The sequence below is a fragment of the Psittacula echo genome (assembly GCF_963264785.1).
Source record: "Psittacula echo genome assembly, chromosome: 4".
In the NCBI taxonomy this organism is placed as follows: domain Eukaryota; kingdom Metazoa; phylum Chordata; class Aves; order Psittaciformes; family Psittacidae; genus Psittacula; species Psittacula echo.
Genome location: NC_137738.1, coordinates 106220230 through 106497615, shown reverse-complemented (window position 1 = coordinate 106497615; position 277386 = coordinate 106220230). Strand labels below are relative to the sequence as shown.

The window sequence follows — 277386 nt, the reverse complement described above, 5'->3', positions numbered from 1 at the left end:
CAATGGTAACAAAACACAAGGACACCTAATAGAGGTGTCTCAAGCTTTGAATTTTAAGAGACCTTCCCTCTATCAGAACTTGCAATCCAAGTATTTCAAACCTCTTCACTACCCCTATGGGATTAATCCTCACATTTCTCTCAGGTTAACAAACTCTTATTTTCAAATATGGCAAGCTAGAGGCAGGAAAATAAAGTTGTTTATATCTTTAGAGAAGTATTTAAGAAAGCTGAGAACAACTTTATGCAACACACAGCAACCATAAAATCATTTCTCCTCTCCAAACAAGCAACAAAAAAACCTGTTTAGACAGTAATTTATCAGAAATGTTTGTCCACTGATAACAGCGAGAAAGGAAATACACTGTTTTCCAGCTAAAACACTCAGCTGAGAAGTTAACACCAGTCATCAGGGTTGCTCATAGAATGATTCTAGATACAATAATGCAACTCTGAGCAAGCAGCACCATCCAGTGGAGAAAAGCATAATTTCCTTAGACACTTCACTCAGACATCCTAAGATTTGAAAAAGATCAATTACTAAACCCTTTTACCAAGGCTAATTCTGTGCCTGGGGCATATGTTTATCACTTCTGACAGTTCCCATCCGAACCTCTGCTGTGTGCCCACACATGGTAATAATAATCAAGTTAAATTTCTCTAACGAACAGGAAAAAACCTTACACTGCCCACAGAAGGGATTTTATTTTTAATCAAAGATATGAAGCCCATCATTAATGCTCTTATTATTTTTTTTTTTCTGAGAAGCACCAATAACATAGAGAGTTAATTAAAATTTATTAAAAGTTAAAACAAATTAAAAGTGAAAATTAAAAGCTACCTCTTTGGCCATTTCTGCAATTGATATGTTTTCTAAATTCAGACTACATAAGCACAGAATGATTGAGTTTGTCCTTTCTCAGTTTAGCACACACAGTCGCAAAAGTTGGAAGGAGGTCTCGGGATCATCTACTTCAACCCCCTGCTTAAGCAGGTTGTCCAGCAATTTCCTTGCATTTTCAATTTGCATTTACTGCTTTTTGTCCTGTCCCTAGGTACTGCTGAAAAGCATCTGTAAGTCCCTGGAATGCACGTGCTTTCACAGCTGTAGTAAAACCAATTAACCACATACCTCACCCCCAGGTTTTTTTAGGATGAATGAGAGCATCAGAGCTTGATCCAGAACTGCAAATAAAACTGCAGACCTGCAACATGCCTTCACAATTATAACTGCAGCTGAAGGTGATGAACAAAAGCAGACAACTCTGCAAAGATGGCTCTCAACAACTAAACTTGTTTCTTACGGCAACTGATTTTAGAATTCATTATATACAGAAGCTGCATTAACACACTGGCACACGCTGCCCAGAGAAGCTGTGGCTGCCCCATCCCTGCAGTGTTCAAGGCCTGGTTGGACGGGGCATGGAGCAACCTGGTCTAGTGGAAAGTGTCCCTGACTGTGGCAGGTGGTTGGAACTAGATACACATTAAGGTCCCTTCCAACTCAAACTATTCTACAATTACTGATATATGCAGTACTCAATTAAAATAGTTACCAAATTCTGAAAAAAAGAAAAGAAAAAAAACCCAAAATGCCACCAACAAAGTTGACATCTAAAAAAATAATCAGCAAATTACATATGTAAATACAGCTTTGCTTTCCTCAATTCATATCTGTATTTTCCACTGGAAACCTTATTTTCTAATTAGTCATTACACTAAGACGATCTATCCTACAGTTAAGGAAATCAAATTCATTAGATCCTGTGCTTTCCCATTAAGAGTGTCTTGATACCAGCAAGCTTACCAAAACACCTAAGGACATTAACAATACTCAGACAGAAGTATATTAGTCCTGTCACATAAAAATTTTCAGTTAAGAAGTTTACTCCTTCTACTCATATATAGCTTTACACTTACTAGTAAAGGCTGCTTAACCGGAATGCATCTTTAACTCAGAAGAGAAGGCAACAGAAGTTTTTAGTTCGCACTTGGGCCAGCCCTGAGAGAGCTGTGTTTCCTGAATGAAAAGTTTTACCCAAGAAACAGTTATTGGACAGGCTATTTATCCAATATTTTAATCAGCTCTTTCAGATATGGGGAGCCCAAGCCTTCAATAACTTCAGAGGTAAGAGTGAAGCTCTGATTCCGGTATCAGGAAAAGTTAAGCAAAATTACCAGACTGTATGTAACAATGCCTTCAAAAATGATTCACTCACCAACACCCTTACCGAAAAAGCATAGACAACCACATGGCCTTATCCTAACATCTCCCTAGTGAGTTCCATGCATTTACTTGCCTTTTTTGAAGCACCTGCCTCAAATCCCTTACATCCCACACTCACTTTTCTCCACCCAGAACTTAACTGACCTCTGAAGTTCCCTGTACACACAGCTCAAATTCTAACCCTGGGTGAAATCAAAAGACCCGTGTCAACATACGTACACAAAGTTCAACTGAACTCTCCGACTGCCACACAACCCCAGCCCAAAGACTTCGGGGTACCTGCACTCTTAACACACCGCTGTACAAATAGTACCGAGACGCTGAAAGAATAGCATAGAATCACGGACTGGTTTAGGTGGGAAGGGACCTTAAAGCTCATCCAGTTCCAACCCCCTGCCATAAGCAGGGACACCTCCCACTACAGCAGATTGCTCAAAGCCCCGTCCTATCTGGCTTTGAACACTTCCAAGGACGGGGCAAATGCTGGCCCCAAGGGCATCCGATAAACATCCCCACCGCCACATGCCAGGAAGCCCTAGAACCCCGCAAACCCGCACCCAGCCACCGCAGGCCCTCCGCGGACCAGCCCACACCCTCAGGAGGTACAGCGCGGCCCAAGCCCCATCCGCGAGGGGTCTGGGCCGGGCCCGAACCGCTCTCCGCACAACGGCCCTTGTGCCGCGCCCCGCTGCCGCGGTTCCTCCCCGCAGGAACAGCACTCACGCTCCGCCAGCATCGCCATCTTGGGGGCCTCCCTCCTGCGCGGCGCGTAGCTAGGAAACACCACCGTTCACCCACCCTGAAGAGGGGGCTTTTGTAACCTCGGCCTGAGAAAAGTCAGGCAAAAAAATGCCTGACTAAAAAGGTCTTGGACCAAGACAACGCAGCAGCTATCCTAGCGGAAATAGAGGGTGTAAATCTACTAAAATTCTACTAAAGATATCAAAAGACACGGAGGGTTGTATACAGACTAGTGTCGCGCATTTCACGGAGGATATTGGACAGGCAGTTTTGCGGGCAGTCGAGGAGCACAATCTCCGCGGAGGAGGCGGGCTCCGCTCGGGGCAGCGCGGCGGCTTCTCCCTGGCGGGTTGGGGATGTCCCGGCGCTGTTAAAGCCGCCGCAAGCGGGTGGCGGGACCCCTGAGGGGGTTTAGCCGGTCCTATAGGGAGTTTTACGGTCCCTGTATGTGGAGCCCGTTGTTGGGGCCTCTTGAGTGGGAGAAAGGGATTGAGCAGTGCTCGTTGTGGGCGTGGGGTGTGTGGTTAGAAAGGATGGGGATGGGCACTGCGAATGCTCAACGGATGTCGTTGAGTGTTCTCAAATCCCCTCCTGTGGTGGGAGAACCTCGGATGCCTTGTACAGCATCCTCTGCCTGTCCGCTTGTGATATAGCGGAACTTGTGATCGTGTCCCAGGACAGCTTTTGGTATATAACTAGTCAAAAAAGGTTTTTGGCAGCAGCAACGTGAAGCCTCCTCAGGCAAATTATTCTCCTTTTCAAGGGTTTTTAAAGATTCTGTGGTGCACCCAAATCTTCCATAATGTCAGCTCATGTTTCTTGTCTTACCCACCTTATATGTGGAAGAAAGGAAAAAATACTGTTTCTGTTTCAAACTTCATGCATTTAAAAACTCAACACAATCCCTCAATGTTTGCTTGCTGAATCAAACCATCACTATTTAGTCTTTTCTTACAGATCATGTTTTTGCACCCTTGGTTATTTGTGTTTTCTGTTGTTTTGATTTGGGTTTTTTTAACCACTTTTAAGTTTTTTCTTGTTGTATTTGTCAGAGCAGCCAGTTTCATAGGAACTGCATATAAACTATTAAACAAAATAAAAATATGACATGTATGATGCTGCTGAGCTGTAGGCTGCTGCCTGTGTCTCCTCTCTGGCTGTGTTCTGCATCTGAGTGTCATATTTTGTTCACTAACCTCCATATCCCTTTCAGAGAAGCACTATGTAGAGGGGTTGTACATGTGAAGTGTGTTAATCCTGTATTTTGCTCCTTACTTTATCAAGACTTGCTTCTGTCTTTCCACTTAATTGTGTTGTTCTTAACTGCAGACCTTCGGGGTCTCTGCTGCCTCTTTCCCCGTTGGGAGTCACCTGCAAGTATCATAAATGTTCTTAAGTCAGGTATTGATGGGAGTATTGAATGCTGCCAGGATCAGAACATGTTTCCCATCACTCTTTCTTCATCCATCCTTCCACATGGATGACAGCTGGATTACAGCTCCCCCAGTTCAGCTTTTCAAACTGCTTTGCTTCTGTGCTTTTTGATTTAGATTACATTTCCCTATTTGCTTATGGGAACACTGTGAAAGACAGTTTCTAAAGACTATAGACAAAGAAGTGATAACCATCTCTTTTACTCTGTAAGACCTGTCAGTCAACAAAGTTAGACTGATACAATGGAGCTTGCTCTTGGCAAATCTATAAGCTTATAAATAGCTTGATTGTTATTTTGTTTAATAGTTTATATCAGTTCCTATTAAACTGCCTGCTCTGACTGCCCCACTTCCTACTTTAAAGAAGGGTTTCAGGCTGGTCCTCTTGTAGTCTTCTAAGCCCACCTCTAGGCATCAGAAATTCTTAGTGTATGTTCTCACCAGATGGTTTTCTGCCCATTCTCTACATGCTTTCAGGTCACATTCATCAGGCTTGATTGACATGAAAACAAATAAATACTTCCCAATCCTTCACTACCTGGGAGGTCTGTTCCCTTTCCCTCTCTCATTAATTGTGTTGCACCTAGTCCTTTTAGTGAAAACTGAATGGCTGAATTGTGCTTGCTCCCTCCACTGTGTAGTGTATCAGCCTTGCCGTTGATCTTTCTCTTATGCTGTGATATATATAAAGCTTTGCAGCTGTGAGTTTTACCTCATTCAGTGCCTTGACTTTGTTCATTCTGTCTTTTATGCTCATACTAGATGTCTGTGTTCTGCATAAGATGGCCTTACATCTTGTTCTTGTGTCCTTTTGGCTTGCAGCTGGGTGCTGCGCTCTTTAGTGTTAGGTTAAGGAATGATCCTTTAATTCATAAACAGGACTTTTAAGAGACTGCCTGGAATTCTATGAGCTTACTGAGGTCTACTTGAAATTCTGTCTTTTTCGTTCCTCTACTCTTCTTCCTTAGGAAGATGAACTGTAAATTGCATCTGGAAATAACCAGGATGTGGCAGCTTTCAAGCTTTAGCTTAGCGTTTTCCTCCAGGAGGAAATCCCTGAAGAACAAAATCAACCCTAGAACAGCCTTCTTCCAGTTTTCTTTTTTTCCTGTCCTAACAAAATTCCTATACATCAGCGACCTGCTTGGACAGCCTAGCACAGGGTCCGTCTCACCTTCCTTACCCTCAGATAGAATCATAGAATCCCAGGTTGGAAGGAACCTCGAGGATCATCTGCTCCAACCTGCCTTGGCAAAGCATGACCTAGACCGTATGTCCCAGCAACCTGTCCAGCTGAATCTTAAATGTATCCAGTGCTGAGGAGTCCACCACTTCCCTGGGGAGATTATTCCAATGGCTGGTTGTTCTCAGGGTGAGAAATTTTCCTCTTATATCCAGTCAGAATCTCCCCAGCAGTAACTTGTGCCCATCACCCCTTGTCTTTTCAATGTGACTCCTTGTAAAAAGGGACTCTCCATTTTCTTTGTAGCCACCCTCTAAGTACTGTAAGATGGAGATAAGATCTCCCCTGAGCCTTCTTTTCTCAAGGCTGAACAAGCCCAGCTCTCTCAGCCTTTCCTCACATGACTGCACCGTGCTTGGATCATCCTTATGGCCCTTATCTGGACCCTCTCCAGCACATCCACATCTTTTTGTATAAAGCAGGCCTGTAATTTGAATTCCTGGTGCCCACCTGTCTTCTAACCAGAGGGAGTTTAGATACCCAGTTTAGTGCCAAGATAGCTCTAGCTAATCCCATCAGCCATGCTCTCTTCCTAAGGTAAGACAGGCAGGATGAACCCTCATGTCACCATCAGCTCTGCTCTGCGATTCTGGTAGTTCTCAGTCTGATCCCTTGTTCTTTCTAGTGCTCGCAGGTCACCCACCAGGATCCTCCTTCCCTTTTGTCACCACCCAGGGACTCGCAGCACTGGCCACTATTTGCTGTCATCTGTATCTGAAAAGTAAGGTGATTTATCCTGTCCTCTGTCATCCTTCTACGTGTGTTTCCTGAACGAAGTCCTCCTGGCAGTAATAGCCATTTCTGTGAATTTTCCCTCCAAGAGCTCCATTACGTCAACTAAATTCTCACATCATCCATGCATTAAGTGTCTGAATGGTCACTTACTCAGGTAAGCCATTTCATACTGGCCAGATTCCATTTGCAGTTTTGATTCTGGAGAGGCTTAAGTCTTCTAGCTGAGAACTGAGTGTAATATTTGATTGCTCCAGTAGGTTGCAGCATTATACGTGTTTGAATCAGCTTCACTGTGCTATAAAGACATCAATGAAGACTGGAAATAATTTCCGTTAAAGGATGCCTTGAGGTTGAGGTTTGTTTCTTATTTGGTTTTGAAACTTAATATTCAAGTGCATCAGAGAAATTCTACTTCCAAAGCTTTCTTACTCCCCTGCTTGCAAAGAATCACAGCTCAAAACACGAATGGGATTATACCTGCATTAATTATTGCAGAGTGTATTTGCTTTACAGCAGGATTGAGGTCAAGGTCCAAATTATTTGACACAGATGTAGACGCAATTATTGCAAATTAGTAGTTTAAGGTGTCAGTCCTAAAAACATTTAAGAAAATGGATATGCACAGGGGCAGTAAAGTTAGGCATTATCATATAATCACAGAATGGTTTGGGTTGGAAGAGACCTTAAAGCTCATCCAGTTCCAGCCCCCTGCCACAGGCAGGGACACCTTGCACTAGACCAGGTTGCTCTGAGCCTCATCAAACCTGGTCTTGAACACTTCGAGGGATGGAGAATATACGCACAAAAGGGTAATGTTCCATTCAGGGTCAATTATTGTATTTCACAATTACATACCTGAGTAAAAGCTGGTGTCACAGGAAACAAAAATACTTGTATTACATATATATGTATGTTTGTATATATTTTTTCTTCAAAGAGAAAGAACAGCTGATAAGGGTGATTATAGCCCTCTAGGAAAATAGCCTGAAATCCTGTTTCCAGTGTGCTTGGAGTGGGTGAAATGTAGCTCTTCTCTGAAAGATAAAGGAATAAAGATGCCTGGTGGGCATTTTGTTCAGAGTTCTCCAGTGATTCCTCCCAAGGGTCTTACTTGAAAAGAGGTGTTTCCCAACAGCCAGCACTGAAAAGATCATTTAGGGTTCAGAGATCTGAGCTGGGTATTTTCCTCCTGGCACATTGTTATCGATCTTATGGTGGTTGCAGCCTGTGCTGTGCTGTCAGCATCAGCTCCAGAGTCCCCATAGGCTTTGGGAATTCCTTTGATGCCACTCGCAGGTTGAAGTGTCTGGGTCTTAGGAGGAGATCCAGCTGGGATGAACAGAGCCAACAATATCGAGAAACTGAAAATATGGTAGGCAAATGGAAAAGGGTTTCAAGTGCATCTGAGGCTGATACGCACCTTGCTAGCCCCATTCCATCCAGAGGAGACCCATGGAAGGGAGGAAGGAGAGAGTTAGATTCCCTATCTAACAGCAGCTCCTATGCCCTGAAGAAGGGCAGCCATGAGAACCACTGATGGGCTAATGCCTCTGAGAGCACTGCACCAGACTTCTGCTACCTGAGGACACGGGGGTGGGATCCATGATTCAACTCCCTAGGAGCTGATGCCGAGACTAATACTTGCTGGTAGGGTTAACACTAGATTCCTACAAGAGATGCCTAGATCTGAATGCATTGCCCTGAGTTTAAATAGAGAAGAAACAGCATCAGTGAAATCACCCATTTTTTTTCTTTATTCAAATGTTCCATCAACAAGGGAATTGTGAGGAGGGAGAGAAGATGCAGCTAGGAAAAGAAATAGAGGAGAAGTGGGAGAAAAAGGAGGAGAGAAGTAAGTAAAGAAATAGGATGTGAGTCCTGGCTGTGCAACAGGTCATTTGCGAGGCAAATCAGCCTCTGCTGTGGAATAAATGGCCTGGGGCCAGACTAGAAATGCTTATTGAGCGAGTCCTGGGGGAGGTGTGATGGAAGCACTAGGGACAAGGACTGCCTGGAGACCTTAAAGTGAAAAGACAGGTTTGATTTAGGACACTGATTTGAGAGAACATGCGGATTAGAGGTGAGCTCTGGTATAAAGCTGTATTAGCTGAGCAGAGAAGCCGCCCATCAAGCGCCAGGCAGGGAGCAAGAGATTAACAACGTCTGACCCATGGAGCAAAAGATGTCAGAACGAGTGCCCGCAGCCAGGAGATGAGAAGTTCAAAGAACAGCTACTGGGGCAGGCGAGGAGCAGAAAAGGGCTCAAGGCAAGGGGCTGATGTTCCTAGAAATGCTGCCAGCAAAGAGCTCAGCAGAGGTGTGCAGTGCCTGGCAGGGAACACTGGAGGGAGAGTGGGCAAAAGAAGCAGCAGATAGAAATCCACATAGTTTTCCTTCCATTCCATGAGAACAGTGCATTTTATTACTACTACTATTGTTGTTGTTATTTCATCAGCCCAGGATTTACAGGATGTGAGACTGAAGTACTGTTGTAAGCAGTTTATTATCCAAACAGAGAGAGGAAACGGAGCAGGCCAAAGAGCAGCAATGATTTGTAGAGAGGAAAACTGAGGCACAGACATGATGTGAAAGTCAGGGTGCTAGAAGATTTCTTGTAGAGATGTATTTTAAAATATGAAGGAGTGCTAAATAGTTGGATGCTACTGAGAGATTAGACTCATGTCAATGGGCACAGAGTGGGTGGGTTTTTTGTTACGATTGGTAGTTTGGTGATCAGATTTCCTGGCTGGGCTATGTTGAACCTGGGTTGGAAGCATTGCTCTGAGTCACAGTCATGTGAGGCCAGGCACCAGAGGGTCCCAAATGAACCAGTCCAAAGAGGGTCAGGAAGCTGAAGAGTTGGAGCCAGCAGGCCTCAAGGGCAAGCCAGAGTGTAATCCATGGGTGGGGTGAAGACGAGGATCCCAAGGACACGGACAAGTGGCTCAGGGCTTGGGAAAAGCCTTGGGCATGTTGATTTAAAAGACGTAGGAGGAGGCAGGGCCAGAAACCATTACAGACCAGGCAGACCTGAAAGGAGATTTTGGTGGGGGCTGGAAACCAAGACATGGAGCAGAACTACAAGATCTATAAACTGGCCAAGTGTCTTCGCACAGGTGCACTCTCAGAAAACATCAGCTACAGATAAAATCAGCAAGCAAAGAGTGCAGCTGTCAGCAAACAGAGTATAAATGTATAAACACATTGCAGGAGAGGTAAGAGAAAAACGGGCCAGTCTGGGCCAGTTCTTAACGTAGATGAGATGGTAACAAGCCCATAAAGAAGTGTTGTCAGGAGACAGTAGGATCTGCATGTTTCTTGTTTAGTCTTCCCCCAAATCCTGGGCAAATACTCAGTGCAATTTAACAGGGTAGGTTTGAAGGTAAAAAGAGAGAGACAATGTGTCTGCTTGGAGGCTTGTAACTTGAGTAAAGCTCAGCTTGGAAATTTTGAGGAATGTCATGAAACAGTCTTTGAATCGCTAATCCTTATAGTGGGAGAAAGAGGACAGTGATGGAGTCAGGGAATCATGGATGAGTTGACTCCAGTCCCTGGGAAAACTGCAGGAGTTCTTAGATAATTGGTTCAATATTTGGCAACTGGAGAACAACGAAGTGATGAAAAAACACCTACATGACTCACTGGGCATGGATCTCAGCAAACCAACCTAATTTTTGTCTCTGACCAGGAAGCTGGTGAATAAGTTAAATAACAATTAAGACTGAGGTATCAAGATTTGTCTTCTAGCCAAGAGCCACAGACATATGGTCCACACCTCAGTGCTGAGGGCATGGGGAACTTTGGGAATCTTCCACAGATGGCAGAGGACTGGAGCTCCTCATGGTTCCCTGGCCCCACAGTGGGATGGGTCCAGGGTGAAGTCCCAGATGTATGACAGGGGGACGTGAAGCTGTTGACATCCTCCCACACCCAGGTTCTTTCTGGACTACATTATCTGTGATGAAAGAGGATAATTACTTCCTGTCTCAGTGATGAAAAAGCCACAGCTGTAACACTATGTCCATATCTGGCCTCTGCACTTAAGGAAATCAGGGATGAACCAGATACGAAGCAGAGAGGAGAGGGAGGGACATAACCAGCTGATTAGAAAAGACAGTCTGAGAAAGAGCTTGGAGGAACTGGAATTGTTTGATCCAGAAACAAAAAGCATAAAGGAGCTCCAGTGAAGGCTGGTAGGGATGAGTGTGAGGAATTGGTTTCTTTGTCCACTGACACCTGGAAAAGCAGAAACCAACATAATTTAGCATTTTGGAGAATATGTAGGGTACCAGAACACCTGGGACTGGCTTAAGGGTGGTGGGATTGTCTTTCTGATGATCACACTTGTCATGGATGGACTGTTTAACCTGACCACAGAATGAGGAAAGGAGCTAGGCGGCTTCCCAAAGGCTCCTCCAGTTCATCCAGTTCTCCATATCTGTCACTTTATAATAAATCTAGGAAGCTGTCTCAGGACTCATCTTTCCTTGAGTCCAATGCAATGTCTTAACCACAGAACCAATCCTGTGCTATTTACTCTTCTGTAAAGTGCAGTTTGCTTTTCTGCAAATTGAAGTGTCCCATTTAATCGTATGAAACCCTCACTTGCTTTGTTCAAACTGATACGGGAAAGGGAAATAAAAAAGGATTTCCTGCAGATTCTCATTCAGATTTCAAAATTAATTCTCTTCCACCATCGTAGTGTTCATTTTTCTGACAAGCAGCTAGGCAGCAAATTTCATTTACACAAGACATTTGTTGCCAGACAGGTTCAAGTGTTATTTACCACACACATGAGATAAGAAGCAAATGATACTTTTGTAGATATGAGAATTGCGCCTCTGGTCAGGAAGCAAGTAAAGAAGTAGCTGAGCACCACATAAGCAATGTCAATGGCTCAGTTCAACAGGACCCACAAAAAATATCCATGATGAAACTGCTGAAATAAGAAAGCATTCCTGCCCCAGATAGCAAATACTTTTGGATTTGGAAATGGTTGCAAGGAAAGTCTGTCGCTTCCCATGAGGAGGAGAAAATGTCAGGCCCAACAGAGCGTATTTGATGTATTATTCATAAGAAATTATATGCTGAAGACTAGTCAAAATCCAGCAGCAGCTAACAGGGGTCAGTAAAAAACAAATAGATCTGCAATAAGCTGGTTTTAACTGTTTTAATGCATGCAATGTATAGCCCATTTTATTCATTAGCTCTGGTTGTCTTGGAAATTCTTGTGGCAGGATCAAGGTTACTTCTGAAGATTTCAGAACCAGCATTGCTCACAGTCTCAGCAGGGTTCAGCTTTGTAAACACAGCAGATTAGATTTAGGGCTTTTGAACAGAAATAAAGAGGGAAACCCAGAAGGATGTTGCTCAGTTTTCAAAGTGTAGCTGCACTTTCAAGGCTGACCCAGTACTGTCATTTCGGGGCTGTTTGAGCAACCACTGGAAAATAAAAGAGCACTAAAAATAGCCGGCACAGGCTCATTAGCTCTTTAATTACACATCGGTTTTCCTTTCTTTCATCTACACTTGTAACTTTGTCCTGTGATCTCTGCTGACATTGATTGGGGAATGCCAGGAGCTGCCTTGGTCTCACGGACACTGCTATGATTCACTGCTGGTCCATCTTACTATCTGTCCCTTTTCTATGGGTTGGAAGAATGGAATTCCCCCATGAAGCCCATGATAAGACAAGCATCAAGGAAAACATGGGGAAAACAGGGTGAGAAGTGACAGTAACAGCCTCTGAAGTGCTCAGAGCCTATTCCAGTACATGAAATACAGGTGTGTCTTCAAAAGGAGGCATGTGTTAAAGAAGCAACCACGAGGCCAACTAGACTGATATCCATAAAGCTTAGGTTACAGCAGTGCCCACGTTACCAGGGACACCTCTAGTTTAAAAAACAATTCAACAGGTATTGCTAAATAATATGTACGTAACATATTCCATAATCGTGGACCACAGGACTATCTACGCAAAGGTGACCCTGTGGACTGGGCGAGGCAGAGGATGTGTGTAGGATGTGTCCTGCTACATCATTTAGACTTACTAACTGCACCAATGCTACTACAGTAACCTGGGCCCACGTTCTGGGAAGATTTTGTTTCCACTTGTCGATTGTCAGCATGGACTTGGCCTGGTTTTGACCCAGACCAACCAGCACTGATCTTCCTGCGCATAGTTCAGGAGTCAGCAGAGGTCAGGAATTATTCCCAAGAGCACAAACTTAGGGCAATGGTGTAAAAATTTGTCATGGATTCCATCACCAACACAAGTCCTCTTGTGCTGAAAATCCCATCTCCCTCCTGGTGGGAAGCAGAGGAAGATGCCCCAACATACGCTGCCCAACAGCCAGCGTATGCTGCACTGAGTTACAAGAACTCCAGAAGAAATGGTTTCCCTGTATGCCTGTCCTTAGAAGAAGTCAGCTTTTCCTGGAACATTGCTTTTCTTGCCGTGACCTAGTTCCTCTGACGCTAAAAGACTCCAGCACACATAGAAATTCCCTTTTGGGAGAGCAATCTGTAAGTCTCATTCTTCTTAGAGTCATGATGAGTGTGCACTCCAGCTGAGCAACCTGATCTGGACAGGTTTATGAGCACAATCCTGAGTACAGTTTTAGACCAGGTCAGCTGGAAATGTCCCACATAATACTTGGACTTGGCTCAGGAGTTAGAGCAGACCATTCCCAATAGGTGACTTGGATGCGACCACCCTATTCTGGAGGATGAAGGAGTTTGATAGCGTGGACCTGGCCAGACAGTGCCTTAGAGACAAGGATGGGGTCAGCATTTACCTCATGGTCACAAACAGATTTGCTTTCCATGCAATACCAACCTTCAGCACCAATACAGAGTCCTCATGAGCAAGTTTCTTTCTCACAAAGTGACGTACCCTCAGTGCCCCCAGGCAAGAGTTACCATTGCATGATAGCCCTGCATCTGAAGGATGACTTGCATAGCCACTTCATACTCAGGCTTTCTCTGTGAATTGGTTGATCAAAGGGTCAGTTATCTTTAACTGGGCTTGAACATGTGTTTCGGTTCAGCATGGGTTTGGGAGAGGGACTCAAAAGGAGGCACAAACTGAAGCCAGAAGACTGGAGCGGAGAAACCAAAGCACAGCTTATCAGCAGCAATAGAGATGCGTCCCTCCATGTGTGTGGTGGGTTTATGCACCATCCTGGGCAGGGGCGTAGAGGAGCAGGAGGTGACAAAGGAGGTGAATGAGGAAAATAGATGTTGAATTTGGGGGTTTGGTGGAGGAGACAGTCAGTCCTTATGTACAGATTGAGTGGGGATGAGGAGGGACAGGACAGGTATGAGGCACTTGGTCCCTGTGTGAGTAGGCTCACCTGGGAGCCTCTATGCAGGGACCAAACCACTGCCAGAGGATGCAAACTGCTTTCCCTTGCAGTGGTGCACACGGAAGACATGGTGTGGTTGTGCCATCCCCTATCTGGGCACTCCACAGGGAGGTCACATCTCCTGGAGCTGGCAGCAAACAATTAGATTTTCAGCTGCACGGTAGTTACTCTAACCTTGGACCATCCTAACCCCCAGGTCTTCTGCTCTCTCAGGCTACCTCATCCTGCGGTTTTACCCAGTACCCATTTGGTTTTTCTACAGCATTCCACTAAAGGCATACTCTTGCTCTTGTTTTAGACAAACTCAGGGTTGCCAGGATCTGAAATGTTGCAGATCTACTTTTGGTTTTGTAGGTTCTGTGTCCAGCATGGAGTGGAAAGGAAAGAATAAAAAGACACAGCACACTGCAAACATGTTATTAAAATGAACTGTTTATATTATCTCAGTTGAGTCAATACATTATAATGTATTAAAATGGAAAGGTACAAAATTGAAATAAATACTTTCTGATTCATGTATAAATCTTTTGTCAAGATGACATTTTGTTTGTTTTTTCATCAGTACATGTTTCAATAAAACATTTAAAATGACAAAGTATCATTTAAAACATGGTTCATGGAAGAAAAGGTTGAAATCAAACAACTTTTGGCTTGTTTTGGCATGAGATCTTGACACAATCTGGGTTCCCCAAAACCACGTAAATGGTGGTAAAATATAAATGCTCAAACTTATTTAAAAAAATAAACAGGCTTTACAAAACCCTCTGATCCTTGACTTAGCCACTTTTCTGTATAGTCTGCACTTACGATATATACATTCATTATTGTCCAAGGGAAGACAGCCACTGACGTTCATTTAAAGAGCTTGGTGGAGAGGCCTAACAAACATTATGCAGCTGACTACAATGAACACGGTTTAAAAAATTCCCGACAGTGCAAAAAACAGCTCAGAAATCAAAGCGTACAAATGGGACAAGGAAGAGGCAAGTGCACAAGCCCAGATCTGATGCAAAGCTCTTGGTGTGTTGGCCAGGTCTAACAAAACAGCTTTTGCCATGATAAGCCAAGCTGGTCTGCTCCTCCTGCAAAGATCTGCCAAACATGGGCTTGCAGATCAGCCTGTTTGCTGACACAGGCCATTCCAGGCTCTCCTGCAGCTCCCAGGGGTATTCATGTTCCTGGGAAAATCACTCCTTGGCACATAGGAACCTTCTGCAGAGAATCTCATTTGTGGTGAAGGCAAGAGCTGTGCTAAGCAGAATATACTGGTGTAAACCTGGCCTGGGAAAGGGGGGTGATGTCTAGGCAAGAACTTGCAGAGTGAGAAGGAAGGAGGGTGCAGTGTGAATGTGGGTTTGGGACCTTTGAGAAGAGGCAGTGGGGAATTCACTCACAGACAGTGGGTTTTATCAGGATCACTGAGCAGGCTGGTGCATGTGCTTTAGTCTCACATGTGCTTTAGTCTCACCAGTGTGCTTATTTCTTTGTCACTGTAGCCATGGGCTGTTATGGTCCCTCTAACCTCTACCATGTGCTTATCATTCTGGGGCAATGGACAGGGTGCTGCTTGGGGCATGATGAGAGAGCATAGAATCGTATCATAGAATCATAGAATGGTGGACTTCCTTGTTGGAAAATGGTGACTTTTCCAGAATTTCAGTATTCCAGGAACTTTTCAAGATTCAACCAAAAATGGAAAAAAACCACAGTCACATTAAAAATATTATTAAAGAGAATCTTCCTGCCAACCTCTAGATAAAATTTGTTAATGCCTGGTATAGGTCCTGGGTTGTATTGCTGAAACAACTTAAACTGCATAAACTGAAAAGTGGATTTTCTTTCTTTGTTTATAAGGCAGTAGAAGATTTTACCTCTTTAGAAAGAAAGTACAGCCCCATCCTGGCTTGGTTGGAGGCAGGACTTGAGCCAGTGATGCCTGTGCTCTTCTTGGTGCTCTGCAGGCTGACGGGGATTTAACTCCTCTTGGATTCCTGGTTATTCCCATCCCATGAGGGAGGACCTCATGGCACAAAATGTTTGCAATGTGCTGAACACTGCTGCAGGCGCAGGCTCCATATCAAAGGCAATCCCATTGCAAAGAGAACCCTGTAAGGTTTGGCATGTGTATGCACAAGGGTCAAGGGATGTGAAAGGTATTGTTTGGAAAAACAGCTTTCCCTTGCCCCCACAAAAAGCCAGAGTGTCACAGTTGGAACCTGGAAAATGCCAGCTTCAGGAAGTTTCCTGTTGAAAAATACCACAGGCACAGGGAAATGAAGGACGTGATGTGAGGCTCTCGATGTCTTTTCAGTCATTTTTTTCCATTTGAGAACAATTTCTTTCAACTTAAATTTCAAAATGCAGGGTAATTTATAAAAAAAAAAAAAAAAAAAAAAAAAAAAGGAGGCTGCAAACAAGGAAAGATCAAACCAATCTGCTTCCAAGATACCAGAACTGGGTTTGTTGGCATATGCATTGTTTTGCATATTTTTGTTTCATGTTTGCTGTTAGCCTTGAGGTTTCCATGCAGGCTGGAAAAACAAATTCACAACAATTCTTAAGGGATGGAATATCTCTTTCCTATCCAACTTCCTTGTGCAGAAAACTTGATTCACCGTATCTAAATCTCTCTGAAAAGATGATCTTTTTAGGCCCCTTCCAATCCTTGGGATTCCGTGATTCTGTGATTCAATGAAGGTCCTTAGGTGACTGACCTTCTTGAAGGAAGTAGCAGAGATTCCTGCACTTGGACAGAATGTGTTTCATTCTGTTAACCATTCATTCTGGTTAAGATGAAGCTTGGGATAAAATAGTATTCTTCACTGACTATGGGGTAGGCTACATTTTCCTTTTCCAGTGCCAGTTATTAGGATTCATGTCATAAATCCTGCCTGCTAGGGCCCGAATCCATTGACTGAAGTGTGTATGGTCAAGGAGAGTCTGTCTCTGTGTATTTAGGTGCTAAACTCCTAGCAAAGCGGAAAGATGATTTAAAAATTACTTTTCTTTGCATATCCTCTCAAATAGCAACCAGCAAACATTTCCTTGGTTGTTCCTGTAGGACAGCCTGGACTATGTCACAGAAAGCACTGGCATCTCATGCACAGCCAAAATGTGCGCTTGCATAATTCTCCAGTGAGATTTCCCCATCCAAAGACTGAGAGTTCATGATGGCAAAGGGATTGATTGAGTGGTCATTGGAGACTTGGGAGAGTAGGGCAAAAACCCCTTTGTCCATGGTTGTGTCTGTAATTTCATCTATCTCAGGAATAAGAGCAGAATTTCCCATATCTGATCTCCTCCACATGTTATATTCAGCCTTTCCTGCCCTAAACCTTGGCATCCAGTAAAAGCAATGAATAAAATTCATTGACTTCTGCCAACACTGATGTGTCAAGAAAGAGCTTGTACAGGGAATGCTGATGAGCTAATCTATGAATGGTGGGCATTTCTACCCCACCTTCCAGACAAGGGTCTCAGTAACAGAGCCTCACAACACCCCTGTGAGGTAGATATTATTATACCTGGGTGAGTAAACTGAGGCACGCATAGATGAAGAAGAGAGCAAGTGCGAGGAAAAGCTACAGTGAGGATCCAGGGATTCTTGATGCCAGTGTGTTGCTCTGAATAGCATTTCCTCTCTGAAGAAGAAGACACAGGTGGTTGTTTGCTGGAAAGTGGGAGAGACAGACCAGTGAGCTCCTGGGACAGCATATCAACATTTATTTTCCCGGTTGAAATCCAGGGTTCAGTTTGTTAAAGGTCAAAAAGGGACACTGGGCATGACAGCTATTAAAGACGTAATCCAGAAGAGGTAAGAAACCGAGCTGGGAGGGGGACATGAACAATAGCACAACTAAAAGATAGTTTCAAAGGGACATATGTGGGCTTTTCACAAGAACATCCTCAACTGAACTTGAAACTATGATGGAAACACCAAGCGATTTGCTTTCACACATCCAGTGGCTTCCAGTGAACCCTCTACCACATCATCCCACAAGAAAGAAGGAGGGAGGGAAGGAAAGAAGGAGAGGGAGAAAGACAAAGAAGGAGAATGTGAGAGAGAAAGAGACTGAGAGGAGAAAGAGATAAATGTAAAGAAAGAGAGAGGCAAATTGAGGGAAGGAACAGTGGAAGGGTGGAAGGAAGAAAGGGTGAAAAGAAGGAAAGAAGGAAGGAAAAATTAAGATAAAAGGAAGAAAAAACAAAGAATGAAGAAAAAAGAAAGATAAAGAAAAACAAAGAAAAAACATACATAAAGCCAAATAGTGTTCCCTGTTTGCAATCTGCCCCTGCTGAGACAGAGGCAAAGGGAATATTTTCCCTTCCAAAATTCTGCAAAGTGCTACTAGGCAGAGAAAATACAGTGCAGACTGTCCCATGCAGAAGGTTTTGGGAGATAGCACCTGGTGCATTGTTTGCTACAATAAGTTGGTTATTCTTTATTGCGTTGGAAATAAAACAGTCATGTAAAGTCCTGCATAAATCCACAGTTCTGGCTTGCAAAATCTCAGCCTCACCTTTACTTTGCTGAATATTTTCAGGGTTTAGAGCTTGAGGCTTTTTATTTTATTTTATTTGGTTTCAAGGATGGAAATTAAAGCTGGTCATGGGATTTGTTCTTCTTAGGGGCGGGAAGGGGAAAGTCTGTCTATACAGAGAGATTGTAGCGATGATGTGGTTAGAGGGTGAGCAAAGCAGTGTGCCCAGCTTGTAATCCAGTGTAATGTTTTTTAAGAGGATTTTTATCTAACCCCAGAACACGCTCCCATTGAGCAAATCAAAAGCTTGGTAGACAACTAGAAGATGAACATCTTTCTGGCAGCTGGAAGAGACTTGTTGCATGCTGTTGGCTGGTGCATAGCTCCGGTTATTTCTGTGGGACTCTGGTAATTTACATCAGATGTATGGTTAATTGCTCAAATGAAAACATTTTCATGCTGGCTTTGAGACAGGGGAGGAGGATTGTCCATTGGAGGCTGACTCTCTGCAGGACGCTGTGCTAAAAGCCAGCTTCCTCTTGATGTATGCGGGGCCGCAGAGAGGCAGATAGACCAAGGACATGAGCATACGTCCAGAGCGCATCTGTCAAAGAATAAGCTCTTTTCTAATAGGGCACAGCTCCTTCTCCCAGACATGTTGGAGATACAGGAGGCTGACTTTGCAGAAGCAAATCTTGGCTATTAGGAAAGACTCTTGCAAGGGATGGAATACTATGCCCTCCATCTGAGGATGCTCCACATACAGCCTTGTGGACTCTGAAGCACTGATCTCACAGCCTTTGAAAGCAAAACTTGATTTCAGCAGCAGCTTTTCTATATAAAGAATTAGGACTCAGAATTGACTGAATCCCTCTCAAAGAGAAAGATCCACTGAGCATCACGCCATGACACACCATATGTGATTTGGGCATTTCCACTGTTCTACTGGAGAAACTCTGGATCTGGAACAGAGTAAGAATAAAGCTTACCAAGCTGGGGAGACGACCGCCACGAGCAGCTTTTCAGAGATGCAGCCAATCCTGCAACAAATCACAGGATTTGTAGTCAGCATCAAGGCCACAAGCCGGCATCCACCAAGCTGTGTAATTTGGCCACAGGACAGTGCATATATCTGCATGCCAAGCAAGGATTCCTGCCATAGCCTAATGTCAGGCTGTTTATTTCCGTCTGGATTAAAATCAGTTAGAACATCAAGCAGCAAAATCAGACTGTAACCGTGTTTTAAAGGAAGTAGTGGAGATCAGAGAAAATGGAAAGTTAATCAGCCGATAGCTTTGTATAAAGAAGGGAGGCAGGGAAAGAGAGAGGGATGGAGTTGTTTTTTTCTGGAGCAGAGGAGAGGCAGATTTGTTCCCTGTTCTCCTGTGCAAAAAGAGCATTTTAAAAGCTTTTAGGAAAGAAAAAGCTGATGAAAGCAAACTGGAAAAGTTTAGGTTACTTGGACAGATCATTGCCCGACATTGTGTGAAGACAAAAAAGAAGAGGTGAACTGCCCCGAAAAGGAAAACAAAATGTTGTACTTTTGCTAAGCTCCCCCAGCGGCACTATCCACACTTCTTGCACTAGACTGTTGCATATAGGTGTTGTGAGCTGATAGATGTCAGGCAGGTTCACCCCAGAGGTGGCTGCAGGTTAGTAACAGTGCTTTGCCACTTTACAGGCTGTACGAATAAGATCGTTTTATGCTGGAAAAGCCCTTTAAGACCCTCTGAGATGAAGAAAATGAAGAAATTGGATAGCTCTACGTATTTAAGTCTAGCTCTCTCTTATTGTTGGGAAAGGCCACTGGAGACTTTTCAGGCATTGAGACAAGAATGTATCTGCTTTGAGCGGCACAGGAGAATCCCAGGAGCCATTAATGGTCGCTAAATCCAGTAACTTTTGATGGTGTTGGTGCAGTTCCTGCTGGAGGCTTGGAAATGTCCCCATTCTGGTGGGTCAGCAGAAGCAAAGCTTGGGGAAGACTCGTAAGAGGTGTGGTGGGGCAGGAGATTCCAGTGAAAATGGACCATGACCATTGCCTGTGCGGTCCCCGTTTGTATGTTTGGTCCTAGCTCTCATCACATCCATCAGCCAGATTCAGCTCTGCAGGGAGCAGAGCCCAGCTCCTCTTGAACATGGCAGGTTTGTGCTTCTAGAAGGGAGCATGGAGCTTATTGCGAATGTTGAAGATTCATTGTGTTTCTCATGGTGGCAAGTGCTGGTTGTCCACACTCTGCTGCCAGTACCCCATTATTTCAGTAGTGTTAGGTGGCTGCCACTGAAAGCCAAATTCATCCATTAGAGAGCTGGGAGAAACCCCAGGGGATGTTTACTGTGATCCTGATAAAACACGTGCTGCTGAGAGGAAAAGCCCAGCCTTCATTCGTTAAGGAGGGACCAGATCCTGCCCTCATACCCCTCCATTGTCAGAGACTGCCAGGCCTGACACTGATGTCCTGGTTTCCAGCTGGAGCAAGCCACTCGGGTCCTCCTTGTCCCAATGGCACTCACAGCCTGGCCTCTAGCATCTCCCTGCCATCAAGTAATATCCCAAAGGAAAGTCAAACCTGGACTTCACAGCAAATCAAATGGAAAGCAACTGAATCACAACTGAAGCACAGCATGACGCAAAACATCATTTTGCTGGACGAAACGCCGTTTCCACAACCTGGTTTTAAGGAACAGTATTACATATAAATAGATAACACTATGCTAGATCTTGAGAAATAAATAAATAAATGTGCTAAATAAACTAAGACATACAGTATAGGGGATATTCTGATCAACAAACCAATCACCATTAGAATCAAAAAGTAAACCAGCCTTTCACTTAGGACCCTAACAACATTTCTCAATGCACTAAGTACATTTTAAACCATGCAAGTTTACACAAACATCTTAACTAGGTTTTTTTTTTTTTTACTTTTTAAAACACCAACATTATGCATTTCTTTGTTAATTATATTGGTTAAAGTTGCAGCCGTTCACTGCCAAATATCAGATACATCATATACATATTTTTATACAGAATCTGGACAACACAACATTACACAGCCTAAATAGAGAAAAAAAGATTATTTGTTCCTTTGTTTGTTTGTTTTTTTTCAGTTTTGTAAAAAACATGAAATGATGATAGGAAGGAGGGAGAAGGTGTGGGAAATCTTCTACCAAATTAAAGGATTATATCAAAGTAATTCCCAAATCACAGTACAACAAGGAAAAAATTATTTGAACTCAGCTCCACATTTAAGATTCTCTTAGCTAAGAAACAAGACTTTACACACAGAATGTATCAGTATTTAAAAATAGAAAGAATTGCAACACCATGCTGATTCCAAATACATCTCATTTAAAAAAATGTTTAAAAAGGGGAAGAAAACAAAATATCAATAAACTTAGTGATTGCAAAGTTATCTCGTTGGTTTGGATTTCCTACCTACTTGCAATGCATTGCTGTGTGATGGAGCTGGACAGCCACCGTGGCCAGAACAACGCCAGGATAAAGAAATGACTTGGGATTCACTCACTGGTTCTGTTGGTCATACGATCGGGGTAGCTGGAACTCTGAACAGCATCAGAAACCATCCAAGTGGTTTGGGGTCTTTACTCTTCCTTCTACTCAGCTTGTTCAGGTGCATGTCTCTGAACAAGAGCTGCAGGTGACCTACTCAATTCCTATGGCCATGCCCTGCCCATCAACATGTAGCAATGCATGTGTTTGACTAGACAGAAAGGAAGCAGAACCCGGAAATTAACCATGGAGGATGCTATCGTTGACATGGTAAATATACAAAAATGCTAAAATTTCAGATATAATCAAAGATACAAAATCGGTTCTGACAAGAGGGTTTTTTTGTTGTTTTTTTCTTTTTTTTTTTAATAGTAACCATTACAGTGCAAGGTTTTTAAAGTTATTATTACAGTAAAAGGTGTGTATCTGGTTTTACAGTAACTGTATCATTGATATTTGTTATGTATAGTAGGTCCCTGATGTAAAGTGTATGCACCAGTTTGAGAGAAAACCCCGCACAATAACGGCTCTTTAGCTTTAAATACATTTTTTTTTTTAACAGATACAAAATAACACATTAGTTTCACAATTTCACAAGCACATACTTTTGCCTTAAGAAAAAGCATGAAAACGTTATCGGAACCCCGACATCTAAAGAAATGTAAAAACCGTTCAATGAGGGATGCGGCTGTGTGTTTGAGTCACTGCATTCTGCCACCCCACTGAGCTCCTGGAGTTCACGAGTGATTTTGTGTTGTCAAGCTGCTGCTTCTCGCTCACTCACCAGTCTCTGGCAAGGCAAACTGGTGTTCAGCTTCCCACAGCTGGGATTTGAGTTTGTGCATTGCACATTATAAATTATCCACTTTTTATGCGTATGACATCCCTACAGATGCATCATCCGTACCTGCCCTGTGTCTCCAAGCCGCAGATGTATTCGGAAGGGGCTCTTTCTTCTTTGAAATTTTCAGGATGAGATGCAAATGACTGCAGCCCTGGCAATAACCCACTGTGTGGAACTAACTCTAGGAAGATGCTTAGCTCCTACCCGAAGAAGCCAACTTCACAGCTAAGCAAGTGGACACAGAACATGCTACAAAGGAGGCAATTCAGGAAATTTCTGAGTGAAACCTAATTCAACCCCTTGATTCAATGCAGATAATCCATAATTACTTTAGTGCAATTGACTGCCCTTTCTCTGTGGGCTAGATGAGAAAAGCTGAGGTCCCATAACTTTATACTCACATCTACTTTGAAAGGGCAGCAAAACATCCCAGAGCTAAGACAGGAACCATTGCTCTGCTGCTTGCCTGTCACTCATGGTATGCTGCTGATATACATCTTACCTATCTGTGCATCTCTCTCTCTAGCCTATCACATGCCCTAGACACACACATATGGGTTGCATCAACAAGGACATCACTAGCAGAGATAAAAATGTCATTGTCCCACTCTACTTGGCTCTTGTCAGGCCAGACCTGGAATACTGGGGGCAATTTTGATCACTGATATACAGAAAAGATGTGGACAGGCTGGAAAAGGGCACCTAAGATGATCCAGGGACAGGGAAGCCCGCCCTATGAGAAAAGGCTGACAGAACTGTGTTTTTTCAGTCTTGACAAAAGAAGGGTTAGGGGAGACCTTATCACAATGTTCTGGTATTTAAAAGGTAACTGCAAAGAAGGAGACGCCCTTTCTACATGGAAAAAATGAGGGGTAATGGGTACAGGTTACTCACAGGAAGATTCTTGTTGCACACAAAAGGACAGTTTTTCATAATGAGAACAATTAGCCATTGGAACAATCTTACCAGGAAAGTAGTGGGCTCCCTAGTGTTGGACACTGTTAAAATTTGGCTGGACAGGGTGCTGGGCCATCTACTTTAGGTCATGCTTTGCCAAGAAGGGTTGGAGCAGATGATCCTTGAGGTCCCTTCCAACTATGATTCTATGATTCAATGTCACTTAATGGCTTACTGCAGCAAACTTTGACTTTTAAAGCGAGCATTAAAATAGAAGAAGCATCATGGTAACTTGCTAATTTAGTTGAATACATAGATTTTACTTCATAACCAACTAGACTTTCATCTAAGCAAGAAAACAATCAGAAACTAGACAGGAAGATCTGAGGCTGCAGAATAATCTCAGGTCCAGTTGACTCCATAACCACCTAAAATACAGGCTTACAGAAGAAGTGTCCCTGTCCTTGAAGAGTATTTCAAGTATTGATTTAGTGCTTGATTCTGCAATCTCTATCTCCTCAATTGCCTTTACGCAGGTAAATAGGATGAATTCCATCTGACTCCACGTTATTGAAAGTTAGACCCCAGAAAGTGGAGTGAGATGAATTCCTCTCCAAAGGTGCCCATCTCCTTCCACTGATGATATTGGGAAAAAGGCGCAAAGAAGTTAGACCAGACACTTAAACTTTTAGAGAGTGAAGTGGGATTAGAGATTTAAGAGTTTAAGTGGGATTAATCCCTGTGTCAATTTCTGTCCCCACTCCAAATGGCTAGGGAAGGAAATACACAGTACTCAAGTGGGAAAGGCTACAGAATTACTTAGATGGTATATTTTATACTAAAAAAAACCCCTCATATTTTGAAAATTGCACCTGCGATCCTCAGCTAAATGCAGTCCCAGCCTGGGAGGAGATAAAGGGACTAGAGGAGATTGGATGAACACTATGAGCTCAAGGGAGATAAAGACAAATGCTTTTTCAAAGGTCTTCCATCTCTGCCTCTACTTAGATTTTATTCTGAACACTTGTGAGACTGTAAGAAACAGCAGGAGTCCAGCACAATCCAGCACAAGAGTAGGATGCTGTTGGTTGTCTCAGCAAACACGCATTTGTTCTGTCAGACAGTACATCCTCCCACCAGGCTTGACTCCTCAGTCAGCTCTACTGCTGTTCCTCAGCTCCTCATTGCAAAGCCCCTCCATGTAGGAACTCACACCTCTCTCACAGCACACCTTGATCTTGGTCTGTGGAGCAACTCCACGTGGCAAACCTGCCACTGCACCTCGGTTAACTTACTTCTAAAAACTACCTTCATTTTTGAGAAGAGCCTTCCTTTGCTGATGCATTCTACCTAACATGATGGGAGCTTGTATCAGTCTGGCTCAGACTGAAGTAAAGAACTTGGCAAAATCAGTGGTCAGGAAGAATGCTTATCCCTTTAAAGAGGAAAGGCTCAAGGATTAGACACACTCTCATCACAGGAGCCCAGTGCTCCTCTACCCTGAGCTTTCATTAAACAAGGCATTCGTCTCAAAGCTTGATGAGCCCGTGGAAAAGCAAAGTATGGAGGCATAAGCTACATGTGCTTCCTCACTGAGAAGGTACGTATTCATTTAGCTATGACCATTGTTCTAAAGGAAAAAACCCCAAACAACACAAAACCAAACCAATTTAAAAGACAAAGGTAAATTCAACAGCAACAACAAAAAATCCTTGTTAAAGGAAAAGCACTGCTCCTCCCAAACTCTAAGCAATAACAAGACAGTGAACCATAAGCCTAACCCAAAAAGGGTGAAAAGTCAGGATAGACACAAGGACTTCTGTAATGTCTACCCAGAAAATGCCCAGATACTTAAAGCACAAGCTCTCAAGCTAGAAAACAAGTAGTCAAAATCTGACAAGCTAAGTTGCTTAAAATTAGACTATGTCAAGCTTTGGGATGTGAGTTTGTGAGGCTAGTTGAGAGGAGTGGGTTTGTTATTCTAGGAAACAATGAAGGCCTCTGCCTTCTACAGTGATTTTCTCCCCTTTGATGTTAATGTCTGAACTTCTCTGATGAATTGTGAATGGAAGATGGACACCAGGAATGTTGCCTTATTCGTATACAAAGGAATTTGCTGCATGACTAGTGAAAGTGGCCTGTGATCTCCACATTGTGTTAAAAGATCACCCTTGGCTCCTTTTGTAGTCAGTGGAAAGAAATAGGCATTTCCAGAGACTGATTTATCTCCCATACTTCTGCTATATCTGGTAGGAGAGGTATTATTCTCCAAGAATCAAAGAGAAAGTTAAGCAGCACCAGCTTGAGTTTGGACTTAGCTTTTAGTTATCTAAGTCATTTAAAGTGAATCTTACCAGCAATATTTATACTGTCCAAGCTCTTAAAAATTTGTGGAGGTTTGGATTTTCTGAAGTACTGCCACATTTCAGTGCTGGTTTATTCCATTTTATCTTGGAGTAACAGCTACCTTGATTTTTTTCTTCCTTCATTTCATGCAAAGGCATCACAGCTTCTTTTCCACAGCAGCTGTCAGAACAGCTCCTCTCATCTAAATGTACCTATAGTTTGTTTGCCCAGTTGGGTCACTAGTGTACAGCCTTTGACTGTAATCTTAGCCATGGTTTGTTCACTGGGTCATGCAAGGACACTGATTGCTGGAGCAGCAAAAAGCATACAGATCCCAGCAAGATGTTCCCAAAAAATTCTGCAAGATCCGTGCTTTATGGAACACAGGGAAACTCTTAGCCCTGGATGCTTCATATTAGTCCACTAAACCCTCTTTGGAAGATGAGAACAAATGTTGAACTCATTTGTTGTGCCAGAAAAAGATGTCAGTTTTGTGGAAGAAAAATGGGCACACTGGAAGATTTCCTCTCCAATTGTAAAGTAGCAGACACTGCAGTTCAAGCCTTTGAATTATTTTTACATGTTGCAGTAAAAATTCAGAAGAGGTGCTGAAGGACCTTACAGTGCCCCTTTGGAGGTGCTTTGGAGGATCTTAGTTGTTTAAGGCTGTGCTACATCGTACTGCAAGCTTATCTGAATTCAAAAGCTAACCAAAATTGACTACAAGAAGTCTGGATAGAAGACCAACACTGAAAGTGGCTGTAGAGTTTCAGCAGGTGACAGTTCTCTAGTGAAAGAAGATGTAAACTAGATTGTTTGGAAGTGCTTGTGTACAAATAAGTGTAAACTGGCCATTAAGTTTCCAATGAGATGTTTCGCAGAAATAGAAATTGTAAGTCATCAACTTGACTGATAATGTTGAACATGAGTTCTTTTCCTTCCACACCCATAGAGTGTAACGAACACAAGATCACTTGACAGGTAAGCGGTCTGCAGGGTACACTTTAAAAACTGATTTTGATCTTGAGACACTGGGAGACGCATTATCTGAACAAACAGAGATTGATGCTTGTATTGGAGTTAGTATCTTGGACTTCTTGTAAAGTGAAGACAGACATAAACATTTCTAGGACATGATTCATCTGACAAAGTGCAGGCAGCTGCTTTACAATGACAGGAATTGCATCCCAGAAGCACATATTCTTTTATACAGGTTGTAAAAGTGGCCTCCATTCATTAATCTACTCGTGGGACATCCACACTGTGGATGTCTAAAGTCAGGTGAGATGAATCTCACTTTTGATTGCAAAGTTACTCATTTTTGCATCTTTTTGCTTCCCAAAGGATCCAGGATGTTATGGAGCAAACAGGAAGCTCAAAGGACCAAGAATCATTTATGTGGAAGAGATCTTATTTCTAGTGGAGACTCAGTCAAAATCTTAAAACTTCAGAGATTCCTACTGGAGCTCCATTGGAGACTTTTTCAGTTTTTGCTAAAGATCGAGGGGAAGAAGTAAAATTGCCTTGACAGAATGACAGAGTACCACCATCTTGCCTCACACATACGCATGTAAAGTGTGGAGGAGTGACTAATTGTCATGGTGATGTAGATGAAAGATTCCTTAATAAAGATCAGTAAATAAGCCATGTACTAAAAGCTTACGTTATTGCTGCTAAGGAAAATTTTTAACAATTGGCAAGGTATTTTTTATAGTGTTCTTCTTAGTGCCTGTAAAAGCAACAAGCCTGAGATCCTACCAAGATAACACAGCCTAGACACACATAGGGGAAGAACATCTGACTGCACACAGGGGAGCTAAAGCTTTCAAGTTTAAAGGACATATCTTCTGGAACTCCTCAAGTAGCTAAACGGACTATATATGTAACCATGGGACATGAAAATAACTATACTTTAATCATTGCTTTAACACTTTTTTCAGACTAGAACTAATGAGAAGTGAGCAGAGAATAGTTTCTTCAATAACTGGTACATCAAATGCATCACAGCATGTAGGCTAGAAATGGAAGTGCTAATGGATGGAACAGCAGAGCTAAAGAATTCTTGTCCAATGTCCCAATATCCCATCATGAAGACTGAAACAACAGTGGGCTCCAAGGAACATCTTCATTGGCGATTCCTGCCAAATAGTTTGATGCAGGGAAAGTCATGACTGAAAGGGTTGTGTCAGAATAGCAATTTTGTACATCAGCAATGTAGAGATAACGGCACTGCTGTTATCTGTGTTTATCTATATTATTCATGGATGCCAACCTCATTTCTGCTGGAAATTTGGGTTGAAATTGGCTTGAAATTCTCCATTTTTTAAATGCCATTTAGTATAATTTTTTATACCAGAAACATTTCTGCTATCTTCTTGTTCCATGTTACCAGGCACTTCCTTCCCTGAGAAAGGGACAGTATTTATCCAATAAAGTGTTATGGATGATCTGTGCTCTTTCAGTTACCTGTATTTGGCTGATATGGATGAAGGTTGCTTGTATCAAGATATATGACGGGGAAATGCATTTGTTTTCTCCAATAAAAAAGTTTCATATTCATAGGAAAAAAGTAATGACGCAAAAGCACCTGATACACTGAATGAACCTGACAGAGTGAGCAAACACAAGTGATCCAGAGAGTTGTGCAGCCATCTGCTTTACCAGATCTGTGAAGTCTTAACCCAGTCTTAAGTTGCCGTGCCAAAAACCTCCCCACAGCTCACGTGATATAAATTCTTTCAGTGCTCTTGGTGATGGGTTTTGAGAAAGCCCAAAGCTGAGTTCCTGCTGAGCATTGGAGCTGAGGAAGTACTTCAGGAAGAAAGTAAAGAATTACATTTTAAATCACTCTTGGGCTGGGGGGAAGTGATCATTCCCCTAGCCTGAAAAATAAGGAATTATTGAAGGAAAATGCAGCCAGCTCTGAAACTGTTGAATTCTGCGGAAGTATCTTGCTTCTCAGAGGGAAATACACATAAATACAGCACATTTTACACCACTGAAACTCATGCAGCTCTGTGGAGTCTTTACTTTTTTTAAGAAAAGCAAGTATAATAGGGCCATATGCTGCCCTTGAGGCTCTGCTGGCAGCATAACAAAGGGAAGGCATGGAGCAAAAGAATTCTGGGCTCTTCCTGGAACATACTGATCCCCTCAGCTCCTGTGGAAAGGAAGGATGGTATTTTTGGACTTCATAAGAAACCTTTGGCACCTTGTAAAGATGAAATCTCTTGCTTTGGTGTGTACCCTGTGATAAGAACAGGGTACAGGCCACAAGGATTAAAGGGGCCACAAAAGTTTGTTAACACTAGAATAACAATGCGGACACAAAATCCATTGCAAGACATTTCTAAACTCTTCCTAGTCACATTTTGGTATTGGGCATAGTCTAAGGTAATATGAGAGGCATGGTTTACAGGGGAAGGTATTTTAATAATAAAATATATATTTCTAGTAAAAGATATGATCTCCCCTCAAACCTTGTCTCTGTTATTCAGCAGCAATTTGGTTGCAGGTCTGGTCAATATTAATGTCCTCTTGACTATCACACCAAACCTTATCATGCCATTTAACTAGCAGCTGGTGAGGATCATCATATCTATACCAACCAAAACACTGTCAGGGCCCATTCTTTCTCCCTGTGACAGTTTCCCTTAGCCTTCAAGACCAAAGTGGTTGTTGTCTCCAGAGCCTGTAAATCCTCAAGCAGGGGATTGTTTGGACCAATGCTTGCTGTCCCCAACCAAAACAGTGCCAAAGATCTTGATTACAACTGAAAAACATTGACAACTGAGTGCCAGTGCCTGGAGCAAGGTCCTGCTCTATTTAGTTTTTTTAGTGTGGATGTAGACATGGAACCAAACAGGAATGGGATAATAATCTGTGGCTCTTAGCAAGTCTAGAGCTTTCACATCTTCAGAGCATATCCAAACGTTACTCAACCCCTCACCTTACCTCTCAGTGGTATATAAAGAGCATGCTAGATTGTGAGATGAGACCCCAAGCCTGTCCACCAGCAAGGTAGTTTGGTTGTTTATCTTGAAGACTGAAATTGGCTGGAAGTATAATGCTTCTCTGCTCAGGCAGATCTGTAAGAAATTCACTGCCAAGTGATGTCACTGGTGTTCAGCTAATGACGCAAAGAGGGACTGGCTCCAAGATGAGCTGAGTGTCCTCACAGCTAATGCCATTATCACTCCACAAAAGTAATTCAAGTTGGAAGTTTGAATGTGAAGCCAGCCTCAAAGATGGGATAGGCTCACTGAGTAGGGGGAAGATTATCCTTTCGGCATCTACCAGCCTTACACCTCCTCCTTGATATCTAATCAAAGTTACAGTCAGGTAGGCCTGTGGGCTGGATGGCATGACCGCTTTGGTGATTCTAGGCTAATTATCTTCAGGTTTAAGATGATCCATTGCTTGTATGAACAACCACCTTTTTCTGACTGTGGAATGGCCATAACAAAGGTTCACAGTTGCCACCTCAGACAGTAAGTCCTTAGCCCCCTTTGCTGTGTCTGTATTTCAGAGAAGGATTTCAGTGGCTTAAAATTGAAGCACTTGTTCTATATATTTTAAGCTCTGGTGTCTTTTGTAAGATCTTCTGATGGTGCACTGCTCTCCCTTTCAGCACATGAGCTTGGGCATGTCCTGATGTTCAACCATACAGCCATTAAGGGACCCAGAAGCTCTGAAACCATGGTTTCACCACCATAACTTGGTCATAAGCCTGCTTCTTAACAACATGGATATCTCCCTCATTTGCTGCCAACTATCCCAACTTGACCTGAACAGTGAGTAAGTCAACTCTGACTCTGTGCAGGGCTCTATACCTCCAAACATCGAAAGATAACCAAGAGAAATAAACAGAGTCCTGTGGGTGAAAGCCTCAGTCAGTGCTCGTCTAAAGGATCTCAGGAGACCCTTGATCCAAACCAGATGAGTTCTTGGTTTCTGTAAGGGCTCCATTGCCAGAACCTGCTCAACCCTTTACCCAAATCTTCTCTTTAGTGAGACAGTGCTGTTATATCCATTTGTTATAACCCATCTGTCATATAGTCAACAGTCAACAGAGAGGCAACTCCCTCTCAGATAGCACACCCTTCTCACCAATGCATGCTGCTGTTCTATGCCAGGATAAATGTTGAATCAGCTCCACTGAAGCTGGTAAAGCTCTCCCACATTTACAGAGTTGGAGTAAGAGGAAAATTTTGCTCACAATACAGCTGCTGCAATAAATGGGACCTTTACAAAATGAACAGTCTGACAACCTGGAAAAGAGCAGACAGCACAGCAGTAAGCATGAAGCTAGAAGAACCGCTCTTTCCTCCACAGAGATATTAAACATGATGGAAGAGACACATAGAGCTTCCCTGTAAAGCATAACCAATGCTACAGAAAGACATAAAACCTTGAAGTCAGCATTAGCAGATCGTCATGATACACCCTGAGTAGCAAAGCAACAAGAAAATGTTTTCATGACCAAAACCAAAGGCATCCCATTAGCATCAGTGAAAAGAAAATCTAGGCCCCTTTCAGACAAAGAAATTAAGAAAAAGAAATGCCTAAGACTTTCCTATTTCACAAACAATGCACTAGTGCTCTGAACATCTGAGGACGCATCCAGTGCGACTTCAGGCATTTACTTCAACCAGCACCTATGCCTGCAGCTGTGGAGTACAGCAAGGATAAACCTGTCCCCTCGTTAACATTTACCAGCGTGACCAAATCAGATCCACAAGTGATTTGCATGAGCTTGTCCTTCGTAGACCACATTTCACTGCACATGAGATAAAAAACAGTCTGTCTCTTCCATTTACTGTATAGCTTCTTTGTCACTCAGTTAAAAGGAAACCTTTCTGACTTTACAGTAGGTCTCAAAGAGAATAAACACTAAGTACAAAATTCAAGCCTATTTTTAGAGCAAAGAACAAATAAGGCCAGGAATTCCACATGATTTCTGAGCAGAAATGAAACACCTGTATCTCCCCCTTTTGCCTAATACAAGATGATTAGTGAACAGATGTAAAGGATTATATATTTCTTGTCAAAATTTGGGGGTTATAATGTTCAGATAGGCAAAGAAAGAAATAATGGAATGGAACCTCAATCAAATTATAACAGTTTAACCATAATTGTGCTTTTTGGTATCTCAAAATCCTCAAACTTCATACAATCTCATTATTTCAAAATAAACTTCTCAAAAAGCTCAGTAGAATGACAAAATGCTCAAATTCAAACACACACTTTGGAAGCATACTTTTCATATAGGCATTTTTCTCATCATTAGATTTTTTTTCCCAAATCAACTCCAACCTGTAATTCCATCCGCTATACAATTTCATGAACACATCTGTATTTCATTCCATGTAGACAAAATACTACACTATAAAAATAGAATTAGCTGGGAACAGGCAACAGAAATAATAAAACCAAACCAAAAACCAAGCCAGATTTGTACTGACACCAGATCAGAATGAGGAAAAAAAAAATGCTGTTTGTACTGAACAATTTTGCCAATTTTAGAGAGAAGACCAGGTAGAAGTGGTCTTGTGAATCCAACTCTATGTTTTGCAGTCCTGTCTTGTGCTTTAGGTGAAACTCAATAGCATTTTCTCCACTGAGATTTATTCACGTTGGGTTTCATTTCCTGTATTTATTTCTTTTTCTGATGGAACAGCTGGATTTAAAAGTTCAGTAGTATTTTTTCTCTTTGTTTTGAAAAATATATATGTCATACTCTATTTGTGTCCATTTCTGGTAAGTAATATTTTGCTTGCTTTGACAAAGCAGTGGCAGAAAAATGTTATTTTCCCCACAGTCTGGTCAAAAGGAAATGGAGAAAATTTCCTTCATTCTGTGAAGTAAATGTGTGAGATCCATGGAAGCATTTTCTAATCAAGCAAAGTCTCAGCATTTGGGGCTTTGTGCTTTTTTTTCCCAATTCCTGCCTGTGGGAGCAGTGGGGGGGGGGGGGTGGGGAGGGGTGTGTGTGTGTGTAGATGGAGCATTGCACTGGGCAGATGTGGGCTTTGTCCTCTCACATTTCTGGCAGCGGGATCCAGTTGTGAGGCTCTTGGAAAGGCTTTACTGCGAATAAACAGACAAGATGTCCCATCCATCTCAACATGAACATAGAAGCAATAGGCAAAGTTCTCACTTTACCAAAAGCTCCCACCTTCCTCACCCCTTCCATTGCCAGAGTACAAGGTACCATGTGGATCAGAATAATGCATGACCAAAAATTGAGAGCTTGCAGTTGCCAGGATGATATTTGTATACTGGCAATGGAAGTCCTTGAACTTGATTTTAGCCCATAAAGTTGCAGTATCTATTGTGAGCTCATCTTCCCAGTTCCATCCACAGAGATGGGGAGAGACAGCCATCCTGAAGGAGATGCACCCCACAGGGAGAATCATCCTAGAGAACTTTTTGTTTCTCTCCATTCCCACAGAAAGGACCTGGATTGGTGACTCTGGGGCAATGACTGCCATCAGACAGTCAACTTTTTACTGGCTGGAGTTAATTTCAATGAGTGTGGTCCTCATGCTCAGGCAAGTGCCACATTTCAATTATTTCAAGGAATGAATCCCCTGCCACCTGATGGAAACAGATGAACACATTTTGCCTTCAGTCAGTCCTAATAGCCCCTCTTTGTTTGCTCCATCTCTGCCCCCTGCCAAATTCTGTGTTAAGATCAGACAAACCAAATTAGAAGATCAGGACTGCAAATTGTTTTCTTTCAATTTCACTGTTTGATTCCAGTTACAAACAGACTGGAATTTTTTTTTGGGGGGAGAAAAAAGTAAACCAATTCATGTTTGACAATTCTGGTGTCTATTTCACATCTCAAAAATATCACTTACATGGAAAAATAACAGAAATAATAACCATTCACTCATGAACATGATATTGATTCTAGTGTACAGGAAAATAGGATCCAGACAGGATTTTACAATTAAGAAGGGAACATCACAATAAAGATTATGACATTTTATGAATATTTGTGTTATAGCTTTGAGCTTTATTGCAAAGCAAAAAATATATATTTGTATATATATATATATTTTTATCTACATATCACCTCTGACATTGTATACAACACTAAATCACAAGAAATCAAAGAAATCATAGTGAGGTAGATACAAAACAAAGGGATGTTGAAGAATCCGGCTGCTAAATTTGGCTTAACACAACTGTCGTTAACATATGTATATCCAACACAGCAGTGAGCTTTGATTCACAGCTTAATCAATGGATCCTACTAAGATTGATATTAAAGCCTATTTAGAAATAATGCCATTTGGAAAGGGAGGAGGTAAGGGGAATGTAAATCAGAAGTGTTTCCTACAAACTAGTAATCTCCAAGGGAAAATTTTCCATTGTTTTTTCATAACTTTTACTGTTGATAAAAGAGCTCTGAGAAATAGCCTGTGTTCTAGGGGTACTAGTACTGCATGAGGGCATACAAAGAGGGAGCACTCTACAGTAGGGGAATCTACTGGGTTTGAACATAAGTGAAAGAAAGATAAGCTGTTTCCCCTCTCTTTTTGACGGTCAAGAGGAAGCAGCACACCCTGGGAACACTTGAGGCTACGTTCACCAACACATGCTTGTGAATGTCGGTTTGGATTTGATGGTGGCCAACGAAAGAAGACTTCTGTAGAAGAGCAGCCCCTTGATGGATTCTGTTGCTCTTTTCAGGCAACAGCAGATACGTGGCAAGAAAGATGGTACCACTGAAGTGACTGGGCATTGGTTTGACCAGTGCTGGTACCTGGTGGGATCTGGCTGCTTGGTCTGCACTCCCACAAGAAGACTTGTTAAGGCACCTGGATGACTGGGGCTTTTCAGTTAATTCTCATCACAATAGCTTGGGAGGGATTTGGAATAGCTTGGGCTTACTGGCTTTTAAATTTAGGCTATCAATCCAGGACAATATGTACCTGGTGCTTCCACAGGAGAAAAGGCATGAAGATGAGAAGCAGTGGGGTTAGCTACAGCAAGGAGAAACCAAGTTGGATACAGAAAAACCTTTCAAATAAGATGATTGAGCATAGGGAAGGTTGGCAAAAGCTCCTTGGGCCATTGGACCATCCTTATCCATGAGGTGGCATGTACAGCAATAGAAGGGCATGGCACCCTCACATCCCAGGATGCAGGAGCCACATATTATCAGGGATGTAAGGAGCTCTCAGGTGTGTGAAACACAAACAAGCTGGACTAGGCAGCTCCTTTGCTGCTGCTCAAACATCTCCTAATCTTCTTGCAAAGGTAGGAAGTGGTGCCCTGGAAAGAGTATGATTCCCCAGCTGTTCTGCAAATGGTGGCAATCTGAACTTTATTCTCATGTCATTTACAATGTCATGGCTGAATTAAAGAAAATGAGGAAAATTGACAAGAACAGATTGCTAATGAGCAGGAGAACAAGCCAGTGAGATTGTTACCAGCTTGCTGTGTGAATCTATTACCGTTGTAGCTCAGATTTTGCTTTTCACTTAGTTAAAGAATGACCTTATCCTTTAGAAAAACACACAGAAGGTTATTGCTTGTTCATTAATTTTCAAGGAATTTTTGTGAATCCCTAGCGTGACCAGAAGACTGTCACAGAAAATGTGCATCACACTTAAGAAAATCAAATTCCTCCATCTCTTGAGCGAGTCCCTCAGGTCAGGTGCAGTCTTACAGCCTTAGTCCTGGGAGGAGAATGCCTGATGTGGATGTGCCATTTTAGCAGGGGCTGCTGAGCAAGCATGGAAATATGCTGTAGGAGGTAACTTTGAATGTTGGCAGAGCAGAAAGAGAACAAGTCTCATGGTAAGCCATGGTGGGAAATGCTTTGGAAACGTGGTGTCATGTTTTAAGCTATAGCTCCTTTCAACTGCTAGCCACAACCTGCTAGTGCGGGTAGATGGAAGAGCCCACATTTGTGCAGGAAGAGCAGAAACACAGACACTTGAGACAATACAGCTGTGTTACATATTATACCATTAAATAGACTATGGGTAGCACGTAAGGCTGGGTGAGATGTCCTGCAATAAATTTTTTCAGTGTGAATTCTGCTTTCCAGAGAACTGAATTACAGGAAGCACTCACAGGAGGTTCCTGAGCCCACCTGAATTTATATATCAACAACTGAAGCCATGAGGTTGTGAAAGACAGGAAGACTGCCCCAAGCTTTTCCACTACAGTCATTGTCATATAAATGTGGCTTTAACACATGTCACAAGGCTGACATGAAGTTCTTGTCAAGGGCTCAAGCACAAAAGACTGAAAGAAGCACCATGCTGCCACAGACTGATGTGGACACTTGTGTTCCCACTGACACATGGAAGAGATGCCACAGATCCATTCCCCTCATTCTTCCCACTTTTACTGGCTTCTGTAAGGACCCTTTCTGTATCCACAGCTGTGTGTGGTAAATCAGCTGTCTAACAGTTCACTAAACCAGTTGTCCAATGATTCAGAAATGGGGTTTCATCTGCCCTACCCCAAGAAACTTGAGGTGATAGAATCATGGAATATCTCAAGTTGGAAGGGATCTATAAGGATCAAGACCATCAGGTCGTGTGTAGTATGTAGGGCAAGTGTAGGCTAATGGCAGCAACCCAGAGTTTTTCCCTTTGCTTAGTCATTTTAGTGCCTGGAGGTACCATGCCTAAGGAGGGTACCTCCTTATAAAGGGTATTGAGTGTTAGCATGGCGAGCCATGGCTCTCAAGGATAGAGAAGCCTTGAGTGGAAGGAAGAAGCACAATGATGTTAATTTAAAATGTCATGGTTAGGGGATGAAGGTCAAAGCATGGCCCAAGGAGGCAGTAGCAGGCTTCCAGAACAGAAGAGAGACGGAGGACAAGGGGTATATTGGTGAAGATCTCATTGTGAACTGGCCCAAATCATCTCCCACTGGTATTGGGAGGGACCCTGCAGTATTTGCAGAGGGGGACCATGAGTGCAAAGTGCTTAAAGGCTTGATAAGCATTAGCAAACCCAGTTTGACAGGCACAGAGAAGTGGGAGTGATGCAATCTAAGTTGCATGGTGAGTCAGCGGTGGGCAGGGTACATGGCAGCCACATCTCATGGTCTCATGGTTTCCTGAGTTCATCGCTGGATGACCCTGTTTCCTCTCCAACACTCTTTCCTCGGCACCCATTGGTAAGCTGGGGTGGTGAAAGAAGGGTTCTAAAGGCTAAATCCCCCCAGGAATATTCTCTGTTAGTAACACAGGAGGACAATATTCTACCTTTTGTCTAAGAACAGGGAAGTCTACCCAGTAGAGTCAGGCTATTTATTATAGCTAATGAAATACAAAACATCTACTTTAATGGTATAGATGGGCACAATCATGTGTTTGGATATGTGTGTATATATTATACACACCCTAACATGGACATACGCTATTATATATTTCTATAATATATAATATAGTATATAATACACACACACGTGTAAGATATTCAAACATCTTAACTCCTCATAATCAAAATGCTCTTCCTTGAAGGTCATGTAACACTCATTACATTTTCTATATAGACAACTTTGTACATACAAGTCGTAAAGTGCGTTAAAAAGAGCGTAAAATTTTCTATGTAGAAAACTACATACATATAGCACACACATGTACTAAAACACTTGAAGTTAAGCCAAATTTCACCTTCATCTTCACATCCCCAATACCTACAAAACCAGAATTAAAAAAAGAAAAGAAATACATAAGGAAACAAATTTAAAATAAATCCTAAAACCCAAGAGAGAGAAAAATGAATCAAGAAACAAAACCAAACCCAAAACCTGTCAACAAAAGCCTGGCACATGTAGAAAACATTGATTCACTTAGAGAACATAAAGAGGGTCATGTCCGAACCTCCTTTTTCTTAAAAACAAAACCAAACCAAACCCCTTTTGTTTGTCTGTTTGTTAGCTCTTATCATTTGAGAAAAGTCACAGTAGCACTCTCACCTTGAACCAGAGTTTGGAACTTTTTGTGTTTCTTTGTACAAAAGAAAAAACGGTTTAGGTTATGGAAAATAGTTGGGAATTTTGAGGTTGGAGAGAGGAGATAGAGAGAGAAACTGGAAGATTGCATAGTTGTGAACAGTGGCTTCTCATCAAGGTGAAAAAGTGCATCATCTGATAAAATAGCATTTGATTATTATTATTTTGTTCGATTCCGTATGTTTTTTTTCCTCAGTCAACTGTACATGTCACACATGAAAAGGTATATACAGCACACACACATGCTAACATTAAACGTCTGACATTGAAACAGCCATTCTTTAAATGTTCCATCAGTTTTTTTCCATGCAAATTTGTATTCTTTTTAAATACATTTTTTGCTACATCCTAAGACCACAAACTTGTCTAAGCCCATCTCATGTAATTTTGATCATTAGCAACACAAAAAGGGGAAAAGCACCAGAATGGCTCGGTTTGATCACCAAACCTCTGCTTTGACTTCTTTCTTTTATTTTTTAGTTTTCATTCCTTCATTCACTGCTGGTTGTTTGATTTTCTCTTTTTTTTTTTTTTCTCTTTTTTTCTTTTCTTTTTTTTTCCTTGTTATTCATGTCATTTGTTTGCTTCAATTTTCCAGAGATGGGAAAAAACAACTGACTTTTTTTGTAAGCATTCTTGAGGTAAGAGTTATACTCAGCACCTGGGGCAGGCAACAAAGCTTTCAAAAGCATTTGAGAAATGAAGTGTGAATCCAAACACCGTCACCAACTTCATAAGCTAACAATAAAACACAATAAAAAAAGTAAAATTGAGATGAACATTCCATGTTTCCATGCTAGCTAAACCCCCCACCCCCTTTCCATCCCTCTTTTCCCCCAAATCACAAGCAGAATTAAAAGGAATAAAAGTGACTTGGCACATTCCCTTTTGCACCAGTCAAATGAAAAAAGATGGGTGTTGTATCACATTAAAAAGGATACTTCAAAGGCTTTTCATATTTGCTGCCTGCCACAAGTGCATGTTAATATATGTCTGATCATTTACAATTATATAGGAAAGTCATATTTGTTACAACTTTATACAGGATCGCTTCATTTTTGTCCTTTTTAACCTTTTCACTTTTTTTTTGTGTTTTTTGGATAAAGAGTTGGTTATAACAATCTACAGTAAGGCTGCACAGGAAGAATTCTGTGTATTTTATTTTTTTCTCTAAGAACCAAAGTATATAAAATGAGGTTTGATTCTAGCACCTTTTACAGTATTATTGGTGTTGTTCCCTTTAGTAGATACCTTCACTCAACATCTGTTCTATCACCTATCTGTAGTTTCAGCAATACTTCAAAGGTAATGATAAGGTGATGATTGACCCAACTCAGCAGTCCTTTGACAATAAAAAGTCCTCCCCTGAAGTCAGGCAGAACTACTTGCATGAGCAAAGCAAACCACCTTCACCAGCTTTCCTCTTCCTCCCCAGCGAGGGCTTCATTGCTCAGCTTGCTTGGAGCAGCACGGGAAGCCGAGCATCCAAAGAGGGAAAGAAAAAATATACCAAGTTTCTATCTCACTGGGGAAGCTGAGATGGAGAGGCTTGCCAGCGGATGGTTTTGCTAACCAGGGAATAATGCCCTTGCCACTCGATGGGTTGCATCACAACGAAAAGGCAAGGATGCTGCCCTGGGATACTGCCCCGCTGGCCCCATCATCCTCCTTTCATGGTAAGGGGAGACCTCCCCATACTGTGGCAGGAGGAAGATGTCGCCTTGTGTCGGCTTGCAGCATATGCTGGTGATGGGGAGAGCTATTTAGAGAAATTGCTATGGAGCGAAACAGCAGCTTTCACAGAGTGCAGGGAGGAGAAAGGCAGGCGGAGAGAAAGGAGCTGGAAAAATAAAGGTGGGAAAGAGAGCTCCTTGCCAAGGTTGTAATGCTTTACAGGACATTGAGCTGTTGGTTTCACTCGAGCAGTGTATAATCCTGCAGAGGAATGGTCCATTCCCCATACAGCGGCATCAGAACCTCAATTATATATATAATTATAACTATAGCAATATATCTATCTATCTGTATTTATATATGTATATGTTAAAGTCTGTTACTGCACTGGCACATAATACAGAGGAAAAGTACTGGTGTTGCTGTTTGATGCAAGTGGTTGCCTCAACTGAAGTCCCGTGAAGGTTAAGCACCACAAGAAAAGGCACCACAAGGTTTTGAGATTTGAAATGTCACTGCCCTAACACAGCCATCATCAGCAAACATAAAAGAGCTTTCTGGAGTTAATGAGGGCAGGAGGTTCCAGGCCAAAGTCTGGCCTTACTGAAAGCAGAAAAAAAGGATGTTCCCATAAAAAATAGTGGGATTTGTGCAGGGTGGCTGGTGCCTTGGTGAAGTTGAGACCAGAATTTGGCCTTTTAAGGGGCACATTGATTTTAGGAGCTTTTATCTAGCACTTTGGACACTTCTTAACAGCCTTCCTAAATTAACATGACCACATCTTGCCACATTCAACATGTTTGCACTGATATAAGGAGAGCAGAATTGAACTTCGAAAAAGCTAGAGCATAATCTAACATAAATAGGGCGTAACCTGATGTGAAATGCCTCCTGGGATGTGCTGGATACCTTCAGCTTCCACTAAACCGGGGGAAGTTGAAGGTGCTCAGCAAGTCGGATCTCATCTCTCTACAGAGCCCTGCCTTGAATATCTCAATCTGTCAACTCCCCAGGTGCCCAGAGAAGAAATTGTCCCGGACACAGACAATGACTTTGATGGATTTACAGAAGTCCCACTGGACTGAGATGGAGAAAAAAATCTGCACATCTGGTTTTCTGAGATCTTAAACCATGCTTCTCACTTACTTCTTGGTTGGTCAAAACTCCCATTGCACTAAACCTTTGGGCTGTCCCTTGCTCTGTTTCTTTTGTTCATAAATTCCTGCTCAAGCATGCCCTCGAATACATAGAAATTAGAGGAAGAGTTGGGGAATAAGACAGAGTACATGCTCAGAGCCCTCCTGTGAAAGGAGAACTCACTACAGACACTGTCTATAAATAACAGGCTTCCCATGCGTAAGGTAATTGCTTGGTGATCGAAAAAGAAGAGACTCGCAGGCACTCTATGCCAAGTTAATAGCACCGATTTTGCATCGTGTTGACACCTGTCAGCCCATCCCATCTAAACCACCCTAGCTCTTCAGACAGCTGCTGAGAAGCAGCCGGCCTCTGCCCTCAGCAGCACTGCACCAAATCAAGGGCAGTGACAACAAGACCAGCGGAAGTGGAGGGTCAGGTCTGCCCTGGGCCACTTCTCCTGGCCAGCTCAGAGTAGGGGCTGTTGGCAGTCCTCGTATCTCCCAAGCATGACGCGTGCGGCTTGCTGGCAGAAGCTAGAAATGGTGTTGAAGCACCAGTTTGGGAAAGAAAAGGAGTTGCCTGTGTCAGGACTTGACAGTTTTCCTTGTTCAGTCAGATCTACTTTTGGGGGTCTAATTTGGGTCGCAGTTTTGCTAGACCCCCTGTAAGGATGGCTCAGGTGCAGAAGGGACCTAGGAAGGAACCAATCTCTCCCAGCTGAACTGGCAGATCCTTGATCCTAACTTGGATGGGTGGGCATCTTCAGCTGCAAGCCATACACTGAGTTAGAACAGCACTGGAAGGACAACTTCAGATGAATGACCTGGGTCCAAAATGGGCTGAGTTTGGTTAATAAGGCAAGACTGAAGGCATGGGCATGATTGAGTTTCAAGCTTAGTTAACAAAAAAAGTACTTTTTACTAGGAAAGCTTAGACCATTATTTCTGTCTGATGTTCCTGATCAAGAGGGCCTGGGGTGAGCAGACCCCTTCTTTGGAAGATTTACAACCAGATAGGATTTAGAGTGGGAGAATAAGACCCAGGGATGCCTGTGGCATGAACTCTTGGGAATGCACCTGATGACCTATATGCCCTTTCCATCTCTGCTTTCTCCATCTCCATGACTGTGAAATCCCTGGCTTCTCACTTGACTTCCCCAAATGCTTTCCAAAGGGAGAGTGGAGCGTCCCGGAGACGGAGAAAAGCATTCCCCAAAAGCTTAGTGTGGCATTTTGAATGGGTTGTGCTAGTCCTCCTTGAGAAACCCAATTTCACATCAGCTGATGCTACATGGAGACAAGGGAAAAGTGACGACGCATTGCTTTGTCCTGTTCTGCCCAGTTCAGCCACAGTCCTGCAGCTCTTTGATGTTAAGGTCACAAAGCACTTCACCAACATTGACTAAATAATCCTCGCATCATCCTTGTGAGGCAGGCTTTGCACCTCCCATTTTACAGATGAGGAAACTGAGGCACAGAGCAGTTACATGACTTGCCCAAGGTCACACAAACAGCCACAGTGAAACTGAAGGCTATTCTGGGACAGGTCCATGAGTCCATGTTTTGGTAAAGTGCTTAGCACAAAGGGCTCCTAAGCCTGCCTGCAGTCCTAGCGTGCCTACTGCAAGGTAAATGGACAGTATTCAGTGGTTACAGTTTATTGCATTCAAAAACATTAGAAAAACCCAGGTGTCTTGCTTTTTTATATCTTCATTTTACCATTCTGTAGTGATTGGGGAATTTGTTCTCCTTGAATAAGCTTTATCTGAAGAATTAAGTGCAAAAGTATCTTCCAGGTTTTGAATGTTAAAAAGTTCCAGCAGTGATTAGTCAAATTTCAATGTTTATGGGAAAAGTGGCACTTCTGAAGTATTTAAATTGTGCTATTCTCTACGGCTGTGCCAATTTCCCAGTACTATCAAAATTCACTAATCAAAAATTCTCCTAGGATGAAAGCTAAATTGAGAAAGACTGTGGACTTTCAGGATTCCTTTCAGCTGGAAGGTGCTCAAGAGCTTTTCAAGAAGTATGTAACTAGTCTGTGTTCCCAGCACTTCTGCAGGCTAGGGATCTTTAAACCCACATTAAAGGATCTTTAAACCCACACTGTAAACCCTGGGGCAAGTATGGTAGAGATCCAGGGCTGGAGGTGGGATAGGTGATGGTAGTCAGGCAAGAACCTGACCATTCCCATATTGCATGCCCTGGAGCACAGGCCAGTGGTACTAGGGAACATATTACACTTGCCAGCAGAGACAACCCTAAAATCCCCTCGGCTTTCCCAACCAACAGCCCATGGCAGAGATGGAGAGAGAATGTGTACCTTCAGGCACCACGATTTTACCTTCTGTATACGAACAGTGCATCCAAAAATATACACACCAAAGGGATGGTATTTCCTTGCAATCAAAAAGTTATTCAAAGCCTCCAAAATATATAGCCTTGCTGTGAAAATCCTGGGTTTAGGGCAACAGCTCCATGATGTGGCATGCTATTTCAGGTTCCTGAGCACATCACCATTAATCTGTGATAGGGAATACAGAGAAGACCATGGAAGGGCCTCACCCCAGCTATTATCTTAGACTGGTTTCATACTGGGTAATCACATCATCTTTAGCTGAATGGTCTGAACTTGCCCCAGTGGCAACAGTGTGAAATCACCAGACCTAAATGTGAAAGTCCTTCCCTGAGTAACTTAAACACTTAAATTACTTCCCATTCCTCATTGGAACAAAAGGCTGAAACGGTAGAACAGTTTGCAGAGTGGAAACATTAGACAAACCACTTATTTTCCTGATACAAAAATGTTTGCCACCAAAAGAAGTTTTAGATCCATTTTGGCAGGGGGCACATTTTTTGTAGCTAATGGCAAACTTTGATATCCAATGTAAAATCTTTTCCTTCTCACTCTCCCTACATGGAGAGGATGGGGGCCAAGGGATTTGGCTGTTTTTAGAAAACATGCATCATAGCTCTCCTCCAAAGGACTGCAATTACATAGGATTTAAGGCTTGTTTAATTGCTCGAGTCGTAGTAGATGTACAGTGGAAACCAGTCCACTTCCTACTACTTAGCCTTTATAAATTTGTTGACTGATACCCAGGCTTCAGTAACTACTGAAAAAAACCAGGTTAAATGGGAATGATGTAAAACTGTAGTAGTTTGAGGGGGTTGCCTGGGGAACATTTGGTGTATAGTTTCTCTTGGAGCAGTGTCAGCTCAGAGCAAGCCCATTGAAGTCAAGTAACTTCAACTTCAGGCTATTGGAATTTCTACGTGTGCATGTCCCTGTGTGTACTCACACGCCCCCAGAAGCTGAAATAAAATCCTAAAGCAAACAGACTGCAGGTGTAATCAGCTGGGATTTGTCCTGGATCTTTGCTACTTGGGAAGGAACAGTATTTGCTTTTAAGGTGGAAGAAGGGGAGAAAAGATGGGGCCAGTGTGTAGGTGGTATTCAGCTGGGTCTGAGGGAAGGAGGCTGTGGCTCTGGCAGCAAGTTTTATTGGTAAATACAGCTAGAAAGGGAAAATACGAGCTGCTTGTGACTGATGAACAGGAGTGACATCTGGAGAGAATACAATAATCATTTTCCCTTTTAGTGGCATTTGGCATTCAAATTCTAAAGGCTTGAAACCAGATCTGGACAGGGATTAACCCCTGTAAAGGGAAGCCCAGTTTGCTGTGTGTATTAACAGGGCTGCTCTCCTTGCAATGGCAATACTGGTGGAAGGAGAAACCTTCTCTTCCTCAACTAAACCCAGAGACTACAAAGCCCCTGTGTAGGTCAGGGGTATGCAACACTCAGATGGCTCCACTTGGAAAGAAACTGCTGATTTTTTCCAAGTTTTGCCTTAGTTTTCACAAAATCTACAAGCTCAAACAGGAAAACTATCATCCCAGGTTAAGAAAAAGAAAACAAAACCAGCACCAGTAGAAATTACTGTTGTCAAGACAGGGAGTATAAGGAAGCACCTGGACATCAATGGAGCTTTACTGATTTATACTGATAACTGCATTTGACCCTCACTTTTGGTCTGATGTTGTCTTCCAAATTTCTTAAGAAGATCAGGTGGTACAGCATTTCCTTAGAAGGACCTTAAGCTTCTGATGGTCTTTTTTCCCTATTTTTACTTAAAATACATACAAGGAATGTTTATTTCAGCCCTGCTTGCAAATCCCAAATCACTAGCACCTCACACCTTCCTCACCTCAAAAAGCCCTTTGGAATTCATAATGTGTTCATATATATTTAAACATATACACTGTTGCAGTAACATGGCATGTATGCTTTCCTATATTTCCACAGGACTGTGTATATAGACACAGACATACATGTTGATTAGTCCCTTTAATCCTGAAAATTCATAGCCACCCACTTCACATGAGGCCAATACATACTAGGTGGAGTTTTTGCTTTCCTCCCACTTTTCTACCTTTGCATTTAAAGTAGCCATTGTTGCTGAAGTGGGTCAAAGCAAAACAACCAGGTGCAAACACAGCCAGATGTATTTACTGTTGCACATTACATTTTCAGGAAAGTTAAAGGGTGATTTATTGATCAGGTAAACTTTTTGTCTTTTTTTTTAATATATATATATATAATGCTCTAAATACCTTATAGGCTATATCCTATTTAATTCCACGAGGTGGGTGATAACTAGCTTTGAAAGCACTCTGCATTTACATCTTATTTTTTCTCTACTGGATACACATGAAACTGTAATTGCTTTCAAAACTACACTTGCCCTCTCTCACCCCTCTCAGTCCATCCCTATTCAAGACACAGATGTGTGGTGCTTCTTAGGACAAAGAGGGAAAATCTGTATGTTGGTCAGCATTTGGTTGGGTCGAACAAAGCAGTTAGTATAGCACCAAAGGAGTTACATTGCTGTTTTTGTCCCAGCATCAATCTTTTTGGAACATAAGTAGTAAAAAGAACCCAGGAGCACTGAGCTGAGTGCTTAAAACAGGGCAAATAAACGGCTGGGGAAAAGAATGGGGAAGGAGCAGACCCAAAGCCGATGCAGTGGCCCATCTGCAAAAGTAGGGCTTCTGAATTCGCTCTGCCCCAGCGGGAAGATATGCAGCTGCCTGGTTAGTCATGTGGAAGTGCCTGGCCCATGTAGCCAGAAGATTTTGAACTACCTCCCCATGGTGGATACAGAAAAGGGACACGGAAGGTACGTGGCAGACCGAGACAGAGCTTTGTTCTTGCTTCATGCAAGGCGAATCTTGGGTTAAGAAGACAACAGCCACCTGAAACACCACCCAGTTATCCAGAACAGGCCAGATTTCACAGTCCTTACTCATGAGAGAAAATGAGATCCAGTAACAAAACCCGGGATTTTTGCCTGAGCAAGGAGTGCGTGGGTAGACTTCAAAAAGCTTTTCTAAAAGGGAGCAGGGAGTCTTGCCTTGCCTTGCATTTCCAAAAAAGACATTATATAATGGTCAGCATACTCAGACAATAAAAACACTTGGCTCAAAACCACAAAAGTCCCTCAGGCTTTCTATCTGTTTGAGTTAATCAAACCAGTTGTGATACTTGAAGCAATGAACTGGATCCCTTCCCTTGTTCTAAAGAATGTTATCCTGGGTTTCACCCCAGTGTCTTGAGGTTCAACCATGGATGAACTCACCTCAACGGACACATAACTGACAGTCAAAACTTCCATGGACGGCAAGGGAAGTTTTGCCTGTGGAAGGACAGTGAAGGCAGACCTGGTCTAGTCTCTCTGGATGTGGCACAGATTTTTCTCCAGGAAAGTGGGTACTTTGAGAAGAGTTGTATGTGAGCAGCTTATCCTTTCACAACCCACCTTCACCCTTCACATAAGGAAACAGTTAAAAGAAAAAGCTACTGTACAACCAAGTACACTGCAATTGTTGTGCTGTCTTAGGCAGTCAGGAAACTTAAAAGGCAAAAACAAAAAAGAAAAGATTTTTCACATGTTTATCAGTTGAGACTCTAGTTTTCCCATGCCTACAAGAGTCCTCCTCAGCAAACAGTATACCAGCCTCCCAAATAAGGTCCAGGCTATTCCAAAACAGCGTGAGCAAATTTTTCACTGTATTCAGATGGAAGCTGATGACTGAATGATTAGTGCACATTAACCGTGGCTGATGAGAGCAACTTTTAAAGAAATTCAAGTATTCATCAGTAAGCTGTTAGGTTCAGAAATACTTTTGTGATCTTTAGTTCAAGTTTCCAGAAACTGAAAGGAAAAGGGAAAAGTCACCTGTTATGTAAGAAAACAATATTGCAAACAGTGCTATTACATTTGACCAGGAAAGCAAGGCTATTCAGTCAGCACACAACAATATTCTCCATTTCTTGCTTTTGGGGAGAGAAAAGACTTAAGATCACTTTCTCGACACATGCACGCACTAGCAGGTTTTCCTTCTGCATGTTGTAACAAACCCCTTTACTGCTCATTCCTGATAACAGCACGAACCCAACAAGAACGAAATTTTTACGGCGCACTTCCAGCACCTCTCACATGTGTTTACTTAAGCCTCACAACACCCCTGTGAGGTAGGTAAATATTATTATACCCATGGACAGATGGGTAAACTGTAGGCACAGAAAGGTTAAATCACTTGCCCAAGGTTACACAGCAACTTTGTGGCAGAGCTGGGGTTGAAACCCAGGAGGACTGTCACCCAGAAATCTGCAATGAGTTTTAGACCGTGGCCACTTTCTACGCTTGCTGTAAAAGACCATCTGACAAACACAGCATTGCACAAATCCAAATAACTCCGTGTATTTCAAAGTGCCTGGTTTTCAAACAGTGGCCTTGCTGCATGTGTCCCAAAGGAGGGGGGAAGGAAAGTTTATGCTCTAAAATAATTTTTGTCTGTTTGCCATGCTTTGTTTTATTGTGGTTTGTGTTTTGTTTGGGTTTTGTTTTAGTTTTTTAATATACAACAGGAAACGTTACTCCATATTAGTTTATCAACATCACTTTCCAATTGAGTTGTGTGTATGTCTAAATATACCTTAAGGTCCAGATGGTTTATGCAGATTTATTTTAACTGTCACTAGTTGCTTCCCTCCTCATCAGTGAACAGCCAATGGAACATATGCAGCTATCTGTCATCGCATTTTCTCATGTTTTCCCATTATCCTAATGTCTGAGCTTCAAGTAAAGAACAAGGGTTGAACACAGGCAACACCTAGCACAGCAGGAAGGTTCCTGCCTTTCTTCACATCACACCTCAACGAAAAAGAGCCATCACACCATTATTCCCAAGTTTAAACACAACAGAATAATGAAGCAATTCTGAACGTGCTCATGGAGAAATAAGTGGATTGCAACAATCTCTAGCAGTACCCAAAGGTCTGGAAACTCATTCTGCACACAGTGAAAGGTTTGCCCACGTCTATTTGGGATAGCCTCAAATCTTCTCATTCAAACAAGGCTGAGATTCTCTGCACCAGAATACACCTGAGCTCCAAGGAAAGATAAAACCAGAAATCATAACCCTGGGAAACTACCATCCCTAAAGTCCCAGGGCTTTAGACAACTGCCAAAATAACAGCATGCAAGCTTCAGCAAGAAAAGGGTGCGCAACAGAGTTCACATCATCCCTACCATCAGCTACCTCAGCTTCTCTGGGACTGGCATAGACCTTATTTTGTTGTGGTTATTCAGGTTTTTGTTTTACGAGTCTTTTTGCATGACCACTTTCAATCTGGACAGAATCCAGAGAAAAGCTAACCCAGTAAAAGGAGGAAATATCCTAGAAAAGCCTGTCTCCACGATTTTCCGCTGACTCTGGCAGCTTCCAAATTGTCTCTTGCCCAAGCTGCCCAGCAAGCAGGCACTAAAAGGTTTTGCAAATGCACAGTAGTAAGTTTTCCTTTTCAAAGCACCTCTGAGCTTCAATGAAATCATGCTGGACGAACCTCAGACCACATTTTCTTCAGGAGGTTTAGTCATGCTGCAGATATGTGGGTGACAAGTGTGTCATACATTTCTGCATAGGGACAAGGAGTAGAGATAAATTGTGAAGTGAATCTTGTGTGTACAGAAATATATCAGAAGAGCACAGGATAATTGCTCTCTGATAGTCAATACCCTTGTGAGTAGCATCAGCCAGGTTTTAGCAGACCACTGGCTAAAGCCTGAAATTAATTTTACCTTGTTTCATCTATTCAGCTTTAAATAAAAATACATGCAGATGACTACCGACTTTTGGCAGGTGCAGAGAAGGACAGGATGAAGCAGACAATTAGCTCCAATCCAAAACACTGAATATATATATATATATATATATTTGCACTCGAAATAAATGGCTCGCTTGCACTTTCCACTGGCAATTATACTTTGGCTCCTCTTCTGCAGTTCGGGTTGGGTATGCTGCAGATGAAAAATGCCTTGTGTGGGTGGCAAAGCATGACAAGAGCATGGGCAGGGACCTTGTAATTCCCGTATTTCCATTGTTGACTTGGTCTGGTCTGAATCATTCCTGTCTCCAAATTAGCTGCCTACAGATGTATAATGTTATCACACTAAGCACGCCAGCCATCTGACATGGATGGAAGGATGGATGGATTGACATCAGCACCATAAAAGTGATGTGTGCAAAATAACGTCAGCAAAAAGAACAAAGTGAACCAAAAAAACACCTTGTCCATTGAACGAGGCAGAAAAACAGAAGAATGCCAAGTTGGAGCTGATTTATTCCACCAAGTCCTGAATCCCGGTCTGTGGCACATAGTTACATCTTTATTAGTAAATTAAGCACTGCCAGGATCCATTTGGGCCATGAGCCAACTGACAAGTGCTGGCCACGTCCATACTACTAAACTCTTTCTCCATCAATACAGAGCGTCTGCATCCGAACTGCCAATTGGGGATGGTCTCTGGCCAGCATCAATGTCTGTGCAAGCTGTACCCAAGCCCAGGGCTCGTTGGAATGGGCCAAAACCATGCCAGGGAAGGTTTGAAAAATGTACCAGTGGGGATGGTGGAGTCCTCTTGCCCAGGCTTTGCCCTGGCGTGGCACAGTTGGCTGGTTTAGATGATCCCAGGATGAATCCAGCAGCACAAACATGCCAGAGAAGTTGCTCACTGCTCTCGTGATGTGAATAAATACGGACTCAACCTTCTCCATGACAGTCTGAAAAACCCATCACACAGTATCTTCTGGCAAGAAGGTGGGACATGGTGTAAGTAAGCTCCCAGGGAGAAGCTGAGGAGTTAAGAACCAAGTGAAACCAAAACAAGTCACTAACCATCCTGCCAAAGTGCGCATCAAAAATCAAAGAGACCCTAGGAAAAAAAGTACACAGGAAAAGACTAGACTTCTAGCACTAGGGTTAGTACCAATAAAGAGCTAGGGGTAATTTTCCTCCCCAAGCTTTTGGCTTGGCAAAAGGCGCTGTTTGGCAACAAGATCACAGATAATCCCAAGAGGAAATGGTCACCACACCAAACTGTCCACCTTGAACTCGTTGGGTGTAGTGGTAGAGCATGTGCTTTACTTTAAGGCTGTAATGAAGTCCTTCAAAGAGAAATAGGTCTTCAGGGTTGACACAGGCTCTCACTGGAAATCTTTTGCTTAAATCAGGATGCCAGTGGATATCATTCAAAGAAAGGACTAACAGCTGAGGCAGAAAGTTTATGCAACTAAGCACAATGAAACAGTCTTAATACGCAGTGGAGGTACCTGCCTTCATTGTTATCCATACTACGAGCCACGAAGAAAAAGGACTTTGGAGGGGTGTGTCAAGCCCTTTGTCAAGCTGGTTTGGCTGTGAGAAATTAGCACTGTATTGAGAGGTAAGGTCACTTCTAGAGTGTTTGGCCCCTCTACTCCCATAACAGGATGGAGAGGACGGCTGTTGCTGTGGCGTTCTGGAGCAAGGGTCCCATTCCTGAGGGAAGGCAGGCTGCAGATGTTCATGAGGGGCAACACTGAAGGGTCTCTTCCTTGACTCCTGATGAGTGTGCCTTGGCTTGTTGACTCATTTCACTGTCCTGGTGCAAAGTGGCAGGGTCCAGCTGTTCAATTGGGCCAGGGAGTGGGTTCACACCTCTAAACGAGACCTCAAGTTTGACCAGTCTGGGGAAGGGGACCTTCTCATAATGCTTTTGAAAATGAGGATGCTATTTCCTGAAGAAAAGGTCCTCAGGGAACAGCAGGGTTGTCTGTCATCCATTCCTTTCTCATGCTTATGCCAATGAAATGCAGATGTAACCATTCTATGATTCTATGTGTACAGGAGAGCTCTTCATGGAAGGACCAAGGAGAATATTTACACAGAGAATGATTCTCAGGGAAACTAATTCTACACTAGTATTAAATTTAAGTCAGAAGAAAGTCCTGGGAAGAGAAATGCAGGCCTGTTGCTGGAGGATGGCCACCTCTGTTATTTTATGTCTCAGTATCTGGGGATAGCAAGTTCACTTCACGAATTACCCCTTTTATGGAAACGGTATACTGATTACGGAAGAAACAGGGAGAAATGTTAATAGAACACTTGAGAAGGGACTGGTTATGGGACATAGACAATGGAGAAGGGAAATGAAAGCTTCTCACAAATACATATAAGTGTGCATATATATATGTATTTATGTGCACAGTAAACAAGGGACTGGGAATTTAAATAGGTGAAGACAAGACAAAATCTCTCCCTTTGCATGAAAATGTGATCATCATACTGGTTGTAATCAGAGCCCAGAAACATTTGCCTGAAATGGAGTTTGACTGGGAATTACAGTACCAGTGACAATTTGGCTTCTTATAAACTTTGCCATTTGTCTATAGTTTGGCGTGAATGAGTCCTGCCCTCCCTGAAAGGGACAGACACCAGTTAAAAGTTTTCTTTACAAAACAAAATGAAACAACTGAGGAAACCCCAACATTTTCTCAGAACACTGCAAAGGATCACTGATTGAAAAAAATGTTTCTCTTCAGGTATATTCAGGCGAAGAAAGCATTCAGCTTCTTTAAACTGTTATATAAAATTGGTACTAGTTTCTTTAAATACTTTTATAATTAAAAAACCAACTGATTCCTCAAATTAAACAGAAAAATCATAATGATAATTAAAAAATACCCCCCATGCTGATCTCCTCTTCAGGATAGGTCAGCATGGGAGTTTTGCACCCTAGACAGTTACAGTATTTCTGGAATAAAAAATTGCAATTACACACAGAAAATACTACAGCATTCACTTAAAAATATCTCATTTTGTTGTTGTTTTTCCCCTCCCAAGTAGAGGGATGGTGGGATTGAAAAGATGCCCTGAAACGGGAATATTCCTTTAAAGGAGCAATACTCTCAAAACGGAAAAAGGTGTTAGATAGATGCAAACCCATGATTTAACTTGAAAAAAGAGATTCCAGCACAGAAACAGCATTTGAGAAATGTGAATGTTCAGACACTGAGCGAGTTATTCAGAAATGTCAAGACAACCACACAACTCTCAGCAGGTGACCACCTAGGCTTTGCCATCAATGGAGGTGGCAGCATCTCCTTGCGGTGAGAAGGCTAAGCTAAACCACAATGCTCTCGCTACGCTCCTGAATTTCCTCTGGTGGTGTTTCTCGCCATGTACTTACGGTAGAGGGTGACATGAGACAGTTTTTATCAGCAGTTCCCCACATGTACCGGTTGAAGAATTCTCAGCTAAATCACAACAACAACATCAACAAAAATACAAAGCACCAAATCATCTCTAGATGTGAGTCAGTTTACAGGTTATTATCGTTTGAAGAAGTTTGTTGGTTGTTTTGTTGTTGTTTGCTTTTTGTTTTTTGTTTTTTATCCCGATTTTCATGTTTTGTTTTCCTTTAAAACAAAACAAAACAAAAATCAAAACCCAAAATCCCCAAAATGGAACGAAGGATGCTTTACAATCACTTTAAGGCTCGCACTGAATGAGACATGACAGGTCTTACACAAGATTACAAATAATACATGTATGCCTTTCACAGCCTTAAAATGATACAGTAGGTCAAATTATTTTGCCAGTCACTGATCAAGTATTGTGCCTTTAAATTGACTCGCTTTTTGCTACTATGCTGAGTTTTATTATTACTGAAATAGTTATTAGACATGTGTAAATGTACTTTAGTATAATGTTTTTGGTATATAATTTCAATGTTTGCAGATTTCTTATTTTCCAGAAATCAAGGTGGCAGGCCTTTTTCTGGGCTCAGAGGGTTCTTATTTACTCCACTGAAGGCAGTGGCACTTTAGCATGTGCAATTGTTTGAAACAAGATCAGATACTGTATTACCACATTAATGGGGTGCAAACCGACCATTATACATGGCCCATTTACACGAGGAAAACGGTTACACGGTGGGATCATGTTTATAACGTGACCTGGTCAAGGTTCACATGCTTGGCCAAATGGTGTTATAAATGCATTGCCAAATTGAGTTACAGACCTGATTTTGTCTTTCAGTTGGAAAAATCAAACTCCATTGGGGGTGTCTTGGCTTTGCTTTCTTGTCTTTAGACATTTGGGTTTTTTTCTGCTAAATCCAATCAGAGCAACAAGATATTTTTTTTTTTAATTGTACATTTCTCTCTTTTTGTTGTTTATTTTTGCTTTTCTCTTTTTTTTTTTTTTTTTTTTTAATTTTAAGGTTTGCATTTCAGTTGGTTGGTTGGTTTTTTTATTTCTTTTTTGTTTTTTTCCTGGCATATAATCATCAAAGAGTTTTGCATGAGAAAGGTGACAGTACTTAATGAAACTCAGCACCTAAGGGCATAAGGCAGTTGTAGGTTTGTTTGTTTGTTTTTTTATTTTTCAATCAGCACCAATCCCATAGATAATGTTCTACACTTGGTGTACGGTATAAAACTGATGTGGAGATGCCTCCTTCTCCACCTGTGAATCCTAGGTGTGGAAGTTGAAATACTGTTTCTTGTGTGTAAAAAACAAAAGAAAAGTTTTTCTTTTTGTTTTTACTTACAAAACATAGAGAATATCTTTTTTTTTTTTTTTATACATACAGCAACCAGAAAGAAAGCTTATCTGAAGGTTTGTGTTTGTTTCATGATCTGTGTTTACCGTAAACAAAAATAAGGTCCCCTCTTTTACTTTTGCTTTAAGGAGCTTTAAAGTGAAGATTCATATTGTAGCAACTCATATAAGAGAGGTCCATCTCTATACCTAATACCTACAGCTGTGGGGGTGACATATTGGAGGATGTTGATAGTTCTTCTTAACCTCCTGTCTACAAAATGAGCATCCCATGCAGGGTATCTTTTTCTTGGGATGTCAATCTTAATGAGAGGCCCCTCGGGGGGGTAGGGTCGCCCAGATGGAGTAGATGGTACCATTGCTCTCACCTGGAAAACGGGCAAGCAAGTGTCAGCCGTGAGTTCCTCCTGTTGCTCCGTGACCGCTCTGGTGGGCGTAGCCTGGGCCCCCGGGTACCCAGGGGTTTGGGGTGCCATGGGCTCAACATCAGGGGGCAAAGGAATGCCCCAGAGCAGCTCGGCGCAACAGGAGCTGGCCAAGATCTTAGCTCTTGGCCCCATGGGATGCAGCACACCATAATATAACAGCATCAAAGCTATCCCAGCAGCAAAGCTAAGAAAGACACAACACAGTGCTGGCACGGCATATGAGTCGGTAGTTTCAGGATCTCTGTAAAAATACCAAAGGAGCGTCAAGGCAGCGTTCTCCGTCAGGACTACCGTGTAATATGCAAACATTCTGTATCGAGTCCGCCCTTCCTTGACATTAAACCAGCAGAAAATGTACACAATCCCTACCACCATGTTGAAGAGGATCTCCTCCCACTTAGACATGCAGAAATCTGTCCCACCATGGATGATCCAGAAAGCCATGGCACACCAATGGACCACTACAAAGATCCCAAAGTAGAGCTGGAAAATGGAAGCAAAGAGAGCAAAAGAAATAACTCGAGATGAGATGGTGAAGAGGCGCCAGAAGACATGGATGAGGGCCCCTCTGTAGCTCATACTCTTCTTGTCGTCCCTAGAGTCCCGAAGAAGCTTGTGATAGGAGGCTAGCACCCAAGCCAGGGACATCAGGGAGGCCACAGAGGACACACCTGCCGGAAGACACACAGATCCACTGAGTTAGATAGGAGGTTTGGTTGAAAACATCATCTGCTCACTAAATTTTTGCATCTGGGGCAGTCTCAGTAGCCCAGAGGTTCAACTCACGTCAGGTTGTCCTTATAGTCTGGAGGAGAGAAATACAGAAATATCAGTGTAGGAATTGGAAAGGATGCTGTATGCACGAGTTCTCTGACACAGCACATTATGCAGCTCATTTTCATGAGCTGTTGGCTCTGCTACCACCCCAGCTTTTCTCTTCTTACAGCGTACAACCTCTGTCCTCATCCTTATTAGATCCACACTTGAGAATTTGATATCCAAATCCCATCTTTCAGTAGAAAGGGGTCTACCTTGGAGTGCACCATGGCAAGTTCAGGACATCCGTATTCCCTGTAACTGCATGGATTCCTTTATTTTTTCTAAAATACTTTCATACAAGCAACACTCACTTTGACTTGCACTTGATTCTGCCTTAATCAGGAATCCTTTGGGAAAAATAGGCAGGTTTTTGTCACCCTGTAGTCCCATGTAGATGAATATATAAGCACAAGGAACATCGAGACTCATCAATATCCTCCAAATGGTCTCAATCCAAATACTCTGATCCCTCCAGAAACTCCCTGCTCTGTTTCCATGATGGACTTAAGACCTACATTGGAGGTAGCTTATTTCCAGCCTTGTCTCCTGGGTGGAACAGAGATCTAAGTTGCAGTCATGTCTCCAGCCTTGTCTCATTCTGCCCCTGGTAGGATCCCTTGAAGAGTCCTTGGATCTGGTCCAACCCCTTGAAGAATCCTTGGATCTGGTCCAACCCCTTGCCTTGTCTGGGACCATTGAGGGAGCCATTATCAACATGCACTCAGACCTTGTGGGGCTGCTCCCATCAGTGAGTGCATTGCCTGCACCAGGCTCACCCTCAGTTTCCAACTCATCTCCTGCACCCTGGCATGGGGCAGATACTTCATGATATTCCAAAGGGGCCTGATCTTATTCTCCATCACAGTCAACACTTGAACTATTTATTTGCTCCAAAGGATGAAACAGTGCCCCATCACACTTCAGAGCTTTTAGAAATAAAATACAATTGATTATCGCAAGGGTAAATTGAACAACTCATCCAGCAAAGCATCATAATGAAAAATAAGTGAAAGATCCTTGGTAAAAGAAAGGGCCACTGGCATCTTGCTCCTTTTCTCCCACTGCTGCTCACTGGACAGCTGCTCTGCAGGTGAGAGGGAACAAATGATGGACTAAGATCCATGTCTGGGAAGCTCAGAAGTTTGGTGGCTATAGTTTGACTGGGCCTTGGCCAAAGATTTGTCTGGGAGCATCACCTATAAAAACTAAAGGAAAACTGCTAATGGTTTCAACTAAAACAAACAATAACAAACGCCACTCCATCTCTGATGTGTAATGCACCGGAAGATAGGTCCATCTCTTTTTTGCCTTCATTACTTTAAGAAAACCCAACGAGCAGCTTGCTGCAGTGGCTCTGGGTTGAAAAGCTAAAATGTCTGAAACCCTAAATTTCTTTTTCTCCTGCTGTCTTCTCATTTTTCTCCTACCCACAAGAACCTGTCTCTCCTGGGGATGGAAAGAAGATCCACTGGCTCTTCAGACCTCACTCTAGAAACTTCATCTTCTTTCTGAGGAGCCCAACCCACGGTGTGGTGGGGTTACTTTTCCACTTCCAGCCTAGCTATGTCTGGAAGACAGGTGATGGAGAAGGTGGCCAGGAGGGATGGCAGACCTCCATCTCTGCCCTCACTGAAATTCTCCCAGCCTGCAGGTCCACCAAAACTACACCTTTCCATCAGCTCTGGCGTTTCTCTCTGAATACCTTGCCTTTGGGCTCATACGTGCTTTAGCATTTCAGACTGAACTTTTAAAAACAACAAACCACAAACCAGGAAGATCAGTGGCCTTATCAAAGAGGCTAGCTTTAGGCCACCATCTAAACTGCAATTTTCCTGAAGTCTGAAGTCCTCAATAAGAAACACTTTTATATAGGACTTGGGGAACCTAATGGATGAAAATTTCTGAAAGTGAATAGCCTCACTCCCAAACAGATGTAGAATAAGTTTATTTTTAACCTACCAGATTAATTACACTTTTGGTAGACACAGTTAACAGTTTTGGAAGGCTGAGCAATGCCACACTGTTCTTAAAGTAAGTGATGCTATGCGCATAAGTACGGTTTGTTGCAGTATCTTCTAGCTATTCAGTTACAAAAATCTTCCCATGATTAGCAGCAAAGAAAAAAGAAGTCAGGTATTTTCTTTTTTTAGTGCTGTTATACTAGAAACTTGTACAGCATTAGATGCACCTATTATACTGAAACTCAAGCAATGCCACCCCACAGGAGACAGATGTGTCACACTGGCTTAAAAATGTTTCTGTTGGGTTCATTTACTCCAGAAAAGAAAGAGAAATAAAATACACCAGAAACAAAAACCTAAAGGCTTTTCCCACTGTAATGTTTTCAGTGCAGAAACCTACACTAATCATAGTCTTTGTTGTAAATTGCACAGAGCTGTCTGAGAGTATGTTTGTTGAATCACTCATATTGCTGGGTACCTTGCCTGCTGATAGTCATCTGAACATCCCCTCGAGTCAACAGAGAGAGGCAGACACCCCCAGAATGTGATTCACCCTGTCCTAAGATCCATGTGTGGGACAGGGAGGGGTTGACTCATGCTCCTGAAGTGTCTGACTCCATCCCTTGACAGGGGAGTGTGGGGACTTGTGAACACCAGCAGTCAGGTGGGATGAGTCCTACCCTTACAAAACAATTCTTTGCCTCCTCATCTGCACTAAGATCTGAGGCGGGAAACGAAGTACCACTAGACATTTTGACATATACCTGTCGTTGTTCAAAAATTCATAACTCTGTGGTGAATGCGAATTTCATCACATCCTAGTGATGAGCAGGATCTGGACCTGGGTGTAAGGGCGTGCGATCAGTGGGCGGATGTCAACAGGAACCATAGAGTGATATGAAGACTTTTTCAGTACTTTTTACTGTGTTCACACAGAAATCATTCTATGGCTATTTCATACAGACTTCACACAGTATTGTGTACAGTTCTGGTGTCCTCCACATAAAAAGGACATGGAACTGTTGGAGCAAGTCCAGATGATAAGGGGCTGGGGCACCTCCTGTATGAAGATAGGCTGAGAAAGTTCGGGCTGTTCAGCCTGGAGAAGAGAAGGCTGCGTGGAGACCTCATAGCAGCCTTCCAGTATCTGAAGGGGGGCCTGTAAGGATGCTGGGGAGGGACTCTCCATCAGGAACTGCAGTGACAGGCCAAAAGTCAATGGGTTCAAACTTTAACAGGGGAAGTTTAGGTTAGATACAAGGAAGAAGTTCTTTACTGTGAGGGTGGTGAGGCATTGGAATGGGCTGCTCAAGGAAGTTGTGAATGCGCCATGCAGTGTTCAAGGCCAGGTTGGACAGAGCCTTGGGTGACATGGTTTAGTGGGAGGTGTCCCTGCCATGGCAGGGGGGTTGGAACTGGATGAGCTTTAAGGTCCTTTCCAATCCTAACTATTTTATGATTCTATGATTCTATTATTCTGTGAAATGACAAAGCATGGCTTGGCTTTTGTCATACTGACCATGAGTTTCTCATTCCCACCCTTCCCTGTTACCTGTAGCCTGTGACATCTTCATACAATGTACAGTTCTTACAGACTGTGGGATGAAAAGTCTTTTCTACTTCTCCAGGCCTTACTTCTAAACAACTATAGAGATCCCTCCAATTAAAACTAGAACAAAAGTTCTATAAGTTGGATCACATGGGAATTATTTTTTAACTTGGATCTTGACTTTTGCACGTGGTGACTGACGCACCTTCATCTACCATAAGTGGGTTTAGACTCCCTTCCAAGGTTTGTTTATCAAAGCATTGGGGCTGTTTTAAAACTGAAGTCACTTCATAATCCCACTCCCACTCCTCCCACTCTGTGCTTAGTCTTGGGAGTTGAAAATACCTGACATGCACTGCTACATTTCTGTGGGCATTCTCAAGCCAGGAGGACATCAGGTACGATGGGGCTAGAAGCCCTGTGGCTGCATCTGCGGGATCTGCTTCCCACCTTCCCATAACAAGTCACATTGGCATAGACTGGGGTTATCTTCAAACTCTCTGCACAAGCGTTTACAACAACCCCTGAACTCCTGAACACCTGCTAGGAAGCAGTAAGTGACTCACAGGCCACAGTCAGCACTAGTGAGGAGTCAAGCCCATGTGTCTTGAATGACACATCACAAGACTTAGTCCCCCACATCGCTTTAGTAATGCACCCTGAAGTCCTTACGGTGAGACATCTCCTAAGCTACATTCAGCATGGTGAGGCAGAGCTCTGTACTGTCCCCATTTGACAGAAGAAGCACTAATATTTGAAAGATTTACTGAAGGTCTCACATGGAGACACCTCTGTCAGAGACACCTTTAGGTGCCTGAATCTGGAGCTGAACTCACCCATCATCTTGAACTGCCTTGGTGCTGACTTCTTGCCTTAGTAATTTTGCCTTTCTCAGGGGGAGCTAATGAACAGTCTTCAGTGGTAAACACGTGGCATACAGACTAAGGAACAGTAAATGGTGAAGAGAAATGAGAAAGCAGTAAAAAGTAAGGCAGCTATATAAAAGGCTAGAGTTTCTGACAAGTGTTGGACCAAGGAACAGAGTCTGTGAGAAGGGTAAACAAGAAATGCTGCTTTGGATCATGAAGACATGAGTGGATTAGAGTATAATGAAGGTAGTGACCTGATACCAGAGGAGAGGAGTTCAAGGGAAGGACCTGGAGCCTTGCTGAAGCTCACAGAAGCAGGCTGAATTTCAGCCTGTTTTGGTTTTCATTGTCTAATTCCTACTAATGATCCAGAAAAAGAAAAGGTTGTCTCAGAAATGTAACGAGGGTCTTGGAAGAATCCACATCAATAAGCAATGACTCTCCTTAAGCTGATGTTGCTGTTTTTAAAACCCATGTATGTGCAGGAACAAAACTAGCACATGGAAAGACATCCCAGTCTATGTGGCTTATTCACGCTATGCAATTGCACACGGTTTTACAACTAGTCTAATAAAAGCTATAGACAAATCATACACACAAAAATATGAATAACAAAAATGAACAATATATCAATTTTTCCCTTATTTGCAGTGTTCAGCTGAGAAGAGAGGTTTTTCACTAGAGGTATGCACAGTTCTCATCAGAATCCAGCTGCAGGTTGCTAGTTCTAAGTAATTTTAATGCACTTACTGTAGCATATTCCCCAAGTATTTACTGTGGTGCCTGTACCTTTAAAGCTGAAAATGATGCCTAAATGGGGCTCTATTTCTTTTTGACGTTAATTCTCCTGAAGACTCTACTAAAACAAAATGGGAAGATACCAACATTTCTCCTGGGTGAGCTGGACAGCAAATATTTAGTGCGACATGAAACCTTCCATCAACCCCTGTGCAAAGGCAGTGCTTGCTTAATGCCAAGTGCCATGTCTCAGTTCCTCCCCATCACTCGCTGGCTGCTCAGGCCTCTGTGCTGTGAACCCTGTTATTGTGTTTTCCCCTTTGGGTGGCACGTTCCTCCCTGAAGCTCAGTATGAGTCAAGGAACAGGTTTTCATTTTGATGCACAGACAGTGAAAATGCATTTCTACACAAAAGAGATCAAGCTAGCTTCTGCTTTTGTAACAATATTGCTGGAAAGTCGCTCCCCTTTACTTTTCAATCTGGTTTTATTTAGTTGTGCTGGAGTAAAACGGGTCAGAATCAGACCCTGGGTCTGCTTTTGTTTTTGCTGGAGTTCAATGCTTGATATTTCTTTTCTCTTTCCTTTCAGAGAAGGGAATGATTTTTGTTTTCTTAATTTTCCCTTTTTTTCTTTTTTTTTTTTTCACTTTGAACATGCAAAAAAATGGATCATTGTCAGTATATGAATAATAAAGGGTTGCATAGACAATTTTGCCATTTCTTTTCCTCTTAGTATTTCAGGACAATTCTTTAACCAGTTTCCCCAGTGTGCCACCAGTCCATTATGGCAGATGAGCACTATTCCTCCTCTGGTGAACATCACTCCTAAGTTTGACCCAGGAATGGCCTCTTCACATCTGTGTGACACCTCTGTATTCTGCTTTGAGCTGCAGTGACCAGCAATGAAAAACAGCCTGACACCAGGAAGAGATGTTACACCAGTGTCCTGTTCTATGCTCTTTTCCCATGAAAAATGTTTTGGTTTCATTGGGCAAGGGGTGAGTTTCAAATCCTCAATATCTACTCCTAGGGAGCTCTTCTGAGACCTTCCTCCAAGGATCATCACAGCCCCATTCTCCCCGGACACAGTGTCCCCAGTCCCTAAGAAATACAAAACTGTTGGTGACTGCAGAAGGCAAACAAAGGTAAAGAACTCCATTCAGGGACCAATCTCCAAGGTCTAGACAAGAAGAAGAAGGTCTTTTACCACTGAATCCCCCTGGGATTTCCTGACATGAGGCTTGCATTGAGTTTCTGTACAGGATAGTCCATGTCCAAGCTAACACAAGGAGGGCTCATCCACATTAGACCAGAGGAACATGCATGTTCCCATACCTTTTATTGTGGGAGTGATAAAGTCCATAGCAAGGCAACTTCAGAACAGTTGCCTACATGGAGAGTTGCCCTCCCGTCCCTTGTTAGTTAAAGGCTGGGTTTTGTCCTGAAATGTGAATATTTCCTAAAAACCTTTATTTATTTATTTATTTATTTTTAAATTAAGATGTCTTTGCTGACCCCAGAAAAGTTGGATCTCTTTTTAGTTCCCATCCAGCCTTCACCTTAGCACTGCCTTGAGGAACTGTAGTCCACAGGTTCACTATGGACTGTGTTTCAAAAGGATTTGCTTTTCTCCCCTTTCATCCTGCTGCCTTTCAGTTCTCCCAAATGCCCCTTTTTGTCTACTCCTAGAAGAGGTGACCAGCCACATTTGTCTGATCTGGGCTCTCATTATCTCAGCTGCTTCTGTCCTGTCTCCTCCTATTCATCTCCTCTGTGAACTCCAGAGCTGCCAAGCCAGCTCAGGCCCTGGGGCCATCCAGTCTTGTATCTTCTCCTGGATGCAAGCCTGTGACTGATCCTCCTTCTGCAGGAGGCACAAGCACCCCAGGCCAAGCAGAAATGGGATAATCTGCCCTCTGTTTTGGACTGTCCTTGAATACCCCCGGAGAAGTGTCAGATCTCCTGTTGAAAATGTTGGCCATCACCCACCACGTAAGGACTGGCAAAACTTCTCTCCTCTCCTCTCCCTTCTCCCCCATTTTAAAACACTTTTAATTAAGATCTTCCTTTCATCATGTGCTTCAGTGTTTATCTCACCCCAAGGAATGCTGTCTGAGACACGGGATGAGCTGCCCTCTGGAAATGCCTCTCTGTTTCTCCATTAACAGCAGTGTGAGTGATCAAACTGAAATGATCAAACAAGAAGCAGCTAAGAAGAGAAGTACCCTAGGTAGCAATGGTTTGGCATCTACCAACTCCCTTTAAGAGTTCAGAGGAGAGCCCTGAGTCCCAGAAAGGTGAGGAGAGAAGAAAGGAGGGTTGGAGAAACCTTCTTCTGGTTCCAAGATGAGCAAAATAGCTAGCATAGGCTCCTGCAGAGCAGAAGTTGACAGACCCAACATAATGTGGGCAAACTCAAGTGACGCAACACAATGATTTTATACCACTGAGGGCCAAGCAGGCAAAACAACCCCCCAGCACAATCCTGATGAGAGAAGAACATATTGAAGTTGCATTTCCTTGAACAGCCAGACAGAGTAATCACCATTCTCAAGAAAGTGGTAGCAGAAATACAATATCCCCGTCCTTCATCAATTAGAAGAGGTCTGATCTGTACACAGTCCTCATAGGCATGGAAGTCATAGAATTACAGCCCATAAAATGATTTTGCCTTTAAAATCCCTTTTGATGTTACATTAATTCTTATGACATTATTTATGATGTGAAACTAATTATTTTGAAATGTCTCTTCTATTTTGAAATAGAGCCCAAATGTTAAGAAAATGTAAAGAAAAGAAATCACTGTCTCCCCAGTCACCAAAAGCAGATAGTTCCACTTCAGTGGATGCTATTTTGAGGGTGTTAATATCGAACAGTTCTTTCCTTTGTAATTTTTGGCTAGTAAACCAGAAATCTCATTAATCTTACTGAAGGTGTTTTTAGTGTTGGTGCATGGCTACATTTGATGGTGTTTCCAACTAGAATAGCTGCTGTTATCACTTAAATTGGGGTTCATGTTCATGTTCTGTTTTCTAATGCCACACATACCGGAATGAGAGAGAGTCTGGTCTAAATTTATGCAGGTATTAATCACCTGGGCTAATTCTGGGCTGGAAATGTGCTGGGAGAGCAGAAGCCAGGATTGCCTGGGCACAGTTTAGGTTGTTTGAAATAAAGCATGAAAACTTTCATATATGTCTCTTTTTGTCAAAAGCTGCATGAATTGCCACTCTGCTCAGGGCAAGATACCCTCTGCAGAGTCATCACTGTAATTATAAAAACTTCTAGATAAGTTCTTTTTAATCTGAATGCCTTTAACCACTGTCTCAGAATCACACTGAAAAAGAACCCCTCCTGAATCCCCAAAAGTGAACAGCCACAGACAAGAGGTTTGCAGCTCCTCAAGAGAGACCCAAGGAGATTTCACTTGAAATGGTCTACCAGGATGTCCTGACAACAGCTCCAGGAAGGACAGGATTTAAGTCTGTGCATGCAGAGCAAAATCCCTCTGTGCAGGCAATGTTACAGGGCAGCAGAGTCTATCACAGAAACCTCATTCAAGCTTATACAGCCAGGAGAAGTGTACAAGTCCTCTCTGTGGACTCCCACTGCTTTTTCTTGGTGTACTTTCTGGTTACTTTTGTGTTCATTTGCTTCTGAACTCAGTTCAGAAATGAGAGTAGGCTGTGCAGAGCCTTGAATCTACGGGGCCATCATCATGGCCCGGAGGCATCCAGACTTTACCAAGCACATGAGATGGAAAAAAAGTCAACCTAAGCTACCTTTAAAGTTAATACGAAGATCTAAGCACCACCATTAGCATGGATCTACCATGGATCTCTGGAGACTGAAGACACACAAGTATGACTGCACTGCTCTTGCAGACTCTTGGTTAGATGTACAGCATTGTGTGGTCACTGACTGCTGAGATCTAGGGTTTTTCCCTCTGCTATTTAAAATAGCCTTTCCCACAGCAACAGGGGAAAATACCCCAAAGATGTGATTACTTTAACTGGGAAGATTAAGATGGGAAAATGCAAGAACAGTTACTCTTGGAGGAAAAATCCTATTGCACATTCAGTCAACAGCTCTTTCTTTGTGAAGGACACTTAAGACACAATGTTCATTGGCCAATTCTTTGCTCAGATACTTGAGTATATTGACTCCAGCAGGGCTGCTCTCAGTTTACACTGCAAAGATCACAACGAGCCTCCTATATTGAGATTTTTCAGACCTAATGATATTTGAACTGTATTGCTAGGAACTTTTAGAACAGAAATACATCTTACGATACTACTAGAATGCACTTAAATGGGGAAAACCCCCCAACCTTGCTAAACAAGACATGGCTTGATTTAGTATAAAATCTTTCCCCACCCATTTTTGTGTTCTGAGTAGGGCCAGTTGGCATGAAACAACACAACTCTGCAAACGCATACAATATACTTGCATTTTAACATCATACATTTGATATTTGTCACAGCATCTTTATCTTGGCATTCTGTTTTAATTTAGATGAGAACTGCAGCCAGAAGAATTTAAATCTGCCTAGCACAAGTTGAAAGGATGTTGTAGTCTTGCAAGTGGGACTAAAATGCTCTGAAAAATAGGGGAGCACATCACCACTGGGAAGGAAAGCATTAGGAGTTCTGCTGTCTGCTTCTGAAAGTAGCCATGAGAATCTCTTTTTCCTAGCACAGGTCTAGGGCAACTTTTGAACCTGGGATCCTGTGCCTAGATATCAGTAACTGAGCAAAGCCTAATTCTGTTGACTGCTATATCCATGTCATTCTGTCTCAGCCTCCGAAACAGGGTGTCACAATGCAGACTCCTTGCTGGGAATTGTTCTTGGCCTGTGCTAACACCTGAGCCAAGCCTGGGAATTGTTTGAGTTGGTGCTAGTTGCCATGAGCTAAAAATGTACCAAGGACTGTGCTGATAACTGAACCACATGGGTGACTGAGATCTGGTGGCTGTGCTCATGTTCTGATGTGTTTCAGTTTATTAGTATAGATAAATGCAACAGACTGGTCACCAGATTGGGGAAGCAACATCTTCTGCCAAGACTTAGTGAAGGAACTTCCTGCTATAAATACAGCTCCCACAGCCTGTTCCTTGGAGATGAGGCAACATTAAGGCAATGTTTCAAACAGTCTCTGATCGTACCAAACATGGGTCCTTCAAACCACCTCTGGTTCACAGTTTGGCCTAGACGCAGAAAGTATGCAGGCCATTAGAGAAATGACTTCATCCCAGTTCTGGAAATGCTTTTGACCTGATGGGGAAGAGGAAGGAAGCCCAACTTGGTTCACACTCACTGGCAAAGGTAAAAGGTCTTCATTCAGTGTGCTTAGAGGACATTTGTCAGCAGTACACACTTCGCTAACCTTATAGTTTGTAAGTCTTTGTTATTGTGTAGGGGGCCATTGGTGGAATTGTCTCAGCATAATTGCAGGTGAGAGGACTGCTCTCCTGAAAAGAAGGAGCACCTCAGAACTTCTGGAGAGTACGCAGGGCTGGCATCATTAAAGTGAGTCTGGCAGAGCAGTTCTGTGAGGGGGAGTGACAAAGTGACAAGAACGGATGTGGTGCAGCTGGTGCTGTCTCGTTCAAGGCACCAGGGACACAGATTTTCAAGGGTAATGGCAGGAACCTGTTTCTTCCTCTGCTTCCTGTGCTCTGTACGCTCTGCAAAGGTCTAAGTAATGTGAAGCAGACCAAAACTTTAATGGCATACCAATGTCCACATGTTAAGTCAAGTCATGCTCATGTTGCCTTCTCTCTCCTGGGTCTTCTTGCCTTCTAGAAGTTCATGTGTGTACAAGATGGAGCTGAGACTGCCTCTTCAACAGATAAATGAACATCACCTTTCCCAAGGACAGGCTGAGATCAAACCATACATCTATTCCCCCGCCTCAAACATCTGTTTGCGTCTTAGGGTGTATCAGATATGGGGTCCTGTGATAGGGAAAGGCCCGTGCCTGCTGGATGTCCCCCATCAGTGTTGATCCACATGAAGAGGTGAAAGTGCTGAGACCACTGAAAGCATGAGGTTGGTCAAATGCCACTTAGGACAAAAGTAATTTCAGGAGATTTCTCCTGCCTCAGTAAATCTGCTGCACCCCCAGACTCAGGACTGTCACCCCAAGCTGATCATATACAACAAGTGACAGTTTCTGAAACAAGAAAGTTTTTTCCTTCAATACTCAGTGATTTTGAGCCAGTTGCATCAACCAAAACTGCCCCACCTGCATCAGGGGTAGAAGCACAGAGAAATCCCTGCCCAGCACCCCCCATCATCTTCCCCGTTTACTTTTGCACATCTCAGTGCTTATGCGCTCTCTGTTTACCCAGAGTTAGCATGCACTCTTAGATGCCTGATATGAACCCCGGAGTTGCACAGTAGAGCAACCTGAAGATGAAAAGACTTGAATTTCCGTGTGTTTTACTAGCCAATTGCACAGTGGTGTGCAGCCACCTTCTCATATGCTCTAATCACAAATTTTCCATGAGAGGTATGTCTTCGGGAAAGTCTGCAGTATAAATTTACCTGAAACAAGCCTTAATTTCCTGCCTGGAATCCGCTTGGCATGAACTTGCTCCCCAGGAGGCTGCAAGGCAGAGCTCTTTTCCAAGACCTCTTTCTCTGTGCCTCAGTTTCCCGGCTGTCCTGCAGCTCCTAGGAACAGCATGTGCTAATGCTTGTGTAGTGCTCTGATGATGTAACCCCCTCCCAGCGATTACCACAGTCTTAAAAAGCCTAAAATTGGCAGCACTGGCTACCTGCCAGTGCTGTCCCGTGAATGGTGACTCATCTTTATTGGCTGTGGCATGTCATATGTGTGATGGTGGCACATGGTACGGAACAGAAGGTTTTTTATCAGCACCCTAAAATAACAGAGCGAGGGCTATGGCAAGGTGGTGGATGGACAAGCTGCAGGTGGGGATGGGCTAAGGGCTGACGTGTCTCTTTGGGCTTGCTCCAAAGCCCATTGTCAAAAAAAGCTGTCATTGGCTTCAAAGGCTCCTGGACCCAGTCCTTCCCCACTGTGCTGGGACAATACGGCTGATGATAGGGCAAGCTCTCCCTGTGCCGCTCAATGCCAGCATGCCTCAGGCTTGGCTTGTTCTCAGCATGCCAGAGCAAGACATCCTCAGTGCCCACTGCCAACTGTGGAGATGGCTTTTTGATGCTGCTGGGAATTGGCCTGGGACCAGCGACTCGTTTCAAGCAGGGCACCAAATTGCTATCTGTCATCTGGCTTTGGTTGAGAAGGAGGGGAAGCAGGTACAGAGCCATATGCCCCAGTCTGGCAAAGCACTTGAGTCATATGAGTGGCCTCCCAGGTGAGCTGCTTATGTCTTTGGAGCTATCTGGGCATTTTGTGAGGTGCCTCCTTGGTCTGCCGATGAACATTTAAAGGGAAACTGTGGTTGAATCAGGAGAAACTTTCAACGCAGATTACCCCAGTTCCTCCCTGCCAAGCCCCTTCAGCAAGCACACAAATGGTGGGATCCCTTGCCCACATGGCAATGAGCAACTGCTTTCCTGGCTCATGCCTCTTCTGTCACAGGGAGCCAGGGCTGGGTGGTAGATGTTTCCCATTTCTTTTACTCATCAAGAAATGGCATGAAAGAGAGGAAGAAAATATGCCTTCAACCCCATGGGCAAAGTTTTAGCATCTTTATTTCCCTGTGATCTGTCTCACAGCCCAAGCCAAAGCCCAGAGTGTGACTCTGGTAGATCGTACCTCCACCCCATCTCTTGTTAGAGGACTCTATGAGGCAAAGACATTTTAAGGCCTATATTGCAGCTACCTTGCTGGGTCTCGGGTCAGAAAAGGGAAAAGGGTTCTACTTCTGGAGGAAAAGGACTTTGCTTGGCCCTGCATGAATGTCTTAGCCATCCCAAACAGTCTGTAGATGACATGTTGCTCTTTTTATACTGAGCCCTGTAGAATCTGATGCTTGTGTAGAAAGGGTAAACCTTGGTTTAGTTCTAATGGGCAACTCTGCTTATGTGACGCTGCACAAATGGGGACAATTTTGTGTAGTAAGGTTCACAGAGATCTGAATTTGGGGTTTTGGATTCACAGTTGAGCACTGCTGGAATATATATACTTAGATACACCCATATTGAAAGACACCTATAGAAAACAGGAAGCAACACCCCACAGCAAGCCCTACGCATACTTTTCTATCCAGCACAGCATCTCCTTCTATGGTCCTCTTTGGCTGCATAGCTACTAAGAATCAAGTATTTGTAGGGATTGTTCTCCAGCCCAGCAGCCAGTAGGCACACTCCTGCCCCATCCATATCCCATCTCCTGTCATCCAAACGTGACCATGTCCAACTGCCCCCAGGACTGGGAATAGTCCCTGGTCTGTGTATACTCCCAAGCAGTCCTTGGGGATTGTTTGGCTTAAAGTTAGCTGGTCCAAGCCAGAACCAATGCAGGCCCATGCTGACATGGCAACAGTGATGATGATGCATGTCTATTGCTGATGTCATTTTTGCTGGGCTCTCTGACAGCTCAGGCCAGCAGGGAGGATCTTCCACTAACTTGTAGTGTTCCTTCAAGGTTAGCAGTGCTACTTGTAGGATGAACTTTCAAATCTAATGAGTCTCTTCCCCACTTTCAGTGGAGACGTGGGCATTTTAGCCTCTTCAGTTATGTTCAGGCCAGTGCTGATCACATTTGAAAATCATAACTTGGGCAACGGAAGGCTGAAGACTCTTTTTCTAACTTGGTGTCCCCAGTTAAGAAGTTTACTTTTAACTTTGGGGCCTGCGTGGGAAGAGGACTGAGTAAGAAGTGATCCATTCATGTGTTGTCCTTTAGATACGGCCTTGGTTTTAGATCTCAAACCATTCCTCAACAAGTCATGGTGCCTTAAGATATTTCCTATCCTATGAATATATCCAACAGGACATTTCAGACAGTATGTATTTCACAGCATATCCATTATTCACAGCATATTATTGGTTAACTATCAGCCTGGCACTGGGGGAAAATTAAGTGAGAAATGTGCCTCCATGTTAGACTTAATCATTATCACCCACACAGGAATCTTCTCACTCAGGTGCAGGAGTGTTTAACTTGAGGTTGGTTCATCCTGAATCCACTCAGCTCGATGGGGGATGCCTTGTCTGGGAAGTGAGGACAGCGGCTAACCCACCCCTGCTGCTTGTACATCAATACCCTGCAAAGATCAGTTAAGTCTTCTAAGCTAAGTGACAGGGAAAAGCATCTTAATGTGCCCCTGCAGAAAAGGACAAGACCTGATCATAAATGGCCCTCAGACATGATACAGAAAGAGTGAGGACATGATAAAAGATAGGGCTTTGCTTTGGAAGGGGCAAGGAGATTTGCAGACTCCGCCAGGATAACTCTGCAGCCAACATACATCCATAGCTGAGATGTCTAAAATCCCTTTTAGTTTCTAACTTATATCACTCTGCTTAAAAGAGTCACCCCCCAGAAAAACTGAGGCTAATGTTGCTTTTTCTTATATATACAAGCAGCTTCAGACTACTTACTGTGGGCTGACACCTCCCAGAATCCCAGAGATTTCCAAAGGACTTTGCAAAATGAAGGCTTATGCTGCAAATCTCTTTCAGATCAGCAGCAGGGTTATAGAGGAGATGGGCACAGCGTCACTGGATACACAGGACTTTTTGTGAGGGGGAAACCCTGCACTGTAAATGGCAGCCTCATGGAGGCAAGTTCCCAGCAAAAGCTGGGAATCCATAAGGAACTTGGGACATGAGTGGAAGGGCATTAGAGGTTCTGCTAAATCTCATTAAGTCTTAAAGCAGCTACATAAAAAATTAAGTAAAAGGAAACCTCTTTAAGAGGAGATTTACGCTGAGAAACTGGAATCCCTCTCACCTCACTAACTGCCTAGAAGCTGAGTGTCTCCTTTAAGCTGGTTATAAGTGCTCTTTTCCACTCAGTGTAGAGGAACAGGCACCTCTGCAGGATGAAGTGGGTTAAGGATGGTTTATTCTGCAAGAAGCGAGGTGGATTATCTGCTAGGAGTGATCATGAAATGAAGATCTAGGTTGCTGGGCTTTTCTTGTTGTTAATATTATATTTCCCCCTGCAAATACACCAGGTTATTTAAATCAGGGAAAGTCCTCTGCCAGTGCCATTCCTGAATCTGAGATGGACATCCTTTCATTCCATCCTCTCCTGAATCTTGGAGACAGTTAACGTGAGTGAGGGACAGAGCTGCATCTTCTTCTAAGTCCCATCACCTTCTTTTACCTAACCTTGAAGGCAGGTCTAAACGTATCACCTAGTTTCTGTCTAGATTCCTTGGAGAAAGGTGCTACTGGAGGGCTAGAATCGCATCTCACCTCCTTCAGTCTCTTTGGACAATAGTTGATCCAAGGTTTGGAGGCATCCTTCCTCCCTCACCTTCCATTGAGGAAGGTGAGGAACCATTGAGGAAGGTGAGGGACCCACACAGCTGTGGTTGTAGCAGATGAATAGCTCATGAAGGGCTTCCACGTGCGTATCCAGGAGCTGATGTTGACCTTTTTTTTTCCATCCCAGCAGCTGCTGCATAAAGTATTTCAGCTCAGGCTCTCAGCGTGCACCTTCCAGGTCAATCTGCTCACCCGATGAAGTACAGCAAGTTCTCACCTCTTTTCTCTCTGTGCTATTTCGTGCTTTTCCCAAGTCATCAAGCAACAGCAGCAAAGCTGGGATTTGGTCTGCCTTGTGCTAGGGATATGATGGAGGAATGAATCCTGAACTTTATGAAATCCCAGGGGTGCTGTCCCAAGGTTTACTGAAGCTGGGACTTGACCTGAAATTCCAGCTCCAGCACTTCTGCTGCTGGTGGTGTCAGACCATGCAGGAGATGCTAACTCTAGGGTGAGCAGGGACCCACTAGTGAAACTGGTCTGTTCTTTGAGCACTGAAGGAGCAATAAACACAGGTTCCACCCAACCATTTCAAACAGGTACCACTTCAGGGTAAAATGGTTCTTGCAGGTATGGTGAGGCTTTTCTTTCTTCCACCAACCCAATAGATATGGAAATGAGGAAACTATGCATCAGCCTGACTGCAACCTCTTTTACTAGCCCTTCCAGTGCTCTCTTACTCACTACAACCACAAGAGGCAAGAACAGCCCTTTCTGTCACTGTGCTCCTAAGCATCTCCGGAGGAGGTGCTCTGGGTTTGAGTAAAGACCTCCAGTGTATTCACTTTTCTTACCTTAACAGCTATCTTAGTATACTGACCAGGAGAAAAACCCCAAAACTTCCTGATAGCCATTCCAATATCTTTCTTTCTAAAGCTCCTTTAATAGGAGAAGGAGATGTTATCTGACCCATCTATAGAAGACTGGAGCCTGCCTTGGCTTCCTGCACTGGACTTAGCATTGCAGTCTTAAGAGCAGGGAGGACTTGGGCCTGGAGGAGGGATGTATGCCATATAAAATGGTAAACTGACCTTGTTCTAGCACTGAATGAACCATATGGAGTCTGGACACATCATCACTGGCTGTGCCTGGGTTTATACGCCTTGCTGTGGGATGTTTTGCTAGTGTGCATCCTTTAGTGACACAGCTGATACCATTCCTGTTTAGAGGCAGAACTGGTCTCTTCCTGTGATAAGCCCATGCTCACACAGACACAATGAGCCAGGAGAGACTTGATTTGATTTTTAAACACACTGCCTTCCTAACAATATCCATCTTCCTTTGCTTTCTCCCTGCTTTAAGGGAAATCTTTGATGCTCCCTTTCGTAATGGCTCCTCTCAGCATTTAATTTCCTTTTATATAATTATGTACTGGTCAGGAGGAGGAGGAAGGCAGAAGCACCAAAGGAGCTCTAGGAAACCTTGTACCTGAGTCAGGAGCACTGAGCAAGCTTTGCTGCTTGCATCCATCAGCAATGCCCGCCGCCCAGCATGCAGCCCTGAGATGCACGACCGCATCCCTGGGCACAGGCAGGGAGGGAGGAAGGGAGAGGGTGCACTGGGGATGCTGATAGCTCGGCTGCTGGAGCGTGGCAGGCGAAGAGCCCTCCAGGGCTTGGGGAGGCAGGCGGGGACGTGCGCTGCCTTGGAAGAGAGCGCAGCCTGCTCGGTGTGGTGGAGGAACGGAGGAACTGCATAGCCGAGGAAGGGAGGGGGTTGGAAAATGATGCAGCTTGTTCAGTGGATTAGGCAGCCATGCCTGGAAGTGGCAGACTGAAAGAGCCCCAGATTTGAAAGCCTGGAGGGATTATTCGGCCATGTGATCTGACTTGCAGCACAACAGAGGCCAGCAAACTTCACCCAGTGCTTTCTGTAATGAGTCCAACTATCTGCATAATGCCCTGGCAACCCTCTTAGGTTGAGATTTATATATTTTTAGTAGGATTAATAATATTGGAAGCAGTAAGAAAAAGGTGCTGCCAAATGTGTGTAGCTCTAGCAGCAGCTGTAGAAATGAATGTTTATCATGTCCACTTTGGAGGCCTGGAGAGTTTGTGATGAGAGGTTTCTGAGGAAGACTACATAAATAGGAGAAGGGAGGCCTCTATAAGCAACTGTGATGGGCATGCTTAAAGTATGGAGTAGGGGAGAGCAGTCTGACTTACTGACGCTGTAGATAGCAGTGTCCTTGGTCCAACCATCAAAATTTAACCCTGATAAACTGCCCAGTTCCAATCTCAGCTCCAAGAAACTCCTCAGGTCTGTCAGAAAGCGCATGCTATAAACAGGCTGTCTTTGGGAAACTGCGTGTCATCCCTGGTATGTGAACTGAGCAGGGGCTGAACAAACCAGCAGCTCACCAGCTGATACCACTGCTGGTTCTTGGAAAGGACAACTCTCCCCCAAGCTGGTGAACCTTAGGCAGCCAGCACATGTGTAGGGAGGGGTTGGTTGAACTGCTCACTCCAGGGCAGGGACAGGGGCCTATGCTTCTCCACTGGGGTGGATGCCCCGTGCTCAGGACATCACTGCAGCAGAGGACATCAGAACTGGCAAACTCTGTGGCTGCTTCTAAGCCTCTGTTCATCTACCTTTGCAATGATATCTGCACTACACCGTGTATGTCCCTACCCAATTCTCTCCACTGCCTACCCCCCCCCTTTCATTTGACTTGCAGAGAACCATGGTACCAACGGCTAAACCTTGATTCTTGGGCATTCTTCAGAAGGTCCTTCAGCATTTAGCTGTTGAAAAAACCCCTTATACTACACTTCACACCATCAGAGCATTGCACAGGCATTGAACTGTTTGTCCTCTCAACACAAATCTGGACAGTTTTATCATCCTACTTACATAAGGAGGGAAACTGAGGCAGGGAATGATTTGCCAGTGCCAGGCAGCAAACAAATGGTGACACTTGCCATAGCAGCCTCCTCCTAATACCACCGTCATTTCTTTAGACTGGACTGGGTGTGGAAGAGCTGAATCTCATCTTGTCACTAATTCTGTTTCAATCAGCAGAATGAGCAGAGATTTTACCCAGCAGATGCACCACAGAGCTGGAATGAGATTTGCCCAAAGTGGTAGCCCCTTACACACCAGGTTGTGTAGGGTGGACAGTTAGCAAAACATCCATCAGGTGCTGAGCATGGGATCAGAGGGGGGGAGGCCAGGAGGATGGGGAGGGGGATGAGGGGGCCACTTACATGGTAATGTTTCTGCACGGTTCTTTTGGATCATTATGCAGAGCTGTAGCACCAGTTGAGGGGCGCTCTCGAGGAAAGTTTCCAGGAGGCGCAACATATTTACGTCTGCATATTCATACATCATAGCCCAGTAGAAACGCCGCTGGTGTTCCTTCCGCCTCTGGCTCTGGATCCCCAGGTACATAGTTCGGATATATCTGCAGGAAACAGGAGGAAAAGCTAAGTGTGAGACTTTGGCATGCATTGATGCCTGAAGAGGATGGGGCTGTGGCCAGTTGTTTGGGCGAGGGAGGTTGTCTGGGGGAAAGGGAATTTGGAGTAGAAACAGGGGTCAATGCAGTTCTAGCACTATCTCCTGCAAGATCCCAGGACCACTTTTGTATTGCAAGAGTGGGAAACCTCTGACTTGCAACACCCAAATGTGAGGGTAAGAAGGGCTCACAAAACACTTGCACAAGAAAACAACTCATGCACTTTTTATCAAGATGAAAAGAGGAGAAGCTACTTGACAATACAGAATCACAGAACCACACGATCATTAGGGTTGGAAGGGACCTCTGGAGATCATCTAGTTCAACCCCTCTGCCAAGGCAGAGCCACCTAAAGCACATTACACAGGAACACATCCAGGCAGGGTTTGAATATCTGAGAGAGGGAGACTCGACAACCTCCCTGGGCAGCCTGTTCACTGCCCTGCCACCCTGAACATAAAGTTCTTCCTCATGTTGAGGTGAAACTCCTTGTGTTTTAGTTTATGGCCACTGCTCCTCATCCTGTCGCTGAGCACCACTGAAAAGCATCTGGCACTATCCTCAAGACACCACCTTCACCTTCAGTACATGTGTGACCCACAACTGCACAAGGCCACAGCTTGCCACTGGTCAGCCATTGACACTTTGGGCAGTGTTGGGCTAGAAGGAGATGTCTGATGCATGGACAAACACTGCTCTATCATTGCCTCTGTTTCCACATCAGATGTGCAAAGAGACCTGCAAACCTCACCCTGGGGATGCAACATCCCTGCAGGGAACATCTGGCCAGCTTTTGTGAATGGAGCTCATCAGCTCAGGGTAGCACAAGGTACCCAGATATCACAGAATCATAGAATCAGATGTCACAGGACTCATGGCGTTTAAGAAAGGAAGCATCTCCTAACATGATCCTTTCTAATGAGTGCTGATATGGTCTATGGTCTAATGTTGGATCTTATTCCTTCTCATCCTGAATGGTGGCCATAAACTTGTTTGGGATAGGAATTGTTTCACCTAAGGCTGATCCTGAAGTTGGTCATCTGAGCTAGTCTGTAGATAGAAATGTCCCCTTCCGGGACTGTTCATCTGTCCCACCTCAGATGCCAGCATGCCAGTGGGATGAAGTGCCTTCTGGAGGCTCTGGGAGGGGCTCACAGCACAAACTGGGGTTTTGCCAAAACGATTAGATCATTCCTTGCCACTCGGGGAGAGACTGCACAGCAAGGAAGAGCAGGAGGAAAGGACGTAAGCCTCGGCAGCCTCCGTGTCTCCAAATTACACGCAGGGGCAGGGAGCCGGGAGAGCAGCAGAGGTAGGTCTGCAAGCCCTGCCCTTTCTCCAGCACCTTGTCCTTCCTGCCCGTCCGCAGCTCACAGGCACAGAAGATGAAGTATTCCGAACGACACAAGGGCACCATAAATGACACAGGAAAGCCACCAGATGGGGCTCGACACTCGAGTAAACGCCACGCCAGTCACAGACGACACTGGTGACACTGGTGTGACACCCCCAGCACAGCCCGAGTGGGGTGGGAATGGTCGTGGACCACTGCTCTTCCATGGACATCAGTCCTCCTCCCACTCCCAAACAGGCACAAAGTCACCGCCTGTACTTGGCGTTTCCATGAAAGGCCCTGCTGCAGGATGACACAGGGATCCTGCCTTCCGTCCCTGCATGCAGGAAACTAAACGCAGTTTAGCTGGAAAGGCGATACTGGGGAGTGGGAGCTGTAATGGCTCAAGGAAAAAGTAGAGAAAAGGAGCACGCAGCTGGTTTTTACAGCATCAGCAACACAGTGCTACTGAAAACCAAGGTGGTGCTGCACATAACGTGCTGCCCATGGGCAACACAGCATCACCTCTGCCAAACTCTTTCCAGGGGATATTCCCCAAATCTGTCCTGCAGTCCTGTGCGGCCTCCCCTTTGCAGGAACTCCCATTCTGGCTAGTACATGAAACCTAAATGCCTCTTCTGAAGGTTAAGCCACTAATTTATCATTGCCTCAGCCATGGACAAGGAGAATTTATTCATTTTCACCCTGCAGCAGTCTCTTACCTGTTTGCACATAGTTACCATGTAAACCCTTCTTTATTCCAGACTGAAAAAAACCCACCATTTCCTTCAGTCCTTTCTCACAGCTCACATTTTCTAGACCTTTTCTCTTCTGCATTGCTGTACCCATCACCTGTCTCTAGGTTTTGGTTATTTTTAAGACCATCTTTACTTTTCCAAGCACTCCAGGTTGGCAGAACCGAACTGTAACAATGCCACTGAGTCACTCGAAAAGATCAAGAAGAAACTAACAGAGAGACACCGCATCCTGCAGTGATTCCTCCTTGGTCTCCAGGGATTCACCACCATCCACACAGTTTAAGCATGAATGTTTTTAACTGGCCACAGTGAAAAGATATGCCACCTATTCATGGGGCAGCATGCACAAAAGGACATTAAAATGCGTTGGATTAAATATAATGCCCTGATCCTATCTCCCTCAATGGCCAGAACTATGGCAATGACAGTAACACCAAATTCTCTCAACTGTTGAGCCCATGGACCTTTGCAAAGTCTGACTGTATTTTTTCCCCTTCCACAGATGGGGAAACTGAGTCATGGAGCACCAAAGAGCTCTCCAAAATCTTCTGGCATCAGAACCCAGATCTAAACACCACAACACAAACAGGTGAGCAGTGTTTTGCTTTGCCTACTGGTGGTCCTCCATCCAGGCAGACATGCTTCCTCGACACCACGAAACCAGCCCTGCTCAATCTGATCTGTGCTGGAAGATTCAGAAGGACAAATCTGTCCCTATCCAAATGCCACATGAGACTGTGGCCTCAGGGATCCCTTGGCATAATATTGGCCAGCAAAAGGTCACAGTCTCCCAAACGAACAGTGTGTGAACAAAAAAAGCTCCAAGTATCCTTTGTAGCTAAAGGGAAAAGAATTTCTCTTTGTAGTCTCTTTTTGGTCCATACAAAAATATAGTGCTCTCTCTTTAGCATCCCTTAGACCCAAATCTGACAAAGAGAGGAAAAGAAGGACTAAAACCCTCTTCCTCTTTGATTCCAGTAGATTGTGAATTTTCAGCAGAGGAAGTGCAAGAGTAACTGGGAAAAGCAGTATTTCTACCTGGTAGGCTTTCAACAATTAATAAACACATGTCTAATTAATCAATATACAATTCCACCCAGCTGTAACACACTGGTAACTCTTAACCCTATTTCCAAACACCAATGTGCAGCACTGGTGTAAGCAGTTTTATTCCAATATATCTATTTCTCTGTGCTATTTTATTTACTTGTTTGAGGGCCATTTGCATGAGTGCATGCAAACTCTGAGGAAAATATGAAATCAGCATCATTTCACCTGAAATTTGTTGTTCTTGGTCAAGCTGGGAGCAAACAGGAGTCTATAATTAGACTTTCAAATCCATATTCAGGCCCGATCTTCAACCTTTAGCAACACGATGCCTCCTCTTATGTCAGTGAAAGCCATTCACTGCTCTGTGCTTTAGAAAATCAGGCTAATTTATTTATTTAAGAGCTCAATTTTGGATACAGGAGCCTTACTTTGGGCTTTTTATTTTTCAAGTGCTGGCTATATTTATATCCGAGTGTGTGTGTACATTTATTTTTAGTTCTAAGTCTCATCATGGCTTCAAGAGACAGAACTAATTTGGGGTTGGGAGGGGGATTCGGGGTGATTTTCTTTACATGCACAACGGGTTGGCTGTCTCTTTCATTCTGGCAGGGCTCCCAGAATTCCTGTTGGTATAATTACCCTCACGCTTATTTACTACGCATGTCGCAGTAGCACACAAACTGTATGGGGCAAAGTCTCTGCTGTCTCTGCGCCAAAGCATGCTTTTAAGGAGCCAAAGCCATCAGCTTTGGAACTGTGGTCAAACAGCCCTTGGAGAGAGCCCCAGGATGCCACCAAGATGGAGAAGAGGAGATGCTCCTACTGTAAACAAATACCCCAACAGCTTAAGTTCTATGGAAAAGGATGCTTCATGTGGATGACAGAGGCTGTTCAGCTGTCTCTGCAAGGACTATAACAGAAACGTCCAGGGATAGGTTTATGAAGTCAGAGGGTCTGGCTGTATCATAGAATCATAGAATGGTCTGGGTTGGAAAGGACCTTAAGATCATCTACTTCCAACCCCCTGCCATAGGCAGGGACACCTCACACACAAAGCAGACCGAAGACCAGCCTTTGTCCTTGGTCAGTTGGCATGACTTGAAATCCATGTGGCTATGGCCATGCTAGTTGGCTTTGGCCAAAATTGCCACAGTCTGTGCTGACACTTTAACAGGATGAACTATCAAAAGACTGTGTCTGTGCCTTGGCACTGTTCAATTTACAGAGGTGGCTTTGAATATCACCAGCAGAAAGGGTAGGAGGATGCCTCAGGCAACAGGCTGGTTTGAAATGAAGAGGATGCTGATGTGTACAAGGGGTGCAGGAGCACAGAAAGGCATAGAAACACAGGCCTTGGGCTATGTTTTGAGGAAGGAAGAGTCCTGATGGCCTGTCCCACACAACCACAAGCTGATCAAGGTACGGAATCTCAGACTATATCTACAATAGTCAACAAGGGACAGGGGCCTGATAGCTTTTTCTAAGACCAAAAGGCCAAGACTGACTACAGAAATGAACTCATGTCATCCTCAAAACCAGGTAACTTCCTCAAGTATTGGGAACGATCCCTAGCCCCTACAGAGTCCTGAACCCTGCCCAGGTCAGGGAGAGTACTAGTAAGTCTTGAGCAAACTCGTGATTATTAAATTAAGCATCATGATGAATTTACGATGCCCACAAGCAGGTCTTGAAATGGCCCAGTTTACTAGTATAGATATATGGAAAGACAGAAGGGAATAAGATTTGAGGTACTCAGTCCAGTCCCAACAATTCCATGTTGGAAAACTCTTCTTGACCAACCACAACCAACACTTGTTTTCAGAGAAGCATACCTTGGCTTGACAAATGGGAGAGCATGCTTGAGGAGCCAGAAACAGACCTCTAGGGAAAGGAGGAGCTCAGAAAATTATCTCTGCTGGGTAGGCTGCAACTTACACCTGCAGCACCTTAGTAGGCTTAGTACGACTTAGCAAGACCAGGAGGGCAACAGGTACAGCACCCTTCCTAGCATCTCCTTAACTTCCTTCACTTCTCTCCAGAGAACCCTACTTTGCCATGGCACTACAGGACTGTGGTTATGTTCTAGGTGCCATGGTAACAATACACACCATATGGGTAGGCACCATCTCCCTCCCCATTCCATGGCACCAGCCTTCTCCCTGGTGCTCACTCCTGGAAGAAGAGGGGTGGGATGAGGCGTGTTATTCATCTGACGACTCACCCTCCTACTGTCTCCTCTGCCTGCATGCCTGCTCACTCTTGCAAGGGGCCATTATTCTCATGTACCAGAGGGTGTTTACAGCCCACTCCTTGTAAGGGAGGAAATGAGGACATGTGTGACTGCTCGGCTGGAAGGCTTGCAGTGGAGGCTGCCTGAAGGTACCCTTAAAATAAGGTTATGTAAGGCCAGATCTCAGCTGGAGCGAGCTGGCATCCACAGAGCTCTCGCTGTTTACACCAGCTGTGGCTTTGGTCCGCTTTTTTAATTCTAATGAATTATTTTCATCCTAGCAGATATAAAAGGAACACAAGATGCAGCGCTCGAGCAACAGGGGAGCGCGAAAGTAAAATGCTGTCAGTTGAAAACAATCAAAATCAAACCTAGAGTTGCCATCACAATGAATGTGCTCAATATCAACATTTGTTAGGGATTTTTTTCTCTGTTATAATGTTGCAAGTTAGCAATAAGGATTCACAGATGGATGATGATTGTTCCTAGTTTGAGTATCAAAGTAGCATCTATGGGGCCCTATACAGGTGTTGATATACCGCAGCTTTGCCTGGCTGCTTCTACAACATCAAATTCCTCTAGAACAAGTGGCTGCATCAACATCACCTCTAGGGAATAGTTCCTGGCCTGAGCTCATCCTTAAAGGGTGTGCAAGACATATTGACACCTCTGCTAGTTGTGTTGGGCCAAACTCATTCTGGGAACCACTGCTAAACCGGGAAAGATCACTTACTATCTCCAAAACAAGAAAGAGCACTTTAATTCTTCTCATAGGACTAAGCAAGCAGTGTACCCTTCCTTTAATCCAGCAGCCTCAGAGGTCATCCCAACAACATCTGACTAAATCTCTCATCATTTCGATGGCCTTCATCAGGCCCTGATTTTCAGTGCTGGGATTCTCAGAGCTTTCTGAAATCTTGCTTTTGGCATTTCTTCATATGGTTTATACATAAGAATGAACAAAATGCATTGAAAAGTGAATTCATCAAGTGTTTCAGTTCTTTTTCCTTGCAGTTTCTACCCTCTTCTGTTTGGTAAATATGTTTCAGTGTAAAACTACCCCTTATCTAGTTAATTGCTTCTATTGGCTCCTATTAAACAATTAATAATCTCTATTCCAAGCCTTGTCTTGCTTATTGGAGGATAATGTCGCTGAACACAAAACAAGCTTATTCCATGCCTTAGAGACACTTATAAAGCTTAAATGCATGACATGACATCATCCATGAGTTGTGTAAACCAGCAGGTCACAGAGGACACTGTTCTCCTTTGGACACAGTTTATTGTCATCTTGGTGCTGAACCCGCAACGCCAACATGAGACTTCTTCCACCTCCTCACTTATCACAACATCACTATGATTCAGCATCAGGCTTAGGAGTCACTTGCAGCAGGATTACACAAAGTGATTTCATCAAGGTGAGAAAACTAGATTTGTTGGCCTATATTAACATTTTTGAGTCAAATATTAACATTTGAGTCAAATATTAACATTTTTGAGTCAAACAGTTTACTGCCTCAATCTCTTTTCATATTTTCTAGCATTCCCATGTTCCTGTTGGATCATTATTCCCTTATCCTGCTTGAAAACTTCTCTGTGAGTGAGTGAGATTCTCAAAAGCAAAGATCTGTTCCCTTTAGAGCCCAAGGATCGAGCCAACTTTCTGAATACTGCTAATTCATAGGCACGATAGACATCACTTCAGGAAAAACACTGGTCTTTATGGAATTCAAACCACTATTCTTTAAATGTGCTTATTTGAGAGGGGAACTTGAAATGTCCATTTGTATCAGAAAGTTTTGCTTTCGCAAAATACTATTTGCAACTGAAGTATGTGCTGGAAAGAATGATAGTACCAGTCTTCTGCTGCACAGAAGAAACTGTAATGATTTTCTATTCTAAGCCAGTGTACAGCTATTTTAAAGCACAGATGGCTTTACTATACACCAACCATGAAAGAGGCATCTGATTTATAAAACATACGTTGGGGAGGATCATATCATAGAGTGATAGCATAACTTAGGTTGGAAGGAATCTCTAGAGGTCTACAGACCAAGCCTCCCCTCCAAGTGCGGATAACTTTGAAGTCAGAGAAGGATGGTCATGACCTTATGCAGTTGAGTTTGAAAACCTCCCAAGAATGGACACTCCACAACTTATCTGGGCAACTTATGCCAGCACTTAGCCATAATCACTGCAGCAATAATTTCCAGCCCAAAATAATTTTCACTATTTAAAGAAAGTCTACAGATAAACCCCTCCTCGAAAAGAGTTAATTCCATCAAATAGTTGGAGACAATACAATCATAATGCTGTAAGATTTTTAGGATCTGATTCCTGCAGCTTTGATACCTGCAGGTTGATTTAACTTGTTGCTGATAATTCAGGGGCTCTGATACACGAAACAGGGAGCTGTGATTGATAATTTCTGAGTAATGTTCCCAGCTCCTCTGAAATGATTCCTCTGGTTGCAATGCCATCTGAATGGAACATATACATATATCACCTCCTCTGAGGCATCGTTCATAGTCTGTGTTCAACTCCCTTTTACTGATGGTTTAAGCAGATATTTGGGACTGCAAGACCACATGGCAGAGGTGCAGGTGTGCATTTCATCTTGCTGACAGATATCAGGGTCATCACCTCCAGCAGATGCATGAGGCAGAAAACTGGGGCAAGGGCATCACTGCAGCTAAAGCTTTGGAGACAAAAACTGTGTGAGCTCAATCTGGGGGATGTTTCTGGGATTCATCTTTGTGACTATTCTCCTTTCCTAGCTGCAGAGTAGTTTCCTCTGACTCACAGACTGAAAGATCACAACCAGAAGATGAGAAACAAATCATAAGAAAGTGCTAGCCCACATTCTGGCACTAATTTGTCAAACTTCCCCAGATCTGGCTGTTACTGAAATACCCATGCTTAGCCAGAGCCTGGCCAGCATTTCTTTATTTGCAAAACCAGTCATGAATGTGTTATTGGCATGTTCATTATAACCCTTGTTTTGGAAGCATGTTTGCCCACACAGCCTCTCCTTGTCACATCCTCACGGGCTGTGGGGCTTCCATGGATATCCAGGTTGCAGAATCCCTATTTCCAGATCTTTGCCCACTAAATCAATGCAGAAGCTACCATAGTTTTGAGCCAGGCTTGTAGGAATCATGTTTATGTGTTTACTCATCAATTACTTTGTGAGATGTAGAGACCTAAAACAGAAAAGAAAAACCCCAAAGACCTCTTCAGCACCAGGGTATGAATGTCTTTTCTTGAATTTAATGTGGGAAGCATCTCTGTGCTGCATAAAGGAGCAGGCAGTGTAGCAGGAGCTGCTGGAGAGGGTATCAAAGTGATGGGTGCAGCAGAGACATATCACAGTAACTATCACACGGTCTCACGTCCGAGCACTGAGGCAGATGCTCTTTTTTATCACAGATTCTCCCCTCCCCAAATTAGTTATGAATACTTAAGGCCCACTCCCTTTCCTATTTTGCACATACTTCTTTACTTAAAGTATACTCCAACACCTAGTGCTATCGCCTCCGGCAAAGCCTTCTGTTTTAAATCAAAGCTGTTAAATAGTTTTACACAGAAAGAAAGAAGTTGAATTCAGACTGAAGTTTTGCTTGAAGTGTGTTTGAGCTAACAGGGTTTAATGTCAGGGCCCTCCATTTGGAAATAAAACTGGTCCTAGGCCTACAGGAACAGATGCAGCCAAAGTTCTTGAAATTAAGTGGGGGTCTTTCAATTGACTTGGCTCCCACCAATGGAAGTTTCAGGGCAAATTCAGAGAAATGCCTGAGGGCTCCCAAAATCCAAGGCATGATGCTACACGAACACATGGGAATAGTCACCTTGCCCTTTCTATAGGATGGGCAACATTACAGAGCTTAACGCTGATGGTCTTGAGAAGTGATCTGGCATCACTTGGACTCAACAGAGGCACAGGATATCTCATGAGAGGAGAAGTTTGCATTGCTCTGGAGGGCCAGTCAAAGACAGTGCCACATCTTCATTTCCTCATAGCTCTCTGCAAGCCTCCAAGATCCCTCAATGGAAGATGCTGAGCAGCAAAGGGGAAAGCCATGCCATTTACTAGCAGTAAATGGAGACATAACAGGGTGGTTTTCTCTTCCAAGAGTTTTCCACTTCTTGAGCAATTTAACAAACCAGTTTGGCCCAAAGATCTGAACAGAGACTGCAGCTTGCTTGGGGTCTAAACCCTCAAAAACTTACGAGAAGCCCAGAGCCAAAGAGGAACACAGCTGGGAACTGACCACTCACTCAGAGGGAAACGTTTCCTATTCTGGCTGCTGAGGAAATGAGGGGGTCACGTCTCCCACTGGGAGATCAGGGACCTGATACAGGAACTGATTTGGATTTTAGGATATTAATCACTGAATTTACAGTATTTACTTTCTCCATGGCCATCAAGGTCACTGATGCTGAAGCAGAACCTGAGATGACTAGACAAGACTCTTCCATGCAGCAAAGTCTCTCCTAACCCCCATGGACAGTGCCTTTGTAGAGCTGAGGAGGTGGATGTTTAACAGCATGCCAGAAAAACACCAGCCAATGGAAGTTCAGGGGGACAGGACCCTGCTTAGGAAAAGGGGAGCTAATTCTTGAGGACACGGCAAAGCTGACAAAAAGCCCCTGCCTGCTGCAGAGGTGCCAGGGTCAGAGCTGTAGGCTTGCTGCTGGCTGCAGCATGCTCTCCCTGCTGTTTGCATCCCCTTCCTGGCACACACTGCTGCAGACCAACGCACTAGGGCTCCCTAGGGCCAGCAGACCCTCCGGGCACTGCTCAGCAGCGATCAGGAATGCTGGGGTCCACCCCAGCCATGCAAGACACCATCAGGAACCTGGGACTACACATTCAGCAGCACGTCTCCATCTCATCTGTGCCGCAGGGGTCAAAGGCATCCCTGGAGCAAGGGTCCTGATGTGGTGGCTTTGCACGAGGGTTGAGACTGTCGCCTTCACTTTGCCATCCGTTTGAGAAGAAGGAGCTAAAAATTGGGTGAGCGCCTGTGAAATCCTGGAAGAGCAGCCTCAGATCCCGGCTATTTTTAGTTTCACAGAAGCTCTGCATACATTAGCAAGGGCCTGCCTTCCTCTCCGGGTGCACACGGCTCTGAGAAATCTCATGGCATCCTCCCAGCCTGCCAGAAAAGAGTTTAACCCTTGTCGTCTCATCACAGTCAGCTCCATCCAGCTGCACCTTGATGGGGACCAGAAAAGGGGGTAGAAAGGCTTTCATGGCCGTTTTGGCTCTAGACAGATGGAGGAAGAATTGAGGGGGGTCTTTGAGCCGTGGTTCTTACATTATTATATCTGGTGGGAGGAGCAGGGATCTTTGGTAACCAGCTGGGGACTGGAAGGAAACTCCAGCACAGAAATGGCTTCTGACTCGCATCACCATCAGCTCTTGCGGGAAACAGCCATGCTACAGGGTAAGAAGGGCAGAGAGGAGTTCAGTGTGTTTGCAGCACCAAAGAGCTAATGCCTCAACTCTAATGACCTTTTGGGATGGCTGAAATGGATTCAATTCAATTCAATTCAAATCCATCCACTGGTTCACCACCAGTGCACCCACCATGAGATGCTTAATCCAAACCTGCATTCTTTTAGCTATGCAATCTCCTGGGAAACAAGACCTCACCACCACACAGGCTCCTCAAGTGCTTGGTGTTACATCTCCTTCCTTCCACTGCCTGTGTTTCCCTTGTCCAGACACATCACCCAAGGAAAGCCATGTTTTAGACCCATAAAGTGCCCATAGAATCATAGCATCATAGAATAGTTAGGGTTGGAAAGGACCTTAAGATCATCTAGTTCCAACCCCCCTGCCATGGGCAGGGACACCTCACACTAAACCATGTCACCCAAGGCCTCATCCAACCTGGCCTTGAACACCGCCAAGGATGGAGCATTCACAGCCTCCCTGGGCAGCCCATTCCAGTGCCTCACCACCCTCTCAGTAAAGAATTTCTTCCTTATATCCAATCTACACTTCCCCTGTTTAAGTTTGAACCCGTTACCCCTTGTCCTGTCACTACAGTCCCTGATGAATAGTCCCTCCCCAGCATCCTTGTAGGCCCCCTTCAGATACTGGAAGGCTGCTATGAGGTCTCCACGCAGCCTTCTCTTCTCCAGGCTGAACAGCCCCAACTTTCTCAGCCTGTCTTCATATGGGAGGTGCTCCAGTCCCCTGATCATCCTCGTGGCCCTCCTCTGGACTTGTTCCAACAGTTCCATGTCCTTTTTATGTTGAGGACACCAGAACTGCACCCAATACTCCAAGTGAGGTCTCACGAGAGCAGAGTAGAGGGGCAGGATCACCTCCTTCGACCTGCTGGTCATGCTCCTTTTGATGCAGCCCAGGATACCGTTGGCTTTCTGGGATGCGAGCGCACACTGAAGCCGGCTCATGTTCATTTTCTCATCGACCAACACCCCCAAGTCCTTCTCTGCAGGGCTGCTCTGAATCTCTTCTCTGCCCAACCTGTAGCTGTGCCTGGGATTGCTCCGACCCAGGTGTAGGACCTTGCACTTGGCATGGTTAAACTTCATAAGGTTGGCATCAGCCCCTCTCACAAGCGTGTCGAGGTCCCTCTGGATGCCATCCCTTCCCTCCGGCGTATCAACCAAACCACACAGCTTGGTGTCATCGGCAAACTTGCTGAGGGCGCACTCAATCCCACTGTCCATGTCACTGACAAAGATGTTGAACAAGATTGGTCCCAACACCGATCCCTGAGGGACACCACTCGTTACCGATCTCCAGCCGGACATTGAGCCATTGACCGCAACTCTTTGCCTGCGGCCATCCAGCCAGTTCTTTATCCACCGAGTGGTCCACCCATCAAATTGATGTCTGTCCAATTTAGAGACAAGGATGTCATGTGGGACAGTGTCGAACGCTTTGCACAAATCCAGGTAGATGATGCCTATAATGGGGATCAAGCCAGGAATGGGGCACGAGATGACAAGCTCACTGAAATGCACAATGCCTTTCAATACACTATTAACAGAAAATAATTGCAAAGTTTATTTCTACGTTTCTTCCTCCAGGAAAGGATGGAAAACAGCGCCTGTACGAGGTGCATGCAGACGACCTCCGCACTTCACACCCACAGTGCGTGTCAGCTCCGCTGCCCATGCACTTTAACATTTTCCAGCTCTTTAATATTTATTACCTCTGCTGCTTTGTATTACTCATCAGCTATTCCTGGCCAGAGGAAATGTACTGGTGGGTTCTGAAGCGTGTATGTACTCTGCTCTTTAAGGGGGGTATAAGTACAACAGCAGTCTTGCAAACACGCACACACTGCACTGCATTTGGGCATCACAGTCTCCTGAGGCTTTTGAGGTATTTGGTACAAGAGAATCCATCCCTCCACAGTGGCTTTTCAAAGGCCACAAGGATGTAGTAAGCCATCAGGAGAGGAGATACAGCACTTTGGGAAGGTATAGGAGCTCTTACCTCAGCACATTTGTGCTGATCCCTGCAGAAACACCCCTTTTCCCCCTCAGCACGCTTAGGGAGCTCACATGAGTATCCTTCCGTGCTTTACTTGCAGTTATTTTACAAGTCTCCTCCCAGTCCTGTGATTAACCACGAGCCTGCCAGCAGCTTTGCCTACTTAGAGCATTTATTCCAGGTGCTGGGAGCTCTGGGGCTTCCATTAAGGATATAATATAATGAGGCAAGTCAAACTACACAGGAGCCTATGGGTGGCTGCATTTGCAGCTGTTTCATTTAATAGGTGCCTCCTAATTAAGACTCATTCTATATAACATGACAAGAGGACTACTTTCTAATGGTCATGTTCAGGAGAAGAAACACCCCAAGTACAGTATTCAGCAGTATTACAGTAATTTTTCCTCTTCTCCTACTAATTTGGAAGGAGCTTTTTGCTTGGAGCTTCATAAAAGTGAAGCCACCTGACCATGTCCTCACTCCCACTGCCCTTCAGGTATAGCCGAATCTTTTCATGCCGTGTAACTTTACCCAAGTGTCACAAATGCGGTCACAGGAGCTTTCTACCAGTGAACAGCATCTGGGCACTGAGATACAGGATCCTGCAGCCCAGCCTGAGGGTCGAATGTTCATGCACAGTTAGGTGCAGAAATGGAGGCAGAAAGTGACTTTTCCCAGGCTAATGAGGAAAATCAGTGTAAGGGTTGGTGGGTTTTAATATAGGATATGATATATGATGGATAGAATAGAGTAGAGAAGAATAGAATAGAATAAAACTTAAGCCATCTAGTCCAACTGACAATCTGGGAGGTCCTTGTCTCCCAGCTGGATAGGTTCCTTGTCTCCTTAAGGAAGTGTGAGGTGCATACCTAATACAAAAGAAAAGCAAGCCTTTCATTTTCACACACGTCCTTTTGACCTCCTGCTTCTCAAAATGCTTCCCCAGCCCAACTGAATGCCTTTTGCGTGCCTGATACAGCCAACGCAGCTGCCCTGCACTGCATGGAGGATGTTTGCATTAACATTGACTATCGTAAATGCTTAGACGAGATATATCCCAGAAGCACCAATAAATTGCTGAATGCATTGATCTAGACATGACTCAGGAGTCACCACTGAATAATCTCTTCAGGCACCTTCCTCTGGCTGGGCCCGGGCAGAGTTTCTGCTCTCATCAGCAAAGCAGTTGAGGTCTCTTCCATCTTGCACTTCTCCAGGGGAAGGCCAGCTTAAATGACACGTGGGGGCTATTGATTTCCATAATGAATGAATGGATTTTCCCTCCTGTGCTCACACTCCCCATTCCTCCTGTGGAATAATTCAACACTTCTGTCATTTACTGCCCAAATGCCTCTCTGAAGTGCAAACATGCAATCTCTCCCTAATGGCATTGTGCACTGTCTCCAAAGCCCTGGTCTGTCTCCTCTGTTTTCCCCTGCCTTCCCTGATCTCGCACAGCATTACCTCCTGAAGGGAAGATTTAACCTCATGCAGTGAGGCAAGGATCCCAGGTAATGGGGAACATGGAAGTTTTCCTCCCAAGGAGAGAGGCACGTGACCAGTGGTTGTGTAAGCTCAGGCTGCGTGTCATGCTGCTGAATTGACTGGGAAAGGTCAAACTGTGTTGGGATGAGCCTGGAAGAGATTCCTGCACTCCAGGGATCTGCTCTCAAACAGGAACAGAGCAGACGTTGTGGTCGTTGAGGAGCTGAAGGAAATAGAGCTGGGGATTCTGCAGTTATGGGTTGAAGCAAAAGCTGTGGTCAGCTGAGAGGCAAAGGGATGCATTCTTGTGGCTACAAGATGTCTCACTTCTAGCCCAAAATGTCCTTTCTCCCTGCCTCCATGGGAACCACCTCCCAGCGTCTCCATAGCCTATCTGAAGTGCTACAGCTGGTCTCCCGCTTTTGAGACCCTGCTCTTCCCATCGCCCCACATTCAAGTGACCTGTCCTCCCTGCAACCTGCTGCCCTGTGGCTGTTGGCCACAACCTAGGGGAATTGCTCTGCAGTGGAGGGATGTGCCAGCTACCTGTGCACATGTACAAAAGAGCCCTTTTGCAGGCAGAGTGCCCAGATGCTGCCTGACTCTGTTAGCCCTCCTGCCCCTACAAGTCCTCCCTTGCCCTTCACAGGAGTCAAGACCTCAAACATCATGGGACACAGCATATGTCACCTCTTACGTTTGCAGAGAAGATGTTGGAGAGACCTGCTATCAGCAACCAGTTGAACAAGCTCTGAATTATGTCCTGCCCATAAACCTGAGATCGCAGAGCTCAGCATCCTACCTGCCACCTTTGGGAGCTGGGATTTAACACAACCCCGCCATTATAAACTCTCAATATTACTCAGGTTGCCCTTTGCCTCCAAAGCTAAGCTGCGACTGGTTAAAAAATTGCAGCTAACTCCAAACATCTCATCCCAGAAAGCAAATCCCTCAAATCCCAGTCTAAACTTCAGGTACAAGTCCCTTAATCAGGTAAGCTACAGCAGGCAGACACCGAAGGGCCCACCCAACACCAATGACACATCTAGGCCACCAAGAGTCATAATTTCCTCTTCCATCCTCCCCTGCTTCCAACACACCATCCCACATGTTGGTCCACACCTCAACACCCAACTAGGAACAGTGCTCGTGCCCTCTCCTGCCACCCAGGGGAGTGCTCAGGTGGGCTGAGAACCCTTCACATCGGTTCAACCCCCTTCTTATGGGTTCAAATCCCTTCCTGTGGGCTCAAATCTCTTCTTTGCTAGACATGAGGGAAGGGCCAGCAGACAAAACAGGCAAATCCATTAACTACGCCAAGGCATCTGAAGAGACAAGCTCTTAGATTCCTGTGTTGGGGCTGCCGTGCAGGATACGTAACACTTAAACCCGTCCCGATTCACAACAGCATGTCAGGAAGACACCTGTCTGCTGGCTTGGAGTTTGAACTGAAGAGGATAATACCAAGACTCGATTCCCTGCAGTCGGAAACGCTTCCTCAGCCACACGGGGTGGCCGGGTGCCAGCGGGCTCGGTTATGAACATGGTTCCATGTGGACACCCTGTTGGAAAGAGGATGCTGCCGACTTGAGTCATCTTCAGGCTATGGAGGGAACTAAGCCTCCACCTTCTACCCCCTGCCTGCATGCCCTGCCTCTTGAGGTGACAGCTAAAACTGGGACAACAATCCTATGCCTTTTAAGGTAGCTTTGTGAATGAATCCCGTTTCCCTTGCTTTTCTCACACAAACTTTTTCTCTGGGCTGTAAGGAACGTTTTGTGTCAAATGTTTCCCCCCTGTGATACCCCCAAGTCTCTGGGGTAGCCCTAGGATCAGTAGTTGTTTGCTGCAGCTGTTTGCAGCTTTTTGTTGATGCTCAAATTCATGTGTTCCAAAAATATTTTCTGGAGCCACAGAAGTAGACGCAAATCTCCTTGAATGGGATTTCCTTTCCTACTTCAGCTGTCCAAAAGTGGAAAAGCTAATTTAAACTGATTGTTGCCATCCCATCTTCTATCAGTGGAGAGTGAGAAAGATATTTCCAGAAAGCCATTCATTCCATCACAAGATAAGAGTCTAAAACACCTCCTACAGATTTCCTGTCTCCTCCCTTTGACTACAGAAAGGTCCAGCCACGTAGCTGAGATCTGATGGCTGATACCAGATGTCTCCCTTCTCCTTGGCATCACTTTCCTGTCAGATGCCTCTCACCTCCTTGCCATGATTTTGGTATGCCATTTTGAGGACTTCCTTGCGCTGGATGCACACACTTCCCCATGGAAAAGATTTGGGGGACATGGAGACTGCGGCAGTGCCAGAGACCATGCTAACAGGTAGGAAAGGATTTTTCCTGTGGGAAGTAAAGTTCACACTTAAACTGAATGCATTCCCATCTGACAGCTGGAGTAGGAGCTCCCAGAACTGGCTGGGATATTTTTGTTCCAGCCATCTCTTCACTTGGCCTTCTTTTTCTTTGTAGAGCAGATACACAGCCCTCGGAAGATGACACATGCCATGAATAGCTTTTATCTAGAATAGACACTGTCCTGTAGCTTCCACATCCTTCCCCATGCAGAGGAATAGTCTTACCTTTCAGTGAAAGTCCCCGTAAAGGACAATCCTGTGCATAATCAGAATCACAGGACAGTTTGTGTTAGAAGAGACCTTAAAGCTCATTCAGTCCCAACCCCCTGCCACAGGCAGGGACACCTTCCACCAGACCAGGTTGCTCCAAGCCCCGTCCAACCTGGCCTTGAACACTGCCAGGGATGGGGCAGCCACAGCTTCTCTGGGCAACCTGTGCCAGGGCCTCACCACCCTCACAAGGAAGAACTTCTGCCTAAGATCTCATCTCAATCTACTCTTCTTCATAATCCTCCAGCTGGATTCTCCAAGGCATCCCTGAAGAAACTGGAAACCAGAGGTAAAACTCATAGGTGTCTGGAACTGTTTCAGAGGGTATCAAAGATATCCACAGACTACTGGCAAGTAGGTTACATGGGGTGTAAAAGACCCATGCTTTTCTAGACCCACAGCTGGGGGTGCACTGGGACACCCATAGCACCTTGAATGGTGATGGATGCCTGGCTTGGACAACTGAATGGAGCTCCTGGGTCTCAGCCCAGGAGAATCTTTATGACAACAAACCATGCAGGCTAACTCCACTCTGCCACAGACAAGAAAGTAGGCTCTCCTCCTCCACATGCTATTAATTCCTCTATCTACACATTGCCTGTGGGGAACCACCCAGTATATTCGCCTCATGCCTGGAGATCTTGCCCTTCCCTGGCCCCTGCTGCCCATTGCATGCAGCAACTGTAAGAATCCCTCACTGTGAGACTGACAGCATAGTCTGCACGTCCCTGCAAGCCACAACTACTGGGACCCTATGTCCTTGCAACCTCCAGGGCTGCTCGTCCTCCTGTCACCAGCTATGCCCTTTGACAAAGATGTCACTGTTCAGTGCTTAGAAAAGAGAAGCAGCATATAAAGGAGGTTTGGGAGATCGCTCCGTAGGCTTGTCGGTAGCAGAGTGGTATATGGGCAGAATACATCTCTGTGAACAGCTTTGTTTATTAAGGCAGTAAACAGGGAAGGTTGGGAAATATGAGGGAGCAGGATACAAGTCACGCAGTAGAGCCAAGACACTGTACACAAAGCCTTTGCTCCAGTATTGGATCAGCTCTATAAGTGCAACCCCTCCCATTTTTTTCCTTAGGACTAGTGATCAGTTCTGTAGAAAGCCAAATGTTTTAGTTATTGATCTATTTAGTTATAAATCTATTAGCTATTCACAACAGGTTATTCAATGCTTACAGCCCATCAACCCTACATTAAAGTTATTCATAAATAAATCCTGTTTTCCTCTCCAATCCAGCCAACCCTTCTGACGACTATTCTAGACATGCTTTATTTTAACAAAGGGTAAAGTAACTTGTCCCTGGCTACAATGCAGGGTTGAGAGACCTGGACAAAGAACCCAGGAGTCCTGGCTCCCAGGTATCACTCTTATTTGTATTACAGCAGTGTTAAAAGGCTTCTGCTGAGACCATAGTTTGACTGTACTGAGTCTGGTGCATAAAAGTAGTAAGAGACAGTTCTTGCCCTAAAGGATTTACAACCTAAACTGAAAAGGACAGAAACACAGCAAAGGAAAAGATGTGTTATTAACAGCAGGGGACCAAGGCCTTGAGAGATGCAATAAATTGCCTGCGGTCACAGAGGGAGCTTGTGGAAGAGCCAAAACCCGACCTTTGATTTCCCATCGTGCTGTCTTATCTCTCAGCCATCATGAAGGTGCATGCTGGGTATCTGGGTGAGTTGGGAACTGCTGACAGTTCACATGAGGCCAAGACCCCCACCAAAAAGCACAGCACAGCACAAACACATTCTTGTCCCTGACCCATACTTATTTGCACACGACTGGGAGGAGAAAAGCTGCCTCTAACACCACTACCCCTGGTGCCATTGTCGTTGCCTGTCAGCTGTCTTTGGTTCACACAGTTGGGTCCCCTCCAAGCCCTGTTAAAGGGGTCAGGTCTGAGACTGATAAACCACTCCAGGTAGTTCTATAGACTGGCAAGAAAGGAAGGTGAAGCTGAAATCATGTTTCCTTAAGAGAAACCTCCCTGATTTCAGTGGACACCTGGCTGAAAGAGTGATACTCAGCAAGTGTGCTATGTTGGGCACAACATCGTGCTAAGACTCCAGTGAGGCTTGTTGATCATTCCTAAGTCTTGTCAGGACATCTTACAGCATGATGAGATTATCCCACCTGTCTGTGTACGCATGCCCTACAACGCTCCATGTCTACCTGCATGTGAGAAAGCACATGAACACAAATAAACTTACTCTGTTTACTTAAGTAGAGGCTGGTACTGCTTTATGGAGATTTGGCCTTTGACATCAATCAGTTTTCCATTAGCCTACCGAAGCTCCTTGGTTCTCAGGGATGGATTTGAACCATAGCAGGGATGCAAAGGAGATTTATACTACTCAGTATAACACCTAAATCCAAATAATTTGAAAATAGGAATAGAAGTATTTGATTTCAGTTGATAAACACCCATAAATTTAGGTTATCGCCTTGTCATATCCAGTTCTGGGTTTCATTTAGCTATTTGTTGTCAATTTTAACATCTCCAACTGCTCAGAAGTTGTAATGGTCTTATCTGCAGGGAAAAAAGAGACACGGAAGAAGCATGGTGGGGTTGAGGTTTGGACTCTTCAGAAGTGACAAACACCAATAAAAATGGCAGTTAAGAAATAAAATAGCGGGTTTAGCAGTTAAAGCTGTGTTTTCACAAAAATAAATGTCAAGTTCTATTGAGACAACTTAGAATTTTTATTGCTGAGCGACTCTGCATAAGAGAGGAAACAGAAGCAGAGAAATACAGATGACTGTATCTGTACCCCTATGGCTATGCCCCAGCATCACTGGCCCATACTACAGATTTTGTGGTCATTACACTGGTTTCTACTCTTAATCCATAACCATCAGAGGTCTAGCCCTCAGACAAGCATAGCACTAATGTAGGATGTCAGGGTAATTTGCTCACGGTTTTAAACAGCAAAACCCATATTTCTGAGATCATCCTGCCTCCATTTGGTCATAGCTTCAATAGCAACCTGGTCTAGTGGAAGGTCTCCCTGCTTGAGGCAGCGGATTGGAACTGGGTGATCTTTAAGGTCCCTTCCAACCCAAACCGTTCTGTGATTCTGTGGTTCTATAATTCTATGATTCTATGATTCTATTGTGGAACTGCTTTCCTTTCCCTGCTGCCCTAGAATCCACACTGGATTATAAATGGTTATGATACCAATAAACAGCTTACTGCTGTGGGTACTCTTAACATCTGCATGTAAGCCCTTGTATGCAGCCATGGCAATGGGGAATTCAAATCATCTGTCTCATTTCATCTTCTCCTTGCAGCATGCCATCACTGGAGCAAACATTCCCATGAATTATTTGTGTCAAATCATAGAGTCCCTGCATGCTTCCGAGTGCAAACAAGAACTCTCCTTACACGATGTTTGCGGAGCCGAAGTATTAGGTGAGGAATGAGCAGTTTTAGGGCTCATGTCATTTATTGGGCCAAGAAAAGGAATTATTTTTAACACGGACCTTTCTTCTGGTGTCTGGGGTCTCGTATAAAGTAATTCGCTAAACATTTCAGGGTCCTTTTCTTGCCCTGAGACCAAGAGGCACATCCATGCTATTGAACTCTCTGAGCCTTCAAAACAGGGTGGGCACATCTTGCACTTGCAGGGAATGGGATGAGACTGGGGGGCTTCAGACAGCAGTGCAGCTCTGCCATAGCTGCAACCACGTAGTGTGCTCTCACAAACCAGGAAGGACAGGATGTAATAACACCTTATGTCGATTTATTGTAAACATTTAATATTGTCACTCTTCTCTCATGGGGAAGCATCTCTGACTCTGGGAGCGTAAGCCAGGCTGAGATAGCTGTTGCCTCTGCAAAGCCTTAGTCTTCCATAGGATCCTGTCCCAGAGAACTGAGAGCCTGCTTATTCCCAGGCAGACCCCTGAAGAAGGATAAAGTCTTCAGGACAGGACTCAGCAATTCATTACCATGGTTCCAGGGAGACCTTATGTCCTGGTTTAGCAGTAGCAGTCATTTTTTCTACTGGTGCAGTGCTGTGTTTTGACTTTCGACCTGGGAATAATATGATAAAGCCGATGTTTTCAGTTGTGGGTCAGAATGTTTACCCTGACCAAGGACTTTGTGAGTCTCCTGCTCTGCCAGGGAGGAGGAGAAGCCGGGAGGAAGCAGGGACAGGACACCTGACCCAAACTAGCCAAAGAGGTATTCCATACCACAGCATGTCATGCCCAGGAGGTAGAACTGAGAGTCCCCGGAAGGGCTGGATCATGGCAGGGTGGGGGTGAGGTACCGGTTGGTGAGCGGTTGTATTCTCTTCCTTGTTATTTCCTTTATCATTATTATTATTAGTGGTAGCAGTAGTGATTTGTGTTATACCTTAGTTATTAAACTGTTCTTATCTCAACCAGTGGGAGCTGCATCCTTTTGATTCTCCTCCCCGTCCCTCCAGGAGCGGGGGGAAGAAAGGTGGGGGGGAAGTGGACTGCGTGGTTCTGATTTACGGCCTGGGCTTAAACCACGACACCTTATAGCAGCCTTCCACTATTAAAGGGGGCCTACAAGAAATCTGGAGTGGGTCTTTTACAAGGGCATGTGGTGATAGAATACAAAGGAATGGCTTTAAACTGACAGAGAGATTTGGATTAGATCTTAGGCAGAAGTTATTCCCTGTGAGGGTGCTGAGGCCCTGGCACAGGTTGCCCAGAGAAGCTGTGGCTGCCCCATCCCTGGCAGTGTTCAAGGCCAGGTTGGACGGGGCTTGGAGCAACCTGGTCTGGTGGAAGGTGTCCCTGCCTGTGGCAGGGGCTTGGAACTAGATGAGCCCTAAGGTCCCTTCCAACCCAAACTGTTCTGTGATTCCATGATTCTGTAGTTTTCTTCATTAACACAGACTACTAATTTGTGCATTGCACTCCCTAAGAATCCCAGCATTGAAAAAATCACCCTCAAGCAGACTTTGTGCTCGAGCTAGTGCCCTTGGGCTTTGCAATCTGCCCCACTCCCCCTCCTTTGGCTTCAGCCACCCTCGGTGAAAGTTAATTTAGGATGCCAGACTTCAAATGAAAAATGGTGCTTGCCTGGGAAGCTCCAGACTGAGGTCAGCTGCCCATGAACGGAGATGGATGCGAGGAAGGGGTATTCCTTGCTTTTAAGAATATCAAGGACAAGTCCCCAGGAGGCAACGCCATGTCTGAAATCCCTGCTGTTACACCTACCAAAAGCAGAGAGCTTCCAGGTGATTGCCACAGCACCGTTCTCACCAGGATCATTTAAATAACACAAAGCAAACCAAGGTATAGGAGTAACAATGCTTTTCTTCATGGACCACGTTAGTTTCAATCAAGGTCTTTTAACAGCATGTTCCCTTATAATATTACTGCACCATAATGGTGTCTTCAAAGCCCAGCAATGCCATTGAAGAGCCAGTGATTTTAAATAACGTATTTTCCTTCATGGTGGTGAAAACTGCAGTGCCTTCACCCATTCTACTGAATAATGGAAGTGTTTCTGCAAGCTTACCATGGTAATTTAAAATCAATTTTACTTCTGTATCCCATTATAACTTTTGCTACAGGAAATTAACACTTTAGTAAATCATATAATGCCTGCAACAACAACAAAGCACATTAAATGTACTGCAAGGTTTGGTTGGTTTGCAATGAAAAAAAAAAACCCAGTGGATAAAACCCAGTGAATATATGTATTATAATTTAACTACTTTTGTAGCACATCAGCTATGAGAAATGTAAGGAGAGTAGGTGAATCCAGAACGGACCACAACATCTGCTCAGTAATGGAGAGGAGCATGCCCAGCCACTTCAAAACAAAAGGCATCCTTTGAGGTACCTTCTTGGATTGTAGAAAACAAAGTGATTGTACAACTGGGACTTTTCACATCTCAGTTATCACTTTTAATAGCTTTCATTCAGCGTTATGCAGGAACAATATGACTACATCCATGCTAGAGAACTCAGCAGCATGTAGGAATGTGGAAAATGGCTGAAGCCTAAAAGTCCACACTTAAGTCCTTTTTATAAGGTGTGAGGTTTATTATATGGCAACTCCATGTATGGGTCTAGAATACCTTTCTCCATAAACCAAAGAAAGCACATAGGGGATGAAAGCGTATCTTTGGGTTGAAAATCAAATTCTCTCTCAATCTTCCAGGTGGTTATATGATAAGGTGATCAGAGACTGTAGTGACAGACAATATTGTGCCAATTAGGTAGATTTAAAAACTCCACTGAAATCACTATGGCGTATTTTTTCTACTAAATGGAGATCCAGTGAAGCAATGCACATAACTTCTTTTTTTTTGTTCACTGAAGAACCAAAGAAGAAACTGAAAATGCAGCGATGCTGGAGGCAGCCAGTGAGAGCAGATCCTCACTGGGTAGCCTGTGGTGGGTAAAGGCTGGAGTTCAGACCCCTGCCCAAAAATCAGACCAATGTGGCAGGGGTGGACTTAGGACTGGGGAAAACATAGGCAGCTTGTGCGCAAAAGAGGTCATGTCCAGCCTGCACATGTGGGTCAGGTAATGGGGCTCTGGGAGGACAGATGCCATCTGCTCATATCTGCCTTTTGGAGGAGCCAGAATGGCCAAAGCATTGCCTTGCTGTGTGGTTGATGGTTGTCAGCCCCATAACCAGTACTATGGAGGTGATAAATAAAACTCACTTCAACCTGTTGCCCTGCAAAATCATGTTGGATATGATCTGAACCTAGGTCTTCTGCTAGCTGTCAGTTGGCTTCACCAACTGATTACAAGGTGTGATGGAGGACCCTATGCACCTTCCTGCATTTGGGTAATGATGCTCAAAACCTCTTGTGACGCTGGTGTGAAAGCCAGAGCTGTATCTTCCACGGCAAATGAACTGCTCCACCACTTTGGACTTACGGGGCTTGTTTTCTGCCTGCTTTCCCACTAGTGAGCAGAAATATCAGTTACCTCCAGCCCTTTCCCTGACTATCACTTCAATAAAAAGCATGTTAAAAAGGAGAAAAAAGAAATTCACCCGTCTCTGAGGTCCCCCATTTAAATTACTACAGCCATTCAAAAGCGATGTGTTTCATGCTGTCCAAGTCTCCAGATTACCCAGCCCAGCTCTTTATATGCATGAGATATAAATAAATAAAAGGCATTAGGCTGGGCCTTCATCTCCTCTCCTGATGATGCCTGCTTTCAGCCCTTGCTGTCAGCAGTCCCCTCCTACTATCAGAGGAATCAAAGGTGAAACCGGCTCCAACATGACAAATAACAAAAGCACCGGCTTCTCGCTCCTGAGCCACGAGTCATTAGGAAGTTCCTGCCTTTCTCCCAGTTGCACATTAATGAGCAGAGGGAGAGCTGAGGATGGCTTTGCTCTGTGTTTGAGAGGCAGCTCGGGAGATGAAACCTACCATTCAGTGGCTTTCACAGGAAAATCACTCCCCTCCCAGGCTCAAAAATAACCTCATCAAAACTGGTATGCCCAGGCAGGTGGAGACTGATCCAAAGGATGGAGGAGGGCAGAGCCCAGTTGCAGAAAGCCCCTCTGATCGGCCCTCATTTCCTCAGGGGTATATGATAGGTGGGTGTGTGAATTTTAAGTGCAAGATAACTTTGGGATTAATGCCAGTTTGCATGATTGGCGAATGGACAAGCTACGGTGGACATTTAGTATGGACTTAATAAGAACCTCCTCAACGGTATGGAGAGCCTGGACAGGACTAAAATCTGTTTCACCTTCCCCACCTTGGTGGCATTTGTAAAACAGGGGCAAGTAGGTAAAGTTGTGACAGATGGGGCAGAAAGTCTAAGTCTACACTGGCAAAAGTTCCTTCTACCTTTGTCTCTCTCTTCCCCATGCATGCCAGGGTATGGGAGAAGCATCCCATATGGACACACTTAGCTACTTCAGAAGACAGCACATGGGACTAGAAGTCCACTTTGGATCCAAAAATAAAAACCTTCCCATGAAAGCTTTCCCAACAGCAGTGCTTTCCCACCTAAACCACTTACTTTTAACAAACAGGCATCAGCCTCCCTGTGAAATGCTTTGCTTGTGTTCATGAGTATTTGTCCAGACACAGACATGCAGGGACCTCCTCCCCGGCCACGCAGCGCAACTTAGAGGTCTCGGTTCTGCAAAGCCTCTTGAGAGCTGGCAGGGTGTCCGACAGGCTTCCTGGTGTACAGTAAGTCCCAGGGGACTACTCACACAGGGCCACACGACTACGATGTTGCATGGGCAGGCACATGGAGAAGTACAGTAAGAGAAGAACCTTCGCTGCCCCATCCTCTATCATCCCAAATCAGTGAGAGGCTGCCTGCGCCTAAGGTGCCATGTCCAAGACAATCACAGCTGACAGTGCCCTCGAGGGACACTGTCAAAGAGTTTTAGGCTCATCGTTTGGTGAGGCAAGGATTTCATGACTGACTTCATGGGAAAGAGTCCCATTATAGACATGCTGGGAGTGCAACCTGCAGCCGGCATGGCTTAACCCCTGGTTCCTGCAACTCAACACTGTTGCAGGTTGGTACTACCATCCTTAAGGTAAGGGTTGTGTCAAAGAGGCAGGAGGAGAGGCTGGGTGAGGAGTCAGGCAAGGATGAGGAAGCCTGTCTATCTGGAAAGCTCTTATTCGGCAGATGGTGGCAATGCAGCCCTGGTGAATTGGGATGGGGCAATGCCCTTGGCTTCTAGTGGATTAAGTACTGCAGGACTCCAGCTTGACATGAGACATTGGTAGCACCTTGGGGTTTGTGGCAAGCGGATGTGCAGTGTGTAATCAGGGCACCAGGTTATTCGTGTCTCTAACATCGGATGTGTGATGTCAACCAGGCTTCCTCTGTGGCCGAGGGAGGGCAAGGGGCAACTGCAGAGGGTGACTCATCCCATGACACCAGCCTCCTGCACTGAGTCATCCTCCAGAGGAATCACTCAGATGGAGAGAAGAGGATGAGGTGGTACACAAAACTTATGGGCAGAGGAGCAAGGAGTGTCACGGGCAGAGTGCAGTGGCTGTCAGTGCTTCCAATGGCTCTTAACAGTCCGCACTGTTAAGACTCAGTGTCCTTTACATTCAACAGAAAGAAATAGTTGTGGTTTCTACAGTGAGAGCCATCTGATGTGTTTCAGGGGTCTGTTTTACGCTGAGATGAATTATGAGTTTAATTATATATTATATACCTCATTTGGAAATATCTCTATTGCCAAAGCACCGAGACAGATGAGGTATATACCATCCTGTCCAACCATCCTTCTATTTAGAAATCATCTACATATTCACCCACATCTGCTTTCTGACACTAGACTGCTGCCCCAGTTTCATCTTTCCCAGGATTTTGCCCACAAGTCTCTTCATGTAATGACTCTGGAATGAATTTTTAAGCAGTTTGATTTTTTTTTTTTTTTTGTTAATTTATGAGCACCACACAGGACAACGTATCCCAAGGACAAATTAGCAATGAATAAATAAACCACGTACACACATACAAACCCTTATACATATCCTTAAACATAGATGTAGGTTCATATATATATGTACAAACATACATCCATACATATCTATGGCTTATTTATTCATTATAGGCATACATACATATATATACGTATATAGAGAGGCATATAGCATATATAAATAGATAAAAAACTGGTTTATGATCTATATAGTTATATGAATAAACAGCATGTGTTTGCATATATCATACATATGACCATATACATGTCTTATTTTTTTCATTTATACATCTATACAGACAATCTCCTGCTAGTGGAGTAAGTCAAACCAGGAACTGCTGTCTGATGTAAATATGGGAAATCAGCTTTGAGGTCAAGCTGGGACAAATAAATGAGTATTTTGAAGATTTAGTGTAAAAGACCTTTGGAATAATTTGGGAAAGCTCTTTTCAGAAACTGAGGAAATGTCACTTCTTGGCAAAGTTGTTCTTCCAAGTTTTATTTCACTTTTTATACTTCATATTCAGCATATGCCATCCTTAGTATTGATGGGATGACCCATTACCATGTAATGCATTATCATGGCAAAACAAAAATGAAATAAAATTAAATGAAATGATTAAAATAAAATAAAATAAAATAAAATTAGCTGTAACCAGACAGATTGGGTCATTGTCTTCAGAAAAGCAAAGAGTTTTTCACTAGTAATCCAAGGAAGCAGCTAGGTCTTGGGACCCCTTGTTGCAGCTAGGGATAAAGGGAAAAGATGTGATATTGGCTTCCTGCTCCACATGGAGGCATCAAGAGACCACGGCCAAGCTCTTTCTGACCACGGCCAAGCTCTTTCTGTCCTTCTCCCATTCGCATGCTCTCTGAGGCATTACACGAGCTGAACTTTGCTCACCATCTGGCACCTCTTTCAGTCCTTCGATTACTCCCCTGCCTTTCTCCGGTTTCCCTCCTGAGCTGCAGACAACGGGTCTGGACAAAGTCTCCCCAGAGCCACTGCAGCAACGCCGGCAGCAGAGATCATATCACTACCTCTGGCTGCTCAGGAGGGATGGAGGAGCCTCTCTGGCCGTGGCCGTGTGATGAGGACCAGTGCTCAGCCTGCCCCATCCGTGCATCCCCAAGCTGCATCTCCTTCACCACAACTCCCATCTCCCAGTCTTTGTTCTGGGAGGTGTTCCCACACTCATTTGATCTACAAATGAGTGTGGAAATGACTCATTTGATTATACACATACACACATGTATCCCAGCCCAAGGTATATATAAAGGAATCTCTTCCATATTAATTCATGAAAAAATCTAAGCTCAGACACTGATCTGGCAAACTCAGTGTTTGCAGAGATGTTCTGCTCCTGTAACCCCTGCCCTGGGATTTGGTTCAGCTTTTGATACTCTCAAGGGTAGATGGTCAGAAGGGCTAATTTATTAATGCCTTGCAAGGCAAGTTATTGATGTCTGGTAAGAGAGGAAAGCAGACACGGAACACAGCCCTGGACTGAGTGCAAGCCAGGGGAAAGAGGAACAGCTCTCCACTGTATGTGTATGTGTGGCACTTAGGGACTTGGTTTAGTGGTGGACTTGGCAGTGTAAGGTTAACAGTTGGACTCAAATCATCTTAAAGGTCTTTTCCAACCTAAACGATTGACTGATACTGTATTTCTATGATTCCATGGCAAAAGAATGCCATCCAGGAGTCAGGGGATGATGCTATGAGAAGAGGTAAGCATCTAGCTGTGGAGGAAAGAAAAACAGTCAGCATACAGCCCTTTGCCTCTCTCAGAAAATCTCTAAAGCAAGCAATGGTAATTGGAGAGCTACTTGTAAGCTGGGCATTTTCTCCCATACTATAAGCTTTGCCTATAGCACTGAAGGAGCGGCTTGTGATAAATATATATATATTAAAAATATCTGCTCTGACAAGCGTGAAGCTTGAGAGCAGAGAAGAAGGGGAGGAGGTAAAGTGGGTAGGAATCATAAATCAAAATGTTTTGCTGCTTCTAATTAAATCCACCAACATATTTGTAACAAACCCACTCCAGGTCAATGGGAAGAGAGTGGGACAAGAAGATGCCACTGCCTGATGGCTGCGACCGCCAACTGCTCCCTCCATAAGGCTGAGCCTCATGCAGGAATATGGTGGCCTGAGTGGCTTTACACTGTGTTTTCAGCTTCAGATAAACCTTCAACCATCTGTGCCAGGCAGAGAAAGCAGGAGAAGGCAGAGCAATTGCAGCTAGGCAGAGTGGAGAGGGGAGAATAGCATTGCAGGCTGTAAAGGGAGGGCTGGAAACCTTCTCACTGCACCACATCCTCATGTCCTCTCCAGCCAGACGGCTACAGCGTGCTTCTGCCAGCCCTGCAGCCACCGTGGCTTATGCAACCAGCACAGCCTGGGAATGGGTCAGAAGGGCAAAATCAGATAAAAGGGAGGACTGAGAAAGGAAGAAACAAACAAGAAACCATGCTAATGCTTCACTGTCTGGGATGCAGCGTGTTTGTGGTCCCCACTCATCTCCAAAAGGATAGAACTAGAAGAGGTTAGGAGAAAGGTGGTGAAGTTGATCAGAGAGATGAAGCAGTTCGTATATGAAAATATTTCATAGAAATCTAGAATCTTCAGTCCATAAAGGGACACTGATGTGATACAAGATACAAAGCTGTAAAGTCATGAGTGCCCTGCAATGAAAGATTCGCTTAGCAAGAGCTTGGAGCACCATATAAAATGGTTTTGTGACAGTTCAGACCTACCAAAGGGAAGGGTCTGCTTTTTAATATGGAGCACAGTTAAATGGAGAGACTTTCTCATGCTGCCAAGCATTTAGGAAAAAACCATAGAGACCAGTAATTCAACCACTGAGGAATATTCTGCTATTAAATTGACAGCACCTTATCTAGCTCAAGACGGCTCTTCAGGAGCATTCAGAGATCCAGCATTGTGTGCTTGCCTTGTTCTTACACTATCTTCTTGTTGCTCAGCCTGAACTTGGTAGACTTTAAAGCTGGCTGGCCCAGCACAACTGTTCTTTTTTTCAATGACAAACTTGGCTCATTTCAAATTTCTCAGCAAATTCCACCCAAAAGTTGAGTTAGCATCTGCAGGGCAGCTTCTGCTGAACCCACTGCTTGCGGCTGCAGCAAAGGTACCCAAAAATCTTGCACAGGGATGATTTTGCCCCAGCTTTCCTAGGGCTCCCTCAAAAGCTTCCCCTGTTGAAGCACCTGAAGACTCAGACTTGGTCAGGGAGAAGCCATGTGGGCTGAACTGTGATTTGTCCACATTCTATCTTCCACTTGCAAATGTCCACACATTGCATGTTGGGGCCACATAATAAGAGGAAGGTGGTCAGGGGCATCAAAGTCATGAAGGCCAAATGCACAAGGCCAAATGCAAGGACCCCATCTGGGTCAAGGCAATCTCAAGTACAAACACAGGCTGGGGAGACTGAACTGAGGGAAGCCCTGAGGAGAAGGGCTTGGCGGTTACTTGGTCAGTGAAAAGCTCAATATGAACAGAGTGCACTTGCAACCCAGAAACCAACCATGTCCTGGGCTGCATCACCAGCAGTGCGACCAGCAGGTCGAAGGAGGGGATTCTCCTCCTCTGATCTGCTCTGGTGAGACCCCCCCTGCAGTCCTGCACCCAGCTCTGGGGCCCCAACATAAGAAGGATTCGGAGCTGTTGAAGCAAGTCCAGAGGAGGCCACAAAGACGCTCTGAGGGCTGGAGCACCTCTGCTATGGAGACAGGCTGAGAGAGCTGGGCTTGTTCAGCCTGAAGAACAGAAGGCTCCAGGGAGATCATAGAGCAGCTTCCAGTGCCTAAAGGGGTGACAAGAAATCTGGAGAGACGCTTTTTAAAGGGCATGTAGGAATGTGGCATGTAGGAAGGTGGAATGGCTTTAAACTGACAGAGGGGAGATTTAGATGAGCTGAAGAAGAAGTTCTTCCCTGTGAGGGTGGTGAGGCCCTGGCACAGGTTGCCCAGAGAAGCTGTGGCTGCCCCATCCCTGGCAATGTTCAAGGCCAGGCTGGACGGGGCTTGGAGCAACCTGGTCTGGTGGAAGGTGTCCCTGCCCGTGGCTGGGGTTGGAACTGGATGAGCTGAACCTGGGGGTCCTAGTGGACGGCAGGATGACCATGAGCCAACACTGTGCCCTTGTGGCCAAGAAGGCCAATGGCATCCTGGGGTGTATTAGAAGGGGGGTGGTTAATAGGGCGAGAGAGGTCCTCCTTCCCCTCTACTCTGCCTTGGTGAGACCGCATCTGGAATATTGTGTCCAGTTCTGGGCCCCTCAGTTCAAGAAGGACAGGGACCTGCTGGAGAGAGTCCAGCGCAGGGCAGCTAAGATGATTAAGGGAGTGGAGCATCTCCCTTATGAGGAAAGGCTGAGGGAGCTGGGTCTCTATAGTTTGGAGAAGAGGAGACTGAGGGGTGACCTTATTAGTGTATATAAATATATAAAGGGGGAGTGTCACGAGGATGGAGCCAGGCTCTTCTCAGTGGCAAACAATGATAGGACAAGGGGTAATGGGTATAAACTGGAACACAAGAGGTTCCACTTAAACTTGAGAAGAAACTTCTTCTCAGTGAGGGTGACAGAACACTGGAACAGGCTGCCCAGGGAGGTTGTGGAGTCTCCTTCTCTGGAGACATTCAAAACCCGCCTGGACACATTCCTATGTAACCTTATCTAGGTGTTCCTGCTCTGGCAGGGGGATTGGACTAGATGATCTTTTGAGGTCCCTTCCAATCTCTAACATACTGTGATACTGTGATACTGTGAGCTTTAAGGTCCCTTCCAACCCAAACCATTCTATGATTCTGTGAAAGCCATCCACTACAGTGTCTTCAGCACGGACTGATGCAGGTGGCCCAAGATCTTATAAACAACCTATAACTCTTTCCACTTGCTGGCCTTTTGCTCCCTGCCTTGCATGCTGGTTACTGAATGCATTACGGGATCTTTATCAGAGGCTACTGTTTTCTAACAATCATATTGATTGTGAGTAGAAATCTGCTGACTTGTTGGATGAAAAATAGGAGGTAAAAAAGCAAGCTCTGGAAAAACACACTGAAGTTACTATTATCTTGAGTCACCAGGCAAAATAAGCACTGTGAAATTTACACAGGTTGGTTCAAGTCCTGTGTTAGTGCTAAACATTGCTGTGAAGTGGTCAAAGTGAAAGTGACAATTAAATACTTAATAAATGACTGTTTGTGTTTCTTTTTCTTCACAGATTCACGGAGGTGGTGTAACAGCACAGTAATGAGCTTCTGAAGTGATTACCCTTAGCACCTGAGGTAGGGAATTTCACTTGAGAACATCATCAGATCCCTATGAAGGCTTTTGGCTTCCAAACTACCTGGTAGAAAGCTACCCAGGTTTGACTTATCCATGCAAATAATGGTGAAGAAAATAAAATCCCTGTTGGTGATTTGTTCCCATTACTACCTACCCACACTGTTCAACGATGTGAAACCTGTTTCAAGTTGGAATTTGACTGACATCACTTTCCAAACTTGGGAGCTCACTAGGTGATTTTATCTCCTACAGCAGATATTGCCTTTCTGAGTGTGAGTAACTAATGGTGCTCATTCAAGAAGTGGCTGTGCTTATAGAAATCAAAAGTTCACCCACTGGGGCTATTCTGACTCGGGAGACAGGAGCCATGGGAACCATTGTTAGCATTTCACAGTAGAGTAGGTTGATATTTTTTAATCAACATTTGCATGCTTTAACATCACTTCTATTTTATTTTTATCCAGGTCCTTTCTCCTCGTATTTTCAGAGGACAAAAGGAAAGAAAGAAAGAGAACTTTTTAATTAAACTTTTGAAGAAAACGATAGTTCAAAGCTGTTCTTTATATTGCAGGAGATAAATCACTGCAAACATTTCAAAGAGTGCAGACACCTAGCATGCGCTTCTGCTCCGAAGCCACCCAGGCTTTGTTGTCTCAGTCTTTGTGTCTTCAGAAGCAGCTTCCAAGATGGGCATTTTGGAGCTGACTGAAACCCTCATGGGTAAAATGCTGGCCTTGGCATAGCTCTTCATGCAAGCAGGTGGAACAAAGGCCATGGTCTATCCCTAAGCACAACCCTGTCGTGGAATGGACTCAGTCGGAGATCAATGTGATCAGACAAAGCCATTTATTATAGAAAACTAACTCTTTATATACTAATTCTTAAAGTTGTTTGCACTAACTTGGCACATTGTGATTGGATGCATATCTGTGAGGCCCTTAACAACTAACATATAATTGGTTAAGCACAGGTGTGAGAACCTGACCTTCAAAGTTTTCCAACAGTCCTCAATTTATCAACTCAGTAAATTCCAGCTCCTTCTTATCTTGCTGGGATTGTTACTCCCAGTGCCTCGCTCCCATCCTCCTTCACCTTTTGTTGTTCCTTGGTTCATGTTGAACTCCACGTAGGCACTTGCTGATCTGGGCACATGGCCGTTCTGTGCCAGAAAATCATCCACACAACCCCATGTTGTAGTCAAAGAGGAAATAAAAGGAAAAATAAAGGGACCCTACAATAATCCCCTCAGGGGAAGGTGTGAAGGCAAAGCACTGGTGTGGGGCTGGAGCTGGGCTACATTTAACCACACCGTGAGTCACTGTCAATAAGAAGAAAGGTCTGATGGGCCCAACATTGCAGAAGCTTGCCCTGCTGGTGGGCTCCAAAACACCCTCCTACTATACATCTTCAAGGAGGTGTCTCCCTGAGTAGTGCATGCTGTATCCCTTGAGACAGATAGGTTTAAGGATGCCATGCATCCTCTTGATGCTGGTCCAGAAGGGCTTGGGGCTCCCATAGATCCTATATCCAAACCACAATGCCCACGAGGATGTCTCTGGGTATCTCAAGGGATGCTAGGCACCTATATTTAGGCAAAACGCTGAATCTGAAAAAACAGTAAGTAATGAATAATGCAACAAGCTGAACCGAACCTTAGATGACTAAAATACAAGTGTCCACTTTTGAAATAGTTGCCCTAGGTCCTTTCTGTAATCAACTGAGAAAAATGCATTTGTGCTACTTTAGACATGTTTCCTTCTGTTAACCATAAAGGGGTTCTAGGTAACAGCTCAGAAAGAAGTGTCTACAGTTGTGGAGGGTTTCTTCTGGTTTGATGACTCCCACTATTTATATTGTCTGATATTTTCCCAAAGGTAGATAACCCTCTGCTCTGTTCATGCTGTTCATCCAAGAACCCCACTTACTGTACGTTGTAGCCACCACTGCCTGCATATCAAAACCATGAATGCCCTCAATTTTTTCTAAAACACCCTTAAAAGTGAAGCCTTGTTCTTGTTCACAGTGGAACACATGGGTTACTTCACCAGATGAAAAGGCATCAACTGTTAATAGTATCTTACTTTTTACCACATCTCCCACTACAGAGTGTCACTGTGGAGCTCCTACTGCTTCTGCTCTGCTGCCAGAGATGGGCCAACTCTGTACGGGCTGAATCAACACTACCCCAGAATGGGGTAGAGAGCTATAAAGACCTCAACGAGTGGCTTTTTCAAGATGAAACAAAGGGGAAAATAAGCCCTCTGCTCTAGACTAACAGACTGATGATAAGGGCTTCCTCAAAACCTCCTCAGTTGGCTCATTAAACACCGCTGAACACAATGAACTGACAAAACACTTCTTCACTGGTGCCAACAAGGGTCTCGTCATGCTGCCATGGACTTTGGAGCAGCATTTTGGTCTTCAGACCCAATTCTCCTGAGCAGTCTGGCAGCAGTAGCATAGACAGCAGTGCAGCTAATAGGCAAGACAGGGAGGGATGCTCCCCCTCAACACCCTGGCAAAGAAGATCCTTGGATCTAATGGTTCATATCCTGGCCTGCTCCCCCTTGCACAGGAGCATTTGCCTGTCAGATTAATAATGCAGTCAATGCAGCTTGTCACCATGCATAAGGTGAGCTGTGATAAGCCCAGCATCCGATAAAGCTGTCTTCACCACTGACAGCTAGTGTAATTTCCCAGACTGTCGGCAGCAAAGGAATAGAAAGACATTTAATAGGACTCTTCCAAAGTATTTATTTCTTGGGCTTGCTGATCCTGCCACCAATGGGGGAAAGCAGGCAGGTGAAGACCAGATCACTAACAGGGCACAGCGTGTGTGCAATGGCAGCCTGAAATCCCCACAACAAAATCCTCCCATCTGTCTTTGCTCAGACACCAGGTTTGGTTGATAAGGGTAACTGCAAAGGACTTCTGTCACGTATCTGGCTTTGTGTCATGAAATATTTAGGTGGAAAATCAGCCCAACAGATCTCATGTCTGGTTGAGGTTGCAGAGAATCAGAGAAACACTGGGTGGAAGAGAAATCTGGAGGTCTCTGACCATCTGCTCGAAGCAGGACTATGTCCAACACCTCATCAGGTCAGCCACGGTCTGGGTAACCAGCTCTTGACGAGCTCCACAGAGATTCCCCCACTTCCCTGAGTACATCTTCCAGTGCTGCACAATCTACTGAGGAAAAGCCTTTCCTGGTGTTCAGTCTGAACATTCCATCATCTTGGAGAAACAATACTTAGCTGAGAAAAGGCTAGAGCCAAGGGAAGTGATGTGTGAATCTGAGTAACAGTTTTGCATTAGAAGTAAAAAGGCATCAAAGACAGAGCAGGAAAGTGTAAGAATTCTAGCCTGACATTTTTAAAACCAAGAGCTTTAATCTCCCTTGCCAGCAGTTAGTGCAAAATAAAATGGGAAAAATCACCCTGAAACAAAGGAACTTCTTCCCTTTTTTAATATCCAGAAGCAGAGGGTAAGCTGCATTGGGGAGGGTCTGTCTGTGCAATGTGGAGCAGGCAGGAGTGCTCAAAATCCAATAGTAAAAACAGGGGTGGATCCCCCTTCATTCAGTTTTCCTCCTGAAATTCCTGCTTGAATCCACCCAGAACCCTTAATCAGTATGTGGGCATACCTCTAACCACGCTGCATCCCAGCAGACCCCTCCTCTGCAAACCATGAGTTCAGAGACCACACCACGCATTATGTCATCCTGCGAGGAGGAGCTGGGCAACTCTGCAACGACTTCGTTCCTAGCCCTTTTTATTCCGTCTCTCTTCCAACAGCATTGCTGAAGAACTGAGCCTGTCCGCAGGGGAAGGGTTTTACAAGAGGAGATCCCACACCAGGATCTCCCGACCAGCATCCCCAAATTAAAAGTGCTGCGGTGCGGGGTTGAGAGCAGCTAAACTGCCTCCCTGGCTGCTGTTCACCTGCTGCACACAAATGCCAGCTCACTCTCGCCCGCAAGAAAACCTGTGTGCAGCAAAAGGTGATGTCATCCTTTCCCCGCTCCTGGAATCCAGCTCCTTGCCAAACAGGGCTCGAGGCTGGTGTTATTAACAGTCCCTTTTGACACATCCTGTGCTCTGATGATTTCTTTCTTTCTTTTTTTCTTTCTTTTTTTATTTTTTCTTTTCCGCTCCTCTTTCCTCTTTTTGCTGCACGGTGACCAGGCTCCTGAGAACCAGGTTGATTAAATTTCTATGCCTAGCAGCTTCCCTGGAGTCCACATAATTTATGTAAATACGAGAGATAAGAAACGAGGAGAATCACGAGAAAAATGAAGCATTAAGCCGCCAAGATCCATTAAATTCTCCATCACCCTTTTCAGAATTTCAATGTTCAGCCGTGCCTCCCCCATGTTTCCCCCCTGCCACGGCAGCATGGATCAAATTAACGCTCATCAGGCTGAGGAAATCCACAGGATCAGTCCTACCTCCTGCCTAACATTTGGTTTTAGTCCTGCCTGCAATGAATCAGTGCACAAAATGAGCCCTATTTGGAAAACAGGTGGTGCAGCTGGTTGCAGCCTCCTTGCCTCGCTGTATTGCAATGCAATGCCGAGCAGCTGGAGCTCCCTCCAGGCAGAAATGACACAGCGCACATCCCAACCGACATAGGATGGTGGGTAAAGATGACCAGGGATTCTCCATTTTAGGATACCTGGAAACCTGTTGGGATATATCCACACTGTCAGCAAATGGAGGGTTAGTCTGAGCCCACCGGCATGACTACACCTAGTAGTCCCTGAGGTTTTCCCAAAAACATCCCTTCAACCCAAAGCCCTGGAGAGCTGTGCCAGGCAGAAGCGGGAATAAGGTCAGCAGCCTGTTGCCCTCCTTCATGCAGTCCCTGCCTTTCCTAAGTCATTAAGAAGCTTGCTGACTTTAAACCCTTTCTCCAGCCCATTCCTCACTTAGTTGTGTCAGTTACAAAGCCGGCAAATCTCCCTAAAAGAGTGCCAAGACGTCAGCAATACAGCTCAGTGGTCTATCTTGTTAAACTGCTCCTTGGCTGGTTTGGCCCACACTAAGAAACAAAGACCAAAACCAATTCCTAGTGTTGGTTTGGGAGGTGGAAACAGTTCCCAGTTGGCAGTATGGATGGAAACACTCTGAGAAGGATGCACGGACAGCAGGATAGTAAGAGCATGGCCAGATTGCACTGACTGGCCTCAGGGCTGGAAAACACATCTGGAAATCTATTCCTGAGGCACACAACCACTTGGTAAGTGCCATCCCAGGCATGGGCAGCCATCTACACGTGTGCACACACACAGGTCAACCACCTCTGCCTGCTCCCAAGCTAGGCTGAGCTCAGTCTGTGGGGTGAGAGTCACCACGGTCACAACATCCACAATCAACAGCAGCGCTCAAAGGGTGCCTGCTTTCACAAATGGCATCTGAGACCAATTGTGACTGCACCAGGAGCCTCAGGGCAGGCTGTGCTGTCTGCAAGTCACTCAGGGACAGAAACCTCCTCTTACACACAGCCTCCTGCTTCCCTGGGATTTTCAGCCCTGCACAGAAAATACAGTTTACTGTATTTTAACTGTTAGCTCTTCAGGAATATGTAGTATCTTTCCCTCTCCAAATGGATGGCATTACTAATAATACCACAGATTTTTATTTAAGTTTCAAGCTCACGGGCAGCACTTTAATTGCTTCACAAGTGTGACAGACAGAAACATCTCTTTAATGCAAGTGAAGACTCTCCAACAACAGTATGATTTTAGGATATTGGAGCTTGAGGGAAAGCACTGCAAATCCTGAGTGGTGATGAAGTCACAAGAGCAGAAGTCATCAGCTCTCACTGAGCCCTGCCCCTAACTTGGATGCTAAAGCATTATCTTGGGTGTTTCTGCTTACAGTGCAGAGTCAATCCTTGGTGCCTGTGCCCAGGGCACGATTAAGTACTCCAATAATCAAGTAACAGCTTATAGATCTTCCAATAGTCATCCAGGATCAAGATCTAATTAAGACTGTGAATGAGTTAATCATGTGTGATGAAGTCTTCTAAGCAAATTACACCCAAGACTTACATTTTGTCTGAGCTGCAGATACTTTTGACAAAGCCCCAAAGCAGAGACTAAAATAGTGAAGATTAGATGGAGTGATGGGTATGAAAAAGCAAAACTACACAGGTTTCATAAAAGAAGGCTACCTACAACCTGCAGCTTCGAGTGCTGGCTGAAATATTTGAGACAAATTTGATTTGACAGATTCCCTTGAATTTTGCAAATCACTCAGTGACCAGCAATCAAAAGAGACCTGTTAAGTCTCTCCCTTTGCCTGAGCAAAATATCTAATTTTGAGCTGTGGGCAAATGAAACACACTACCAAGACTACCCTTGATCACAGCCAAAAAGGGCCAAGGAGAACGGATGACCTGTTTGAACTTCCAAACCAACAATGGGAACACCACAGCACAGTCTAAAGTGTCCGGTAAATAATATGTGAGCCTGACATTTAGCAGGGTTTGAAAGGTCTTTTCCTTGGCTTTATCCTGTCCCATGGATGCATCATTTGCTGTGTTATCATGCTAAAAATGACTACGGTCATTAGGAACAATTTATGCTTAGGAAAATAATTATGGTCATTAATGGGGCTGAAAGCAAACGCCATTAGGAAGCAGAAGTGGAGTTGTGACAGCTGACCGTGCATGTGATGTGATTGACATACACGGCAATTATGGTGTTCACATGATTAGGCATCCTGAATAACTCAAGTTAAGGCTCAGAAGGAAGCCAATAAGTGATATGTCCAAGGAACATCTGGGAAAGGCCAACAGGATCACAAGACAAGCCACAGCAGCATCTTGGAGAGCTGGAAACAGAGGATGGGTGGCAGTCACCAACAGTCACCGTTGACCACAATGGTGTACAAAGTGTGCCCGCAGTTTTAAGTCTGCTGATAATACTCAGTGAGTGGTGTCAGCGGCTCATACACGAGGTCATGTCTGGCTACTGGACCATAACTTCACAGAAACATGATGTCTACAAAGAGATGTCTAAGCCAGATACCTAAATCTTTGGGCCAGCTGATGGCATAGGTAGAATTAAGCATGGGTAGATACATGGAAGATAGCTTATTCTTTGGTGTAGCTCTCCCAGTGAAAACAGTGTTGAAATGAAATCTGTAAGCATCCAACCAGGATTCCATTTGCAGGGCAGGTCTCATACTGTGACCTAAGAAACACTGGTCTAAGAAACTCAACGAGAATTGGAAAGATCTGCCTGGATTTCCTCAGGCTCTCTCTTTCTGTGAAAAACACGGGATTAATGCCAGTTAGTTACTAAAGCTCATTTGGTTGTCTGGACAGTGTCCTAAAGATTAAATATATTACTTTACAAAAGAGTGAATTTGGAAAGGATACTGCTCAGTGAAACTGGCCAATGATTGATTGATATCTACACTAGTAATACAAATAGCTACCATTTCTGTTGAGACCAACTACGAAGGGAAGTTTAACTCAGCACATGGCCATTCATATCTGAGGCAAATCTCTTCTGTCCCCAAAACAGTAGTCTGAATTCAGCCTTGCTGTTTACTCTGGCCACATGTATGAGTTTCAGAACATGGATGGCCACATTTTTGCTCCACAGAGGACAGCAGTGATGCCCCAAGGTTATCAGACATTGTACAAAGCCCCACAGACTCCTTCCGATATAATATCCAAGAACAGTCACACTCAACCACTTCTTTAATACTCCCTGGTTCAAAACATCTTCCTCTCCCTTCATTGATTCCAAATTCACAGACCATCTGCTCTCCTCAGCGACCAAGTTACACCCTTGGGGACCTAATTTCCAGATGCCTTTAGAGGCAAACTGGAAAATATCTTGTCCTTTTGGCAGAGAAACAACTGATCATGTTTGTGCTCCCTGCTCTGTGTTGCTTGCAAGTATCTGGTCTTGCATTGACTTCCAGGCTGAATTTTGCCAATTCAGCAGCTAGAACCTTGTTGTGATTTAACTTGATAAATTAAGGAGCCTTTTAGTACAGGGGATCTCCCTGGTGTTTATTTAGTGAGCCAGATTAAATCTGTTCATAGCATTGTGCACAGACAAGAGTGCAGCCTGACAGCCCAATGGGGACATATTGCTGTCCCTGCTTGCACTGGGATTCCCCCTAGTGAGAGACATGGTTTCACCAGAGAAAGAAGCACATGAACATGGGGGTGGTAGGGAAAGAATGGGTCAAACCATCTGTTTAAAACCCAGGAAAACCCATCACAGAAAATAAGTACTGTCAAACTTCTCATTTGGTTGAATTAAGCACAATATTAATTAACTGTTTGCAAAACAAGGATGTGCTGCGGTCATTTGTCTCCATGGCATCCGTCGGGTGGCAAGATGTAGTAATAGCCAACAACATTGAGGTCCCACCATCAGCAAGTCCCTAAGTGTCAGGAGGATAAATACATTAAGGATGCAAAGTGCTCAGATGTTAGCAAAATAAATGTGGCAGTGCTTTGGACTGCAAGGCTGACTGGACAGGAGGAAAATTATCGTGGTTGTAGCAAGCATCATGTCAAGCAGGATACAAAGGTTAACTGGATACTCAGGCTTTGGTGCTGCCTCCCAGGCTTCAGCATTTCTATAAATAGTACCTCTAATAAACAGGGCGTTTGGTTTTGCAAACATAGAGTCCCTTCATAGCATATTCCAGCAGGTAGTACATGAAACATGGTGGCAGGACACAGCATCAGCAGACTGGCAGCACAGGAAAGACTAATTAACAGGCGAAGAACACAGCATACAGAAAGTGAATGAGAACAGGCAGCATGGAGAGATTAAGGCAGCCAGGCGTACAAGCTTGCAAGGGAGAAGAGCCCACATACAGGCATGGTAAGAAGAAATGAAGCCAGCTGCAGGGGTGAACATGGATGGTAACAATATGTTAGAAAAAAATAGTTTTATCACTGCATTGTTGGAGACAGAATAGTACAAGAAGAGAATAAGAGTGGTGCTGATGACAACTTCCCAAAACACAGCTATTTGATGATTTTGAGACCCAAAGGAAAACTAGGGGAGTTGACTCGACAACCTCCCAAGGTCCTTTGCAACCTCAAATATGCTGTGACTCTGTGAACTGTCTGTAGTGAAGAAGTTGTTTCCATCAGCTGCAGTCAAACCCTTACAGTCCATTCAAAGCCAAAGGGGAGTGTGGGCTCAAGGAATCACTTGCAAAGCAACGGTCAGGCAGCCTTGTTTAGAAAGACAGCCAAAAGTCTGATAGCAAAGACAAAATGCAGAGAAATCCCACAAACTTGCTTCCCACAGGGAATTAGACAATGGCGCAAAGGCAGCCCAAGAAACAAGACTCTTCTTTCCATCAAGGTTGGTTCCTCGCAACCTGGCTACAAAGCACGGACAGTCCGCATGGGCAGGGAAGCAAGCCAAACCAGCCAGTTTGTGTTAGTAACCTCTGGGCCCTGCAAGTCAGCGATCATTTGCAAATGGAAAGTTAAAAATAAGAAAAACATGAAAAAAGGGAGGTGTAACAGCCCATATGGACACAGAGGAAGGCAAATTGTAGAAGGAGGAGGCATCCTAGGTCTGTTTGCCTGCCTGAGGCTGGAGAAAAGGATGTGTTTAGAGATGAAACCATTTCATTTTAGAAGCATTAAGCCTTTTTCCATGCTGGTGCTCAGGGCAGACCAGGTGGTGGCCCTTTGTCTATGCACACTAGCAAAAGCAGGTGAAAGTGTCACCTCCATCAGCCTTGTGGGCAGGAGAATGTCGATGACTCCTTGCCTCTTCACTCGGCCTCCTGTAATGAAACAGACGACCTACTTGCGTCATGCCCTGAGGGTCTGTTCTTGCTCCAACCAAAGCACCTCCAAGCACTGCTCTTACCAAGGCTCCTGCTCTATTTGCACTGTCTAAAAGGATTGCATTGCTCTCTTCTTCCATTCCTTCCGATCTTGTACTCATCCCCTTGGCTCACCTGGGGCTAGACAGGCTACAAAAGCACTTTGAGAGATTCAATGGGAACAGACAGCAGCCGGACTGCTCACAAGCCCAAGTTTTGCCATGGGATAGACACTCTCCACTAGACCAGTTTGCTCAAAGCCCCGTCCAACCTGGCCTTGAACACTGCCAGGAATGGGGCAGCCACAGCTTCTCTGGGCACCCTGTGCCAGGGCCTCACCACCCTCATAGTAAAAAACTTGTTCCTAATGTCTAATCGAAATGACTTTCAGTTTAAAGCCATTCTTTCTTGTCCTATTACTACAGATCCTTGTCAAAAGCTCCTCTCCAGAGTTCTTGTAGGCCCCCTTTAGTAACTGGAATTGTTATAAGGTCTCTCCTGACTCTTCTCCAGGCTGAAAAAGTCCAACTCTCTCAGCCTATGGGTGCTCCGGCCCTCTGGATCATCTTATTGAAATCATCCTCTCCTCTCCCCTCACAAGGAAGGATGGGAGGAGCTGGGCTTTTGGGGACAAGGCTCTTTTTTTGGTGGGGTATTTATTTATGTGCCTGCTTAGCCATAAATAGACAAGGGATGAGCTTTTCAAAAGCTCTCAGGATCAGCAACACTCTGCTCCTTCATTGATTTCGGAGGTATAACCTCTGTTGACTTCAGTGGGAGCTGAGACAGCCCAGCACTGAACTGCTTTGGAAAATCCAGCCCTAAAAGCATAAATTCTATTAATCCTTTTTCTGAAAGATTTTTATGAAAACTATCACCGTGCACATTATCACAGGCCTTCCGCACAGCTCCCACAAAGCCAGACACATTTGCACTGCATCTTGCAAGGCAGTCATAAAGAACCTACTGTCTGTGTTATTGAGCTCTTGTAGATAATTTCTTTGTCCTTTAGTTGTGGCTGTAGCCTAACAGTTGTGACAGATTTCATTTAAGGTCCCTTATTTACAACTACCATGTGCTCTCATTTAATCAGCCCTGTCCATCCTGCTTCTCACATTATTGTGGCTAACTGCACTCTGGCTGGTTTGCTGGTCTGCTGCTAAGAAGATGGGAGACACAAGGAGCAAAACTTAGAGAGCTAATGACATTTTCCCTCTCCCATGGGTTGTCATATTGCTTTTCCTTCTGTTGAGTTTTCCCTGGACACTTGGGCAGAAATTGCTGAGCAAACTACAAGGGTGGGCAGACCCTATCAGAGCAAGATATAGTCTTTAGGAATATTGCTGAACACATCTCTCTGGCACTGGCACTTGTCCTGTTCTCCTAGTCAAACTGACCAGAGATGGTGGGATGCCTCAGACTTACTGCAGTCAGCATCTCTCCCATTGGACAAGCAACACTTTTGTGGTCATCCAGGTCCAAACACAAAACAGTGAGAGCTGCAGACGGATGACATCCTGGAGCATGTTATTGCTGCTGCTGTAGTGGCATCTCACTCTCACCTGTCTGGGAAGCCGGATCTGGCCAGTGTGAAGCACAAACCATCTGGATCAATGGGCATTCTCTTGACCTAGTGGCCAGGTAATGCAGGACACCCAAGTTAGTCTCACATCATAGGTGATCTGATCACGAACCATTGACTGCCATCTAGAAACCTCCTGCACACACTCTAAACCAAAGGGACACTTCAAGTGCTTGAACCCGGGCTTTGGACTAAACATCCTGACTTAGGATGGTGAAATGGAGATGCTGTTCAAGTTTTGTCCACTTTTTGTCCACTAAGACAAGGTCTTGCCAAGTCACATGCCAGATGTGTTTACAGTTCAGGACACATGCTGGCAGAGAGGCCAGCATCAGGCTCCCCAGCCACCAGCTGCATTACAACTTCCCCATACTGAAGCCACCAGCTTAAATCTGGCCAGTCCCACATCAGCTTATGGGACAGCAGCAAAGATGAGGTTGTGGGTTGCAGAGGTGTGAGGTACAGAACTTCAGTGCAAAGGAAGTACCAGGAGAGATGAACAAAGGCAACTGCTTGTAAAAACCCATACGAGGTACTAAACTCCACAGATGCATAAGAAAATTATAGTTCTGACTAAAGCTCGATGTAAAGCAACTTTGGCAAGGCTAGCTCACCATCTTTGTGACTTACCCCACCATCTCTCCAACACACAGCTCAAATCTTGAAATCATCTGAGTAAGCAAATAAAACTACAATGAAAAATACAAGGAAAAACCAGTGTATTGTGTTGTTAGTGGGGTCACAGAGTTAGACCATCCTTCCTGTCCACAAGCAAGTGCTGCAAAATGCCAAGGTCCCCAAGGAGAAGCATCCATGAGAGGTGGGTTCCCATCACAGGAAGCTAGTTTTGCAGCTTGGGTCCTAGGAGAAGAGCTGTGGCCTCCCCACCACCTCAGCGTGCTCCATCCCCAAACCACCACTCCTTTCCTCAGCACGCACAGCCCCTCTTCTTGGTGCGGACCTGGCTGAGAAAGCCTGCCTAGTATCTACACATTAGCATCATCACCATAATCGTTCCCCCAGGCAGCTCATCAGGAAGAAGTTAATGTGAAGAGATGGGCCTCACCATCATCTGTTCCAAAAGTGACAAAGATCTCTGGTCATCCTAATCTCTGGAGGATTGAGTCCCACAGCCAAAGGGCAACTATGCAGAAGGTCTGACCTTGCTGCACTTGAAAAGCTCACCAGAGGCTTTGTTAGTGCTGGCCTCCCTCGGGAGCTGAGCTGTCTCAGTTGGTTACATCATGGGGGCAGAAGACAGATGATCTCACAGAGATTTTCCCCCTCCCTGACTTCATATAGTTTGTATTTCACTAATCGTGTTGCATTCCCGCTGCCTTGGAGCTCTCCGGGTACCACAGCTCCTGCCATTTGAGCCTTTACCTTTAAAGTAGCACTCCAGCACTACCCCTGCCCTGTGCTAACTCCAAAAGTGCTATTGGCCCCAAATCACATCTTGGCACTGCCTAATTCATACAGCTGTAGTCTGCTCACTGAAATGATGGAGCAGTTGATATCTCAAGCTGCTTTCAAGCACTTTTAAGACTTGGGTCTGATACACCTTGGCCACATGACTGTTGGTGTACAAATCTGGACTCATTGGTTTTATACCATAGACACTGGAAGCCAGGAGGTCCAAAAGAAGCCTAGGCCAGGAGGTCTGAAGACCACAGTTACATCTAGTTCACAGAGAACTTCAACCGTGTCAAAGTGAAGTGCCTTAAAGTGCTGTTACAGCATAGAAACCGTATTTTATACTACCTGGAAAGCTTGCAGGAGTTTTGCGGAAGCAAAAGCAAGTTCCAATAACTTATGAAGATCCCTTGCTAAAAGGCTCAAAACCAGAGCTGGGTTGCTTTGTGTCTGTTTGTCTTCCTACTATCAGTGCCCCACAGTCCCCCCCTCAGAGAAATTTTCACCTCTCTCTGTTTTTCCTATCTTTTTCTAATAGCAGAGTGATTTTCTTTATGCTGCCCTGGAGCTGTAAACCTCTGTGGTAGAGCAGGGATTCTGTGCCTAAGCACTCCAGATTAATTACTGATGGGACCTCTTCTTTCCTCATGAATAAATCAGGACTGTGCTTTCAGCCTCCTTCGGGACTCCTCAAAAAGCCCCTTCCTGCACTCCATCAGGAATTTGTTTAATTCGTGCCAGTGAGGACTTTTTCCAACAAACAATATCACAATCCCATCAAGCTGAAGAAAGCAACATGAAAGGGAAGACCCATTCCCCATAGTGGTTTGGCACACTCCTGTGGTAGACGATGGAGACCACAAGGTCTCTCTGCCAAGGTCCAAGTTGTTGCCTCACTCACCAGCACAACATCTGATGAACGGTCAGAGAAAAGAGGGGTTCAGCACTGTCACTTCTGGTTCTGCAAGCTAAATACTCCTCAGTAAACGTGCAGTTACCCCTTGAATATACATTCTGTGCATGTGATGCTTTGATTTTCTGGAATGATGCCTACACACAACAGGTGAATTATCACTGACCAAACAAGGCCCCAGGATCTGACCATCCTCATCAGATTTTTGCATTTTTCACCTATATTGGTTCTTAGGACAAGTAGATTTGTCCACAGCACCTGGGATGAAATTCCATATTTGTTTCAAATGTAGAAGTTCTGCAGCTTTAGAAGAAAAAATCAGCAAAAATGCAAAAACCCTAAATTAATAATTTGCTAACCTGTGCACCAAGGGGTAAAAGAACTGTTAAACAATCAGCACTATACCCAGAACTGGGCTCTCCCGATCGCTTCTCCTAGTCAGGCCACCAATCCATGAAATTTTGTCTGCAGATTTATTTTCAGGAGAAAAATATCCCTCTGATTACAGCAGGAATAGAGTTTGGAGTAGAAGAGCTATTTCCCAGTGGTGCTGGGGGCTTTTACACTGTATCACATCACTGCAACTTAAAATATTACTGTACATCAGCTGAGACTTGATTATGGCTCATGTGGTTGTTTTTACTCAGCGGCAGGTACTGCTATGTGACTTTATCCTCCTCTCTGATATGTAAAATTAAGCTGAATCCCTTTGCATTTTCTAAGGGCTTGCCTGCCTATCCAGTTAGTTGCCAAAGCTTGACTGATTTGTGCTAATTTCTTAACCTGGTTTTGTGGCAGGGTCCCGAGTGGATTGAACTAATTTGAAATAAGGTGTGTCTGATTCTGGAATAAGAGCATCAACACAGGGAATTAATTACGAACACTAATGTCAAGTACGTAGTCCAGAATAAGTCCTTGGAGAGATGAGGTTTAAGGCCATCTCTGATTTTTCTCAAACGCAGATTTCTTTTTCTTGGTCTGCCTCTTGATCTATCAGACAATACTCACACAGATATTTTGCCTTCACCCCATTTCAACCCCTGATCACTCCAGATCAGCTCTGTGAATGGGATGCTCATTGTGAGAAGTCCTTCATACACTTAGGGCTTGAACTTGCCCTTATAGTCACTAGGCTTGTTTGTCTGAAATACGTTATTCAGATCACAGTCCCCACCTAACCAGAGTTCAGCCAGAGAGATACAGACCTCCTCACACTTCTCTAAACACTGACTCTATGGGAGCACCCTGAAAAACTGAACCAGAAAGTGTGATTTTCAACACCAGTGAATTACTCTGCTTACAATGCCCTATGCACACACCGTCTAGCAGTTTCTCTTTGTTTATTTAATTTCATTTCACATCTAATTACAGAATCACAGAATCATTAGGGTTGGAAGTTACCTCTGAAGATTATCAAGTCCAACCCCTCTGCCAAGGCATAGGTGCCATTTGTTCAGAATATGCACATCTGGGCTTTCAACTCACCTATCTTAGAAGACTTTCTGCTGTGTCCCCATGTAAATTCAACCTTTTAAGCCTGCACTAAAGTTCAACTGTCTTTAATTACCCTGGTTTAATTTATATGATACAGGCTCTCCACCCATGAAAACTCTCAAGTGGGATTATGCCACTTCAGCCACAGATACCCTAATGATCTCACCAGAAAGAATGGGGACCTCTGGGGGTGTAGCTCTCCTCCCCAGCATGGGGGGTCCCCAGGTGACCAGAACATCTTGGGAAGACCAGTGAACTAATAACTTGTTTCAAAGCACAGCTAATCTCTGAGCCCTCTCCCCCCCCTTTAAGGGTGGTTACAAAGGAGACAGAGACTCCCTTTTACAAGGAGTCACATGGAAAAGATGAGGGTTGATGGGCACAAGTTACTCCTGGGGAGATTCCAACTGCACACAAGAGGAAAACTTTTCACAATGAAAACAATCAGCCACTGGAATAATCTCCCCAGGGAAGCGGTGGCTTCTCAGTGCTGGACACTGATAATATTCGGCTGGAGAGGCTGCTGGGCCATCGGGTCTAAGTCATGCTTTGCCTAGAAAAGTTGGACCAGGTGATCCTTGAGGACCCTTCCAACTTGGGATTCCATGATCCCCTCCTCACCCATCCTCTCAACACAGACAAAAGTCCCTCATTAGCTATAAACCTTGCCTGGCTCTGGATGCAAACACTGCCTTGTTACAGCAACCTCTTGTGCTGATCCTACTCAAGAGTTTCAGGCTTGCGGCAGTGTAAGTAAATTTAAACCTGAGAAGCTTTCCTGGAATGAGGACATTGGATTGTGTGTATGCTGCCTTACAGAAACCCTTTTATCCTGGAAAGTTTCAACAGCCTTGTTAGAGACCGTGATAAGAGACATGGTAATTCTATTCAGTTTGTCATTTATTTGCTCAGATTGTTTTCAGTTAGAGAGGAAGTGCATGGGCAATTCCTAATTCCAATATAGCCATGACAAAGTGAGGATAAATACTAAACTTAGTTTGACTGGAGTGGCTTGTAGAGCCACCAAGAATGATGCTGTAAATTACAAATACGGTAAAGATGTCCTTAGAAAAATCCCTGTGGACAGTAGATAAAATAAAAGGACCATATTGGACAGATCCTTTGGAGATCTCCCAGAGGTAAGGTGAGGTTTCTGCCCTCTCCGTCAGACTGTGCAGTCTCTGGTAAAGTCAACGGAGTGAATTATTGCTTTGATTTTAGCAGTAAGGAAGGGTAATTCTGTGTCTTGATTGCCGCTTGAGTAAACCCGTGACTCCCTTTAATGGTTCTGGTGTGACTAGTCATAAATAAACTAACAAAACTAACAGTTAATTGGGGCTTAATGCAATCTGATGGCCAATCTCTATCTCCACAGGTAGTCACAATGCTATGAAGTGCAATAGGGCAAGATGCTGTTCAGGGCTTACGTAAAGAAGACATTCCCTCACCACCTCCAGGTATTTGACACCCCCCAAACATGATGGACATGTCACAAGATGGGGAGACTGAGGAAGATGCTCTGATATTGCAGCAATGGACTGCCAGTAGCAGTGCCTATCTCTTAAGACATCCTACCCAGGCAGTGGACATCCAGCTCCCTTGGACTGTTGTTTGCTCAAGAGATGCATCTGCTTCTGAGGTGGGAACAGCCAGATAATAGTGAAAATGGGGAAGATTTTGGGTGGATGCAATTGTCTGGAGAAGAACAACTGAGCAACTGAAAATCTCTGGCCAGTATCAACCAGAGCTCTGCCCCAAACGGGACTGGACTGGGATGACTCTCCACTAACTTCCTTACTGGTGGAGCTTGGAGCTCCTGGAACCTCACAGCAATGACAAATTCGGTGGTACTCACTGCAGAGCTGTGCCAGCATGGCAAGTGCCACCCATCTCTAATGGGAAGGGGCTAAGGAGATGGTCTCCTCCAGGACTCTCATCTCTGCAGGGAGAAGGTTCAGGATGCATCTCATCCTCAACACTCCTGCTAGATGTGTCTCCTTGCCTGCCAGAGCATTTGGGATTAACCCTGGGGATTGCACACATCTCCTTGGGAAGCGGGTGACAGGCTTTGCTCAGCATAAGCCTCAGTTTTACAACCCAAACAGTGGGTGATAGTGTGAAGATCTCAAAAGAGGATTTTCCCTTTTATCCAGAGTAAATACCACTCATTTTCCTGGGGCTCATAAAAAAACAAGCCATCTTCAGGCACACCGCCTGCATTTTCTGTATTTGTCTACCTGCCCCTCTACATACAACTCTGGGTGCAAATCTGACATACAGCAAGCATGCCTGGGGACTGTCTGCTTGGCTCCAAAACCCCCACTGTGGCAGGGCTGCAAGGACAGTACCGTTGAGTGCACGGCTCCTGTTCCCAGGATCTCCATGGGCTATGTATGAGGGCTATGTTGCGGTGATGGCACTTCATGGAGGAAGGGGCTGTGATATCAGCTTTCCAGCTGCAGCTCTCCTGCATGCACACATACTCAGGGACTTCCAGATTTCTTCTGCGACTGCCGCATCCACCAACATAAAGAAGGGCCTGCTTGGACATTAGATGAAGTTAGCTGAGGATTCCTCACGCTGCAGCCTGTGCCCATTGCCTGTCATCCTTTCTTGGCTATCTCTGAGAAAAGCATGTTTTGATCTCCACACCCCCACTCCATAATAGAAGACAGAAATTCAACCACAAATCACCCTTTCCTCCATGGGCTGAGCTCACTTGTCTTCCTCAGTCCCTCCTTGTAGGTCAGGTATGAGCAGACAGAGGACACTTCTATGCAACAAACCCAGGGTAAGTCACTTCACTCACTGTGTGACTTAGTTTCCCCTCATTTTTCTTAGTAACCTCATTGATGTCCATACAGAGCAGCCATCTGCTCAACCTAGAAGTTGCTTTCCACCCACAGATTCAAACACCTCCTGGTCTCCTTGTGAAACTTCACACCTCCAGATGACTGCCTAGCATACATGGACTTTAACAGGTACGGACTTTTCTCAAGCTTGTGTCACCATCCCACCTCAATGAAACCTACTGGGCCCTAGTGATTAAAAGGCAATGACCCAGATCATGACCCTAAGCAACACCACCAGGCACTGTGCTAGTACAAAGATGAAAACACCAGAAATCTGGAGGGCATTCAGCAGTCTTAGATGAAAATTCCTGGAAAGAGAGAAATCCTGATTTTGGCTGTGAATTCTCCCATCCTAAGAACTCTTTGGCTTCTCCTCCTTCTCATTAACCCCTTGTCTTTTTTAAGAACAAAAAGATTGATAGAGCTTAAAAAGATGAATTACCTGATCTGCATATTCAGTGAAGCTCAAATACTTCATAAATGCGACATGAGTTTTAACAGTATTTAATGGTTTGCATTAATTAATAAGTCTTTAAAGATGTCAAACATTTGTAGATTTAAAAACTTTGTAACTTTCAATAAATTCAGTGGGGCTTAATGAATCCCTCCAGATTTATACAGCTCCTGAAACATGCTCCATCTCTAACAAATTCAATAATGTATGCAATGGTAAGAGAAAGGAAGGAAGAAGGAAGGAAGGAAGAAAAAGGGTGAGGGAAAGAAGAGACAATTTATTAAGTCTTGATTTAATGGGAAATAGACATATTAGATCACTTCAGCATTTTATTATGTTACTTGATTGATTTTTTTGAGCAGTTCTGTGTAAGAACTCTTGATGTAATGAGGGATGGGGAGCTCACAGACTGAGCAAGCCACTGGCTGAGCAAGCATGCCTGTGAAGAATTTGGGTTCAACCCTTTTAATGTGGGTGGGGTGAAGCAGTCTAAAACAGGGGTTCATCCTCAAGGAAATGATAGAGTCCTGCAATGGTCAAACTGCATTCTAGGAGGCCATGGGGCCAGGGTGGACAAAGATTAACACCAAGGTGACCTCCCAAAGGTGAAAATCCCACTTGTCAAATGATTTTCTACAAAGAGAAAGCTTGCTCTGCAGAACAAACAAGTACAGGATCTCAGCTTCCTTCTCCCAGTCCAAGAAGAAAACAAGAGCTGAGATATTAGCATCTACTCTTGGACAGAGTCTGATTTTCTGCCATTTCTGAAATGTTACTAGTTCAGAAGATGGCCTCCCCAGATGATTTATGGTTATTAACAGAAGAGTTTCATTTACATCCTCCCTTAGCACAGGCTCACTGGATATCTCAGCCTAGGTCCTACAAAACGGATGTCTTCCAACTCCAACGAGGAGTAGAGCACTGCACTATGGAGAAGCAGTGAATCATGTGAAAGAGTGTCAAATCCCAGAAGAAAATCCCAGCTCCCATGTCCCAGTGTGGTGCCTCGACCTTGAGGATGCTGCTCCTTACCGAGCTCTGTAGGTCGCTATGGATGGCGAGATTTCATTTTCCAACCAGGTGGCTGTCCACAGGCAAGGATCGCTTGGTTAAAATTGGCTATTTCACTGGAATGTTCCCATCTTGAGGAATATTTGAAACCTTCTGTATTCAAAATAGGAGACCTCCTTTTTTGAGTTGGGACTATCAGCTTCTAAAACACTTTGTATTTTACAGGATGATGTTTTGATCTTTTTTGAATAAGAAGAATGCAATAATAGCAACAAAATAGCAGTGAACAGCTGCAAAATGAGGCCTGGATTTCAATTAAAATACATATATGTTTCTATATACATCTATGCTTCTCTATACACCTATATCTGTATTTGTACCCCTATTGACACACACACGCACACAAAAATATGTATATTTTGCTAGTATTATTTCCAAAGCAAACTATTTCAGAAATCCAATTCCACAAGCATATCCTTAAGGTCAACTTCTTACCGCCATTTGGTATGAACACAAAGCCTGGATATTCCAATTCCCCCCACACCTTTGGTAATTACATACGTTGGAGAAGCTCTTTGCACAGAGAAAAGGCAGGGTCAGAGCTGAAAGCAGAGCAGGGGAAGGAAAGTGAACATAACTCATTCTCATGGGCAAGACACCCATATGAATGGACTGGGATTTGTCCTAAAACAACTTCTCATGCTCATGTAGGAAGGACTGTAAAACCAATCAGTTTAGAGAGGGCAATGAGCCTTTGCTGTGGCTTGTTCAGGGAGTTATTGATTCTCCCATGCATCTCACCTGCCTTCTAGTCAAGATCACTCATCCCACTCCTACAGCATATTGGATGTATAAATCTTAGGGGATGGTCACTGAAATGCTGTCCCTGCCTTCACAAGGGCCACTCTACAAGGGATGAGCATGTCATACCGCAGGGCTCATTGGCTGCTCTCAGTTGATGGGGATGGAGAAGGAACCACAGAGGCACATGCAGCCACTGCAGGTTTGATAGAGGGTTGGCCTTGCCTTTTCTTAGTCATAATCACCTTGTAGTAAAATCAAAACAGCACAAAAATCAGAGCAGAGGCCCCACAAAAACCCCCATGTGATGGTGTTAATGTAGGTCAGGATCTTCCCACAGATGCACCAGCAGGGACATGCCCATTGTCCCTCAAGGACTGCCCCAATGAGTGAGCATGCCTAGGAAGGCACAAAGAAGTACTAGTTGTTAGTCAGCAGTTGCTTCCTGAGTGAGCTCTTGTTTTTTGCATAAGAAAGATCTGAGGAGGTTTAAGACAGAGAGTCTCTGAAGAGAAATATATGAGATCAGGTCTGGAAAGAACCCATAGCAACCTGATTCACAGCACAGGCTCCAGGACAAACAGGAGTTTGGAGTTATTGGTGTTCAGGGGTACCCACATGAAAGCTGGCGGATACTATAATCCATACACCTCTTCTTGTTCCCACTCTACTCTCAGAGACTCAAAGAAGATACAGGCATCAAACCAAAGGTCCATCCAGAGGTCTCTTCTCGCTAGTGGTGACCAGGAGCAGGTGCCTTGGGAAGCTTTATAAGATGAGCTTCTCCTGTGCGCACCACACTGCAGATCAGCAGCTCAGGGACCCTCAGGGCCTGTACATCATACAGGCTGCGTTGCTATCCACTGATGTATGTGCCCTCCATGAACGTCTGTTCCCTGTTCAAACAGACTTCCAGTCCCAGTCTCCACAGCACCAAGTGCCACCACGCAATAACAGCCTGTCCTACCACATGTTTTTTTTGAGGCTTGTTCCTGATCATTTCACTGATTGCCCCATGTCCTTTCACTGTCAACCTTCATGATTTAGGTAACAGTCTCAGGTAACTCTGTTCCCATTGTTCCTTGAAGTAATTAATCCTAAAGGGAATGGAGTCTTCAAGAGGCATGTGGTCCACAGCCCCACACTGTGAGACCCCAGTCAGACATGAATCCTAGTCCCAGATTAGCTACTGACCTTCTAAACAGTGTTGCTTTCCTTGTGTGAACCGTATCCTTCAGGACAGGGATTAATATGCGCTTCTGTCTCTAAAAGCATAGTGCAGCAGGGCTCAAGCCTTACCCTCTGCAAGCTCCTGCCATGCAAACCAAACCCTAGCAGATGCCACTGAAGTCTACCATCCCTTGTAATAAGGAGGACACCTATGCCCTCATTAAGACAAGCACTTTGAAGTAGCTTCAGTCCTGATCTTCTCCACCAACCACTTCTCATTTTCAGTAACTCACGTGGTGACTTGTCCACACCCAGCTGTGCCAAACATCATGTACCATGGGGACAAAACAGATCCCTCCACTTCTCATCACTCTCAGTACAAAGTGCCCTCCTGTATTCGGAAACCTTCTCCCCTTCTGCTCCCCTCATTTTATCCTCACTCCTATTCATCGCTGGGGACAACAGAGAAGTAATGGTGCTCTGGAGCTCCTACCCCAAAATAATGCCCGTCAGATTGTGCCCACCAGATGCAATAGCTGGGATGCTATTGCTGCCCACCACAGCTTTGGCAGGACCCTTTCTCCAGCAGGCAGCAGGATGCTCAGCCCCTGTGACAGAACTCAAAGGGATGCTGTCATCCATATGGAGGTTTACACCCAGGGTGCATGATGCTGACATGCTGCTGCCTCCGCTTGGCTGAGGGCACCCGGCCATGTGTCTGGCTCACTCCTGTCACTCATTTGCTAACGTAGATCGGCTGCTTGGATGCGCAGCATCCTTGGAACTTCCTGGCTATCAGCTTTACTGGGCAGGCTGAGTTCGGAGACAGAGGAAGCAAGTCTGTAATTGCAACAGAGGGGAAAGCTGCAGGGGAGTTTGTCTCTGAATGACAAACAGGAGGTGTAAAGGCTAGAAGAGGCTGAAGGAAAAGGGATAAACAACAGCGAGCATGGCTTGACCTGCTTCATTGCACAGCCAAATGCCCTGGAGAAGAGAGAAGCAGGTCTCACTCCTCGCCCCTGATACGACACAGCAGCACCAAAGCACTTTGCTGTGACCAGCCACTCACTGGACCTGGCATGCAAATCAGACCTGGACTTGAACTGTTGTTGAAGAAGATCTTGCCAATGCCAGAGCACCCTGATGGATTGCTTTGGCACTGATAAATGATCAGTAAAGCAATGTTAAAATTGTGCTTAGAGTTGCTGACCAAGAATGGGCCAGAGAGGAGATACTCCTGAGCGGATGTTGTCTTTTGAGTCTGTAAGCACTGGGAAATTGAGCCACAGAGCAGTGACCCAACTTAGTGCTCTTCTGGCCTGGATGATGCTATCTTCAAGAAAATCAGCCTTCTAGGGACATACCAGAAAGGGTGGTACTCTCCCATGGAAACACAGACATGATGCTGCCTGGAAACTTCTACCAACTGCAGTTGGGAGAAGCCAGACACCAAATGTCTGATTTTGGGTTGTTCTTCTTGCCTAAATTCAAAGGCAACATCCAAAGGAAAGGCAACTGGTTGGAGGCACGTGGGAAAGGAAAATTTGAAGAGCATTTGAGGAACAGATTAAAATTTCCCTACAGCGCCTTCTTCTGCCCTGTGCTCCCTGTCCTTCTGGAAGGTTTGGGTACTCCTTGTTCTGGAGCTGGGGCGATAAAGTCAGTCTGTGGCCTTTTTGGATAATATAATAAAGCCTTAGATGCTTTTCGGACGTCAGCTGCTGCCAGTAATCAGCACTTGCCAGCTGCTGAGTCACAAATAGCCTGAAAAATATTTCCAGTCCTTGCTCTCCTGAGAGCTAATCCCAGAAGGGGCAGCCTTAAAAAAACCTGAAATCCCTAAATTACCAGAATGGCCCCAGAAATCTCTTTTAAGGAGATTAGTTAAGTGTTGGTTCTGGATTGTCTGGCTTGGTGCTTTCTCTTCCATATTCCCCTCTCTATTCCATGGATATCCCTACGTGGTTGGAAAAGGTCATTCCTATGTCCCTCATCCTGTCCTCATACTGGTGACAAACAGGGCCCTGAACTCCAAACCAGCCCCATCCCCAACATCTCAGGATCAGGCAAAACATTTCACAAAGGACAAAGATCTTCTTCTGGTTTTGGTTTGTTGGGGTTTTTATTTATTTTATTTTATTTTATTTTATTTTATTTTATGGCTTTGTTTGGTTTTGTTTTGTTTCGTTTTCAGGGAGAACAGATGTTTCTCTGTGGGGTTGTCTACACATTCTTCAAGTCACCCTTCAAACCAAACACAAACCCTTCCCATGGCTGTCTGCAAGAGATCTTACCCTGGTATTCAAATGGCTCCTCTAAGTCTATCTTAAGCTCACTCAAAACCAGTTTAGCAGTATTACTAAGAAGAAACAGAAGAAATAATCAGCTCCTTTATGACACTTTGTTTAGTGAATGCCAAGCATGCTTCAAGACTCGTCATCATTAATTAAGCAGAAAAAAAGGCCAGCTGAAGCCAATACGATCATGTCCATGCAGCTGCTTGCATTATTTAAAATAAATAAATAAATAAATAAATCTGTATATATTTCAGAGCTCCTTATCCAGCTCTGTCCCTAAAACCACCTCCACAGCACCAAATCCTCACAAATAGGGTGGTTGCACCTGAGCTGCCTGTTGGGGATGGCCGTTGGGCTGGGATAACCCAAAACTGAACCCAGCAACTGCTCAGGTTGGTCCTCTTCAGCCAGGTCAAAGCAATGCCAGCAACCATGACATCATTTAAGTAGTGTGGATGACTGAGCTCCCTCCTAACTTGCTCATGTAGGTGAGACTGAAGCTGATCTTTGTCTTTCAGGTAGGGCAAGGGATGCCAGAAGCTCTTCAGAACACCATAGTCCATGTTGTCAGAGTGGAAACCATGTCTAAGCAGCTTGGTGCCAGTTAACGTCCTGTATGATTGCACAGGTTGGTGTCTCTCATGTTGGAAATGATGTGCCTGGAATTTCATGGCCCCAGTTAGATTAAGGATACTCAAGTCTGGGAAAATGGGAGAGGAAAGCTTATCCTTTAGGTGCAAGTCACTAAATTCTCATGTCCTCTCAAGGGGGTTGGTGCTATGCAGACCACTTCCAGGGAACAGTCATGGCCCCTGACCCACACCTGGGCATTATGTGAGTCAGTGCTCATTGGTCTGATGAACCAGAACCATGATAAATGAGCAAGGCAGACAGTTAAACAGCAGACCCTGTGTCAGGGGCACAGCACTGCTGCATTAACTGGCACAGAAACCCAATGGCTCTGCCTGCTTTCTTCTGGATGACTCACAGCCCTTCCCCTCTCTCCTTGTGACCCCAGTTTTTCTCTCCCGGTTCCAGAAATCTCATTTCCCTTCCCTTTGCAAGGACTCAGCATTTTATATAAACCCAGGACATGGGAAGATGTGAGACATCCACACGGAGACAGCCTAGCAAAGCAAAAGCCTCTATAACTCAGCAGAGAATATTTTTAACATTAGCAATAATAATCGTGTGGCCTGGCCTACAAATGCTGCTACAGGGTATCCATCCCAACGTGGCAACGCTCCCGAGTGGCTGCTGGGACTCTCTGAACTAAGTTCAGCCCTGAAATGAGCTCAGAGCCCTTGCTGAGGTCTCTGACTCGTGATCTCCCAGCTGAGCCAATGGAAGAGGTTTGCCGCTTCCCTTTCCAGCCTTTGGCGCTGATGACTCCTTTGCCATGTGTGGCTTCTCTACGCCATAGCAGAAGACGCAAATGCACCCATGGGATGTGTCATGGGCTTCATACCCCCTCCATGGTGACAGCACGAAGCTCTGTCTGTGCTGAAAGTTTTGGCTCCAAGGGATTGGCAACTGCCTCGGGTTGCTCTGCACCCTCTTTTTGGCTTTGTTTTTCTCATTGCTGTGAAAATAGCCCCAGTAGCTGGAGCCAGACTGCATGGACAGCTTGGGGCTGGGGTTTTGCCTAGCATTGCCTACCAAGGCTTGAAGTACGTCCTTGTAGGATCCTAGGACTCCCTTCGCACCAGAGAAGGGCTTAAGTATTTCTCAATGATGCTCCTCAGTGGAGTCCCAGCATCACCTCATGCATGAGAACTCCTGGCCTGCATTTGTCACTCTGTGGCTGCCCTGGCTGATTTTGTCCAGGGGAGCACCAGCTCCTTCCAAACCTTCCCCTGCTACATGGGAATGTATGCGATGGTCAGAGATGAGTTCTGCCACCCCAGTGAGATAAGCACCGACCAGAAGGCTTCCAAGGACATCTTTACAAAGTATGGTGAGACATGGATAATATGGAAATAAATAAGGAATAAATTATGGGAGGGACATCCCAGGAATCTCACAGCCATCACTAGGAATATGCATAGGCAAAGGGGAAGGAGGGGCAGTGAGGAGCAAGCTTGCTATTTTAAGGACAAGCTCCAATAGTAAAGTAATCATCTCCCGAGCAATGCTATTTTCTGGATCTGTGCCCTCAAGTCAGCACGAAGCCACCGTGCTTTCTATTCCAGTCACACCAAACACTTCTCACCAATCTATCCATCTTAATCTGAGCCTCAGCAGCCACACAGCCTCACTGGGGTGGAGGGGTGCCTGGGGACAGACAGTACCAAGCTGGGTCCACCCGTGCCAGCCTGCCCTTGGGCACACCAGACCACCCTCACCATCGCCTTTTGTCCCAGGGGGGATGCTTCTTTCATCTGCATCCTCACTGCTGCTGCTGTTGGTGTGGGACAAAATGCTTTCCACGTAATCAGTTCCCAGCCTCCCTTTCCTCCTCCTCCTTCCCCCCTCCATTGCTCTCCTCCCCCCATCCCCTCCTCTAGCACACCACCACTACAGATAAAGAGATCAATCCTGCAGCGTCGGGGTCATTTCGGGAACTGCCACCGCTGGAACGGCAAATGTTTGCATGCACAAAGATCCTGTCCCTGCTGCAGCACCCAGCGGCAGGACCACGGGGAGCCAAGGAGATGCCTGGATGCTTCACCCAGGTTATGCCCCTGCATGCCTCCTTCCTGGCACCCCAGAGCCATGCCTGGCTATTTGCATGCTGTGTCCCCCATCTCATGGGGGCAAAAAGCTCAGGCTGCCATCCAAAAGCTACGTGCACAACCCGAATGTCTGTTTGGAACAGACACACGTGCACAGCACAAAAACTCCTTCATCCCTACCATAAGCACCATATCCCTCCCACTCCCCTCTCCCTGCACTCAGGGCATCCAGCCCCAACCAGACCACAGCATCACAAAAAGCTCTTCCTCTCTCTTTATTAGCAGTGTGAGCACACTGCCTGCACAATCAGGCAGGAGCTGCACTTCATGCTGCACGGATTTCCCCGCAAACTTCCCCTTCAAAAGCTCAAGTCCCCAAAGCCCCGAGGCACAAGGTTTCCTTCTGCTTAGCGCTAACAACTGGTCAGGAGCTCAGGGGTTTTGTATTGTTTCCTAAATATAATGTTTCTTCAGAAGCCCAAGAGATTAAAAGCCCAGCTGACTGATGTTTATATGGAGCACAAAAGGATCTGGACTTTAAATAGGAGTACACACACATACATGCTTACAAGAAGGACCCTCCTGGACACAAACTAACCTCTATTTATGCTCTGGAAGGAAACTTTCCCTGGGGCTGTGTGTTTCCTATCTACCCAGACAATACCTAATGATAATTGTGCAATAAAAAATACACTGCATTGAAAAGCCTGATCCAGCCAGGCAATCTCAGTACCCTTTGCTCCCAGACATGAGGATTTGAACTCCATTTTTTTCCCATCAAAGTGCCCAAAAGCCCTGAGCTCTGAGACATGCCTCCCTCTGTGCCTCAGTTTCTTTTCAAGGTGCCTCAAGGGGTGAAGTCAGACAACACCGAAATCTGTGACACAGAATCACAGAATCACAGATTGGTTTGGGTTGGAAAGGACCTTAAGATCATCCAGTTCCAAACTCCTTGCCATGGGCAGGGCATCTCACCCTAGACCATCTCACCCAAGGTTCTGTCCAATCTGGCCTTGAACACTGCCAGGGACATGTCCAAGTCCCGCTTCTGCTAAAAGAAATCAACAGCAAATCAAAAATCAGAGTTGAGGAAATGTTCAGGGCAGGAAAGCTGGGGGCTTTTGGGGAGGAAGAATTTTTTATCTTTTTTTTTAAGAATTTCCTTAAAAAACCATATTTAACAGTGATTCAAAAATCAGCCAGGAGACACCTAAAATTTAAAAACAGGACCTCCAAATTCTTCCCAAAGCTGTGGACCAGCTCAAATAGGGACATTAATTAAGTTCCTTCACCAAGACCTTTGCAGACCACAGGTGATTTGGATCTGGTCTTTACATTCATTTCCCCATTAGCACCTTTTTCCCCCCCTTCCCACCCCATTTGTCTGGTTCAGCACAGCATTTAGCAAGGCGATGCTCTTTAAATATATTTATGAATGAATATCTATACACTCAGCAGGTGAGTTTGAGTGAATGAAGCTGAGGAGGAGGAAGAGGATGAGTAAGGATGGCTGCACCCATATGGGAGATGCAGAGAGGTTGTTGCTCTACAGGTAAAATCAATTCCAGGGTCCCTTTCTTGAGCTCACGTGGCCCCATTGGGCTATATTCAGACTGTTCCACTCTCCCTTCCTTGCCAAACTGCCTGTGACAGGGCAGGGTTTCAGTACCCTAATATATATGCACAAACACTCAAGCCTAGAAAGTTTTAGGGCTTTTCCCTGCCTCTAAAAAAGGTGATGGGGGAGAAAAAAGGGGGCAGGAAAAAAGCAAACCTCTAACAAAATAACAGAATATGATCCTGCTATGAAGTCATTCCAGGTCCTCAGGACTAAATTGGAGCAGGTCCCCAGGAGTCTCTTGAGCAGCACAGAAGAGGCAAAGTTCTGAAAGAGTCAGTTATACACCCTGCAGCTGGCAAAATAATAATAATAGTAATAATAATAATAAGCCATGTCCGATCAGCCCTAATATCCATCACCACCATCAGGTTCAATGCAGGATTAAGAGCTGGAAGTGAATAAATATGCTTGTTATTTCCATTGCATTCAGAGACTGATCGGAAATCCCAGCAGAGGCATGTTTTCAGCCACGGATGCATTTCAGTCGCCTCTCCAAGCTGGGGCTGCTGTGGCTCTCTCTTGGCCACACTCTTGTCTCTCCCAGCATCTAACCCTGCTCCTCTTCTTCACCTCTCACTCGAGTTGTGCTTTGGCTGTAGCTGGGGTCGTGCTGGGCTGTAGACCACACTAGAGGGACAAAGCCAATGGTCTCATTCATTAACAAAACAAAGGACTTACTCTATCCTGTGTTAGTGACCCCCACTGCTTCAGCTTGGATTTATCCAGCCAAAATACAGGCACACAACTGAGGGCTCAGGTCAGCACCTAATATTTAGTAGGATTAACCAGGGCTCATTCTGGTGCTGGTGCAATACTCATCCCAATTCATTCATTCTTTGAGTTGAGCCCACAAGTAAGACCTTGTGCAGCTCTTTGTGGAGCAGCCAGAAAAGACAGCAGTAAGTCTCACACTGCTCAGGCACCTTCTTCTCTAGCCATCCCCTGTCATGGGGACTTTCAACCCCACAGTGGTAACATGTGGTACAGTAAAAATGGTACAGTAATGGTACAGTAAGATCATATAACTTCATTTGGTCTCATCAACACTCCTCATAAATGCAATTCCCTCACTTTGCCTTTCAGTAGTCAAAGGCCCACTTACAGATTTCAGTACCCTGTCACAAAAACTCATGGAGAGCAATGGGAACATGCTCAGTAAGGCAGTGTAGGTACAGGAAGATCTGGAGAAGCTAGCCTTAGGGTTGGGATCTCAACTGAGGAGTGTTGCAACTCCCTTTAGGTGCCTGCTCCTCCACCTCAGCCATTTGGCAAGAGCCATGGCCACTGTGGCTTCATCTAGAATCATGACTTAAACACTGCCATGCTGCTGGTACTTGACCATCCCCACCAAAACTGCTAAAGTGGTCCTCGGCACAACTCATACTGACCTAGACCCAGCCAGGGCCCAACCGGGGGTAAACACAGCCCATAGGACTCCCCAAAGTCTTGTTCCCATGGCTGCACCACAGTATTACCTCCTCATGCATCCTGATGTCTGCATGTGAACCTTTGCTCCCTGTCATTGTCACTCTTGAACTGCATGACACGGCCTTTGGTGACCTCTCTGCAGTCTCCCTGGGAGAAGCCAGCAAGCATTCGGATGGCCAACAGAGTTGCAGGAAAGGAAAGAAAAGTGATGGAGGCCACTGTACCAGGGCCATGTCCTGCCCCCCATGGCAGTGGTCCTGCAAGGTGGAGAGCAGGATATTGTCTGGGGAAGGCAGAGAGAGGGGTGACTGTGTTTGCTTTGAAGCATTCAAGTGTCGATGGATGGTACTGTTATGTTGGTGTCTTCCAGTGCCACACTGCAACACAGGAATCATGGGTAAGGGCATTTGGTGTTCCTCCTCCACACACCGCTAGATCCTTTTTCTTTCCTCACCAACAGGCTGCTCTTTTTCTTTCCTTTTTTTTCTCTTGTTGGTGCTACAGGGAGGAACCGGTTCACTCGGAGAAGGAACAGTGCAGACAAATCCATCAACTTCATCCTCGCCAACTGGGAGGAGCCGAGCCGGCAAGCTGCTGAGCCCCAGCACAGCGAGATGTCTGTACCTTGGGGGAACCTCCGCATTGACAGACGATGGGAGAGCCCCTCAGCCCCCTGCCTCCCCGAATCCTCTGCGCTCTCGGCATCCCCTCTCCAGCTCCGGCATCCCCTCTCCAGCTCCGCACCAACTCTCTGGTCACCATGACAACGGTTGGCTCACATGAGGCTCTCCCGATGCAGCACTCACCCACCCCAGCACAAAGTACAGCTTGCGGTGCCTTTGCATCCTACCTGGGTTTGCAGGGCTGCCATCAAGCCAGTCCCCTTGGGCTGGGTGCTTGGAGGAAGCTCCAAAACGCAGTTGAGTCTTGGAGTGGAAAGAAGCCTGCTAGGATGGGGATCACCTCTTTTACCTTGCTCCTAGGAAAGGAGATGGATGCTGAGAGCAGTTGGGATGCAGGAAGGGAAAAGTGGCAGAGCCTTGCAGTGCTCAGGGCCAGAGCTGATGTTGAGGTTACACCTCCACGAGGGCACAAACCCATGCTGGAGCCTGGTCTCCAGCCCTGAGGCTTGGCCATGCCCACACCATTAATCTTCCTCACCCTTCTAAGCATGGTGGCTGCATCCCAACCACCTGTTGGGGATGGTCCTTCACCCATGCCAGCTCCTGAGCCGTGCCAGGGATGGTTTGGGTAAGTCTGAGTTGGCCAGGGCTGAAACAACACCAGGGATTGTGGTGGGAGCATAAGGGCAGAGCAAGTTGAACCCCAGCCCTTATGTCCTGACTCTGTTTCATTTACAACTTACAATAACCAATCACTCAGCCAGGTCAGGGCCTGGGCAAACCTGAACACATCTCCTGGCTGCTGGCAGCTCTTTCAATTCATCAGTGCCCTGGCTCATGTCAGGGCAGGCGCCAGAAGCCGCAGTACTGACTTTCAACAATGAATGGAATCAAATGGTGACTCACTTAACACCCTTTCAGTCACTTGCCCTCTGCTCCAGGGGATAGATTCAAATGCTGGCCACTTTGGCTAAACAGCCACCAAGGACATGAAGTCACCTCTATGTACACTGATAGAAGTGTCTGCAGTGAGCAAGGGCTATGCTTAGGAAAGTGGCCACATGGTGGGACAGAAGAGCAGGGAGCACTTCAGTTAGTGCAGGTGGAAAAGGGACCATGAAGAAGTGCCCAGGGATACAGAAGGGACATGCAAGTTGGCTGGAGCAATCACTGACTCTGCACATCCCTGCTGAGCAGTTGTGAACTGGAGTGAGGGCAGGGAGGAGAAAGCAGGGAAAGCACACCCCAAAATAAGCTCGACTGGTTTAATTGTATTGCTGATGATCAGCAAACATGGCAGCCCTGTAACCTGGACCACAAGAAAGCAGTGGAAGTGATGTCCAACTCTTGCACATCTTCTCCCCATCCCAGTCCTTGGCACAAGCAAGGTGTACGGAGGACTTTGTTTGTCAGCAGAGTCCCTGGCACAGTCTTGGCCCAGACCAACAAGCGCTGTCCCAAACTGTCCCACCATAGGGATCCTAAAGAGGACCCAGGACCAGCTGCCACACAGCGAAGAGCTGTAGGTTCTCCTAATTTATCCTAGCCTTACATCCCCACAAACACCACAAAAATAGGCACCTGGGTAGAAAAGAGAAAGTGAGACAGACAAAGGTAGAGAGAGGGCACACATTTCTTCCTCCGTTTCCCAAGAAAAAGATTGATCCAAGGAAAAGAATGTCTTAATCCCGCAAAAGACATCAGTGAATCCAAGTGGGGTTGGAGAGGCAAGGTCCCCCTGCTTTCCAGTTAGGGATCAAGGTTGACACCAGCAATGAGGGAATTATATACACTGCTGCCTGCCCTGGCCTATGGAAATAAATCAGTGGAGGGGAAAACACAGCTCAATGTGAACCTTGGACCATTGCAGAGGAAGTTAATTAGCCCCCCTGCAGCTAATTATTGCCATGAGATCAAGTGGTTCGTGCTCTTTGGAGAATGCCAACTATTCAATGGGAAGAGAAGGCGGGAGGGGGGCGCAAAAGAAGAAGGGAAAAAAACCCATTATACTGTCACTGCTGGAATCTGTTTGCAAGACTACTTTACCAGTGCCAAGAGAAAGGCAGGCTGGTTTACACCACAGGGGTCCACAGAGCTCAGCTTAGTAAAAGGCAGCTTGCTGGGGGGTGAGAGCCTGTTGCTGCCAGCTGAGGGTCTTCCCAAAGGGGCCCAAAGGTAATGGGGACGTTACTTATGGGCAGCCAAATTCCCAGTGCATGCAGGAAGGGACTGGCACAGGTAATCTGTACCACGTGGAGCTATGTTTTAACACGGGCTGGGAACAGAGTCCACTTCAAGACTTGGACCTTTGGCCTTGGTGGAAATATCGGCACCAGTAGAATATGGGCTGACCTCATCAACACTGAGAACAAAGCTCAGATTCACTTGGTAGCCAGAACAATCACTGAGGACCAGTACCTAAGACCATGAAGATACAGCCATATATTACACACATACACGCACACACAAAATTGTCCCTAGCATTAAAATTTCATTACAAGGAGTGTACCAGGAATAACCATTATCAATTATACATTACATGCTGCTTTAGTCTAAAAAAATTTAATGGCTCTGGGGTTCGGCTGTGAGAAAGAGTCTCTCTTGCAAGGTTTGAAGCTGGTTGTGTTGAGGAGCTTTGTGATTCACCACACAACCCACCCCCATATTGGTATGGTGGGGTTATCCAGGCAAGAGGTGCCCCACTGACTGTTTCCCCTGGCTCCACGCAGGTAATGCTGAATTATGGATCCCTCTGTGGGGCGCCCAGGACAGGACAGGGGCTGAGGACTGGATCTTAGGGCTTTCAGAGGGGTTATTCTGTAAAGCTCTCAATTCTCTGTCTGGATAATGCCACTGTGCCATGAGTCTCCAGCCTTAGTGCTCCTTCCATGGGTCATTTTGCACCCTGGCCTTCACGGACCGCCTTGCTCTCAGTTTATCTTTGTATTGGTACCAGAGACTCACGAGTCACCTGAGAGGCCATCTACTGCTACGGGCACCTCCAAAGGTGGTTGTTCCTGTCTGTCTTGGACATCTCTTCTGAGTGGGATGACTGGAGGTACCTCCACTGCTGACAGAAGGCTCTCTGGTGACCACAATCTCCTCCTTTAGATACTTTGGTCTAAGCATGAGACAGGACCCACATCCCACCCAGATCTGCAGTGTGTCTGTGAACTGTCTCATGCCATTTCCCTCTGAAAGTGATGACATCCCTCCCTCCAGCGTTTGCTCCTCTTTCCCCCAGTGTACCACGCCTGAAGGTTGAGCAGCTTTTAAAAACCAAATCAAGAAGAGATAACCTCCTCCATTCTCAGTGTGCTCCTCATCCCTGCTCCTGCCTCCTGCCATTCAGCCTTTGACTTGGCTCTATTGAAAACACCAGCTGTCTTCCACATCTTCATGTTGAGGAATAAATATCTGCATTGTCCAAAAGCTTTCCAGTTAAATGATCTGAAGATCCTCCTTTGTGGATGGCAGACAGTGAACAATCCCAATGTCCTGATAGATGCTGCCTAATAAAAGATAATGACACTAAGCCACAATGGGGCAGAGGGAGGGGATGCCGTGCTAAAGTCTTAATGCTGATATTTTAATGCAGTTAGTGCCCCTGTGCATACCAAGGCATCAGCTCTCGTGGAAACCTCAGTGTGAAGGCAGATGGATGGGTAAGAGTCAGGCTAGGAGGGTCTGCAGGACTTTGTCCATCGTCTCAATGATTTGGGGGGAAGATGGGGCTGAAGGGAAAGAAATTAAACTGCAGAACCATCTTGTCCAGTGGTGGCATGGAAAAAAAGTCTTACAAAACATGGTTTATTAATTTTGGGGCAGGTTAGGGGGTCAATAGGCTGTAAGTAGAGTAAGACAGTAGAGTAAGTCCAAGCCCAGTTCAGGAGATACAGGATAAGACAGAGATCATTGCCAAGAAGCAGAATGGATCTGGTCACTCTGACAGGTGGGAGACAAAAGCAACGGGGAACAGACATCAGTACCATGGACATCATCTGGGCTAATACTGAAGTGTGTCCCACATTTCTCTGCTGCCAACAAGCCCACTGCTGCAATTTGAAAGCCCTATTTCCCTTTCCCATTCGGTAGATCATGCCTGAGAAAGTGATTTCTCAGGATGGAGATTAAAGCAGAACGGCAGAGAGCCCCCAGTGCAATTATGAAAAGGAAGTCATAAAAATAGTAATTAAAAGTCGTATTTCTGCTGGGTAAATGCCCGGGCAGGGCTGGGAGTTGTTGGACAGAACGATGCCTGAAAAAACAGAGGATGCAGCAAAGGTAGAGAAGGGGCAGAAAGGCTTTGTACTGGTGAATGAAACAGGGATTGCACCATCCCCACTGTAACCTGTTAGCACAGCCCCTTGCACAGTTTTAATCCAGCAAAACAGGCCTGTTGGATCTTTGTCTCTGCTGTGACCTGTCTGTGCCTTTTGTCTCCCATGGCAGCAGCCACGGATGATAATGTGTCCGTTGGATGTCTTGTCCGTGTGGATGATGTGGCGGTGGAACACATGGTGTTCCAGTGTGGCTGCTAAACTGGAGGTGGGGAAAAGCAAAGCAATTTGGGTTGCATGGAAGAGGTTTCTTTCACTGAAATGAAAACATGGAAGCCATATATTTGGTTCCACCCTGAACTGAGAACATATGACCTCTGGAGTGACAGCCAGGGCATAGCCTAAGGGCATCTCAGATGACACTTTGCATCTATGTTTGGACAGGAGTATTACTAGTAAAAGCCTCCATGTGAAAACAACATCTGTATATGTAAATTAACCAGAGCCTCTTCTTTGAGGTCATGAGGTTTTCTGCTTGGGTTTCACAAACTACAAACACTCTTCCAGTCCTCCATCCAGCAGTACATGTAAGCATCATGCAGCACCCGTGATGCCTTCTGCACCCCTGCAGGAGATGGGGTACTTCTGTCCACTCTCCAACTTGGCATTGGCCCCTCAGACTTGGGCAAAAAGAAGACCTCCTAGCATTGCTGACTGTAGTATGAGCATGCTGCTTTTAGAAGCTAACCAAGATCCTGCCATGGATGTACAGGCAAGAGAACCTGCCAGTGGGATGACTGCAATGAGACCTTCCCAGGAGAGGCTTCACGCACCATCCATCAGCCCATTTCAGCTGCAGCAACACTGTGCCAGCCCCAAAGGTAACAGATGAGGCCTCAGCCTTGATGATCCTTTCAGGAAATGCTCATAAAAGCCCCCAAAGCCAACAACCCTAAAGCCCAGTGGGACTCTTTGCCTTCCTGCCGCTGAATCACCAGCTATGCGGGCAGCAGAAATTAAACAGAAGAAATAAGAATGGAGCAACGGTAAATGGAGATTGTAAACACGAGCCAGATTACAAACTTAATGGGTCTAAGCAGGCACTGGGGGGAAAGCAGGAGTGAGAGGAAACAGGCTGAGAGGGAGAGGGGTGGTTTTGTCTGATGGGCGGAAAGGGCTGTGGGAAGATCAAGCAATCCCACTGCACTCAGGGGAAGGGAACCGGATGCTCAGGGAGTGGGAGCTGGAAATGCAGTTCCTCTCCCCAATGCTGCACGGGGCTGGGTCGCACAGAGGAAATCTGGAGGGTACTACATGCAAGACAAGGTTCATGACCTCCACCATGCCATACCTTGTGTTGTCCCCATACGGGTTTGGGTAAGATGGGGCACAGACTGATGGAGGCTATCTTAGGGATGACAGGAAACTATGCATATGGAGGAGGAAAAGGTTTTCCAGTCCTGTGTAAATGTTCCTGGGACAAAGTGGAGATCTGCTTACGGAAAACAACTGCCTCAGTTCTCCCCATAAAAAAGGAGGATGCTCAGGCTAGCCCAGGATGAGCCTCGTGGGTGAGATACGTGACTCAAGCATGCAACACTGCAGCTCAAACCCCTGCTGCATTTACTTCCCTATGGTGCAGATGACCCTGCTAGGTAGAACATTCCAGAAAGTCTGCTCCAGACAAAAAGAAGTGGCACCTCTGGGTTTTGATACGTTATGATCTTGCCACAGAAGAGCCATTTTATCCAGCAGTCTCCACCTGCCTTTTACTATCAGTGATTCAATACTCAGCATCCATGTTTTCTCTGCAAATTCCTGGACGCAATGTGCTCCAAAAGCCCTGTGGAGAGGGGTGCCATATTCCAGACATGTCCAACAGCCTCCAGGGTCTCAGCCACCTCACTACTTAAAAGCTCTATGACTACTGTCAGAAAATGGACTATTTTCTGGGCCAACAAGCTGGATTTCTAACTCATATTATTTATTCCCTTCTCCTTTGAAAGCCATTTGGGAATGATTTTCAGACCAGGGATGGGCAAGATCTGGTGGCAAGACAGGCCTTCGGAAGCCCAGATACAACAGTTATGGTCCTTGTATCTCTCCTGAAAACCCTGCTAAAAAGCAGGCTTTCCCAGTGTGACTCTTCCTGACCCAAAATGCTCTACCTAAGCTCCCTCAGGCCCTGAAAACCTACCCTTACTGGTTGGAAGTATTTTTGTTAGGATATGCAGAACTAAGGCCCATGATCCTTCCCAACGAACCTCCATTCCATTACAACAAGTATAACTGTACTTTCAGTGCTGTGTATAAATACACTTTGAGTTTCACTCTGCCATCCACAGGAGATGATTAAAAATGAAAGCATAAACACTCAAGGCAACATCAGCTTTGCTGTTATTACGCCCGTTATGAAATTTCCATGTTCTTGCAGTGCCTAGGGTTCAAAAACAATCTGTTTTTTCCCATTTGCCTCCCAAAGTGTTTCTTTACATGCTCTAACATGAAATCACCACCAGAACTCCCCTTACACTGCAATGCAGCTAAGAAAACAAATGGCTTTGTGAGTAAAAGAGCAAAGCAAGGTTGATTTCCAAGGGACGGTGGATTCTCTGGTGTCCAGTAGAGCACAAACTCCAATGAAATATCTACCCAAGGCTGTGACATCCATGAAGGCTCTCTAATGGTTGGTTTGGCTGGAATTTAATGCGGGATATGCTTCAGAGCTTCTTTTTTCTTCGCTGAGGATACTAACTTGTCCCTCTTCTCTTTCCACATGTCTGGTTGTGTGAAACTAGTAGGATTTAATCTTAACAAATTAGTATTGAAATACATGAGGGGTCCTTGGCTGCTGACAACCACCCTCCACCCCTACATAGGTGTGGTTTCCTTAGGAAATCAAAGCAAAGCTGTGATCGTTGCTGTGGTGAAAGCTGCACAAAACCAGACATGAAAGCTCTGGAAACAGATTTTTGCACCTCTCACACAAGATGAGCATTTAAAATGTCTCTGAGGTGAGATCTGACTTTGAGATTTTCCTTCAGGCTCTAACACTTAAATGAAAAAAATAATAATTAAAAAATTGAATGCTGATGACTTTTTCTCTACTCGCCTGCCTTTAGAATCATAGAATCATTTAGGTTGGAAAAGACCTTTAAAGATCATCATGTCAGTCAGTTTCTGAGGGCAGAACATCCATCCTGGAGAACCTGAGATTGGCAATGCCATAGGTAAAGCAAATGGATTTCAAAACATGGGGAAAAGAGCTGCTTGATCACACCACTGTGAGCTACTGATGGGACAGGGACTCTGCCAGGTAGCTCACCACTCATCTCCCGGATGGTGGTGACCAAGTCCTCTGCCTGCTGTGCCAGTCACCCCAAACCATCTCTGAGACCACCATGGAAAAGCTGACACATGCTGTGCCAGGGTGCAGACCTCAGCTGCACCTGCTTTTTGAACCTTCTCTGAGTGTTTGAGCCACCTTCTTGTTTCCTGCTCCAAGAAGGGACCACAGCCCTGCGTGGCTGCCTTTGGAAAAGTGGACACGCAGGATGCCACCTTGTCTGAGCACACACATGAAAACGTTTACGTCCATGTAAACTTGACCATAGGCACACGTGCTTGAGTGTATGCTCGCATTAAGTGTGTTTATGCACGTATGTTTGTGCACATGTACAGATGTGTGCATGCCCGTTTCTGCACCCGTGCAAGCTGGTTTTTACAAGTATGTGCATAGTGCACTCATTACATATATGAGTACACTGTATGCATGCAGACAAATGGGAGGTGTGTTTGTGTACACAGCCCTGTGTGTGTGTGCCCTGGGCATGAAGGGGCTGTTTGCCTTCCAGGGTGTATGAGTGCAAGGGGATGCACAGCTGTGTGCACACACGTGTTCAAGAGGGTCCAAGCAACCCTCTTCCCTGGATCGCACTGCACAAGGTATTAATGAACAGTAATGGGATCTTGCTGTGACTCATCATCATGGATCTGACAAACTGTTGATCCCATTGATAAAAGCCCAGAGGGTTCGGGCACCCAGCCAAATCCCTCCACTTCATTCATGGAAAGGAGGGCTGGGGAGGGAAATCGGCTGGGCTCAGGTCCAGAAGAACAAGCATTGCTGGCTATTGCACAGAGTCCTCCGATAGCCATGGATGGAAGCCAGAGGCATGGGCAGAAGCCGGGAGCCGTAGACATCCCCATGCAACAAGGCTGCAGCCAGAAAACAGCAAGGCAGCGGTGCCCTGGGCCAGAAATTCTCATGTAGGGGAAAAGAGCAGACCCTTCCACAAAGCCCTGTCACTGGGAAAGGTCCTGTCCTTCTGCCCTTGTGCAAATCCCTCTGCTGGTGCCATTAACCCAACCAGTGCTGTTTGCTTGGCTCTAAATCTGACTGATTTACAGCCAAGCTCCAGTTCTACATGCCAGCAGCACGTGAGACCCCGTTAGCGAGATAGGTAAGGATAAGGAAGAGGCAGCCCACGGCTGCTGAGGGATGCCCAGGCTGCAAATATCCCTCAGGCAATCCTTTGTGCATTCACAGTGTTCCCATGCTCTCCTAGATGCCTCCAGTGTTGGAAATCAAATATAATAGCTCTTTGCAGCTCTTTCTGACTGCTGCTGGAGAAGAAGAGTCACCTGAAGCAGCCATCCTATCCACCCCTTACAAATGAATCCCTCAAGTCTGTCCTTGCAGGGCTGGGATGTTTATATAGTGCATCATGGAGAGAAGTCTCTTGCCAATGGGTGGTGTAGGCAGATGAACCACGTCATGGGCCACTGGAATACATGGCACCCATGAGGGGACCCGTCACAATGGGCAAATCTGGAAATAGTAACTTGTAGGAAGTTCCCAGGCCACCAGACTGTTAGTTCAGAGAGGTCATTCTGCTGGAGACTGCACTGAAACATGCACACTCCCATAAAATTGTGGGGTTTGGTGTTTTCCAGCAGGGAAATCAAAGTTTGCGTTGCGAAATTCCTGGTCAGCTTTCTCGGGAGATTCATGAAACGACATGAACGGGATCACTGAAGGAATGACTTATGCCTCAGTGCAATCTGCTTGTAAAAGGGCTGAAGAGGCAGGAAAGCCTCCCACTTGCCTCAGGTGGTGCTGGACATGGTGCTCTGACCCATCAGCAAGGAGCTAAGGCATTACTGCTCCAGGCAGAGATCTACCCATGGAGCTCCGTGCACAGCTGCTCTCAAACTACTCTGTTGAAAAGACAAGCGTGGCTCATTATGCAAAGGTGTGGGGTTGTTTTTAAACCCACAAGATTTTGATAAACTGGTCCAAGAGGCTGATCACACACAGTGATGATGTTCACAGACCTGAGGAAACAATCAGTTCAAGCAGGGTAGGGTGACCTTTGCCAGAGGGAACATTTCTCACATCTCAGGTGCAACCAGAAAGAGATCATGTCATGTCACAGGGGCTAAATGCAACATCTTATGTAGATAGCACAGGAACTTCTCAATGGGTTTCTTTCCAAGTGTCAGGTCATAAGACCTGACAGTCAACCCTATAATATTTTAAGCTGTTGGGATACGAATTGAACCACAAGCCTCTCTCAGAAGGCAATGTATGGGGGACCCAGGCTTGGACAGGCTGAACACATTCTTTTTTCACTGATAGCATCTCCAGGTCTCATGGATGAACTGCAGAGATTGACAACCTGTCACGGACAAAAGACTATTCAATATGACCTCACCTGGAATTTGATCCCTAGCCAAACCTGTTGTAAGAGGGAGATGATGGCTGGTTTGCTTTAAAAGCTGCAGCAGTGGCTTAAGTCAGTCCAGCCCCCAGATTACTGTTGGATTAGTCTCACTCCACCGCTTTAATGTGTCTGTAAAGGTTAAGTGCTGATTCCTGAAGGTGTAAACCATGCAATGGGGCTGTGCTGGAAGGGAATGTAGGAATGACAGCTTAAAAGCAAGCAAAAGGAAAATGTGTTTATGAAGAGCCTTCTGAAGAGAGAGATGGTCTGTGGTATAGTGCCTAGAAGGGAAGGGGGCTCAGTGCCACTACCCACTTGGGGCTGATTTTGCCGAATCATCAATCCCACAGGAGACAGCAAGGTAACTTTAGAAGACCTGAACCTAACACAAGGCAACTATTCAACAGCAAAACACCTACAGAGATCCTGATCCTGCTACTGGACCAACGCAAGCAAACCCTTGGAGAGTGATCTACACCATCTCCTCACATCCTCACATTACTTCCAAGCCTGGATGCAGAATTCAGGGAAGCTCCTGCCAAAGTCCTAGTGAATAACTACACCCAGCAGAGAGGAAAATTAATACTTCAGCTGCGTATTGTAGCATTAGTCACGAGTTTCTGTGCGTGCGGAAAGTCGATCCCTGTGTTGTGCTCTACCCACACAAGCAGTCCCATTGAGATCCAGAGTTACTCAAGCGGGGAAAGTCAAGCAAAGTGAGGATGTGTGGGTAGCTTTCACAGAGCTTTTAAGGTAACATTTGAGGTTGCCATCCAATTTCTCCTCTTGAAATTCACTGAGCAATTTTCTCCCTCTTCTAATGCTTTGCTTTTTTTTTTTTTCTCTTTTTTTTAAACCAAATCCACATTACGGAGAAAAATGGCAAGAAACTGTAATTGTAGAGGAAGGGAGTGAATGCAGAGAAGGGAGAGAAGGCAGCTGTATTGACCATCTGCTATACCACTAAAAACACCCACTTAAGTATCTGTTTACAAATCAAGTTGCCTGTGTTAGTAGAAACAGAGGCACTTGCTTCAGAAGTATCAGATGATTGGCTGCCAACACGCTGAGTTTATTAGGTAGCAGACTGGGTCTTTGTGAAAACGTGTGGTAGGAGGAATAAAACCAAAAGCTGTTCTTAACAAGGAAATACTGAGAGGCACACTTTAGAAAAAACTGTGCCTGTGAGGAGCTGCCACGCATGCCCACCCCTGAGCCAGCTGCCGTTGCTAGAGAAATCCTACACTTTCTGAAACACAAGGTGTACATTGCAAATATATAAATGAATAACAAATACTCAGCTCCAGCTTTGTCTCTCTTGTTCTCTTGCTCTCTTGAAGCATTCTGACCCCTAAGATGCCATGTCATCACTCATAATGCCTAATGATGCAAACAGGAGGCATTTGCCTTCTCCTGAGGTGTCTGAGTACTACGGACACCTTTGCTTCCTATGCACTGGCATCAAGACAGCGCCTTGGCTGCAATCTCTCTCCAGCTCTTCACCAAAGGGTTGCAAACGTAATATCAATCTGAGTATTTCCACAATTGTGGATCAATGAGTGGCCATGTTGTTGATGCTCAAGTCGACCACAACTGTTGTAAATCAAAGCTGCTCAGTCAAGGTCAGCCAATTTGCATTTCTCTACATCCATAGAAGATTTGGTTGGTGTTTCAGATTATGCATAAGAAAGGATCAAAGTGGGTCTATGGAAATATCGGTAGGGATACTTAGAAATGTTAAGGCAGATGGCACAGCTCCATCCTAACTCCTGCCCCCAGAAAGCCCTGGAAAACATTGAAGTTCTGGCTGACCTGTCTACAGCTACTGCCTATTCAGACTGCCAGGATCTTCTCCCTGACAATCAGTCACATCAGTAGCCTCTCATATCTCTTCTGGTGTGAGCCCTGCCTGGCTTCCCTCCCTTATGCTCTCCTATACAGTAGTCTTTTCTTGCTGAGGAGCCCAAGGAAGAAGAGTCTGTAGAGGCACACTGGTTTTCAATCTCTAACAACAGCAGCGAGGAGGACAGCCCTCTCCTGCAGTCTGCGGTAGGCTAGCAAGCCTGCAAGACAGCCAGACCCAGGCAGCTACCAGCTATTCATCTCCTGCAGGAGACAATATTCCCCATCTCTTTGAACAACTGTGTTTTACGAGGGAGTGAAAAGAGCAGACACTGCTGATCAGCTGTTAATGCTCACTCCAAAGATGAAAACATTTAACGTGAAATCAGATCTTAGAGGATAGGATTTTTTTATTATTATTACTCTCTCTCTTTTTTATTCCCTTCCCTTTTAATTCGTTCCTTTATCTCCCAGGCCTTGATAGTGTCAGGAACTGACTGATGACTACAGTGTTAAGTTGCTTCTGGTTAAATCAAACACGGCTTCAAGCAATGAGTATCTGGGTAGGAGCAGTTCAGAAGTGATGATAGAAAGGGAATAGGCTATACTCCTTTGATGGGTGGAGGGAACTACACTCTTGGCCTGATGGAGAGAGGAAGAAAATCTCCCTGTGCCGATTATCCCTGTCCATTGGCACAATAGAGATACCCACAGGGAAGGTTCAGATAATTTGGGCAAGAGACAGGGTCTGTGAGTGTGGTGCATGGCAGCAGAGGATGCTCATAGGAACAAAGAAGTGACACCTTCCATTCAGAGGAAAGAGACAGTCTTGTGCTTTGTCTTCCCCAGCTGAAGATACATATATGCATAAAGAAACAGCCTAACGCCTCCTACTACAGTGAAGTTCTGTGCTACACAGCCTTTCTCTCTACAGGAAAAAATGTTAGGCAGGAGACTCGTGCTTGGTGGCATCTGCCTTTTCAGAGGGCAGCTCCACAACCGGACCAGCACCATCCAGTTGCGCGTATAGGTGCACACAGTGTAACACCATCACAATACTGGTACTGAATGCACAGCCATCACCACTGCTGAACAGCAATGCAGCCATTCCAAGTTGTTCACAGATGGCCAAATCTGAGCTGCATTTTCTTCAAGGTCAGTTCCTGCCTCTGCTCCCACCAGGTGAAGCTGCTCCAAAAAGCCAGTACACTCCTCCCGCTCCACTTTCTGCCATTTTACATTAGCATCAATGCCACTTAGAGCAGCAAAGCTCTGCTCTTTATTAATTCAGCAGGGCTGTTCATCCACCTTATGCAGATGAACACCAAATACATCCTGTGAGCAGCACTGGGAATCAGTCTCCCACTAAAAGAAACCATTTTGGTTAACACAGAAAGCTGAAAAATCTGGAGAAAAGGGGTAATTTTAGGAGCTATGCCATCTGCAACACATTAGGTATCAGCCAGGCTCCCTATAACAAAGGCTGCATTTACATGGATGTGTCCTCCGAGACGGAGCATGCCACCTTGGTGGCAAGGTGGTTTCCACCATGGCTCTGAAGTCACACAGCAGTTGTGATGCTGTCTCTGGGATACTACCAGCCCCTTGGAGCCTGAGCACTTCTCCCACAGCTGTGTATAGCCTTTTGTATGCTGTTGTGCATTATAAGTTGCTATCACATAATTTAAACATTCAAGAGATGTCCAAAGTGGGGTCACAAATCCAAACTCCCTTGAATTGCACAAGCTGGATCAAAATGCATAAGATCTCAGAAACTGCTGTGCAAGGCCAAATTCATCCATTTTCTGTCTCCAGCAATAGTCAGTAACAGATTCCCAAGGAGAATTAGGTAAAATGGTAACTTTCCACAACACACCCTATCTCCTGCAATCTCCATATCAGGTACTACCTACAGAGCTGTTTTTTCTTTAGATTTTCTAACTCTAATGACTTTTCAAGCAATGTAAACCTCTAGCATCCACAGCCCTCTTCAGCGATGAGTTCCACAGCTTAACTTCATGCCATGTGAGGACAATGTGGTGCACAGCACGATGCTGAAGGCAAGTGTCTGAGCTAAAACACAGGCGTATTAATACTGTTGACCAGCTCCCAGATGCAGGGTGAGTTGCATCTGGTAAGTCCAACACTGGCAGGCAGATCTCCATCCACCTTGAGGGCCCTCATGAGTTCCTACATGAGAGGAGCTGGATGGGATAAACCCTTCAGAGCCCTGACACATATTTATGCAGAAACCAGTTCCTCACATTGGCTTTACCTTGATTTGCTCAGCACAAATCAGTCACCCACATCCAAACAGCATCTCCCTGGTGCTGGTTTCCAGAGTATGTGGATCCAGTGGTATTCCAGTAGGTTAAAGGAATCCTGTACCTCAGTTTCTCCTGTGTTTTGACTGCAAATTCTCTAGATCTGGGGCTATTTCTGCTTGAGTGTATTCACAGAAAACACTGGATGTTGGAGTGCATCCTGGGTTTCCCATGGAGGGGTGGCAGCCAGTGGGGCTTAGTTTTCTCATTAACAGTCACTAAAACTTCCAGACACCTGGCAAAGGGCAGCTTTGCTTGCACGGTCTGACAATGCAGTGCACAAATCCAACGCCTCTGGGATACACGTCCCACATCCCTGCTAGGAAATAAAATGGGTCACAGCCAGTTCTCTGAGGGCAAGCAGCATGGCACAGCTCACATCCATATGGCTAAACTCACCCGTCCTCCAAAACAGGCTGGCATCGTGCCGGTTGGAAAGCATCCATGCTAAACCCTCAAGCATGCCCAGATATTGTCTGGGAGAAGGATAGCTGGTCTGGACTAAAACTGTGCTTGGGACCATGATAGTGTTGTAGTGTCATGGATGATCCTTGACCAGCATTCAGCCTTGTGCTTTTCCTCTGGTTGTTGGTTAGTGCAAATATAGAGACACGGTCCTGGTGAGCTTTCAGACTGTACACACAGACCATGCCTGCAAGGACCCACCATTCTGAGCTGGATGGCTACGTCCACGCACACCAGATAGCAGAGATACCTAAAATTTAGCCTTACAGATAACTGGCCTCCAGTGTCCAGGTCCTGACAGTGTTTAATTTGCTAGATCAGACACACACTCACCACCTAAGTACATACTCCACGTGCCCACCTCCCTGCCCATCGTTTCCCAGAAAACATCCGAGGAACAGGCACTCTTGCATCCTAGAAGATGCTGAAGGCAAAAGTAGACATGCAATCCACATGTGTGGGCAGAGACGTTAACTGCTCCAAACTATCCTAATCCCAAGAAATGACAGACACAAATATGGCAAAATAGGGGGAATACACCAGGACTGAAACATGGCAAAGCTGGAGCCTATTTGAAAACCTGGCTTTGTTAAAATGCCCCCAAAGCTGGATGCGCTGCAGGAGAAGTCCCAGTCTCTGCCCTTCCACTGCAAACATCAATTATCTCACAGGCACAGATTACTAAAGAGCAGGGAGAGGGGAGAGATCCAAAATCACAGAACAGAATGGCTTGGGTTGGAAAGCTCATCTTAAGCTCATCTAGTTCCACCTCCTTGCCACAGGCAGGGACACATTCCACTAGACCAGGTTGCTCAAAGCCTCATCCAACCCAGATTTTCATTTGAGCCAAGAAAATATCCCTCCTTCTTGTGTTGCCACAACCAGTTAAAAATAGAATCATAGGATCACAGAATGGTTTGGGTTGGAAAGGACCTTAAGATCATCCAGTTCCAAACCCCTGCCATGGGCAAGGATGCCTTCCACTAGACCATGTCACCCAATACTCTGTCCCACCTGGCCTTGAACACTGGCCTGACTCTTAGCCTTCACCACCAAGCTATTGACCATTATGTACAGCACTGTATTAATTTGTGAACTAGGAGCAGTAAGCTAGTAAGAAGAATAGATTTTTCCTTCAATAGTTTTGACAGTAGGAACCTCTCCACACAGCCAAACTTCTGGAAGGAAAAAATTTACTGGGGGGTAATAGAGGAAGGAAATAGCAGCCATCAACTGATGTATCGACTTCAGAAATGGCCTTTTGACAGCTTCGATTCAAAGGTAAGTCTGGCCAAACCAGAAACCCTGCCAGCCTGCAAAGGAAAACCCTGCTATGGTCAAGCCTCAGTCATTTCAAGAAGCAGAACAGGCATTGTAAGATGTGGTACTGTGGTGAGACCTTCCCTGGTTCTATCCATGCTGGCTGAAGACTCTTACTAGCGTAGCTGCATTAGAACAGGCTTCACCTGACTTCGGCTTGCACCATGAAGACATGCCTGCAGGGATAAGCGATTTGATCCCAGAGAAATGCAACTAGAGAAAAGTTAATTTATCTGCAGAAGGACCCACTTTGCTTGGGGTCCTTTCAGAATGAAGATAATTAATGCCAAGAGATTTAGAAGCTTAGTGAAGATTCGGATTCCTGGAGGTCTGAAGCCAGCAGAGGAAGAGAGGCAAAGGGCTCCAAGGTCAGTGCACCCAGCGGAACAACCAGCACTGCCCAGAAACCAAAGACCAATTCATAGGTGAAAAGGATGCATATATTCTGCACAGAGAAGAATTAGCCACTGGCGTGATTTGCCCATGCATGTAGTAAATGCCCTGTTTCCTGATGTATTTAAATGAAGATTGGATGTCCTTCTGCAACCACCCTTCTTGGGCCTGGCTGAGGGAAGTTAGTGCCTACTTTTGACTTAAAACTTCAGAGCAACCTGATCACAGATATAACATATATACACACACACATATTATATATATATAATACACACATCGAATCATAGAATAGTCTGGAAAGCTGCTAAGGGTATCTGTATTTTAGTGGGAAGCCCAGGAGATCCCAGAATTGAACCCTCATCTCTGTTCCTGCCCTGTGCCTTCACCCTTTATACACACACACCTTGTAGTATAATTTCATTTTTCTTAAAGAGTGCAGACAGCACCGCAAGTGAGAAATCCGGCAGCATTTCTGGAAGGGAGAGAGGGCAAGAAGGAAGATGATAAAGAATTAATACAACAGATACCCTAAATCCTGTGCTGCATACATTGAGATGGATCTTTTTTCCAGGTCATCTACAGAATTGATTATATTACAGTAAGTACGTGTGTGTAGGCACTTGTGCATTTTGGACAGTTTTTAGCAGTGTGAACAATGCACTCTTGGTGGTTTGGTGGCCAATCCCAGCGGGAGCAGACTTGGGCACAAGCATTAAGGCAAAAATCACAGATGGCCAACTCTGAAGGAAAACGTTTACACGTAGGAGAAAGGCAACATAGAATCATAGAAGAGTTAGGGTTGGAAAGGACCTTAAGATCATCCAGTTCCATCCCCCCCGCCATGTGCAGGGACACCTCACACTAGACCAGTCAATCGCAACAACTGCAATACACACAAAACTCTCTCACTCCAACACATGGTTGTCATCCTGGTGGTGATGTGCACTGTTGTATATAAACTATTCCCTGGTCCTGAGAGCTTGCTGCAGTTAAACTCTCTTGCCCAAGAGAAGATTTGTACACCCCAAACCACCTTTTGGGAATGGCCCATGGCTTTTCCTAACCCCCCGAATGTAGCTGGGAACTGTGTCAGCTGGTCTGGATCAACATAACGCTTTGAGTTCACTGCTTTCCTTCCTACTGAATAACACTGTGCACACATGTACACAAATGCACACCTTGTTCTATGAGGCTAGGAGCAGAACAGCTTCTAGGAAACAAAGCATTATTCTGCATGATTCATCATGCAACTTCTTGTTCACATCCTCTGCGGCTCTGCAACTAAGGCTTTAGCTGTGTGAACCTCATAGCTTTAGTTCTAAGGTCTTCTGCCCTGGCTCCGCAACACATCTGAAAGGTTTCAAATCAATCCTGAGGGGACATTTATTAGTACAGCTTTCACGTTTGTATTTTTAACCTCCTTGAAGAGTTCCCAAAGATAGCCAGAGGAGGGATACTATTTTAAGTGCATGAAGCAGATGAAAAAAACCCACAAAATTAGCACTTAATGCATTTAGTGGAATGGCAAGTGTTTGATCTGATCCTCACGTTGGAAATGGTTGGATTTCCTTGTACAAAAGCTGAAGAGCATCCTCCTCCCAAATCAAATGTCAGGCCCCAGTTCCAGGCTGTGGTTTCAGAGGATGTTTTTAAGAGCAAGGACTACGTGCCCAACCCTTGTGTTAAGTTAACACATACACTACAAGAGCTCAATCACACAATGGTATTAGCTAAATTATGAGCAGTGCTGCTAGAAAAGCTCCAGTGCAGGCTGGCAAAACATTAGCAACCCAGACTTGCAATAGAATTCACTGTAAGGAGCTCAGGGGCTGACAAACAGCCCATGCAGAAAGGTGACGGGTGATTTTTGCACGCAATAGTTCTTCTGGCACGGAAGTGCCATCAACCCTGAAGTGCTGGAAACAACAAAAGGAGGTGAGAAGTCTCTCCAAAGACATTGAGGAGGTCTGGCACCGAGCAGGGAATTTCATGCACTCCACCAGGCATTTCTAAATCAGAGGGCAATACCTTGTGAGCAATATAAACTGAGGGACATCTAAGTGATAGGAAGAAATGGCCCCAAACAAGCTATATTACAAGCTACTGTAAAATTTCCTCTGTTTCCCTCCAACCTAGCTGGCAGTGAGACAGAGGGAGGGTTATATCCAGGTGAAATGGGGAAGTTGTTTCATATCACCCAGTATAATAATTTCCTGGTGGAGGCAGACCCACCACTCGCTGCCAGCAGAGCCATTCATCCCACTGAGGCATTTGGGTGCTACTGTAGCTTTTGGATCTGTACTCTTGGAAACAGAGAGCACAATCCTCCCTTTCCAAAGGCTCTTCTTAACTTTGAAATTGATTTCGGTGCAGAAACTACTCATACATGCCACCAAGCAGCCAAGACCTGGGATTTAGCTCCAGGTTAAGATATCTAAGCACAGTTCTTATATATTGGTGTCTCCATTTCCACAAAATCATGGGAGTCCTAGCCCATACAGTCAGCAAGGCTGGGAAAGAAGTTCAGCTCTCCCGACAACAGATGTCTCCTCCAGGACAGTTTGACTGTGCTCTCCAAGCTTCTTTGTGCTCAAGTCTCTTGCCCACAGGGAGTCATCTAGTCACAACTGTGATGCCCCAAGGTATTTCTCCTAACCTTTACCTTCTGTTTCAGAGAACTGCTGCAGTCCCATAGTCATCCTGTACATCTTCCTATAGAAGAATAATCCTTCTATGTGGCTGCAATATTCCTTCAGAGCAGCAACATCCAGAAACAATGTGCAGTAACTTCAGCACCTGGGTAATTTCATCTGGGGCCTCTGGGTACCACTGCAACACCACTTCTGGGAGGGAAGGCAGGCAAGGACATGACTGTGGATCTGCACATGCTGGGGAGCATCAAGACAATGTGTGGGATATGCTTTCCTGTTGTTGTGCAGGTTGTTGCTCTAGCTGTGATTAATTCTGCAAACCTTTTGGGGATGCTAACATTTTTATTACTGTGCTGCTAATAAGGGAGGTTAATTAGTCCCTCCTCTCCTTCAGCTGCTTGGAGGTGGTAGCTGTCCTGGTGTGGTTTTAGCCGTCACAGGCTGTGATGAAAGAGCCGCTGCCAGGAAGGCAGGACCATGGACAGTGCCTGTCTGGTGCGCACGAGACATGCAGTAGACAGTGCACTAGATCTTGAGCAAGAGGAGCACCAAATTCGACCCTTGGGTTCAATCGACCCCAGGTCTCCTTGCAATAACCCAGCAAAGAAAGACCTCAACCCCGTGGCTCAAGGCACAGCAGTTTCCTTGCTGGTAGCTTCAAATGCATGGGCAAACGAGGGGTGTTTCCAGCTGGTACCCCAACTCCTTCCACTGTACCTCCAGCTGATGATTTTAGGATGATCTGGACATCCTGCCTCACCCTGTTTTGTCACAGAATCATAAAGCAGTTTGAGTTTGAAGGGACCTTTAAAGATCATTTAGTCCAGCCCCCTTCTCTGGACCCTGCCTCTTAACTCTACCCCATTCCAGCCTGGACTCACCCTTGTTGTACCAGGGAGACTAGAAATAGGTGCCATGTTCCAGCGGGATCAAGCTGGTCTCTACTAGAGATCGTTTTGATTTGTTCTTCTTCCACTTCCATGCTACATTCACCACCCTGTGATCAGTTTACGCTTAATTTCCTTCTTCTGCTGTTTCTAAGAAGCCCCTGCATCTTGGCAGGAATTACTGCCCAACTCTACCTGCTCCACACATTACTCCTTGGGACTAGCTAGGCTTATCTGATGGCTTTCTGCTCCTCTCTCTACATCCACGTCATGGCAGCCCCAAGACCAGCTCTGGAGGCCAACCTAAGGTTTGTGGAGATAACAGAAATTATTTAATTAACATGAATTCACAACAGATCAGGCCTTTGTGTGAGGAGCTTTCCTCTGTAGCCAGAACATCCTATTTAGCTTGTAATACAAATGCTTTTTGCAGCACAGCATGGCAGCAGTGCCAGTGTCTGCAACAAGATGCCAAAGAGCAGTAACAGCGGCAGCAGCCTCTGTGGGGAAGTGCCTGGTTTCAGCAGCTCTCCCGGGATGGGGCATGTGCTGGTGCCTCCACAATGGAGTAGGGCTGGGGCCTCCCGCTCTTTGATGTGGGGAGTCTGAACTTGTTCAAATCCTTTGCCTTTCCATTTCTCTCTCCTGGTGAAGCAGGAGTGTTCATCCTTAGCTCCTGGAGCACACAGGCTTTCTCAGAAAAAAAAAAAAAAAATGCTTTCCAAGCAAAGATCCCTAGGAAAATGAAATACTTGATGAAAACCTGTCCCCTTGCCTTCCCTCCCAATTATTTTTTAAGTCTTATAGACATGAAATAAAATATTTTTATTAAAATGTCAGCAAGCAAACAAAAAATCTGAAGAGGTCTTCCTCACCAAAGCCAGAGTCAGCTCTGAAAATCTACTAAAGCAGAAGAGTTAACCCCCAGACTGTAATTTCTTTCCTAAGGAGACAGCAAAGCCTCTAGAGCTCTCTGTATGGAGGGACTACTGGTGTTATTTGATTTGTTTTTTGATTCAGTGTAATAACAGCCCTTCTCTAAGTCTGGGGACTGGATTTGTCCTTATAATATGACCCTTTTGTAGCCTACAAGTAGTGGAAAAAGAACAAACCATGGGAGAAAATGGACAAGATTTCTGGCTTTCTGCCGGTGGAAAGTCATGTTTTATCCACACTCAGCTCCGAGCTGCTCTGGAGACAACGGTGTGGTGATCTCCACTTATCTTCTGTCATCTGTCATTTCTAGAGCTTCATAACATCAGTCTCCAGCACGGGGCGTTCTTGCTCACTCCCCTGATGGGATTTATTCTCTGCTTTAGTCAACTGCTCCTTTGTCTCCTCTAAAAAATGCCCTGGGAACTCCTCACTGTCTGTTTTGAAAATGGCCAAGTATTGCAAATGGAGGGATAAATTGCTTCTTTGGGTAAATCAGAGCAGGTCAGTGAAGGCTGGTTACCACAAAACCCATCCCTCCACACAGGGATAAAGGTGAAGAACTCATGTGAGGCTACACTGGAGGGACTGGCTCGTCACTTAACATCATTAGTGAGAAAAAACCTTGCATTTTGTTTTCAGACACATCTGATGATACCTTTTCAATGAAGCTACTGTGAGAGGGAATAGTATTTTGGCATACAAAGCATGAAAACCTTCCCAAACAAACCAGCTGGTCCTGAAATGTCAGGCAAATCCTTAAGAAGCACATCAGTAGGTACATCAATCAGACAAGACTTTCTTCCAGCATGCACATGAGTGAACGAATCCCTCAATTATGGCTATGTGTTTCACTGCACATTGACCTTAAGAGTCCAATGTTTTATAGGAAGGAGTTTAATTCAATTAGCACACCCATGGGGTTTTCAGCCAGGCTACTAACCGACCCACTGATGTAGAACATTTAAAGGTAGCAAAGGGCACTGAAGTTCATACGTACCATCTTGCCCTGCTTTCCATTTGCAGTCAAAACCAGAAAAGAATGATTTCTTTTCTGGTTTTGAAGAATCACCTCTGTCAATGATTCCAGAGGTGGTGTTTGTTGCAAAACCATCCTCTTTGGCTTTGCAGTTTAAAACGCAAGAGATTATGGCTGCTATTCTTCAGGCTTTCAAAGTATATTCACGCAGACATGCATGTCATTCAGAAAACAAGGAGGAAGTAAAATCCATCGAGTACCCAATGGAAGAGTCTTGTATTGGGATCAGAAGACAAGAGGTCAGATAGCCTCTTCTTTCCTTGACAACCCACTGGAGAATCTGCTTTGCAGATTGTAGCAGACTTGTTCTCACATGGGGCAAACATAGGTGCTGGGTTTTTTTTCTTAGAAGGATAAGGGTTTTGTACAGGACAAACATCAAGTGTTGGACAAGGCAATGTCCATGGGGCCACTTGTGACCTTGACCATACCAGTTGTCCATTCTTTACTGTTTCTGAAGCTACAATGCCATGTCTCGAGCCTTTGCTACAAGACCAGTTTAACCCAAGCCACTAAGGAGAACAGCCTGAGCACATCTACTCCCTGATAGTATCTGACTTTGTTAATGCAGTTCGGCCAAACTAGGCAAATTGTGGCCAGCATCCTGACATCCTGCTCTGTCACCAGCTATCTCAAGCTCTTCTTGACTGCGTAAGTGCTCCTACAGCCAGCCAAAACAGGGCTAAGGCACAGGCTTCACCTCTGGGAAGCTAATGATCCACATTGCTAATAGTCAGCAGGGTTTGTGAAATATGGTTTGATGGAAACTCACATTGACTCAAACAATTCCCAAGCAGTGACCATTCCCAATAGATGGCATAGACAAATTGCAGCAGGTTGCCTACCCTCATCCAGCACAGTCTTCTACCACCAGCCCAATCATGTTCTCTGGGAGATCCAACACAGCCCTTCAGCTTCACTCTACAGATAAGTCACTTGGCAGGCTACAACACAGCTCTCACATTACTCCAGACACTGAATAGAAAAGACTGCAGAGATGATGGATACAGCACATCATGGCTACTAGTTGTCATCAAGGAGACCTAGGACCAGCCCTGTCATGTACAGATATGGCCAAGTTTGTACATTGAATTCCTGCATGTCTTCTGGGAAGAGGGAAGGAGATCCCACAGTCATGGGGAAATATAAGTGAAGTCACTTGAGCACCAGAGCATCTGCACAAGGGAGAGTACCTTTCTCCCTCCAACTCATCAGAGGACGACTCGAGGGGTAGGGGAGGCAGCATTAATCCTAATGTGGAACACCAAAGTCCACCTCATTTTAAATTCAAACTGGCAGGCCATAAACTTTTGAAACATCAGTGACAGCACAAATTCCATGAATGCTGCATCCTTTCTCCTCAGCAGAATTTGCCAACACAGCCATGTAAGGGGTGTGCTTTACGGTGTGCATGTGTGAGTGGCCAGCAATGCCTGTTGTGCACCTTAACCTGTGCACAGCGTCCCACTGGCTGTGCACCAATGGCTCATGCCCAGGGATGTCTGTGCTTGCAAGGCTGCAAGAGAAGGAGGCAGCAGGGAGGGGAGACAAGATCTCAGAAAGCTCCAAGGAAACTCAAGGAGCAGTGGGAATTGCCGAGGCAGACGTGAGCCGAATACCTATAGGAATGGGAAGATAAGTAAAAAAACCAGCAAAGCCTCAAAAACTCAGGTTGCTTCCCAGTGATTTTGCTCCAAGGAGAGCAGGGATACAGCAAGGGAGCATGCCTGGTGAAGCAGTGTGAGGCAGGGTCACCAACAGCTCCCATCCTTCTCCAGGGTATCTCAGAACTGGGGGGAAGGAAAGGAGAAAACCCATTCAGCGACCTCACTGAAATTAGAAACTTAACAATGAACACGCTCCACATACAACTTGCCTGTCTCTGTAGCCATGGAGATGGCTACAAATCTGTGTCAGATGCAATCCTCTCTTCAGTTCCTAAAATTTAAACGTAAAAGGAGGGAGTGAGGGCTGGGAGGCGGGAGCGGTAAGGGGGAATTCCTCTGTACTGTTTGGCTTTGATGTGCATCACGTTTAAAGGCACAGGGGATTATCCAAGCCTGATGCTGGATAAAGTAGCGGCTGTGTAGCAGCTGATGTGTGCTGGACATGTTTATCTCCAGCAGAGCATCTCCCCAGCCTCTGTAACAGTTGTGTTAGAACATCTTGGTGCCAGGGATGGACCCTGGGAGGCTACAAAGCATCATCAGCATCATCATCATCATCATCCTGAAGGTGGTGTCTCAGAGGGGTGGAAGGACCAGGAGAGCTGGAAAAGGAGCATCTGAGGGGTCAGAGCAGGGTTTCAGACAGAAAACACCCAGGAAGGAGTTTGGTGGTCCCTGCACAGCAATAAGGGCAGAGTCAGAGGGGAATTCCTGCTGCCAGAATGGCAGGAGAGAAGATGAAGCAGGAAGAAGAAGGATGGGACCAGAGACTTGTTTCACCTAGCTTAGAGGTTTTTAGATTTAGGACATGAACAACACACCTCAAGTGAGGCAGACTACTGGCTGGCTCTGTCTGCAAAGCAGGAAAAATGCAGATGTCTGTATTGTCAGACAACATTTGAAACCTCTTGGACTTATAAGCAGGTTCACAAATGAGCAGGAATGGTGTATTGAATCTCTGACTATACAGAAAGATCATGGAAAGTTGCTCTTTGAGCTAGGCAAGAGCAAAATGAAGAAATATGAGGTCTAAAGAATAGCCCCACTCCAGACCTTCATGGAGAAATACAACCAACCAACCAACCAACACACCAACTAACACCCTCATCCACCCATTCAATCCCCACCCTTGAAAATTACTAGGGTCATTTTAACTTCTTCTGCATTTCCTTTCATTTCTTACTTGGGCTACTTTTGGCTGGTTTGGTGCATTTTTGCTACCATGCATCTCAATCTTATTTCTGGAGCTACATGGAGTTGAAGGCAACATATCATATGAAACTAAAGGGCTGCAGTAAAGGAAAGATTAGTGGACTCTTACAGCAATGGAATAATATTGAAGACTGCACCACCAATGCTAATTTATACAATACCATCCTCAAACCATGGATGATCTACTGAGTTACAAAGCAGGGAAGAGCTATGGCTATTCTCAGCCCCACATCTTTGAAAACTCCTTGGGGAGATGCTGTAAGGTTTCCCATCCAGGTCACTAAGGAAAGATGGAGGTGTCCATTCAGAGAGGTAAAAAGAGACACGGACTGCTCAAACCATCTCCGTTTGTTTCAATGAATCAAAAATGACTTGCTGAAGCATCCACAGGTCACCAGTGCAGAAGCAGCATGCAAGTTGAAGCCATGATGTTGGAGAAAGCAAGCTCAGTTCCCATTGTTTTTTTTTTTTGCATGAATGGAGGGTGCTATCGGCCACAGATTCAGGAAAACCCACCAAAAGCAACCTAATACATTACGGGGGAGATTTGGGATGGATAAGGTTGAGGGGTGAGAAGAAGTTATCCAGCAGAGAAAGATACTCGGAAAACTATCTCTTGGGCATGGATGCAAAAGAGAAACACACCTCACAGCGACCATAATAACAGAATGACCAACAACTCCTACTTCATTAATCACTTCTGTGGAGTAAGTCTTACGCCAACAGGGGTGAAATTACCTTGCTCACTGAATGTAGTGTCAAATAGGTTACCACTTGATTAAGGTCTAAAATGTGCATGGAGGATTTATTGAAGTGGTCTCATTTGCTGCAATGCAATTAATTAGAGATACATTCCCAGCCAGGTATGGTTTTAAGGCTATCTGATCAGTACTCAAACAAAAGAGTGAAAGAAAGGAAGAAAGAATGACAAGTTTAACTCATTTTAAATCAGGAAATTAAATGCATCAGTGTAACTCCTCTTTCTAGAGCTCAGGGGTTCTGCTTTTCCTTTCTAAGAAAAGCCCTTCAGAAGGCAGGTTTGCTGTATCTTGGATTTCCCCCATCAGTGAAGTGCAGCTGAAAGCAGCACTTGGACTGGAAGGAAGAAAGAGTAAACACGAGCGCTTGAAGTAGCCCTGTTGAATAGAGATATGTCAACCCCCAGACTAATTAGCAGGGCTCTACTTGTTATATGCACTGCAGTAACTTTCCAATTAATTCGTTCATATTTGCAAAGCCATTGAAAGAGGTGAAGCATTAAATATAGATGCTAAATAAAAGGGAATAAATAGTAACCGACACTTAGCTCTCCAGGTTTTCAGGCACCGTCAACAGGGACATTCACTCACTGCCCAGAGCACACTCCTTAACCAAGACCCGTAAGTGCTTTATTAATTTTTCAGTAGCATCTAGCAGACCTAATGAAGACACAGTTCTGTTATACATGACTATTCCACCCAGCCTTAAAATCTCCAGTCTCATGGCTGGTTAGAGTCGCTGCTGATCTGCATGCCAACTGTAGGGTGATAAGGACATAGACCAGCATCCCGTTTGCAGCCCTGAGTCCTGCTCCTGCCCATTTTTGTGTTCCCAAACTGGCTGCCCATCCAGAGAGGTAAAAAGAGACACGGACTGCTCAAACCATCTCCGTTTGTTTCAATGAATCAAAAATGACTTGCTGAAGCATCCACAGGTCACCAGTGCAGAAGCAGCATGCAAGTTGAAGCCATGATGTTGGGGAAAGCAAGCTCAATTCCCATTGGGTTTTTTTTGCATGAATGGAGGGTGCTATCGGCCATAAATTCAGGAAAACCCACCAAAAGCAACCTAATACATTACGGGGGAGATTTGGGATGGATAAGGTTGAGGGGTGAGAAGAAGTTATCCAGCAGAGAAAGATACTTGGAAAACTATCTCTTGGGCATGGATGCAAAAGAGAAACACAAAAAGAGAAACACCATGGGATGGGACATGGAATGAATCAGACAGCCACCATCCGTCTTGCCTCTCCCAGTCTGGAATCTTCACTATATGGTTTTAATTTTTGACTGTTTTTGCAGCCAACAAGTTGCAGCTCCAGGAGAAAACCAGAGCCAGGGACCTTTCTACAGCCCCTGCTGTTAAACTATCCTGGCATCCAGAACAGTGTAGTCACATCCAAACTGCCTGCTGGGAATGGTCCCTGCTCCCATTGCGCATCAAAACCGGCAGTTTGGATGGACCTAGGATTTCTTTGCGATGGCAGGGCTTGTATAGGTGTGGTAAGGAAATGATATATTGTCTGCTGGATTCCGTGATAGATCTCAGCACATCCTGAATGGTACCTAAAGAACCCAGTTGAAGCCAGGCACTAGTGGCCAGCAGGACCCTGCAGAGCTACTGTTCCTTGATGAAGGCTCTTTCCAAACAGTTGTTTCTACATCACAAAATCCTTATTCTAATCCTATTGACACTGATTAAGGAGAAAAATTAATCCTGACATCATGGGGAACAGCCTGAACCTGTGTTCAGGCTTCAAGACCATCCTAATGGCTCTCAGCAGGCAAGAAAGCCACCCCTACTGTGAGGACATTGGTGGAGATGTTCTCTTTTCAGACTGACGTGGAGGTGTGACTCAGACCTGGATACCTCTTGCAAAAAGCGTGCTGTCAGCCTTCACTTTTTAAAACTAAAAGGGAATTTCAGCTTGAGTCAGGGCTCTGCATTGGTTGCACCTATAGCAAGAAGATGGCAGTAGATAGTTTAAGACACATTAAAAAGTTGTCACCTCCTTCCCTTGCAAAAGCTGTCTTCCACAGAAGCCCACAGTTATGAGCTGACCTCCAGGGAAGGTATCAGCTTCCTCAAATCCATCCCCAGAGTGCCTCTCATGAAGGACAGTGGGTTTCCAAATTGGTCCTTCCACCCTCACTCACATCACCCGCAGTTATTTCATCACACACGATGATCAGGGGAGCAGCATTCAAAACGCACCCTCTTCGCATGTCACCCCATGACCTCCAGGTGTTGAGGAGACAGCTTTATAATCTGTGCAGTCAGCTGGCGTGTTCCCTTGGTTTAGGATTACATCAATTATCCCTATTTTTAGGTTTGAGGGTAAAGTCCCATCATCCACAACAGAGGCAAACAACTCCCCCAAAAAAGGCATTGACATATCTTTATATTCCTGTCTTTGTTAAGCTCCACGAGGGATCCATCAAGAACCAGAAGCCTACCGATTTCCAAAACCTGGAGTATTTCCAGGATTCAGTTCTGCTCCAACCCAGCTGGGGTTTTTTTTCCCTTCTTTTTCTTTCCTTGTTCTCTGCTATCCGCGGGAGTTCGTTTGCCTCAGAGTACCTCCTTGTACTTCTCTGAGCTTGTGCCATTATTATCCTCCCAGCAGAAAGTCTCATATAGGGGGTTTAAAATGTGTGATGCATTTCTCCATTTGTGGCTGCATCCCCACTACTATTAGCAGCCAGAAAACACAACGTCTGATTAGAATTTTCTCCTTGATTAAGGCTGGAAGCTAACTGCTTCCTTGCCGACCTGGCCTCAAAACTTGATGCAGCACTCCTTGTGCAGGTCTTGTTTTTCAAGTCATAATTCATCCACACAAGTGTTGTGAACCCTGGACACTGCACGATAGAGCCCACTGTGATGCACAAACAGGGATACTGCCAAGTCGAGCTAGAAAACCTCTGAAGGATGCTGTGGACTCTTCACATCCTCCTTTTGGAAACAGAGCTGCCAAGTCGCAGGGATTGGGAGTGTGGCAAGGCGGGTTATACAATTAACTCCCTGAACTCGGGTGCCACTATCACAAGGAGCTTTCGTATGCCTTAACCTTTCCTCTGCGACACCATTTTGCTTTTCAAGGGCAAAAAGCAAACAAAAGAGGCTTCTGAGCTGTTCCACCACCTGGGTGCCTTTGCTTTGTTTTCCAAGCCTGTGTGACAGGACATCTCACAGCAGAAACAGAACCGCAGCCGGTACAGTCAGCACTTCAAGTGCTTTTGGACACCCACTCTCAAATTAACTCTATGCCAGCTGAAACCAGGACACACATTTGGGCAGCCAACTCCTCTTTAAAAAGAGAAGCTCCTTCGGTGTAAAGCATTAAGAAACCATTAAGACCCTTCCTAGGAGCACGGGAAGTAGTTGCTATCACAGCTTTTGAGTAGGATTCATCTCAACCACATGTGAATGCTTCCAGTGAAGACATCCATCACTGAAAAAGTCTGTGGAGATCTGCTCAACACCAGGACACCACAGAGAGGCAGTGCTGGGGTTGGTGAAGCCACACATGAGGCTGCAGAGCCACACAACATCTCCTGTATTACATACCCCTGAACACGGGTAATCCACCAAGTCACACTTAAGAGGGCCAAACTCTAGACGTTTCCCTCCCACCTCCAAAACCCTGTAGACAGAGTTATTTAACACTGCTACAAAAATAACACCCAGACTGCCCTGCTGTGCCAGACAGAGCACAAGCATCTAACAGGCAACAGATCTTGTCCCCAAAAACTTAGCAGGCGGTTGCACGGTAGCTGAATGCTACATCCATATGTCCCAGGACCCAGTGAAGTATTTTACCCTCTATGCGATGCCATTCTCCCGGCAACATGGAAAAAGATATTCCTGCCCACAAACTACCATGGCAGGAACTAGCACCAGGAAGCGTAATGCCCAGCCTGGCTTTTTGCAGGCAGATGTGGATAATCACATACTATACCTGAGCTTCCACTGTTAAATGGAAAACTAATATTAAAAATAAGAAGCAAACCAGCTCTTTTAGCAGAAATAATTCCTGGTGCAGAAGCAAAGGGGAAGCTGTGCCATCGCTCAGCTGCCTCTACACTCATGGCTCCTTTTGAATTTAGAGTTGGTAGAAAACCAGAGTTCCACTCGGGGCTTGCTTCTTTCACATTCTGCCCTTGTTGTGGGGCTCAGCAGCAGTTCCCAGGGTCCCAGCAAGTCTGTCCTGTGTGCAGAGAATGGACTGCGTATGGTTCTCACAGGATGCTCCTGGCTTTGCACTGAAAACCACGTTACAGTGGTAGCACACCACTCTGCCACCTAAATTCATCATGGGAGATGCTTTGCGGATGGAGCTTCACAAAACAAGCAGGCTTTGTGAATTCCCAGGAAGGGTTGCAGCCCACTGAACCGCAGGTGCCCATGTCCAAGTTCCCTCTCCAGGCTCCCACTGCAGCTAATGGAGATATCTTCATGCAGCCAGCACAGGCTGCAGAGGTTTCCTTCCCTGGAGCAGACTCCTACACGTAGGCGTAGGAGGAGATGAACACAAACCCAGCCTGGCTGGCTGAGTGCCTCTTTTATATCCTTACCTGACCCCTAAATTCACACACAGCTCAATCTACGGGAGGTTTCCCAGCTGATCTGCTCCTCATCTGTCTGTCTGATCTCTGCCATGGAGATGCCTCATTCAGGACCACGGCAGTACCTGGGTTTGCAGGAGGGCAAATGCATGCCATGCTGATTGTGAGGGCAGCCAGGGCTTTGTCATGCATGATGATATTTCTTCACTGAAAACAAACATTTTGGTGTAAGGAAAAGATGGGAACAAACACCTGAACACAGCAGTTCTTGTGGCAAAAGCAACGGACTCAGCAAAGGTGGGAGCGAGTTGGTGCTGAATTCCCCCACGGGGTTTCACTGAGTGATGGGTCTCAAATTGCATTAGCTAGTGATATTCTCCCTGGAGGCCTCAGAATCAGAAAATCCTGGAGCTGAAGGGACCACAGGGACCGAAATCCACCTGGCAGCTCACTGACAGCTATGCTTGCTCTGGCATCAGCTCTGGCTGTCTCATGCTCCTGGAAGTGCTGCTGGAGAATGGGCTCTGCATGCGCCTGCTTGTGCCGATGCTCCGAACCATGTTGTGATAAAGCATGTGCTTTCTTGGACACCACTAATGAATATCTCCATGCTGTTCTCTCACTCCAGAAGGCAAAAATATGCAAGCATGGGGCTGCTGGCAAAATCTGGTCATTGCCTCCCATTCAACTGCAAGCTCCTTCAGGGGCACAGGCTGTTATCTCTTACAAGCTCAGCTGGAGACTGCTAAGCCCAACATCTAACAAAGGTATCAGAGATGTTTCCAAGCTGTGAGCAGGACTTTGGAGCTGCTACTGCTCTTCTCCAAGGAGCTGAGTGTCCTGACTCACCACTACCAGGCAGACAGGAGCCCACCTGTCATGGCTTGTCCTGCTCTTTGCCAGACAAGAAGTGTTTGAGGTTTACCAAGGGCAGCACAGCTGGGTTTGATGTACATCTGGACAGCTATCAGGCCTCTTCCGTTGGCAGCAAGAGACCACATTGGTTTCTTCACTGGCTGCAAGTCCCAAATGCTGTCACATCTTAATCTGCTTGACCAAAGCAATGGGACTGCAACTGAAGTGGCTGCACACGATGACACCGGGAAGGTTTACACTCTGCCACCCTGCACAGTACTTATTAGCTCTCTCAGAGGCAAGAAACCTTTGAGAGTTTCACCATAGGAATACATACTTATTAACTTGAAAAGGCAGTACATGGAAAGGCAAGCAGTGGGGAATGGCTATCGAGACCAGGCTCTACAAGTTCGCAAATTGTGGCCATGCCTTGCAAGAGGTGCTTCAAGCAGCTCTCCAAGCTGCTCTACACCCTTCGCAGCTCTTGGGCACAGCCACATGGGCTCTGATCACGGTGTGTTTGGGATTGCTGAACATCAGGAAGACCCAAGCTACCACCATAGCTAAGGAAGTAACATGAACTTCTTTGTCAAGCTGGATCACAGTGCTGCTGGCTTCCCGTGGTGCAGATAACTACACGGCACCATCAGAAGCGACCACAGGTCTGGAGGCTATCACAAAGCCCAGAGGGATTTTACAGAAAGAAGCCTGCCTGTTTTGACAGGAGAGAACTCCTTCTGCCCACGCACAAAGACAAAGTGCTGCAGAACTCTTTGAAAGCTGCTAAACTTCCCTCCTGGGAATTTCTCCCCTGGTCTGAGTTTTTCCTTTTGAAAATAAAAAGCAGATTTCTGTGGCCACGCAATCACACGACAGGACTGTTCACACATCAAAAGGTTTCAAGACTCACTTTAAAAAGAAGGTTTATTTAATAATCACATTTGCAGCTTGCAAAGCAACTCATTTATAATGAAGGAAGGATGAAGATTTTACACAAAGCAGGAGACATCCACAGGAGAACAAACTTCTGCCCCTGACATTTAACATGAGCTGGGCTGTCCCACCTCTCCCTTTCACAACAATGCAATGGCAAAACCAGCTTTTTACAGGCCCCATACCAAACACCGTCATGAGGTACCATGTGTGTACCCAACATGGGAGCAGCAGCTCCCATCACCACTGCTCACCCTCCACAGGCCTTACAGTCCTCACCCTGAGCAACCAGCTCCAGTCCTTCTCTGCTAAGTCTTTGTTGCTCTTCCTGCCACAAAACCTACTTGTCTCCTGAACCACCTACTCTGTGCTGTTAAGGATAAGGTGAGAGCAGGCTTGCCTAGCTGGAAAAGACACACCGCCTATGTGAAGTGCAAGGTTTTGCTGTAAACTCATCTTAAGCTCCTAGCGCTGTTAACTCAAGAGCTGCTTTGCACAAATAATCTCTTTAGTCAGAAGTGAAGGTGTTTTCAGACTGATTTGACTGGTAGTGCTGAGGCTTGCTGAGGAACAGGAGGGAAACAGCCCATCACTGCTACAAGGGCTGCTCTGGGCTGTGGAAAAGGGAAATGTCAACCTACATGACTGTTTCACAATCCATCTCCCAATTATTTGCATTGCGCCCCAGCTGACAACAGTGCCCAAGCGATGGGATCCTGCAGTTGGACTAGATGGTCATTGTAGGTCCCTTCCAACTGGAACTGCTCTACTCTAACATACAAACCCAGTTTGAAGTTACCTTGAACTGGGTCAACATTTCCACAATTCCTTGAGCCAAAGCCCCAGCACAGCTCAAACTCAACCTGATGGCTTAGATTAAAACTAGCAGAGCTTCATGCCGAGGTCACTGTCCTCCCACAGACACACAGCACTGACAAAGCTACTGCATGCTTGGCTAATCTGACATGTTTACCATCTCTTGAGCTTGGCCAAGCAGAGAATGGCAGCTCAAGCACAGATGACCCCGAAAAGCTCTGCAGGAAAGCCAAGAGATATCAAACTGACCAAGTGAGATCAGTTCTGTTGCCTCCAGGAAGATGCTCCCAGTTCAGTTTCTGAGATCCAACTGTCACCACCACCATGGGACTGACAGAATGATGCATTTTTGGCATATTCTTACCAAACTGCAACGAGACTTTGGGATGAGACACAATCTCAGGAAGTGCTCAGGAGGGTTCCAAAAGCCACATGCTGAACTGAACTGCTTGCACCTCCCAGGAATCAGTGTTGTCCAGCCTCTTCTGCAATTCCTCATGTAGCATGTTCAGAGACTCACCTCTCCACCTATTAGAGCCAAGGAGTCTCAACTCCTCTGGCAAAGGGACAGAGCTCAGCACTGGGACACTAACACTTTATGCCACCACATCTGGATGCATCTTCCCCACAAGAGTCAAAGAAACCAGCATGTGGATAGATGAGTTGTTTCTGATGAACATTTCCCAAACAGCCAAATTTTGTTCAGTACTGGAAACAACCACTTTTACTGCACCTTAGATTTTCATTCTCCTGACCCACACACACAGCTCAAGACTGTACATAAGGAAAATATATGTATTTGGCAGAACCAATGGGGAAACAGCTGCGATTTCAGCACCCTGATCTCACAGCACCCCTGTCCTGCTCTGTGTGCCCTCATTTCACACAGCAGATCCAGCCTAGAACCCAATGTCTACATATGCTTCTACAAATGCTGTGTTTCTCATAGAGGGTTTGGTATACACCGGAGTCTTGCTGCAGAAATCAGGCTAGGCAGCTCTAAATGGCACAGGCACTTACGAAGGTAACAATTGCACCTTAAAAGCATGCTACTAACCATAAGAGTCATTCAGTTCAGAGAAGAGGCTGGTATTTAGGCTGCAGATGGAGAAAAATTATGTCAAGAGCATGGTTCAAACCACTGTTGTTTAAATAACTCCCTCTAGGCAGCTTTGGTAAACATGATGCCATAAAGGAGTCCTTCTGCTGCCCATGGAGAGGCTCCGAAGTCAGTAGATGATAGCGATCGGTCATCTGGCCTCCTCTGCTCATGCCTCTCGAGCACCCTGCTCCTCTTGTAAAAGGGGAGATGCTCAGAGGGAAAAATGCATGGCTGGTACTCTTGATCCAGAAACATGCTGCTGTAAACCCTAGAAAGGGTTCCTCATCAGCACAGTGATGCCATGAACTGAGGTTCAGGTATTACACAAAACATCCAATAACCATTAAGTGATGTTTAGCCCCTTGCTCCTATTCCTCTTACCAGTCCTTTAGCAGAAGGGGCAACATCCTTGACCAGAAGCTCTGCAAACGGACTTGGATACATGCCTTTGTCGCCATTAAGCACGGCCTCGGTCTTGATAGCTCCAGCATATCATTATTATATTAAATGGCCAAACTTGCGTGCCCGAAACACCTTTGCATGGTTACACTTGTTCTGGCAGTGCCAGACAGGGCAGCCTGGTTTAATACGTCCAGCACTGAATTTATGAGCAGCCAACACCAGCCTCAGCACCATGCAGCCTTTTTCATCACGGTCGCACTTGCTGGAGCTGTCTGAAGATATTTCCTGTTGGTCTGAAATTTCCCACAGCCTGGAGTGATGCCGGAGAAGGGAGACAAGGGAAATCTTCAGGCTCCAAGTTGTAAACGCAGGCAGGTTAGAATGCACCGCTGGTGAGCTCGCTGCATGCCTGCCCCATCCTGGAGGGTTCTCCCTTTGTTGCAAGCCGTCCTTTGCTAGAAACAGCCAGCAGGAACATAGGAGATGCCTGAGGACACAACTTGCAGCAGGAACCCCTATCAGCCTTGATCTTTGCAAGTCAGAGCCCAAACTGAACTGGATTGAACTGCCTGATGCTATTAACCAACCTCCCCAGCTCAGGCAAGTCCCAAGTACAGCATACAGTTATGTCCTCGAGGCAGGGAAACCTTAATAGTGCTTTGCTGGTGCCTAAGGCAGCGTGTTAAAAGGGTTTTAAGAGGGGAAAAATGGTTTAAAGGCCAGTAGCTTGGGCAACTTGTTATTCTACATTTGTAAAACAGAAGAGCAAAAGGGATCTCCATGCTCGCTTCTGCAAATCATGGGGAGACAGGACCTGCTGCTTCATTATCTGCTGGTGCCTAACGAGGCTTCAGCAGCTCTTCAGAGTGCATCAGTTATTACTAAGGCTCATTTTGGGGAATAATGGTAGGGCAGCTATTGGACAACACTGCACTGGTTCTGACCTGTAAAACTGCTCTTGGACAAGCAAAGGCTGTGTGTGCTTGTACTCTAGAAGTCATGGCAGAAGCCTCAGCTTAAAAAGGGCTGTATGCAGGCCAGATTTCGGCTTTTCTTCCCCAGGCAGGTGACTGTGGGCTGTTCAATGCACTAAATGTGACAGATGAAAGAGTGACCATGCCCCCCAGCAGCAACCAGCTCCAAACTAGTGAGCCTGAACCCAGGTTCACACTAGATCATGTCATCCAAGGCTCTGTCAAACCCAGCCTTGGATACTGCCAGGGATGGAACACTTACCACTTCTTTGGGCAACCTGTTCCAGTGCCTCACCACCCTCACAGTAAAGAACTTCTTCCTTATATCTAACCTGAACTTCCCCTGTTTCAGTTTACACCCATTACCCCTTATCCTATCGCTACACTAAGGGATGGAAATAACAGCATCCCAACTTTTGAAAACACTACAACCTCACTGTCTTCCATCACTGAAGTAAACACCACGGCCAAGTGTCTATTTCAGAGCATGTTACTCAGTTCTAATACTTCCCAAGACTGGTTTTCTTTCTTTTCAATTGCAACTCCACCTTTGGGATTAGTGATTTCATTTTATGATGGCATGTTAAGAGTAGGCAGCCAGTCCTTTTTTCTATTTTTTTTCCAAGCCAGTATTCAGAAGGAATAGATTAAATCATTAAATACACACAAGTACAGGAAACACTGGAAACACTTAGCCATTATCCTATGAAGACAATGCCAATGCAAACACAGTAATAAAATATTCTTCACTGAAATCAACACTGATTTTCCAAGGCAATCAAATCCATCCCCCTGATCCCTCCTCCTAGGAAAACAGCCAGCACAGCTAAATTCAGATATATGTGGCTCAGTGCTTAAATTTGGCTCAGACAAGCTGCAAATCAATGCCTCTAGAAAGGTTTGCTGAGGAAAAATTCCTGATGGGCAATGTTTGCTACAGCATGTGGTACCTCTCCCAACACAGCAGCAAAGACTGCAAATGCTGCGTCTATCTGGGGCTCCAGGAAGGCTGAAGCTTCAAGCTACAAACTTGTTGAGGCCACCTTGACCATTATTTGGAGATGGCTGTGTGGCACCCAAGGGGACAGTCTCCAAAGAGAGCTCAGCCATGAGGAACATCTCCAAATGCTGATGTTCCACCAGCAGCCTAGAAACAGCACGAAGTCCTTCACAGTGCCTCCTCCTTCCTAGTCCACCTACAGAGGGGAAGAAAGTTACCACTGGAAAGGGCTACAGTAGGTCTGGTCAATACCTGCCCAGCATCAGAGCAGCAGAACATGTCATAGAATCACTGAAACAGAATGGTTTGGGTTGGGAGGAATCCTTAAAGGTCATCTAGTTCTAACACCCCTGCAATGAGCAGGGACATCATCAACTATACCAGGTTGCTCAAAGCCCCATGTTTCTAGGGATGGGGTATTGCCCACCTCTCTGGGCAACCTGTTCCAAAACTGTCTTTCCCCAACTCTCTGCAATTTGTGGATTGCCCACACCAAGCGCTGTGCTCACTTTTCACGTGACACCCTCTCCTGTTTCCAGAAAGCCACTGGTACCTCTCTTTGATGTCCCTTAAATCTTCTATGGTAAGACAATGAATAAATGTTCCAGCCAGGTATTTTACAGTGGGTGAGTACCCTCCATGATTTCTTTAAGGATACCACAGCATGCCACAGATAGTGGATTGTCACACTAAAACTTGAGACATATATAAATTCTCCTCCCTACTGTATGAAGTTACCCAAATAAACCCACAACAAACCAACCAAACCAAGACTTCTCTCTCAGATATGACCGGATAAGATTTTAATCAAGTAGGCTGCTAAACCATGCTTCAGATGATAATGGTCTCCAATGTGGAGAGAACCTGTAGCCACAATTCAGGTGAGCCCATGATCCAATCTGCCACGCGTAGTTATTGTAGGACACACATTACCAGGATACATCCTCCAGTCATGGTGCTACCGGGCACAGCCACATCCTACTGATTCTCTCCCAAAAAAGGGGGTTGCATCTAAAATGCCATTTGGGAGTGATCCCTGGAGCAGGCAAGCTCCTGAACCAGATCCAGGAACCATTGGGTCAGTACTAGCCGGCCCACGCGTCACTGCTTATATTCAGCTTCATGAAGGAAAAAAAAATCAAACCCCAAGTGCTGCGTTCTCTGTGTCCTCTGAGGTGTTCTTGGCTTCACACAGTAATATATCCTCCAGCATGGCTAAGGTCGAATGCAAAATCCCATTCTTGTAAGACTCATTTCTACTCAACGTCATCCAGGAAATAAAAACTTCTCAGAGTTTCTGATGATCTCTGGGAGGTACCAGAAATGCTACTCTTTTTTTCGTATGATAACACAAGAATCAGGATTCAGCATGTTTCATTAGGAAAACAAAACCCAGTTTACTCGAAGTTCAGTAAACCTGAAAGGACTTGCAAAAGCCATGATTTCAAGAATCACAGAATTTGGGTTTGGGTTGGAAGGGACCTTAAAGCTCATCCAGTTCCTACCCCCTGCCACAGGCAGGGACACCTTCCACCAGACCAGGTTGCCCCAAGCCCCATCCAGCCTGGCCTTGAACACTGCCAGGGATGGGGCAGCCACACAGTAATTTGCAAGACACATGAGATGCACCAGGCAAGTAACAACCTTTGCACGTCAATGCCACTGTTGTATTGAGGGGCCCAGAACTGAACACAGGATTCAAGGTGAGACCTCACCAGTGCCCAGTAGAGGGGGACAATCACTGCCCTGGTCCTGCTGGCCACACTATTATTGACACAAGCCTGGATGCTGTTGGTCTTCTTGGTCATCTCGGTATGCTGCTGGCTCATATTGAGCTGGCTGCTACCTACTGCATGGATGAACCAGCTGCATCAGACCCAGACAGGAGCCCCTGTATACTGCTTTTACGACGTACCCAACCATTTACAGCTCAAAATGCCAAAGTCCTACATAGCACACCAGCAATGGTCTATTGGCCATGCAGCGAAAGCTGCGTCATCAGGCTTGGAAACAGCCAAGCACCTCTCTGACGGAGGCTGAATCATTTCTCCTTCCTGTATCCATGGCACAGGATCAATTAACCTCTGCTGTACCTCCTCTTGTGAATCACTTAAGAGGGGTAACAGTTAAGCTGCTTCACAGGAAGTGGTTTTAAAAATGCCCTGCTCTGCTCTGCATAAGATCAGACAGTTCGCTACAGAGAAAGGGAAAAAAAATTAAGCATGTTCAGCATCTTAAGGATTAATCCTAGGCCTAGAGCCAGGCTAATTACTGCCATAAGGAATAAAAGTACCATAAATATAGGTTAGCACACAAAGGATCCTGTTTGCAAGGTTTTATACATCACCAGCTCAAAAGCGGATTTGTAAATTTAATTATAGAAAGATTATAAAAGCAGGTAATACCCAAAGGGTTGCAAAAATAATTTTACTGTAGTGACAAGAACAAACCAATAGAAAAACAACCTAAACATCTTGAATTAAGTAGGGCAGCCGATAGATCTCTTGAAGACCTTCCGCAGGATTCAGACCAGACTGCTCACTGGGGATGCGCAGGAAGCATCCTGCTAAAGCAGCATCCGCCACAACCTTCCAGAAATGCTATTTCCGAGAGAGAGAAGTCAGTCTGACAGCCTTGCAACCTTTCAATATGCTGATTTACTTAAAAACATCTTAATTTTTTATAGAAGGTGCTCCTGGTGGCAGAAGCGTGTGGTGGTCTGGTCACAGCCATGTTAGGATGGAAGAGGATGCTTCCTTTTCTGCACGGTGATGTGAAATCCCTGAAAACGCTGGTGTCCATCGGGATTAATGGCACTTCTCTGCCAAGAAAAGCTTTGGGGGAGGAAGACAGTTCATTAAATGCCACTGGGATGGATTTAGGTTCTACCCTACAGCTGTGCTAAGCAAGCAGTTGACAGTGAAGAAAAAGGCAAGAGCACAGGTTAAAAACTCAGCTCAGACAAACTGAAGACCAGTGACAAGTGGTGTTCCTCGGGGGTTAGTGTTGGGACTGGTGCTGTTCAACATCTTTCTTGGTGACATGGATAATGCGATCAAGTGCACCCTTAGCAGGTCTGCCAATGACGCTAAGCTGTGTGGTGCCGTTGACACCCTGGAGGGAAGGGATGGGATGCAGAGGGACCTGAACAGGCTGGAGAGGTGGACCTCATGAAGTTCAACAAGGCCAAGTGCAAAGTCCTGCACCTGGGTCAGGGCAATCCCAAGCACAAACACAGGCTGGGCAGAGAATGGATTGGGAGCAGCCCTGAGGAGAAGGACTTGGAGATGTTGGTCAGTGAGAAGCTCAACATGATCCGGCAGTGTGAGCTTGAGCCCAGAAACAAACCGTGTCCTGGGCTGCATCACCAGCAGCGTGACCAGCAGATCGAGGGAGGGGATTCTCCTCCTCTGCTCCGCTCTGGTGAGACCCACCCTGCAGTTCTGGGTCCAGCTCTGGGGCCCTACATAAGGAGGACGTGGAGGGGTTGGAGCAAGTCCAGAGGAGTCCAGCTCTGAGGGCTGGAGCACCTCTGCTATGGAGACAGGTTGGGAGAGCTGGGCTTGTTCAGCCTGGAGAAGGGTCCAGGGAGACTTTAGAGCAGCTTCCAGTGCCTAAAGGGGCCGAGAAGAAACCTGGAGAGGGGCTTTTGACAAGGGCCAGTAGGGACAGGACAAGGGGGAATGGCTTTAACCTGACAGAGGTGAAATTGAGATGAGATCTTAGGCAGTTCTTCCCTGTGAGGGTGGTGAGGCCTTGGCACAGGTTATTCAGAGAAGCTGTGGCTGCCCCATCCCTGGCAGTGTTCAAGGCCAGGTTGAATGGGGCTTGGAGCAACCTGGTCTAGTGGAAGGTGTCCCTGCCTGTGGCAGGTGATTGGAAGTGGATGGGCTTTAAGGTCCTTTCCAACCCAAACCATTCTGTGATTCCATGATTCTCTGCCATCCAGGCTGCAAGAGGCATCATCCTTCACACTGCTAAAAAAACTGTCTGAAATGCACAAGTGTCTACACACTAACTTATAATGTAATATAATTAATTCTATAGACAATCTAGAAAAAAAAGCCCATCTCAATGTAAGCAGCACAGGATTTAGGGTATCTCTTGTATCAATTCTTTACCATCCTTCTTCTTGCTCTCTCTCCCTTCTAGAAATGCTGCTGGATTTCTCACCTGTGGTACTGTCTGCACTCTTCAAGAAAAGTGAAATAATACTACAAGGTGTGTATAAAGGGTAAAGACACAGGGCAGGAACAGAGATGAGGGTTCAATTCTGGGATCTCCTGGGCTTCCCACTAAAATACAGATACCCTTAGCAGCTTGGAATTTTAATTCTTGACCTATAGGCCACATTTTATGTGTATAAATCATATTTCTGACCTGCCCAGTACTTTCTATTCCAGAAGGCAGTTCCTGAAGGGTCCTTGGGACTGATCTGGGTTCTAACCTAACACAGCTCTGAACAAGGTTTTGTCAGTCCAGCAAAACATACTGTCATTTTTAAATGCATCGCTGGTGTACTCAAAATAGATCATGTGCTTAAACGTTCTGCTGGTCTGCTGCTGCGATGCCCGGTGTCTATAAGGAGAAAATGTTCTGAGCGTGCTGATAACACTGAATGCCTGTAAAGAGGCACTTCAAAGGATCACAGACAATGATTTTTTTTTACACCTGAAAATACACATTTATTAGGAAGAAAGCATGTTTTTACAAACTCATCATGTATAAAATGTGGTGCATTAAAAACCAAACGCAGGACTGACAAATTTAAACCTTCCAGTTTCCTGGAAAACAGTGACACAACCCTCCCCTTTGCCTTGATAAGCAGTATTTCTACATGCATGGCTCTTTAGCTCATTTCATACGAGCCATTTCATGCACTAAGATCCACACTGCATACTACAAGCCCTTTTGTGTGCAAATATGTTCAACAGTTTCGAGACCTACACACAAGTCACACACAGTTGTTTGCAGTGGAGTTTAAATATAAATAGCTCAACTAAGTGTATAGTGAGGACAGTAACGATCCACAAGCTTTTGTAAGCCATACACCATGGAGTAGCAACACTATGTGTATGGCACAGGATGAAATGGGATGCAGTAATGCAAATGCAAATTGAATCATCGGTATTGAGTAAGTACCTTTAAATCAGAGGCACCACCACCCCACTGTTTTGCAGAAGAAGTCATAAGAAGCCCAGTTCCCCAAGATGTGTAAAACTGGATTAGGCATGAACTCCAAACCCAGTGTGATGCGAAATAATCCTATGCTGGCAGAAAGGGATCAAAGCTAATTTACTTCTGTGGAGGTTTGTGAACTCTGGATACACACCAGGCAGGAAGTTAAAAACCTCTTTCTTTTGTAAGGTTTAGCAGTGGCTAACTGGAAACAGAGCAAGTTAAATAACCCAGAGAGCACTGTCATTTTTAACAAGCTTTTATAATGGAATCCTACGGCTGGGAACAGCAGGTCTGCAGCAAGAAAAGCATCGTTACACAGCTTTTTCCACTTCTGGTTACTGGCAGGATGTCATCATCCAAACCACATTACATCTGATCTCAGTACAGAAATTTCAGGATGCTTTTGCTCATGATAACTCTTGCATTGTCCTGCTGGAGGACTGTGAGTGCTCAGGCAGAGGATTTAGTGCTCTGCTGAACACACCTGAGCACAGGAGGAAATTAAAAGCACACTTCAGTTCTCTGGTCGAGGGGTGAAGTCCCAGTGATACTGAAGCCAGCAGCAAAGCTCCCCACTGTGCTGTGTGGTGTCTGGGACCTCACCTGAGGCTTCACAACCTTTAGCATTGTGAGACGATGCTATTCCAGCAGATGCTGCTTCAGCCTCACCTGTTTTGCACAGGAGAGGGATTTTCCTTTTCCATGTCATTCACACCATGGCAGAAACCTTGCTAAACCTCAGGCTGAGGTAAGCTCCAGCTGATATGGCACTGTTTCCTTTCCAGTTTTCTTCATGGAAGTTGGCTTCTCTGCTAAATGAAGCTGCGTTTGGTCCATGTGGGCATCACGGCTTTCATTGCCCTTCTGATATCAACTGAGTTTGAACAACTCCTGAGCCAATGTGTCCCCATTCCCTCTACTGTCCTCTGTGGCAGCTCCTCTGAGCCTTTTTCTGCCCTGGGATGGTTTAATTTGCTCTGCACACATACAGTGTTATAACGTGTTTATATACATACATACATGTCACCTGGATCTGCTATGCTGACTTATAATGACTTACAGTTATTATCAGCTTATTATTATCAATTACTGATTACTTATTATCAACATAAAAAGACCCAGCCAAACAACAGAAAAATAACTCCTTCCCAATATTAAATGAAACACATTGATCCAGGCACTGAACATGTCACCACCCATAAAAACCTTTCAGACCTGAAAAAAAAAGAAAAGAAAATTAAATAAATAGTAATGCTCAAATTTTAAATAATCCATCATCAATCAATTAAAACTTAAATGGTGAAATAAAGATTAAAATAATACTTCAGATGTACAGGAACTGAACCACTCAACAAAAACCTGCTTCTAAGTACAAAAGGGATTTTTTTTCACTTGGTGTAATCTCATGTTCCCATTTATTGGAGGAAAATACCTGAGCAGAACTACAGAACTGAAAATATACTATTTTCTTGACAAAATAAAACTAGGGGAATTCTTAGCATCCCAATATTACTTGTAGGGAACCGGCTTCATATTTACATGCACTATTTTTGAGTGGAATATAGCCAAGAAGAGATAAGGTTCAGACTCGTGAGCAAGAAGCATAACTGTAAGGAACAGTCCCCTCTGGAAACCGAGATTATTTGTGCCTAGAACTGGCTTGGTTTCAGGTTTGGTGAGTGGCATCTTGGGGAATCCATACCCCACCATGTGTGGCATTCCCATGATACATACCTCCTCTCTCTACAGTTTACACCATTTAATCAAGAAGATCCATAATCCAGAAGTGAAGCTGCTGATAAAAGTATCTCCATTAATTTCAATGAAGAGAGAATGCTGCCCTAAAAAGGGAATATTTCTTTTTCCTTCTTTCCCTCTGTAAAGCTACCGCAACAGAGTGCTCTCCTGGGGTTTCTGGATGACTGGAAACAGCATTTTGAATCATCAGCTGGTTTCAAGTGTGCTCTACTTGTGGCTATTCAATGCCATACAGTATGACTGCAGCCTTCCAGGGCTCCCATCCCAAACCATAGTACACTTCCATCATTATCATGTATGGCTCCCAGACCCAGGAAAGCCTAGGCTGTTTAAGGATGTCTGCAACCACGGCTTTTGTGGAGATGGCATTGTAGAGAAGAGAAAAATCCAATCCCTCACTGCATCTAGCAAAGATCTCCCTCAGCAAAGGCAGAATGCCAACTGATGGCTTTGATTAAGCCATTTTTAATTAAATATTTACATTATTTAATTAAATATTGACATACATTCCCCTTCTAGAACTACTGGCCACAAGGCTCAGATCCAGGACAAGGCATTGCATGGGAATCAGCATACCAGCTTCCCCGCTGCATGGCCAACACCATCCTGCTGCAGCAGGGGCAGTTCTGCTGCCCTGAGTGGGTTCCTGGAGCTTACACACCACGGTAAAAAGCTCCAAGGCACCAGGAGATGGTTCAGAGACCAGCTCCTGCTGATGGGGTGGCAGAATCCGTCTACCAAACATCAGCTGTCAGAGGTGCGTATCCAGTCAAAGCTGGAGTCAATGGAATGACAGGATGACTAGGAGAGGACACATTGCGGTGTCAATACCGTTGACAGAGAGAGAGCCAAGACAAGTAGCTCTGGCTGGACACCTAACTTCTACATAAATCAAGTCAGCTGGAAAAAAAACCAACAATAAAGAACCCCAAAAATCCCATCCGGATAAAGTAACCACCCCAAAGCCTTTAAAAAAACATTGTACAGGCAGGTGCAAATAGATTAGTAACTATACCTTAAGCTGGAACAAGAATAGGGCTACCCCTGGTCTGGGATGAAACACCCTTCCACAATGTAGGAGCACCATAAAGGATAGTGCTAACTGATAAACCCAGAAGCACTCCAGAACAAATAGTCTATTTTCAAGTGTTACACTGCCATCTAAAAAATATCCTGCTGCATAGAAGGCATGAAAAAGTTAAGTACAAAAAGGCTACATCACATCAAATAACAATTAGCCATAAGCGGATACATTATATCATACATGCATCTGTGCTGTGTTAAATATTAATTTAAATTGACGTATTTAAAAAGACACATAGTATGGATAAGCATGTTTTGTTAGAAGAGAGCAACTCTCATTAGTAAGAAAGGAACAGCTACAAAGGAGAGCAGAAAGAAGCATTTCGTACAAGGAGCAGTCCAAGAATGAGAAAAATACGTGGCAGAGCAACCTAATACACGCAGTTTTCTGGTACGGACAATAAAATTCTTATGTGCGTTCAGTATGGCTCTTGTAAATTCCTTTTTACAGGACTTTCTTAATCTTGAATTGCAAGCTACTTCACTTGATATATTGCTGTCTTCCAGAACTGTAAGATTATTCAATTTGAAAAGATTACTCTAATAAGACTCGAGTAACACTACGCTAAGACATACACTCTGAAATAAGCGCTCCGTTAGCTGCAACTCAAACCAGACAGCGTTAGCCGCACAAGTCTGTCACTTCAAAATGTGAAGAAAGTTCTTTCAAAAGCTTCACACATGCACCCTAAATATAGCTTGTGCCAAAACACAGCAAATACTCTCCGTAATAAACCAATCTGTAAAGGTTTTCTTCTTTTTTTACTTCCTTCTTAAGTTCCAGCTTCAAGGAGTACTTGGCTATCCTCTCAGACATGCACTCAACTATGAAGTGAAATACCAACCTAAGCACGTGCCTACGTTGTTTCCTCCACTGTAGTGGATTTACAGACAAAATTTTGCTTCATTTGCCAATTACCTATCTACACAGAACTACATCATTCTTTGTCATGAAGAGGTTTGCTTGGTAACATACTGCCCGACCTTCCCTCTGCTCCCAAAGCACTGGCTTTTGGAGGAGTGACAAGGTATGTGGGACTATACGCAAATGCAAATCCTGCAGAAAAGTGAAGAGAAGCTGCATAAAGTAGCAGTAGTTGTGTCTAAAGACAAAGAAGCAGAGGAATGACAGCACAACACAAGTCTTTCTCTCACTCATTACCATTTTGTTGGGGATTTTTCAGTGTAAGGATCTCCTATGGCACCTTCTCTGATGAAATCAGATGACGTCAAAACAACCTCAATTCAGCCTTAACGCTCTCGTGTCTTTCTCTGAAGCTAAAAATAAAGATACACATGGGTGATTATGAAATGGCAGACACAAGAAACTGAAAAGAATGCTTTGTTACAGGATTCTGGATTACCATGAACTGTGGAAAGAAATAAAAAGATACAGGAATGCTTTATCTTAAATGATGGATTTAACACATATACATTAAAATATATATGCACGGGAACGCATCAAAAACACATAATGGAAATAAAAGGTAAAGAAAATATGCCTCTAACAGATAATAGAAATGAAATCTGCTTGCAGGAACAGAAAACGTGTTTTTCATGGTGTATTCCTTATGTAGGATAAAGGCATTTTAGCAGTTACACAGCTGCAATTAAGATCATCTCAGTCCCAAACAACAGCATCGGGAGGGATTATTAGTGGCTTATTTGTCATACTGAATTACCTGTCGTATGTGTATGCAGAAGTATCGGCTTAAACACTCAAACAACTCGCCTCCAAGAAAAGTCATCTTTATTTTCATTGTCCTCAATTTCATGCCCAGGCCAGCAACATGTAACGTATGCATGTCAGCACGCAGCCGGCAGTTTGAGGAATCCACACTGACACACAAGAACTAATCCTATTATTTCCTTAACGGCATCTGAATAGGCATTTTCCAAGTACTGCTTCTTATTGTAAGTTTAACCCATGTGTTAATTCTCTTACTGAGATCTCAAGCTGCTTTCTCTAGAATCAGGGATTTAGGGGAATAAAATCCCTTCTATTGAATTTTGTACTTAAGAGACAAACCTTTCAAAATTAAACAGGGGCTTGCAGACTGTTTGCCTTCAAAACATCGCTTTGCTTTACAAGGCATTGGAAAATATCTCTAAAGTCTTATTTTAGCACACAGAAAGTAAGTTTTTAGCACATCTCAAGTTTAAACCTGACAGCAGTTTGGGCAGCTGCCTTTAAATAAGAATCAGGACTGCAGAAATACATCGCGGAGGAGTTTTTCCAAATGATCTGAATGACAATTTGATGAGTGAACAACCAAGCAGAGCTCCATTACAGCAAATTATTTCCTACGATTGCAATTCTCCCCCAGTAAACCACAATATTCAAAGGTGATCAAGTGGGAAAAGACCTGGGCAAAACAGCCTCCCAGCAGTCACTTCCCTTGGCTGAAGAAATTTTGGAGCATGTCGTGCTCAGAGGAGTTTTCCTTTCCGTAATCAAATATTAAGATAAGAAGCACAATGAAAACAAACATCTTACTCTACACGCACACACACAAACACTTCCTGTGCTTTCCAGTGAAGCTGCAATAGCCGATTGGCTGTGGGGATGCAGGAAACTATAGGTATCTTATTAAATATTGATTAAAAATAAATCCAAATAATTAGGCTTAATTTTTAATAGCCATGTACATTTCTCCCTAATTCATCATGAACAGAATTTTATGAGGCTCCACGAGAGGCTCTGAGTTTAATTTTAATTATGCATTTATTACATAATTCACAAAATTCAGTAATGTGCAGTGAGTCTCCCAGCCATTCAAGTGAGTAACGAGATTTATCAGCCCAGTTTGTCACACAACAAACAGGATTCAGAGCAGTCATAAAGGCGGGTGATGAAAGATACATGGAGGGAGGGAAGAACCAGCAGCAGCTTTATTTCCGTGTAATAATGCTAATAATATGCAAATAATTCCCCATCTTAATGAATACTTCAGCTGAATGCCACGTTCAAAACGGAGATTGCATGCTGAAAGCTCGCAGTGAAGGAGGAAACACAGCAGCTCAGCTGCTGTGAGGCTTCAAAGCTCTTTTGAAGCCACGAGGTTACAACTGCCGGTACCACTGAGCACCCATGCACCCCTACCTGCCTGAAATGATGCTGTCACTCAGCAGAAGATAGCCAAGGTCTTCAAGCTCCTTAAGTCCTGGTTTTAGAAAGTGGCAATCGTGTCAAAGCCACCTTGGAAACGTGCATCATTTTCAAAACGTGCAGGGATCCACATGAATGCATGGGATCTGAACCTGGCCTCTGAAGCATGGCTCTTAGGGTGCATACAAGATGACCTTAAATGCCCAGACCTCCAATAGACTGGGACTTACTCCCCTTAAATACTTCTGGTGACATTGCAAATTTGTATTTGGAAGCTTCTCTCAAATTTCAGCAATTATTAAGTCTTACAGTCCTTCAACAAAGCTTTTGCCAACATCCCCTCTTTCAGAAGGTATCATCTCCTCCAGGACAACAGGCACATGCTCAGAAGCAAGTGATACTAGCTATTATAACAACCTCGAGCCATCACGCTTTTGCATGCTCTTCTCTTCCCTCGTTCTATTATCCTCAATCATCTTCTTGGAACTCAAACATTTAAGACTTGCAACTTGCTCACCAAGCAAAGCCACCCCCTGTCTGCAGCATCCCTTCCCACATTCGCACTTGAAACCCACTTTTGTCATTCCTGCTAAGACATCTGTTTCATTTAGCTTCCCACATCCACACGTGTCCTCTCCAATTTCCAGCCTCTCTCCCTTTATAACAACCCCTTAGGAGACGCATGGACCTTCAGGGTGCCTTCTCCCTCTGCTCTCCAACATCCAATTCAAGGCTCAGGCCCAACATCCCTTATCAGAGACATTCAGGGATGACACTACCTCATGTCCTCTGTCCAGCTGAGACTCTTCCCACTCATCTTTAAGTGTTCTTCAAGGGGATATCTTCCCCTTTGCCTTCAGCCTTCACATCTATACATGAAGTGGTCCAAATTTATCTGCCTTCTTCATATGCCAAACACAAATTATTGTCACTGCAAAGTCCTTTCTGAGTTTATCAGAAACACCTTCAGGAGCATGTTTTTTCTCATACCTCCACAATTTCAAAGGCACTTCAGAAATAGCAAATCATTACTGCTCTGCTCCAGCTGGATGGTGGCCTCTTCACCTGCCATCGAGATGAGTGGTCAGCTTGAATCCTTGAGCAAGAGGCTTTTGCTCCCAGCTCTTCCAGAAATGCATCTTTCTTATAATCTGAACTGACAGCATTACACAAATGCCTTAATCACAGGATTTACAAATATATAAACATACATGGGGGGAGTGGTACTTTTGACTTCTTGATTTTCAGCATTTCAGACTCATACCCTCCAGCTGTTTTTTTGCAACTAGAATCAGGAGTGCACATATACACTTCTTGTGTACAAACTGAGGTTTCCTCCTCAAGTGATCACCACATATTGGCAGCTGAAGCTCTGAAAGAAGGAACAAATGTTCTCCCAAATAACAACAAACACAGTTAGTAGCACTATCTTCTTTGTACGGCAGCTGAATCAGCAATCCCACGCTCCACAACAGTCACCTGCACTGTTTTCTTTCCCCTTGTTCAATGAAGGGCATGATGAGCACAGGTGATTTCTCAGGCTGCTACATGGGTATTCCCTTTAGAAAATACCAATAGATGTATTTCTCCTGCTTGTATGCTTTATATATTATTTTTATATATTCATATGTGTATGTATTAACATATACTTTATACATATCTATGTTTTTATCTACATTTATCCCATTTTGTATGTATTCATGTAAAGTTTAATCCGACACTGCAACTCCAGTTTGAAGTGCACAATCTGTTTCTCCTGTAATAGTTACATTTGCCACACTACAGCTTGGAGGCAGCTGCACAGTTAAGAGGTTTTTACTGTTTAGTTGTCACACAAGTTCTTTCAATATCTTCAGTTGCTTTCTTATGGACAGGTAACTTACCTGACCATATTGTATGCATGCCACATATGACACAGCATAAGCAATCTTAAATATTACTGGTATTCCTAGAGGTTCTATAGAGATAAGGGGAAGGGATATTGAGTTCCAATGGATGTCACAGGCTTAAAAACAGTTGGAGCACACAGAAGTTCAGCCTGATGCTGAGTGGGGGTGGTGGACACTGTTCTGCTCTCATCCTTGGAGAAAGACTATAGTGAGAACCTTCCGCTTTTTGGGCTCCAAAGGATGTGCCCAGACAAGAACCCCATAAATGACAGAAAACCCTTGCACAGTTCTGCCATACCCTCCAGGGGTCCAGAGCAGCCAACCATGAGACACAAGCCCCCAGGATGCCAGGCTTCATTAGGTCTGGCACTCACAGCACTGCTGTGAAGTCAGCTGTGTTCACTCCTGTGAAGGCAGCTGGGAAGGCAGCAAAACAGGCCTTTACCAACCTCCTCCCACTGGAATCCTCAGCTCCGACGCTGTTGTATGACTTCACTATGAAATCACTGGCCCTTCAAATATTCTGCTTATTTTGACCTCAGACCCAGAAGGCAATTCACTGCTGTCACTTTGAGCGGGGATCAGCAGACAGGATTTTTTCAACATCTGATCCAGCATCAAAAAGCTCCCCACTCACTCAACACACAGTAGCTCACTTTCTGAGCTAAAAAAAGAAACTCATTCCTCATCTTTCACTTAAAGGATGCCTTTACACACCAGATGTAGTGTCCTCTTCCAGGATACTTACTGCAAAACACTGAAGTTGCTGCAAGAAAGAAGAAAACCTGAGCTAGGAAAGACCCACAGACTGTACTGCATCCAAAATAAAGACTGTAAATTTGACTGTCCTCATAACCCAGACAGCAACCTGTCTATGGGTCAGCAGAATTACTCAGGAAGATACCAACTGAATCTTGAGTAAGTCAAATTACACTTCACCCTTCCTCTTCCATGCATGTCCTGGGCAGCCCAAGCGTGAGGAAGAGGTCGCAGCTTCCTGAACCAGTCTGCTCCAGGACAAAAGCACAGTATTGCCAAGCAGGGCATTGTGAAATTCTTCACTCCAAGTCATAACACAGATTTCCAACATCCCACGAAGCCCCTGACTCTTTCCCAAATCACAAGGATTCAGAACATCCAAGTACACAAAGGAAAACAAGCAGTAACAAGTCTTGTAGGAGGTCTTGAAGGAACCATTTCAACCTTTTCTTTGGTTATATCATATATGTGTGTGTATATATATATGGTTATTGATTATGTTCATATATATATGCTCTATGTCTGGAAGTGTTGAAGGCCAGGCTGGACAGGGCTTGGAGCAACCTGGTCTAAAGGGAAGGTATCCCTGCCTATGGCAGGGGGGTGGAAATGGATGAGCTTTTAAGGTCCCTTCCAACCCAAATCATTCTATGATTCTATGATTCTGTAGAACCCAAATAAAATAGAGGAAGGAAGATGGACAAATAAGCAACCAAAGCAGCATGACTAAGATATCAGGCGGAGGAATATCACTTAATAAGGCAGTTCTGTGGGCAGCACCAGAGCTGGAAACCTTTATTCTGGCCTCTACAATCAGCACTTGGCGAACTCTGCTGACACAATGGAACATGGCTCAATTACAAGCACGGTTGAGGTTGAGTAATTTCAAGCATCTTTTAATGTTTGTAGATAGTCCAGTGGGAAGTTGGCTGGGAAGAGCAGCCACATGAAAATAGATACAAACCCCTTCAAATTATTACAGTGCCAGACAGGAGGGAAGAACGGAGACTGAAGAGGGAAAGGGGGAAAGGTTAAGATCCAGACTTCCAGCTAAACCGCTTAAAGCATTTATTTATGTCCAGTGCCTCCATTACAAGTTTATATTATGCCTTGGGGAGCAGTAACAGACCAATTTCATCAACCCAGATTGTTACTTCAAAGGTAAGATTTTAAATGTAATCCATACTCTTCTTTCTTCTTGTTGTATGAATACTCACATTAGAGAGAAGTAATTCTGCTTTCTTGTGGGTAGGAAAAATGTTGCATGAGAAATCAGATGTTAATATAGCTGGACTTAACGGTACTGCACACTAAGGCACTGGGCTGCTAATGAAAATCTGGGAAAGACTGTCCATAAACCTGGGTTAGAAACAAAGCATGTCAGGCAAAACAGAGTCATCCACAGAGCTCCCCCTAAACTCACGAGGTCAAGGGAGAACCCTCTGAAAGTCTTTAACTAAATTTACAAAGGACAAAATTAGCTGCTCAGTGTCAGTACTACAGCACCTTCTGGAGGGTGATCTGTCAGCTGAGTGCTGCTCAAGTGTGCGAGAAAGACATTTGAGGAAAGGCACGGGGAATCCAGCATATCAGCATCTTCTAAATCAAATCCATATCTCAAACGAGGTTCTTTGGATACACAGAATTAACAAGAGAGGAGTAAAAGGACCTTTCAGATATTGCTGGATGCTGAACCCCTGAATTCTTAACAAAACTTTTCTCCATTTCACAGGCATTACCTTGCTGCCAAGGTCAAGCCAGCATCCCAGCAAGGAACTGCAGGATAGCAAACAGTAATAACAAAATAGCACTTCACAGTCTTGTGGGGTTTTTTTGGTCACTCATATTATGAGGATTCGGAATAAGGAAATCTGTTCTGAGAACTTCCAGAGAAACCCACCTATTAAAAACAGGGCAAATGTGTCTGTGAATGCCACCAACTTACCACTCCTGCTCTGGTTTGTGTTTCTGAAGGGAACAGTAAAGGATGTCAGGGCAAACAGCAACACACACCTCCTGCAACAGGGCAGCACGCTGATGTCAGAGAATCTGCAGCATACGTAGCTTAAAGCTACTCAAGTCTTGCTGACAGCTCTGATTTCTCACTGTCCTCGTAACTCAGTGCACAAAGTGGATTACCCACTGCTCCAGTGGCTGGCTGCTCAGGACAGGGGAAATTGAAATGTGGCAGCAAGGGAAAAGAAGGAAGGCCAGATATGGCCCAGAAACCCTGAGCCATGCACAAAGCACAGAGATGATGAATGCAGACAGTTCGGTCTTCCTCTGGATAAGCTGCAAGCCTCTGCGTCTGCTTTCTGAAACTTCCTATTAGTGATTAGCAGTGGTAACGCTCCTAGAAGTTAAAACAAACATAAATGTTCATGAACCAATGCCCACAACATTTCTGTCATGTATGGAGGTGGCTGTTTTTATGGTGGGAGAATAAAATTCAGCAGGACTGCCAGATTTGTTCTGAAGCCAGTGGTGGGGGTGACTGTGCAGCTTCAACCTCCACCTTTGGACAGCTAGTCTAAGGATCTGTCTGCTTCAGACACCTTCTGCTGCATTTATCACTTCTGAGCATCTCTAACAGCATCACTTTTAGAGTTTCAAAGGAAAGCAAAGTTAAATCCTTCCTGCCCATTCTGCAGCAACATAATCACCATGGTTCTTCGGAGATGATTTGTAGAACCATCACAGAATGGCTTGTGCTGAAAGGGACCTTAAACCTCATCCAGTTCCAATCCCTGCCATGGGCAGGGATACCTTCCACCAGACCAGGTTGCTCCAAGCCCCATCCAGCCTGGTCTTGAACACTGCCAGGGATGGGGCAGCCACAGCCTCTCCGGGCAACCTGTGCCAGGGCCTCACCACCCTCACAGGGAAGAACTTCTTCCTCATATGTCATCTTAATGTCCCGTCAGTTTAAAGCCATTCCCCCTTGTCCTGTCACTTCATCCCGCTGTACAAATCCGCACAGCTACCCCAAATGGGATCAGGATGGTTTACTTTATTCCTTAAGTTGAAGCCACTCTTGCAGCACTACAGGGCAGTAAGTTTTATGAGTATTCAGTGGGTGAAGGATGAAAAAAGGTGGGTGTGACAGCAAAGGCCTTCTCCCACATCATCCAGAGGACAGAACCTCAAGAGGCCACTGCATCTAATAAGTGCCAGAGGCCGCTTAAAATATTCCTCCTAAGCCTGTGCTGATACCCAAGTATCTGACCCTGAAACCATTTCCTAAAGGAAGATTTCCCTCTATGCAGCCAGACAGAGCACAAGCTACTCCACCAAGCCCTTATTAATTTGCCATTTGCTCATATCCAGCAGAGGTAAGGAGTAAATCAGCAGCTCTGTAGTTCTGTCACAGATGCCACAGGATTTTCCAGACAGACAGACTGTAAGTGCTGCCCTGCTGGGACACTGCACTCCATGTCAATAGCACATTAAGAGGATCGTGATCCCAGCATTAGCTGTGTGAGTGCAACTGATAAATAGCTTATTTTTCAAGCCTGATTTCTCCAGCTCCCATCATTTCCCATTTTGATTCAGATTCTTACCGTGACCAAACTCATCACTGCCCAGCTAACTTTGTCCATCCAGCCCAGACACCACGTTTGTTCACATAAGACTGCTACATACAGATTTTTCCTTCAAAAAATTAGGAATGTCAGTGGTTTTATATCCCTTTTCCAGAGCAAAAGCGGTGCCATTGGTGCCTGAGATGAAGAGATGCTGCCATGCAGCACAGCTACCCCATGCAGCAGCTGCTCTGATAGCCAGAACAACATCCTCCAAGCACCCAAAACTTTATCCTGTGTTACTGCTTAAGCCTTTCCTATTAAAAACCAGCAGTTTGTTTTTAAATAGAGACAAAATTCACCTCCCTTGCCCCACTGAGAACCAAAGATGCCAGCAAAACACTTCACAATGTGCTCAAGTAGCTCCAGTTGGCATCATGCTTAAAAGCAAGATGCACTGGACAGTTTTGTTGAGCCCATGCAGGATCAAAATGCAGTTCCATCTTCACCCCAGGCATGGTGCTGGTGGATTATTTAACTCCCCTTTCCCAAAAGCAGGAGCACATCGCACGAGAAATCCACTTCGTCAGGCCACGGTGAAGTCTGAAAAGCACCTTCTAAATGTGCTGTAAGGGTTGACAACCCTGGGAGAGCAGGAGAGGATCCCTGATGTGTTCAGGCAGTGCCAGGTTCTCCAGCAGCTCTCTATTGCCTGAATGCAAAGTAGTCTCAACTGAATTTCACTAATTCCCTCAAAGGCTCTCTTACACACGTCTCCACAGATTATACAGTAAATACACTTTAAGAAAGCACTCTCTAACCCCAACAAGGCTATCTAAAAAATTAGACTTAACCAGCTGACCTCTGATTATCTTCAGCATTTCACCCGTCCACCTCCAATGCACAAATTTCATCCTCAAAGTAACGCTTCTTTAAGGTGGTGTAGTTGGAAGGTAACAATTACAATGCTATTCAATGCCTTGAATGAACTGGTGACATGAAAGCACCCAAACTGTCCACAAAAGGCTCAGTGAGGGCCATGAATGCTAGACCTTTCCTGAAAGCCAGAGTCCCAGGCACATGACATCTAAGCAGCGCTTCTGCTCTCAAGTGCCACAGCTGATAAATCAGCACTGCCCCATCAGGATCTGGCCCATGGTGTGCCCACACTTGCACAAGATTAGTCTAAATGAAATGAGATGAGCTCAAATCTTTAAATGCTAATTAGATTCCACATGATGACTTTAAGAAGAAACCTCTCCAGTAACTCTACATTTTGTAGTGACAATGTTTATAAAATTCAGGAGTTGTGAATAAAACCGGAATCTCTCCGTGGCAGCTTTCATTAAATACAGCAGCCTGCAAAAGAAGTGACTAATTTTACACTAAAAATTAGTAAACTGTTTGCCTGATGGCTCCTCCAGAGGCAAAGGTGCTGGCATCCTCCTCCAGCTCGCTCATGTCTTCCTTCATCCTTGACAACCTTGTTACTAGTCTGTCTGTAGCACGTGGGCTGCAGAAGAAGTGGTACCTATCATTCATCAGCAAACTTCATAGAATCATAGAATACCAGGTTGGAAGGGATCTGGAGGATCATCTGGTCCAACCTTCCTAGGCAAAGCATGACCTAGACTGTATGTCCCATCACGCTGTCCAGCCAAAAAACCTTAAGGGTTATCTCAAACCACAAACTTGTCCTTTTGCCTTTCTGTCCCAGGCCATCTTTAAAGCTCACCCACTTCTACTTGCCAGCCAGAAGTTCATTCTGCCACCAAACATGTACGAGCAGCTGGCAGTGTCAACAAGTCAATGCTTTTTATAATGAGAAGCTTATTTTTCACTGTTACCTTTGCTGGGGGCTGGGTGCCAATGCCTAACACGACTCTCTGTGGGCCACACACTGCAGGCTCTCCAGACACTGCCACCCTCCTGATGGCTGTAGACTCAGAGAGCAATTTCAGCTGCTCCCAAGCCTCTAAAACCGGTGTTTCACTGTTTCCAGCCTGGCATGCATGCCATTTAAGGTCATGTTAATGGACACTGTAAGCAGTTTTTGCATTTGAAGGCCTTCCACTGAGCGCAAGTTACAAGTTAGGTCTCTTTAGGACAAAATCCGCATGGGTGCATTTGAAAGCACCCAGAGAAATCCTGATCCCAGCAGGGGCTGGAGATTGTTTCAGTTACAAAAGGGAAAAAATGCACAAACACATCCTAAAGAAAGGGGAAGAGCCTTCGAATGGATACAGCTTTGTTAGAAACAGAGAAAAAAATCACAGGAAGAAGAAGACACTGAACACCAATTTGGGAAACAAAAGACCTGCAAGAAGCTGATTATGGCCTTGATTAGCAATCACTGCTCAGGGCTGGAGAATCCATGAGCAAAGCCATCTCTGAGAAGAGCTGAAGCAAGGTAGGTGCTGCAACAGTTTGCTGCTTTCCAAGAGAGGTGAGCTACAGGGACTCTTCACACATCTGTTATCCACGAGAAGAGTGTGCAGGAGCATCCTCTTGCCCATGGAAACGAATCTTGGCTCAGGAGCGAGACAGCACTGTCAGAGTAGAGGAAGCGCCTACATCCAATTACACCGCCTTAATGAGTCTAAGAATAGATGAATATTTTATCATTTTTCACCCTGAATATTTGGAGGGTTTTTCATTTCAGCAGAAAGGGAGGATGCAAATTCACAGCATTGGCATGGTGAGGCATCCAGCTAGTTCAAAAAGACCTCAGCTTGCACCTCTGAATCCCAATAATATAGCTGGACCACGGACACATGTGAGATGCCACCCCTCAGCCAGAGTTCACTCTCTGCCACCAGCAGTATAAGGTCAGCTGCAGTTCTGAAATGCCCTCTTTCAGAGAGAACGGCACAGAGGGGGATAGGGTGCACCTATAGCCATTTCCTGCTCTCTCTCCATTCTCTGCTCATACTCATAATCTGCCCTTCTGTGAAGAAACCTTGTGATATAACAGAGCATCCACCCCTTTCTGCAGAAGGATGTAGAACTAGTGGCTCAACATGCTCCTCTGTACACCCACTGATACGGATTTTTAATGACAGCTCTCCCTGCAGGGTGGTAGGGCATACCCTGAGCTAGCTAGGACCTGTCTGTAGCAATACAGGTTTGGGGGCATATACAGGTTTACCTCATCTTCCTGGGCAAATTCTCTCCCTCTACCTTGAATTAAATCTAAGCATGAAGCAAAAGCAGCTGCATTTGTGTAGTGACACATTAAAGTGTCTGTAAAGCATTTTAGGATCCTTCAGGAAAAGCACTAAATATCTGTTCTATAATTCAATGTATGTTAATATATTCAGTGCAGATTTCTACTCTCCAATTTCACAGCAAAAAAACCCAAGAAAATTGGCGCTTGCTGAAATGTTATGATGCCAAGGGATGGAAATGGTCCAGGGTCTTAGAATACTCAACCAAGTTTTGCACAGAGTGCAGTGAAAACCCCGTCACAACACACACACATAGAGTCTGCACAGCGTAGGATATGGAGCAAGCTCTATGCTCAAGCACACTGGGTTTGACCTGCGAGTGCCAAAGCCACAAGCCAGACACTGTTTCACATTTCTGTGGTTGCCAAGATCAAAACCAAAGCCTGCCTCAGTCCTCATACAGTGAGAGTCCTGGTCCTGCTTTATTCCTTTGCTGTTTGCCAGGTGGAGAAACACGTGAAGCATTCTTCTTGCTCATTTTTCACTGTGTCCTCTTCTAAAAAGCTGTACCTGAGGTGCTCCTATCCACCAGCAGCTTTTGCCTGACATGACCTCATAAGGACAGCGCTTCAAACCACAAAGCAAAAGCACTTGCCCTCTTTCCCCATAAACACATGCCATTAATTGCTACTTCTTCTGGCCTGTAACATATTTTTGTTCGCTGCTCGGAGCAACTCGGAGCACGTAACTGCCCTCCATTGTTCACGCTCTTCAGCATACACGCAAACAAGAGAACCTACTGCTTTTCCAGTGTGCTCAAACATAAAGACTCTAAGCAACACCATAGTTTAACAGACCCAGTGCTATTTTAGTACGTGCTAATTAGGGGGGTGTTTGAAACATTCACTAAGTAATCAGCGCTCACACACCACCTGCTCCTACACCTTGAGAAAGAAAAAAATCCCTGCTGCAGCACATTGCATATGGGAATACTCTCCTGTACAGCCCCCCTTCGATCTCCCCCAAGCCCCTTGAAAAAGCTCTGCAATTGATTTTCTCCCCCAGCATCTTTGGTTTCTCGGTGTCCATTTAAGCAAGTCGCTTCTGGACCCCAGCCCTTGTTTCAAACCTCCTCCTGTTTTGCTGTGGTGCTACTGATAATACATCTCAGCCTGACAGCTGCAGCGCTGCCGAAGAGAACTCTTGAGTGCCTTTAGCAGGAGGGGCAGGAGAAGCACTTCAAAGTGAAAGTATTATTCTCCAGCAGTGAAGCACCCTTCCCTCCTGCCTCGAGCAACAGCAACCCTTCCGTTTCTTTGGTTGCTAACAATACCTTCCTCCTGCTGTAGAGTTACAAAAAGCCCGACCTGAAAACCAGCTCTTAAAACAACTGTCAGCAGTTTTAAAGCCCTCTAAGTAGTACACTGGAAGGAGAAGGGGAACAAACTCGCCTCAGGGGCACATTCCAGTTCAGCTCCACTTAGCCATAAAAAGTAAAAGATACATATATACGTAAAAATATGGGTGCATATTGCTAAACCTGAGGGCTGGCATGTCAGAGGATGGCAAAGCACAGGGGCTGCTGGTGGACGGATGGCTGCAATACATCCTCTTGCTGTACGATGGACAGAGCAAGACAGAGGGTCTGCAGGTGCTTCATGGGAGGAAAGCAGGAGCTGTCACAAGCCTGCTTTGACATGCTGTCACTGGGGGAGAAGAAAGAAAAGGATGTGTTTTCTTGTTACAGGACACAATGCTGCATCTAAATCAGCAGCAATCGCCTTACCCAGCTGTGACCCCAACCCACAGAAGGTCCAGGAGCTGAGACACACACCCCCTTCCTCACAGCTTAGCTGTGATCCTGGCAGATCCTCACCTGTAAGAATACTGGCAGGCATCTCAAAACTGGATCCAATCATTAAAAGTCTTCAAAGATAGGAAATATACTACCAGAGCAAGGTAACAATGCAAATGTGCAACAGGGCTGCAAAGTGTCAGCAGGAAGCATGTATGCAGAAGCATTGTGATGTGTTCATTCTGCTCAGAAGCCTAGAGAGCATCTGTATGTGTGCCATCAACAATGCGTCAAGGACTTCTTTCATTTTAATACACTCACTGGCAGGGATACAGAGACAGTGCTCTGACCTTCACTTTCTCACTGCCCAGGTGCATATTTCACGGACCAACATATTATATAGCTCCATGTAATGAAAGCAGATGAACAATCTAAGAACTCTAGTATTACTGTTTTATTTTTTCTACATGGAAGACCAAACCAAGAAATTATTGTCTACTCTTTTTTTCCCTCAAGCACTGGCGTATCTTGCACAGGATTCAACAAGTATGGGGTTGAGTCTGAAAAACCCAAATTCCTGAGAAAACTGCTTATGAAATACAGTAGGGTTACAACATTTTAACACCTGGTTACTTTTGGATGCTACTCTCAAGAAAATGTCTGCATAACAGCTGTTTGAGATTACAACTTTATTATCTTAATGCCATCAACACCAAATAGATCTTGCCTCTTAGTAAATGCAGAGTAATATTTAGATGTTTTGAGTTTCAAGGCTGGAAAGCCATTTCAATGATTAGAGCCTCAAGAAGCAATACATCATAACATTTCAAAAAGGAGTTGGTTTTGACTCCAGCATTACTGAGCTAAATTACTCGCACCATTATGGAAAAGTAATTCCGCATGTGAGAAACGAGCAGCAGCACTTTGGTGATAAGGACAGAGAGACATACTAATGAGGAAACATAAGCTCCATTCTAACACAGACTTGCTGCAGCCATAGCTCTGGAGCCGTTAGTAGTGTCTCCTCAGTTTTCTCCAGGGATCAACTCGGTATCACTATCACATACTCCTCTGGAGTGATGAAAGCACATTATAAACTGATAAAAGGCAATCCATGGTATTTCTTACAGGCCTCCAAAGATAAGCAATTTATTAAAAACAGCTTTTCAGGAACCTGGCAAAGCCAAAATGTTCCTCATCAACATCTCACACCAAATCCATCTTCCTTTAAATAAATTCCTAGAGTCAGTGCTACGGAATCGCTCTTCCTTAATTGCCACTGTTTTGCATTTGCAAAATACAAGCGGTAATGCCTCTTCGCCTGTCAGCAAAGATTTATCAACCCAGTCCTGTGTTGAAAGGTCACACGAGTAAATCCAAGTGCACTTTCTAGTAAGTGCTTTGAGCATGAAACCCTCTCCTCTGCCTGAGCTGTCCCATCAACGCCGGTGCACAAAACTAGGATGACAGAACACACAATAGTCTAAATAATTAAACCAAAGACTATAATTATCAAAGTAAAAGAACAGCTCTGAGATGTAATGAGCCTTACTTTCCTTTATCCTCCCTTCACATATTCGCAACAGGTCTCCCAGGCACTACTGTGAATTAGAGTAATGAAGAGATGCTCCAGGGCTTGGTTAAAGGCTACTGCATCCAGCTGTGTATCCTTCATTAGAACAATAAGAAACCACCAGAAAACTGAGGGTCTGATTCACACTCACTACTTTAAACCACTCCAGCAGTGTAAATGCGAGGATAAACTATACCCACACCTCCTCTAACAGCAGTGTAAATGAGCTGTAATGTAAACTATGATCCAGCTGAAAATTTCAAGACAAGAACTAAGGGAAACATGGAAGCCAGATGTTTTGTTGTCTTGCGCCTTGTGCAAATGCTGCTTTCCATATGGAGTTGTTCACATCTCCTCTGAACAGCACCTGGGAACTGCAGCATCACGTGAGACACTATAAAAATCAGGCACGGAAATGCCCAATAAATGAACTATCCAAACCTGCTTTTACTGTGTCTGCACCTTCACTGATACAAAAACCTCTCTCACAGCCCACCTGCTGCCATAAAGCTCTCCGATTCACCCACACTGACAGGAAAAGTTTAAGCCGAACACCTCCATGTGAAATGAGGTGAAATCAGCTGAACTGGCCAAGTCAAGTGAAATAACCAGGCCTTGCACTATGTGCCAGGAACCCTGCTCCTCACGGGTGTATTTTATTCATTGTGGGTCATACCTCTTGATTTCAGGCACGTTACTCCTCTGGCTTCACAAGGCACTCTGCAGATCGATTTGAACTGAGCAGGGTCACCACCTGACAGCTCATCCCTTACAGCAGCGTGTCATCCTCAAAAGCCCTGAACAAGAGGTGACCTTGCTATGATGGGCTGATGGGGATGTATGAAAGCGGGGAGGAAGGAGAAGCCTGGCACAAGCACCTTGCCCTGATGTCTTCCCACTGGTGCTCACTCCATCACCTGGCTGACCTTAACTGCACTGCTAATACCAGGGGTTTCATTTTGTTATTTTATAAACACATAAGACTAAAAATAGAAGATTTTAGAATAGAAGGACCTGTGCAGCTCAAACGCAACATGCTCCAACAGCAGTGTGGGAAGTTCAAGTCACCCTGGGATTTATTGACTCTGGAATGTCTCCCTCCAGTCTGGGTCAGGACATCCTACTCCAGAAATCACAGTTACCCAAACACTAGATTTTTTACAGTCCTTCAGGCTGTAAAAGCTTACTCTCTTTTTCCTCCAAAAAGTTTGAGGGATTCTACTTCACCATTGAGACTGCAGAAAAATATATCATCTGAGAGTGTTATAGTGGGCTGACAGCAGAAAAATGTCAAAATACACATTCCAGGATTATACTATCAAACTGGATTGGGAGGGGTCAAAATATTTTGGTAGAGAAAGATTTTAGAAGCTCATCATTTAAATTCCACCATGGTGCTGAAAATGAGTGGCACTCAGCATTTCAGCCAACGCCTACTTCAATTTGACTCCGACTCAAAATGAGAAAACAGCACGTTGATCCCAAATCCCATAAACACAGACTTGTAAACACTCTCCTCTGTCTTCCTCACCCATGCCATGGAGGGTTGGCCCATGTTTTCGAAGCCTGTGTGAAAGCAGATGGTAAGCACCTAATTCGGATTCAATGCAATCTGCTGCTGGTGGGGAGAAAATCTTGCCTGCCTCTCCGACAAATGTAAAACCTGGGAAGTTCAACCCACTTCGTAGTTTTGTTAGATGTTTTGTAACAGTTTTGCCAACAAACCCAGCTATATTCAGGGAGAACACATGCTTCTTGTTCTCAGCCTTAAGTCAACGGCAAAAAAACCCTCAGATAATTCTGGAAATGGTGAGTGGTCCACTTGCTTAGCTTTTAGCCTGACTTTGCAACTTGCACATGCACTCCTCATGACAACATGATACAGATAGACTGATGCAGCTTATCTAGATCATTTTTTATCACTGCATCTGAGACCTTCTACAAATTACATCTCATTACAGGTAAGTGCTTTCTGTCTCAAAAGAAAACCACGCTGGTGGCCCGCTGATGAACTCACTCCAGTTTGTGGAAGTTTTTCTTTTATTATGGGGCACAAAACTGGCTGTTGGAAAGGGGGTCAAATGACTGCCTTCTGTCTATGGGCTGTGCTCCTGTTTAAAGAGCCTGAGATGTTGGTGGCTTCCCTTATTGCTTCCACCTTCTGCATACTGCTTTTTTTCGCACAATGAAAGCAATATCAACCACACTTCCAGTCGTGCCCCCAGCAGAGGTTGAGACATGATCCCTCAAAGTGAAAAACCTCTTTGACCCTACTCTAAACTCAAGGATTTGACAGTTTTTCTCTCCAACAGATGAAAAACTGGCTAATGCTGATCAGTTAAGCCCCTTTACAGCAGCCTGTAAATAACCCTGGCTTGACACAAATGCCAGTGGTCACAAAGCTTCAAAACTGGGCAATTTTATTTGACTGGCTTTCTCTGTGCAGGAATGCATTTTGGAGGTTGATTCTATGTGATACAATCAGGATGTTTTAGTTCCTGGAGATAAGATGACACTTCTCCTCCTACCACAGCTGTAAACTCTAGAAGCATGACACAGATTTCCTACAAACTTACAAATGTTTGCTTCACTGTTTTAGCAGCTCAACGTGCATTAACTGCATTAAAAGGAGACAAAGAATCACTAAATGTTGAAGTTAACAACATTTCTCTGATCCCTGATATTTTATATACATAAAATGAAGCTTTCAATGAGCACATTCTTATTCTCACTGGCACAGAGCTGCCTTGCTTTGGATTTCTCTCCTGGGGAGAAATGAAGCTCTGAATCCTCCCAGGACTAATTGTTAAGAATAAAAGCAGAAACTGGACAATCAGCTGGTGAGTTGAGTTGTGCTGGAGATGAGGTGGTATGGGAAGACTTTTCAAGGTAATTGATGCATTTTCTCAGTGCATTAATCCATGTGAGATAAACAAATGATAAGAATAAAACCTATCCTAAACTCTGAAGTTACTCAGTATCAAAGGTTTTTTTTATTTTTTATTTTGACATTAAGTCACTCATAAACCATCAAGATCCACTTTCAAGACTGTAACAGAATCAAAGAAGGAAGAAAATCACTGAGAAAACCTTTATTTCTTCTTCTTTGAGAATGCCAAGTCCCAAACGGATCCAATCCTAACCCTGATTTTAAACTCCATCCATTTAGAACCATCAAATCACATAACAACCTCTCCTCTTCAACTATCTGATACACTCCCTGGTGAGCAGAACAAGAGCATCCTTTCTCAAGCGATACAAGGTTCTGCATTTTCCACCTGCTCTACCTTGGAACAGCTGCTGTTGCTGAGCTTCACCCAAATCCACTGCTGCTGACAGAGCAGTGCTGTTGTAGTACAGCTTCATTCACTGCCACTTGTCCTAGATCAGAAACTTTTAGGGGCAGGATCTAAGTCAGCAGCTACTGCAGATGGGCCATGTCAACGTTTAACCAAGCAAAAGCACTACCAGGAGAGGCTGCACTGATGCCAAACCTCACTCTGCCAAAACCACTCCAGACACCATCTGCAGCATTAACTGCACTGAAAGAGCTGCACCAGGGTCCGTTTTCTTCTCTGGAGATGGTCTAGCTGCTTTCCTTGGTTTACAAGTTATATGCCTCCACATCAGGGGTTGTCACTAGATGCTGGACTGATGCCCACCCTCAGGGTCCATCCAACTGCACCAAGTCAGTCCCTGGCAAACCAAGCCTGTATTAAACCCAGAACAATGCTGTCACTGCACACACTGCAGGCTTCAAATTATGTGCCAGCTCTTGACCCATCAGGTCATCTCTTAGTCATCATCAAGATCAAGGGCTGAGTTTTAATGCCCTGGAGTCGAGACAGAGACTACCCTCTATCTCTTAACAGTGTAATTTCACAGAATACATCTCTCCAGAAGTACTTTTGCTCACTTTAAAGGTTAGATGTGGTTTCACAAGATTTATTTTCATGAAATGAGACTTTTATTCTCCTTTTTATAAATCATTTGATCTCACAGTATATTTCAGCTATAATATTAACTGTACAAATTCACACATACCCAAGCAGAAATGTTAAACAGGGAATGCTCGAGAAGCAGAGAATGATGTGCAGACAACTGTGAGGGATACATATGGATGCTAGGTCTAAGAGTATTACAGCAGCTTGCTTAGAATGGAAGATAGGAACATGCAACCATCTTTCACTAATGTAAAAAAAGCTTGGGAACATTTAGTCTTAACATTTCCCTCAACAAAGCCTTCCACTTGCAGCCTCTGCCATGGTGTTGGTACCTTCCACCTGGCAGCAATGAAAACTCGTTGAAATGACTGCAAAAAAATGCAAGGGCTCTTGCATATTCATGCAAGCACTTCCCCCATTGCTGCTCACAGACCTGCACTTACGCTACGCCAACAGTGAGAGTCACCTGTGATGTAACCTAAACGCAAAGATAAACAGCCTTTCAATTTTGGACCTAGAACCCTTAGGTTTGTTAACAGGTTTCTCAGAAAGCAAGCAAAATTGAGAATATCGGAAAAGAAAATCCTCTTGCTCCAAAGTTCAGGCCAAAGGGAGAGCAGATTACTTGGACATGGTGCCTTCCTCCTAAGCATAAATCAAGCTCTCAAATCTTTTAAAGCAAAGTAGAGCTCTCCAGGCTTACCCTATTTCTAGCATATTGATCCCAAGGACACAAAAATCAGCAGCCATAATTATTACAGGTTTGGGAAGCAGACATTTTGTTGTAACTTGGACAGAAATTACACGTCAGTGAGCAGTAGGTGAGATATTACTGTACCCCTGACTACTTGGCTTTAATAGGAATAAGCCTGTGTGCACCTATAGCAAAATGGGGAAGCCCACAGCCATCTAATAAGAATGCAATCCACTGCCTCAGAGTGCAGTTCTGGCCAGATCTTAATGCTGTGGAAATGACATCTGTTTCAGCAATCAAATCTCCCTCTCATCACCTCACTGCTACTAGGCTGCTGACATAATTGACATGATCACTTGTAATGGTCAGGAAAGTTTTGGGTTTAGAACAGCCAATCTCTTTTTCTGTAGTACTTCAGACTTATCCATTTATACAATCAGATTTTTTTGCATATAAATACCACTTTCTAGGAAAATAAATTCAAAATAGCTCTAATTCCCTAGTAATGAGGAATATAAATAGTGAAAAACCACAAAAAAGAATTTCTAAAAGAACAAAACCTCTTGCTTTTTCAGCTAAGGGGACTGGGATTCCTGATATTTCCATATAGAAAGAGCTCGTCCCCAACATAGTGACAGAGAGGACTGCATAGTGCCCCTCTGAATGTTTTCATTCACACCTGGCCACCCCTACCATCCCACAGGGAAATCCTGCAGTTCCCCCTTCTTGAGCACCGGCCAGGCACATGACAGCCCAGGCTGTGACCCATCCTGCCAGTCAGACTGAATTCTGGCCTCCAGAAACCCTTCCCAGCGATGAAACAACTTCCACACAAGTATTTCTCGCAGTGGCGAGAACAAGGCTGCTTGTTAATAAAATCCTGTCCCACTAACAAACAGTTCTGGCATAAAGCTTCACCATCCTCTGCCAGCAACTGAGGCAGATAAAACTCCATAGAATCACAGAATCGTTTGGGTTGGAAGGGACCTTTAAAGACCACCTAGTTCCAAACCCCCCCGCAATAGCCAGGGACATCTTCAACTAAATCAGTGTCTGAGAGCCCCATCCAAACTGACCTTGAATGTTATCAGGGATGGGGTACCTACCATCTCTCCAAGCAACCTGTTTTACCACTCTCATCATGAACAATTTCTCCCTTACATCTCCTTTCTTTATATCCTTATCTCTTCTGACTCCCGGGTACTCTCTGCACAAACTCTTCTTCCCTTGAAAAGGGTTTCTCTCACTCCTGCAGAAGTTATGCATTCCCCTGTGCTTGCAGGCTCACTCCTGTGCTGCTCAAAACCAGGCTAGCTGAAGAGACAAAAATTTTAAAACAATGAATATAAAGCTTATACAGCGGGTATTTCCTCTAAACACCTCTTCAAGCATTCACTGTTCATTGAGCCTTTCCCTTCCTTCTCAAATACCCTCCCACTGAGTTAAACCAACACAATCGAACAGAATCTCAGTATCCAGGCCGACATACGGAGCTCGCATAAATCTACAAAGCATGTTGAGATCTTTCACATACCTGCCCTAGTGCCATGCTCTGCAGTGCCTCGGGTGCCACACAGCTCAGCTGGGATCAGCTGATGCAGCAGGAGGAACACCACAGCCCTGGACGCAGAATATGGCACCATTTCTGCCAAAAACTTACTTGTAAAAGAGCTATGCTCCTCTGAGACAGCCACATCTATCAGCACAGGGGGTGATGAAGCTCTGTGTGTCATGGATTGGTATCTCCTAATGAACTCACGCATAGATACTCCAAACACAGCATGTGACAGCTTTTAGCCCGTGGGGACAGTAGCAGGTTTTTCTCTCCCCTCCACTTTCACAGAGTCTGCAACAATTTGGTATCTTCAGAATCTACACTGAAAAATCTGGTTGAAACTAGTAAAATGCAAAAGTTACTACTGCCTGTGTCTCCTGCACACATGTTGATCATCACAGTAAGCATCAATTAATGATCATGTGCTTTATGCTATGCTTTGTCATGATTCAGATGCATTTTTCTTGCGAAAAAAAAAGTACCAGGACATAAAAAAAATGAAGCTAAATATCACCATGGAAAATGCTAACCAGGTTTTCTCAGTTTTCTAAGTAGCATAAACGCAACCACTATTTCTTCTAAACATCAGTCACTTTGCTCTACAGACATTCGAGGAAAACTAAATAAAACTGGCATGGGCTAGCCATACTTCTCTCCTCATACTGGAGGAAAATCTGGGTGTACTAAAGCTTTCCAACAGCAGGGTGACATTGTCACAGCAGTGACAAAGCTCCCACTGGCTATCACCAGTGTGCAGGGTTCATTTCACATTGCAGCCAACTTTATGCATTTTTTTTTTCACTTGACCACAGCACCATTTTATTCTGGCCCCTCTGCCACATATTCCTCAGTATAGACAGTGTCTGGACTCCCACAGCCCAACTTCCCCACATCTCAGTCTCAGCTCTGTAACACATCCTTCCCCAGAGCTCCAACTCATGCGTACTTTACCGTTTCCATCCTTAGGAATGTGATACCTTCGAAGTGCTTATTTTAAGCAACTCAGAAGCTGTTCAGATCTATGCAAAAGAGCAAGTCAACTCTCTGTCAGTGCTTGCTTCAGTTTCTGCACCAAACTGGGGCATCTTTGGGATCTGTGAGAGGCTGACTGAAGATCCCACCCTCTCCTTCACACTCTTCCTGGCCTCCACCCTTCTCCTGCACTGCTAGGCTTCTTAAAAGCTCTCATGGTCAAAGAGGACACCTGCATCACAAGAGCAGTCTTCTTTCCTCTCCTGCAGCCTTCACAGTGGCAAAAGTCAAACATGCACATTTTTGTTTCTTTCTGGTGAAACCCCCTCTGCTTTGCACGCTAAGCACAAAACCACAGAAGTTGGAGAAAACTGGTTGTGCCTGAGGAACAGGTATGCCCTCCTTGGGAAGGGATGTGCTATGAGAATGATCCCTTCTCCACAGGGATGCTCAGTGATGCAGCACTCCCTCTAAGAGTACTCTCTTACATGTATAGGGAATAACACTACATCAATCAATACCAGCCTTTGAAATACAAACAAGCAGACTATTCTCTCCCAGCACATTAAAACCACATGCAAACCCAGGTACAATTCCAAATCACGACATCAGGCTTTCTGCTTTCCTCCCACTCCACATAACCTCTGCAGAAGACTGTGAGTGAAAAAAAAATAACTAAATCCAAGCTAAACAGTGAGACCCTGCTCCCATTCTACTGACAGGAGGATTCCATATTCTGGCTGCAAGGCACACAAGGCTATGGACTCTGGGCTGTGCCATGGCAGCACATGGATATAATGGGGACCCTAACAAAGCCTGACAGCAGATGCTTTCCTTATATTCTCTGCCAGGTCTCCTATGTGCCAGAATATTCAACCATCCCCACCCTTGAGAAAATACCCCCCAGCTCTGCCTTACCCTGATGGGTGAAGTCAGTTTGCAGAACACCGATGGACAGAAAGCAGGCCCAGGTTACACCAGTCAGTGCAGGTGTTTTTTATTTCCAGGGTTTAGATGCTCTGAAGTTGTACCTAATGGCTGCTGAGCAAAACCTGCAGAGTCTGGCATTATGAGCTGCTTTTCTGCTTTCTCAGAGAGCCAGCAGTTAATGGCATTCAGACTGAATCTAGAATCATGAAAATATCTTTATTAAGCATGTCAGAAAACGTAGCAAAATGCTGTGTTGAACAATTGGCCGTAGCAATGCTACTCAGTTCTGCAAAGTGAGTCTGTATCACATCTGATGTGTTACATAAAATATATGTCAGCGTTTTCCTGGCAATAACAATACAGCAGTTTCTGAAAACCTTAACACACTGCAAATAAAAAATTTGCAATGCACTTGGAATTGTGGTCACTGTGCAGCTTAACGCAGCTGTATACTCGCATGTCTCAATCGCCTTAGAAGAGTGCTGAATAAGCCCACCTTTTTAAGGTACATACACAATGCTGAGTCCTAGGTCCTCTTACATATTTCAGGTATAAAAGAAACATATTTTTATTTAGCTCTACTTATGAATTCCTGCATATAGGTATGTACCCCTAGGAAAAAAAAATACAGGAGAAGCAAGGAAAGAAGGCCAGCATAAGGAAGGAGACACAGCCACCAAGGCTTTTTATGAGGCTTAACAATTCCTGCGATTAGGCAAGCTAAGAAAGAAATAAGATTATGAAAAAGATGGATGGTTCATCTAAGGACAGGAGGGGAATCACTATAGGAAGGGGATGGAGAAATAAAACCAAACCAAACCCAAACAAGCAGAGAAGGACTGACTTTTAAATGGGATATAGTATTGCCTGGGGTTAGAGAAGAGTAGCAGGAGCCAAGAATGTACCCTCAGAGTTCATCAAGCGTGTGACTTCCGCTTGGAAATCCATTCAGTTGGAGTCTTGTTGCTGTCTGAGACTTTCTGAATCCATCCACTGCTGACTGCCAGGCACACACACCCACCAGCAACACATCTCCACAGCACGCTTTCACCCAACAGAAGCTGCTTTCAGCTCTTGGGAGGATGGAGAAACCCTCCAACTAAACCCAAGCACAGACCAACAGAGATGGCTTCCTGTGACCCAAGCCTATGTGACAGATTCCATCTAAGACCAGCGCTGCCATTTTGACTCCAACGGGGCCGGGATTTTACCTCCTGCCACTCAAGGGTCTGAGCTGCAATAGCTCATGCTGAACCCCACAGAGGTGCTTACGCCTCATTGCTGAGCCCTGAGCAGAAACCTTCTCCCCCAGACACGTCCCCATTCTAGCCCCACTTGTCTCACAGCCCAAAAGCTTCTGCTGACCATTAGACCCATGCCCAACAGTGATGTTGCTGCGTTATCAGTAAAAATCCCTCTGGCACGGCAAAAAACAAAAGCAAATTAAACTTAACATGAAAAGGACCACAAAGGCAGTGATTTGACACTGGTCCAGTTTAAATTCATCATTTCATGTAACTGCAAGAATTCCCAGCTTTTTACACTGTGATATCCTAGGACCACTGCATACACAGCCCTGGGCTGAAGCAACTGGAGAAGGAAGAGCAGGACTGGGCTGGTGGCTGTGCTGTGTTTCAGCTACCTTTGAAGAGAGACGGACACCAGCAGAAACAAAGTACTTGTGATTCTTTGAGTGCAGTCATCCCAGGAGGGCACTTCTGAAAGGTTTAGGAAGCCTTTTGATTAGAAGGAAAATTGGAATTCCTAGCTACAGATCCTAGCACATAACAGGCAGAAAACCTGCTGTCACCAAAACTACCCATTTAATTTTTTCACACAGCTGTACCAGAAAACGAGTAACACGCAAAACCACATTAAGGAAAAGGAAGAACAGAAAGGGCTGTTAGCACGGTCTCACCATCACCTTCACAGACACTCCCTCCTTAAGGTAATTCCATCTTTGTCTAAGCCTACCGCAGAAAACCACCACTCTTACCTATTTTAACTGTGATTTCTCTTTAGAGGTGACAAGACTGGGTTCTGATTTTGACACATCTCAACACCTATTAAGGCTCCTGATCTTACAAGTAGTGCAAGGTGTCTCTCCCATCCTTTCCAGCTCTGCTTCTTCCTTGAAAATCTGCATCAGACAAGGACTTAGCCCTAAGCCAAACAGCTTAAATTAGTCAGCCTTCCCGGTGAAGGATGGTATCGATGCACGCTGGTGGTGGAGTGGTTGAACATCAGTAGCACTCCTTTGCTACTGCTATGAAAAAGAAAAAACAAAACCTAGAAATCTGGTCTGTTCTTGAGCCAGAACTGAGTGGCTGACCCTTCTCCCAGCTCCTCCATCCGCAAGGACCTGCAGTATGGGGGACAGCATCCACACCACAGAGAGGTTGGCATGTTAATAACTTGTTCTGTGCTAGGGGAAGAGCAGTTTCCAGGCCTGTTTGTAGCACCCAGCTCATCCTGGGATTTGGTAGACCAGGTGAGGACAGCAGTAAGTTCTAGAGGCAGAGAAAAAAGGCTTAAGGAGGCAAAGCTTTATAGAAGCCGGAGGGTGGAGAAATCTGGCAGGCCCATTGGACAGGCAAATTTACTTTTCTTAGATTATTTAGGGTCTCCCCCTAAATCTTCCTTGGCCCTGCCTTGTCTAATGCTGGCCCTGCCAGAGACACTAATTTTCCCTGCCCCATCTGTTTGGATTTGCTTACTTACTAATTTATACAACGTCTAGCTCCATGGTGGCTAAGCATTTTAATCACAGTGATTAACACACTGAGCAAGAACAAAACAAAAATGGTTAATCAAAGGCTATTAGCAGTGTTTGAATGTCTAGACGCCGCTTTTTACACATGAATGCTGGTTAACGATCATCTCCCCATAATGCTGGTACAGTCTAGGATTTATTCATTCCTTTGCCAGCTCCGAAGTTTGCTACAACCACATCAGAGATTTTGACCCATTTGGCACCAGGAGAATACAATACGCTCCTGCAGGAAATACCCATGCTTTCCAGCCTCTCTGAGGTGCTTGATGCCACAAGCAAGCTCAAGCAAGAGGAAAACCTCATGAGAACAAGCCCGCTCTACATCAGAGCATGACAGCGCACTGGAGATGCAACCTGCACTACAATGTGCTGAACTCCCCGTGCCTCCAACATAAAGAGGATCCTTCCCGAGTTGAGGAGCAGAACTGATCTAAACAACAATACCAAGAACCCTAATTATGAGATGAATGATGTTCTAACTCGTGTTTGTCACAACAGCAGTATTATTTATACACACACACATAGAGTCTGGTATTAAAGTAAGGCTGGGCTTGCTTCTACAAGCTATATGAGCTGGAAGCTCAACTCTTGGGTGCAATACTCGCTATCCCTAAAATATTATTGCCAGCATCAAAACAGAGCCCAGTGTTCAACTGGGAATCAGAGCTCCCCCCGGGTAAAGCAACGGCTGTATACAAAAAACAGGCTCTGGCTCAAAGATTGCTTACAGATGCCAGGCAGAGGGTACACAGGGAGGTGAAGGGATGCCTCAATAACTAGACAAAGTACTGATTTGGAAAGCCCAAGCCTCTAAGAATAAATTACCTGCGCAGCGAAAGCATGTCTTACCTGTGTTTGTGAAGCCCTGTGTAAATTAACAGCCTTACATAAACAGGATTTAACACAAAAACACAACTGCAACTACAGGGTTTACTGCTTTAAATACATCTCCATTGGTTTACACTGTGAATACAGAGCTGAATGCTTTTTTTACAAGTCACGGCTGCTTAAAGTATAGCATAAATCTAAGTTTGTTTGGTGTTTTTTTAGTAGCTAATAACAACTAAAAGCAGCCAAAAGTTTGGCCACTCTTCAATGCTTTGAATTCAGCTACTCCTCCTGTCACTGACCTCCTTCTGAGGCCACTTTGGCCAAATAAGTTTTATCCTCCTTACGAAACAGGGCACCACAGATGCAGTACTGGGCTCTGGGCTGGGTCTGGGTTCAAATGCCTCCAGTGAAAGCTGAATGTTGGGTAAATGTCCATGATAAACAGTAAAGTTAGAAAATGCTACAGTCCCATGCCTGTGCAGAGACATTTGTGCCTCTCTCTGTGATAACAAAAGGTCTGTTGGTGGTAAACTGTAAGGAAATTCAATGAGCAGCACAATGCTCTGCTCTGTTCCTTACCTCCCTCTTCTAACAAATCACCACGTCAGGGACATTAATCATTTTAGCTATATCTTTGCTTTGTTAGAAGTGTATGTTCACAGCCAAATAGCAATTTTGAGGAGTTTATCTCTGGGTGAAATCCTGTGGAGACATGTATCCAAAGTCACAGTGCTGTGCAATAGAGAGGAAGCCAGTCATCTCAAGATGGACCTCAATTAGCTCAGCTGAGGTACACCTCCAGTCACTTAGGTCCCCTAATACAGCATTACCAGCCACAGAAAGTAATAACCGCACTGAATCTGCACATTATTAATTCAAAAAGGCTGGCTGGTAGAACCTTGCATTGACCATCCCAGCCTTCCACCAGTTCTACTCCATTGTTGACTGTTTATTTATTATTTACTATCTAGGTGTCTCTGGGACAACTTAATACAGTACGATAGTTTCTCATTTCTTCCCTGCTAATGAATGTAATAAATAACTACAGTAAGCATTATAATCAATATTACACTCTGCTCACATCCCAGAGAACACAAGGTCTGTGGCCTGCAGTCCTGCTGGAGATGAAAAGTCTCTGTGGGATCCAGATCTATTTAGTGCTCAGAAAGAGCAGGTGAATTAGCAGCAGTGGGCTGGGGTACCAGGGGACAACGGTGATCTCCGCAGGGCTGGGAAGGCATTGTGTAGCTGATTGTTTCATGTATCAGAAGGGCTATGAAGCATAGGTGCCTGCTTGCTTGTGCTCATTGCAAGCAAACCTAAAAAAGCAGCACTAACACTGTCAGTGCCCTGCAGGAAATGCAAGAGGAGTTCGCTCTCATAAAATACAATAAAAAGACAGAAGGGGGGATAGGAAGAGACATCAAAAGTTTATGCACTGGGTAAACCCCAGCAAACAATCCCAGATTTGTTTCTATTCCGAGAAAATAAACTATTTTAATGGGGACGCACTATTAACTGCACAACACGAACAGGCTGGAGCTACTTAGAATTTTCCTTCCTATAATACAGGATCACGGAAAGCTCCTGAAAAAGCTCATGGAAAGCTGTTTTTTCACTTTGTTTCTTGCTCTTATGAATTCAGAAGAACCACACACAACATTTCACGCTGTTACTTGCTAAAGTAATGATATTCCTCAACTTATCCACCAGCCCTCCACTTTCTTCCTGACCTGCTCCTGCACAGACAGCTTCAAGGAATGAGCCAAACCACTTTATGTGGAAGCTGAAATCAGAAAGGAGCTGTTCTTTTTAAGACACCTATCACCTTTGAGATTAGCTATTACACCAACTTGGTAGCCTCCTAAAAGTATTTAGCCAACATTATCTTCTCACAATGCCCACGCTCCCTTCTCATTGATTGCCCTCTTCCAGGATTTTTCTTCAAATCAAGCAGTACGTCTTGCAGCTTGGATCACAACTTGAACAGTGGGGACCCAGTTCTCAGAACATATCTTTGCTGCTGAAGTTATTCCTGGTTTCACACCAAAGCATCTCTGTGTATAATCACCCCAAGTACCCAGTTCATTAGCATGTGCATTCCAGGTGGAAGACGGTATGTCATCCTGAGGGGGTATTATCTGTTTTCAGAGCTGGATTTCTCACCCTCTCAAAGGTACTCAGACCTCTTTGCAGCAGCTGTAGAGAGCACCGGTTAATTTTTAAGGCATTCCTGCCTATAAATTCTTTCACACTAAAACACACTTCAACTGCAGAGTAAATAACTCATTCCACGCTAAAAACTCTAACAGCAAAACAGAAAGTACTCTACACATATTCCTAAAGTTAATGCACACAAAACATAATTATCTGGTAAAAACATCAAGAACAAACACAAGTTTTCCAAATCTTCACTGTGCTGTTCAACCCAGTGCCTCATCTGACTGTAGTCCAGGTACTAACTCTAGCCAGAAGGTATTGCATATACAAAAACCCTAGAAACTGCAAGGATCTTCAAGTCTTTGGTATATGACAAATTCTCAACTGACATTACTCTGTTGATAATATCACCAGGAAAACACTTGGTCCTCCACAGCTACACCACAGAGAAGCTGAAAAAGTAACCTTGCAATATTCAGTATCTTGCTCCACTCAAAAATGAGAGTCCCCACAATTAATCTATGGAAAAGTACTCCTTGCACAGGTATTTTCTTTCTCTGCAAGGGGCAGAAACTCACCCTGCTGAGTTTCAGCGCTTCCAGAATAACTTAACATGTCTAAAGCTGAAGTGACTGAATGAGATCCCCATTCCACACAGGAATTCGTGGAAAAAACACAGCTGTAATTGTTCCACTCTCAATTTTTGCAGGCAAACAGCTGCAAGCCCTCAGAATTCACACTCTTACGCAGGAATCTCCCTAATGAAACCAGCAAGGAGACACCAAGTGAAGCAAAATCTTCAAAGCAGCACTGAAGAAAATTTTGCCAAGCTTCAAAACCCCTTAAAGGGCTGAAGTCTTTATTACGGGCTATTAAACACACGCCACCTCCTGCTCGGGAACGTTCTAAGGCACAAATGCCAGATGACGGCATGATAACCTGAAGGAAAATCACAACGCATCTGCTGGATCCAACGCCTTTTCTCAGGCCACCTGTGCTCCTTTCTGCTCACCATCAGAAACCCAGTAACAAGCTGCACGGCAGCTTGGCCCAAGATCTCTGAAGATACAAATGCTTCAGTTGCGCTTTCCTACTCCCAGAAAAGCTCTTTCAAGCACTGAAAACTGTTTTCAATAACGGGTAGGGTTCAAAGGAAAAAAAAAGGCATTTTATGCTCAAATCGGAACTCCATTAAAAACACCAAACATCGACGCTTCTTTGTAGTTTCTTCTGACTCTGGCAGTCATTACAGATCACAGGAAGCTCTGCACAATAGCTAGTTATACCTGTCGCTTAGAGCTCTGACCCATTCAGTACACAGAGTTATTTAATTCACCAAAGGCATGACTGAAAGACTGCAGGACACCCTGGGAATGGCCCCCATCAAAGCCAGCACAGAGCAAGAAAACCCAGCATCAAGTCAGGACAGGTAGGGTAGCAAACAGCCTCATTTCGATAACCCCCCTGCTCTGACCCAAGGCAATATAATCTTACCAGATAGCAGAACTCCTATGGGAGGGTGGAAAGGCAAGAGATCACAAACTGACAGAAGCTGCCTTTGCTAACTGAATCCAGAGGTTTTAGATGTACCTAACTTCACATCTGCACATTAGCCCCATTGCTGTGGTGTGTGGAGCTGCGGAGATAACACAGAATGGGAAATGGTGTATATAGGAAAATAATAGCCACTCCACAGAGCTGGGTAAGCAGCCTAATTTAAAGCAGAAAATTCTTTTTATAATTCTACTCATACGATTAGAAGAGTAATATATATCCTTTAATGGGCAAATAAAGTCATTTCAGCATTATCATTAGAATCACTGAGCAAAGGATGCATGAGCAAATTTTATGTTTGGGATGGTAAATTTTCATGGTCATTCCCTGCTCTTATGAATGTGCTTTTCTGAAATCTAATATAATGCATAACAGCGCTTTCAGTAAAACCAGTCCTAATTTGTCAGGCTTTTAAGTTGTACTTCTATTATGAACCTTCCCTTTTGTTGCTATCTTCTCAGCTAAGCTCTTCATTGTCAGCAGGAAGACGACCCTAAATGACTTCTGCAATGAATGCCTCTTTAACTTAAGTCACTATTAGCTTCTCAGTCTCCAACACTTTTCAGAACTTATCACCTGAAGAGTTATGCTCCCTCAAGCAGGAAGGTTGCCTGCTGAAGACCCAAGCCGGGACTAGCGAGGGTGGAAAAGTCAGGCTAGCAAGGCTGCATCACAGCCTGACAGTGTTCAAGCTTTTGTCTGAGAGGTGAAAGACTCTTTGGCTAAGAAATTACAATGACAGTTTTTTTTCCTTTGATTGCCACTATTTCTCACCCAGTACAGCTAGCTGTCTGCTACAAAGCTGGCTGGACTCAGATTGGGTACAGGGGTATGGCACAGCTGCCAGGCACTGCCTCTGCTTTTCAGATAGATAAGTTGAAAGTACCCAAGCTCCAAAACCATGAAACTTCATGAGGGTCAATGGTGGGTTGTAACCCCAGTAGATGATGCTCCAAGAGCAGGCAGAGTCAGCCTGGGACAGCCAGAAGCATCCCTAGCAAATTTTTTAGGTGACCCAACGAAGTCTACATAGAACATCAAAGGAACCACAGAAACTTGACAAAACAAAACCAAACAAACAAAAAGGTGCTGTTCACTGGTTTCTGCCACTCTATCCAATAAATATAGCAAGCAACCCAACCCTGGAGAAACCTGGTTTAAAAAAAAATGACCACAGCAATTCAATGCACTGATTACACAGAAACTCCAGATTTGGGAACAGGTAAGGCTCCAAATAAAACACTCTGACCTACCTTAAAAGTACCGCTGATGAAAACAATACCTTAGAAGTTGAATCATAGAATCCCAGAATGGTTTGGGTTGGGAGGGACCTTAAAGCTCATCCAGTTCCAGCCCCCTGCCATGGGCAGGGGCACCTTCCACTAGAGCAGGTTGCTCCAAGCCCCATCCAACCTGGCCTTGAACACTGTCAAGGATGGGACATCCACAGCTGCTCTGGGCAACTTGTGCCAGGGCCTCACTGGAAGGCTCCCACAGAAGGAAAATGGGTAAAGAACAGAAAACAGCAGATGGGCAATGCCAAAGGAGGAGGACTTTGCTCATCTTGGAGCTCTTGATAGATACCAGAGTACTACACCCGCTCTGCACACACAAATGCAAACTTGCAGTTACAGTTAACATAGATTAAACATCTCACTGAAAGGTTTTTTCTTGGAAAAGGGATGGGAAGAAAAATAAGTTCCTTTAAAAGTAACTGCTCTTTAAGGCCAATCAGTAAAAATCCACAGTTTTATGATGGTGAAACTACTCCTAAAAATGCAGACTCCTCTTCTGAGTGACTCACAGATGTTTTCACTGAGGATTTCAGACAGGAAGATTACGAATGCAACAATAGTGGCAGCCTAATGAAGTTTAGTCTTCAGTTAATTTCCACAGCCAATTAATACTATACCTAGTGGAAAGTGTTACCAAGGCAAGAACTCTTTTGTTGACCATAAGGGTCAATGCCAGGAAAAATATCCACTCTAAACACGTGCATGTTAATTCTGCATTATGCAGGAGTGAGCATGCTGTCAGCGGGCTGTGATCCTTCACAAGCAGTAGCTTCACAGCAGCACACAAGAACTCAGAGCAGCATCCCAACCAGAACACTGGCCCGATTATGGTCTGGTTCCTTGAGCAGTCAAGAGGCTTCAACAGCTTTCTGTTCAAGTGAGCCCAATTTCCCATGTGGGAAATGGCACTAACGAATTTTCAATGCTCATTCATCCTCTCCATTTCCCCCAAAACACACTTTCAGGACCATAAAAGCAATTCATTCAAAGCAAATAAAAGAGATGTGACCTTCCCAGTTTTTTAGACACCTCTGTTAGGAGGGCTGGTTTGCAAATCCTCTAATCTCCTGAAAGGAAGGGGAAAATAATCCAGTCCCAGGCAAAGAAGTCAACAAAGCCATCAGAAATTAAACTTAAACCCTGAATTCAAACTCCCTGCTGCAGTTATGTAGCTCCCGATAATTGTAGTAGTGGGGTTTTTGCTCTGAGGACACAGTTAAAATACCAACAAGAAAAATATAAGGGTCAGAAATAATTTGCTCCCACTGCTAAAAAACTGGTCACTTCCCAGCAACCACAATGAGCCGGTTCCTGGTTAAAGGAAGAGCAGGGAATTACAGTGAGATCCATGTGTTCAAACAGAAAAGTCAGCGGTGCATTCCAGGCAGACCTTGATCACAAGGAAAGATAATGAGAGCCTTTAACAAAGCTCTGATTGTGCAACAAGCCAGACCACAAAGGTTTTATAAATGAAATTATTACACTCCAGAGCAGCAAAATAAAGACTAAAACCACACTCTGCACAAGGAGTAATAAAGCATCAATTAAGGTGGTGCTTTGAAGTGGAGCGATTATTCAGGTAAATGCTAGGTTACCCAGGCAGAGTTTTAGTACCAAAAATGCGATGTTTAATCTTAGTTTTTGCTTTCCTGAATTTTGGGAAAGAAAGTATTTCCCTAACTTAGGGTTAATTTCTATCTTCTTCTGAGAGTATGTGGGTTGTTTCAGCCCACCTCTTCAGATTCTCCTGCACATTCTGAGATAGGTGGCATTATTGGAAAGGACCAAGCAATAAGACCAGACCATCAGGGCTCATTTGCCTCTTGTGTTCACTGTCTAACAAGCAGATTTCAAATTGGAGTTTGCCTCCCCATCAGAGAAGCCACACCAATTTTAGAGCAGCTGAGGAGATCTTGAGAACACTGAACTTAGGGATGCCAAGATTTTTACGCAATAAAACTGCAGCAGATCAACCACAACTTTTTGCAAATCCTAAATGACACCTGAAGTCCTGGCTGTATTCACCTGCTGAAGGATGATTAAGTTGAAAATCTACTATTACTTCTAATCTTAAATAACCAATAAGACTTTTAACTCCCAACATACAATAGCTAAGATGTGATATTACGGCAGCTTTTTGAAACCAATCAATAACTATTAAAGCTGGATCCCATCAGCTACCACCAGGTATTAGCCACTTTCTCAATATTTCAAGTATGAAGTTATTCTTAGGAACAGTTAAAGTAGTAAAATGAAGTGGTCTCATACTGACACTGCGATAAATATGAGATTAAATATAGAACAAATTTATTACTCCCTGAAGTCCTACGGAGTGTCCTGATTTTTCTGTATCCACAACAGCATGGCTTACTTTGATGTGTTATTATCCCAGATCTAAAGCGCACAATCGAAAAGCAAAGAGCGTGCTGGTTCAAAGACCTAACCCAACCACACCGGGTCTGAAGCAAATGCCAAACTGAACCTCCAGATCAAGATGATGGCCCTCTGACAGCCATCATGCCCCACTTAAAGCAAGTGTCACGCACACACACAAGTGATTTGTGACACAGCATGTGTGACACATCGCGGCACCCCTGGAGTGCCTGTGGGCTGACAGAGGAACATGCCTGAAGGAGACAACTTTTCCCAGTACCCTGCTTTGAAGAAAGTGGAATAATCAGCCCATTTTGAAACCACTGTTTTTAAGGGCTCTAAGGAGTTTTAAAGTTAATCAGCTAATTACTCAGCTTGCTTAAAAAAAAAGAAATTAACTCATGAATTAAGCTCAGTCGGGTCTGGTGAAAATGGGTGGCACCAGAAGTGCACATTTCTTGCTTGCTGCCTGTCCTGTGCTCCCAGGATGGTCCAGCTTGACCCCACAGGTCCTCACCTCAGAGCAAAACATGCTAAAGACAGCTTCACGAGCAAAGAATCACATCCTCCCCATTAGCATCTGAGCTGGAAGGGCTCAGATGCTGACACCAGGACACCAGTATTTGGGTCTCAGCTAGCCAGACATGCCTACGCACTTCTCCCTTCTCCATCACTCACCTGGGTTTCACCCTTAAGCACTAATACTGAAGTGACCAAGTGAGTATCAGTCTCTCAAAGGTGATATTTACAATCTGATCCAATTTAGGGATTTGGGCTCCACTACTGGAGCACACACATGGGTCATAAAATAAACTTAGACCCAAACAGGTAAACCACATGGCCAGGTCTGAAAGCTAGAAGTGGATATTGCTAGAGATTCCGATACACTGGATACACTTTTATCAGCTGGGAGAAAAACCCCATATATTCTCCCCAGAAAATAAAAATTAACCCTAAGTAAGGGGAGTATTTTCCTTCCAAAAGTGTTGCATCCTTTTGGGCTCCTCCTTGAATGTTAGGCAGGGATGCTGTTGCCTATGTGGCTCAACCACTACAGGACCATCTCTGGCACAATTTTGGCTAGGACCTACCAGCCCTCATTCCAGCAGCTCCTCAGCGCTGCTCAGGCACAGCCCAGAAACCATTCCCAGCTGGCACCCTGGAGGCAATGACCCTCTCCCAAAAGCCAAGAAAGCTTAACATGATAGAAATGGTCTCGCTATGTCACCCCATCTCAGGGCCAGAGGACAAATCCTGCCACTACTCAGCTTGCAAGCAGAGAAATGACCACTGAGGGTGAGCTCCCAGCAGGTGAGAGAGGAAGAGGGCTCTACACTCAATGGGTGCACACGGTAGGATTTTGTAAGTCTTTCATTCAAGGCAGCAACTTGAATAGGAATGAGATGGACCCATGGAGGGGCTCCTGTACCATCCATAAGTCAGCTGAATAAGATTTGGGACTGGACCCTTTCCTGGTGTCAGTGGTATGATCCATTTACGTCAGTGTGTGACAAAGGAATAGGACTGACAAGGACTAAGGTAAGATTAAGCGTTCAGGAGACAAGCATGTCCTTCACAAAAACAAGGGCACGGAAGTCTATCACACTGCCTTTGACAAAGCCAGGCGCTGATACGAAAGCCTCAACCTCCAGCTCCTGCTCTGGGTCTGATGCACATGACTTGGCAAGGTGCTGCTGCAGCTTTCCCTAAGGAACCACTTCTTCCCCACCCCAGTCGTAACAAACACTGGGAAATAAAGCATTAAAGCAACCTCTCTCTGTATCACCGTGTCAACATAACAGCCTGTGTATGATGACTTCACACTCCAATGTGAGTTCACAGCTTCCCCACAACTTCCCCAGTAGCCCTAAGTCTCCCGCAAGGGAGGAACAGATGCATTCCTGCAGTCAGTGCTTCGAGAGCCGTGGATGCACGTTGCTCCAAATTATTTCCATCCCTAATTAATATTCATAAACGAGCCACAATACTGCACCTTCAGTCAGCTGTCACACACCACCCACACTAGATGAAAGGACAACTGCACCAGATAAGCAGTTTATTGGATCAAAAGGCCCCTTTAGATGAGAAGGCAGCTATTGCAACAGTGTAAAACTGATAGCATCCCATCACGGGTGTAGGCATGGAGGAAGTATCTGCAAATCTCCCTCTTTAAACCAGTGATTCAGCACAGAAAATGCACAGCGCAATTATTATGTTAATTTATCTGCATTTTCCTGCCTGCTCGAGGCTTGAGCTGGAGGTAGGAACTTACGTGTGAAAAGTTGGCATTTTATGTCACTGAAAATGGCTACTTCAAAACTCTCAATTGACATTCAATTATACCATCAAGTTTAATTCCCTGTCCCTATTGTCAGCATTGCTGCCTCACCAGCCTCCAAAGGTTTTGGGCAAGGGCTTTGCCCTTCATCTTTTGCTTTTACCTGCCACTTACATCTTACTCAAGCAAGATCATAAGGTGCTTTCTACCACCCATCTCCCAAAACTCAGCCTAGGTGGCGGAAAACAAGGATCTCATCCACCCATGCAGACAGTGGCTTGGCGATAAGAGAGTGGCTGCATCTGTCAAGCACTAGCCCTGCATGGACAATAAATTAATTAAAGAGACACCTGACAATCACATTAAACCCACTAACAGTGATGGAAAGCTTTTAGTCTGATAATTTCTCCTCTATTTCCACTAGTATTTCCCAGTGATAGTGGCAAGACAGTTAAAACCAGCAAAGAAAGGTTTATTGCCCACCATTTTCCTCCTCAGCCTCCTCAGTTCTGCTCCTCAGCCACGAGGGACCGAAATAGTCTGCCCAGGGAAAAGCATATTTACACCCATTGCCAGAAAGGGAAAGTATAAATATTGCCAAAGCTTTATGAAGGCTAGTACTTACAGTCATGCTTTGAAAGGGAAAGAATAAAGCGAAATATTCAATTAGAAAAAATTACTGTAATTGCAGGTTCTATTTTATCCCTCCATTAAAGCAATAAAGTGCCTCGAAATATTGCTGAGCTGGGATACAGAGCTTAGTGCTACTTAACATTTTAATATACAAGGGGGGGGCTAATTGAATTTAGATCTGTGTGAGGGTCTTCTCTCCTCCCTGGCACCTACTGTCTCCCCCTCCACTTCTTAAAATATGACTGGATATAAATGCATGCTTCTCCCCCACACCAAGGGATGTACATGCAGAGCTGAGGCTGGACATATATTCTGACACATGCCAGCATGCCTCCAAAGCAATGAGGACATCAAGTGCATACATACATCGCTCCACAAATGCAGAAGCCCAGTTCAAAGTGTGTTTGCCTGCACCTGAAAGCTCTGATGTATGAGTTTGGGGTTTTTTTATATTGGAGGAAAATGTCCAATTTCTGCTCCCTAAACATGTAACAAAATCCTCTTGGAAATGTAAAATCACACCATTTTCCTCTAACACCACATTAATCCCACGGGAAGGGATTTGCTATTGGAAGTCGTTGAGCAAGCAACTGCCGAGGCTGAAGAAGGGGGGGGCTCTTACTCCCAGCCCTGCCTCTCACCACGCTTCCTCCACACTACGATGCTATGAGCTGCAGTTTTCTGTCTCCCTGTGACAGAAGATAATAAATCTTATTTTAGGGAGCCCTTCATTCTTTTAATTAAACAAATTAATATCACTTCTCTGTATCACATAGCCTCTGTTATCTTTTGTGAACTCCTACAATTCTGTTGTAAAGATATATTGAAAAACTGCTAATTGAGATAATCTCTGGAATTCAAGAGTTGGTGTATTTTTAACCATGTTTTAAAACTATTTTCCCTTTGTTTCTGGAATGCCTCCCATCCTTCCTCCCATGCCAGACTGTTTACATTATTTAAATGCCTTCTGCTTATACCACTCTTTACAATTTTTACTTCAACAACAGCGGCCTCCATTGCTCTTTTTTCCCTCACTTAGACATAACTGGGATGAATTCCAATCCCAAACTCAAAACCACTCCTGGTGTTTTACTGCTGTCTTCTGTGTTTGGTACATCCAGCAATGCATTACTGCCAGTCCTGTCATTCGGGACTGCCTGTGGCGGGGGGGAGCCAAGCTTGAAGAGTTAAACTGTTCTTTTACGGCAGAAACCAGGGGAACGGTGATTCTTCCCAGACATAAGAATTCTCTGCAAATTCACAAGGATACTTGTCATCCTCACGCTTTAGTAGGCAAGCCTGAGCCACCCCACTGAGAGGATGGGGAGCCCACCGCTCCTTTATTTTTGTAGGGACCTAAGTCCAGTGATCACCGTGCACTCAGAAGAGTGGCCCCACAGCCCTGTCCCATGGAAATCCCTGTGCAGCAAACCCTGCAAGCCAAAGGAGCCTCCGACAGCCGGCCACACTTCCCTGTCGCTTGGGTTTGATGTGTCTTTTTCTGCAGGTTTAATCAGAAAGGTGATAAAGGCAGCTCCAGGTGCCAGAGCCTTTTGCATTGTGGCTCCTGAAGAGTTTTAATGAGAGTTCCGCCAAATCGGTGGGGGTTTTATGGCACATTCTTCCCACATCAAGATGACCTGCAAAGGTAGCAAGGGTGATATAGCACAACAGCCTATTGAGTTTTTCCAGCATGAGTGCAGACCTCTGCAGTATTAATTTAAGCCTGTTCACAAACAGGCTTGTTCTTCTTAGACCTCATTCCCAGATCATCTACGGCAGGTCACTAAAGCAGCACTTATGATGCACTCCTGTCTTAGTCCTATTTCGTGCGGGGTTTTAGGATGACTCAGAACATGCCTATTCCCTGAACCCATCCTGTGCAAAAGTGGATACAACACACAGATATTTATTTGGGATGCAAAAATCTTCAACAGCCTCTGCAGCAGGTAAACCAAATCATCATAATGTGGAACCACACAGGCAGAGTACAGGAAGTGGAGGTCCTTGCAGTAAGGGCTCTGGCCCGGAATACAGGAGATTTCAGCAAAGCTGCCAATTCTGCAGAAGATGTTCTGTGCAGCCAGGTCACTTAAGGACAGAGTGTGAATATTTCATAGGTGAACCTGAGCTCTCACACATTTCAGAAGAAAGGAGACGTGAGGAGAAGCACAGTCTTCAGGTCCCATTATAGTTTTGGGGACACATTTCAGATTGCCTTTCGCTCTATTTCTTGTCTCTTGGCCAATATCCGATTTTGCTCTGGTTCAGCTAGGGCTCTGAGGCACGGATGCAAGGAACAACACCTCCATTTATACTGAAGTAATGGAAACACTGAGCCCATGGGTCAAATTCGCACAGGGGTGGACAAAAAGCAACTCCTGGGGCTCATCCCAAGTGATGTAAACGTGGCTCCTATGCTACAGCAGTTACATGCAACCAAGCATAGGCTCAAACTGGAATACAGGGTGGTGGGCAACACAAATTCCCAGGGTGGGGGGAGTTGCAAAAAATATAAATACAAAAATCCAGGCATGGGGAGCTGCTGTGGGCTGCTACCAGCTGCCCCGAGGACACAAACAAATGTTTAGTCCCACAACCCAGGAGGTTTCTGAAGCATCCTTGACACTGTGGGCACCACACAGGATGTGCCTGTTGATCTGCCCTGCAAAGGTTGTGCTGTTCTGCTTCACAGGATTAGAAACGTGACCTGTTCCTCCCACTGCTGGACTGCTGCTAGGCTTGGAGATTTTCTAAAGATCCTTCCACCCAGGAGAGCTCCTTCTTCATTTTTCTTAGGATCCCATTTGGAAAAACATCTCAGTGCCTTAAAGCAGCCATAGCAGACTAGGGCATCATTCTGAATCCCAGCACATCAGACGAAGATGGGTCAATGAAATAATATTTGGCGCATGTTCTTTGCTTATGCCTTTAATTACAATTTAAATTTATCTCTAGCTATAGCAAAGCATTACTCTGATTCATGGTTCCTCCTCCCTAAAAGCTTTCAGTTATTAAAACACTGCCTTCTGCTACCACTGATTTTCATGACAGTCAGGTGCTAAAAATCAAGTCAGGATTCAAGAGAAATAAAGTACAGGGAGAAGATATGTGAGGGATCTAGACTTCTCCATAGGCTCACCTTCTTTCCCCAAGGAAAATTACATGTTTGACGTCCCATTTCTGTTCCTTGCAGTCTCAAGAGAGTGGAAGCAGCTCTCCTCCAAAGAGATGCTTTATCACCATCAGTTCTACCTCCATCCTTTTCATTAAAAGAAATGCTCCCTGAATAACCTACATTTGTACTGAGAGGAGAACTACTGCAAGGAATAAAGCTAGCTCAGTGCAGCTAAAAGCAAAATGGAAGTGTCTAGAAAGGTGGGAAGTAAGTAGAGTAGAAGCAAGTAGAGCTTGCAATTTTAACATACTAAAAAGGTGAGCCATCTTTCCTTCTTCCCTTGGCACCCTGCCTCTCCTCCACCAGGAAAGGCACTTTCAGGTTGCCGCTGGCATTAGAGATAAAGCCGTAGGGCACCTGGGAAAAAAAGGCATGACTGTCTTTCCTAGAGTTCAGTGTGGAGTTTGAGCAACTGAAAAAAAACCGTTCTGGTCAAAGACCCTGCGGGTAGCATCACTTAGAAAAGCAGCCTGCAACCCAGCATCAAAGAGTCATCTTCCCTTATAGATTTCGGACCCCTGGAGATGGTCTCTTGAAGGTAACTAGCACCAGTGTCCTCGCCTTGAAAGCCATGGAAACTTTATGCCGGTTCAATCGGAACAAAGTCAGGTCACCAAAGCACGTCTACTTCGCCTTCCTCCTCCACAAACAGCATGGAAGAGAAGTGATGAGCTGTTGTCACTGCATGACCACCTTACCCAAACGGCCTCTAGTGCCCACTTGGCTCTTCTTCAACAGCATCATCACACCCAGGAGGAAACCAGTTCCAGTTTCTCCTCTGAATCCAACTCATTCACATCATGCTGCCACTGCAAAAACATGGAATCTCATGGCAAAGAGAACTCCCACCAGGTCAAGGCAGCAACCTCTCAAGAAAAGGTCTGGAGGAAACTCTGCCCTCCCAAGGCTGGCACAGCAGATCCGCTTCAACATCTGTGGTTTGACCCCCTCTAGTGGGTAGCACTCAACAAGACACAGAGCTTCACCAACACCCCACAACCAATGGAGACCCTACTCAAGTCATAAAGCCTTTTCTCATTACGATAATGATGATGATGATGATTTTCCCCACACACAACCTACCTGCCTTGCACTTCAGATTCAATGTCTTTGGACCTCTACAGCCACAGCTCAGCACTTCCTTATGGAAATCCCACAGAAAACACTAAGAAATGGGGGAAGAACAGGTAAGATTTCTGCAAGGGAGAACCACCTCACAGTAAAAAAGTTATACCCCAGCCCTGATTTTGTAGGGAGAACATATTTATCATCTATCGCAGAATGTCTTCCCTCTGCCAACTTGTCAAAAGCTGACAAAACTCCATACTATAAAAGCAAGCTGTTAAAACTTGGCTAAAGGGAAAAACTTAGCTGCCAGACAAGCTAACCAGAAAAAGCTGAAAAAAGTATTCGAGTGTGCCAGGGAAGGCAGTAAATTTACAGAAAGCCTCCACAAAGCTGAACATCCCAAACCAAGACAACAAGGCAGCATTAGGTCAGTGGCTTCTCATTCATCTGCCATTTGACAAGCAGAGTTCTCCCACTCCAAGGGACTTGGGCAGATACATTAAAAGCTGTAGCTGCATGCACTTCTAACCACCCAAAGTAGCATGTATCTAACTCACAGTTCATGCCGGAACAAAGTATTTTAGCAGAGCCTAAACCCACTCACCATGCAGTCATTAAATATCACATATTCCATTTAAACCCATTGATTCATCCTTCCACCTCCGGGCAAGCCAACAGATGAACAAGTCATACATTTGGTCTTTCCATTAATGAACAAAATGTCAAGTCGTTGCCTAAATTTTGGGAATTTTTTCTTTTAATTGCACACATATACAAGGTGTTTTTAATGTCAAAAGAGTGACAGGGTTGCTCTGGTTTGGTCATTTTCCTTTTAAATATGTGTTCATTAAGTTTTCAAAACAAAACCCATAAACATTCAATTCATGACACTTACTGTTACTGACAGTTTAAGAGACACAGAGCAATTTCCAGCCGATCAGCATTCATTTCAGCTCAAACTACACATACTGTTAATCCAACGGAATCCAATAATGTTTTCCTTAATAGCATGCTGCAACATGAAGGATTGTAGTTTACACTCTAAACCTTGTATTCCGGGACTGGAATCATGACCCACTAACCCACTTATAACAGAGGTTAAAGAAAGGTACATCAGACACGGGAGTTATACTCCTGTCATTGATACAACTTGTGCAACTATCTAAGATACAAAAACTTCAAGTCAAAAACTATTTCTCATGAATTTTACACAGCTGAATGACTTCAGCGAAAGCAACAGCCCTGGCAAGCTTTGATGACAGACCCGCCTTCAGCCTATTTCCAGCGAAACCACAGCACTGCAGCATCCCTCCTCAATGAAGAGCCCTCCTGCAGTCTGTAGTGCAGCAGCAGCTCAGTAGCGAGCGTAACATGCCCCAACCAGGATACTTCACTTGTTGGATAGACTGGCTGAATTGTTCTAATCCTCAAGCTAATCTAAAAGATTTGAGATGAAAGGTGAAAACCAAAGATTTATAAAGGGAAAAACCCCAGGATGTGAGCTTTATCAGTGGGAATGCCATTTGAGATCATACTACTTCAAGCAAGAATATATATACACACACGTATATACATGTACACACACATTTCTACAATATGTATACTTTTTTTACACGTATACTTTCTTTCCAGCAGCCACTACAGGCAGGCAGTATTAACACAGCCTTTGGTTCTCAGCTGAGCATAAAACTACCACAAACAAAAAAACTGAACAGGAATATCATAACGCATAGAGTATATGCACTGACCAACACCTCAGCACTCCTGCCTCATCACAATTCACTCTTTGAATAGGACAACAGAGGACATGAACAGAATACAAAGCCCCACCCAGACTGCTCAAAACCAAGAAGCCATGTCTCCCACAGTCCTGACAAAATAAGGAGACAACCTTGCTAAAGTAAGAGCCTGATGTATGTTTATATTTCTGCCATAAAATGTTATTTATACATCATCTTATTGTCAAGTTCTCCCAACATTTAGGAAAAGAAATCCCTACAGGACCTGTGCTATCCCCCAAATCACAACTCGTATTACCTAATGTATTCAGGATGAGGATTTCTGTACAACTCCAACCTGCCCCCTCCATTCTCTACAACTTTGCTTCCAGCTGCTGAGCAACAGCCACACCAGCCTCTACGTAACGTACGATCCCGATTACGCTACAAGCAGTCGCAGCGCGCGCCCATGATCACGCAGGAAACCAGGCTGGCTGCGTAGGCATCGCACTCACATCGCCCGAGGTCTTCCTTCTCCAGCCCCACATACAAACTTCCTACCAGCACAAAGTGATTTAGCTGCAGGCAAGCACCGCTAAAACAGCGCTTCCCAGTATTAGTCCCATCAAAACATTCAAGATTAATTTTAATGATCTTTGCAAGACCTATAGTGGGAATGCAGAAAAAGATCCTCGTGGAGGCTACCCTGCAGATCGCATGAAGTTAATTCTTGCTCCAGACAAGATACTGGGAGTCAGCTTCATGCTCATACACTAAAGAGCATGCCTTGAAAAGCAGGAGCTGTGTGCTAGCGGGATTAGTGATCAACAGGAGAGAAAGATCCCTTATTTCACGTGAGGTGATCTGGTCTGTGAGCTCCTTTTGGCAGTCCCAGCCCCTCAGAAGCAAATGCTTTCCCTCTGCATTAACAAAAAGAGGGGAAAAGTCTGGGCAACTTGAGCTTTGTTGCTTATATTACTAAAACTAAATAAATCACCCCTCTACAATGGACCCCCTCTGTCTCTGCCAGCATCTCTTCAGTGTCCCCCTCTCCACCTGTTCACTCAGGCGTGCGATGGCATGGGGTGTTTTTGTAAACCAGCTTTCACCATGGCTAATACACAATCATTTCTTTTCCCTAGCTCCAAGAGGAGAAAAATACAAGGTGCCAGAGGAGCATCTGCATCGAGAACTGCTTTTGCTGATGGGATCAGGGAAAGCAGAAGAAATGGTTGCGTACCAGTTCATTACCCTCGCATGCATCACCCACAGGCATCCCCTTCCCGCCATCCCCCAGACCAGATACCGGATGCAATAAAGAAATTAAAGAAATAGAATAAACCCCCAAGCAAAATTTGAGAACAAATGTGCTTTGAGCGCTACACAAATGACATTGAAGATGCAGAAAGAAATATGTAATTGCTATTGCACTGCATGATTTCATGGGCTTATTTCCTAGGTACCCATTCCACATACCCTTCCCACAAAGATCTCCTCCTCCCCACCCTCTCGGTTTCTTTAATAAAAAATAAAAAACCAGCAATCTTTTATCCTTGAGGATTATTTTTAAAGCTACTAAACCCAACCAACCCCATCTGCAGCCTCTTCCCTCCAGTACCAATGGGGCAGAGGGATGCATCTACAACCCAGAGAACTCCCTCTGCCCTCCACCACCCCCCCCACTTCACACCCCTTCCACCTCCCTACACTGAGTCCCATCTCAGAGGGCACTGGGCAAAGCCGGATCTTTACAGCTGTCATCACAACACTCCTTTTTGACAGACCAACATCTCCGTGGAAGTGTTTGTACATACAGGCTTTCATCCTGGAGAATCCCTCCCTGCCTCCTCCCACATCCCATTTTTGGGGGAGGATAACGCAATTTCCAGCTTACTCTGAAGGATGCTGTTTTATTCCCACTGATCATGGGGTCAGTTCCCAGTCCCTTTCTCCGGGCAGCATCTCCTGACAGAGGGGAACAATCCCTGTCTCTGACCTTCATCCTCAGATCGGCAACCCCACCGCCGTGCCCGCTCCCCCGCCGCCTGGCCGAGGAGAAGGTTTCTTTTCTCGCCAAAGCCACAGCCGAGGCATCACGCTGCATTTTTCCACTCCCACAGCCCGCTCCTTCGATGCGGGGGGAGCAACGAGCCGGGAGCTCCCCCATCGCCCTGTGGGAGAGGTTCTTGGGGACGGATGCGACCCTCACCTCCTTGTCATCTACCGGGAGGAGGACACAATCCATGCAGGCGGACACCAACCCTCTGGAAACAGCACATCCCAGCGTTCGGCAGCCGAGGGTCTGCCATCCGCCCCCCTGCAGACCCTCCCTGGAGCAGCCCCCCATTTGCTGTGGGGCCTTTCTCATGCCCCCCACCCCTGCTACAGAAAGGGAGCGGTGGGGAAAGCCCTCCCTAGGGCCACAGGACCTCCCTCTGCAGCGTTGCTGCCGTGCGAGGGTCACCCCCAGCCCCAGGCCTGCCTTCATGCTGTCACCCCTGAGGTGTTGTCCCCACCACCTCCTGTCTGGAAGAGCAGCTCCATCCCCCCCTCCCCGTCCTGCCCCATGCCTGTGGGGCAGCAAGAGCCCAGTCCATCCCTTGAGGCACCATCTACAGCCCCACGGAGCCAGAAACCCTTACATCCCCCGTGCTGGGGGGGGGGGGGGGGAATCACCCTGTGTCCCCTCTAGGCTGTAAGGGGGCAGCAGCCCCACTCCCTTCGCCCCAGCCCACATGCTCATTGGGGGGGGGCACCTCTCCTCCCTTCAGGGCTCTCTTCAGTGAAGCAGGGCTCACCCCACCTCTCCACATGGCAGGCACTGACCCATGTCCTGCTTAGACCAATGGACCCCACTCCTCCTCAGCTCAGCCCCACAGACACCTTTTCGGAGAGCTTCTCTTACCCTTGGACACCCCCTCAGCACAAGGGGGGCTGTCACATCCCCTCCACCTGGGGGAGCACTGACCCACGTCTACCTTGGACCATGAGGTGACAACAACCCTCATGTCCCCCACCTCAGCTCCCCTAGGCTCATTCTGTGGGAACCTCTTCTCCCTTTGGGTGTCTCCTCACCCAAAGTATGAGTAACCCCTAAATCTCTCCTCCTTCTCCCTGCGGGGGTCACCACACTGCCCATGACCACCTCAGACCACGAAGTGAAACTGACCCATGTCCATTTCCGACCAGGAGCTGACAGCGACCCTCATCTGCCCCACCTCAGCCAGGGGACAATGAGCCACCTCTGCTTCAAATCATGATGTGATGCTGACCCACGTCCACCTCGCACCACTAGGTGATGCTGACCCATATCCAACTCAGACCGTGAGGTGACAGTGATGCCCATCCACCTCATCTCAGCTAGGGGACAGTGAGGTGACACTGACCCACATCCAGCTCAGACCATGAGATGACAATGACCCCCATCGGCCCCACCTCAGCCAAGGGACAACATCCCACCTCAAACCATGAAGTGACACTGACCCACGTCCACCTTGGACCGTGAGGTGACACTAACACACGTCCACCTCGGACCATGAAGTGACAGCTTCCACCATCTGCCCACCTCAGCCAGAACACAGCGACCTACCTCAAACCATGAGGTGACACTGACCCACGTCCACATCAGACCGCGAGCTGACAACGACCCATCCGCCCCACCTCAGCCAGCGAACAGCGACCCGCTCTCGGGGCGCTCCGACCCACCGCCATCTCGGGCAACGAGCTGCCGGCCACCCCCGTCTCCCAGCCCAGCCCGGAGGGACCCGTCCGCCCCCTTACCTCCAGACCTGCCCCATCTGCAGCAGGTGGATGACGGTCTGCCAGACCCAGACGGAGATCCTGCAGAGGCGCTGCGCCCCGGGGGTGGTGGTGCCGGCGGCTCCTCCTACCCCGCCGGCGGGTCCCCCCCGGCGGCCGGCGGCCCCCATCATGGGCGGCCCGCGGCTGCTGAGGCCCTGCACGGCGCCCAGCCCGCCGCCCGTGTAGTCCTGCACGAACCAGCGGAAGCTGAGGATCTGCACCAGCACCGAGGGCAGCAGCACGAAGGCCAGCGTCAGGCCGCACCAGACGTAGTCCCGCCGGCCGTAGTGGTGCAGCGCCAGCCACAGGTCCGTGCCCACGTCCCCCAGCAGCACCAGCAGCGCCAGCACGATCCACAGGCAGTCCAGCCACGGCCGCTCGGCCGCCTCGCCGACCTCCGGCGCCCGCGGCGGCCCCTCGGCGGCGGGGCGCGGGGCTAGCGGCTCGGCGGCGGCGGCGGCGGCCGCCCGCCCGAAGAGGCTCCGCAGGCAGGCGCTCCGGCAGCCCCAGTAGCACGACGACGTGTTGCAGCAGTGGCAGATGTGCAAGGAGCTGCTGCCGCCCGGCTCCTCCGCGCCCTCGGCCGCCGCTGCCCCGACGCCGCCGGCACCGCAGACGCCCGCCGCCGCCGCCGCCGCTGCCGCCTCGTCCAGGTTGTGCAGCTGGGCGAAGCCCACGCCGCCGCCGCCGCCATCCGACTTGGCCGCCATCTTGCTGCCGCCGCCGCGTCTCCGGCCCCTTCGCCGGGCGCGCTCGCTCGCTCTGCCCCCCCCGTCCCCGCTCCCGGCACCCCCCCACCCGCCGCCCGCCCGCCTGCCCGCCCGCCGCTTCCGGGGGCGGCGCTTCCGCGCCCGCGCAGGACGGGCCGGCCCGGGCCGCCTAGCGACCGAGCGGGGCAGCGCCGCGCCGCGCCGGGGCCGGCCGGGAACAGACGGGCCGGGCCGCTGCAAGGGAGCTGGCCCCGGTGCTACCCCGGCACCCGCCGGCCCCGCGCTCGGTGCTGCTCTTTGCCGCCACCCCTTGCACACCGGCGCTCGGAGCTGCCCTCCGCCCCTCTCCCATTGCACCGGCACGCAGCGCTCACCGCTGCCCGTTCCCATTGCACCAGCTCCAACTGCACTAGCACCCACTGATGTCCTCTGACCATTCCCTTTGCACCGGCACGCAGCGCTGCCTGCTGCCCATTCCTATTGCACCAGTTCCAATTGTACCAGCACCTACTGCTGTCCTCTGCCCTGTTCCCATTGCACTCATTCTCATTGCACTCATTCTCGTTGGGCTAGCACTTACTGCTGTCCTACAGCTTGCTCCCGTTGCATCAGCCCCTAGCACTGCCCACTGCCCTATTCCCATTGCAGTAGCACCTACTGCTGCTCTCCACACTTCTCCCATTGTACTGGTACCCATTACTGCCCCCTGGCCCATTCACATTGCTCTGGCATCCACTCCTGTCCTCTGCCCATTCCCATTTCCATTCCACCAGCTGCTATTGCATTGACGCTCACTGCTGCCCACTGCCCTATTCCCATTACACCAGCACCCACTGCTGCTCTCTGTGTGCCCTGTTTCCATTGCACCAGTTTCCATTTTTCTGGCACCCACTCCTGCCTTTCACTCTGCTCCCGTTGCACTGGCACCCACTGCTGCTCTCTGCTCCATTCTCACTGCATCAGTTCCCATTGCACTGGCACCCACTGCTGCCCTCTGCCAATTCCCATTGCACTGGCACCTGCTGCCCTATTCCCATTGCACCAACACCCACTGCTTTTCTCCCTGTCCCTCTGTGCTAGTACACACAGGATCCACTGTGTATCTTGCCCCAACATCTGTGCACTGACACCAGCATTCGCCATGCCATCCTTGGCTGGGCCCCCTTCTTCTGACCCCATCCCACTCCCAAATCAGCTCCCCAGTCCAGTATCCCTGTCCTGCAGCGCAACCTCCCTTTTCCCATCATCATTGCTCCCCCTCAAATCCCAGGACCACCACTTTGCCATCCAGGTTGTCCTCAGCCCACCCTCAGCCAGACGGCCACCCGCTTTCCACCTCCAGCAGCTCCCTGGTACCCATCAGGTTCAGATCCTCCTATGAGTTTTTCTTTGCCTTTTCCCCTCCTATGGCTCTGCTGGGAAGGGGGTGTCCTGTCCCACCCCCATCCCATGGGTCCTCCATTGCATAGCAGCAGTGTCCAAGCCCACCTCAGCACCTCCCACATCCCCCAGAGTCATGTCCCTCTCTTAACACAAGGATCCCTCATCCTCTGTCCTCTCCACTTGTCTCTTCCTTACCTACACTGGGGGACACTGCATCACCCATCTCCAGCTCCTTGCTGTAGGAGACAAACCTCTGCTAAGCTGAGGGAGCTCTGCTTTTGGGGTCTATCTGGGGCTGAGCTGCCCCCTGGGCAGGTGTTTCACTGAAGGACCCACTGGCAGGCTCAGGAAGCCTAATTCTAGGTTCTCTTCCCCCGCACCCCAGCTTCCCTTTCTACCCATTCACATTTGTTCATTCATCTTATCCATCTTTCCTGTGTTGTCTTGTGCTGTCCTCTGTAGGTTACAATCTTCCCTCCTTTCTCTTTGTTTCCGCCCTCATTATAAGTGTGCTCCTTCCATATACTCCTTCTCCAGCTGTTGCTTCTTCCTCTTTCTGTAGGAGTTTGAATTCTATCTTTTCTCTGGTTTTTTTAATCTATTTTTATTTTGTTTGTTTATTTTAAACTGTGGCAAAATACCAGGGGTGATAAGTTCAGGGCTCTAGAACCTGCTGCCAAAGTTGCTGCTTTGCAGAATCTAACTTTTAACAGGGAGGAAAATTAAATCAAGCAGGTGTAAATATGCACAAGTGCAGATAAAACGCTTTTTCCAGGGAGGGAAAATGAATTTAATCTTGATAAGAGTGGGAGGACTTGCGTATATTAAATCAGCTGTCTGGGAAGCGTGTATGTGGCCTTTCTAAGGGATATCAAAAGAGCACAGAAGTTTTGCAAAGTCTGAAAGACGTCGCTGGTTTTGAAATGGTTGGATCCTCCTATAGAGGAGAAACAGGAGAAAGGAAACAGAAAGCAAAGCTCTGTGCATTGTCCAGATGAATGCACTCTGATGCACGCCAGTATGTGGCCAAATTGAAGTCATTAGTGCCTGAAGCTCCGGCAAAAAGTTCTTCAAAAGGAGAAAACTGGTATTGTGGATATAATAGCATTGAAGAGGGCATAATCCCACCAGTCCCCATGACACTGAATTCCTCCGAATAGCCCCTTATATTCTGCCAACTTAAGCTATGGCAAGAAATATGAATATAGAAATAAATGCCAGCCCTCAACTTGATCAAAATGAATTCATGAGCATAAGGCATGTATAATAATGCATATCTAATATAAAAATCCTTCTCCTGTTTGACACTTTAAAACCTGAGTGGTAAATACCTATGTTAATTCTCACAGCAGTAAGAAATAAGGTCTCTGGGACCCATATTCTTGTGTGAGAGGTACCCATACTAAGCTTAAACTTCTGGTTTGCGGTACAATGAGATATAAATGGAAGCATTCCTCATTTCTTCAAACTTTCCTGTGTAGCAAATTTGCTACATATGATCGGGGGGGGGGGAGGGGGGGGGGAACAACCCAAAACAGCACAGAAGTAATATAACTATTTGGTCTTCTTATTTAAATACAAGTGTAGGTGCACATTGCACTTCATGAACCAATAATGGGGCAGAAGAGTCATCTGTTTTGATACAAAAACAACCCAAACTTCTGTGATGAGACATACGGGTGGGAGAAGACAGCAGTTAAGGATTTTAGCGTTGGCATGCTAAGCGAGAAAAGCAGTTGCTTGGGCAATATATGACATGATACAATAAACTGTTGAGACCCCCTCTGAAATTCTTGGTGCAATTGTGGCCACCTGTGTCCAAGAAGGGTGGATTCAGGCTGGAATATGTGCAGGAAAGAGCCCTGTGGTGATGAGAGGTGAGGACACTCTGATTTTCTACTGTGGACTGAAAGAATTTGGCTTGTTTAATTTAGCAAAATGAGACTGAAGAAGGAATATGTTTTCTGCCTATAAATACATTCTGGAAAGTAAATGCAAGCAAAGAGAAAGGTGTTGTGGCTCTGAAGGGCAACAGCAGAAGAGTAAATGAGTAGGAACTGTCCATGAATATATTTAGCTGAGAAACTGGAAGATCCTTCCAGTAGGAGTAACAGAGACTAAAAAAAGAAAAGTAACTAGTTTTAACACATAGCTTCAGAATTTTATAAAGGAAATTGCATACCAGTGTGAAACAACAAACAGTTGGGATGAAAGCCCTTGAAAGGTTTTCCAGCCCTGATCATCTCTCCTTGGAAAGATCTTGTCCATTTTGATGCGTGGTACACTATGTTCCTTCCTGCATCAGGCGATGAGTCACGGATACATGACTCCGTGGGTGGCCAGAAGTGATATCTCCACCGCTTACATATTAATTCCTGATTATCCCATGATGTTCTCCAGCTCCTGCTCTCTCACTTATCACACAGCAGAGATGCATGGTAAGCCACATTCAGGCACCCCATGTACCCCTCAGTTCCTTGGTACCCATAGCCACGGTGGCATGGGTCACTTCAGCCAAGGATATGGGAGAGATGCTTTGCGTCTTCAACTGACAAAAGCTGCAGTTCTGCTTTGTTGTAGCACTGGCTAGAAAAGTCATCAGCCAGAGCCTGTTTCTTTTCTTAGCAAACATTATGTATTTTTAAGGGTTTTTTTGGAAGCTGTGAGAGCCAATCACATCCGTGTTGAGTTCTCTCTTAACTCATACGCTTGAGAGGAGAAAGCTTTTCTCTGCACTAAGCGGTGACCTGCGCTTCCACCGCGCGAGAGGCACCAGTGCCTGGAGGTCCAGGTAACCAACCTCTGGTGACCTTTAGATCCACAAGTATTTATAAAACATGTTTAGCAAGGGTTTTTCCCTTGCAGCACTCGGAGCTGATCTATCTGTGCCTTGCATTTCATGCTTTTTCTGTTCTTCAGAAGCACCAGTGAGACACCAGAAAGGGGAGGTGTGTTTGGTACTCCAGCAGTACCCATCAAACCGCAGCATGGGATCACAACCTTCTTGTGCTGGTTGGTTAAAGGCTTTTTTTTGTCCTGATCAGTACACTAATTGAGCTGTGTGGTCTTCCATCTTCCAGGCATTTATTCAGATCAGGGGAACAAACACTATATATAGAGAGGTATGTAAGCCAGAATCAGAGTTGTGTAAGTCTGGAACTACCTCATTTGAATAACTGGGGGATAGATCCAGCTGAGTGTTTGGTGCATGTGGAATACCCTGCTACCAGTACAGATAATTACACTTAATGAGGATTTACTTTAAGCAAAGTAGGTCAGAAAAATGACATCTTATTGTGTTGTTAGTTTCCATCAATTACTTCCATGTTGTTTGCTCAGTTCCCAAGTCAAACGAGTGTGGGCTGACAAGCCTTGCAAGCTCAACTTGGTATTGTCTCTAAAAATCAAACTGCATTATTTCTGCCTCATGCATCATCACTAACAATAAAGCATCCAGGGCTGGAATATAGCAGGTGGCTTTGTTATTCATGCATGAGGCAAAAAAGACTCCAGCTTCCTTTGCCACGACATTGAACTCTGCAGTACTAAAAGTTGGACATGTTGGTAAACTTTCTAGTGATTGTGTGAGCTTGACTTAGGAGACACACATGGGTCAGTCCTGTTGATGAACTTCTGTACTTTCTATTACTTTCTGAATGCTACATGTATGTATTGGGAGGATTAACACGATGCTGCTTCTGCTGTTACTTGTCTCCCTGTGACAGCACTTTGTGACATTATGCTTTCTCTAGGGAAGGTGCAGAAAATGCCAGATGTTATGTGGCATCTATATGGAAAAGCCAGCTCACGGTCATCCTAAGAACTGCCTCTAAGGTAGAGTGTGACATGTGTGTGGTGAGGCTTTCCAGTTCTAGCACTTCTTTTTTATTTGAGGGCTTAGCTTTGGGGGTGTCAGTTTAGCAATGAAATCAACTGATAAGTGTTATCAGTGATTGTCAATAATCATGTGTTAGTCTCTACTGATACCTTGAAATAGCTGAACGTGGTGTATGCTCACAGGTGGACCAGGTGCTCAACTTCTAATCCCAGTTCCCTACAATTCTATTATTTCAGGTGCAACTGAGTAGTTTTGAATGACTTACACTTTCCAGGAAATACATTAACATTAAAGAATATGTTTAGGCTTCAGTAGTCCAAGCAGGGGCAGGTTCCTTTCAAAGCAAATATCTCTGTGAGCCACCCTGGCTTCACTCACTGAGATTTTAGCAGGATGGGGCTATCAAGAGGAAGGCATCTAAAACAAGAGGCTATTCTTTAAAAACAAATACCTCTTTCTGGCTATATTTTTGGCAAAATGGAGTTACTGATATAACCTACAGGGGTTGGGAAGCTTAATTAAAGTCCATAAAATGTGTACAGGTCCTCAGGTGTTGCATGATAAAGGCCGAATAAAAATTCTCTACTAAATATGTAATTACATGAATCCCAAACTTTTCTCTATTGGACGCTAGTACTACATTTAAATCACTTTACACCTCCTGACATTTCAAAGTTAGTATGGTCTTGAGAAGTGTGCATTAGCAAACCTCATAGTTCCTATTATCTAGATCATACCTGCAGTGACATGGTTTATTCAGCTCTCTTCGGGTTTCCTTTAATCTCCTGAGAGCTGGATTCATTTTTCAGCTGTTTTCATTTATTGCTGTGCATCAAAAGGAACCTGTCTTTCTTCTTTCAGAAGCATGCCTTTGTGGGACACCTTTGGATGCAATCAGCTGAATCAGTGACTTCTTTGCAAAGCCTGGCAGTACTTGCAGCTTTCCTATTAAACCAAGCACAGTTTGGTTTAATCTCCTCAGCCATGCTCTCTGAGGTACTGGTTACCCAGCAGGAAGAAGCAACACGACTTCATCAGCCAAAAAAGGTGGTGAGCAGCGCAGGGAACTGTGTGTTTCTCCCCTTGGAAAAGAATTAACAACTAAGACCTCCGGTTTGATGGACTTGCTTGGTGCTTTTCCAAGCTGGGATTTAGGAAAAGCAACTACACAGCATTTCCTATTTCTCCCCATGAGGCTCCAATGATTTAATTGGCTATGAAGGGCAGCGACATGTCTCACAGAGTAGCTGGCTGCTATCACCACCATGCCACACTGCTCTTGTGAGTTCAGTTAAAAATGAAGTTATCAGGCAATACTTCCCTTTCTGAACTGGGTGCATGTGAAGGTTGGCCACTGTGCCAACAGGAACTGCATGTAGCAAATAGCTTTTCTGTTCTAGGTTACTGGCAAAGCCAATGTATAGCCATGGACTACAGGAGGAAGCGGAGCTGTATTCACACCTTAACTAAGGTATATTCACTTTAATGTGACTCCCCCTTTCCAAACACACTCCTTGATGCTCATTTTATTACCTAAAAATGCTGTAAACCTCCTCCAAACCCAAGCATGTAACAGAATAAAGTATTTTCTTGTAATTAATGCTGTCACTGCAGAGCTGTTAATTCAATGCATGACCTTTTCTATCAAACCAAATAAAGACAGAATGTTGCACTAATCCCAACCTGCCTGGGTTTCCCCTTGGAAAACAACAAGGAAAAGGCTGCTTGTTGTAACTGCTCTGGTGACTGTATCTTCTTCAATCTCCCCTTACCTGGAACATCAGCCAAAGCATTGCCGGTTTCTAATGTGGGCTATTACACCTTATTTTCTCTACTTCCTCTCTTTGTGGTCCTTTCTCTAGTCAAGCTACTGCAGAGAGATCACCTTTTTCATCCTGAGGACAGAATTTCCATTCCTATTTATGTCAATTCCACCTTTGCAGCCCTTCTCTTCTCACCGTGAACCATGTGGGATTTCTCACTTATGTGTCCTTATGCACTTGCTAAATCTTTTGCCCCCTGCCTTGGCTCTACTACAGTCATGATTTCTACCACTCTGGTCTTGAATAAAATGCCTTGTTCTGGTAGAACCCCTGTTCTAAGTCAGCGAGAGCTGGATTCAGCTCCAAGCTGGCACATCTGAATGTCTGCATTTACGCATAAGTTAAATGTTCAAGTACCCACCATAGTTGAGAAGGAGCTCACCAATGGGTCTGTTCATTTCCCCACATGCAGACATTTAGTGACATTTGAAAGGCCCTGGGGAATCTCACCTAGCCTCCTGCCAAAGCTCCCTAAGGTCTTCAGTCTGTCCTACCTCCTGTAACATATGTGTCAGTCTTGGAGAGGATGCCTCAGCCACCTTGGGCCATCTCAGATGACAGAAGACATTGTGAAACTGCATCTAGCTGGAGTATTCTGCTGTAAGTTTTGGTTTGAGCAGGGTTAGGCCCCCAGTTCACATCCACATGTACCTACTGCGATGTTGTTTCTAGGCATGGATAAGATCTGTTCTCCCCAACAGCAGTTGCAGCTATAGGAACAAACGGGCTTCTCCAGGGATCTTCTCACCCTATGCCCCTGTCCCTTCTGACTCATCCTCTCTTGACAGGAGCAAGCTCTGGTTTCAGGCAGCAAAACAGACTTTTAACCTGTTTTGAAGAGGACCGCTCATCCGGCTTTGCCACATGGCATTAAGTGATGTAAGGAGATTGGGAATAAATAGTTTATTCTATAACTGAGCAAAGATCTCTTTTGTGCGATATCAGAAACACTTTATTTCTCACTTCCTTTTATTGTCTCGCTGTATTAAAAGCATCACCATTTCCCCTTCTCTATTTTTTAAATGCTTTTTATTAATTTGGCTTTGCACAGGTCATTTAATATCCCAGGGGACAGCAAGATTTGCCCAGCGTGAAACAGACACTTAAGGTTTCATCTGTATGGTGAAAATGTTCACGTGGCTATTTCAGACAGTGCCTAAAAATTAAGTGTTGCTATTCTGAAGCCTTGGTTCAGGCGCACACTGTGCTTTCAGATATGTGCACATCACCAGCAGATCCAGCTTTGGCAAGTGCTCTTCCCATTTCTTCCATCTGCCAGTACACACAATATTTCCAAATCTGTTAATTAAGGAACTGGAGTTTTACCCTAAGATACCAGAGTGACTGGTTCAGTTTCTTTGCAGCAAAAACTAATGCTTGCCTTGTCCACAATTACCTAAATTGTTGAGAAAAATTATTCTCCTTTCATGTTGATTCACTTTTGTAATTTCATTGCCGAGGCTAAGTGTGGTACCCATTTAAATTATCTCCTACTCTCATTTTACTCAAGACTTGCTATTTGCTAACAAAGATTCAATATGGAAAAATGGGAAGGTGACAACTACCTCCTTCATCAATGCAAATGACAATAATCTCTTCTCCTCCACCATGTAAAAATAAACATTGAATCATCCCAGGCAGAAATACTCTTCTGCATTTAGAAATATGGATGAGGAAAGGCAACACCTGCTCTCATTTATATAGCCATAAAACTGAAGTTTATCCAGTGATTCCATGGCAGATACTTCAGGAGATCAACACCAGTGTGGACTCAGACTGCAAATGTCCCCAGAGTTTTTCCCAAGAATATGCATTTTCTTCAATCTTTGGTTTTACTTGTACTTGGAAATAGAAGATTAATTTTGGCTCTTGTTATATCACTGACATTATTTATACTAAAAAATCATCCCAGCAACTCTGCTATAAATTCCTGCTTTTGATAGCTCTCTGATGTTATTACAACTTCTAAAGCAGCATTAAACCTCCCACAGTTGAACACCTCCTGTAATATGTGCTGTAGGGTGTGCCCAGACCTGTGGCTCAGGGTGACGGCCCTTTCTGTCAGACACTCAGCTACTGGGAAGAGCACATGGAAACCTTTACCATCAGACTTTTACGTTACTTACTGCACAGTAAGTAGTTATCGGTACTTGAACTGTCCCTTTGGAAACACTTAGTTGAAGGCTTTTTCTATGACTCTGGGATATCCTCTGTGCCTGATGCCAAAAATGCATCTCCTCCCTGTGCTGTTTTCCTGGAAGAGTATCTTTGTGTGCCAACATGGACCACAGTCATCAACTTTGTGGTTAGAAAAGGAAGGACCAGGTACAAGTGCATGGGTGACTTTTGCAGAGCATGGGAACATTCACTCTTGGGAACACAAAAAGAAGGTTTTTTATCTCACATTTGATTAAAAAGAAATCCCTGACCTGCCACAGAAAACCACTTTCAAGATCTTAAATCCTGACTGGTGCTAGACTCTGCAGTCTTTACCCTGGGTCCAGCTGGTGCATAAAACATCTATGGGGAGCTTGGTCAAAATCCTTCAACAAAAAGAGAAAATGGCCAGAAAACCACCCTGGGGTGGATTTAACTGCATTATGCTATAACCCAGGAAAAGCAGAATGGAGGAAAACTCCTGGAAAGTTACTTTCTTTTGGCCCTTTGCAAAATATGTTGCATACCATGCCACTTCTTGCTAAACAGAGCTAATAAATAAAACCTGCCCATGGCTACATGAAGCTGGAATGGAAGACAAAAATGAGCTACTCCAAAGGCAACCCCTCTTTCACCCAGCTGAAAATACAAGTTCTCCAGGCTCTGCTGGCTTCTCTTTGGATTCCTCCTCGTGCTCTGAGCCATTCTTCTCTCCGTAAGGATAGATGTTTAGATGCTCACCTTCTAATCAGCTGCCATTACAGCCTTTCCCAGTACTTTCTGCTGCCAAATTGGAGGGGGGAAAAAGAGAAAGGTTTTTTTTTTAAAGAGAGAGGGAGGCGAATTGTTGAAAAGACATATGTGTTTAGTGTTGTTGACAGATTTGTAAACTTATTAGTGCCTCCACACACCATGTAATTAAGATCTACTGGTAATTAGTCAATAGTTAAAAATAGGGGTTGTTATTGTGCTACTGAAAACACGTACAAAATAATGTGTTCTCTGCGCTCAAGATGCAGTTAGTGTCTCTAAAAATGTTAATTTAAAAAACATATATTTATTTCAGAGCCAGATCTTTCAGCAAAGCAGATTTCAGCATGTCTATGTGGGTGCATGTTTGTGTTCAACCTATTTATCTTCATGCATTTATGCGTGTTTGTGTGATGTCCAAAGAGACTGGCTGTGTGTTTTTGTCTTGGATAAAAATGTTCAGCTATAAAACTGCAGACTTGCCACAGCCATGGAGAGAACAGGAGCTTTCCTCATTTGTAGATTTCCATTGAAATAAACCTGCTCATCAAAGGAAATTGTTCAAAACTCCACAGGAATGGCAGATGTGCAGCACCATGGGGCAGATGTCTGATGTTTGCAGAATCGTGCGTGTATTCTCTAAATATTCAGGGATTACCACAGTCTATAGATATAATCCTCTAGTAACCTGGAATGGCAAAGACAACACAAAAGCTCTAATGCCCTGTAGCACACACGTTTGACCAAACTGCCCTGTAAAAGCAGGCATTCCCCCACACATTTGAGGTCAGTCTTTATCCTGTAAAAGACAACCCAGAAGAGATGATGTAGTTTTTAGATTTCTTTACTCCTGCTTTATAATGTGATCCAGAGCTGTGTGAGAGTCACTGGGTGATGTTCTGAAAGGACGTCTCATTTGGCTGTCATAAGCAATCTGCGGTGATTTGTTGTGCAGACAGGCATTTGTCTCGAGTAATCCAAAGGGCTTATTTTGATTGCTTGATAGATCCAAGGAATGTATACTTGACTCAACAGGAGATTCATTTATTATGCTCCCAAACCACTCCTAAATCTTTCCTTATGTCATGTCAATGGATTTGTCAGGCCACCCTCACATAGCAGTGATGCTCTGGTGGGAGAAATTTACCTTTGCCAAGCAGAGTTAGTTGCTGTTCCTGAAGTACCAGTGGTGAGTTAAATTCTGCAGCAGAAAACAAACTGGACTTTGTTTTGTGTCTTTGCGAGAAGCATCTTCTACTGATCTTAGGAGAAAAAAAAATACTACTCCAAATCCATACTGAAGCCGAAAAGACCAAGCCTAGAAACTCCTAGAATGGGCCAACAAAGTTATTCCATGGGTTGTTCATGATACACACAGGAGTTAATGTCTAGAAAGCCCTTCAAGGATGCATGTTACACAGACACCTGCTATTGCTACCTTTGAGTTCACAGTAGGATTTACAGTAATGTTTCCTTCATGCTGAAAGTCAATTTCAATTTCATCGTGTTCAGATCTTGAATTAATAGAGTGATGTTTTTGCTCAAACACCTGAGTAGCCATTGAAACTAATTTTCGAATAGCATTTTCAGGTATGAATGTGTCCTTTCTCTAACCTGTTCCAATGTCCTCTTTCCCAGCTGGTTAGGTATGACCATTAACCAACACATGGCAAATACACTGGAAATGTCATAAAGCTGATTACAACAAATTCACAAGCGGAACAGTACTATATCATAGAATCACAGAATCACAGAATGGTTTGGGTTGGAAGAGACCTCAAAGCTCATTCAGTTCCAACCCCCTGACATGGGGAGGGACACCTTCCACTAGAGCAGGTTGCTTAAAGCCCCGTCCAACCTGGCCTTGATTATGATAACTAGAATGTATATATGCATATTCATGATGCTGTTTGTTTTAAACAAAATTACCAATTGAAAGAAAAAAAAAATCCAAATAAAGTGACACTAACCATCATTGAACGAGGAATAGTTTTAAGAATTCCCTTCCTTCGAAGCTGTGCCTGTCATCTGTAGCCTTGACTGAGAGAAGACATTAATAGGATGTCTCTTCTCACCTTGGGTTCTAGTAGAAACTGGCCAGGGGACAAAGGAGTTGTTTGAGGGGGTAGGAACAATGGGGACACAGAAAATCCAGAAGGACAATCTGGGGATTCGATCTTCTAAGCCTTGTTTCCTCAAGAAACCAGAAAGACACAACCCAACCTTTATTCCCGTTGCTCTTTTCTGCTTCACTGCTTCAAGATGGTTTATATATCACCATCCCCAAGCCTCACTGTCCATCCTGGGCTCACCCGGGACTCAGCACAGCCTGCAGATTCACCTTGGGGTTGATGCATATTTCTTTGTAGGACAAACTTCATTTGTCAGCTGATCAGCCATCACTGGGGACCACCAGCTGATCACTGGTCATGTCAGTGCTTGGAAACAGCAACTGCTGGAGCATGAGAACCTCTGCGACACACAGCTGCTGAGGATGGACAGTGACAAACCTCTCCAGTGGGACTCCTGACATGCTCTGCAGAGACTGCAGAGTCCTGGAGGACTTGAGAACTGTGATTAGTGGCCACTGTTCACTGTCTCTTCCAGAATGGGAACTAGGAAGAAGAGCTGAACTGAACTGAAAATGACTGGAAAGTCAGAAATTAGTAAAAGTATCATATGTGCTTCCCCTGTTCTTACTTTTCGTATAGGGTCATATGGTTTTAGCCACCTAACAGTTAGACATCTTGTTCAAGCTGGACCAGAATTTCTCTTCAAGACTTGGAGAGGATGCCATCACATCTGGAAGACAATTCCTATCTCTGTTTTAGGCATGCTTTATGGGACAGGTTGAAACATGCCCTGGAGATGACCACCCTTTTCCTACTGACTGTGGAGAGAGTGCAGAGCACTGCACAAGAAATCTAACTTTTAGAGGGCTGAAGCAACCCAGAGGGACCTGGACAGGTTGGAGAGGTGGGCCAGCACAAACCTCATGAAGTTCAACAAGGCCAAGTGCAAAGTCCTGCACCTGGGTCAGGGCAATCCCAAGCACAAACACAGGCTGGGCAGAGAATGGATTGGGAGCAGCCCTGAGGAGAAGGACTTGGAGATGTTGGTCAGTGAGAAGCTCAACATGATCCGGCAGTGTGAGCTTGAGCCCAGAAACAAACCGTGTCCTGGGCTGCATCACCAGCAGCGTGACCAGCAGATAGAGGGAGGGGATTCTCCTCCTCTGCTCCACTCTGGTGAGACCCACCCTGCAGTTCTGGGTCCAGCTCTGGGGCCCTACATAAGGAGGACGTGGAGGGGTTGGAGCAAGTCCAGAGGAGTCCAGCTCTGAGGGCTGGAGCACCTCTGCTATGGAGACAGGTTGGGAGAGCTGGGCTTGTTCAGCCTGGAGAAGGGTCCAGGGAGACTTTAGAGCAGCTTCCAGTGCCTAAAGGGGCCGACAAGAAACCTGGAGAGGGGCTTTTGACAAGGGCCTGTAGGGACAGGACAAGAGGGAATGGCTTTAACCTGACAGAGGTGAGATTTAGGTGAGCTCTTAGGCAGAAGTTCTTCCCTGTGAGGGTGCTGAGGCCCTGGCACAGGTTGCCCAGAGAAGCTGTGGCTGCCCCATCCCTGGCAGTGTTCAAGGTCAGGTTGGACGGGGGTTGGAGCAACCTGGTCTGGTGGAAGGTGTCCCTGCCTGTGGCAAGGGGTTGGAACTGGATGAGCTTTAAGGTCCCTTCCAACCCAAACCGTTCCATGAATCAGAGGGAAACCTGAGGAAGTCAAGCAAAGCTGGAGGATAGGACTTTTCAAAGAGGAGTGTGAAGAACTCAGTTATATTCTTGTTAGGTTGATAAAAAGGGGCATGGGGGAGTCTGCAGCAAAATTGCTCAGGTTGAATCTCTGAGAGGATAACAAGCTCTGGCATTTTTAGGGCAGATTAAAAAAAAAAATGGAAGAAGAAGCTGAAACAGCAGCAAACAATAACTCTTGATCTACATCTTACAGATCACTGTACTTGCAGTGAATCCAGTGGGGCCACCGTCCAGGTAAGGACTGCAAAACTGGACCTGTTGGGTGAGACTTACCTTCACCCAAAAAGTTCTTGATTGCCCTTCCAGTTCCAGCAGAGATTCTGCAGCCTTGGCTAGTCACTCCTCAGCTCTTCTAGTATTTCACCTGGAAGAGAGGAAAGAATTCCTGTTCCTCTGAGACACAGACTTAATTCATAGACCTGAGCACAAAGAGTAGTCCTCCTGATCCTGCATAAAACAGGTCAGAAAATCCCGCCAAGAAACCTCTGCATTAGAGAAAACACCTTCTTCACAAGGAATGGCATTCATTGTGCTTCCAAGTAACTGCTGCTTACCGCTTTGTGAGGTGCTGTGGAGATGCAGCGCGTCTGTTGTGCTAGCTGTTAATTAATTAACATTCAAGAGTGCAGCCGCCGGTTCCACTTGTGCGAGCAAGTTGCTCTCTGCGTGGTGTGCCGCAGCTCCCGGCTGCCAGGAGGATTCGGTGAACATGGCAGCTGGACGTGAGGCAGCAAACTCCTATTTTCAGGAGCCACAACAGTGTTGTGACACACCAAGGACTAGCACACACATACTGCTCCTTGCCGTGTGTTTCTCACAGGGAATGCAGTACCATCATATTGCTTGCATGTGATTTCCGTACGTAACACACAGCACTGTTTCCACCTCTTTGCTGACAGCTCTTTTATCAGGTCTTGATTGAACAAAACGTTTAAGTCCTTATCCCTGTTTGAGCACATGCCTGGGACATGTTCATGTGGCAGAATATTTAAACACTGGGTTTCAGTGCCACTTGCTTCAAGGAGCACAGTCAGGCTTCAGAGTGATTCTGGGTGTAACACTTTGCTGAAACAGGACCTTGCCTTTCCCCCTGCAAAGGACAACCTTCTAGGTACAGAGAAGTGCAGTGCAAAAAGACATCACATTTGTTGCGGGAGATATAAGCTAACACTGTCTTTGAAGGAGCAAATACAGGTGGAAGGACCTCACAGGTTCCTCCTGAGCCTTCAAGTCTATCTTGAGCTGATTAATAGAGGTTATGCTACAGGCTGCCTTGGTGGTTAGACCTCACCGGAAATTGAAAGCCATATATACATTCAACCTGAGGAGACATCTCAGTGCTTTTGGTCCTGGAACACATGTATTTTCCATCCCTGTTGTTCATCCAGCCAGACTGCATTGACCTAGGTGCCTCTTTGGATATTTCCTGATAGATGGGGCTGTATTCATCTCTGGCTTTGCCATCCAAAGCATGTGAACCACAGCTCCTGTCTCACCAGGTGAGTGCTGCTAACAAATTCCTTCAGGGTCATCACTGCTGGGAAATACGGATGAGTCCTCTCCTCCTCTCCTACCCAGCCCATTACTGGTGCCTGCCGAAGGCTGGCCTCTTAAAAAGAGCGTGAAGAGCAGAGAGCTCTTCTGTGGCCAGGCTTTAAATAAGCATAGATCCTGGTGTAGGTGCTTGCAGCTTCTTCACAGCGACAGGTACAGATAGGCAAGTTGAAACTAAGTAAAAATCAGTGGGAGAGTCTTGATGCCTGATGATCACCAGGTCTTCCCTTTGCTCTCACTGGAACACGAAGGATCCTTCTAATGCCTCTTTGATTAAATTCAATTTGCTGTTCAACAGTCAGAAAACATCACTGTACAGTCCGTGGCTTCCCAACCAATTTTCCAGGCCTTATCTTGGTTTTCTCTTCAGAAGAGCCTGGCCATGTCAACATGAAAACTTGCACCAGTGAAGGATGCTGGGACTGAGTAGGCTGCGTGGGCTCTATGAACAGAAATGATCGATGAATATCACAGCTGACTGCCAGCACTGCAGCAGAGCTTGTTTTCTTTAAAGCCGTGTGTACTTTAACCCAGCGCTCAGTGAATTGTGAATCCGAGTGCATTTGACAGTGTGAAGGCAGTGTAACAGTCTGGCGGCTGGGACCCCAGTGGGAAATCCTGTGCCTGGCTTGTGTTGGCTTCCTACGTCAGTGAGCTGCAATCATGACCGGAGGTGATACCTTCATTTTCAGGTGCTTCTGCTCTTTCAGCTATTTGCCTTCCAAAATCACTCTTTATTGCTATGTGTGAAAACCTTCACCACTGTGCAAAATTACTGTGTATCAGATGGGAACAGTTTCCTGGTGCTGGTTTTCAATAGAATATTTCACAGCTCTCTGCTTGCTGGGAAACATCCATTGCTGCTCCAGCCTGTGCTGGCTCGCAGGAGTTACAGGTTTTCAAGACCTCCTGATGCAGAACTTGAGCCCTGTAATCAAAGATGCCACCACTCGGATGTTTAGGGTTCAAGACCACTGAAAGGCTGCTGTAAGGCCTCCCCAGAGCCTTCTGTTCTTGATACTGAACGAGCTGCAGATAAGAAGGCTCTTGGGAGATCTTAGAACAGCTTCCACTGCCTGAAGAGGCCGACAAGAAAGCTAGAGAGGGGCTTTTGACAGGGGCCTGTAGGGACAGAACAAGAGGGAATGGCTTTAACCTGACAGAGGGGAGATTGAGATGAGATCTTAGGCAGAAGTTCTTCCCTGTGAGGGTGCTGAGGCCCTGGCACAGGTTGCCCAGAGAAGCTGTGGCTGCCCCATCCCTGGCAGTGTTCAAGGCCAGGCTGGACACAGGGGCTTGAAGCAACCTGGTCTGGTGGAAGGTGTCCCTGACCGTGGCAGGGGGTTGGAACTGGATGAGCTTTAAGGTCCCTTCCAAACCAAACCATCCTGTGATGGGCGACGAAGATGATTAAGAGAGTGGAGCTGGGTCTCTTTAGTTTGGAAAAGAGGAGACTGAGGGGTGACCTCATTAATGTTTATAAATATATAAAGGGGGAGTGTCACGAGGATGGAGCCAGGCTCTTCTTGGTGACAACCAATGGTAGGACAAGGGGTAATGGGTATAAACTGGAACACAAGAGGTTCCACTTAAACTTGAGAAGAAACTTCTTCTCAGTGAGGGTGACGGAACACTGGAACAGGCTGCCCAGGGGGGTTGTGGAGTCTCCTTCTCTGGAGACATTCAAAACCCGCCTGGACACATTCCTGTGTAACCTCATCTAGGTGTTCCTGCTCCGGCAGGGGGATTGGACTAGATGATCTTTCGAGGTCCCTTCCAATTCCTAATGTTCTGTGATTCTGTGATTCTGTGATTCTATGACTCTCTGTTTCAGCATCTCTTCTACCAGGCACAGAGGGCATTTTTGTCTGACTTTTTTGTTCATGCTACTGGATGATGCCATTTTCTCCAAGGTGCTGCTTGTCTGTACCATCTTCTCTGCAGTGGTTTGTTCCTGTTGTGATGTAAAGAGTTGTCTTATTACCACATTACTTTTTTTTTCTTTTCCATGTGGTAGAACTTTCATTTGGGGTAGGCCTGCACAGATTCCGATTTCCAAGTTTTATCCACTTAAATGCATGTAGTCTTTGACTCCCAGCATGATACCCACCAGGATGTTATGTTTCTTCCATGGTTTGCAGTAGTGGTAGCACCATTGCTGGTTTTTCATTAACGTGAACAGCAACGGCTTGTCATGGGAGGGAGGTTCAGTGTTTAAGTGTTTGCCAAGGACTGAGGGCTTCATCAGTCCTCCTCCTGGAGCTGGGCAAAGTGTCACCTGCAGTCTCTGAGGATATTTCAGACTCCATTGCATAACTGCCCTCCGGTCCTTTCTTGATGTTTCAGACTACAGTCTATCTACAGTCTATCTCCTGAACCGCATGCAGCTCCAAAGTGGCAGCAGAACAGCTCACTGTACCACATTAATCACACACTTCCCCTTTCTCGGTCTCTCCAGCTCTTGCACAGGAATTGCCATACTCAGTTAGACCACTGGCTCATCAAATCCTGCTTCCTGCCTCCAGCAATAGCCAAAACCTGGGGCTTCAGAGGTTACCTCCACAGCACACCAAACTAACTGCACAGTTCTGGGTGTGCGGGTGGAAAATGCCCCTCCTGGCTGCTGCAGAAGATCCACTTATATGCTGAAGCATGAGATTTGATTACCCTTGTTGCAGGATCTTCACATGCAGAGCTACAAATGTTCATGGTCATGCAATTATCCAGTCACAGCAGTTGACTCAGTGACCTTCCTTGGCAGTTAAGTCCATAAATTGGCTGTATATAGTGCAGGGACGTCTGATTTGCTGCACCTCCATTGAACTTTTCCTTGAACGAGTGACATCCAGTGACTTACATTATACATGGCAGGCTAAAATGCAAAGAGAGTTTCAGGCCTGTTGTTCCTTTTTTGAATTTGAATATCCTCAAACTCTTCTTTGGTCTTTACAAACCATTTCTGGATTTTTGACCGTTTTCTTTCCTCAAACAAGATTATACTTGTGCTGCTCTTCAGGCTTTTCCAGCACCCTGGAGCAAAGGTGAATCTCATCCATGAAAAGTCCAACATATCCCTTGGCTTCTCTGGATACAGATCTCAAATATGTTTGAGAAAAGAGCATGGCTATTATACAAATGCAAGAAGAAAGGTCATTTCAAGGGCTGACGCAATCTGAGGCCCAGCAGAAGAAGGAAGATGATGAATGCACCCAGTTAAACTTTCAGGGCAAATCTATGAACAGGAATAAGTGTCAGTAGTTCAGAGTACAATTTGGTCAGAAATCACATTTCTCAAGGAAAGTATGCCAGGTGGCACAAGCAACAGGAGGAACAGCTATTCAGTGAGAGGGAAAAAAATGATAGTTTTAAGTAAAACAATGCCACAAAAAACATTTAGCATCTCTTCAAGCCCATGCAAGGCTGCAGCCTTGAGTGCAAGGAGCTGTAAAAGTGACTAAAGCAAGAGTCTCCAGAGTGGATTGCTCAAGTGAAAGAAAGCTGGAATGAAATGCCAGCCAGCCCTGTCTGTCCCTCATTCAGCACTGCTCAGAAGTGCCTGATGCTTTCTGACTGGACAGCCAGGGCTGCAGTAATTATTCAGTTGCACTGTTTTCACTTTTACAGTGGAAAGGAGGCTTCTTTTTTTTTCGCATGGCTTACAATTTTGCCTCATATTTACCTGACACTATTGGCGAAGGTCTTCACTGTATAGTCCTTCTGGTTTGCTCTTGTCCTGGACATAATGGCCACATGGCCACCATCCTAGCCTACCATACTTGAAGCTAAACTCCCTGTGGCTATGTCTATACCTGTGAATTAAACAACTTGGTGTGCAGATAGTCACCCACGCTGCTAAATTGATAGTTTCTGCCCAGATGAATAAGCACTGACCCCCAAAACCTTGGGAAACTCAGGAGTTAGAATAGACTCGGGATCATTACTAACAGCCCAGGGCTGCACAAGAGTCTAGGAATAAGACAAACACAGCACACAGCCTCAACACCACCATACTGCTCCTTGGATGCTGCCTGCTTGGTCCTGTTCATCCTCCTAGCAGAGTCACCTCTGAAGAGACAGCTACACCTGTGGGCAAGAACAAACCTGGGACAAAAGGACCAAATAGAGGTTGGTCTGGCCCAGGGGGAGCAGAGAGGAAAGCAGATATCCCTGAGATTTAGCCCTTTATCCCTGTTCACCACCTTTTGCTATGAGATACTGGCATTGCTGAGGCCGTTGTCCCCCAAGGCAGCTTGTACAGCGGGGTCCATGATTATGGGAGCACCTCCCCTGGACCTCACCATCCTGCACTCCCTCTGTACTCAACAAATGCCTCCAAAGGGAGATCCAACTCCAAGACAGGGACTGGAGGCCTGAATCCACCCTCCAAGGGTATAGCAGGACATGGGTTTCTGACTGGTGAACCCGGTGGCAGGCAGTCCAAGTCAAGCTCAAGGCAAACGCTGTAAGAGCCTTTCCAAGGATGATGGAAGGGCTGTTTGGCTGCGTGTTGGGCTGGAAGATGCCATAAGGTGTGTGGTGTTTGAAAATCACAAAAGCAGACTGGAAACAACAATAATGCCTTGCAACACAGCTGTGAACAGGCATCTGGAACCCCTCCTGACCACATCTGTCCCTACCCTTGCTGGCCATCCTCTTCCCTTACCTCGTCTGCATCTCCCTTATGCCACTGTGCTCCTTCCTGTGGGCCCATGTGCTCTTCAGCACCAAGAGTGGTGGTAGCTGAGAGACTGGATTCCAATGCTTCTGCCTGCAGAGCACTAGCCTTGGGACACCCTACCCCCTACACCCCATGTCCTAGCTGAAAAGCAGAACATATTTTTGGGCAACAACATCACCTTGACCCTTCTATGCAGCCCATGAGTCCTTCCCTTCTACCAGACCACTCTCTCCCCAACGGAATCACAGCCACCAGCTCCCATGATACTCTAAAACCTGGCAACATTAGTCATTCCCTCTGTTCCAGCCACTCCCGCATGCTTTCCTTCTCTAATTCTCAAGGAGCTACGGCTTAGGATCCCCAGCTTAGCATCACATGATGTATGCATCCCATTGTCCCCCTTTAATAGCATAAGCCCTGCATGAATCCCCTTGATTTTAGGGCACGGAGTGTTTATTGGAATTCCTTGCCTTGTTTGCAGTGCTTTCAGTTCTGTATCGGGTCTTTTCTATTATTTATTTGTTGGATATTCAGAGCATGGTAAGATGTGTTATTATTTAGACTTTCGAGGCAGTGTTTGCTTTAAATGTAGATAACAGAGTAGGGATGCAGCAGAGGGTCTGTATCACACAAGCTCTGGAGACAAAAAATTGAGTAACAGATTAAAGGCATCAAGACAAAAAGTCTCCCCCATGCCACAGACTGTCACAAAAGCTGCTGACCTGGCTTTGGGGCACCCTCGCCTTATTTGCATTTGATGCTTTGGTGGGGCTTGGCTAAAGGTTTCAGCTTGGTCAGGGATGGCAGGGGAGGTCAAAGAATGGAGCTGTAGAGCTGCCAGGCTTGTGGTAGTGGGAAATCCTGGAAGCAATGGATATTTTGGCTCTGGTTTTATTTGCCTTTTGTCAGGCTAATTAAAAAGTGCTGTACGCTCATACATGCACAGATCCTGAGCACTGTGGTATTGGCTTGCCAGATGAAGACGGTATGGAATCCATTGGTGTTCAAGACCAGGTTGGATGAGGCCTTGGGTGACATGGTTTAGTGTGGGGTGCCCCTGCCCATGGCAGGGGGGTTGGAACTTGATGATCTCAAGGTCCTTTCCAACCCTAACTGTTCTATGATTCTATGATTCTATATCCTGGAGAGATGGGGCAGGGTGGAAGAGGGATGCAGGCTTGCAGATTGTTTTTGGCCACATAAAGCAGGCCATCTCCCTTTGTCTGTGATGGAGAAAATTCTTCACTCCTTCATGCCCATAGAACGGAGATGAGCAGACTGGATGCACAAAAGGGAAAGAAAACAGAAGATGCATCCCTAAGAAATGCTTTGGTGTGGGGGCATAGCAGTGGTCCCCGCAGGGAACCATTTGTTCTCAGGGCATTCACAAAGGGGCTTTGCCCAAGACATATTTAAGCAGCTTATGGCCATTAGACAAACGTTTAATCTGCGTGTAGAAAAGTGGGCCACCAGGCAGGCAGGTGCTCTGATTTAAGGTCATGGGGCAGCTAGGGCTGTAAGAGAGAAGTATGGGACCCATGGGACAGGTTATCAGAGGAGTGTAGAACCGAGATGGCCAGTGCTGGAGCTTACACCTCACGCACTGAGAGAGCAGGTACAGGAGTTGCCAATGACAGAGAGATTTCTGTGTGAAGGTAAAAGGAGCCCCTGAAATCACCTACAGCAGCAGGGATAGGCAGAAAGAGCCTCAAACCTAATGTACCAGCCCTAGTTGCACCTCTCTCATCAGCATCCTCAATGTTGCCTGCAGGACCTGAGCCAGCCAGGTGGAAGGCAGCTTGAATATTGCTCTCCAGATGTGCAGATGCAGCTGCTTCTGAAGGGCACAAAGGCCAGACAGAAAATCTGCCAGATCAATTCCACATCTGATCCTGGTTTGCCCTAAATAAAGAGCTGCGTTGGTCTGTGGGAGGCAAGAACAGGGCAGGAGTAACTTCAGTTGCATGTGGATGCACCTCTTTCCCAAAGGAAAACGCTTGGGCTGACGTCCGAGAACGGCATTTCCAAAGCAGGTGCCGTTATTTTGCAGTTATCCAAAAGATGGCAGCCTTCCCCAAGCCTTCTTTCTCTCCAGCTGGCTGGACCCTGACCATGACACATCTCACCTTGGTTACTGACATTACCGCTGGCACAGCCCGTGGCACACGGAGCTGAAAAGCTGCAGAGAGCTGCTAAAAGCCATGTCTCTAGCATTGCTGGTCGTATTCGGCTGGTGCTGGTTCCTGCCTGGAAAAGTGATCACACCTGCCTCCTCCTGGAAGAGGGATCTGGATTTCCCCTTAGTTGTACATGAGCCAAGTTACCTTCCTGCTGGCAGACCGAGCAGCATTTCCTCTCCATCCATGGTGCTCAAAGCAGCTCCTTTGGGAAGGGTGGTTGGATTGGGAACTCAAGGGGGAAAAGGACGTAGGAGCCAGGAATGCACTGGCTTGTGATCTCAGCTCTCTGTGGTCTCTATTCCCAAATTGTCCTTTGCAGAAGGACACAATAAGATGGCCACCACGCAGTAACTTCATTGTGTGGCAGAGCACACCGTGCTATTGTACACTCACCCACAACAGACCAGTGTGTCATCATAGAACCACAGAATGCTTTGGGTCAGAAGAGACCTTAAAGCTCTTCCAGTTCCAACCCCCTGCCACGAGCAGGGACACCTTCCACTAGACCAGGTTGCTCCAAGCCCCGTCCAACCTGGCCTTGAACACTGCCAGGGATGGGGCAGCCACAGCTTCTCTGGGCAACCTGTGCCAGGGCCTCACCACCTTCCCCACCTCCCATCCCAGAGCTTTCCTCTGCCTCAGGTTTCATTGCAGGAGCTCCTCAGGACTAGAAACAAGGTGCCCTCCATGTACCCATCTTGTGCATCTCTGCTTTCCAGGCTTTGTCTTTGGCAGTGGAAGGTGGGAACACAAATGTAAAATCCATTCTTTTCCAAGCACCCTTTTATCAGGTCACCCTTCCTCCACATTATATTTGCAACCTATGGAAATCTACAGACACAAATACAAAACAGCGTCCTCAGCTCTATTGCTCCCACCTCTTTTTCTCTGAATCTGCCATGTCCGAGAGAAATAAGTCACGCATCTTATTTCTGGCTCTGTTCCTGTGGCCTTGGACACACTGGAGGCACTTCTTCCTGTCAATTAAACAGTGCTAGGATCTGGTTTTTGGCCCTGAGGCCAGCTGGCATTACCTGTCCATGACTGGTGAGTGAGTAATCCCCCATCCCTTCACCATCCGTGTCCCTCACCAGGAAGCATCTTTGCTGTTGTCCCCACCTGGCCTTGCAGCATCCCTGTCAGACAGGAGGTGCCCCTGGTGAGAAACCAGCGAGTGTTTCTCTCCTGCAAATAAGCAGCTGTGGGCATGAACTTTTGGAGATAAGTAAAACTTTTGGAGGTAAAGTCATTGGCTTTCTGCTAAGCTGGCTTTGGTGATGAAGTCTTCAGCTCTTAGTGATATCTGCTGTCTTCAGCTCCCTGATTACCCGCCACCTGAAGTAACAAGGGCACAGGGATGGGGATCCTTTCAAAGAGCTCCCACAGTGATAAAAGCAGTAGCCGCAGTGATGTTAATAGCAAAAACTAGAAAGAAGCACTGACTATGGTCAGCTGCAGCATTTGGCCTGTGTGGTGGTCAGGGCATGAGGGGAATCCTGTCGGGGTGCTTTGCAGCAGCACTTTGTATGCTGGAAATTGCCTTTATGAGCATCTTTAGGTATTTCCAAACAGCAAAGTGAACTGGCACATCTCAGGCAAGGAGGGAAGTGCATCACTAATACCTGCTCCCAAGTTAGATCCATGTTTGGTTTGAGATTTCAAATCTTTTCCCTTTGCTGTACATCAAAACTGAGTAAGACCATGGTTTCCTTCTTCTCAAGGAGGGACAGGGAAGCCCTTTTTCCCCTGTTCTAGGGATAACTCCCCTGAGGCTTGCAAGAGATAACACCAGGGTCTACAGCTAAGGACATTGATGGGAGTAAAAGGAAAAGGTGGCCTCAAGCATTGACAGAAGGCAATTCCTCTCCAGGAAATCCACTCAGTCTCCCTCTGAACCAAAGTGAAGTCTCAGCATCCACAATGCCCTGCAGCAGGGATTTCTAAGTGGCATTACCAGAAAAGAAGAGAAAATCATGATGATGAATGGGAGCCAGGGTCAGCAATGCATGAAGGTGATTTGGGTTGCTTTTTGCTTTGTCTTCCAAGAGAATGATGTGAAAAGAGAAGCCCTAGACAGTTCCTTCTCATCTAGCTTGTGTGCTCTGTTTCCCACTGCAGCACTGGTGCATGGCTCTGTTCTCTGAACCAGAGAGGGGCACACAGTAGATTTTCTGGTTCCTTGGCAAACCCCAAGAATTGAAAGAAAATTGACTTTGATCCAAAAAGGAATTGATTTTTTGCCTTTTCTGTTTGTCCAAAGAAAAGAAGAAAGAATTCTCTCAAGAACAGGCAAAATATTTCTTTCATACCCAGGCATTTAAAATTCTTGTTTAAATAAAAGCATGGGACAAAAAAGGGAAGGAAAGAGTCCACGTGGAGGACTGCCTGATTCATCCAGCACTGTCCCACAGCAGTAAGGCTGGATAATTCACAGGGAATGTGCTTTGACACGTGAAAAAGAAGCTGCAAGACATTGCAGAGGATGCCCAGCTTGTGTGGAAACAGCCACAGATGTGCCTTGCGGGAGGCATGTTGTGTTCCCTACACATTCCTGGTTGGATTTCTTCAGCAGGGTGAGATACAAATGAGTGTCAGGAAGGCAAGTGCCTCAGGACTGTTATTTAGCATCTTGGTAACACATGCCTAACCCATGGTGAGCCCTTCCAAAATGGGGTCCAAATGGGCAATTTCCGGGGTTTAGGATGTATTTCCCTGACTATTCCTTGTGTTTTCTAAGCTCTGCACCACAAGAAGTCAGGTTCTTTGCTGCTGTCAGTGACTCCCGTTCTGCCTTCACCAGTGAGTCACAGATCACTTTCACATTCACCAGATTTTTCTCCTTCAAGTGGACCTAATGATGCTAAGAGATGCTGCCTTGGCCAAGAATAAGTGGTTGACGGGCAAATTCCTCATGCTGCTTCCTTCGGAAGAGTCTCCTTGTGATCCAGCATGGATGCCATGGGCTATTTACCCCATCATGCAAACTCTAAGAGAGTTACCCAGTTCTGGAGAAAACAGGGGTTAATGAACACAAGACTGCTGAAGGGAACAAACTAAGTTCATCTGGGGACAATAATTAATTGCTGGTGGCAATTTGCATATTCAGAAGCCACAGCACCATTTTTAGGCTGTACCAGCCCTAGCTAGGTCCAATCTGTTATGTGAGATGTGACAGATTGCGTCTCTCTTCTCCTGCTTAATTCTCCAGCTACTGAGTCCCAAGGAGGCTGTGCTTACAGAATACCTCTGCAGCACAGCACAGGCTGCTCACAAAGCAGTGGTCATCACTGTATTCCCCCTCTCATTTTAGTGTTGATCTTACACCATTTAAGTCAGTGACAGCTTTGCTCACGTATTACTGACTTCAGGACCAAGGCCCTACTACAGTCCAAACCGAAGGCTTTAGCAGGAATTTGCTTCCTTCTGAGGTCCCTATGGACAAACAGTGGGGGAAGAATGGGAGGAAACATCAATATCATGGGATACAAATGCCTTAGAGAATTGGTTCCTAATGTATTGGCAGTGCAGCGGGGTGAGGGCTGGAGCTAGGACATCCCAGTTGCCTGGAAGATTACTCACATGTTGAAGATATCTAAAGAAATCCAAAGGGGCTTTGGAAACTGAAAACATCACCTTCATTGGATTATGTCTGGGCTGCTGGTTCGGATTGTCTGGACCAGAAAAAGAGGTAATGGAAACCTGTACAGGGGTCTCTGTTCCTACAAGGCAAAGATGGTGTTGGCAACGTGAACACACCATGGTGATCATAGCTTTCAGCCAGTGCTGGCTAACCACTCCAAGTATAACACTTAGTGTTTTTGTGGGGCCTTCTGGGGTCTGATGGATGGTACCACAACTTGGGCAGTGAGTAAGTGTGAGCTTGGAGGCCACACCTCAGAGCTACCGATGTGGGCATGTTTGGTGATGGATATAGGAACATGCAAAGCCTTGGTGATGGTCACTGCTGATAGATCATCTCCGCCTGAGTGCGGAATGGACCTCAGGAGCACAGTGATGAGCACTTAGTGGATTTCTCTCTGATACCACCCCACACTCTCTGCAGGATTTGAATCACACAGAGGCACAACTTCACATGAACAAACTACTAATAAACTCACTTATGACCCCTGCTGTGATGAGGCTGGTATGGGAAAGTGCAGTATGTGCATTTGAGCACACCATCTCCATAAACATGAACCTATCTGGCAAGACTTACCAGATCTTTCCTGAACCTTGGCACACAATGTTTTGGAAGTCAATGGACCACACAGTACATTTCAGGGTGATAACTGGTATTTTTTAATGAGACGAGCAAGATCCATTTCCATCAAACAAGAAGAAACTAACCCAAACATCACTGTTTCCCTCCTCCACTCATCACTGAAAATCTTTGCTCTACTTCTTCTTCCTGTGTGTCAGGCAACAGTGCATCCTTCCGCAGTCTTCAGTGTGATCCTCCTTCTCTTCTTTAGCACATGTCCTGGAACAATACCCCCTGCAGCTCTTTTTTGGCTGGCTTTTGCCTATAGAAGGAAAGAAAGAAAGTAGGAAAAAATCTGCATTGACTAATTCATCATGGTCAACAGCACAGAAATCCCACCATCAAGCAGTAAAATCTCTCCTTAAAACATGTCCACATCCACACTGATACCTGGGAATGGACCCTGGCCACTGTCAGCACTTGACTTAAGAGTGGCTTGAGTTCGTGTTATTTGGCCAAGAGTAAAACTGAACCAGTGACAGTGCTGTCAGTTAAATGGCATGGAAGACTTACTTAGTTTGAATGTCAAATAGAGCCTCAGTCCTGGCACTGCTGTATTTATCAGTATAGTCACACCCTTGGTATTTCGCTTGAGATGCAGTGAATTTCTTTTACTTTATCCAATGACCGTGATGGGACACAGTTCACATGGAGACCCCCATATTGGAGAGGGCTCTAAATATAGGCTGGTGTGATTCCAGAGCTGAAATCCATTCCAGAAGTCTCATGAGCTGAACCCAATCAAAATCTTTATACAAGACTCACCACCCACACCTGCTTTCCTAGGGAAATTCTTTTTTTAACCTGAATTCCTTTATGGCTCACTATTATCTCTCATTTCTGCCCCACATAATTTGCCACCTTACCTGGGGTAGCCATCAAAGCCATTAGAAATACAGCAAACACAACATAGATGATCTTCATGACTGGATATCCACCAGGATGGATCACAGCAGGTCTGGGATACAGCTTTGCAGAGAGATCTTGCAGCAGCTGCTGAGAGAAAGGCTGGAGACACTGATATTTATAGACATTTCTTGACAGAGAGGACAGTGTTAAGGAGGAACATGACTTTGCTGTTGTTCAAGGACACATTGTTTGCTGCTTAGCAGGGTATTATGTCACTCCAACCCAGTGGCTGTTTGACAATGAGACATCCATTCTGTGCCCATTTGCCACTGACTCTTGAAAGCATCTCATGTAGCCTCACCTCAAGTGTGCAGGCACCTCTCCCTTGGGAGCTTGACTCCTCTCAATCTGGCTGCCAACAGACAGTTGGGACCATCAGCCCCTGGTCAGGAGACGTGGAGTTGACTTGTAAGAATGGTTGTGGTGGACAGTGTTACAGCAATAACTTTGAGACCCCTTCTTCTTCCCTTCTAAAACAGAGACCTGAGAGGGATGCGATGGACATGCAAGTTTTTATCTTTCCTGCAAAAAAAGGTCTGGCTGCCTGAAGGTGAGTCTAAGCTAATAACGTGGGGCTCAATTCAGTTGCCTAAACACAGACAGCACTCCTGAAATGCCCCAAGTTCCTCGTGCTCTCCTACATCAACTATGTCCAATAGATTTGGAAGCTACTTTCTGCAGACAGCATAAATAGAAACTCATTCCTAGTCTCTGAGTGTTGGACTTTGTAAACATAAATGAATAGAATATAGCAAAGCACTAAGTGCAGAGGTGACCAAAGAAGAGCAGCGAGTACCTTATACCTCTATTGCCCACCTAAAGCCTCCTTCACCACAAGCTGGTAAGAAGTCCTAGCATTTACATTTATATCAGATTGTAATTGATGAGTTTCTTCCCTCACTTCCTTCTCCCTTGTGCGGAAGCAAAGAAATACCAGAGCACCTCCAGTCCGAGACTGAACTCCAGCAGAACACACCGCAGGCTGTGTTCCCTGGCAATGAGTGAATGCTTGAGAGTGAACAATATTAGCACTGGATTGTATCTTTCCCTCCAGAACTGCCTGTGAGTTGCTGGGGTTATCTGCCCTGGAGAGCAAAAATTGCAGAAGCACTGGAACCAAGTCTGCCCACTCTGAGCAGGATTAATTCAGAGATAAATACACCTTTATTCTGATTCCTCATATGGGTGTCTCCTTTTGTTCTGGATGTCTGCACTGCTTTGATAGCCCATGGAGACCTACTCAATAAAATCCATTGCATGAGGCCTGTGAGTACCTATTTGCTTCTCTGTTCCCCAACTCTGGGTATTTGCTGAGATTTTCATGGAAAGAGGCCTGTTTTATGCTTAAAGGAGACACTGCTGGAATGCCCTCATTTTTCAAGACATCCCCATAAAACCTGTAGCCTGAAAAAGCAGTAAGGAAATGGGAAATTCTCCCCTGTCTCCAGAGGGTTGTGTTCAGGGCAATAGAGAAGGCAAGAGGGAAAAAGATACCTTCTTCCCAAATCCCTACCCCAAAGACCACCAGCACCTCTGCAGTTTGTTGTCAGTGGATGTTTTTAAGCGCGGATGAGTCTTTGGGCTGTGCTTGGAGAACCTGTGCTAAAGCTTTCTATGGGATCACGGGGACACCAGTAACCACACCACACACACAAGTTCCATTGCCTTTTTTTCTCTTTTTATTTATGGAGAGGAGGGGGTGACAATCGGGTTGGACAGGTGAGAAACTGCTCCCAAAGCCACCGCGGTGCCTCCTCTTCCCCAGGGGCTTCCTTTGCAGCTCCTATTTTGCCTTCCAGCCGGGCGGGAGGCAGCAGTAGTACTTGCAGTCGGAGGAGAAGGACCACACATCCGCCTTGGAGCACTTGCTGGAGCAGTAGCCCACCTTGGGGCAGTACTTCCTGATCTGCCCATAGCCTGCAAGGGGGAGACAGAGGGAGAGTGATTGGGTCAGAAGCGCCTCTGTGTCAGTGTCTTGCCCTCCCATCACCTTCAGGTATAAGTGTGCACAAGTGGTCACAAGGATGAGACCCTGCTTGTGGGGAGGTCCTGATCCATTCTCCCACATATCCGCGTTCGTGCCCAAGCCCAAAGCAGGAAAGGACCCTGAAGAGCACAAGCCTGAGATACCCCTGGTGCATCCCTCTCCCCACAGCTGGTGACTAAAGGACCAGCTGATAACACAGGTGTGGTTCTGGAAAGAGATGCTCCCAAGGAGAGTGCATTCATTCCCATCCTGAGAGACAGCCCAAAAGCAAAGTTCATAAAGATGCTCATCTGTGCAAGACTGCAAATGTCTGCTCTGTCTTTCAGAGACAGAATCAGTGTTCTCAGAGCAAGACAGCAAAAACAGCATCAAGCATTTTTCAGATCTTAGCTGTCCACTCAGGTCTCTGTGCTCATGCTTGTAAAAATTGCCCTCTTACTCAGAAATGGCTGAAAGGATGATGCAAAGGTCTTGAAACTGGCCCCACAGCAGCCTTGCAGTCTCAGAAACAAGTATTAGCAGTAATATCTGTATCACATTAGTAAATCAAATGTACCCAGGATTAAGCATTGACAGAGAAATTGATTTTCATAGAAGAGTCCCTCTGGTACTATGAAACTCTCTGAGTCCTCAAGAGAAGGGGCCACATCCAGCCTCTTGTCTGGCCCAGGGCTCACTCCCAAACTGGATGATGAAGTTTTAACCTCAGTTATTCCTACACAAATCTCTCTAAGGTAGTCTTTATTTTATTGTCCCTTGAAAGAAGTCATCAAAGTACCCAGCCAGGTTATAGCAGTCACCTCAGATAGCAATAACTATATTTTCAAGAGCTAAAGTTACTTTAAAAGTAGTATAGAGCTAGCATAAAGCTCATCTCACCCTGTTTGTCATCTTACCTGGAGTGGCCAGGGAGACCAGCAGGAAGACAGCGAAGACAAGGTAGAGGAACTTCATGGCTGGAGTTGATCTGGGATCTCAGCGAGGCTGGAGAGAGCTCGAAGGGAGGAGGTGATGTACAGAGAGGCTGAGGATGGTGGATTTTATAGAGCATCTCCCTGCAGAGCAGAGGATGCTGGGGAGACACAGGAATCCATCCAAGTCATACTGGACGTACAGTGATGGCATGAGTACCAGAGTTGCCCATGAGTGCCCAAGTGTGAAGGCAGCCACCTCTGTCCCCCAGACCTGGTTACCCAATATCAGATACGATATCAGCATGCTGACTTTGATGACAGCAAAAATGAATAGGGGCTGTCAATAGCAGAGTTGTTAGGACTGTGTTGATGGGTCAGAGGGACCTGATGGAGATCTGTGGGTAAATGATGAGGGGAGAAGAAGATGAGTATCACAGGGTTTAGGTCTTTCTCAACCTCTGGCAGGGATGCAAAGGCATGGACTAGCACCAAGTTGTGGCCACGATACACTGATAACTCTCCCTCCATTGTCCAGACTGGTCACCATGCGGGGCTGTTGGCTTGGAAAGGACCCCATGTTCCCATCTCCACTTGTGAAGGGAGCCGTGTCTGCAACATCTCTCTGATAACTTTAGCAAACATTGTGTTCAATGTAGTCTCCTGTTGTCTCCTCTAGCCCCTCTGATGGATGGTGGGCAGGAGCACTGAGGCTGAGAGCTCCCAGGAGCCTGGGTGAGCAGACCACTTGCAGACAACTTTGATCATGACCTCTTCCTCATAAACCCTCCAGACAGACCTGGGGCTTCAAACATGAGCAGAGCTCTGCAAGGAGCTTTTCCAACCCCAGTTCACTGGGCTGTTTAATGGCTTAATAAACAGCCAGAAAAAAAAGAGAGGGGACTGGTGACGGGGCAGAAGCTGCTGCTGCTGCTGCAAAATAACTGAATACCATCAAGCCTAGATCCACGAAGGGCAGCAGATGGATCTCTCAACACTGAGTAACAGGGCAGCAAAACATCAAATGCCAAATCAGTGTCAGTTAGTTTCAGGTTGGGAAAAAATAGATAATCTCTGTACAAATGATGGGTCTGAATCACCTAAAATGTTAGGAAAAGGTTTGGGAGTCCTTGAAGAGAGTGCTCTGAAAAGAGCAGGTAAGAACCAAAAGACGGACAATTGTACAGTAAGAAAGCAGGCTGTGGGGTATCACACTGTGATGTGTGCAATGCCTATCTCTCCATCCCTGATGTCCCACAGTAGGCAAGAAGAGGTTAAAAGAAAGGTGGCAGAGCTGGGGACTCATTGTTATAAAATTAAATATAGTGGTGCTTGCCAGCTAAGGGATGAAACACTTACTTAAGATGTTTCACAAAACCATGCAAATTACAGAGGCCTCAGGAAGACATGAACTGTGGTTCTTCAGTTTTCATAACCTAAGAAATAGGGGGGATGCAATGGTAAATAATACGTCTATTGAAAAAGTAACCACGAAAAACCTCACACTGAGCACAGCTGAAACATGGAACTCGTGCAAGAATTTCAAGAAATTGAAATGTATAGAAAGGACAAATGTATTGAAAAAGCAATTTCTAAACTAATGAGCAGGTACAAATTAAAATGTATATATAAAACCTTCCTAAGGAAGTCACCAAACTTTATGTTACTGGACGGAGCTTTCCTGAGTGTAAACACATGTTCTTAGACTCCTTCCCAGGCACTTGCTTCTGCCCAACCCAGCTCTCCACTCCGACTTGGCTCAGCCTTATGTTCCTCTCTGTGATCTTGTTTGAATACAGAAACTGGGTAAAAGTAAGGGCGAGGGGGCTGTGCACCCCTTCATCAACACCGTTTTTAACAGTTCTTTTTGTCCATTTTTTCTTTCAGACCTTCAGTGATGGGGTTTTCACACTCGCCCTATTTAATCTTTTCTGCCGTACAGACCTCTCATTACAAAGGCTTTCCCATAGTTCAGGGGAAGACCTCTTGCTGTGACTGGAGACATGGAATTCCTATTCTGGCCACCAAGAGTAGAACATGCCCTTCCAGTGCATTACCTTATATGGGTTTCAGTACCACGATGATTTCTGTCTCCTCTTTCCTGATCATCATTATTCCACTTGCTTCAGTCTTTTCTTGCTGGTCACATTTTCATAGAATCACAGAATGGTTTAGGTTAGAAGGGACCTTGAAGCTCATCCAGTTCCAACCCCCTGCCACGGGCAGGGACACCTTCCACCAGACCAGGTTGCTCCAAGCCCCGTCCAACCTGGCCTTGAACACTGCCAGGGATGGGGCAGCCACAGCTTCTCTGGGCAACCTGTGCCAGGGCCTCACCACCCTCACAGGGAAGAATTTCTTCCTAAGATCTCATCTCAATCTCCCCTCTGTCAGGTTAAAGCCATTCCCCTTGTCCTGTCTCTACCGGCCCTTGTCAAAAGCCCCCCTCCAGATTTCTTGTTGGCCCCTTCAGGCACCAGAAGCTGCTCTAAGGTCTCCCCTTCAGGAGCCTTCTCTTCTCCAGGCTGAACAAGCCCAGCTCTCCCAGCCTGTCTCCAGAGCAGAGCTGCTCCAGCCCTTGGAGCATCTTCAGGATCTCCTCTGGACTCGCTCAAACAGTTCCATGACCTTCTTATGCTGGGGGGCCCAGAGCTGGATGCAGGACTGCAGGGGGTGGTCTTATGAGAGTGGAGCAGAGGGGTAGAATCCCCTCCATCTACCTGCTGATCATGCTGCTTTCTTCTCGTACTTCTGTGGGTTTTTTCTTTTTTTTCGTGTCTTTCTATTTTTCGTCTTCTGACCCCTGTCATATTCTGAGCTCTTTTTGTCCCTTTCACTGCTTTATCGAAGCACAGTGTACAGAACTGGATGGATGCACTTTCCAAGGGGTGTGCAGTGCAGTGGGTACGTCCTGTGTTTTATGAACTTAGCCTTTGTTTATGCTCGTAGTACAATTGGTGCTGGTTTCCCAACACCATGACGTTGCTCATTTGTACCTACCTATGATCTACTGCAACCCTAATTTTCCCTGCTGAACTGCCATAAAACCAGAAACTCCTATTTCTGTGTTCTCCAGCCAAGTATTCTTGTCTGTATAGGAAAGGTAGCTTTACCTATTAATTTAATTTCTCATTAAATGATCCACTAGAACACTAACCCTGTCCTCTTCGCATCCCCTTACAACTTCTTATTTGTGAATTTAGTAAGCACACTCTCTAGACAACCATGAAAATGATTAGCAGGATAGCACTGGACTCACAACAGATTTCTGATGCCTTATGGCAATTCATTACCTGAGCTTCATTTACATATTTGCCTACATCAGCATCACAGTCCTTTCTGAATGATTTCAGGCAAAATACCCAAATATGTCTCAGGCCAAATCAATGTGATGATAGTCAGGCCAAGAGCAAGATTCTGCACGTGGGTTGGCAACCCCCAGTGTCAATACAGGCTGGGGGATGAAAGGATTGAGAGCAGCCCTGAGGAGAAGGACCTGGTGGTGCTGGTGGATGAAAAGCACCCCGTGTCCTGGGCTGCATCACCAGCAGCATGACCAGAAGGCTGACAGATGGGATTCTCCCCCTCTGCTCCACTCTAGTGAGAGCCCTCCTGCGGTCCTGCATTCAGCTCTGGAACCCCAACATAAGAAGGACATGGAGCTGTTGGAGCGAGTCCAGAGGAGGCAACAAAGATGCTCCAAGGGCTGGAGCAGCTCTGCTATGGAGACAGGCTGAGAGAGCTGGGTTTGTTCAGCCTGGAGAAGGCTCCAGGGAGACCTTAGAGAAAATTCCAGCGCTTAAACAGGGCTTAGAAGAAAGATGAGGACAGACTTTTTAGTAGGACCTGTAGGGATTGAAAAACGGAAATGGTTTTAAACTAAAAGAGGACAGATTCAGACTAGATAGAACAAAGCCCTGTTTTACTATGAGAGTGCTGAGGCCCTGGCACAGGTTGCCCAGAGAAGCTGTGGCTGCCCCATCCCTGGCAGTGTTCAAGGCCAGGTTTGATGAGGCTCAGAGCAACCTGGTCTAGTGGAAGGTGTCCCTGTCTGTGGCAGGGGGTTGGAACTGGATGAGCTTTAAGGTCCCTTCCAACCCAAAGCACTCTGTGATTCTGTGAAAATGTTGCAGAGCACCACATTTGGGGGAGACCCTTGAGGAACCTCACTGCCACCGGTCAGGGATGGATGCACCCTGAAAACTATTCCCATGATGGATCTATTCCCGGTATTGTCCATTGTGTCTGTGCCTGGCAGACAGCGTCCAGGGCTTATCAGGAAGGTGCCCAGACTGAATTCCTGCACCCCTGGGCACCAGCTCTGCTGTGGGCAGCCCCGGCTGGCACTGGGTCAAGCAGAGCCGTGCCCAGGGGCTCCATGTGTGTCGGTGGTGGAGTCCTGGTAGCCGGATCTGGGAATTGTCCCTGTGTGAGTGGCAAGGAGAAGCCACTGGAGCATGGACCTGGCTGCCTTGTGCTTTTGTGAGCAGGACCAGTGGGTCGGGGTGACATTGCACACACCAGCCAGCAAACAACACCTCCTAGGAGATGGGTTTGCTCAAGTTTCTCCTCCTGCTGCACTGCTCATGCAGGAAGCCCTCTATAAAACCCAGGACATCCGAGGTTCCCCGCTGTGGCCATCTCGGACCCACTTTGCTCGCAGTGCACTGAGATCTCTGCTAGTCTCCAGACATGAAGGTGCTGTGCGTGGTCTTTGCTGTGTTCCTGCTTTTCTCCTTGGCCACCCCAGGTAAGATGCGATGCTTGGGGGTGAAGAAAGTGAGGCTGGGGAATGGGTGCTTGTCCCCTTTCCAGCTTTTTTGCATTGGGGTGGTGGAGGTGGTTCATCTCACCCAGGTTTGCAGTGCAGATCAGCTACGTGCCCCTGGCTCTGGCTGATGATTTACCCAATTTGTGGTGAGATGAATGCCACACTGCAAAAGCCTGTCTGTACTGCTCATCTTGCCAGCAAGCTGCAGTGCTGGCATGTTTAGAGGGATGACTTTCAGGAGTCCAGCTCAATGGGGACAGAAAGCATCGGTCGTATTCTATGTTGGTCTAAACCCAAAGGCACCCTGTGCAATCCTTACTGCCCTGGAGCCAGCAAGGAGATAACTTCTGGGGATCTGCCCTCCTACAGTATCTGACGCCTTCTCTTTCAATCCATTTCTCTCTCCTTCCCATCACAGGGTACGGGCAGTCCAAGGGCAGCTGTGCCGGGTACTGTTCCCACATGTGTGCCAAGAGGGATGAGTGGACTTTCAGCCAGTCCTGTGGGAAGATGTACTGCTGCATCCCCCCACCCAAAAAGGGAAAGTGATTGTGAAAGTGCCCAGCCATGGAGGAAGAGCAGCAGTGGAGCTCCCAGCGCTGTATTCATGGTGTGACCGACACCGTGTTCACTGCTTTGAAGTAAAGATGGGCAGATGCGATTCCTGTGTGCTGTGTGGTTCATTCACCTCCTGGGTAAGGGAGTGCCAGGAAGAGGATCTGCAGCCAGACCTCTCTGAACTGTGATCAGTACACACCTTTGACAGTCCCAGACCCACAACACCAAAGTGACATACTGGAAGAGAGAAGGATTTAGGATTTTCCCATTATCCCATTGCTTCAAAGCAGGATGGTGACAATGCCTGGGGAGGGCCAATTGCCTAATAGTGTGTCTCCTTTCTCCACAAGCTGCATCCCAGTTTAGTTTTAGGGAACACAACGGCCCCCAAATCTCCATCAGATCCATCCAGCCTCTGCACTGGGGACCTCATTCCTACTGGGGGGGTAGAGGCTGGAGCCACCACATTCCCCTTGCACTCCCAAAATCCCATTCCTGCGGTGCCTATAAAGCATCCTCATCCCAGTGCAGCCACTCAGGTTTTGTGGTCCCATGGCTGTTCTGGACACACTTGCACAAAGCAAGTGACATTTCAACATTGCCTGTGACTAGATTATTCCAGTGGGAATCACCGATAATGGAAGAACAGACAAGATGACTTCTTCAGTGTCCACTTCCCTATGGTAAACTATTCACTCCAGGCATTCTGCAGGGGAACATGGAGCAGTGTGGTGTTGGATGGCTCAGAGCAAAGGGCAGCCAGACAAGCATCAGGAGCAATATTGGAGGGTGACATGTCAAAAAGGGTCAACTCCCTGACTGGCTCATGGAACAGAAAACAGCCCTGTTTCTCTGAAACCCTCTAGGAAATAGAATAAGTTTTCAGTCCTGGGTCCTTCCAAACCCAGGAAAAGGCTGCATTGGTCCTGGACTGAAGGATGCTGCACAAGAAGAGAGGTGATACGGACCGCTCTCTCTTACAGAAAGACTGCTTAATTTCTGCAGGGGAAGGGTCTGTGTCTCCTCTCTTCCGCAGCATCCTCTGTGGTCAGTGAAGATTTTGGCACTACAGCCAGTACAGAGTTGGGGGGAAAGTAATTTCTTCATAAGGCTAATTCCTGCTTTGTTCAAAACGCCTCTGGTTGTAATGGGAGTCTGAATTCACGGTGCCTGAAGGCACATCTTTGCTGCCAACCAGAGAGGTGAATCCACCCTTTGTGTCTGTATGTGCATCAGAACGTGCTGCAAGGGGCTCGCTGCCAACTGCTGCGGTCCAAATGACTGTGCACCAGGCAGTTCTGGGCAAACAGCTATAACCTAGCGAGCAGCTTTATGCTCCTTTATTTTATCCACAGGACAATCTGATAATCTGTGTAATCTGATAACTACGAGTGTAAAGACTGTCCAGGGATACAGGAATCCTGATAAAGCTGTGGGATTTATGATACTTGTGTTGCTAAGAGGAATGAGTCTGTTTTTTAAAGAGGTGCATAGTGTGAGATACTGGGTTTGAGGGAGTTAACATCTAGTCTACATAGGCTGAGATCAGGCAAGGAAAGGCAGCACGTAAATGTCACACTTGGGACAGGATGGTCCATCAAGAGCCACAGACTTCAAGCTTCACCTGACCCTGTACAATAGGATACGAAAGAAGGAAAACTCACCTAAAATAACCAAGTGTTGGTAAGAAAACTTCACACACACACGAGGTTGAAAGTTTGGTAAATAATAAAAGTTTCAAACAGAAACACTGAACAACAACAACAACAACAACTTTTGTTGTTTCTTTCCTATTTTCCCCCCAAAACAGGTAAGAACGATGTGAGGAGAGTGAAAAGCCAGGTGAAAGCGAAGGAACTGCAAACTGGGTTTTGAAGTGGTGTCTCTCGCTCTGCTGCATCTCCAGACTTCAAAATGTTTCTGCAGATAAAGAAAGCCACCAGCACCAGTAGTTCATGTTGAATTTCCTTTGTTAGGAGAAAGACTGTTCCTTGTACTGCCCCTGTTGTCTGCAGCTCTGTAACCTCCTGGGGCACCTTGTGGAAGCTTCTTGAGGAGTACAGGGACCCTCCAACTGCACTAAGCAGGAGGGAGGGCACGGGGGGGGGTTGTTTACCCTTGGAGAAAAGGAGTCTCAGGAGAGACCTTATCATGCTCTACAACTACCTGAAAGGAGGTTGTAGTGAGGTGCGTGCCAGTTTGCTTTCCCAAGTAACAAGTAATAGGACAAGAGTAAACAGCCTCAAGGTGTGCCAGGGCAGGTTTAGATTGGATGTTAGGAAAAACTTCTTCAATGAAAGGGTTGTCAAGCATTGGAAGAGGCTGCCCAGGGAAGCTGTGGAGTCACCATCTCTGGACATATTTAACAGACATGTAAATGTGGCGCCCAGGGACCTGGTTTAGTGGTGTGCTTGGGTAACAGTTGGACTCAATGACCTAAAAGGTCGTTTCCAACCTAAATGACTCTGTGATCCTATGGGTCCTGTTTTGGGGATTTCAAACTGGAATTTGACATGGGTCTAATGCAAGGAGGGAGAGACACAGGCTTCATCTTCATCTTCAGATCCCATCTCTTCTATCAGCAGAAGATTGGACCTGGGATTCCCAGAGGAGCCCAGCACTCCCTGTAGTAGAGAAGCTCTCAAAGACATGGCTTGTGTGCTAAAAATATGATCTCTCTCTAATTTAAATCTGTTCATATTACAAATCCTAGCTATGCCAAGAAGCAGATTTATGTCCTGGAAAGCATCTTTTTCAGAAGAAATAGCTGAGTATTTATACCTTACCAAGCCAGTACCGGTAATTACCGAATTACAGTGTTTTCATATGTTTACAGGGAGAAAACACCAGCTACAAGCTCACTGACCCAGCGATAGGAGACAAAGACTAACAAGTGATTTCTCAGCACTGCCTTTGGTATGCTAAATAACAGACAAATAGCAATCAGCTCTGAATAGCACACTGTGCTTGGTTCAGAGTTTTACCCAGAGAGAGCTACTCTGCAGCACAGATCACATGGTACCTACACTCCATCCAACAAGGGATGAAAAGGCCACTACTTCTGTGCTTAATTTCAGTAAGGAGGCTACATAAAAATGGTGAAATTGTTAAAAAGAAGACAAAAGGGACAGCTAAAAAGAGTTAAACCCTTGCAAACCGATTTTTTTGCAAGCACTGTGGGAGCTATTTAAGGCCAGTATATTGGAGACTCACGGAAAATGTATGACACCTATTAAAAAAAGCCCTGAGAAGGAGCAAAAGGAAAATGTCATAGCAGAACAGTGGGATGAGGGTGGTTGTTAGAAAGAAGCAGCCAAAACTGTGTCCAAACATGAAAAATAGAAAAGATAATCAACTGTGTCTGACAAAGTGTGAACCACAATAAGGAGACTCAGCAGAGAATTGCAGAAAGAACTTGCAAAAGGAAAAGAAACCTCTTAAAAGAAGTCTTTTTATTTTCAAACACTTTAGGAACGGGAAGCCTGATGAGGAGCACGTAGGGTAGGAAACGGTCAGAGCTGTAAAGCTAATAAAAGCTAAGGCCACTCTATGGCTGCTAAATGAGATATTGGCAGCTGTGTTCACCTTAAAAGAAAGAAGGGAGGAATTCATACTGAACTTTCCTTTGTGGGGACTCATCAAAGGATTTGTCTTAAATATAAAGGAGGTGGAAGAGAGGGAATAAACAACAACAAATCACCAGCACCCTGATCTTTTCCCCCAAAAAAAACTCCTAAGGGAATTTAAGGATTAAATAGGTTCCCTCCTGATGGCAGCGTATGATCTATCGCTTAACAAAAATTTACAGTGCAAAGATGAGGAGACGCTAATGTTCTGAAAAAAAGCTCAAACCCCATTAAAAAAAAACCCCAAACCCAAACTTAAAAGGTCCTACAGGATTTACAAGCCAGGAACATACCAGTTACAATTAATAACATGGAAGGAAACTAGGAAAATTCTGTCTTAAAAACCTAGTAATACTCCCTGAAGGACAGAGTGGATTTGAGGACTAGAGAGACTGGGATGCAGGGAGCAGGGACCAGCATTATGGGGCTAAGTTGCAGGAGAGCTAGATCATGGGGAGCACTGGGGGAGGTCATTGTTGGGGCTAGAGTGGTAAATTTGATCATAAACAGGTCTGGAAGAGGGGTTGAATGGAAAGATGGCAAGATTTTTACTGGAGCTGTATTGCTCAGGGTAATAAACGTGATGGCTACAGAAGGACCTGGGTGTTTTTGTGGCTGGCTTGTAAACTGGCTGATGAAATTCAGTGCAGATCCATGTAGAGTGATGCACATAGGAAAAATCAAACTTATTTTATATGCCAAATGAATGGCTCTCTGTTGGCTGTTTCATTGCCCAGTACAGACTGGGGATGCAAGTAATTAGGAGAGGAAGAAAGAGCTGGGAATGGTGTCATTACATTTGTTTGGGAATTCCAAGCACACATTTTGGGACCCTTTATTTGCTCTTTAATGATTTTCCCATTTCAGGGAGAAAGTGTTTATCTCATTTCAATGACAGCTAATGTCCCCCTGCAAGAAGAGGGAAGAGGCAGAAGCAATGAGACTTCTATGTCCCATTCCAAGAGTGAAACCTCAGATCTGGTGATCCTTCAGCCTCCCTTGTATAAGGGAAGCATCAACTAGAAAAAGCCCTAATGGGTCATTACTTTGCTATTTATACAAGTTTTATTCAAGCAGAAAGGTCCATGTCCTGATGCAAGAAAAGCCAGTGAAGGCTCTGCCCTGATTCCTGTCTGTGATTATAGGTAGGTACGAGTGACAGAGAAGCAGATGGGCATATTAACATGAACCATTGGACCAGACGTTTTCATTATGCCTGGCATTCCTCTTTCTTCCAGGGCAGATGTACTGACTGTCACTACAAGAAGAGACAGATCTTTAAATCTATAGCACCAGACAATATGGTAACTCCAGATTTGTGTGGAAAGTGGGTTTCTGCTGCTCTATGCAGCTTGTTTCCTTTAAAATGCTTCTGTGGAAGTCATATTTCACTCAAAACAAGATATAGAGGAAAGCAATGGGAAAAAAAGAATTCTTACAACCAGGATCCCATCTATTATCACTTGCAGCTTCTATAAGAGGGCCTCAGAAAATCATCCTTTCTTTTGGATCTGCAATTTATGGTGCCATATTAATTGGTACTTACCATAATTCCTGAAGTTACTCCAGCTGGAAGATATATGAAAGACGAAGAGGTTTTTTCCCCAAATACCTGTCTTTCAAGATGTGGAGTGCCACGAAAGCGTCGTATGAGAGCATCATATCACTGCATTAAAGTGACATGGTTTTAGGTGAAAAACAAGAGCAATTCATGTTCACTTCATTATTCCACTCCTGCACATAGAACCATAGAATCACAGAATAGTTAGGGTTGGAAAGGACCTTAAGATCATCTAGTTCCAACACCCCTGCCATGCGCAGGGACACCTCACACTAAACCATGCCACCCAAGGCCTCATCCAACCTGGCCTTGAACACCGCCAAGGATGGAGCATTCACAACCTCCCTGGGCAACCCATTCCAGTGCCTCACCACCCTCTCAGTAAAGAATTTCTTCCTTATATCCAATCTAAACTTCCCCTGTTTAAGTTTGAACCCGCTACACCTTGTCTTGTCACTACAGTCCCTGATGAATAGTCCATCCCCAGCATCCTTGTAGGCCCCCTTCAGATACTGGAAGGCTGCTATGAGGTCTCCACGCAGCCTTCTCTTCTCCAGGCTGAACAGCCCCAACTTTCTCAGCCTATCTTCATACAGGAGGTGCTCCAGTCCCCTGATCATCCTCGTGGCCCTCCTCTGGACTTGTTCCAACAGTTCCATGTCCTTTTTACATTGAGGACACCAGAACTGCACACAATACTCCAAGTGAGGTCTCACGAGAGCAGAGTAGAGGGGCAGGATCACCTCCTTCGACCTGCTGGTCACGCTCCTCTTGATGCAGCCCAGGATACAGTTGGCTTTCTGGGCTGTGAGAGCACACTGAAGCCGGCTCATGTTCATTTTCTCATCGACCAACACCCCCAAGTCCTTCTCTGCAGGGCTGCTCTGAATCTCTTCTCTGCCCAACCTGTAGCTGTGCCTGGGATTGCTCTGACCCAGGTGTAGGACCTTGCACTTGGCATGGTTAAACTTCATAAGGTTGGCATCAGCCCACCTCACAAGCGTGTCGAGGTCCCTCTGGATGGCATCCCTTCCCTCCGGTGTATCAACCGAACCACACAGCTTGGTGTCATCAGCAAACTTGCTGAGGGCGCACTCAATCCCACTGTCCATGTCACCAACAAAGATGTTGAACAAGACCGGTCCCAACACCGATCCCTGAGGGACACCACTCGTTACCGGTCTCCAGCCGGACATTGAGCCATTGACCACAGCTCTTTGTGTGCGGCCATCCATACAGTTCTTTATCCACCGAGTGGTCCACCCATCAAATTGATGTCTCTCCAATTTAGAGACAAGGATGTCGTGTGGGACAGTGTCGAACGCTTTGCACAAATCCACGTAGATGACATCAACTGCTCTGCCCCTGTCCATCAGTTCCGTAGCCCCATCATAGAAGGCCACCCAATTGGTCAGGCAGGATTTCCCCTTAGTGAAGCCATGATGGCTGTCAGCAACCACCTCCTTGTTTTTCATGTGCCTTAGCATGCCTTCCAGGAGAATGTGCTCCAAGATTTTGCCAGGCACAGAGGTGAGACTGACTGGTCTGTAATTCCCCGGGTCATCCATTTTCCCCTTCTTGAAAATGGGGGTTATATTTCCCGTTTTCCAGTCATTGGGAACTTCACCTGACTGCCATGATTTTTCAAATATGATGGCCAGTGGCTTAGCAACTTCATTCATCAGCTCCTTCAGGACCCGCGGATGGATTTTGTCAGGTCCTATGGACTTGTGTACATTTAGGTTTTTAAGATGGTCTCGAACCAGATCCTCTCCTACAGTTCTGTTGCAGTCTATAAATATGAGGGTGTCTCTGCTTTCTCACTGAAAAATACGGTTTCTTTTCCATATTTGTCTTGCAGATTTGTCTGCATCATTGTGAACCCCAAGTCTTAAGGCCCCTCACTTTTTTTCCACTTTTCTGAAGTAGATTTACCTACTAAATTCACTGGTCAAGGTAAAGGCATGAGAAGGGAAATTCAGATGATGAGTGAGGAAGGATCCTCTGCTGAAAGAGTGAGAATTTCCACGACTTCAGTGTACCAACACACATAGGTGTCTTTTAAAATACTTGGACTCACTTACACCAAATCAAGTCCTAGACTACTGGCATACAGAACACCCCAAAAGACACTATTAACAGTGGCCTCATTGCCCAACATAGAGAACTACAGTTTCTCCAGAGCTGGTGAGAAGGTATTTTAACAACACCGAAGTTCACCAGGAGGTTAAAGCTGATGCTGTTGGAGATGTGTTCCATTCCCCAAATCGCTCCTTTTCTAGGAAAAACAAAGCAGGCAGCTTGCAGCCCCTATTCTAATCTGCTGCAGAGATTTTGGTTACGTGCTTCTCTTCACCTTCCCATTTATCCATTCTGCATCCAAGGACCAGAGAGTTAACCATTAATGGTATTTGCTTTATTCAGGCTGGCTATGTATTTACTGGAAGAGAAGGAGATGGAAGCTTGCCGCAGGCCAGCACGGGTTTATTATGCTTGCAGGTAGCTCCTTCAATGCCTTCTGCAATTGTTGGTCATTATCGGGTGGTCTTTCAGTGCTGCCTTTTGGATCCCTCTATCTACTTCTTTCACTTTTACTATTCCCTGCTTTGTTACACCCTGTTCCCTTATAATTCTTGGGTTTCTCCAACCCTGTGGGTCTTTCTCCTTACAACTCAGGGACACTTCAAATGCTACAAGATTTCAGTAGACCTGATCATTACCAGCACTCACAAAACCACAGCTAGGACATAGGAACATGAAACAGGACATCACTAAAATTACAATTACCAAATTTTCTGTATGCAAGGTTGTACTGGGTTTGCGTGGTGAGATTTTGGTAGTAGATGGTGCTACAATGGTGGCTTCTATGAGAAGCTGTCAGAAGCTTCCCCCATGTCACAGAATCGTAGAATCATAGAATAGTTAGGGTTGGAAAGGACCTTAAGATCATCTAATTCCAACACCCCTGCCATGCGCAGGGACACCTCACACTAAACCATGCAACCCAAGGCCTCATCCAACCTGGCCTTGAACACCGCCAGGGATGCAGCATTCACAACTTCACTGGGCAACCCATTCCAGTGCCTCACCACCCTCTCAGTAAAGAATTTCTTCCTTAGATCCAATCTAAACTTCCCCTGTTTAAGTTTGAACCCGCTACACCTTGTCCTGTCACTACAGTCCCTAATGAATCGTCCATCCCCAGCATCCTTGTAGGCCCCCTTCAGATACTGGAAGGCTGCTATGTCCAACAGAGCCAATGTAATCGTCTCCAAGACAGACCCACCGGTGCTCAAGGCTGAGCCCATCAGTGCTGGGGCCTCTGGGATAATGTGTTTAAAAAGGTGAAAAAATGCACTGTGCAACAGCAGCTGAAGAGAAGAGTGAGAATACGTGAGAGCTGCAGCCCTGCAGACACCAAGGTCAGTGAGGAAGGAGTGGAGAAGATGTTCCAAGTCCTGGAGCAGAGATTCCCCTGCAGCCTGTGGTGCAGCTCATGATGAAGCAGCTGTGCCCCGGCAGCCCATGGAGGTCCATGGTGGAGCAGAGATTCCCCTGCAGCCCGTGAAGGACCCCACGCAGGAGCAGGGGCATGTCCAAAGGAAAATGTGACCCTGTAGGAAGTCTGCGCTGGAGCAGGCTCCTGGCAGGACCTGTGGCCAAGACAGATGAGGATGGACATAATCATCAAAGCAGAAAAGGTTGCTGCAGATAGCCCCTTTACAGGCCCAGCTATGGCTGCTGTATTCATAGGCACCTGTGAATGACTCCAAGAGATGCTGTTGTAGGTGGTCTCAACAGAAAAGTATTTGGGAACAAGGTGACAGGAATTATGGTCTTCCAGAGATCTCTCTAGAGAAGACCTTTGGAAGATTCCGAAGGGAACACATAAGCACTGCAGCCAGCCCTTCCTGCTCGTTACCCAGACATGGTAACAACTGTCTTGCCAGGATCTCAGATACTGGTTTCTTGAGACCCAGATCTAGATCAGGCGTCTTCCCACATATGAAACCCTTAGGTTTTGCTGTGAGGCTCAGGAGTGTTATTCCAACCAGACCTTTTTCAACCACCATTGACAGAATCCACTCTGAGAACCAGAGAACTCTCTGTTTAGCACTTTTCTTGTGAATTCTGTGCAAAAAGAGCAGTGAAATGTGCTGCTAATGGGTCTCTTGGGCTGTGCTTGGAGAACCTGTGCTAAAGCTTTCTATGGGATCACGGGGACACCAGTAACCACACCACACACACAAGTTCCATCGCCTTTTTTTCTCTTTTTATTTATAGAGAGGAGGGGGTGACAATCGGGTTGGACAGGTGAGAAACTGCTCCCAAAGCCACCGCGGTGCCTCCTCTTCCCCAGGGGCTTCCTTTGCAGCTCCTATTTTGCCTTCCAGCCGGGCGGGAGGCAGCAGTAGTACCTGCAGTCAGAGGAGAAGGACCACACATCCGCCTTGGAGCACTTGCTGGAGCAGTAGCCCACCTTGGGGCAGTACCTCCTGATCTGTCCATAGCCTGCAAGGGGGAGACAGAGGGAGAGTGATTGGGTCAGAAGCGCCTCTGTGTCAGTGTCTTGCCCTCCCATCACCTCTGGGTATAAGTGTGGCACAAGCCCAGCTCCAAAGCAGGAAAAGACCTTGAAGAGCACAAGAATGAGAAACTCCTGGTGCATCCCTTTCCCTGCAGTGGGTGACTAGGGGCTGGTTGATGATACATATGTAGTTAGGGAAAAAGGTGCTTCCGAGGAGAGCGCATTCATTCCCCTCCTGAGAAACAGCCCAAAACCAAAGTTCATAGAGATGCTCATCTCTGCAAGACTGCACAGATGTCTTGCACCTCTCTTTCAGAGACAGGATTAGAGCAAAGCAGCTAAATCAACACCAAAATAGTTTCAAAAAACTGAATTGGTGTTCCAGAATCTATGGAAGGTGTCTCAGGTGGCAGTTCCTGTGGTAACCAGAAATCCGACCTGCATGTGTTGAAAGAGGCTCAAGTGCCAAACACTAGGCACCAGGTGGGAAACTGTCGTCCTAAAATTGCTGGGAAATGATGCCCAGTGTGAATGGATATTGGACTGGGGACCATTTTGAGTCCCAAATCTCCCTTTTGTTCATTGAAGAGGCAGGTGAGAACCAGAACTGGAGGGATATTTGTCAGCTCTGCACTTTAAAATTACTGGGAACTGGACTGAAACATCCAAGAGACTGGTGTCTATAAAACACCCGGCTCTCACTTGATGCTCCATGGCTAAAATCACTTCACTAGGGCTCAGCTCACCTTGACCTAGAGGCATAAAAAACTTCTAAAACATCCTAAATGTACCTCTGACAGTATTTTAAAGTGATCTTTTTCTTTAAAGATTCATTTTCTGCATATAAACATAGAGCCCAATGTAAGATAACCTGGGGGTAACCAAGTCATCTGCACATTTGCAGGAGGACAGCATTCATCTGCATATAGAAAGGTCTAGACATATTTATACAGGCAACAAAATCACAGCCTTTAAAGGCAACAAAGATAGGTTTCTTGAAGCTGCCTACCGAATGTGTCCCACTCTGACCCCCATCACTTTGGTTCTCCCACCCTTGTCCATCTCACCTTCCAATGCAATTCACCCCTTACCTGGGACACCCAGGGAGACCAGCAGGAAGACAGCAAAGACAAGGTAGAGGAACTTCATGGCTGGAGTTGATGCAGGATCTCCGCAAGGCTGGAGAAAGGAGGGCTGGAGAGAGCCTGAGCTGGACTCTGCTGAGTGGCAAGGCTGGGGATCCTAATATTTATAGTGTGTTTTGGAGCATAGGATGGTGCTGGGGGAGGTCCTGTTGCGCATGAGACCTCTCATGGCTCACTGCACGCCCACCAACCCCTCCACTCTGCACCTGGGAATGTTGGCAAAACTCTGCTGTCCCCACATCTGGTATTAATACCCAATTCAAATGAAAACCATTGAGTGTGACAGGAGCGAACTGTGAGTAGATAGAACAGATCTGCTGGGGCAGAGGGACCTCTCAGGAAACAAGATCAATATCAAATGGCTTCAGGCCTTTCTCAATCTTTGGCAGGGATGCAACTCCATGCAATGGAGCTGAGCCATGGACACAACGCACCGATAAACTCTTCCTTTGTTGCTTAGGCCTGTCTCCATGAGGGGCTGGACAAGCTGAGAAGGGCCCTGGTGTGAGGAGCCTTGGCTTGGGATGGACCTGATGTCCATGTATCACCCTCTTGGGAACCATGACTGGAAAAATCTTTCTGGTAAGTTTAGCAAACACCATGTTCAATGTAGCCTGTTCTGCCATCCCCTCTCATGCCACTGAGGAGCTGAGAGCCTTTTCCCAGGAGCCTGGATGAGCCAACCACTTGCAGACACTTCGATCATCACCTCTTCTTCATAAACCCTCCAGACAGACCTGGGGTCTCAAGTGTGCTTAATTTCTGGGCTGGAGATAGGCTGATCCCTGCTGCCTGGGGAGCTCTGATACTGACAGAAGGTTATTCAGTCAAATGAAACCTGACTGCACTGGGTCTGCAAGGCAAAAGGATCTCAGCACTGAGTGGCAGCATAAGCATATGGCAAATAAGACCCAGTGATGGCAAGCTTGCTTTCGCCTTCCAGGAAAGAGGTGCTCCCAAAGAGCACTTCAGAGAAAAAGTCATCTCTGTGTACAGAAGCAGTCAGGAAGGAAAACTGAGCATTAGGATTTGCTAGAATGGGCACTGACAAAATCAATGGGTCACTGTAGCAGTTTTGAGGGTACTTCATGCTGTGTGCTGCGCATGCTTCTGGTGTCCCTGTCTCCACACACATAAGCAGGACAAGAAGAGGTGCAAAGGATGGTAGCAAGGATGGTGAAAGCCGGGGACTTATTTTCAGGCAACAAGATAGTAATTATGCTGGAACTGTTCCACTATTGGAGGAGACGAGTATGTCGGGATATGTGACAGTGATATCAACACAGTAAATGTCCTGATGAAGAGAGAACTGTGGAGATAACATACAAAAGTATGATGCACTGAACAAAGAAATTATTCTTCCACACTGTACACAACAAGATGGTGCAACCCATTGCTATGGATATTGTGGAGGAAGAACTTGCAAAGGTGTTCCAAAAGCAAGGAAAACAGTCAATCTACCTTTGAAGTTTGCTCTGCTCTGAGCAGCTGGCTGGACCAGATGACCTCCAGAGCTCTCCTCCACCTTCTATCATTGTATACTTCCATGGAATCCATAAAATTAACTAAGGGGCATTCAGCACAATGATATGGACCCATATCCAACTCAACAATACCCAAACCTCAGACTGCTGGAGCTGGATGCACTTCCAAACACATGCTACTGCATGTTTGCCATGTTCTTCCACTCTTCTAAGCATCAGATCTTCATCACTGTCAGACTAAAGACACTCGGCTAGATGGGTCCCTGCTACACAGGGAGCAACAAAATTGGTAAAGGGTCTAGGGCACAAGTCCTGTGAGGAATGGCTGAGGGAGCTGGGGTTGTTTACCCTGGAGAAAAGGAGGCTCAGTGGAAACCTTACTGCTCTCTTCAACTACCTGACAGGAGGTTGTAGTAAGGTGGGGTTTGGTCTCATCCCCCAAGTAAGAAGCATAGGTTGAGAGGAAACAGCTTCAAGTTGTATCAGAGGAGGTTTCAGTTGGATATTAGGAAAGATTTCTTCAATGAAAGGGTTGTCAAGCACTGGAACAGGCTGCCCAGGGCAGTGGTGAAGAGTAGAGAGGAGTTTAATACTAGGGATGTGGCCAATTATGCCCATTGGCCTCAGGACCATACAGTGGGCCCTTGTACTGCTCAGTTTACCAGCAAAACCAACCATAATGATTTATTCTGTGTTGTCACCAAAAATGCAGGGAACTGTAGATGTTCTTGTGGGAACTGCAAGTTGTCCAGTTCCCGCTACATGGATAATTAAAGAAGAAGAAGAAGAATTGCTCATAGTGCACCTGGGTCTTGAGCAAGCCAGGGAGTATTTGTGTGCATGGGTGCAAGGTCAGGCTGGGAAACAGCCTGGGGAGTGATTGTTTATAGAACGGAATTTACAGTGACTGTAGACAGTCTCTGTGACTGATGTGGTCTCTGTTTGGCTTCATAGCTCAGACCTGTATCTGTATGCTATATATTACCATGATATAGTGAATAAAGAAGAACTGGAACTGGAACTAGAACTAGTTGTGAAAGCAGTGTATGCGTGTGTTTAGCCTCTTTCTTTACAGACGCCGCAGTCCTCAAAGTCACTTCTCCGCATCCCTAAGGCAGAGCTCCTTACAATCATAAATCACTCATCTCAGAAAAGTGTTAAACCTCTAGAGGAATACCACCAATAACTGCTCTTCTCCATATCATTCCACCTTCTTCAAGATACCATTCTCCATCCACTTGAAACGCCATCCTATAAACAACACTGAACTTCACTGTTGCAGTTTCAGACCACTGTTTCTC

The 277386-nt window shown here is 45.4% G+C and overlaps 2 protein-coding genes across 3 annotated transcripts; both read right to left on the bottom strand.

The window, feature by feature from the left end:
- Positions 1–52692: 52692 nt before the first annotated feature.
- XKR6 (XK related 6) lies at positions 52693–228172 on the bottom strand (the record flags this gene model as incomplete). 2 transcript variants are annotated; one of them, XR_013956683.1, is made up of 4 exons in its annotated part: positions 176681–178266; positions 178786–178843; positions 181055–181170; positions 227442–227580. XR_013956683.1 is itself a non-coding variant. In XM_080616496.1 (3 exons), the coding sequence occupies 3 exons, from the start codon at positions 228170–228172 to the stop codon at positions 53721–53723; spliced, it is 1893 nt and encodes a 630-aa protein (XP_080472622.1). In that variant the 3' UTR covers positions 52693–53720. The 2 variants fall into 2 exon arrangements, 1 of the variants encoding a protein (XP_080472622.1); XM_080616496.1 differs by lacking the exons at positions 176681–178266; positions 178786–178843; positions 181055–181170 and adding exons at positions 52693–54685; positions 73593–73789 and having other exon boundaries at positions 227442–228172.
- A 29125-nt stretch (positions 228173–257297) lies between these two features.
- On the bottom strand, positions 257298–258455 carry LOC308220158 (small basic protein 2; the record flags this gene model as incomplete). Its single annotated transcript, XM_080615952.1, has 2 exons — positions 257298–257431; positions 258398–258455. The coding sequence occupies 2 exons, from the start codon at positions 258453–258455 to the stop codon at positions 257298–257300; spliced, it is 192 nt and encodes a 63-aa protein (XP_080472078.1).
- Positions 258456–277386: the final 18931 nt, after the last annotated feature.